Source organism: Plectrocnemia conspersa, unplaced genomic scaffold, assembly GCF_051122295.1.
Source record: "Plectrocnemia conspersa isolate PC_06_02 unplaced genomic scaffold, ASM5112229v1 ptg000002l, whole genome shotgun sequence".
Lineage (NCBI taxonomy): Eukaryota > Metazoa > Arthropoda > Insecta > Trichoptera > Polycentropodidae > Plectrocnemia > Plectrocnemia conspersa.
In genome coordinates this window covers 25,672,076-25,886,529 of record NW_028277166.1, presented here as the reverse complement: position 1 = coordinate 25,886,529, position 214,454 = coordinate 25,672,076, and the positions used below count along the sequence as shown (strand labels likewise).

The window sequence follows — 214,454 nt, the reverse complement described above, 5'->3', positions numbered from 1 at the left end:
TTAGGTAAAGCTAAAAAAGCGAATATAATTTTATAGCATTCGCATATTGCATGTAATTGACTGAATATATCGGAAATTAGTAAACACATTAATTGTTCACGACACACTATCCAAAATGCTTTGCAACGGTTCAAATGAATGTGATACTTACAAATCAAAGCCAAAAATTAAAAGAAAACGACTTACAACTGCCCAGGAAGATCGAAAGTTGGTTCGTGAGTCCCTTTAAAAATTGTTGAAAAACGTCTTCAAAGCTGGCTGCCGAAGTCTGCAAGCGGAAGGTGATCCATTTCTTCGCAACTCTGAGAAGAAGGCGCAATGATGTGTGATTCAGAATGATTCGATAAAGTCCGACACGAACCGTAGCTTTCAGAAATAAATAAAACTCGAAAGTTAGAGTGGACCAGAAAACATAGAGATTGGACAACTGAAGATTGTGAGAAATTCATTTGATCCGATGAATACAACTTTAAGATAATTTTAAACTAAAGTTTGTTAATATAAAAAAATATTAAAAACTTAATTTATTCAAAAAGTTCTAAGCAATATTTTTTTTAAATAATCATACTTTCTTAGCATTTTTAAAGTTTTTAGATCCCTGGTACCCCAGACCATAACATGGAAGTGTTATGGTCTGGCGTTGCACGGCAGCAACAAGGATGAAAACCCTGTATACTTGCGATGGTAGTATGAACAGTGACTTTTATATTTCAATGTTGGAATCCACTTTAATGGATTTCTACTAGAAAATATTTCTAAGCAACGACACCGTTACCAATCGAGTCCAGCATGAAAACTCTCTGTGGCATACTTCCCTAAAAAGCAGGGGTTGATTTGCGCCAAAGGGTTTTACGCTTTTAGAATGACCTACACAGTCACCAGACCTAAATCCTATAGAGCATTTATGGGCAAAATTAAAATGAAATGTTGCTTAACACAATTGCAAATCCAAAATTGATCTGCGAGAAAAATTGCAGACGGAATGGAGAAAATTGTCGACTTGCAAGTCAGTTGACCGTATGCCAAAAAGTATTGCAGCTGTAATTGAAGCTTAGGGTAGGCCTACTAGATATTATATTCATATTTTCACGATTGTTTAAGATATGACACATTTATTGAGGTGCCCCATTATTATGGCCAAACCTGTATGTTAACGTGTACCGAAAAAAGATAATTACTGAACTTACAAAATTATATTACTACAATTTGCTTAAACATATCAATATATAAAAATGCTCGTGTTTGTATATATTATTGAAAATGAAAATGTTGAGCATTATGGGGAAAATTGTGTATATTCATAATAATTACAATAATTAAAAAAAACTCTTCTAAGAAGTATGAAATTTATAAAAAAAAAATTTTAAACTATACACCTCAATTTGAACATTTAATAGACGAAATTATTTTACAGCAATGGTAACTTGCATCTTTGACGTGCATTAACAAAAACTACCTACCTACCTAACTACCTATTAAGTGGTGGAATAATTTCATGTACCATTTCTTGGTTCTAATTCTAATTTTATACCGTGCAAACAATTCATTCATAATACCCATATGCTTATTTTAATATATAACAATAATTGGTGCCTCGACTGTCAATTTTATTTTTGTCATATTTTTGAACTGTTGTTAGTGGTTCTTTGCAAACATAAGTTGATAAAAAAAAACACTACTTGATTGTCTTTCCATACAGCAGAGAAAACTTCGACTCCATCGGCTTCACATATGTATTCGAAAGTTGATCCCCGATTTTCCTTTTTCATTTCAGCTTCAGTTGACAATTTACAGTTTGGTAGTCGTGGTCTACCAACTCATTATCAAAAAAATATTTAAAAAATTAAAACCGAGTAATATATTTTGTTATTGACAAAGTAAAGGATTTGCCACCTATTAACGTCTTATTTTATTCGTTTAAAATTATTTTTTCTTTCCATAAAATTTTATAAAATTCCTCTTTTAGTTTCTAGAAATAATACATACATTTATCAATATTACAAAATTATATATGTGATTGATTACATTTAATTGTTTTATCAGCAGACGAGGCTCCGCCGGTTGTTTGCTTCCCGTCAAGGTCAACCAAAGAATGTGTTCGCCGCTATCACGCCAATGCTACCAATATCACATAGTTGTTGGTAGCACTGACAGTGTCTACAGAAAGGTGTCGGTGATACCAGATTACCACCTAGTTTTATCATGACCCTAATGAATATTCATTTTTTTTATATTTTTCAATTTGTTCAGTATACAAACATTTTGTGGCAAAGTTGCAATGGACGGACTATTATCTTCTAATACAGTTCCCTCGTCATAAAAGTTTTATATTCCGGTCAACTAGCTTGTTTTGCGTTTATTGCTCTATATTAGTTTAAAAATAACAGTAATTTTACTTTAGTAAAAACAGCATCTATTCACACATAGGGTAAGTTGATAGGGGTAGGTTGAATAAATTTATAAATATGTTTGCGTTTTCTTTATTTTATAATTCACCAATTTACAATAACTTCGCATTTAAAATCGCGAGAATCTCTATGAGTATGCATATGTCGCGAAAGATTAACTTTAGTTTTGAATGCTTTTTCACATTTTTCACATTTGAAGTCACGAGTGTCGCTGTGAGTTTTCATATGTCGCGAAAGAACAAATTTAGATTTCAACGCTTTACCACATTTTTGACATTGAAAGTCCCGAGCATCGCTATGAGTTTGCATATGTCGTATCAGAATCCATTTAAAATTGAACGACGTTCCGCACGTTACACATTCATATTGTGAACGATTATGAGATTTAATATGGTATAAAAACTTTTTTTTAGTTATGAATATTTTTTGACATTTTTCACATTCAAAATTACGATTATCTCCGTGGGTTTGTATATGTTGTGAAAGATATTTTTTAGTTAGGAATGCTTTTCCACATTTTTCACATTTAAATTCACAAACACCGCTATGCGTTTTCATATGGTATGACATATAGTATTTAGATTTTAATTTTTTCCCACATATATCACATTCATATTCACAAGCGCCACTATGAGTTTGCATATGGCGTATAATATTTCGATTCGTTTTGAATGATTTTCCACATTTTTCACATTCAAAGGCGTAGGCGTTGCTATGAGTTTGCATATGTCGTGAAAGATAGGGTTTCGATTTAAACGCTTTTCCACATATGCTACACTTAAATTCATAACAATCTCCATTAATATCTTCAACTCTGGAATATTTTTCACTTCCGTGTATCTAAAATTTAAAGTGTTGTTCGTTAGATATGTTGTAAATATCGCAATACATAGAAATATATTACTTTTATGGCGTTGTGAATTTGGTGAGATAAAATATCCGTATTCGGCTTTAATACATCTTTAACATCGTGCGTTTCTGAAACCATATAATGACCAATAATTAAAATGTATTAAAAAGTATTATCATGTTTATCTATTAAATAGTATTATCATGTTTACCTATTTCGAGCATGTCGTTTACTTTTTCTATGTATGTATCTTCGCTGCTATCGTATTCGCATTTTAAATCTTCCAACTTGAACAAAAACACTATTTATGATCACATATCTTAACAAGTCTTACGTATTGCGCTCCATCACCTTGACTTTGCATTGAATCAGATCAACGGAAGCAAACGTTTCTTTGTTGTTTTCAACGTCAGCTTCTGCAATGATAAAGTTTAATGCTTGAGAATATTTAATGTACTTGCGAATAAATGTGAATATAATGTTTCTTATTTTAACATTGAACATTAATTAATTTCACGAAGTGATATTAACTGAAAAGCAAAACTTTAAAACTATTTGTTTCGTTTCGATTGTTGTTTGTAAACGGAAAAAAGAAAATACATAATACCGGTTTTGATAAACGCCATTGTAACGGCTCTGAGTTGACAGTTCATAACTTACGTTTGGTCCAAAGACGACAAACTATCAAGCATGACGGACAGCTAAGGAATAGATATAGGTACTTCAGATTTAATCGTTCTTTTTGAATGGTTGATAATAAATAACAATAAACCCATATATATATATATATATATATATATATATATATATATATATATATAATTTGAAGTTTAACCAAAGCGCGCGTCTTTGTTAAAGGGCGTAATGTTTTAAAAGTATTTAACATGTACATATTTATTTTACTTTAAGATTTAACTCATATCATGCAGTGAAATTGTTTTCGGTACTTGTTAATAAGGTGACCAGATGTCCTCCTTTTATCCCTCTTTGTCCTTTTTAACTCCCGCAGCATCGCTCAATAAACTTTAATTTTTCGAAATGATATTTGTTTAGTACCCGTAGCAATTTAACCTCCTTTGTCCTTCTCGAACAAAAATTTACGAGATGACTTTTATTTTTAGTGTCTTCCTTTGATATTTTCAAAATGTAGTCACCTTTTTGTTAACTTTCACGCGCCCATGCAATGCCGCTTTGTCAGGGAATTTGGCAAGAGAGAAATAGGTGAATATATCGGACAGTGTTTGGGCAAGATGCCTCACGTTCTGACTCGCTCTGACGCACATGTCAGACGGTGTTTCAATCGTGCGTCAGTATTTGTGTGCCTATGAAATTTTGTCTTTGGTAGTGGGGGGAAGCCCATTTACATATATTTATATTTAGAATTTATTATGACCAAAATTTGGCGGCATGACATGACGTAGACAGTTTCTCTTGGTGACTTAAACGGGCTCGTACGGCTAGTGCGGCCTAGTGCACTGTCCACTCATTTTAATGTCAAACCTGTAACTAACTATACTTGATAAAAAATAATACTGAAGCGGCTCAATCTGTGTACAATTGCCACAAAGTAGCTTTGGCAATCAATGAGATATTTATCTTGCTAGATATTTTTCCCAAGCAATGCGTTTTGTACGGATTTTTTATTTTTTACGTGTTTCTTTATCACCAGATAATCTTTTAAAAACATCTCCAAATTTTAAGAAACATACCATTATTTTTAGTAAATAATTTATCTGAATATATTCTAAATGCGATATTTTTCGAGGCTATGATTAAAATATTTGAAATGCTTCTCTTGAGTAACTCGTTCATGTTTTCTATTTCACTCAAGTACAATTGTTTGACCAGTAGTGGCATTTTTAGATCAATCCACTTTTCATAGCAATTAAAATGTTTGCATATTTCATGTGTTTTTAATACACGCATCATATGTTCCGAATTTTCTGTTCCTGCCCTTGCTAAAGCATATTCCTCAATGCTAAATATTTTGCAGCAAAAATAAAACACTCAATCTGATTTGAACAAATATACAAGCCACAATATATCAATTTCCCGTAAACTGTTTTTCTTTGAAAATGCATTTAGTTAAATAATCGCCTCTCTCCTTCTTTTGGGTAATTGTTAAACTTTCATGATGGAATGTGATGTAATATTACATAAAATATTACGAGTACCACGAAAAATTTTAGGCGTCTGTGTGTGCCGAACACGAGCCGACCCTGGAAATAATATTTTAAACATATTCAATTCTTTTTTGATGAAAATAAATAAAAAATCAGCAACATGTTCTAAAATTATTTTTATTTCATTTTAATATTTGTAATGAAGTCTGATATGTACTATATTGGACATATCTTATTCTGACAAAACCATAATAGGTTAAAACTCGCGGAGACATGTAAATGATCAAACTCCATAAATAATGGCAGAACACACAATCTATGCAGCTCTGACTAATTGTTTTTATTTAGCAATGTATAGTTAAAACTTTTCTTAGGACATTACAATTTTTATGGAAAATTGACTAATTTTAAAAAACTGGTCTTACACATGATTATCTGTTACAAAAACGTGTTTAGATGTTACATAATACATTTTATTTACACTATAATATATCAAATATAGATTGATAATGTTTATTGATCAATAACAGCAGTTTACAAGATTCTATATATAAAATATATTAATAATAACAGATGAATAAAAAATAAACAAATTTACAATATTAATAATGCATATATTACATATACATATGTAATATACAGTAAGTGTCAATGAAAGGTGTCCACCCCCAGGAAAGGGATAAAAGCAAGTATATTTTTCCTAATGGTTTGTTTCTCGGAATGAATTTTTTCCATGAGTAGGATTCATTTCTTTCATTATTTCGGCAGTTGACGATCGGGTTTTGAAGTATTTACATCGTTTTACGTTATTTTCTGTTCAACACGTCAAAAGTACTACAATTGACAACATCGAAGAAATCGGAACTTGATTCTGACTAAAGAAAAATTCAGTTCTCGTTATATTGCAAGCAAGGTAGGGTGCAGTAAAACAACAAAGTGAGGTGAACGTTTGAATGATGAGTGTATTCAGTTGACGGTCAATTGCCTTGCAGGTCAGATAATCTGGGTATGTTTTGCATACCGTAGGGTAGAACAACTAGTATTTATTTATGGGACAGTGAATGCGGAAAAATAAAAATTATTTCCAACTATTTAAATGCACTATGCGCACGAAACGGAGTGCATATTCCAGGACGAATCTGCAATGTGCCATTGTACTATAATTGTAAAGGTTATTTTTTCCTATTAGAGTGTATCACAGTTAACATGAAAAACAAAATAAAAATAATTATTTTGCATCCATAAATTCAGGTGAAGGAATTTATCATACAAAATGGAATTTTGACCTTTGAATGACCAGGTGACAGTCCCGACTTAAACCCCATCGAGAACCTGTGGGGTATAATGGGAGCAAGAATCCAAAACAAAAAACCTTCATCAAAATGTAAAAAGTATGGTACGAAAAAATTTCAAAACAATATTCAAAAACATTGGTTGAATCAATGCCTCGAAGAATTGATGCAGTATTACGAAATAAAGAAGGACCAACTTTATATTAAAGTTTGCTTTATTTGTAGCTTGTTTAATTACAAATAAAATGTAAGCTTCAGTTTTTGTATTCATAATTTAGTTTTACGGTAAAAAAAATTATCATTGCACTACTAAATTTTCCCAAATATCACTGATTTCTAAAAACTTCAATAATTTGTTTATTTCAAAATGTGTTGAAGCTTTTGCATGTTCAATTACTTGAAAATATCACAAACACAATAAATAAATAAAAATATATATTAAACATCGTAATACAGAGAAATATAGATTTTTTAAGGTGGACAACTTTCATTGCCGCTACTGTATATGCCTAGTCTATTTATGAATTCTTTAAATTTACATACAGAAAATATTCAGTGTTTTTCCCCCCATTTGAAAATACATAAAACTGTAACGAATTAACATGTACTCTGTAGTTCTTCTTATACTCTTGAATGCTTTTCACATTTTTTTCTGTAATGCATTTAATTTAACATTCATATGTGGTTAAATCAGCATCTTATACTTGAATGATTTGATGAATGAAATCACTATAAATCTTTATATATTGCCACATATCACATTCATTATTGAATTCTGTTTCACATTTCCCATATTTAAAAATTAGAAAAATTATTTGGTAGAATGTTTTTTCATATGATCTGTAATATTTCTTTTCCACTTGTATGCTTTTCCACATATGTCACATTGATGTGTCTTAGATTCTCTATGAGTATTCTTCTTATGTTGAAAAAGATAACATTTAAGTTTAAACGACTTTCCACATATATTACATGCAAATTTCTTAGAATCATTGGGAGCGTTGACGAGCTGAGAAAGAGTCAATTTATATTTGAGTTCTTTTGTGTCCTTAGAAGCATTATGAATCTTCATATGGCGTAAAAGATCACAATTTCTCTTGAATGATTTTCCACAAGTGACACATCTATAATCCATAGAATCACTATGACTCTTCATATGCAGTTTAAGAGTATTTTTACATTTGAATGCTTTGTCACACATGCGACATTTAAACTCCCTAGAGTCACCGTGAATCTTCATATGGCGTAAAAGATCGCACTTAAACTTGAATGATTTCACACATTGGTCACATTTAAATTTTAATTCGGGTTCACATTGAACACTATGGCGTGAAAAGTCAGTTTTACATTTGAATGCTTTTCCACATTTGAGACAATCAAAGCACTTAGAGTCGAGATGAACGCCCATATGTCGTAAAATCCTACTTTTATACTTGAATGTTTTTTTACATATATCACATCTAAACTCCTTTAAATCATTATGAACATTCAGATGATGATATGTGAGATAATCTTTACATATGAATGCTTTACCGCATTTGTAACATTTGAAATCTTTAGAATCACTATGAATGTGCATATGTTTTACAAGATAATATTTATAATTGAACTTTTTCGCACATATGTCACATTTAAAGTCTTTAGAATCGTTATGAATATGCATATGCCTTAAAATATAATCTTTGCATTTAAACGTTTTTTCGCATTTTTCACATTTAAAGTTCTTAGAATCGGCGTGAGTACTGATATGTCGTGAAAATTCATATTTCTTTTTGAATACTTTATCACATTTATCACATTTAAAGCCCACGTAATCATTATGTATCCTCATATGTTGCATGAGAGTATTTTTACATTTGAATGCTTTTCCACATTTAACACAATTAAATGCATTATGCTCTTTGTGGATAATATTTTTAACGTCGTGAGTTTCTGAAAAGTTCGGTAAACCGATAATTATAATGAGACTTTATAAATAGTGGCCAAAAATAAACAATAACACTTTAAATGCTTTAAATAAATTAAATTATTTTTAGCCATATATGGTTAATCAAAAACTGAATAGCAATAATAATGTTATGTTTTGGGCCATCCTGCAGATAAATATATGCATATATATTTCTTACCCGTTTCAAACAAGTCATCTACTTCGTTTACATTATATTCTTGATTGTCATCAGTTTCTATTTTAATATTTTCGCACTTAAACAAAATAAGATTTTATATTATACATATCTTTAAATGGTATATTAATATTATTACCTCAACTTTACACACATCTGTGTTAATATAGTTAATGGTGTTAAACATGTCATCATCTTCACGTTTATTACAATCTTCGTTGGCATCGTATTCAATTTTAACATTTTCATACTAGAAAAATATATTTAAAATTTTTGAAAATTAATTGGATATATTATGGCAGTTTAATGCGTACCTTAACTTCGAAACTGTTTTTAGCACCTAGCTCTGAAAAAAATCAACAATAATATATTATACAAGATATTTAGACAATTCATATCGAAAGTTCTAAAGCTAAAACTAAAATTTATAAATATATTACTATTGGTCTACCTGACCGGCAGTTTATATTGTCCAAAATTACCTTGTGCATTGTTCATTAATTTATGAAACAAATAGAAGTTTTTTAAAGGACATGAGTTTCATGGGTGTGCCTTTATATATTATATTTATGTCGCTCAGTCTATTTTTTTATTATGGATGCACGTGAGAAGTTTTCAAAAAGAAGCCTTCAAGCAAGCTGAATGCAACTACGCAAATACAATGGAGATAATTTGACTTAAAATGGATTCTAAGTAATCTCGTGTACTATTCTAATGATTTTTCTACTAAAAACGAGCTAATGAATAATGTCAATAACACAATAAATTATCAACTGCTTACCGGTTTTAATAAAAGGTATAAACGACATTGTAATTGTTAGCGTCGAACAGCTGTCACATGTCTCAACATACAACACACAAAGATGTCTAATGCGCATGCGCGAGCACAAAGGGCTGTCAAAGTCAATGCACACAAATTTAATGTTAAGATAGCGTTCGTAAACACCCCTCGATTTACTTATATGATTAATATTAACTAAAATTAATTTATAGAATTATATTAAAACACAATAAATTCATTTTTTATGTTAGAATTTATGGATTAAAAAATATATAAGAGTGTAGGGGGCCTATTTATATATGTATTTATTTATGTTTATTATACACAAAACTTGGCGGCACTCTGATGACACTATCGTAATGGGAACTCTTCTTTTTGTAAGCTCTGGCGGACTCGCACGCCGGTGTGCGTTCATTATATGTATATATAAATAACATGTAACTGTAATAATTCAATAAAAATACTACTGCAGCGGCTCAATCTGTGTCTAATTACCACCCGTCGCCAAAATATCATATAGTATTTCTACTTCCTTGTGTAGAAGGCCGATATAATATTTTAAGGGGGGGGGGGGGACTTGAAATTTCTTGAATGCGGCCTTTCAACGTGAAAAGGTTCTCAACTCTTTTATTATATAATATATAATAAATTGTATTTTGTTGTATTATAGATTATAGACATCTACCTTTTGTTATTTAATTATGTATCGAATACAGTGGCAGCTCAATCTATATGTAATTGTCACTTGCCACCATCGGTCCGCTAAACTAATTCAATAAACACAGCAGCGTTGACCTGTTGTTACTATACTACGTGTCTCAACAATCACACTTTTGTACTTGTTGTCGTTTTACCTCTAAAATTACCCCCCGGAAATAAACTGGACTGGCTATTTTGGAAGACTGCAGCAGAATAAGAGTCGGGGATACCATAACCCACCACCACTCTACTCCACCGAGTCAGATGAGTGCAACTGTGGTGTGATCCAAAATTACGCAAATCTTGTTCAATGCCGGTTGGCCTTCGGTAACTTAAAGCTATATTTTACCTAAACTAATGTTTATATTTTACTTTCAGCATATTATACCAATTAAAAAAACAACGAAGGATGAAATTAATCAATTAATTTAATACTAACCTAATTATCAAATGTGCTACTGCGAAGATACAAAACCGAGAAAATTAAAATAATAATCGTTTTCTTCACTGATATTTTTCTCGTTTCTAGCTAACGTTACCAACAAATTATTTATTGATATTTTTCGTAGCTTGCTAGTTGAAGATCGTGGATCCAAATCTCACATAGGTGCACTATATTTTTAAATTTTCTTTCTTTTCCGGGAGATTTAGAGTCAATATTTATTATTCATTCTAATTCCGTCAGATCATTTTAAATTGTATGCATGTATATTTCTATAGTGTGAGTGGAAAAAGTTGTTCATCTCAATTTAAAACCTATTGCATGCAACCTATCAAGGCAAACTACCTAACTATACATGGCAAGCCAACTCAACTAAAATTATATTTTTGAAAGTTCTGTATATACTACGCTGTACAATTCATTCCTCTTGCGACAAAAAAGTCGCCATCTTAAAGTTGGAACTAACAAAATTTTTAATTACGTCAAATAGGTGGCGCTAATGGAGAATATTCATACATGAGATGTGACATCATATGGAATTTTATGGTGATAGCAATGAGACGCTATAGTTATTTGTAGATATTTATTTAAGACTATGTTACATTGTTATAAGGAAACATGCTATCCTGTTGGCTGCTGGTGATGTTCCGTGTCGGTGCTACCAGCTTTGTATTTTTGCTTTTTCCACAATTGTGACAACTTAATTATAAGTGGTTTAATTATTATGAATACTATCTCAACTTCGTTCTTCCTGTTCATCTAAGACCTTAACCCTTTTGGGAAAACCGCCTTAACGAGGTTTCGAAGGACCAGCGAAACTAAACATATTTATAACTCAACGCAACGGCCGTCCAATGGTTTACAATAAATACCATCGAGTGGGATTGCCTTGACATTTGATCATGGTAAATAATAAAATTGCATACAAATATAATATAATTTTAGGATTTTATTCCAATATTCTTATCTTATTTATTTTCAAGCCCATAAGTCTATAAAGAAAATATAAAGTAGAAAATACTAGAAATTATTTATTGTAAAAAAAAACAATAAAAATAAAAATCACGTATAAATGAAAATTACATAAATTTGCAATAGTAATACATATCAACAGAACAGACGTGCAATTTTCAGGCTAAGCTTAGATCCAATTTTATATGCTTTAAACTTATATGTCGTGAAAGATTACGTTTAGTAAGAAATGCTTTTTCACATTTATAACATTTAAAGCCCAAAGGACTATGATAAATTATCATATGCTCGGAAATCTTTTTCTTACTATTGAATGCTTTTCCACATTCGTCACAATTAAACTCATAAAAATCACGATGAATATTCATGTGCTTCAAAAGGTAGTCTCTATATTTAAACATTTTTCCACATTTGTTACACTCAAATAGAGAAGAATCACTATGAGTTATCATATGCCGTGATAGATAATATTTGTATTTGTACACTTTTTTACATATATCACATTTAAATTCACTAGATTCACTATGACTCTTCCTAAAATGCTGTATAAGGTAATGCTTACATTTGAAAGCTTTACCACATTTTTCACATGAGAAGTTATAAGAGTCAACATGAATATACATATGGCGTAAAAGTTCGCCTCTATTCTTAAATGCTTTTTCACATTTGTCACATTTAAAAACCAAACTATGACAAATTGTCATATGCTCTGAAATTTTTCTTTTACCATTGAAAGTTTTTTCACATTTGTCACATTTATAGTATAAAGAATCACTATGAGTCTCCATATGAAGTCGAAGAGTATTTTTACATTTAAATGCTTTTCCACATTTTCCACATTCAAAGGCCCTAGACTGTAGATGAGCATTCATATGGCGCGTAAACCTGCTTTTATATTTGAACGTTTTGCTGCATACGTCACATTTAAACTCCATACATTCGCTAAAAATTTTAAAATGGGATTTAAGATCATATTTATTCTTGAATGTTCTTTCGCATTTGGCACATTTCAGTTTCTTATAATCTCGATGACTATCCATATGCTGTGCAAGATTACATTTATGTTTAAATGCCTTTCCACATATATCACATTCAAAGTCCTTAGAATCATTATGAGTATTCATATGCTGAGAGAGATAAAATTTATATTTGAATTCTTTTCCACATAAGTTACATTGAAAATCTCTAGAATCACCGTGAATCTTAATATGACGTAAAAGATCATATTTAGACATAAATGTTTTTTCACATTTGTCGCATTTAAATTTGTAAGAATTAATATTCCTATTATCATAGATTTCTTTTTCACATTGAACACTGTGACGTGTAAGGTAAGTCTTACATTTGAATGCTTTTCCACATTTCAGGCAATTAAAGGCCCTTGCTTCGAGATGAACAATCATATGCCGTGAAATCCTACTTTTATACTTGAATGATCTTTTACATATGTCACATATAAACTCCATAGAATCATTATGAACGTTCATATGATATGAAAGATAATCTTTACATTTAAATGCTTTTCCACATATGTAACATTTGAAGTCTTTAGATTCATTATGAATACTCATATGTTGTGCAAGATAATATTTATAATTGAATTCTTTTCCACATATGTCACATTGAAAATCTCTAGAATCATTATGAATATGCATATGCCGCAGAAGATCCCATTTATTTCTGAACGATCTTTCACATTTGACACATTTGAAGTCGCTAGAATCACTATGAATATTTATATGCTGTGAAAGGTAACCTTTACATTTGAATGATTTCCCACATGTTTCACACCTGAAGGCGCTAGTAGCACTGTGAATATTCATATGTCGTAAAAGATATTCTTTACATTTGAACGCTTTTTCGCATATTTCACATTTAAAGTCCCAAGAATCGACATGAGTATTTTTATGCCGTGAAAGGTCAAATTTATTTCTAAATGCTTTATCACATTTGTCGCATTTAAAATCGCTAGACTCGTAATGAGAATTCATATGCTGTGAAATATAATATTTATATTTAAACACTTTTCCACATACATCACATTCAAAGTCACCGGAATCCAAATGTTTCTTCCTCATATGCTGTGTAAGATATTCTTTACATTTAAATTCTTTTTCACACTTATCACATTTATAGTCGCTAGATTTACTATGAATATTCATGTGCCGTATGAGATAATAATTACATTTGAATGCCTTCTCACATTTTTCACACTTAAAGTTCCTAACGTCAGTATGAATATTCATATGTCGTAAATGATCAGATTTATTTTTAAATACTTTTTCACATTTATCACATTTAAAGCCTGAAAAAGTGTGACTAATTGTCATATGTTCAGACAACTTTCTTTTATTCTTGAATGCTTCTTCACATTTGTAACATTTATAGTCCAAAGAATCAATATGATTCTTCGTGTGTTGCGTAAGATTACTTTTACTCTTAAATGTCTTACCACATTTGACACAATCAAAAGCCCTGTGCTCCGAATGAACATTCTTATGGCGTAAACGACTAGATTCGTGTTTGAAAACTTTTTCACATATGTCACATTTATAAATTGACAAGTCAGATATTTTCCTTTCTCGTTTCTGAAAATAAATATTAATTTTTATTTTATTTCTGCAACAACTTATTACACCCATAACTCAGAAAGAGTATCCAAGTTATTTATTTTTATTTAATTTATAAATATTAAGATTGAGAATGAATGTAACTTGTAAGTTGAGTTATGGATGTAAAAGTTAACAAATTATAAACAGTAATCAATTTGACTTTTACTTGAATTTCAATAAGATCTGTTGAATGTTTATTGATAGGATCTTCATGAAGTATATTTTTAACATCGTGAATTTCTGAAAAGGTTAGGTTTTATTATTGTGAAAATATAAAAACAATGGCTCAATTATAAATATAAAACACCAATGTATTTCTTACCTGCTTCAAACATGTCATCTACTTCGTGTGAATTATTGTCATTGGTTTCTATTTTAATATTCTCCCACTTAAAACAAGATAAGATTTTAAATAATACATATTTATCACATGTATATAAGTAGTTTTTTATTACCTTAACTTCACACACATTTGTAGCGATATAGTTAGTCGTTTCAAACAAATTATCATCATTGTGTTTATTATAATCTTCATTTTCAATTTTAACATACTCATACTAAAAACAAATATATGTAAAATCTTTCATGTTTTTAAAATAGTTATATGTTTACCTTAACTTCAACATTGTTTTCGACACATAGATCTAAAAAACAAAAAATATATTATATAAGAAATTTATCAACACTAAGTTTTTCTAATAATTCACTTTATTATATTATGTATAAACTAAAGAATAGAACTTGACATTAACTTAAAAATCAATGGGTTTCAAAGACACTTAACCGTTTTACAGTATCGCCGTACATTCTGGAATAGATAGATTAGATAACACGTTGATTAAACACCTTCCTGAAATTTACATTTATTACTTAACAAATATCTATTACGTTTGCCTATCTTTTGAGTATTTTCCAACCGTCTGGAAAATCGCTAAAATTCATCCAATATAAAAACCCGATAAGGGTCCTACAAAACCGATTAGTTATCGCCCCATCAGCTTATTACCGTTATTTAGTAAAAAAAATACTTAAAAATGAAGTTGGAATTAAAAGTATAATATATTTAGCAATCATCTATGTTCAGAATTTTCGTGTGCGCAATTTTTGTTTGCACAAAAATCCGGTCACCAACTTTCAGATTATTTTGTGACAGTTTACTTGCAAAGTGACGAAATATGAAAACAAGATACGAGTTTAATTACACAGATGGATAGTAACAAATTTTGCTTCAAATATTGAATCTAGAAATGTGGAAAAATTCTTGAATTTTACACCCGAATAAAACAAAGCTAAGAGGCAGCGACTTTCGAACTGTAATTATATACTAAGTTGAACTTGAACGAAGCCGATTTTAGTGTTGTCAATGTATAGAGAAGGCATTAAATAATAAAGTAAATTATCGACTGCTTACCGGCTTTAACAAAAGGTATAAGCGACATCGTAACGTCAGTGCAGTTCAGCTCAGCTGTCACAATTTCAACGAAACATTACACACCAGGATTCGTCTCACGCGCATGCGCGAGCTTTAAGACAACTCCTAGCGAGGTGGTGTTCGAAAATATACTCCACTATTATTTACATAAATATAACTAAATTATTACATGTTCTGTAAGGTAGCTTCCATAAACTATGTCACAGGTTTAAGTGAGGGGGGGGAGGGATTATCAGAATTGTGACAGTGTAAAACAAAAAAAGTCTGGCGCGATAACAATTTGTAATATGAAGAAGGGGGGGGGGGGTAAATTTACGAAAAACCTGTGACATGTTTTATAGAAGCCACCTAAGAAAATATTACATCTTTTTCATTTAATTAAATGCGTTAAGTATTTGGATGGCTCATGCAAGAGGAACGTTCTCAAGCGCTGATGTCTGGCTGTGACGGTATGGAATAAGGGATGCGATCGCGACTTTATGGCAGATCCCAGCTGAAAATCGCCGAGCATCGACACTGCACCTTAGCAATTTCAACAATTTCTTCATTGAGTAGACGCTACGCTAAGAATGCAATAAATCGTATCCCAACGCTTTCAGCAAAAAGCCGCTATAGATACAACCCGTTGTCCCTCTTGCAGAGATATCCTAGAAATTTTCTTCAATCCTCTCCAACGACAAAGAGTACTTCACTTCTTCCTCTATTAAATAGTATTTAGTAAAAAGTAAAGGAATTCCGCCAGGCAAGGGCCGGAGCAACTAAAAATAAAAAAAGAGCGTTGCGAAAATTTGTATTAATTTTGGGATATCTAATTCTAGAAAATGATAACAATATAATATACATTGGTGTTCACTATTTGATTTATTTATATCTCAAATACTCCTTTTATTCAAATACCATTTTGGCGAATGTGTGGAAAATTATACAGATTTGTAGCCGTTGCAGATATTAAATTATAAATTTAATAGTTGTTTCCTGTTCTTTCCGTCCAGTCGGCAAAAGTATGTGGGATTGCCGCTCTGTTTTTATTTTCCCAGTCACTGCTCCAAGTGCGCCAATCGTATGTCATGAATCGTTTCTTTCTCTTTTTTTAGAGTTCACTGTAGATAATTTTTTTCTTTGATGACCTTTTTATAGATTCCAATGCATTAGTTTTTTAGCAGCTGTGATTTTTGTCGCATATTATTTATTAATTCACATTATCATTTGAATTAAGCGAATGATGAATAACGAGTTCTTCCATTCAAGTATTCAAATAACAGTAACTATGATATTATGTTTCATCGCAATTATGACTTCTTATATATATTTCGGCAGCGATTGTACTGCTACTACTATCAAGTACTTGATATAAACAAATATTTGATCTAAAATTATTTAAAAAAAAACACGTCTTAAACAATTAATACATTTTTATTTACAACAAATATTATAAAAATACATTTTTAGAGGTTTGAGTTTATTTTCATTTTTTAAAGCCATGTTTTATCGCAATTGAGATTTTATACTCGATGTTTCAGCAGTGATGAACGTGGCATGATAAACTAATATACATATAAGTATACATACTATTTTTAACGGAATTTAGTTTTGAGAGTGGAAGGGCTTACGTATCTTTCATCACTCTTGCTGACATCCCGAATGAGATCTTGACTATGCCGATGCAGATATTTTTATCTATTATGTTGCTAGAAATACCGTGACAATCATTTGAAACACAAAATCGTTCTTCGCAAAGATATAAAAACCCAATTCAAGAAAAATAAATAAGGGTGACTTACTAATGGAAATATCAGCGAGTCATTTAAATCTAACAAGTTTTGGTTCTGAGAAACATCTTTCCTCCGTCAGAAATTGATTTAAGCCATGGTCAGGCAGGGATAGTGTGGATTGTCTAGACTCTAGAGAAAAAGCATAACAGTACACCACAGAGAGCGCTTGTGTCTTTAGGTCTGACACCGGGGGTTTTCACTCTACTTATCGGGCCTTCATAGAAGGATTCAATAGCAAGTAGCACAGCGACGCCAGTCTAATGAACACAGTCCCAGATGCTTAACAAAATTATAAAATACAATTTTATTATATATGTGTAATGTTTATATAAAATGTATCATAATATATAAATTTTATATTATTTAAAGCTTTCTTTTTTATGGATATGAATATGTTGTAAAAATTCAGCTTTACTCTTGTATGCTTTTTCACATTTGGAACATTTAAATTCTCGAGAATCGTTATGAATAACCATATGACGTATTAGGTTAGCCTTACATTTCAATTCTTTCCCACATTTGTCACAATAAACAGAACGAGAATCACAATGCATAGTCTTTATATGATCTGTAAAATATCGTTCACATTTGAATGTTTTTCCACATTGGTCACAATTGAACAGTGAAGAATCACTATGAACATTCCTCATATGCTCTGAAACATATCTTGCACATTTGAATGATTTACCACATTGCTCGCATTTATATTCCCGAGAATCACTATGAACAGTCATATGCCGTAAAAAATTAGCTTTAAATTTAAATGCTTTTTCACATTTGGCACATTTATAATCCCAAGAATCATTATGAATCCTTTTTATATGGTCTGTGAGAAAGCTTTTACATGTAAACGCTTTATCACATTTGTCACATTTAAATTCCCGAGATTCATTATGAATAGACTTATGTCGTAATAAATTACGTTTAACTCGGAAACTTTTTGCACATATATCACATTTAAAAATAAATAATTCTGAATGTGATTTAAGATGATGTGTGAGAGTACTTTTTTGTGAAAATAATTTATGGCAATATGTGCAAATATATGGCTCATCCTCATCTCCGTCCACATGCTGATCATCGTCCAAAAGTTCATCAGATTTTGCCTCTTGTCTTTTCTGAAAATTATAATTAAACTAGATTACATTTAATAAATATTTAATTGCACTGTACTGCAATATGCTACTAGTATTTATGTCTACATAAGCATTTTAAATTAAAAACTATTCATTATACATATATTTAAAAAATATTTTTTTCAGTAACAAGTCAGACATATAGATGTATAAGTAAATACAAGTTCATTTAAGCAATTCGACTATTACCCGTGTTTCTATGTGATCGGTTGAACAAATGTCATTGGTGTTTTTATTAAGTATATCCTTAACGTCGTTAATTTCTGAAAAGATAATTTAAACGATAATTAAAATATATTGTCAATTAAAAACGAAACATACTGAAAATGATCTTGTGTTACATGAAAATAAAAAATATAAATTTAATTTCAAGCCCTTTTTAATGATATAATATTTTTAAGTAAACTTTTCATGTTTACCTTTATATATTCTGTATAAATGCAGAGAACAGTCAAATTATCAAGGAATTTATAAAAATTGAACAAAACTGTTACATTTATACTGTAAAACACAAAATACACATGTCTGTCTGTCACAAAAACTCCTAAACGGTGAACATTAGTGACATTTGCACATGTCATTCTGACTGCTATTCATTATTTTGATATTATTCCGACCCTGAATAATATTATTATGACCATTTATTATTTTAATTTTGATTGTCCTATATTTTTATTCTGATAATATCAGGCTGCTTATAAAATTGTATGCTGACCCAAAGTTGAGTTAAATTCTGACCATTTAATTTGTTGCCTATAGAAAATATAAATTGGAAGACTAATTTTTCAATAGAAAAATTAATGAAGGTGCACATTTTCTAACTAAATATGAAAATCAAACGTTTGTTACTTAATAAAAAAGGGTATGAAGGCCGATACAGTTGGTAAACCTGGAGCTACACTGGTAGCGCAGAGGAAGAGCGGCAGAAGTAGGTCATCCTAATTACATACTAATGGAGTTAAATTCAAAATGGTCGACACAGAAACTTGACGCTGTGATCACCGCAGAAGCCCTCCTGACTCCAGGCTCGCGCCAACTCAACTGCTGCGTTCGAACAGAAACAACAAAAGCTCTATTTGAATGCCAAAGTCGCCGTCTCTCCTCCTAGTCGAATTTTGTATTAAATTGCTAGGAGAAGGGATACGTGGGGCAGCACTTCCAGAATCGACGCATTAGTTATAAACATTTCACCTATGTATCTCAATGTCAATCTATCACACACATTCGGTATAAGAAGTATACTGAAAAGCTATAATTTCAAATACTAAAACTTTTTGGATATGCCAAAATACATAATGTACAATTAGACGCAAATAATTTATATGATGAGATTTGCCTTTTTAAAAGTATCTAAAGAGAATTTTTTTAAATGATTTTCCTGAAAAATCTACTAATATGTGTTATGACACTATTCTTTCAAACGTTACAATATTTAATGAGATGAAAGAGCTAAATTATTTTTATAAGTAGTTTTACTTTTTTCAGAGCACGGAATATTACCATTTAAAATATTTCTTTTCTTTTTTTCATGCTTTTTTATTACGGGATTTTTTAAAGATTGATGCATTGGTCATTCTATAATATAAGTCTAACATAAACATTATATTATATTTTATATACAAAATAACATATATTTGAGGGCTGCCACAATTTGCTAATTGTCAAACGATAAAAAGTTAGGGTAATTACAAAATAATTAAATAAATTAAAGATTTTTATAAGTAATAAACGTATTCTACTCACTTTTAGTCATATTTTTGCATTGTGTGATATATTTCAAAGCATGGTTTTGGGCATAGTGGCATAGAACATTCAAGGCACGCGTAGTATGTAAATTTAGTTTTCTTTCTTGCTTGGCAGACAACACACCGCTTTCTCAGAACATGAAAAACTTCAGTAATTCCTTTCGGAAAGTGTCTTTCGATAAGGCGAGATGGTAAATCGCCTCTTCTCCGTTTTTGTGCAATTCTACCCTTTCTATGCTTATAGATAAGTTGCCTTATTACCGATAATTGAAATTCGGCAAGTGTTGTTTTTTTGTGTGTAGTTTTTATATACGTTCCATATGCATTGAATAAAGCTAAATCGGCAAGGTGAAAAAATATTTTTTTGTACCACTTCTGAGTTTTTTGGACAGATTGAACATAAGAAACCATCATATTTGATCGATCGACGACACTCATGTTCTTACTATAATCTATTACAGCGATTGGCTTTACAATAAGCTCTTTTGTTTTGCTGTTTATCCCAGTGGAATGCAATACTCCTTTGTGAATTGTGGATAACATTGTCACATCTCGTTTATTCCACCATGAATGGACCATCAATGTATCAGTGTGGTAGCTCTCCGAATCGCCTTGTTTTAATTTTGAGAATTTTGGCATACCGATCATATTCTTTCTTACAATTCCACATGCATTTGTATTTTTATTGTGTAACATTTGGAATAATATTGGACTTGTATACCAGCTATCCACAAACAAAGTATGTCCCCGGGTTAAATAAGGAGTCATAAGATTTAGCACAATGCTGCCTTTAACACTGAGGTTTTCTACTGGCGTATAATCTGTCGTTGCGCCAGTATATATAATAAAATCTAAAACACAATTTGTTTTGCAATCACACAACATAAAAAACTTTATTCCAAATTTAGATCGTTTTGATGAAATAAATTGACGGGACGTCAACTTTTCCTTGAAAAGGAGAAAACTCTCGTTCATGTAGAGGTTTTGAGATGGATAAAATGAGTCTGCAAATTTACGACGAAAGTGATTAACGATACTTCTGACTTTGAATAATCGATCCCCGGGCACTTGTTTCATATTGTCACAAAAGTGCAGCATTCCTAAAATCGCCTGAAACCGATTTCTAGGCATCGAGTCCGAGTATATAGGGGAATGTAATAATACGTCTTCAGACCAATGTTCTGTATTTAAATTCCTCGAATTTCTTACCATCAGAATAAAAAGAGCAATGAATATATACATTTCGTCATTGTCGCAATCCATCCACATTTTTTGCCTGCTCGATAGAGTAGTGCATTTATCAGTTACGAATTTATATTGGCGATTTGTTTCAGTAACAATATGAGAAATTATATCTTCGTCCATATATTGCTTGAAAAAATCTGCTTCCAGTGCACTTTCTTCCAATTCGAATTTTACACCGGAATTGCTGGCGTTGAAAGAATATATAATCGGGTTGAATTCGTCGTCTAACCACCCAAAATTAAACACGTCTCTTGGTGGCATCGCCTGATTCGTGGGAGGTAAATTTTCACGCAAAAGTTTTTCAGGTTCATCGGAAGTGTCTTCGAGTTTAAATTTACTTTCGTAAATGTTTTCCACTGTAAAATCAAATTCCGAGTCCGTATCCGATTCGACTGTTTTAAAAAATATATTATTAAAATTTAACAGTATTTAAAAAAAACAATAATTCAAGTCTTGTGACCAGCATGTGGCAACCCTAACCAGAGCCATCCTTAGGCAGATAGTACATTATGGATATATCGACTAGTATGAATGGTGAAAAAACATTTTTATTAACTTGTTTTATGTACATTTTTTTCAAGTTCAAACAGAAATACAATGCGGGGATCATGTCATAAATATTATTTTTTGATTTGGCGAGAGTACTGTTTGTCAGAGAACTGTAAGGTGAAAAAAAATGAGTTTTGAAGATTACTTGCCAAAAACAGTAGAAAACCATTATTGAAGAGAATCATATCATGCGATGAAATGATAGCCTTCGATAACCAGAAGAAATCAGGAGATGACAGCAAAGAACCTCAAAAACATGTTCCGAAATTAAGTTTGCAGCAGAAAAAATATGGTGACAGTATGGCGATATTCTGGGGGAATTATTCATCAATTATTTCGAAAACCAAGCGAGACTATTACAACAGAATCATATTGTAAAGAAATTGAAACCATACATAGAAAATTAACCGCGAAACATCCAATGTTGGTAACAGACTTAAGGCGATATTACTCCATGATAATGAGACCTTAACTGCATAATGACCGAACTTTTTTCGCTAAAAAAATTCTATAATCCCTGACTTTTCCGAATATAAATAGCTATATGTGCGTGTGTAAAAAAAGTTGAGTCAAACTCTACGTAATTCCGAAAAAAACGAGAACCAAGAATCAATTAAAAATAATGTCTAAATACTGCTGAATTAGGTAGATATATAATAAAATAATAATAAAAATGCTGAGAAAAGACTAAGAATAAGGTAAATTTCAATTTTCAGTTATCGAGTAAACTCAGTCATGGGGAGTTTCAAATATATCGTAAATCAAAGGCAATACTAAAATGTGCGAATTAATTCGTCCTTGGGCAAATTGGATCACATATTTTTGGCAAGTATACTTATTCATTAGGATTAAGCGGTTTAACTTCATTAATTACAGATGTAAAATTAATCAAATTAAAACAATTAAAACATAGGGCACGCGCTCTTGTTTACAAACTATATACAAGGTCATTTAATACATTAAGATTGGAAAAAAGTTTGATTTGCTGATTTCGTTAAATTCACAAAATCCAGTTGCAAGAACCTAACATCAAATTTTGTATGGCTGCTTAGTCCCCCCTATAACATAGTATTCCTATAACGAAGTCCCAATCTCTATGCTATAGGGGGGTTGACAGTTATTTTTTCAGTTATATGTAAAAATTTATCTAAGGTACCACAAAGCAGTGAAAGAACGACCACCGTACATAAACAGCAATACTGCTCAAAGAATTAATCGAAAGCTCTAGATATTATGCTTCTTCTACACTCTCTGGAAGTTACCGAACCAAAGGTCTACCGAATATGGTCGAGGTCGCCGAGACATTAGAGCGGGCAGACTCGAGCTCGACCGAAGTAGCCCCGAATTAACACATTATATTTTCCGTCCTTGCCCAACCATGGCCTACTTCCAGAGAGTGTGGAGGAAGCATTACACATATTTAAGTATTTATATTGAAAGATTTTATTTCATATTTCAAAAGATTGATAACAGAAGAATGTGTATATTTAACGGGAAATTGGTTAGTGATTGAAAATTTATCCTTTACTCAGAATCGTCTGAGAGACTTTTGTGCTAAATAATTTTTCAAGGAATGATTAAAAATTAACTGTACTTTTTCACCACCTTTACATCAAAATCAGGTATGAATATTCATATCAATTCGAATTTTTTAATAGATAAAGTAGTTATTGTTAGCTAAGGATGGCCCTGAATGATTTTGTTAATATACTTTTACACTAAGTGTTATATATATACATATATATTACCTGTTTCAAACATATCGTCTAGTGTGTGTATATTATAATCATCACTATCGTCATTTTCTACTTTAACATTTACACCCTAGAAAAAATATGTTGGTAAATATTTTTAAATTATGTCAAAGTAATGACATTTATTTGTTCACATTTTCTTGGTCATCTTGGTGTGTATCGCAATCTTCGTTGAGATTGTTTTCATACTAAAAAAAATATGGTTTTAGATCTTACGTGTTTTTACATTACATTTTGTACTGATAGTTATTATAATATTTACTTTAACTATACTTTCCATTGCCTCAATATTGTTAAGTGTTTCATCTCTGTTTTCTACCTGTGGTTCTAAAAATATAATTATGTTAGACATATTCACTGTTCATAATGTGTCTGGCTTTTTCTTAAACTACGACAAATATATTTTTTTGTTTACTGAATTTAATCAAAGTTAAAAGTACAAATATTATCATATAAAACACCTAACACAAATTTTCAAGGATTATTAAGACAAAGCTTTAACCGAATTGACACCCGAATTTAGAAGCTTATATACAATTTGTTCAGAGTATTATACAAATACATCTGAAACAACAATTTATATAGGATTGACTTCCCTAGGTTTTGTGTTTAATTATACATTTACATTAAAAAGATCAAATTTTGTTACATGTTTTCAAATAATAAGTTTAAAAATCGACTGCTTACTGGTTTTAATTAAATGTATAAGTGACATTCGCGGGCTGTCAATTTTATTTACAATAACTTCACGTGCATCAGGGTTGTCAGCACGGATAAATTTGGTTGTACGATTGCGTTCGTAAACTCACGCTTATTTCCATAATGCAGTATACTATTTTTTTTAAATTGCGAGCAGTCGAATAAGTGTAAATACTGTAATAACAAATCCTTCAAAAATAACTTTATATCTAAAATATTATTAAATATAAAATATAAATAGCACAACATTTGGGTTTAAAAACAGGTTCAATCCTAGCGAACACATTATTAAAAACCTTATTATAAAATTGTTTTATTGTCGAAATGGATAGTGCTGGGCAGGGATGATATTTAGAGGAAAGGCAGATGGGGCAATTGCCCCCCTCCTTCCCTCTTGAATTTAACCAAAAATTGCATTTTATTTAAAGAAATACTATAAATCCTAATGGTATTATATAATAAAAAACAACCACTAACTAGGCAGCTTTTTTATCAAAGAAAATTTGAAAAACGGTCTCCAATCCAGTGAAATAATATCGAAATAAATTGTATCTAGCAGGTGCTAGTAAAGTTATATGATTTCAACTTTTTCATGCGTAGTAATATATACATTAATGAATTACGAATTGAGTTTTTATATATAAACTTATCCTGTTACTTTATAAAAGATAATGAACATGGCCATTTATATCGGTTTTTTTCAATTTATAAGAGTTGGAATATGTGTCAAACATTCGGTGTAAATTGTAAAAAACGAGGTTTTTGCTGCTCTTCATATTATTATTAAATTTTAATATATCTACAAGTGTTTTAGAGCAAACCTTCAAGAGATGTAGTTAGATAAAAGTTTTAATACTGCACTCAAGCAATTTTCAACCCTAAAATATATTAAACAACTGCGATATATGGTTCAAAAGTTGATGACGGCTAGCAATGGCATCCATGCCTAGGGCTTGTTCGTGGTGAAAGGGTTTGACATCGCTCTTGGTCACATTTTATACTTACATTTCTTGAAGATTTGAAACTTTCCATATTTCTACAGAGCATTAAGAGCAGTATACATGTATCAATTCTCGTTTTCAACTGTATTTTCCTTTCTACAATCAAAATAGAAACAGTCAAGTTCTTTGTATTTATAAATAAAAGACAAACTAACTTCTTATTATTTTTTTGATGTAATAATAAAATACACATAAAAATAACAGAATTCTTATTTAAATATACACTTTTGAAAATGCTTCACATCAGTTCTTTGCAAAATTTTCTAAAGCAAATATTTTAAATACTGTTTTATATATTAAGATATATGTACATATATAAAAAAAAATTGGATGTTCAAATGGATAATGATAATAAAGATTTCACTATATAAATTTAAACTTGCGTTTTACGTGTAAAGACAAGAGTTAATACTGCCGGTAAGAGAATGTTAATGTTTTTTTTAACGGATCACAGTACTTAGCCTTGGGAAATTTAAGGGCTTATGCAACGCGTTTTTATTCCTGATCTCTTTTGCTTTTGTTTCGACCTCCAGTTTTGGGATCATCATCTGAGGTGAAATCTTAATCTTTTCTTTTCCGATGCAGCATTTTTGTGATTGTTGAACACATTGCGTCATGAAACAAAGCATCCTCTCATGACACACTATTTAGTTAAAGTTTAGAATCAGTTGCATAAAACTCTTTTGATTCATATGACGTGCAAGATTATATTTATTCATGAACGCTTTCCCACATTTGTCACATTTAAAGTTTCATGAATCACTATGAATTATCATGTGCCGTGAAATAAAGTGTTTACTCTTGAATGTTTTTCCACATTTGTCACAAATAAAGAGCAAAGAATCATGCATCTTCTGCATATGCTGTGCGAGGTATCTTTTACAGATAAATACTTTTTCGCATTGTTCACACTGAAAGTCTCCATCGCGATGAATATTCATATGCTCTAAAAGTATACGTTTGTTCTTGAATGATTTTTCACATTTTTCACACTTAAATTCGCGGGAATCAATATGAACAGCCATATGTCGTAAATAAGAAGTTTTTAGTTTGAATCCTTTGACACATATTTTACATTTATAAATGAACAAGTCAGAATGAAATTGAAGATGCTGTTTAAGAGTACGTTCATGCAAAAATAATTTATTGCAAAATGTGCACGTAAACTGCTCCAATCCTTTATAATCGCTGTGAGTGTACATATGTTTAGAAAGGTAATCTTTACATTTGAATACTTTTCCACATTTATTACATTTGAAGTCTCTAGATTTATGGATATTCATATGGTTTACAAGATTTCCTCTATGTTTGAATGATTTTTCACAATGGTCACATATATATTCCCGAGAATTACTATGAACAGTCATATGCCGTAAAAGGTTAATTTTAGATTTGAGAGCTTTTTTACATATATCACATTTATATTTAAAGGGATCGATATGAACTCTTTTCATGTGATCTCTAAGGTAGCTTTTGTATACGAATTCTTTTCCACACACTTGGCATTCAGAAATACATAAATCCGAGTGTGATAATTTAAGATGTTGCATAAGAGCACTTTTTTTCAAAAATAATTGATGGCAATATGTACAGGTATTCTTATAATCATTATGAGTATTCATGTGGTTTGAAAGTTGTCTTCTACGCTTGAAAGTTTTATTACATTTGTCGCATATAAAACGCCTAGAATCACTATGAGTGATTTTATGCTTTAAAAGGTATCCTTTACGTTTGAATACTTTTCCACATTTTTTGCATTCAAATTCACTAGAATTTCGATGAATATTCATATGCTTTACAAGATAATCTTTAACCTTAAATGTTTTTTCACATTTGCAGCATTTATATTTTCTAGAATTGCTATGAATAATCATATGTTGTGAAAGTTTACATTTAAATTTAAAACCTTTAGCACACATTTGGCATTTATGAATTAAGTCTGAAGTATTCTTCTGTAATAAATCTGCGTTAAAATGTTGTATACTGCCTGAATATTCATTTTCTTGTTTCTGAAAATTAAAATAGCATTTATATATTAATGTTAAATTAATAATAATACCCAAACCTCGCTATGTGGCTGCTTTATGTGTGTTATTTCATTTCAGCGCTATATTAATTACTTTTTGCAGTATTTTCTCCGTAAAGCGAGGTACGGGTGTATAAATAAATAAAATATATATTAGTAATAATCAATTGGACTATTACTTCTGTTTCCATAAGATCATCTGAACATTTGTTATCAGTATTTCCAATAAGTATATCTTTAACGTCGTGAATTTCTGAAAAGATATGTTTTAACCGGATTTTAAAATGTGATAAAATACATATAGTGACCCAAAATCTAAAACAAACGGTACGGTACTTGCAATGCCAATATCTTGAAAACAAAACTTTTCATTTTTAATTATCACAACTGTACTATAAGCTATCGCAATTTAAAATATCACTTGTTTTTTTTGGGCTATTCTGTACATAACAACTATTTTTACCTGTTTCAAACATGTCATCTTGTTCGTGTACATATTCACTGTAGTCATTTTCTATTTCAACATTTTCACACTGGAAAAAATACGATTTTTGAAGTTTGTATCGTTTTAAATACTATAAAATATTTAGTTTACCTTCACAGCGCAACCAATAGAGTTATTTATTTTGTCATAGCTTTCAACATCTGGTTCTATAAAGAGACAGTAATACATGTTTTTTATCTAGTCTGGCTTCTTTCCGAACATTTTATTATATTCTTATTTTCATAATAGAAAAATTAACGATTTCTTACCAGTTTTAATAAAACTTGGGAGTGACATTGTTACGCCAACGAGCTGTCACTGTTTATTTATAAAGGATTCAATAATTTGGTCTAAGCAAATTAAAGTTTGCCCTTGTTTTAGATGACGAAAAAATAATTTAACAAAAATGTTCACTACATAAATTTACACATTTCTTAATTTAAAATTTGATATAAAATAATGAATAATAATGTTTTTATATAAATAAATAATAGGGGTACCGGACGAAAATATCACTGTATATCATAGTCCTTTTTGATCATCAGTTGTGTTTCGGCTGTCAAGCTGTTAACATATCTTGTATTTTATCGGTTAGCACACGCCTTTAGGACAGCATTTAAATTATAATATATTTTTCTTCTTCTTTAGATTATAAAATGGAGGGTTTTGTTTCCGACAAACAATTTTTGCAAAGTATTTGAACGATAAGGTGACCAGATTTTTAAAATATCAAAGGAGATCACTAAAAATAAAAAGGTCACTATTGTTGCTAAAAAATGGGTCATTTCGGAAATGTTTGTTCAAAGGTTATGTCGAAAACTTTTGTTTGAGGAAGACAGATTGCTGCAAGGGCTAAAAAAACGTCATTTAAAAGGTGTCGTTCAAAGATAATCTCTGAAAAAATTTGAGAGGAAAAATTGCTATGCGAGCTCTTAAAAAGAAGAAAAAACTGAAGAGACTTGAAACTTAGAGATATAGTAAGGGCTGTACATCAAGGTGGCGTCCGTTTAACCGAGAATATTGCTGCTATAAATGAAAGTGTCGGTTCGTCGGCGTTCGCAGATTTTCGTCTTTTCTTATGACTCCCTTTGGCGCATTTTATATATGGAGCTACACATACACCCATATAAAATTCAGATAACACAGTAACTGAAGCCTAGAGATCACGAACACTAAAGAATTTACGCAGATTGGGTGTTGGAGCAGCTGGAAGCTTGTGCTGATTTTTTGAAGAAAATCTTATTCTATGATGAAGCACATTTCGACTTTTCTGTATATGTTAATAAGCAAAACTACCGCACATAAGGCGGAAAAAATCTTCATGTGATTCACGAGAGAGCATTATGTGCACAAAAAGTGACTCTTTCAACAGTGATCAAGCTGCGTCACTGGGCCTATATTTTTTGTAAACAACGAAGGTCGTTTGGGCGTGCTTACGTCTTGTTGACGTAGCGGTTGACCGCTGACTGACCGCTCACGCTCCGTCGCTCGCCTCCCCCTCTCTCGCCCCTCTCGCCCCGCTACAGTACTCCCCTCCAGTGAACTAGCCGTGAGCAGTTCACGATTAAGGCGAACCCAAGACGAAATCCTGCAGGTGGCCGGGTATTCGTAGAGTCCTGGTCGGTCTTGATGTCGTGTTGTGGCAGGTTATGGCTGCTTTCAGTTGCCGGTGAAAACGTTCCACCATGCCGTTCGCCGCTGGGTGGTATGCCGTGGTTCGAATGCGGGCGGCACCCGTCAGACTCGTTAGTTTCCTGAAAAGTGAACTCTCAAATTGCCGGCCTTGATCAGTGGTAATTCTTACCGGCGCGCCAAATCTCGCCACCCAACCGCTGAAGAAAGTCTTGGCAACCGTCTCTGCTGTTATGTCAGCGATGGGGAATGCTTCCGGCCATCTCGTAAAGCGGTCCACGCATGTGAGCAGGTACTTGAAATCCCCAGATATTGGTAGCGGTCCCACTATGTCCACGTGGACATGCTCGAAGCGGTTCGTCGGTGCCTCGAAGGTTCCTAAGGGTGCGTGTATGTGTATGTTTACCTTAGAACGTTGGCACGGTATGCAGCTTCTAGCCCAGTCACAACACTGTTTCCGCATGCCCGGCCAAAAGTAGCGTTCGGTTACCATCTTGACAGTTGTGTTCGTCCCAGGATGTGCTAATCCGTGTACCGAGTCGAAAACTGACCGCCGGTACTGCTCGGTGATGTACGGGCGCCTCTCGTTGCACCAAATACTTGCACCCGACACGTGCCAAGGTAATCGCTGTAACGGTATTTCGCCTGCTGCTATAAGCTTTCGTAGTTCGTCATCCGTCGATTAAGCTGCGGCTAGGTCGTCAAAATTGATCGCAGCAGTCACAGCCTCCGTTCTTGATAATGCATCTGCGACCGTGTTTTCCTCACCGGGCACGTAATGTATATTCGTCGTAAACTGTCCTATGAAGTCTAGGTGTCGGAATTGGCGCGGCGAGCACTTGTCAGCCTTCTGATCGAGGGCGAACGTCAGCGGGCGGTGGTCGGTGAAGATTGTAAAGTTTCGCCCCTCGATCATGTGCCTAAAACAGCGGTTTCCAACCTGGGAGGCGCGCCTCCCAGGGGAGGCGCGGACTATTGCCAGGGGAGGCGCCAACATTTTTTAATGAATTATTTTTTATACCATAATATCCACAAATGAATAAAACTTGATATATTAATGTAACAGTGAAAATTCAGTGCATGAATGTTCATTTTTTTACATTTAAATATATTTAATTCCTATTAAAAAAATTATCTGGAGCGGAGAAATTTAAAAATGGCGCGTTTGCAAACGCTCTGTTTCGGTAATACACAAAACGACCGCTAGTTGCATAAAACAATAACCTCACATTTAAATGTCACTCGTGTCAACTGAAGCGTGTCGGCAGGGCGTGATATTGTTTTTTTTTTAATTGTTTCTGACGTGATTTCTTCTTGAAAATAATCGTTAGTATATTTTAAACTTCATTTTTTAAAATATTTTTTAGACGAATGGATAAATTTTTGAGTGGTTACAAGAGAAAAGTCAACAATAATGAAGATACTGATGCTGATACTAGTGGGAATAAAATCAAAAAAGTACAAGGAAGTAAAGCTCCCAAGAAAAGACAATACAGTTCATCCTATTTATCATTAGGATTCACTAGTGTCATTATAGATGGCTTGGAAAAACCAATGTGTTTGTTGTGTTCGAAAGTTTTGGCTTCAGATAGTATGAGACCAGTCAAATTAAAACGGCACCATGAAACTCTACATTCTGAATACGTTGATAAGTCCATAGAATATTTTGAAAGAAAATTGGATGAGCTTAATAATCAAAAGCAAACGTTCAAAAATATTCTTTCTGTATCACCAAATGCATTATTGGCTTCGTACCATGTCTCTTACCGAATCGCAAAATGTAAGAAACCACATACAATAGGAGAAACTCTAATTTTACCAGCAGCTATTGATATGGTTCGAATTATGTTCGGCGAATCATATGCAAAACAGTTGCAACAAATTCCGCTTGCTGATAATACAGTCGGAAGAAGAATCAATGATATATCTGAAGATATTTGCGATCAATTAGTTTCTCGGCTGCGTACTTCGAAGATATAGCTAAAGATGCCCATTTAATTGCATATGTTCGATATGTTGTGGAAAATAATATATTAGAAGATATATTATTTTGCAAACCCATTCCTGGAAAGACCACATCCATTGAAATTTTTAATATAATGGACAGTTTTTTTAAAGAAAACGACATAACGTGGAGTAATTGTATTGGACTGTGTACTGACGGAGCTCACTCAATGTCACAGAGCAGCTCTAGTGTCAAAAAATATGAGCGAGGAACTTAACAACATTTTTACAAAAATTATAAAAATTATAAACTACATTAAGAACAGTCCTTTGAGATCTAGGCTGTTTGCAAAGTTGTGTGTAGATATGGAAGCTAATTATACCTCACTTCTGTATTATTGTGAAGTTCGCTGGCTATCTCGTGCAAAAGCGATTCAAAGGGTATTTGAACTCAAAGAAGAAATAACAGCCTTTCTCGAAGAAAATCACCACGAAGAGGCACATTTGTGGACGAACGATAATTTCCTTGTTAAACTTGCCTATTTAGTTGAAATTTTTGGAAAATTGAGCAGTTTGAATAAATCAATGCAGGGATCACAAATGCATCCACTTGTTCAAAAAGACAAAGTAAAAGCTTTCATTAAAAAGTTGAAGTTATGGAAGTCAAATTTACAAAAGAATGAGTTGGACATGTTTTCACTGTCAAAAGATTTCTGGGCCACAGCCAATATTGAAACAAACAAGAATCTTTTTATTGAACACTTGGATAGTCTAGTGCTGCATTTTTCAAATTATTTTAAAGACCTTGATTTCTCAAAGTTTTTGTGGGTACAGAATCCATTTATCGACGATGAAAACGACAAATTTGAGCTGACAACCATTGAAAAGGAAAAACTTATAGAATTATCATGCGATAGCCTACTAAAACAAAAGTTTCAAAATGAAACCTTAATTCAATTTTGGATGAATCTTAAAGGAGAGTATGAATCTTTGTATTGCAAAGCAATGCAAGTGCTTCTACCGTTTGTAACGTCGTATTTATGCGAAACGGGCTTTTTGGCACTGGCTGCAATGAAAACTAAATATCGCAACAGGTTAGTAGTCGAAAAAGAGATACGAGTGGCACTCTCCACATTGCCCCCAAGATTTGATAAGTTTTGTGCTAATAAACAACAACATCCGTCGCATTAAATTTTTATGCGATAGATGTAGTTGGTTTATTTGTTTAAAAAAACTTATATATAAAAATAAATATACACGTATGTGTATGTTATAACTAAACCTTGTTATTGTTCTGTTAATTGTGGTTTTCAGTTTATTTTTGTAATAAAGTTTTTATTATTTAAAACGTGTCTATATTATTTAATATATTAAAAAAATAAAAGGTAAGGGAGGCGCGGAAAAATTTTTTTTTTTTGGGGAGGCGTAGTAACAAAAAGGTTGGAAACCGCTGGCCTAAAATAACGCACTGCTTCGTACATAGCCAATAGTTCGCGGTCGTACGTACTGTATTTCCGTTGGGCTGAAGATAATTTCCGAGAGAAGAAAGCTAACGGTTGCCAGCCCCTCATGGAAGTTTGCTGGAGGACTGCTCCCACGGCTACGTCTGATGCATCGGTGAATAGCGCTAGTTTCGCCTTAGGGTCCGGATGGGAGAGTAACGTAGCCTCGGCGACGGCGCGTTTGCAGTTCTCGAACGCACTTTCAGCGGTCGAGTTCCATTCGATCGGCGTCTGGTCATTTTTTTTTACTCCGGTCAGCAATTGGTTCAGCGGCGCTTGCGAATCAGTGGCTTTACGTATGTGTCGCCGATAAAAATTCACCACGCCTAAAAATTCCCGCAATTGCCTGATTGTTCGCGGATTTGGGAATTCGCTAATGGCCGTCACTTTTTCAGTCACTGGTCGCGTGCCGGCTGCGGATACGCTATGGCTAAGAAACATTACTTCCGAAGCGGCAAACACACACTTGGACGCGTTGATCAGCACTCCGTGATCCTTCAATCGCGTAAACACTTCGCGCAAATGTCGCTGGTGTTCTTCGACGTCCTGCGAGGCGACTAGAATGTCATCTATGTATGCGTATGCATCATCGAGCCCTCGCAAAACGCCATCGATGAACCGCTGGAAAGTCTGGGCCGCGTTTCGAAGTCCGAATGACATCATAGGGAATTCGAAGAGCCCGAACGGCGTGATAATCGCCGTCTTCTGCACATCTTCGGCTGCCTTAGGAATCTGGTGATACGCGCGCACCAGATCTATCGACGAAAATATTCTTTTACCACTTAGCTGGCTTGCGAAGTTTTGAATGTGCGGCACCGGGTAACGGTCTGGTACCGTGCGTGCGTTAAGCGCGCGATAGTCTCCGCACGGGCGCCATTCTCCGTCTTTCTTGGGAACGAGGTGCAAGGGGGACGCCCAGCTGCTCTTCGATGGCCGGGCAATGCCATCACGTACCATCCTGTCGAAAGCGGTTTTCGCCTCCCGCATCTTCCTGGTGTCAAGGCGTCGCGGTTTAGCAGTCACCGGCGGTCCAGGTGCCGTCGTTATGTAGTGGACGGTATCGTGTTTAACGCGAGCGTTTGGCTGTCCGTCGGGTCGGGTTATTTCCGCGAACTCGGTGAACAGCGCGTGGAACTGTGACCGGTCGGAAACAACATGGACTTCCTCCGCAGGGTTTCGTCCAATGGATCTCTCTTTCGTCGTCGAGCGAGCGGCTCCATCAGTGAGTGTCGCGCATTTCAAATCTACGATGAGGTGGAAATGCGACAAAAAATCGGCCCCGACGATGGGCCTAGTAACGTCAGCCACAACGAACTTCCATACAAACGCTCTTCCTAATCCAAAGTCTAATTTGAAAGTTCGCTGGCCGTATGTCTTGATTTTGGCTCCATTGGCCGCGAAGAGCTCGTATCTTGTGGGTTCGATGACGTCGGCTGCGCGGCGAGGATAAATCGACACTTCCGAGCCTGTGTCGATCAAGAATCGTCCACCCGATCGATTGTCGCTGATGATAAGGCGGCGAGATATTTCGAGGTCGTTTTCCGCCGTTAACGACTCTCGCTGTCGTTTCCCGCCGCTCTTCGGGATTTGTTCCAAGCGCACGGGGGACGGCATCGTCTCGCTGCGCTTCCGTGCGTGCGGTGGAACCAGCACAAGTCGTTTCCGTCGGCGTCTGCGCATGCGCGTTTTGCGGTGCGCGCCGTCCGCCACTGCTTGCCGCATCGACGTATTTTTCGCGAGAATCCTCCATCCCCTCTGCGAGCAGTGCGTCGGCCAACTTCGCTGCCATCTCCAGCCTGGCGTCGTCTTTGACTGTCGCGTGCGTGACCAGGAGGCAGAGTACGCTGGCGCGTGCGCGTTCGGGCAGTTTTCGAACCCACGTGTCGCTGACCAGCTCCGACGGAATCGCGCTTCCGGCGTAAGTTCGCATCTGGCGGAACAGCTCCGACGGCTTCCTGCCCTCCATCGGCGTCTCTTGCATCTTTCGTAGCCGCTCTACGAACGAAGGTGCGAACGCGTCGAGGAGCCGCTTCTTTATCGTCGTGTACGGCAACTCGGAATCCGGCGCGAGTATCAAATCCGCGACCGCAGCGAGTGCCTTTCCGCGCAGTCCGCCAACTAGCACGTCGAATTTTTCGCTCTCGGTAAGCGCTTTCCTAGACCGGAAAACAGCTTCCATCTGCGCGAACCATAATTCACAATTGTCTATGTTAAATGGCGGAAAACCGCCGCTCGCTTCGAACTCCATTCTCGCGTCGCGTCGGGGTCACCAGTTTGGGCGTGCTTACGTCTTGTTGACGTAGCGGTTGACCGCTGACTGACCGCTCACGCTCCGTCGCTCGCCTCCCCCTCTCTCGCCCCTCTCGCCCCGCTACAGTCGGACTATTACAGTCAATGGTGAGCGCTATAAGTGCATGATAATCGATTCTTTTTGGTACGAAATCAAAGATGTTGATGTGGAAGATTATATGTGGCGCACTTCGGATGTTTTGGGTCGCATTATTTTACGTTTTGTAGACATCAACTAGCCGCTAAAATTATGCGATTTAACGCTGTTGGGTTTATGTTGCGGGGTTACGCTAAGAGTCGTGTCAACGCCGACAAACTTAAACATTTGAGCACCTAAAACTAACATCCGATAAATTATAGTCGAGATACTGCCCGAAATTTACGATTAAATTTGTGTGCGTTTTTTTTAAATGTTTGAAAACTGAAGTTGAATCAACCTATACTTTATTTATCTTCTCATTTTTTTCAATTACATTTTTATATATTTTTCTTTGGGATTAGTGCGATGCTGCAGGGCTTTTGATTATATATCAAACATAAGTAGTTAATAATATATAGCTATGAATTTCATGATTTTAGATAATATTGCTGCACTAAAATAGAATGAATTTAAGAATTATATTTATTTTTTGATCGATGTAATGGACAATAAATGAAGTGCTATGACTTGTTTGTCAATCGTGAGCGAAAGCCGGCGTCCTGTCAAATAAAAATGAAGGATACCACTGAAATTGACCCGAAAAATGTCGTAAAGAACAGAGAACTTTTGTATAGACTAATTATTAGGTAAGACTTGGGAACGAATATTTTATTAAATCGACATTTTTGCATGTAAACATGCTTAAAATTTTGTTTTGACGTTAAATATTTAATGGGATAGATTTGAGCTAACAATGCTTTTGTAATACTTTTTAGTCAATTATTCAACGATGGACATCAGACGATCGCATCTGGTTTATCATCGGCAGTACACGCCGATCCACCGTGCCCTCCGAGTGATAGGTTATATCAAAAAACTTACCCAAAATAATATAGTGTACTTACAATATAATGAAATTTTCTAGACTCTTACACGTAATGATGGTTGGACTTCAGAATGAGCCTGATGTTAGAGATAAGCAAAATGCCAATACTGGAGAACATATGTTGGGAGCCGCTGGTTTAGGTATGTCGTGAATTTAGCTTAAACAATATTACCACAAAGATGAAATCTTGTTTTGAATATAGAAATATGTATTGATCTCAACTATCATTAAAATGTCTTGTTTTTTATTTGAAAACATTTTTTAGTATCAGCTTCATATTAAAAAAAGGTATTTTTATCACGCTGTAGTCTTCTTCTCTTTATGCCAAAAATATTATTGCTTAACTTTGCTTGGTGTTTGATTTTATTTATTTATTTGTATATTTTTCGATAGATCTGGAGTTTGAGTCTGACGCTTCGAGCTTAGCGCCAGAGCCGGCTTTGTATGAAACGGCATATGTGACATCTCACAAGCAAGCTTGCCGTGCCGGTGCTTTTAGCAGTGACGGTCAACTAGTTGCCACTGGAAGTGTAGACGCTAGTATAAAGGTATTATTATAACAAAAATCAATATAATACAATATGTTCTTATTATATAATATGAATTGCAGATCTTGGACGTAGAGAGAATGTTGGCTAAATCAGCACCGGATGAAATCGATCCAGGTCGTGAAACACAGGGACATCCCGTCATCAGGACATTGTAATTATTTTTGTTTGAATACAACCTTTATATGGATTTATAATAATAGTTTGGATTGTGTTTCAGATATGATCATACAGACGAAGTTACCTGTCTTGATTTTCACCCCAAGGAACAAATATTAGTCAGCGGTTCTAAAGATAACACTATTAAGCTGTTTGATATTACCAAAGCTTCTGCTAAAAAGGCTTATAGGACAATCACTGTATGTGTCAAACTGTTTTATTATTTATCGATATTGGATATAATATAATACTAACACCATTGTAAAATTAGGGTTAAGAATTGAGCAAATTATAACGTGCATACTCTCACAATTATCTATTTACATATATTCAACGGTTCGGTGATTATTGCCCAAAAGAAAATTTCAAACAACAAAAATTCTGATCATAAATCATCAATATACACATGTAAAGAATGGATGTGCTTTTTGGGTGCCTGTTACTTTATGTGTGAGCGAGTCAAAGTAAGGATATCTCACTTTGTACGTACGTATTGCAAAAAATTGTATGAGTATTTTCTAGTCACCCAACTACATGCACCCAAATAGCACATCTCCAATTTACCGTATCATTGGGGGGTCTACTGTATGTATATTTAAGAATATGTTAATATGATTTTAATTTAAAAATATTTTACGGTTATATTGGTATGACACAATTTCCTATAATTACACAAATTTTTACTTAAAAGTTGATATAAATATAAAGCAGTTTGAATTAAAATTAAAATATATTTAATGTTCAGAATTTTCATGTGCGCAATATTCAATTCCGACAACTTTTCTAGTAGCATCATTATTTGTTGATATTATATTAATAAAAAACATATTTTAGGACTCCGAATCGGTGAGATGTGTAGCTTTTCATCCGTTGGGTAATCACATTGTAGCTTCTACAGCTCATCCGGTGATACGTTTGTACGATGTGACAACAGGACAGTGTTTCGTCTGTCCGATACCGTCTCATCAGCACACAAAAACCGTCAATTGCTTGAGGTTTCGTTGTTGTTATAGTTTGGCTTCAATATTTTAACATTCTAAATTAAATAATATAAATATTATTACAGATTTTCGCTCAACGGCAAATATTTCGCAAGCGCCGGTTCCGACGGTCACATCAAACTATGGGACGGCGTCTCGAATCGTTGCATCAATACGTTCACAGCCGCACACGATGGAGCTGAAGTTTCGTCCGTTTCTTTTACGAGGAACAGTAAGGTTTGTAAATAAATTGCTCCATTGAAGACACCAAATTTTGTTTCAAAATATATCACAATAACCTTCCAAACTTATTTTTATTTGTTCATTTATGACTGTAAATTGACATCGTCATATAAATAAAAATTTCTGTCGTATATTTCTTGCCAATCGATAATGATGAAATTGTCTTTACAGTACCTCCTTTCTTCCGGAAAGGATTCAATGATTAAACTATGGGAGCTGACGACAAGTCGGTGTTTGATATCATACACCGGTGCTGGAACTACAGGTATTTTAGTTGATAATATTTTTTTAAAAATGCAGTAATATATAAATAAAATTAAAACACGTACATTTCAGGCAAACAAGAACATTTAGCGCAAGCTGTGTTTAACCACACTGAAGATTTTGTCTTGTTCCCCGATGAAGTCACAACTTCACTGTGCGCCTGGAACTCTAGAAACGCGTCTAGAGCCCAACTCATGAACCTTGGTCACAATGGACCAGTCAGGTAATTTTTTTTAATGCAAACATCTTTAGTATCAGAATTACTAATGCATTTTTTTTTCAGATACATAATCCACTCAAATACGGCTCCGGCGTTTTTGACATGCAGCGATGACTACAGGGCCAGGTTCTGGTATAGAAGATCGGCGACGCATTAGAATAAAAATGCCTATTTGAGTGTACAAATTTATTGTAAAGATATTTCCGTAATTATATAAGTTTTTCAACCGCAGAACACTGTTTTATAATTTCGCACACAAATCACTTTAACTTTTGGGCTTGGTAAGTCGAGAGATAGAACATCTGAGATTGAGACTCCAACTCGGCCAACTGTTTCACCACATGAGCCATTTCACCGACGTGATCCTTTACAATAACGATATTGAGTTATAAATTTAATATATTATTTGTTTTAAAAGGATATTTGGAAAGTATAGATACAAAGCTCTGAAAATATTTCTACAGTATTTTATTTGTAATCTTTGAAACATTTTTATAAAAAAATTCTCTGAAGTGTCAATGTCTATTTTTAAACAATCTTTAGCGAAGAATTTGAATGGAAATTTCTCATCGATCATTGAAAGAACTGGTATTGTATCTTGAATTTCCAAATATTATATATATTATATATTACATACCTTATAACCGGTACCAGTATTTTTTTTCTTTTGGCCGTAAACTACCTTTCCGTCAAAGTCGTTCAGAGGTACTTTCATATCGCTCTTGACTTGCTCGATGGTAATATTTAAATGCTCTTCAATGTCACCTAAATACTGAAATATTTTTTGCAAATTAAAATGGATATGTTAATAGTAATTTTGTAATATATAATTATTGAGGTCAAAAACACACCTTCGGTTCATTGTACCACATGCAGCATCCTTTCACATCGGTCAAGTGGGTATTATTACAATTTTTACCTTTAGAACGACACCATTGTCCGTGATACCAAACCTTGAAAAAACATGTCAATAAAAATAAAATGTTTCATAATAATTTTTCTAACATACTTTTTCAGGCACGCTCGATACGAGACTTATAGCAAGACCCATTTTTTCAGCTCTGCCGACTCTTCCGATACGATGCACATAGTTTGTTTGTTCATCAGGCAAAGTTATATTGATCACTGAAATAAAAACATAAATTGGACATGCTTTAAAATAATCGATTTTAGCTTAATATTACTTATACTTACTAAATGGCAGTCCAGTTATGTCTAAGCCCCTGGCTGCCACATCGGTGCAGATTAAAAAATGGGACTTCTTGTCCTTAAAAGCTTGCAAGTTTCTTTTCCTCTCGTCCGGTGCTCTGTCTCCGTGCAAACACACACATTTATATTTACCGTTTCCGGCACTGTTCAGGTAATTTTCTAGATTGTTACAGTCCACCTTTGTGCGACAGAAGATGATGGCTCTAAAATTAGACAATATATGATACACAATCTTCTATCAATTTACTTTACATTTATTATTATTCACACCTATCCATTTTATGTTCTTCTAACGCTTTAATACAGTAGCTTCCTTTGAGAAGTTTCACGGCTTCCGACAAGCATTCGGCGCTATTGACACCCGGTCTACAGTTATCCTGTGCGTGTACTCCATCAGTGGTGATTTTCCTATACAAAATAACACCAAAATATTTTTGAATGGTTAAATTTTAAAAAATAAAATGGTTATCATTATTAAAATTAGTTAATGTTATACTTGTTAAGGTTCTCCCAACTGCGATCTTTTTGCGGATCAACCATAACCACGCAGTGGTGCACCGTCTCAGGCACGGCATCTTCGCCTTTCAAATCAATCCATGTTGGAAAATGCATTAATTTATCCTAAAACACATTTTTTCGATTTAACAGCGAATTATTTCAAGAGATATGTGTATTTAAATAAATACTTTATTCCATAAAACAAATTGTTTGTGCATTACAATAATAAAAATGAGCATTAAATAAATATATCTTTATTTAATAAAAATATTACATTGAGCAATATTTTATGTTGAAACTCAAATCTGACCTAAACGAATTAATCTAATGGAAGTACAACAACCATAATCCATTTTAGAGCTTTTATTAGGTTAGGTTTGGGTTTGAACAGCAATTGGAAGTTTCGCAACTGTTACAGTGAAGTTATATTTTTATTAATATGATTATAATTTTACTAACTAGGCCAGTTAAAATATATCAAACCAATGATTTATAATTCCACTGGTCAATATAGGTGAAACTACATTTTTTTCACTGCGCGGATAATCCGGTACACATACACTGGAAACATTTTGACCCTAACAGTTGATGTGTAAACCACACCAACGCTATTTTATTTTAATGCATATATATTTTATAAAATGCTTAAAATAAATACAAATTTTATATTATATATTGCTCATTTTATAATATAAAATGTATTATAATTGAACATAGACCAGAGCAAGAAGACTAAGATTTCAAAAAATTTGCATCAGAGGATGGAAGAAAATTTTCCAAGGAATGATTTTAGAAAAAATATTCAAAGAAGCGAGCGTAAAGATTGGAAAAAAGAGAGTAAAGATTGGAAGAATTTCTGATCATGAGAATTCTACATTTCGTCATGACTTATATCTTCAATGGAAATGTTCTGAAAAGAAGCTTAAGACCAGTGGTTTTATTAAAGATTTGTTTTTCATAATTAATGAAATATATCAAATGTTCGATTAATAAAAAACATCCAAGGATATCCTTAAATTTGTGTGATTTTTAAAAAAGAAAGTGAAGTTGGATCTACTTCACTATCTTATAAGCTGTCAAGTCTTTAAGAATACCACTTGTTAAAGCTTCTTGAATTGATGCATAGATTTAACTTTTGAGGATTATTTTGTAATTTTAGATGATTCAATTATAAGTGTTGCAGATTTCATTGTCATGGGTTGTGTGGCACATATCCTTCAACTGGCAATATCCGATAATATCGAGTTAAATATGCTTCTTAAGAAAAGATCAATAAAGATTTTACAATACTTTTTAATATTACACAATAAAAATATACTTACAGCCATTTTCTTAACTTCAAACGAATGGAGAGTGGCCGAACACACTATCATTTGTAAACGACGTCCGTCTGATGTTATCTTCGGTATCTGGCGGTGCAAGCGATCTATCAGTTCAGTGTATCCTTGCTTCAGTAAGCCGTCAGCTTCGTCCAATACGAAAAATCGACAATGAGTGAGTGCAATGTATCCTATATAAAATAAAAAAAACATTAATTTAAATACTAATATAATTACATGATACATAGAATAATATTACCTCCTTGAATCAAATCTTCCAATCTTCCGGGAGTACCGACAACAATATCAATTCCGGCGTTAAGAGCGGCTATCTGCTCTTTAACATTGATACCGCCGGTGACAAGAAGTTCTCTAACCACGGGGGCTTCTAAATATTTTTTAAACTTGACTATCTGATTATAAGTTTGCTCGGCAAGCTCTCTGGATGGCTGAAAAACAATAAGCAAATATCACTGATTGAATACTGCAATTTAGGATTTAGGATTTACCTCAATTATGATAGCTTGTGGCGCATTATTAACAAGCTTTGAAGAATCAGATGCTTTACCACCAGTGATGGAGTTTTGCTTTATAGATTCTTTCTTGAGATCGTTAACGGAAACATATCCCGAAGGCGGCGGATGCTGTAAGAAAAATAATATAAAATTGTAATTCTAATAATCATATTATATTATATTATCAAATATAAGTATTTAAAAACTGTACTTTAAACGGAGTAGCGCCAAAATTGAACTGCATTTCCGCGTTCTTCAGTACAACAGTCGGAAAATAAGCTAAGCCTCTCTGTTGTTGATTCAGAACGAAAGCTACACCTAGGTCGACTCCGTTCTTTGTAAATTTGACTTCTCCATTATTGAGATTCAGCAGACATCCTACAAAATATATGAAGTAATATTATTTTTCAGATACATGATAAGAAAACAATGGGAAAGCAGCATACCTATTACGTCGTGCATTCCGAAAGATTCGCCATAATCATCAAACTGTTTATTATTGGATTTTTTTCCAGTGCCACCATATCCATAACCGAATCTATCAGTGCCAAGATTTAGATTAGCCTGAAAATTGAAAAATATCATGACTTAAAAATTTGATTTTGTCAAATCGGAAGAAGACTACTATAACTTTATTGTTCGAAGCAAGTGGAATATAACTCAATCAGAGAATAAGCATCACTGAGTGAAAAAGAATCAATATGATCGTAGTGTTGTGTTTTTAAACAAAGCGGAGGCAGCTAGAAGATTTAAATAAGTTATTTGTTCTGAGCCATAAAGGGAATATAGTTATTCTTTCAATGGCTCTGTAAGCGACTTGATCTTGTAAGAAACACTTCAAGGGGGCGTCAATGAGTCCGCCCCTCCCTCCGTTGTGATAATTTGTGGCTGTGAGTTAACAAATATACTATTTTTGACAAACTGGCACTTAAAATAATAAAGATAACATTTTTAAATGCTTTGATTTAAAAATAAAAAATATTAATTCGGTATTGTGAGTCTTTTTGCGAGTCGACAATATGGATAGCATTAAAATAAAATGCAAAAATAATAGAAAAATTATATATCTTACGTCCTGCGTCGACCACCCGATCCTACAAAGTCCCTCATCAGTGACAATGGCTTCGTAATAGTACGCCCCTTTACCCTGTACGGCTTTGGTGGCTCTGCTTCCGTGCCATTCTTTAAAATCGCGCGATTGACAACGCAGTCCGTCCGGTGTGACGGCCATGGCTTCTCCTCGATCAAAGAAACTGAGGGTCCAAGCGGGAGACGCAAGGCTAGCGGCCGAGCCAGTTGTGCTGACTTTGCCTTGCTGTATGTCCTTCAGAGTCTCCCATACAATCTGTATAATTGGCAAGCAGAAGGCACCAGTTTTTCCGCTGCCAGTCTCGGCAGCCATGAGAACGTCTCCGCCACCCAAGATGAGTGGAACGGCTTCCGCTTGCACGTCTGTGGGTAAAGTCCATTCTAATTCATCCACGGCGCGAGCCAACTCCGGCAAAACGCCGAACTCCTCGAAAGCCGTCATCCTGCCGGCGACCTGCCAAACGTCAATATTTTCTTGCCATATGAATGACGTGACGTTTGGTCATAAGCGATTCATTTTTGATTATGTTTGGAATTGTGCAATAATAATTTAATACAGCAATAACACATTAACTTTATTTAAATAATTTTTAAAGATAATTGCGTTTTTTAGCTCTTTTATATTTTATAAACATTTTTTATGCTAAAATGTAAGCTAAGTGAGAATTTGCAAAAAATGCAAATGCAAAAAAATAAATAAAAGTAGCTAGAGAAGTTTGCACTCAATGGCGAAAATAATATATTAACATACAGACAGAATAGCGTAGTCCGTAATGTATCAGGCTAGTAACTCTGAAGTTGCGTGTTCGAGCCCCGGCAGCGACACTCGAATTTTTATTTATAAGAAATGCGGTATTATAAAAACCGGACATAGCTGTTTAGGGGGGCGTTGATGACAGTAGTATATTTATTGACGGTTACAGTTGTTTACATTTCAAGGGACGCGCGCGTGACGGCACGCGTCCGAACCCTTGCGGGCTTGCCGGTAGAGAGAGAGAAAACGGTCACGGGATGCTACTCCAGCGCCGACCAGTTTTGGCCATAACAAATCTAAATTCGGCTCCCATAGCTGCAGTGGCATCTATTGATAATAAATTATATTACACCTAATAATTTATAATTATTAATATAGATGTCACTGATTCCCAGACTTTCAGTTTGGTGGTTAATACTTATTTTGTAGGTATTTATTATATCTGATTGACTTACTCAGTTGGTACAGATTTACCTCGTTGTGACGCATTGGGCTTACGCCCGTCAGGTTGCAACGGAAAATTGAATGAAAATAAATTTTACTACCTTAACTCGAATAAAAAAATATTTTAAATATTGTATATTCTGTTTATACACATGTATCGTTAATTACCGAGCAAGCTTTACATATCGACATTTAGATTGCTGAGTATTTCTATTTGACTAGTGAATTTTAAATTAGACATTGATCGATTAGTTTTCTTACACCCTTAGGTGTGAGAATAAGAATATTGATCAAGCTTATAATACTCATAACGATGTTCGAGAGTGCCCGAGTCTGACGTAAGTTCATATTGAAGATAAATTAGTTAAAAATAGATATATGTGACAGCTGAGTTACGAGTTTTTATTTATTTTTAAAATTCTGGCAACATTGACACAACTGTCAAAGATGAGTGTTACAGAAAAAATATCGTCTTTGCGAAAAATAAACAAATATTTTATGAATCACGCTAACGAATATTTAAACACTACTTGCGAACAATTACAATGTAAAAGACCCACTATAAAGTAAATAATTATTAAATTTATTTAAAATTTTTTATAAATATTTTTAGCGAATGAGTATTGTTTGATTGATTTTAATGTATAATTTATTTCAGATTTAAAAGTGACACTTTTGACAAAGAGGCCAACTCCAAAATGTCCAAAAACATGTCAGATTTGGGTCTCGATAACAATTTATTTATGCTGAAACCTGTGAAGAGACAACAATATGACAATTGGAAAAAGCGCAACGATTCTTCTAAATTCAATTTAAGCTCAAAATCTGATAATACATATTTGGAAAACACGAGATCATCTTTGAACCGTTCGTTTGCTAATTTATCAGTGAAATCTTATCCACAATCTTCGAGCACTCCTAGAAAGCTTTTGGTATCGAATAAAAAGTATTCTAATGTGACGCCAAAAAGTGTACCAAATCAAAAATGGCATACTTTATCAGACGAAGTTCCATTATCGACTTTATATAGAAGTAAATATAAATCACATAGCGATTTACGATCCAGTAAAGAATATATTTCTATAAACTCTGACGATGAATATTCAGAAGTCGATTTTGACGAGAGTACTTTGAGTCAGATTGATTCTATTGATTTGAAAAGCATAAAAAATTTCAGAGATAAATATTATTTCGAATGCCATTCAGTCAAAAAGAAGCTGCAAGAATTTAACGATCTTAAAGATACGCCTCACAAATGCCGACACGAATTTGTGGTAAACGATAGGCTATTTTTTGATCCTGTTTATAAAGATCATCAAAATAACAGTAGGTGTAAACATTGTCATTTATCTCTGAATGCCAAAAATCATCGTTCTGATAATAAAATTCATCTGTGTAAATTATCAAACGAATCTAACAGTTTGACGTCATCTTATGAAAATTTAAGTATTGCTTCGAGTAAAAATGAAGAGGCACCGGAAATTGTGATCAAGTTTCCTTATAGAAACGATCTAGTCATACCTCAGTGGAAGATAGATAAAAGTGTTTCTCAAAAGAGTAATGTAAAGTTAAAAAAACCGTCTCACAGTTACGACTCGATGGCTCTCAAATATCAAAAAGGTTATAGAGATTTTATAAAGAAATAATTTTATTTTCAAATAAATTTACAATTTTTTATATACAAAAATCAATTCAAGTCATTGATCACATAATAAAAATGTTAATTTTAACATTACATAATTTATAGTATCGATTTTTTTTATGAATTTATTGTAATCATATATTTTATTATGCTCATGTTTAATTATATAGAAAAATATATTGTGTTCAAAATAAATTGTAGACTGAAACATTGTATCACAATCGTCATGAACTTATTATCACTATTTATATTGATTAATGGCACAATTAGAAGTATTCCGTGTCAAATATCTAATAAAAATATTATATAATGCACCAAATTGTCAAAATATTAAAATAAAATTGATGTATTTATATTAAGGCAAATATATTATTTTTTAACACAGTCATTATCATTAATCGATGCATAAATCTTGGAAGCCCTTTTCCAATTTCGCCTTCTTCTTGGATTTTTTACTGTATGAATTTCTGTGCTGCTCTTCGGCATCAAAGTAAGGTAGAAGAGACTTGAGCAGTTCGCAGTTTTTCTTGTGAAGCGTTCGAGTGTCTAAGCAATCGCCGCCGAAATCTGGTGGTAACATTCGCCTCGGAATGCATTCGGAATAGAACTTCTCCATATCTTCACCAACGGAATGTAACTTAATCTATAATAAAAAAATAATATATGAAATTAGATATATACTACATAAAAGTGGTAAAAATCAAACGAAAGTTTTCTATTATTTATAAAAGTTATTTACGAATCATATCATAAATATATATTATTTTACTTGCGACTAACTTCATGAGTTATACACGGATAAGTGTTTATTATCTAAATCTTTTACTTACAATAGTTTAGAATATACACATATTTTAAAAAGCATTAATCAAAATTAAGTTTATTAATATTTAATTAAATAATAATATGACTCACCATACTCATAATTTCTTTTTTGAGGAATGGTTTCATTAGAAACAATATTTTGTCGATGAAGGAATTTGTATTCATTATATGCATTGCCTTCATATTCACAGGTAAAGCTTCTTGTACATATTGACAGAATTTTGCTATTCCACTGTAATTAATAAGAAATATACATATAATATTAATGAATATCTATATAACATCTAAATCAATACTATTATTAACAATTCTAATAGAAAATTTTTTTTTTTTCATCACAAGTTCAAGTAATAATTCATTTCTTAGAAAAATCTGTCTATCACTTATTAATTGAAACTTTTCCTATCTTTTTCTGATTATGTGCTAAACTTCTATATTCTTGCGGACAGATTTATTAAGACGGAAGCTATGAAAATCTACAAACGAACTTGACGCTATTCCGCATGTTAATCATACAAATGAATAACGAGTAAAAACAGTTTTTTTTACATTAATTTTAACCTAGTTTATAATAAATTATATAAAAAAATGTTTATAATACCTGATAGGGCATCTTGCAATATGACCCAACTTCACACCTTTCATATCAAACAAGAAAACAAAACCTCGCTGTGGTCCATTCTTATAAAGACAAGCATCTGTAATTATTCAGCGAGTTAACATAAATAATAAATTAAATGAATTGTATACAATAAATAAATAGAACTACCTAAAGACATGAATAATATTTTACAAGCTTCGTGCAAATGATATTTTTCCGGCTCGAACATGTGAAGACGATGAAAGAGAACATCGTAGCCTTCGTCAGTTAATCCCGGAAGTATAAAGTATTCCCTAAGAAATAAACATAATCAGTATGTAAAACACATTTATAAAATATTGAACCATTTAATAACTTACAAAGATTCAAGACACTCTTTCATTTCGGCTGATTTAAAGTTTCTATTGTCAAACTGGTCCGAAGAGCCATCTCTCACTGTATAATAAGATTTGATACACTTCTTAGTGCTATCGATCTTCATCTCACAAGCGTTGTAAAATAAAAGCAGCTGCTTATCGTGCATATCCTTGGGAATAATGGTATATTCTTCTTGGTCTTTCACCCATTTTTTAAGTACTTCAAAGTCTGTCTTGCTATAATTCGGGTTCTTGGCAAAAGCCGTATCAAAATCGAATTCTAAATCAGCCGCCATTGTATCTCAGCAGTGAATAATCTGAATTATAAAAAATATATTTCTATTATTTGATTTGTGCTGATTCCCATAGCTTTTTAATTTATAATTACATTAGGCTATAATCAATTGTATAAATTATGTAAGGCTATAGTGTAATGTCATTGGAATAGACTTTTAAATTATCATTGATTATTCAATTTATTCAAGAACTGATTACGCCATTGTGTTTGATAAAAATGGGCCTTAAACATTTAAATTTAGAAACTTGAAATTTATATAATTAACAAGTTAATTTTAATATCACTCATGATTTGAACACTCATCGTTCTACCTTGGAATTTACCGACTATCTATTCATTTTTAACAGTTTCGCAATTTTTCTTCATAGAATAAGTAAAAATAGGGCACGGTCATGCGAATGTCAACATTTGTGCAAGTGTGACATAAATTAATTGATTTCCATTCAAGAAAATATTATCACTAACTTGAGACGTATTAATAAAAAAATATAATAACTGAACAACTACTAAATACTTGATTGATTTCCTGTCTAAGAAAGAATGTCGTTTTAAATGTTTTTATTAAAATTATTAATTTCTCTTTAGTAACAAACAGACATGTTGCTGCTAAGACTGATACTTTGGATCAATAATATATATTAAACTAGGCCCTACCAGCGGCTATTATACAAGACACACTTATAATTTCGCACTTTGAGCTCACAATTTCACGTTATTATTAATGAATATTTTCTTTTTAATTAAAAAAAGTATATAGATCAACTAGATAAGCGAAATTTTAATTCAATAAAATGAAAACAGGCGATCTGTTTACTCTAAATATTTATATGATTCTGTCGATCGTTTTGATAATAATACATAATAATGAAAAGCAAATATAACAGACAATATGTATGAAAAAAATATTAGCTGACCTAATTTGACTGACAATATATTTAAAATAAAATAATTATATGTATGACTTATATATACATGGAGTTCTGTAGATATATGATTTTATAAAATGTTTCCGATACTGCATTTTTATACACATGAAACGGGCTATACATTATAAAGCATTGAAATTCTTTATGGAGGCGATATATACAATTGATTGGGAAGTAAAATAATTATCTAATTAAAAACTAAGGCACGTGCGTTGAAGTTATTTATATATAGCTTAACAATTATCTATGTAATAAGAAATTAATTTATAATTGTTTTAAAAAATAAAAAGCATATGCTCAGACTCTGATGTAATTGAAATTAACGAGTTCATAAAAATACCCGCATATGTACTTATAACATACAACCAAATATATAAATATAATTTATATTTGTGATTTTAAATGTTTCATAAGCAGATTTATGAGCAAAAATCTATAACTAAAAAATACTTATTTAAACTTGTATGAGTCATGTGACATACAGGTTAGCCAACTTAACGCACCATAAAACAAAAGGGGAGAAACGATTAAACCGATTCTCATATATTACAATTATATTTTTTATGGGTTACTTATGTTGCAACATTTGAGACTCACCGATAAATTAAGTTGGACACTATTGTTGTGAAGTTGTGCAACTGTGAGCTCAAGTTGTACGTCGAAGATTCTTCGAATGATTCAAAAGAGGCGAAAGGTCTCGCTATGGAACGAGACGTGTGGTCACAGCACACGAGTGGCTTATGACTGGCGATAGTCGCGAACTCTTTGGTGACCGCATTATTGTTTTTAATTTTGCAATACGAATTTGCGCAATCGGAAGCGACGACAAAATAATAATAAAAAAACAATCCGAAATGCATCGCGTGTGTGTGTGGTAGTTAGTGATTAATGCGTTTTCCTGATTAACAAAATTAGTACAAATATTTAGGACAAGAACACGTAATTGCAAAAGTTTTCTATATAATGACGTTGAAAACAAAGTAATATTATTGTTTTTGTGGTTTGTTTAAAAGTTGATTAGTCATTATATGATAAACGAATACTATAAATGTGATGTTTTTAATATTGCTCTATTGCTTGTCTGCATTTGGATATTACACTATGTTTTTAAAATATGGTAGTTATCTTTATCGATATTACTACGAACTTATGATATGAGAGTACTGGTTAAAGTATATTCAAACCGAATTTTGGTCAATAGGAGGGCGCAAAATCACTTCTCAGAAGTCAAAAATTCACGTCAAAAGCAATAAAAACTTGTCGGCGCAGTTTGGAAATCTAGTTTCAAGTCTTTCCGAAATATTTAATAAGACATTTTATTGCTATAAAAAAAGTTTTATAAAGTTAAATATAACCATTTTATAGATGATTTGTAAGTCAAGATTTGTTAACAATTAGTGATAAAAATCAGTAAAAGCACCAAAAAAAACTCTGCCACGAAAAACATCCAAAAAAAATAAAACTAATTTTAATTAAAAATATATATTTGTAGCGACCACACATAATCGTTGCATCAAATTTATTTGGAAATACTCGCTAAGACTTTATGAAACCAATTGATATGTATCCTTGATATTTTCTATGAAACGAAGTTTTATTTATCGGTATAAATAAATAATACTACATATTTGAGCATAACAGTCCATTAACAGTTGCTGCGAGCGTTGAAAATAGAACGGATTATTTCTGACTGAATATTATCCTATTTTTTGTGAATGGTCCAAATGATCAGTTACTTATTATTGTTTAACGCTTATCATGATTTTATTCTTTTTTTGTAAGTTTCATGAAAAGTTTTCGTATTTATTCTATTTAAAAACGCGAGGTGGTGCAGGCGTAAAGACGCTTGATCATTTGTCGGCAAAGCTGATTTTTTTAGGACAACTTTATTTTATAATTGCGTTTCGGAATGTAACATTTTTACGCTTTACACACATTCACTCTTAAATATTTGTATTTTTCTCTTTATTATCTTTGAGTTTTCATGAACACAAATACATTCCAAATATTTTTAATTTGCAACATAAAAATAAGTAAGTTTTTAATTGTGTTTATCATTTAAAAGCTTTACATTTTAACTTACTTTTTAAATTTATTTAGATAAATTTATAAAAATTAAAAAAATTGTAATCACCAATATTATATTTATATGTATTTTGACAATAGCAATATAATTTATTAAGTGATTATTTATAAAAAAAAAAATTTTCTATGTTAATAAGAAACATAATAAACACGTTAAAACAATAATAGGTACTTTAAAACACAAACAAAACATAAATATGCAAACAAATTCTAGCGAACACAACAAACTCAATCATAGGTGAGGTAGCTACTTGACTGGTACTAGGTACTAGTAGACTGTGAATGAGTTAATTCATTTTGGTAAAATATTTTTTCTGTGGCTTTTTCCCGAACAGAAAGACTCAAAGCTCATTTTAAGATATTTTTTTTGTAATATACTTGTTCAATACGGAATAAATTATTAGAGCTTGTTTTTGTAGCATTGATCTTCGTTTATTATTTTTAGTCAATACGAGTTTTAGTTAAATGTGTGATGCATGAACTTTTAATAGCATCAGAAATTTTTTGTGGTGTATTTTTTCGGTAACCAGTGAAAAAATCAATGCAATATAAAAAGTACAAAAATAATATTTTTTTATTTTGCATTAAAAACATACACACAAAATAATCGTTACTTCGAAATAAGCTGTGGAAAAGAATCGGATTTTTTGTTAGCGTAACAGATAAAAAAACAGTTATGCGTATCCGCACGGATGACAATTAACGGTATCCATTATACTGCCGAACAGTCCTGTGAGAAAAAGGGGGAAGAGGGGGGGGTTGAAGCAACGGACGTGATAATTGTAATTACAAATTTGAATAAATATTTTTTCATTCTCTGCGTTTTTTATTTTTATTTTCAAATTTATTTTTATCCACACAACTGACGAAATTTTTTTTTTTATAAAAATATACATGTAAAAAAAAACTAAATTTATCTGTATAATTTTCCTAGCATGTATCTAGTGCCAAAGCACCTACACAACCGTTGGACCATACTTTAACAAAAAAAAAAGTATATTCACTGAAAATGTAACAAACATTCCTTGAATTATCGTCGTTATCATATTCCAGATGATCAAAACGTTGGCAAATATGTCATAACGTCGTTAGAGTTATTAGTATATTAGGAACAAAGCAAAGAGCCTCAAATCAGCGGACTGGAAAAGATGGTGGACGGTTTCCCTCATTCTTCAAGTGTATATAAGCTAGAAAACATTTTTATTAGGACGTATACATAGTAAGCAATAACAAAGAGTGGTTCCACTCCAAAACATTGACATTAGCCAAAGCTCAGAGGTCAGAATTGAAAGAAACTTATTTCAGTCACTTCATCTAGAACTATCACTTTGCTTTCGACTTGGAATAACGAGAATTCAATATATTTTTAACAAGTAGAGCTAAGTGGAATTAAGCTAGACCATTAAACCATTAAAAGTCCAGGTACAGAATTTTTATTTAAAAAATTATGATAAAAACAAAAAAAAAAAAATTTACGGACTTTAATTATTTGTCTGAGGTATTGTTATACAGCGCTGTTAACGCCTGCTATATTACAACGGTAAATTAACAGCAATACATACTTTAATATATGATTTTTAACTACTTTATGATATGTATAAATATTTAAACGAGTATTAGGGGTTATATATTTTTGGTCAATTTTTTTCTGAACTGAATTAAAAATAAACGAAAAACTTGGAATTAAAGTGAATAAGCAAAATAAAAAGTCTTACAAAAATTGATATTTTTGTCTTACAAAACACATTTAGAATATTGTATATATTTAACATTTCTAAGTTACGAAATATTATTTTAAAGAAATAAATATACATAAATTTTATCACTGTAACTAATAAGAAAACGTGAGAAAAACCATAGTTAAACTTGAAAACCGTGCAAATAAATTATCATGTTTATCGTAATAACGTTATCCAACATAATAATATTTCGTAAACGAATATTTACATACTTTCACGGCGAATTCGAAAGTAATACAATAAATCAATCAATATGAATTATAGTAGGAATTTGCAAATACTTCAAAGTAAACCCAATACGCGTTCCCATACTCTAGGTCAGTTTTGCAACATGCATCTCAAGATTACTCATACTTTAACTGAACGAGTCGAGTTCAACTTTCGCTTTTTGAATAAGCGACTTTATACATGTATCATTAAAGGTGTGTTTTAGCATGAAACTGTTAATTAGAATTAACAACTGACACAATTATGGGGCATATTGCAATCAAACAAAATAATACTAAAGCATTTCCAAGGTTGTTAAATAAACAAGGAAAATATTATATTTATTTATACTTTAAGAATAATAGGAAAAAAATACTTCAATTCAAGTTTTTTATACAAACACAGTCGTAATTAAAATGGACCTTCAAATCTTAAAGACGAATAAGTTTTCGATATTGCAAATATAGACCTGTATGAATATTTTAGTCATCAAATTAATATTCTGCATATTTATGTATATGTACATTCTAAGAATTAATAATTCTACAACATATTTATATACGATTATGTTCAATCATTAAGTATTGTTTTAATTAATAATAAAGAAAAACATTACAATTAGTAAGAATAATAGTTATAAAAGCAAATGTTTAGAAATGTAAACATAATTGAGAACACACCTTTACTCGAGCACACCTGGTGAACAACTGATTAGACACAGGTATCGCACAGTCTACCTGTTGGGTTAGCATAAAGTAAAAATCGACCATTATTATGTATTTTTTGTAAGCAATATATTTTAGATACTCTTTGTTGACGTATGGAATGCATTTTTTTCAAACACAAGGAGTTTTTCGAACAAATTATGGAGTATCATTGCAATAAACGTTTTGAAATAATTGCGATGATGTCAATATAATCGAGGGATATAAAAAATATGAATGAGACTTAAGCACCATATTGGTATATAGTAAATACAAGACGGCGAGAATATAAAAATAATAATATTAAATGTAATTAAGTTTTATTTTATACAATAAGCAAATATTTGAGAAAAAAATATTAGACATATTATTCTCTTAAAAATCGATTGAATAAGTTTCTTGAATTGAAATAAACACCCTTATATTATATAATATTTAAGTATAAAAATACAGCATCCTAAAATGTATACTATCAATATATACATCAAGAGAAGTAGGGGTTAAAAAAATAAATGATAAAATTGTACTTTAGCTCTCAAGAACAGTTTCCGAAAATTATATAGAAGTTGATTTGAAATAATTGTGGTGAGATGTACTTAAGATTTGTTTATAAACAATCAGCTCTTTTTGTAAAATTAATTTAAAAAAAGAGGCAACCGATATTGCTTTTGTTAAAAGTTAAGAAGTCATCAAAGAATGACATAATAATTTATTTATTTAAGAAGATGTAAAAAAATATATTTAAGGCCCTAAAAATGTTGAAAATATAAATACTGATAGATGCATGTCTTATATTGATCTTTAGGAAGATAGTTTTGGTGTGGGAGTAAAGCTAAGTTCGTTAGTCAGTCTGATTCGCTATCTTGTTGCAAAATGGCGGCTAATTAAAAAGGTGCAAAATTTGTAACCCTGTTTAAAAAATCTTTGATAAAAAAGTAAAGGAGTGAAAAACGTTCTATAATGTAATAAAAATTGTAAAAGGATTATTTACAAGATTTATTTTTAAAACAAGTTTTTTGTAACTATAGCAATTCTAGTGTCCTTAAAAATAGTTAAAATCCTCTTAAACAAATGTTTTTTTTTGTTATTATTCATGTGGTATTTTAATTTCAATTATTGTATAAAACCATTTTTTTACCAATTAACTTGAATATAATAAAACTTGAATAGCCACCATTTTGAAACAAGATGGAGGGTCTGTCATATTGAAAATATTCATTTGTGATTTTCTTTTTTCGCCGAATATTTTTTTGAAAGCGGGTAATAATTGTGGGATGTCTACACAGCTCCACAGTTAACGCTATGGTGATTCAAATGACAATTTCGAATTCATGAAAAGAAAATAACTACTCGTTTTAACAAAATGCCTAATAATAATAAGCGAATAGTCAATACCACAATTGCGTAACTGAACAGACCCTATTAGTACATCCGCCCGTTAACCGCTAGTAAGCACCAGAAAAACTACCATTTTGTTCGTAAAAAATATAATAGACAATGCGTCTTACCAACGTATAAACCGTTATTGTAATCTACCCATTGATTTTCGACCCTTGCAATCGTTCCACCTTGTATGAACGTAATATAAACATATTATGTTTATACAATATATTATACCTGCTTTTGTTTTGTTATATTAAATTTATTTAAAAAAACTTACATATATGTTTATTATTATTAAAATATATTATGCAATAAATAATTTCGTTAAGAAATGTTATCAACGTAGAAGTATTACAGTGTACGAAAAGAATTTTAAGTTATTCAAATACGTCGTAATATTTTCACTACTCTATAATACAAGCCTAATAAATTTTAAACATAAACTTGTTTATATATGAATAATTAAAATACGCGTAAAAATAGTAATAAACTTATGTAAAAAAAATAGTTCTCTTTCCAGCCATTTTTATATGTGGCGCTAGTGTCGCATAAATAAACAAAGCGCAGCTTTTTATACATGTTTATGAATGAAAACTGTCTTATTTACGTATATTATTATGTACGCATTGTTTGAATAACACAGCACCATCTGTTGTACACTATCGTAAGCAGAACGCTTATCGATAAGCAATACAAATTAAGATAGATCGATAGCGTTTTTAGCAATGTCTCAAACCGAAGTCGAAATATATGCAATACGGCAGTATAAATGTTGTTATATTAAACAACAATGAAAATAAGTATTGTTATTGAATAAAAAAATCTGTACTCACTCTGCGAAAAATATTTTTTGCACACCGGCATGAAATGTCAAATGTGACGTTTTAATTTTAGTTTAGGGATGTGATGTTTTCAGTGCTTTGTAGCTACAAAGCTTTTGAGTTACAAAATTAATTTTGTAACTGAAAGCTGTTTTTTGGGGGGTTAATGTTATTTTCATTATATTTTGTGAAACAATATAAAAAAATTACTGTTTTCTATTTTATAAACAACTCAAAACACACTTAGCCATTCTGCATTGGTTTAGGGTCAAAAGTTGCGAATTTAAATAAATATACATCTAAAAATATTTCATAAAACCTGTTAGCAGGAAACATATGAAAGGGTTCGTAATAACTCAGGTTTTACACACACACTCACTCAAGCTATTTACTACCTTACTTCAGACAGGAATGTCATTTAAGCTTTTTCCAGGATTCATGATATTTTAATAAATTACATGCATTTTTCTGGCAGAATTCAAAGGAATCATTGTTTAGAATCCACGTCAAACGCAATAAAATCGTGCCGTCGTAATCGCAGTGGAAATGGCAAAATGAAACGCAGAACCACTTGGCAAAAAACAATTGTCCCTTCTCGGAAGTTACAAAGCTACGAGAACAAGGCGACGCGCCTGCCTCATAATGCGAAAATCACGCGAAAAAAATGCTCCCGGATGAAAAACTGTTGCTCACCCTCCATATTTCCCTGATATAGCACCATCAGATTATTATTTATTTAAGTATCTACAACATAATTTAGATGGTAAAAAAATAATAGCGTTAGTGAAGTTAAAACATTTCTTTCTGAATATTTTAACTAAGCCAGTCAGTTTTTACAAATGTGGTATTAACTTGATTTATAAAACTTGACTGATCGATGAAAGAAGGTTGTATCTGTTGATAGAGATTATCTTGTAGGATATATTGTAAAATAAATTTGTTATTGGAAAATACTTTTTGTTAAGAAAACATCCTTTCTTTTGGGTACCCATAATATTAGAAAGCTCATAAGGAAATCTCGTAAATTACATAAAAGAGGTATCATAATTTTAAAACATTGTGTAATATCAACGTGCAGACAATCTATGGAGCAATATGCGAGATGTGAAGTCTCTCTGTACTTCAGCTTCCGCTTATTTTCTCTTGAGAAAAGTTAGCTTGGTTTATATTTTGAACTTTCATTAGGTTAGGTTTGGGTTTGAACAGCATATGGATGTTTTGCAACTGTCAAACTTAGTTTCATAAACATTTTAGAGCAATCACAAATCACATTTTTGATAGTAGAAATATAAATCTACTGGTAAATAATGCTGTATTTGTATTTTTATAATAGGAATTTTTATTTATAAACAAATTTATACAAAACTGTCCCCAGCTGTAGTGACATCTATTGGTTGTAAATAATATTTTTTAATTATTAATATAGATGGCATCGATTTCCAAACTTTTGGTCCGGTGGTTAATATTTACTTGTAGTGTTTACTTGTTCATTATATCTGATTGACTTGCTCAGTTTGTACAGATTTACTCCGTTGTAACACATTGAAATGAAAAATTATATTTTTACTAGTAAAAATATATATCTACCGGTGAAAATGTATTCCGATTAGGCTTCATTAAAATGACATATTATAAAAAATATTTTCGGAAGAGATTTAAGACTGTTTTTTTTCATATTTTCTTTAAGATATAACCCGAGAATTTTTGGTTTAGAATCATGGACGTCATTTCAGTTTTTTCAAGGAAATGGGCAGAGGTTTGCTAGTCAGTGGTCCTTTTTCTTAATATTGCCCCCCACATGCCCCCCCCCTCAAATAAAGTTTCTGACTTCAGACTACTAACTCGAAAACCTGCTACAGCACTTCGATTCATCTGAACTCTTATCTGTAAAATAAACACCAGACATAAAAAAATGAAATATAAACTTTGATATATAATTATTCTTATGCGTCTTTTTTTGATTAGATTAGATTGATTATAAAATTTGTTTTTATTATACACTGATACTTATATATAATATAATATAATATAATTCATACTTTTTACTATATTAAATTAAATTATTTCTATTTACAGAATCCCGGATAGGTTATATCTATCCGGAATCCGGGATTCATAATAATATATAATCGAATTAAAATATAATAAATAATTAGCGAATTTCTGTAAATCTTGTTTCAGAAACTTCGATATAATAGATTCTAATTTATAAATTGTTTTTTTTCAGTTTTATTCTCCTTTTTTCTCTCGAGTCGAAAAACTCAATATGTTATATGATAAACCGCTTAAGAAGATGTTCCAGAAAATTAACAATGTTAGATATAAAATAAATAAAATCACTCTCGTCTAATTTCACTGGACAAAGCTATATTCGATATTCTTGTGTAGATAAATACGATTTATTTTTCTTCGAAAGGTGTCATCTTCAGTTCGATATGTAATCTATCATATATCACTGGTTTCTCATATTTCCTATGTTTATTATTAATACTGCGAAAAATCTTAATCATCACTTAATAACATTGTGATATGACACGAATTACCAAATTTAATCTGTAACACAATGTTGTTCTACATTTAATAAACAATTACAGTGTCACGGTACAACACAAAGATATTTTTCCGGCAACAAACGACGCTGTGTCATCATAAAATGATATTAGTAAATTTAGGTTGTATATGACTCAAGAAACAGATATATTTTGTCTGTAATATAAAGATGTTTTTCGATATATTGATACTTTTTAAAAGTTCATTACTAATTTACCATTTTAATTTATGACTAGATTTATCATTGAAATTAGTTATAGTGTACATAAAAACATCTCATATTTTAATATATTCCTAATACATCGTTTTTGTGTGTTCATTGTAGTGTCGAATTAATGACGTAACGTAGATGTTTTTATAACAAAGCTTATTATTTTTTAACCTTACAGCGAAAACTTATAATCAGATAGTAAAGCTTAATAAATATTTTTTTTTGGTGCTACTAAGCTACCCTTAGCTACACTTAACACTGGAATTCAATTGCTGGTTGTCGGTAATTCCGGAAGATTAGATAATTTGATTAAAGAAGGTGTTATTTTTATAAGTACTCTATAATAGTATTATTACTTAAAACTATGTTTTTATTTTTGTTATAGGGTCTAATATGTTAACACTTTACTGTGAGTAAACACACTAGAACGCATTACTGAAGTAGGTTTATATTGAACTAATCAATCGCTTGCATCACTACTAGATACCAAAGATAATTTATCCATTTGAAGTTTAGAACAAAGCTGTAAGTATTTTTCTTACATATCATTAGAAAAGTGTTATAATTGTAAAACCTTTGATATTCTCTTTTAGAGATCAGCTGATTTACTATCTAACTAACTAATTCACTAGCTAACTAACCATGAGGGTAGATTAATAAATCCTAGCAAAACAATAAAAAAACACATTATTTAAGGTTGATTCATTTTTGTTTCTCAACATTGTTTCCTTTTAGCTCGATACATTTCGCCCAACGCTTTTTAAAGCCATCCAAAAAGTAAGTTTCCAGAAGACCCTGAAAATAGGCTTCTGTTTTGGCGATGACCTCCTCGTTCGACGTGTATCTTTTCCAGCGATTCGTTTTATTTTAAGTAATTTAGGTGTAATTTTTATAGATATGATTTTAATCATTTATATTTTAATATTATTAAAGAAATAATATATTTTGTTTTATTGCGAACGTTTGAGAAGCCGCGCGTGCTTGACGTCATCGGGGCTAAGTAGAAAATACGTTTGTGTGTGTGTGAATGAATAATGACAAAAAGGCATAGCGTGGTTTCGTTCTACGCTCGATTTAAAATATTTCGGTTTCTCGACAATTAAGTTCGTTTTGATTATTCTACATGCAACATATGAAGCGTTGAGAATATTAAAGGCGACCTAAACAACTAATAAAAGTAAAAAATCGCCACACACATTTGTACTTATTCAAACGGGGGAATAAAAACTATATAAAATTGGCATGCTAAAAAAAACTTTTGTTTTCATTTATTTTTGTAAAAAAATCGTGATTACAGTATTTAAAAATACACGCGGGGATTGACCGTACAGCCTAATTGATCTTGATAAATACATTTATCATTCGTCAAAGCTGTTCGCATAATATAAAATGGTTCGCAAGAACACTGACTATATATGTACATACTCACTAATTGCGAGAAGCACAAACATGAACTTTGCAAGTATAACACGTTTATTTTACTTCCAAGACTTCCGTCCAAGCTCTCACGCATTCGACATTAGCGCCCGGCACTGATCTATAGCGAAATACATATATAATATATTAATTGTGAAATAAAAATATACTCTATTATCAAATTTCGCCAATGTTACCTTTTTTCGAAGTTTGATGAATTTTATTATGTAATATTAAAAAAATTATACAATGTTGAGTTAATATTATAAACTCCTATCGATGTTAATATTATTAACTCCTAATATGACACGCATGCATAACGATTTCTCAAATTAGCTTATTCGTCATTCCACCACGATTTAGCACAAACGTGATTATAACAATAAATATAAAACAGTAAAAGCATTCATCCATACATGTATACGTTTTAAATAATAACAATCATGAAGTCACGCATCTTACTTTTCCGGCAACAATCACTAGAATGACGTATTTTTGCAAGGTGGCAACATTATTTCGCGGCGTATTCGCTTTTGCCGGTGGAGTGGGCTTCCGCGTTTTCGCTGTCAAAAGCGCCAGTCGGTAAAGTGCGGTCGAGCGGGAGGGACGATATTATCGCCATTTTGTGGTACGTAATCATTTTTAAAAATCACCAGTGCTACTAACTTAACGAGCGGTAAACGCTCATAACGACCCGAATTTCGTGAATGTTTAGTGACATATTTTTGTATAATACAATAAATGTGAATCATTTGTTTTTACTATTTTTAAATTTTCCGTTAAATAAGACATATTATATTGTAATTTATAATGTGTAATATAACTGAAACTAACTCAATTTTCACCTCAGTAAAATCCCTTTAAAATAACGATTTTTTTGGCCATAATTTGGCTATAAACAAAGTTGTATGTGTTCAATTTAAATTTAAAATTATTTGTTATTATTTTAATAATGTTAAATTTAAGATCGGGATTTATAACAAAACTATGTTTTATCTTAGTTGCTAAAATTTTCACACAATAACAATGTTGCCAACGTGTTCTAAATATTTATTTAAAACTGTTTTAATCTATTGATTTATTGGTTTATTTATAAAATAATGCTTTAATAAATTTAAATAATATAAAATTTACGATCACATTTTAAAATCGCAACGTAATTTAGCATACCTATTTTATGGGCCCAATACTATTTATTGATCTAGATTTATTTATTTCGCAAATAATTTAAAAACGCTGACTTTTAAATTTCAATGGATATAGAAAATGTTACTGAATTATTGTGGTTAAATAATTATATTTCGTGGATGATTACTCTGAATTTTGCACATACATATTATGAAATTTTCTTATAGGTTCTTTAAAGTTTGCTTTTACAAGATATTCAAAAATATATGCTTGGATTAATTATTATAATATATGAAAAATGTTCAGTGTTATTTTTGCGCTCCAGATTAATATCATAAAATACTTTCCTTCTATAAAAATAGTTATAAAATAACGTTAATTATTTTTTACGAAATGATTTATGTTATATCGATTTAAAAATTTGTAACTCCATAATTGTCAAACAAGGAAAAACAACTGCTGTTACTTTTACGTTTTAACAGGTAAAATTTCATCACTACAACAAATAAAATAAACTTTCTTTTCCGATAGGTCCGCTAAAAAAGCGGTGGAATTACACAATTTGCAGTATTACTTACTGGTGTTAAGATGTGAGATTCTCATAGCAGATTTATCAAGTTAGCTAACTTTCATGGCTACTTGTGATCAATATCGATACTATAATCCCAATATTCGAATATATTTTCCCGTTTTAAAACTATTCGTCATTTGAATATTTGCTCACATATGTATGTAGTGAAATATTTTTTTTTTATTAAAAAACATAATTGTGTATTATTTTCAAGTAGTCATAAGTCATTATGTATTACAAAAACGCAGGTAGTCATTTTTTCCTTCGACTATATCCCAATCGTGCCCTTTTTTTGTTTTGGAAAAATTTTCTTCTAATCTGTATGATATTTATAACAGCAATTGCCATAACAATTAATAGCTGACAAACAAAATATTGAAGAAAAAACACTTTGTTATTGCCGAAATTTCATAAAATATTGTGCAGCTGTGGATTTTATTGATTGTTGGTATTATTATTTTATCTATTAAATCAATACTAATGTTTAATTTTAAATTTGTCCTTTTCTCCAACGGCAAAAAGTTTAATTAAAATTAAACTTCGTGCTGAATTAAAGTTTGAAACATCATTTAAATTAAAATATATAGTCTTGATATATTATTGTCTTTTTATAAGATTAAGTGTGTATGAATCAAAAATTATGTTTTATAAAAATAATTTGTTTCATAATATTTTTTAAATATTTTTAGCGTGTCTATTTTGCGCGTAGAAGTATACAGAATTATATTATATAGTACCATTGTTTTCATTTAGTAAGTTGCTTACAATATAGAATAGGTATGAATACATTTAAAAGATTATGCGTGTTTCTTTTCTTGTTGCAAGACACAAAATATCGTATTTTTAGTACAAAAATATGCAAATACCACCCATTAAATTTACGCGTTGTAGGTTGAAAATTTCAGATTAATTTTAAATGTGCCTACGAACGGAACGGTTTCAGTCGAATTACCAAAAAAAAAGAGAGCCGACCATCCAACTATATTCATTTTATTAATTTGTATAATTCACATTCTTTAGTTGCATTGTTCTAAATTATTCTGTAAGAGCAAATGGACGATATTCGTTGATCTGTTTATAAATGGTATTTTAAACTATTTCACCTTAATAACGCGATATTAATTTTAATTGTTTTATTGTTCAAAAATCGATACACATCCCACAAAGTCGTACAACGTACCCAAGCTCTTGAATGAGTATGATATATTGTTGAGTATATTTTTAAACATAATTATTGGTCTTTATATAATATTTTGTGTATGTTAAAGCGAAGTTATATTTTTACAGGTTTTTTTAGTCAAATTATGGCTAAAAAGATATATATTTATAATATCGAAAATTTAATTTACCTGATAATGTTTAAATCCTATGTGAATTAACTACACCCAACATGACATATTAAAAGTTTTAAAACTAAATATTGTTTTAGAACTTTCATTAGGTTAATTTGTTTTGGTTTAATTTATTTTATATGTTGTAGTACTTCATCGAACAATGTGACGTCACAATTCTGTGAATCACTGATCATATGGAAATATATGTACCAGAAAATCCGTTAGTGAATAAATAGTTTTACTGAATATGAAAAGTGAATTGTTAAATATATTTTAACTTGATTAGGGTAATTATATTTATACTAGTGAAAATTATATTTTTATTTAAAAAAAATATTAACCCATTGAAACTGACTTTATAGAGCATCATTCGTTATTGAGTGTTTCTCAATAATTTTATAAATCTTATTATTTTTCGCCGACCACACAAAAGGTTTTTTTACGTGCATTCTAACATTAACCTTATTCGAGAGTCATTGTGCAACGATAACGCGGAAAGTGCTCGACGAGCAAATTCCGAGACGAGACGGTTGTGTAAAAAAGTAAAATAAATATTTTTCGAGTGACTTTCGCCGAGGAAAGTTTTCACGAATTGGCTCATCGCCGTCGGTTGGGGCAAGAATGTTCGCATTTTACATAATTCTTCGCATTGACACTTTACTCGGAGAAAGCACCAATGAAACAACAGGCTGTTCATGTAAACTTCCCGAGCTAATCAAACAAAGCGTCTTCGAGTTGTTTAAATTAACGTTACCGTCAATCTGTAAAATTGTAATAGATATTATTTGTTTAGGTATTATTTTACAACTTATCGAATAGATAAATATATATTCTATTCACTTCATGTATTCTTTGAATGTTATAATATTATTTTGTATCAATTCTTGAGAAACACTGATTTCATTACAAATAAAATTAAAAAAATATATTTTTAATATTTTATTATTTAAAATCATCTACAATAAAGATTTTTTTTTATATAAAGAAAGAAATAATAAACATTTAAGGTATATAATTAATTTCCAAAAACTCGCTTAACGCCGACATGCTTTAAAACAAAATCTAAAATTTCTCTCTACGCGGCCAAATACACTCGCTACAAAATGATGGATTGAGGGGCGTTTGTAAATCTGCAACTTAATTATTATTGTGCATTCCTTGCGATATATACGTTTTTTTTTTAATATAAATTATTTAAAAAAATATATTTTGAAATTCATATACAATTTTAACATTATATTGTTCCAAGTCGGAAGCGAAGTGGTAGAAATGTCTGGTGAAAGTAGGTTTAGTACGCCGTGTTCGATCTTATACCCATTTTAAAATAATATTAAGTCCTTTTTCCTTCTCATTCGTGATCGTCTGGCCAAGGCTGATGATTCTAGGCGAAAACAGACAAATCTGACAGTTCTGACTATAATAAATGTATTTGGCACCGATCATTAGGCTTTGTTCAAGTGTTTTTTAAAAGTTACTTTAACTTTATGTGCTGTCTAGCTAAGTACGTGAACGTTTTTATAACTCTAATGAGATTTAATTTATTGTATAATAGTCCATATTTTACATTCCGAATTGGCAATGATGTAATTGTATGTTATACGGCTCTAAGTATACACCGAACCTTGACCTTTGTGTTATTGCTACCAAACGTTGAACTTGCAGGAAGTCTTAGTCCTTCTTGTATGTGTTTTCAAACCGTTTGTATAATGAAAAAGAAAAAAACTTGTTTTTAAATTCACAAATAAATAAAAGAAGAGATTTATAGGCTTTTAGCAAGTCCTTACGATAAATTCTTTTGCAATTATTTAGTCACAACTTCTGTTAAAATTTAATTTAATTATTTTTTTTATCAGAAATATGCCTATCATGACTTGACAGGTTTCTCTAATGCGCCATGATAGCAATTATATAAATAACAATTATACAATTAAACGTAAAAAAAATATTTAAGAAATACAGTAATGACGCACATAGTTTTTCCCAGCTCATCATAGCTATCGTTTAAAACGTCATTGTATTTGGCAAGCTCGTTAAGAAGCTTGATAACTCGTGCAATAGAAGTGTTCTTGGTTGCAACGGGCAAGAATAAGGGACGCGATCGCGATTTTTTGCAACAAAAAAACAAATATTGTAAATTACCTGACCCTATCTACTCAAAGAAACTGAATTTTTTTTTGTTTCAAAAATAATTTATACGTGTATTTCTATTTTTTAAAAGAAGAGGGTTAGAAAAATGTGATAAGATGTGCTATCATACACATTAAATATTGTGATTTTTTAATTTTTTTTTATTTTAAAATATAATTCGAATGGTTTGTAAATACAAAAAAATATTTTAGATTACCTGACCCTATCTACACATGTAAATTGCAATTTTTATTAAATTTTTTTATCTAAAAATAATTTATACGTGTTTTTCTAATTTTTTTAGAAGAAGGGGGTTAAAAAAAGGTGATAAGAGGTGCTTTAAAAATATCATTAATATTATATCATATAAAATATAATTTAAACGCAAATATAGTATAGTACAAATAGAATTTCACTGTAAAATACACATTTACATATACATATGTATATTTATATATACTTTAATTCTAAACTTTATTTGAAGGTGTATAGGTGAATCATCTGTCAAAATTTATCCAACTATTTAATATGTAATAACTGACTCCTGAATTATCACTGAATGTTTATTTAAAAAATAACAAAACTAATAATACAAATAAGTAAATATTTTATTTAAATTGAATGAAAAATTAGTTTTTAAATTATGTAGAACTTAGTAATAAAATAGATTAAAAATCAATAAAATCTTATGTATGATACAGTTGTAAAATTTCTGGATTGCATCCATTGTCTTCAGCGAAAATATTATTTAAGTAACTTATTGATGCAAAAAACCTGTTTTATCTGTTCCTTTCTACTTCATAATTTAACTTATTTATCTATTTTTCATATAATATCAACTTAACGATCGATCCTCATATCATTGCATCATTTGCGCTCAACCATTGTGTGTTAATTGCTTTTTTTATTAGAGTAAAATAGAAGACATGGAGGTCATTATATTAACATAATTCCATTATTATTGTAGTTCAACGAACGGTTGAAATCCGTTAAACCGATTTTGAAATTAAAATTTGCCACAAGGTCCAGTTAAATGCTGCAGTTAAAACATAACTGTCGCCGTTAATCGGATATCTGCGCTCAGTTATGGTGTATAATGTGTACGATTTTATTGCGAGTGATGCAATTTTAATAAAAATATGCTTTGTGACAAGTTCAAGAGTGCAATCGTTTCATTGTATGTTAATTTTTGTAGGGTAAAAGCAAAAAATAAGAATGAAATTGTAACTAAGGGCAAAGGTCAATTAAATCGCATATGTGGAATTTTTATTTTGTCATTGATAATAACAGTGACAATTATTTTGCATTGTTTTTGCCACATATATAATATTACTTATTTAAAATATTGACACACAATTAAAATTATGAATTTTAAAGTATATATATTTTGTAGTAAAATAAATTATTTACTCACAGCGGAATTTTATTGTTATAACTTGCGTATGATCGATCTAAATAATTTTCCTATATGATTATGCCATGTAACAAAAGTGTGTCGAAATCTCATCAAAGTCAAGTTATGAATACAATAGTACAAATGACGTGCAATTTAACTGTCGTTTCGAAACGAAAAATTCTTTGGAACTTAACGTTCCAGTAAAATGGTAATAAAAGTTTGCCGCGTGCCAAAGTAAAAATAATACATTATCTTATTTTGATAATAAAAATATATTAGTATCGTAAACATGAAGAGACAAGATTCAATAATAGTTATGCCTATCGATCAGGTAGTAACAGGTGGCGCGTTTAAATGTAGCCCGATACATTCTCTGTTACTTTGTTGCGATTTGAGTAATGGTTACCAGTAATTCGATATTAATTTGCTAAATTGCCGTTACGTGATTTTATTGTAACGTATATATCTATGATCTTTGAGTAGCTTATATCTTACGTTGTTGTCTGTGGACCGTGAAATTAAACTTAAATTCTTTACTTATGGCGTTGAAATATTTTTGTAAAGTCATTATTGTTTGAGTATCATAGTTATAAAAAAAACTGTAAAGTAATTATATATGTATTGTTTATTTTTTCATTTTCAATAATTGAACTGAAGATAGCATAAGCAACAATATTTTTATAGTAGCTTTGCTAATATTAGTATTAATTAATAATTAATTTAGGTAGCTATTGCAGTAAAGAAAAATCTGTTTTTAAAAAAATATAAATTTGAAAAGAAAAATTTTCAACTCTTTTTATTGATATTGATTTTTAATGTTATTTCGCTATTCTAATTGCCATCGTATCTGTTTGCAAAATAAATTTGATATGCCTAACACTAATTTAAATTAATCCTCTTTCAAATCACTAAAAAAATAATATAAATGGACCATCCATTTGAGTAATAACAAAATTAATTTTTAATGCAGTTTTTTTTAAATGTATCAATGTGAATTTGCCTTACTATTATTAATTTAAAATGAAAATTCGTCCTGCAGCTTTCTTATTTGACTATCAAATTAAATCTAAGTTTTGTTTAATGAGAAAGTGCAAAATATAATAATTTCCCAGAAGAATATACTTTACTTCAAACTCAATAAAGTCATGCCGTCGCCGTTGTAATGTGAACGGTTATGATGTAAATGATTGACCTTTGAGAAATGAGATTTTCTCACTTTTCCATTCAATAAAATTTTGATTGAATCTGTTTTGCTTAGTAATCATTCTCAGAAGTAGCAAAATCATGTCGTTATTGTTGTGGACCTTTACCGGTCGTTCACACTATGACAACGGCGGTACGATTTTATCGCTATTGACGTGAATTCTTGCATTTTTGAAGTGAAATTTTTTGTCTTATACATTAGGCCAAATTTGCTTAATCCAAATTAATATAATTTATTATTCTTGTTACCATAAATGCGCATTAAGTTGAATAAATTTATTAATCGGATAATTAGCTGAAATGAATGGAATAAAATAATGCTAACGTTTTTAGGTATAAAATTAGTGGTGAAATCTTTGGTTTATTATACAAATAAATTGAATAAAAAAATATGTTTTTTATGACAATTTCTCTTCTATTAACAGAATTTAAATATGTTTTTGTCTATTGTACCCCATTGGGTTAATCTGTTGTTAATTTACATTAAATATTTTTTTACAGTATTTTACAGTATTACTCTATATATATTTTTTATTTTTTTTTAAATATTTGTTTGTGAATTTTAAGGTTAGAACTAAGTTTTTTAACAAAATTATATTTGTTTTTCGAATAGCCATTATATAGCTAATAGAAAATACTATTTTCTGATAGATTTATAGCTAAATTATACTTTTATATAAGTGAATTTTTTTATAAGCTATAATAATAAAAAAATAGATCGATCATCACTAGATTTTCCTAGCCCCTAGGAGGAATTTAGTGCTGAATAATAAATATAAATCGACTAATAATTAATATAGCTACTAATTTACAGATTAATTTCAGACTGGTGACTCACTACTAATTTGTAGGCGTTGATTGTGTTTACCCCGCCGTAACGCCTTAGGCTAACGCTTGTCATATTATAACGGAAAATTAAATATTAAATTAATTATAATCTGCGAGATTAAAAAAATTTGGAAAACTTAAACGGAGATGATCGATTGGAATATTATTTATAATAATCATTAATTCTGATCTAGTTATGATAGAAGCTAAATAAAATATATTTATTGTAGGATAATAATGTTAGTCAACAAAAACTAACCTCTTGTGCTTTTCAGGTAACAAAATCTCTATTCTAAAATCCAGGTCGTTGTATTCTATTCCGATTTTCAAAAGGCATTCGACAAAGATATTTTTATGAGATATTTTATCGAGAGTTTTTTTTTACGTGTCCTTATCTAGCAAGAATATCATTATTCGATTAATAAAAAAAAAAAATTTTTTTCAGATCAGCGTCTAAACCATCCCTCCGAGATGAACAAGATACCGCATCCGTTTCTCAACGGATTAGATAAACCACCAATTGGAAAAGAAAAACTATTGACTACCGTCAGAGATTGGTGAGATTTTCACGTATTATTTTCAATTTCACTTTGCGAAAATTTTCAATTTTCTCGGCGTCGAGTCTCGAAGAAGAGAACGTTTCCGAGAGCGAGGAGAGAAAGTTTTTAATGAAAACGCATGTTATGCGGGCGACTTGTACGTGATGTAATAATCTATTGCTCAATATTGCAATTTGTTTAATATGAACACACACGCACATACATACGCATTTAGTGCAATACCGATTTGGAGCTATTTGTAGCGTTAATTGCTGAAAAACATAGCGTGCTCAGAGCACACAAAGGAAAAGACGCGCGATCGACTTTAATTGTGCGATTTTAATAACGTGAGAAATCAATGTGCGATAAAGTATTTAATCGCGTATCGATTGCATATAATCGATGCGTGTTTAGGGCACGTGCGGTTAGTGGTATAATGTTTTAATTAAGAACGAATTAAAATTATTTTCTGACTATGGTTTTCAAGGATAATTTACGTGATATCCATAAATACAACATTATTTCTAAGATAAATATGATTTTATTTCCATTTAATTAAATTATTTTTAAATTTAATTTTTAATTTACCCCCCTAATAAATACTTAATTATTATTATTTATAACTAATTGATATTTTAAACACATTTAAATGCATATTTTATCTCTAATATTGACCCATTGTATAATATTATTTATCCCCTGAAAAAGATTTATTATTATATAATATTATTAATATGTTAATATACGATATTAAAAAAATATTCATTAAAAATTATAAACTAACCTTATATTCGGTGTGCTTATTTTTTTATCCTAGTCAGTAATTTAATGAAGGAGTAAGTAAGTAAATATTAATCGGAATTCTTACTAATAAAATATTATGCTTTTATAAATATTAAATCGTTAGTTGTATTTTTAACGAATGTTTGTATTTTAACGAAGAAAATGGAAGTATAATACTTTATATGAAATAAAATTGCTTCGTAAAAATTTAATTTTCGGTGACTTATTATTTTGTTAAGTTAGATTTTATTTTGTTAAGAACATTTTATCATAGATTTAATTTTGTTATTTTATTTTATAAAATTATACATACAAAAATAGATAAAGTTTTGCTACGGGAAACACTGTATGCTTGTATTCTTACCTCGCTGCTTCACCCGATAAGCCAAGGGCGAAGCCCCGGCGTCATGCCCAAGGGCGTAGATTCTCTCTGTTTTTGCGATTGTGTCATTTCTCTGTACTGAGTTAACTATGATTATTAAACGTTGCTCTAATCTCTGGCATATCTGGCATAAAAAAAATATTATTTTTGCAAAGCAGTTTTTTCACCTTATTACGAAAAGCTATTTAGCGTCACGAATTATCGCCACATAATATATAATATTTTTTTGGGTTTTGAGTACGAAGGGGCGTGACTTTGTAGCCAAAATAGACACCGGAAAAGTAGCAATCTTAATAAGCATATATAAAATAAAACATATATGAAAAAGTAGTTGCCACTATCTGGTGGTGGAGTCAAAATGGCAGGTCTTAAAAGTCGTATATTATATATTGGTGATGCTAGGCAATCTGCTAATGTGTCCTGTGCCTTTTTAAGATTAAGTCTCAGGAGCGACCGCCTGCCTCTCTGCGACCAAGTGTCACATCTTTTATATTGCTGGTTCAAAACAGCTCTAGCGAATATCAAGATGTTTGTGGGTCAATTGCATCGCTTTTTTAATATACCCACGAAATGTGTGAGAATTTTAGATAGCGCTTTTAGACGGTCGTTAACAAAGAGGTAAAAATTACAACTGTATTTTGTGCATCCTTTCCACATAAGAATATTTTTTTTCGGTAGTTACAATTGATTAACGTCTCGGGAGGTATGTGTTAATATCTGTGATATACTAACAATTATTAAAGTTCCGAGATCTCTCTTCCATTATTTGGCTTTACTTTTGAGACCAGTTGGAATTTCTTTTCATTTGTTTTGAATTTTCGTTTGAATGACTTCTAAATAAATTGTGCAGGTGGTTGAAACCCTCACAATTTTAAGATAAAAATCTTATACGCTACTTTTAATAGTGTTGTAAGTATGTAAAAACGCTCCTCTTTAACAAGACATCTAGATTTTCAATGAGCTAGGCAAATACAAGGATGTTTTCGGCTATCGCTATGAGGAGCTAAAAAAATTTTTTTTTAAATGCAATGGTGCTAATTTATTTTATATGTACGCCATTACTGTTTTTTTAAATGCTTTATTGTTTGTTTAATGTCCATCATGACGCATTGGGAAAACCTGTCAAGTAATGATGGTCAGATTTGTAATAAAAATAAAAATGTATGTAAATTTGAGAGATAAGGGCATGCGGACCGCGTGCTCTTATCTCTCATTCACTCTCATCACTTAACACGCGAGCGATCGAGAGAGAAAGTATCTCACCACCCGCTTCCGGTACACTCCTATCCGAGTATTCAAATATTCGAATAACGAATATATTTCATTCCGTTTTTGACTATTCATTATTGAAATATTTGAAAAATATTTAAAAAAAATATTTTTTAAAAACATGGAAAACTAATCAAAAACTACTAAACAGTAATATTACTTGGGTGTAGCAAAATAACGCAGAAAGTAAATTTTTTTTTCTGAATTGTGTCTTTTTTTGTTATACTATTATTTATATTATATATATAAAAACCATAGCCATAACAATTAACAGTTAATAAATCAAATATTAATCATAAAAAAACATTTTGCAATTGCCGAAATTACAGAAATTACTCATATTTCCGAGCTATTAATGTGCTTTTGTGGACTTTCTCAATGATTGATATTATTTTTTTATTTCTTTTAAATCAATACAAATAATGTCTGTTCTTAGTACTTTAATTTGGTAATAGTTTTAAGCCTTTCGACAGCAAGTATAATTTAAATTAAACTACTAATTTAAACTTTGAAATACTTAATGCTTTATTATTTAAATAAATAAATACAAAGTCTTGATATTTTTAATTGTTTTTAACTGTTTATAAATCTAAATTTTTTTTTTTGGATTTCTTGTACCTTCGTTATTTAAATAATTGGAAATAACGGATATTTTAAATTCATAAATGTTTATAATGAAAAGTATTAATATTACTTTTATTTAAAAGTTACTATTACGTTTTATTAAAATGACTACTAATTATTTCCTTATCTAAATTTTGTTAGATAGTATCGTACCTGATAAAAATTAACGAAGAGTGCACAAATATAATAGTATAAATTAACCGAAAGTTTTCTCAATTTATTAACCATAAAAAATGTAATATATTCATCATGCATAATTAAGTTTAAAGGGTAATAATCTAAAATATTCATAAACTGCGGTATTTATAACAAAATATGCGGTCTATGATGCATGAGAATATTAAAGTTGTATTTTATAAAAGAAAACACTATGTAGAGCTACAAAAAATTCCCAATTAAATTACTTTCTAACGTTTATTTACATTTATGTAGATTAAAAATCTTATAATGTTATTTGATACAACTTTAAATGTTAGAATCACCTGATAGTTACAATTAACTATCGTTATTTATACAACATATATATATTTCACCTCAATTTTTTTATTTGCAATTTGTTGAGATTACTCCATATTTATTTTTTAAAAATATAATTTTAAGGACAAATATTATTTGCTGAATAATTGATAATTAAAATGAATAACCATACTATATTTAAGTATCTTAGGAGCTTAATTACAAAATTGTATTTGATTATGGACTAGCTAAATTGAAGATAATGACTTGCTAAATATTTTTTGCTTGTTACCAAGTTCAGTAATCTACGGATTTGTAACAGTCTTCGTTTTATTATATATAGTTACTTCTGAAAAAAACTTTGTGCAAAATATGACGTCAATACCAACACCAAGAAGAATTGACATTGACCCTTTTTGTGGAATGTCGGACAATAATGTTGAATAAAAAATACATCAGTTTGCAATTTACAACCTTATTGTATGAAAGTAAAGTGTGACATTAAAAACATGCATTTATCTTAAATATAATTAATATATAATATAAACATAGTAATCTCTTTTTTATTTTGATTCATAGCCTGAATCTCCACTTAGCCCTTGAATGCATAAAGGTACATATGAAGATTTACCTTAATTTTGCACGTGTGAAAGAAAAGAGTGTAAAGATAAACCGGTTTTTGCCGTTCAGGTTTTCGACATGTGTATGTTTCTTTTCTGTGTATAAAAATTTCAATGCTCGCCAATTTAATTATGAATGTACGCTATGTGTACGTAAACCATTTATTGTAGAAGGTTCAAGTCAAGGTTCCAATAGCCCTTGGTAGCTCGTTGAATTTTTTATAGATCTGGTCTTGTAATTTTCGACAGGTATGTAAAAGGTCATTTTTTCGACGACACTGTTTCTGTGAGAGATGCAAATATTGGCGAAGGTCAATGTAATAACCAGAAATTGAATAAATATAACCATAACAACGCAAGTCACAATGCTTAACTGTTATGCTTTAGGAATCTGCTTATGACGTATTTTTTATGGGTTTTTGGATTGTGAATGTGTGTCGAGTATACTACAGAATTGAGGTCTATGATGAGGTCTTCTTATGACAATAACTATTATGGATATTAAATTAAGTTCCGTTAAGATGTCGGCATGTAACAATAGATCTATACATAAAAAATAACTGAAATGACCAGATGAATTGACGCTATAACGTAAATTAAGAGCTAATCTAACTTTAATCACTGCATTAGTGGCCTTCAAACTATATATGAAAAATGTAGATTTTTTTTAATAGATTATTTTATTATTTTGTAGTATATAAAAGTATTTGATTTGTCATAAATTTGATTAAACACAAACAAAACTCAAGCCGCGCGTCGGAAAAATATTATTTTTTTATTTTATGTACACATATCCAAATTTTTCATTTTTTATGTGAAATTGAGAGAAAAAGATTATGCCATATGGCGAATTTATATTTATTTTTAATATTAGAATATATTATTACTATTTTTATTATAACCTATTTTTTTAACGAAAATATTTTTTAAATTAAAAATTACGTTGTACAGATATTTAAATATAAAATATTTGAAGATAACATAAAACTGTTAAAGCCTACACGAAATAGTTCAATTAAAATACGCTAAATTTCTCAGCTACTCTTTAGGACCCTGTTCAAATTATAGGCCATCGCTTATAATTCCTAGACTTCCCTATAATTTTTCCTCAATAAAATGCCTATATATTATATTAAATTTCGTTCTAGGACTACGATGTAAATATTTACTCAATTTTTTTTAATAATATGTATTTAAAAAAAATACTAATTATTATTTTTGATCTGCTTATCAGAAGTTTGCTTTTAAAATAAATATTCCCTAAGCTCGTAAAAGTTAAATGTTTTTTTATGTTGAGTTAGGTTATTATTGCTTACCTTTTCTGAAGATCCACCTTCCAATGTGTACGTGTTTCAGGAAGTTTTTCTTCAGACAATTATATTTAAAATGCTTAGAACCCCTAAAAATTCGGGTGTTATTTTATGATTTATTAATGTTTTGTTTGTCTTGCCGCCGAAAAACATTTTTTTTTAAATAAAATAACAGATACTCAAATAGTTCATTACGTTTTTAGTAAGTCTTCCCAACTTCTTATAACGCGATGAATATGAGTGTGACATCAGGATATTAAATAAAAAATATGTATTAAAAATGAGCGTGTTTTATACAATATTTATAAATATTTAAAAAATATGTTTATGGTTGCCTCTTTATGAGTGAATAGCGCGCGTTTGTATTATCAAATACGCAGCTAGCTAATTCAAATAGAAAACACTGGATAGCAATTTTTCGTTTGAAGATAATCATATTGTTATCTCAGTAAAAAAATATGCTTACGATAGGAACAATTAGATGCTTTTTGTATTTTTATCTAAGCTAGAAATTATTATTTAACAATAAATATGATGCACATAGAATAGCTAGGTATATAAAAATTGTTCATATCTTATTAGGAATGGACAACTTAATTATTTGTTATTTATAGTAATATGTTTTATATGAGATTCTGCTCTAAAATGACATATTTATTGTACTACAACTATAAAGATCAAGGAATCACTAACCTACTTAGACTCATCCGCATTTTGCAATATCCGTTATAATTTAATTGAAACACGAACGTCAATAAATCGAACCGGTTGAGATAACACAACAATTTTCATATTATGCATTGCTTTCTGCCAAATTTCTGTGATATCACGCCAGTACTTTTTCGCACGAGTCATTACGCAATTTTCACCTGTTTTCTCCTCAAGCTGCAACTCTCGTTTTGCAACTCTTGACCGTAACACAGATAACCAACAATTGATGTTTTTTATTATTTTTTTTATAATAAATAAAGGTTGACTATCGACAACCGTAACAAAGAGAGAGCGCTTCGATGACTGCGCTTTTTTCTCATTCCTCATCTCCGAACAAAGCAATGTTGACCCATCACTTTAAAGTGACATGGTTAAATTGACTTTCGTTTGCACGTGTACTGAACCTTACCCAGTTACCAGTTACTTACGGCATAGTACACGGAGTACCTCTCTGCTTTATTTCCACATGATTGTATTGAAAAATGTATCAGAAATTCCGATTGCCAATTGAGGAGAAATTTGCTCATCAGACTTCATTTACTTGCGAAACGCTTGTCAATTTTGAAGTCCCTAATTTTTGCCTTAATTGGATGTTTTTTTATATACATATATAAATAAAAAGTTAATTGTTATGTAATTATTTTAAATAAGATTGCGGCGCGCAATTTTGTAACACCTGTCTTTATAATTAAGTCTATAATGGATGACGTGTATAATTTAATCTTCGGCAAATGAGCTTGTATTGTGTGGATGTACTAGGATTTCCTTAATTGTTTGTGGTTTATAAATTGCTTATGCACAATCAGACAATTAATAAATAAAAATCAATGATTTGAAGGTTACACGTACTGCATTTTTTCGCTACAATAATACGATTACCTGATTTATATATAAAATTACACGCTGATTTAAATGTGTAATTAGTTTATTTTCAGCACGTACCGGTTTTTTTTGTAATAATTGATTATTATAGTGCGCAGTATTGAAATACTTTCGATATGTCGTAATAAACAATTATTATAAAATTTATTTTACAGTAGTATTTGACGATCAATACTGTAAATCTTACACTATTTTGAATCAAACTTTACAGCATAGTTGCCCTTTAAGACCATGCTCAAAATATATGCACACTTCTACATATCCATTCTCCTGATATTAATGTGTGTTATATTGAATAATATTTGTTTTAAAGTGCATTGCTTAGTTACATTACAGAACTAAATCTCACCCTATATATTTTATATAAATGTTTATTATATACAGGCACGATAGACCACTGGTTTAAGTTGTTAAATAATAGCTGAAATAGGGCAGATCCAAGCAAAAATCAAGTTGCACTTCCCCCAAATATTATAATATCAACATGAGCTGATATATTTTTGAATATAATACATTAATATTACTTTACCATAAATTATATTTGCCAAATAATTAAAAAAATTATACCAATTAAAATTTACTAGAAGCATTTTAAAATTTATAATAAATAAAAATTGTTAATATTTTATAAAATTCCACATTTAAAACATAAAAAATAGTAGATCAACGCTGAAAAACAGCGGCTAAAACAACTGCATGGTAACCACAGAACAAAGAATATAATAGAAGCTAATCATAAGTATGCACAGAAGAGCAACAAGGTGCATAAAGTAAAATACATAGTTTAATATGTATGGAGACTATAATTGAGTCGCTCTTCTACTAGGGAAGTTAAATTTTTTTTTTAATCCTACGCTAACAATAAAAATATACCATTAATCTTGAGTGTAAAATTATTATCTATATACGTATAAATAATTTAAAAAATGTTGTAGAATTTATTTTTCGAAATTATTATTCTACGAAAATAATTTGAAGTGTTTTTGAGTGTTTTTGAGTGTTTTCTAATTATCAGTGGTCTTTGATTGTGTGCACACGGTTGCATGTACGCTCACCAAACAATTTAATATTTTTTAACATCATTGTTTGAATATTTAAAAGAAAATGTTACGCCTTTGTATTGCTTTTTTTGTGCCCCTCTAGAGCTGGCGCTCTTTATATTCATCTGTGATATTAGATATATGCATAGGTAAATCGTTTTACATTTTAATCAGATTATAATGACATTTCAATTCATAAGCAATGACTTATAGCATCGCTCTATTGTTGTAAAATGTGTTCTAATATTATATTATCTCAAAACAATTTAATATAATTTTCTTCGAGAAAATTTGTAGTGAGAAAGTATAGATAATTTAAGATCGATCGATATTTATGTATATGTAATCAAAAATTGATTTATTTCGCGTCTCATTGGTTTTGAGAAAGTTATTATAAAAAAACACTATATTTATCCTACAAATATTTTAGAAATTCATTAGATTATAACGAAAACGTTAACTCTATTTTTAATGTTAACTTTTAGAATGTATATTACTAGCTACGCGTTGAATCTCTGAGATGACGCATTATATTGTATAGTAAGTAAGAACTAAAATTGTTTTATATCCTCATCATCATTTATTATACAATCAGGTTTTACCTGTTAATAATTCATTATTAATTAAAGCTGAGCGAATCATATTATAAATTATGAATATAATTTATATATAGTAATACAATTTTATAACGTGTCTATAAAATTAATAAATTAATATAAATCGCCCGTTACACTGTACTAATATTTCAACAAAACGGGGAGAAAATCTCTCGATGCGGGAATTCAAGTAGACGTCGTATATACGTATTTTGAGAAGGCCTTCGACAAAGTTTGTCATGGGTTATTATTAAAAAAAATGTCGCACTTCAAATGTTCGGATGATTTAACTCGGTTATTATCGAGTTATTTGGGCGATCGTAGACCGTTTGTAACATTGAATGTTCCTGAGTCCAATTTATAAGAACCATAAATACGGTCGTTACAAATTAAAGTTTTCTTCTGAATTCAGATGATCTGTTTTGGACTCCTCTCTACAAATAAATTTAGATTCTCTATGGAAAAGAGCTTCCATTAACCGTCTGCCCTTTAGTGTTGGAATGTGGCACACTTACTGACATAAATTTTGAAAATCAAATTGTTTTTAGGTACAGACAAAAACTATAGTACAATTGATTTGTTAAGATTTGCTTTTAACTCCCCTTATTTAAGTGTATGGCCGCAATCGATCGCGTTACGACTAATTTTTTGGCCTAGTTATCGATTTATCGCGACCATGCGTCGATCGCGTTAATTAATATATTCCTTCTCGTGATAAATGAATTCATTTTTTCAGTTGTTTTTCAATAATGTTATTCATTACGCTATTTTCACGCATCAACTCTTGCGCCATAATTAGCAATAATTGCAAAACGATCATAACCTTTAAACGGCAAATCGTTTTCTAACCCACGCATGCGTTAAATATTATATATTATTAAAAATATAATATACATATTAAATAAATAAATTCATCTCGGTGACATACATGCAAGTATATATTTTCATTTAATCGTATGTAATTTTTTTCATATCATTGCATCGCCATTTCCTGATTGCGCAAAAATAAATAGTTTATAATGCTTCTGTTTTTTTTTATTAATGATACATATTTTTATAAAAATATACATATTGCTATACAACGTAATTGTTTAACGATTCATGTAAATCGGAAACGCAGAAGCAATTATCTGAAAATATTTTTTTTAGAGCTGCCACTAGTGAAAATAAGTGTTATCGCCCTAATCAGCTTTTTAAGGTTTTCATGCGTTAAACGCTTTTTGCGCGTGTTATTGAGCTATAGATCACAATCACGCTCGTTGGCGATTATCAGTTAAAAGATCGTATTTGTGACTGTAGAATCTATAAAAGGATATACTTATAATATATAGAACCTTCCTTTCTTGTATTATATGTTGAGGTCCAATAGTGATTAATTCGTATTACTTAATAATACAATTAACGAAACGGATTACGAAAATGTGGCAATAAATAAAATAGGTAGTGAAGGCTTATTACTAATCATGATGGTAAATTTATAATTAATAATTATTTCAAAACAAATTAGGAAATCAAAGAATTTGTATACTTATCTACAAACATATTTAGAAACTTAATTATACGTTATAAATATAAATGAACGAGTAAATCTAACCTAACATACAAGTAATGGTTATATTAAAAGCTGATGCTTAAATAAGCTATGTACCCACATATATCACCAATGGGAATTTAATAATTAACAAGCAATACAATTGAAGGCGCTGTCTTTGATACAATTTTCGATAAGAAATATGATGCGTGCCACGATTTTATTGCTTTTGACGTGAATTTTTTACTTCTGAGAAGTGATAATTGTTTTTGCACCGTTCTATTGCCCAAAAATACGATTTGAATATTCTTTATTCAATACTTTTATATCAGAAGTCAGCAGTAATCTATTTTTAAAACAGTAATATTGAAGTGCAGACGAACTATGGAGCAATATGTAAGATGCAACGTCTGTTTGTACTTCTTCTTCCGCTTATTTTTCTCTGAGACATGAGTTGGCTTAGTTTATATTTTGGACTAGGGTTTGTTAAGTCGTGTAGGTTAGGTCAAATTGAGTTTCATAGATATTTTAGTGCAGTATATAATTCCCCTAGCGCCTTTCAGTTAAATTATATTTTCAATAGTAAAAATATTTAGAAAATAAACAATGATAAAAATGTAAATGTATGGAAAAGTTAAAATCACATAATTATACTAGCACATGCCAGATAAATTATATTTTCACTGGTAAAAATATATATCTACTGGTAAAAATGTATTCCAATATGATTTCACTGAAATGACATATTTTTAAAAATATTTTTGGGGTAGATTCGAGACGCGTTATTTAATATTTTTTAAGGGGCAAAAGCAAAAGTTGGCCAGTCAGTGGCTGTTTTTTAAATATTTCGATTTCATTCAAGTATTTTTTCAATGTATTTTTTGTAAGGGATGGAAATTCTTCAACCTGCCCTTCCCCTCCCGATGATGTCTCTGCAAGTGTAAATATCTATTTATTTATTTATTTATTTAAAAACATTTGTAAGACATAACAGTTTACGCCAAGGCAGTACATACAAAATATTCCTTCACCAACTGCGAGCAGCTGGATGAGAACCATGCAGTTACGTTAGTGAAACGAATTTCTTACAAAAGCCTTGGGTTGTATATATTTCCTACCGATAGCTCGAAATAGTACTTTTCCAAATACACTCGTCAACTTGATTCAATATTCCAAAATACCTTGTAGGAATTTTGTGGGAAATAAAAATAGATAATAATAAAAAATATCTCATATACGGTATTCTTGCAAGCATTTTTTGACGTTTTATATCACAAGTAGGTCATTTGTATCCTTAAGAGTACTGCGTACTAGGTGATTATACAAGACACAGTGTCTTCGAGCTCCTCAATTCAAATCTCAGCATCTTAGAGGGTTTATTGATAGATTTTATATGCTGATAGAATCAGTAATCGCATGAAATAGGGCACCCTATTTGTATATTATGATGTGACGTTCTCCTTTGAGGAGCTTCGTCTTCTTAAAAAATGTTGTTCTCCTTAGTCTTATTTTTGTCCTTCTTTGTCTTTAGCTTAATTTAACAAAAAGTTTCTAAAATGACCTTTGTTTTTTAACTGCGGTAGCAATTTCTTCTTCTCAAAAATGTTTTGGAGATGGCATTTGAATAAAATTTCTGTGTATTTGACCTTTTTTTGCAGGTCCCATAACAATTTGTCCTTCTTTGTCTTCCTCAAACAGAACTTTTTATTTTTGCTGTCCTTTGATATTTTCAAAATCTGGTCACTTTAGTTATTAACATATACATAATCGTGGAGGTTTTTTAGTGATTAATATTATATCAATACAGCGACTGCGTGTATATCAAATAATATAAAATAATTTTGTACAAAGCTGTCATAAAAACTGTTACCAACAAAGAAAACCGAAACTAAGCCAAAGGCGCCTTAACGCCAACCCACCGTGATAAGTGTTTATATGTGAAAAAACATACCTCAGGTTGGTGCATCATCGCAAATAGAGAAATCAAATAGAATAATAAAGAATTCTACCACCTACGACGTCATTTAGCGTATTTAAATAAATTAAAATAAAAGCCAATACTCCACTTTAGAAAAAACATTCGAGCTTCGTAGCCGAGTAGCACTCTAGATTCGATCTTCGCATTGGATTGAGAGCTAAGTAGTCATATTGAAAAAAAATATATTTTTATACTAAGATTATGTTTTTCAAGGATTTTAGATGTATGTAAATACATACATTCTATTTTCTACTTTAATACTATATTTTATTAAAATATGTAAAATATTATTTACATTGTTGATAATATAATAAACATGCAAATTCACCTATAAAGCATTAAGTAAGTAATTGCAAATTTGTATTAGAGACGTCTATACATAAACAAATCAGGTGTAGAATGCAACAGAAAATAATTAATAATAATCTAGTGGTTTCCCAAGACAATTATTTAAGTCATACTTGTGTTCATCAAAATGTAAAATCAAAATAAAAAGCTTTTGTAGTAAGAATGTAGTATGACTTAATACATTTGACAGTTAAAGTATCGCCTGGCATATACCGTTAGTATCCTAATATATAATTTATATACAGTACAAGAATCTATATAATCTTCAAGATGCAATGTAACTATTTCCACGTTTCAAACTGCAACTCTTATGTATATGTAACCTTTTGCCTTTTAACATAATCAACGAACCATAATCTTGTATATCAACGTTATGAAACGATAATTTCATTACAATGTTTTATTATCACATCAGATATAATCAAACCCTTATATAAGTCATTTGTATAAATATTTAAGAAAATCTTATTTTAATTTCAGGCTAGCATCTCAACCGCACCTTCCAGCCTTATCGGACGAATATGTCTACTTATTCCTTCACTCTAACTACTATGACATCAAAGCCACTCAAGACACCATCGAATATTACTTTACGCTTAGAAACGGAACGCCCGATCTATTCTCTGGCCGGAACCCGACGTCGTCCAAGATCAAGACGGCCATGGACATAACGTAATTATCAAATTAACTTAGCTTAATTTAACATGTTAATTAATTACAACGATATCTTTCCAGGCACATGGTAGCGTTGCCACACAAGACTGCTGAAGGTTACAATATTCTGGTGTACCGCTTCGCCGACACCGATTACACGAAGATGAACTTTTGCGACATCGTCAAAGCTTTCTGCATGTTCAACGACATAAGACTGTCCGAGGATGGACTTAGTGAAGGCTACATTGTGATATTTGACATGAAAGGTTGCACACTGGGTCACCTGACACGCGTCTCCTTACCAGCGTTGAGGTCGTTCATGCTTTATATACAGGTGAAGATGATTTTTATTGCACATTATATGGCTTAGATTCAAGGGTCTTTATTTTATTAGAAAATAAAAATGCATGTAGTTAATAACACAGAAACTTATAAACATGTACATGCATATTATTAAATAGCTTAACTATCTATGTTATAACTTTGTATAATTATAATGTACCTCTAAGTTTATTTATAATAATTGTATTATTTTATAAACTTAGACTGTATATATATAAACAAATGTTATTTTTAATAGATCAATATTAAATTTAATTTAATTTTTATAAAAATATATATATATTTATAGACATCTATGAAGAAATATTATTAAAATAATTGATATATAGATTTAGTCAAGTTTAAAACCAATAATTAAATATTTATTGTTGCACTTGTGACTAGCTTCATGCTCTGATATGTGCATTTCTTATATGAATTGACACATTTTTGTTGATACTAATATCAAATAATTTAATGTTATTCTTTTAATGTTGTAGTCAGCGTTTTTGACTACTTAAAAGCAATCTATTGCTAATCTTTAACTTTAAGCTAGATTAATCGGTGATTAAAACATGTTCATAATTGTTGTGATATTGTTTGATAATAATATATTTTTTTATAGGACGCTCATCCTGCTCGTTTGAAGAGAATCAACGTTGTCCACACTGCATCCTTTATCAACCAAGTAATGTGCCTCATCAAGCCGTTTATTAAGTCTACGTTGATGAACTTATTGCACTTGACGTCGAACGGACCAGCTTCATTGATCGATATTGAACTTTTGCCGTCAGATTACGGCGGTCCGTTGAAACCTTTGGAAGAATATCACAAAGAGCAGAGGATACTGATGGAGAAGACGTACAAAGAATGGCTTATCGACTCTGAAAGTTTTAAAGTCGAGGAGAAGAAACGGATCAAGAAGAACAAGGGAATATTCTCCAGCTTTACCAATAGCATAAAAAACTTAGAAATCGATTAAATATTAAATGCACATACTTTTTTAAGTGTAATGTAAATGTTGGAACCATATTTATGAACAGGGTTGTATCTGTTTTGTTATAAAAAAATATTTTGATATTGTGCCTTACATTGTGATGGAAAATTATAGAATTTTAAATTATTATATTGTACATAGTTATTTTATCATATATTAGTGCAATTTAAATTGTATACAAACAAAGTTTTATGCATTATTAACTGTTTTATTGTATTCAGCTAAAGGCAACATGAATTCATGCAATATTAATAAATAATAGTTGAACAAGTAGTCTATTTTAAAATTTCTATCATGAATTGTTGAACTTTTTAAAGTATTTTTATATAAAATGCCTAATGTATTTTTATCTAAAAACTGTTATATTGTATTAGTAGTTGCCACTTTAATATTATATTTTTTAATAATAGTTATGGCGTTGATACGATTAATATGAAAAATTTAAGTTTTGTTAATAAAATAATTGTGTATATTATTTTATGGTGCCAAAATTTGTTAGCATAGCTATATTTTTAATGAGATCGTTTACAATAAAACTGTATATTACATATTATTCCATATTCTTACCTCATTTTGTTTAATATATATTTTTAGTATCGTACAGAGCTTCCATGTCATGTTTTCTGATACAATCATCATTATATAAATAATCATAATAAATTTAAGTATATTTAACATATGTTTTATTTATTTATATCATTAAAATATATATAAATATAAATTACTTGATACTCAAACAATTATTTTATTAATAATACCTACAATTATATATACTGATTCGATAATCTGATACAATATAATCCCGCTTATCTTATTATTTACATAAATATTATATTAAATAGATATAATTGAAAGTGATACTTAGCTCAGTGTGGCATATTATTCCAATAGTATACAACTTATATGTGGAGAATCGAATGAAAATGTCTTATAGACATAGCAAAATGTACGATGACACTTTCTGGATCGTGAATTTTAGATTTAGAATGTCTTCAATTTTTCATAATACCAACAGAGCGACTTATGTGTACAGTGTTCCCAAATCTGAAGTTACTTTTCCTGAAGAAAATAAATGGGTATGTAATATTATTAATATTATTTTAATTAAAGGTTAAGTTTATTTTTATGCTATAACGTAATATATCTAATAATATCTAAATTGCTATTCGAAGAATTGCCGTAAATCGTACCTTTTCACTGCCTGGCCGTAAAGCATCCGCTCGATCGTTCGAACGTATATTAAAATTTAATTAATTGAATTATATTGACATATTGATCTGATATCCTACGTCAGAATGAAGGTCAGTGATTTTATATTGGATATTAAATAGTAATAATGTATAATATAAAAAAAGTAAAACGCGTTTTTTACATACTAAATAAATTTAAATACCTTTAGTTTAATTGCATTTTAAGTTGTATTACGTGTTTGAGATTTTTGATACATTTTTCTAATTGTCTATACCGTATTTAGGATTGAATTTTTTGATTTCTTTCTTTTCTTTTAAAAATGACAGTTGCGAAACGTCCATTTCATTTTTCAAATCCAAAGCTAACCAAATACATTTTCATCAGTTGATACCTACCAAAATATAATTAACTAATATGCGCTAGTGAAATTATATGCTGCACTAAAATGTCTATGAAACTCAATTTGACAGCTGCGAAACGTCCATTTGTTGTCCAAACCCAAACCTAACCTAATGAAAGTTTTAAGACTAATTAAAGTTTTAGACTTTCATTGAGTCAAGTCGAAAATACAAACCATGCCAACTCACTTCTCAGGGAAAAATAAGCGGAAGAAGAAGAATATAAAGACGTCGCATCTTCCATATTGATCCATAGTTTGTCTGCGTTTCAAGTTTACATACAATTTTACAATATATTCAAATCGAATTTTGGTCAATAGGAAGCCGCAAAAACAATTATCACTTCTCAGAAGTCAAAAATTCACTTCAAAAGCAATAAAATCGTGATGGCGCTGTCGCAGTGGGCACGCTCGGTAACGAGCGTTCCCACTGCGACGGCGACTACACAATTTTACTGCTTTTGACGTGGATTTTTGACTTCTCAGATGGGATAATTGTTTTTTGCGCTCTCATATTGGTCAAAATTCAATTTATATGCTTTATTTGATTCTTACTTATTGTATATCTTAATTAAAACGCTAGATAACCGAGCGTTTTCACTTCGATGGCGACGGCATGATTTACAGCTTTTGACGTGGATTAAAAACAGGAACGTTCCCTTTAATTTGGCGAGAAAAATGCATGTCATATGTCACACATCTTAATAAAATTGACATATTAAAAAAATCAATCACTGACTAGTCTACTTTTTCTCCCTCCCTCTCTGAAAAAAATTTAAATGACTTACCTGACTCTTTTAGAGATATGGGAGATGCTTTAGTGCTTTCCTACTCTCGACCCTCAGGCCAATGGGACGATTTGGGCCAAAACAGATCATGTCGTTGCCCATAAATTTTCTTGTAATAATGGCCTTCGAGTAACGGTGATCAATGAAGCAGGTGGAGATTTGGCAACACTGTTACTGATCACTTGTAATTTGTGTACCTGTTAGTCACATTTCATGGCACTTGTATTGATCCCTTTGTATTCGTATAGAAACATACTGTCTATTCTAAGTTCTATTTAAATGGTGCATTTGCAAGTAACCTTAATCTGTCCAAATCACCAGTCACTACGTTAACTTGTATAACGGCGGCGAGACGAATAAACTTGTTCTGAAAGTGATACATACGTATATAAATTAGTCTTATCACGAATTTACCAAGTTTTTTGCGAAAACTTTTAATTCCACGATTATTGGTTGGTCATGCTCATGATAGCTTAGTATTACAGAAAAACACATATATGTTCACCTTTACAAGCGAATTACTTTCTATATTTTTTTATTTCAAAACGAATGGTCTATGTTTAAGCAAATGCTTCAGATATTTTGAGCATAAACGGTTTCAAATTCAAAATTATGAAAAATGTAATTTATTATTTTTTTATCGTTCAGTTGTTATTCAAACATTAATGCATTGTCCATATATATTATTTTATAAAACGAAAGAAATGAATACATGTATAGTCGATTATTAAATTACTATTGTGTCATTGTGAAGCAAATTTTTGGTGGATTTGGATAGAAAAATTACTTCCGCACAAGGCCGCAAGAATCTAGTATATTTCCGTGATTGAAAATGTGATGAAGGTACTTCTTAGATTTTTAAATTACTATTTTAGTTGATTACTACGTTATATACTATTTTTGCACTCCACATTTTATTTTTTTTATTTTTAATATTACGTATTTTTAGATACAGAAACAGACAGAAAGGTTTATTGATTCTATGGATAAGCAAGCATTGAATAATGTACTTGATAAATTTGTAAGTCATAGTTTTTTACACACTTTTATATACAGAAATCTATCTAATTCTTATGACTTTTACCAGATGTTTTGATATAACTAACACAGAAATTTATATTTGATACTTAGAGATTTTTTTAGTTGCAAGTTAAAATTTTTTTGCTACAACTTAATTAAAATTCCAAAATAACACAATTTTGGACATACAAACTAAATCTTAGCAATTTATGTAGTTTTTTCTCGTAGTACATCGACCAGTCGCCCACAAAGCGATTTACAATTACCTGCATATGATAAATTGCAAAAAAATGCTAAAATGTTTGTTTGAACAATGTAACGGTATAAATATAAAAAACAATAATATTAGTTTATATTGTAATAAGTATATCGAACGTTTATCCGTATCGTGTGACTTGCCATCTCTTTTTCAATTAGGAATATTGTTAAAATGGATAGCTCTCAAACTGATTGTGTTAAAGCAAATAGAGTATAGAATATAGTTTATTTGATATATTTGTAAGAAGTCACTATTTATTATATAGATTATTGATATTAAATAATTATCAGGATATTCATCCGTGAGATAAAGAAAATCTATGAAAAAGTTACCTGTGATGTTCGATCAGAATTATAATTATATAATATTTACTAAATCCGATCTCCAAGAAACGATATAAATTAAAATACACAGGTTCGTTTGGGATACGAGCCAACTAACTGAAAGTTGGCAAAGATTATACAATATATAGACGAGTGGTTTTTGCGTAGGTTAGACGCATGGTATATTGCACGTTCCTTACGCACAAAAGGGTAGCTTTTTCCGGGTGCTTACGAGTATTTAACGCCTTAGTACTCATATGTTAACCAGAGGGTCTATTTAATTTGCCAATTATTACACAATTGTTAAGCATTATATTATCTCCTCTATTGATAATCCTTTTGTCTAGCGAGTTGGTATTTCATTTTCAAGTTAAAGGTGCAGTTGGTTGAACCCCTCTCATATTTATTTATAGATTTATTTAGTAACAATATTGAAAAACATCAAACGCTGGTACGCTTTTGCAACCTCCATTTAGTCCATAACTATATTTATATTTTAACCTTAGGTTGAAATCTAAGTTCATCGTTGATGGAGAATATTTAAAAATTGTAACGGGTCAACGAAAATTACACCAAAAGGATCGGCTGCTACAAAAGGTCCAGAGGTGCCCATTTAAATGATATTATTTTTATAATTATTGAAATACATAAAATATTTTAATATTAAAAAAAAACCGACGATATCCTTAACGTTGTGTTTTTGTTTTAAAAAAAATTAGAAACCGAAGTTGGCTTACTATTTACTACTAAAAAAATACTATAGTGCGTACTTAAAATAGATAAACACCAACCTAATTTTTTTTCAGCTCCTCATATCTATCACAGAAAACATCATTATGCTTGGCAAGCTCGTTGAGAAGCTGGATGACTCGCGCAAAAGATACGTTCTCAAGTCTTTCTGGCCGTGGCGGTGAAGAATAAGGGACACGATCGCGACTCTTTGTGGGCACTTTAAAGGTTTTTATTAAAAATAAATACATGTTCTCATTGCGAGAACAATTAAATTTAGGTTTAATTATTTAAAATAGCATTTTTTCGCTACGTTGCCAAGTACTCCTCTGCACTATATAAATAAAATATAAATTAATGGAAAATAAAAATTTAATTTTACGCTCTCCATGACAAATAAACTATCGTCTAGTTATAGTCGATAAACATCCCAATTTTTTGCTGCTTTGCAAATTTAACTTCAGCGTTTAATTCAGGAATATTGAGTATAATATTTCCAATCTTGCGTGAATAATATTGCATCATGACATTTTATTTTTTTGCATTGTTTTAAAATTTGTAATTATCGTTCAGTACGTAATTTAGAATAAAAAAAAAAAGTATTTTAGGAAACGAAAGTTGAATATGACAAAAAAATACAAGTATTCCAAATTGTTTCAATATGTTGAGAATTATCCCAAATTTAAAATTTGCTGGGAACTGCTGGCTTAAAATATAGTGGTCTAGTAAAAAAACATTTTTTCCATGCCCAATCAGAAAGCGATTACTCTACCGAAAATCCCACATCCCACGTCACCCATTCCTGTACGGCCCCATTGATCGATCAGATCGAATCGGAATAAGAAGGCGCGTGACCTTGGGTTCTCGAGATCGCGCGAAATGGGTCATCATTCGGACCGGACGGGCCGGGTGCATGAGTGACACACGCGCGCGTGTGTGCGGCCCATAGTCAGGGGTGAGCGAGGCTCCTGCGGCCTCATGAATGTCACCAGTGCGAGCGGTGACGTCACGCCTAGGCGGGGGCGCAGGCGCCGCAAGCTTTATTGACCGGCGGGCGCCGGCCGCCGCCTAACAGGGTTGGCGATTCGCAACCTGAAATTCAGTTTTTTCAGGCGGGCGGTATCATAACGCTTTTTTCGGGTTGTTGACTCTTTTGAAAAGAGAAATGAAAAAACTGTTTATCCAGTTTTGTTACTAAAATTGTGGGTATAATAAAAATATTTTAGAAAAAAGTCAACAATATAAAAAAAATCACACTGGAATTGACCGCATTTAAAAAATAGTTTTAAATCTATTAGAGTTTTTTTTTGTTTATGTTTAGACTCTTTTTACGAAACTACGATTTTTTGCAAATATATAGTAACTAACTTAGTCTAAGTTGCGATATGAGATCCTCTACTATAGGATGAATTTAAAAGAATAATTTTCTAATCTATCTTTCAAATTTTTTTATAAAAATTGTTATTGGATATATTATAATCAACTGCATATTTTTTTAATAAACCCTTCTTAATGTTGTATCTTTTAAAACTGTTTAAAAAACACATTACATAATAAATAAGATAAATGTTCCATTGCCATGATAAATTTCAGATATGAATAAAAGTCTTTTTACGAAAGTTTTTGCTACTTTAACAAACTGATTTTCTACATATTAGTTAAGAAATATTTTTTTAATATATTTAAAAATTTGTCAAATATATCTTAAACATAAATGTTATTAATTATTTATACTAACATTTTTGTATGTATGTATAATTTAAGGCACCGTCAATAATTATATATTTCTTGCCAAAAACATAATAAATAAAATAATTACTTACACACTATTTAAAAAAAATTGAATGTAAAATAAATAGACAATATATTTTTGCTTAAATGGAATTACATATTCTCATACAGTACTCCTAGTTCTCAAAGAAAATTTAAACAAATAATAGGATATGTCTACAAAAGGAGTATTGATTGTATTTGTATTTGTATTCTAGTGCCATTTTGTTATGAGCGTTTGGATACAGTTAATTGCATTCTCAGCGTAAAGCTTAGAGTTGCTAAAGGGCGGTGTCGACAACCCGTCAATGCTCAGTAAATTTCTGCTTCGAGCTTTAGAGGGCCCTAGAGAGTCACGATCGTGTTCCTTATTACGGCCAGGACGCCAGCGCTTGAGAACACTCCTCTTACACGAGCCATTCAGCTTCTTATCAAGGATGTTTTCGGCGATAACTGAGAGGAGCTGGTAAAAATATCTAGGATGGTGCCAATCTATTGCATTTTAAGTGTGCATTAAAACTGTTTAATTGTATAATTATTGTTTATATAATGGCCATCATGACACATTGGGGAAAAAATAAATTAAAAAATCAAATCTCATATGTTCCGAGGAAAAAATATATTTGGACCATTAATAATAATAGGTGACTAATACTCGAAATACATGTGTTCGAATACCATATGGATATTAGAGCTTTTTAATTTTTATTGTATCTAGAAGGTTGCAATTATTGATTATCGATCATTACAGATTAGGTTTTCCTAAATTTCTCTAATCTTACGGATGAATGTCGTAATGGATAATAAAATTGAAATAAAGCATAGTGGCATCTATTAATTGTAAGCTGTAATAAAAGTTTAAAATTAATATTAAGAAAAACAGTCTTATGTCTCGCTCTTATGTAATAGTTGTTGATTGTGTTTACATAGTTGCCATGCATTAGGATAACGCCTGTTATGTTTTAACGGATGATTTACAAATAATGAATTAATAATATTCGGCATCCCATTGTAAATCATTTATAAAAATATTTTTTGAATATTATATTTTAAAATGTCTATGTCAAATAGTGTAGAGGGAGACTAGACTATCACACGTTAGTTTGTTTATTAATAATTTCTTTATGCTATGCTAATAGATTTGCAATAAATAATTTTGCCCTCTTAAACTTGATATTGTAAAAAAGTCTATATTTTATAAACTAAAATATTTAACCATTTATTAATAATTATTTGCTTAACAAATCATTTTTATTTATTTATTTATATTTGTGACCTTGAGAGTATTTCTACATATTTAATTTTAATAATCGGTAGCGAGCGTGAATAAGTTGACAAGTCAGAAATATCAGTTTTAAGGTTTGATACCTTATCCAAAATATATTTATTGTTTTTGTTTAACAATATTTTAGAATCTAAGTTGATTCTTTAATAAACTGAGATTTAAAAATATCGTTTAATAAAAAACAATAAATGTATTTAGGATAAAGAATCAAATCTTAAAATTGATATTTTTGACTTGTCAACTTATTCACACCCGCTACCGACTATTTAAAATAAATATTTAGCAATACTAAATAAAGTTTAGCAATGAATCTGAACAAAGTTGTTGAAATTATTGAGGTAATTATTATTTACAGCCTAGAGGGCAATACATAAATAATTTCAAATTTCATGTATCTCGAATTGTCAACATATTCACACTGAGCACAAAAATACCCATACGAGTGCTATCTATTTTTTATCAATATAATATATAATAAATTACTTACAATTTGATTTTTATATATTTTATATATTTTACAAATATGAAAATTATATTTAGAGCTAATTTTATATTGTTTACATAAAAGTTTTGTATTTAACTTAAAAATTTTCAAGTTCTTAAAAGTCGTTTTTTTGAATTATATTTTTCATCCACTTTTAAATTAGCAATGTCTTACAACAACAAAAAATATATTAAAATGTACAGAAGAAAAAAAAACTGTTCCTTAACTATTTTTTTAAATTTAAATCTGAAATTTAAATTATATATAAAACAAAATCTTGTATTGATTGTATTAATTTTATTTTTCAACTTTGAAAGTAAAGTTTGTTAAACTGGTAATAAATCGCTGTAATATTATACTTAAAAATACAACTTATACATAAGTTACTGATGATTAATAGATGTATTCATTAATTTATATTAGCAAATAATACAATACGTTGAACGAACAACGATAAACGGCACGTTTTAGAAAATTTAAGTTTTGGATTTAATCGTGAAATATATAGACACAATATAAAACAAGTATTTTGAGCATTTTTCAATAGATAAGTTTACCAAAAAAAAATTTAAAGCATTAAATTTTGTCTTCAAAATCTTAATATTTTCGATGAATTTACGTTTTTCTTGAAGCTCGCGTTTATTTTGCATAACAGTGTATTTACTAAAAATAATAGTAAAATAGTGTTTTTGAATAATTAACAATAACCATAAGAGCCATTAGATGTTGATAATATTGAGAAAATATTTTTTAATTCATTTGAGGAAAAATCTAAAGTTTTGCTTTTCTGGATTTCCTATGAATCTATTCTATAAAACATTAATTTTATACAATTTTCACTTTATAATAATAATGAAAAACGCCCTATATATTACAGCTGAAAATTAAAAAAAATAGAAAACATAATAAACATCGTTTTTGAACACCGAAAGTCATTACAAAGAACATTACGTTAGCACGCGCTTAGTTACTGTAATAATAGTTTATAACCAATAAAATAGATGTCACTTATTAATAGACATTTTTGTCTTACTACAAATTTAGTAGTTGTTGATTGTGTTGACATCATCATGACGTATTGGATTAACGCTGACATGTCGAAATAGAAGATTTACAATAAATAAATTAAAAATATTTTCATTTATTTATTTTTGTTGTAATATCGCTTTTTTATTTTAGTAGTTGTTGATTGTGTTTACATAGTTGTATCACATTTTGACAATAAAAGATTTAATATAAATATATATATCATACTAGAACGCTTTGACAAACTGATTTACCCTATATAATAGTAACTAAAACACCTAAGTAGAAACGTGAAATATTTTTGTTTTTTCTTTTAGAATTCGATTGCCATAATCATTCATTTGAGCAGAATCACGCCAGTTTGTGCCAATCCAAACCCGCCACACACCCAACCTCGATCGCGTCTCGCATACCCCGTTTCATCCCGCATTCTTTCAGCTTACGTTTGCCACCCCTGTCTCCAGGTTTGGTCCGGAGCGACACCAGTCGGTGTTTGTGCGTCGGTGGCGGCGGTGGCCAAACTTGGGCGCCGAGCACTTTGGGCATCCCGCGATCAATTCCAATATGGCCTTATCCCGCACGGCTCCGCGCACGAGCTAGGGAGCTCCGCCCCGACCGCCGCGCCCCAACACCCCGACGATGCCCCGAAACGACGAATTATAATTGTGTAACCGCAACATATACATACATATACAACCGATATTATATGTATTAAATAGTGAGGGTGGGGAAACTCGACCGAGGTAAGATTGTTTAAAAAAGGTGGTCAACCACTGAAAATTGTTCAAAAATTGATTCTTGGCTCTCGAAAGTGCTTCATTCGTATCATACACCAGGCCCATGTATTGTGTGATAAAAGGTTAAGCTGCACTAAACGATGATGTAGGTCGCGAGATGTGACGAATGCGTGGGAGGCTAGCGATCTTTGATTAATTGTTATGGAGGTTATGAACGTGTATAGGCTTAAGTATATTCTAAGGGTCGTAATCCATCCATATTCTATGAGTCCGACGATAGCTTTCCACATTTTCATCGATGTTTCTAACCAAAACTAGGCCAATGTGTTCTTAAAAGATTGAAAGCCTGATTCATTTTACTTGGTTTTCGAAAGCATCGATTTGTTATCTCTTTCTCTTTTAATGCCCCATGTCTCTTAATCTAAGATAGGCAAACTCATATATTATCGATCTGTTTGTTTCTATTATGGTTAAAATTATGTTTCATGTATGTTGATGGCTTTGTTATTATATAAGGTGTAGTGTTTTTCTGTTTCATATATACATCTCCGTTTAAATTACTATAGATAATATATTTTAGTCTAAAATAGGTAAGGATAGTTATATATAAAATGTTGATTCTTAGTATTTTTATATGAAAACGAGTAAGCCATCTAAAATTACTATTTATATATTTAATCCAGCGCTCAATTTAACACTAATGATATTTTTACTGGGGACTTAGATATGTTTATATCTAAATATATATATCTATATCTAAAAATATCATATATATTATAATAAGTCATGGCTTCTAAATTGTCGGTTTCTTTGTTGTAAACCCAATTTTAAAATATAATATATTATATATACATATATATAAATTGCTAGATTATGACTTCATGTTAATTTGTTTAACAAATAATTTAGACTCAATGATTACCAAGTTTTGATTTAATATTTTTTTCGATGATCTTACTATAATTTAATACATAAATAATATTTTTTATTGAACTATAAATTTAAATTAATTTTAAAGCATAGTAAAAATACTTTTAAGAAACGCATATTTTCATGAAAAACTTCATCGATCCACTTGAAAATTGAGAACTTTTATAGCGTCGGTTCAAATGGTCTAAAAATATCTTTCAGTAAAAAATACACCTAAACTATATCCAAATAATTTATCATACCATAGTACGAGTGGATCAATATTACACCTCTATCCAAACGTTTCCCCGCAAATAATCATCGTTTGTTGGATACCAGATAAGATTATAATCACAAAATGTCGCGGTTAGTACATATTCTGTTTTTTTTTTTAAAGTAATAAAAGCCTTCCGAATTGACGTACGAATCCCAACGAGTCAGAGCAACACGTGTCAAAATTTAGATTGCTCGTTCCGATGAGAAATCACGCAAGACACTCAATTGGAAGTTACAATGTGAAGTTTTTAAATTGTTGCTATAAAATCATTGCACGAATTGAGCCGTTTGTGTGGGGGTGCAGATATTGATCTCGAGTCTATAAAGGGTTAAGTCGATTGTTGGTTTTGTGGAGGTTTGAGTAATGGGGCAATTTGATTGACTCACGATTTGAAAAATTTATATTGTGAAAAATTTGGGGGATGAATCATTGAGCAAAATGGGTGGATAAATTTATGAACAGCATATAAAACTATTACAAGAAAACCCAACACTACCTTATTTATATTAGATTAACCATAAAATACAATTATATTGTTCCATATAATAACTATAAAATATATAAAAAGAACAATTTAGATATTATAAGAAATAAATAAAACAATTTACTTAAGCAAAGTCTAACTTAAAAGTAAATTGTTTTTGAATTGGATATTGTTGACAAGTTTAAAGTTTTTGAGTCGAAAAATCAGACAGTCAAAAAATGCTAAAATTTATTTAAAAAAATTATGTTTAATGTTATCTAAATTTAAAATTTTTAAGTCACAATAGTTATAAAAGTCATAAGAAAATTATCAAAAAAGTAACATTGTATTTAAATAATTTATAAAATGTTTAGATTTTGGAAAAATACATGTTTGTATATTTTATTAAAGTTTTTATTTAAAATAATTTATTATTTAATTATATTTTTATTGTATGTTCAACTTAAAATTAATGATAAAATATATTAATAAGGTTATTATAAGTAAATGGTATTTTACTTATGTGCTTCAAATAAATTTAACCATATATTTTACTCAATAATACCTCCAAAAATACTATTTTTTTTATTAATTATCCTTATATTATTTCTTTAGACAACAGGTTACCCCAATGCGTCACAATGGTCAAAAATCAATTCTTAGTATTAATAAATAATACAAAGTGAGAAAGCAAAACATATTTGTATTTATTTTTTCTTTATATTAGCAAGCTCTCAATCTAATATATTTTTTACATAAAAATAAACATATTTATTGAAAAATAATTTAATTAAGTGAGGATTTTTAGAACGTTTATTTATAAATAATTTTTAATTTTTTAAAATGGCAATATCTATTTAAATTTAATTTTTATATTTTATCATACAATTATTACAGATTTTATTTTTATTTTTTGGAACGTGAATTAATTTTATTCGGTATTTCATATATACATATATTTTTTTTTAAATTAAAAAATATAATATTCTAATTCACGTTTTACAAAAAAATACACAAAAATCTGAAATATTTATAAAATATTAAAATCCAATAATCAGATTGCATTATTTATAAAGATCAGTTAATAAACACAGCATTAAATAAAATTATTTTTATGAAAATTAATAAAATTACTACAGAATAAAATTATTTTATAAATATTGCTAATTGCTATTATTATTATTATTATTATTAATATTAAGCTTTGATCTGATAAATTAATTGATTATAAAATATAATTTATATACTTACATTATATTTTCTTAATATTTTCCAGTCACGATTTTCACATACATTATACATATCTTAGAAATCTCTTTAGTATACACGCATTGCTAATTAAAAAGGGTTAAATTAGGGCTAAGGGTTAAGCTAAAAGCAGGGAAATTATTTAGTCATGATTCATAGAAACTATTTTTGGTTTAAAATTATATTAAAAATTAAAATGCGGTGCTGTTTTATGTGTTTTATATATATTTATATTTTTTTTATAAAATCCTCAAACTAATTTATTTAAAAAATACATTTTAATGTTTAAGTATATTAAAATATATGTATAATATATATTATACCTATCTTACTACAGATGTAATATTCAAAAAAACTAATATAGAATCAATTTTATTTTTTTCTCATTCACTAGAAAATAATTTAAACGTATCTAACTAAATACTATATTTCCATCATAGCTACGATACAAGCCAAGACAAAAACGATTTTCTGATTGTTAAGTAACTGAAACCAAAGAAACAAAGACGACAAGTTTTACCCCAGAGACTTCCTGGATACCAAGGAAAGGATGTTATTTCACATAAGATTTAACATGGCGTGGGCGGGCGTCGTTTTTCCTTACATTTAGCCTCTTTCGCTGTTTTCAAATACACAAAACCTTATATATGTGTATATATATATATATTTGTTTTAACATACCTAGGTAACTATTTATATATATTATATAAAGTGCGTAGGTTATAATTTATTAATCTGTGGAATTATGGCGCAGTGCTACCGCCCTAGAAGCACATTCAGGTACCAAATACAGTGTAGGGACGATAAGGGGATAGGATATAAAAATAGCATCAATTTACGACCCAGGCTTCGCGTTGTATTTTTAGATATTGTATACTAACTGGATTTTTTGATATTTAGAATTTAGTTTGATATAAATAATTTTTGTATGAGGCATGGCTTAGATAGCGTATTGTGATACATGTTACGATAAGCCATACCAAGGAAAATTAAAAATATGCTATGAATATTATATAATGTGAGGAAGAAGAGTCAATTAGGATTACTAAGTTATAATGTGTGTCGTACAAAATTAGAACGTGTATACTATGCGGATCTTTATTAGACTGTTATAATTTCAATTGTACTGAGACACAAAAGATGGATTAATTTTAAATGAAAGCTGATAGTATAATTTGGCACAATAGCAGAATAACTGATGTGTTATTTCTGTATTCCAAAGTAAGGCTATTATAAACGTACCTGTTTATAATATTATTATGAAAATAAATTAGTGTGATATTTTCTAGTATGCTACTATTTTTTTTATGTAAAAGTAGGTTAGGTATTTATTAATAAATCTTTTATTATATATTAGAAACTATACTTACAATGCATTTTAACAAATATGTAGTATATAATTTTATTTACAAAAATTAAAAAAAAATCATGAAAAATGTATAAGTAAGTCAGTTGGAAAAATTAATATGTTGAAAAAACATAATAATATATCAGTGAGATAAATCTTAGTTGTAATTATATTATGGTAATAGGTTCATATATATTTTTGTTAAGTAAGGTCATGCGTGGTAATACATAATCCCTTCAAAAAAATAAGTTTGACCTAATTCTTTCATCCTAAAACAGTTTTTCATCCATGACTCTTCTTAAGAATTTTCTCATTGAGAAAATCGCATCTCACAATAATTACAATAACCCTCATCGACCCGCACATTCCACGCTGCATCTCCGAAAGTCTATCCATTCCTCCACGAAAGCCTGAAAAGGGGTGGTCGTTGCTATATATACCTAGGGGATGAAAATTCCCACGCCGAAGTGTGTCGCCGCCGAGAAAGCGTGTCATTTTGTCTATGGCCTGTACGTATGCTTCGGTGACCGTTCAATACGGATTTTCCCGGGACTGTCTCAATTAAAAATTTATTAAACTAATAATTAACATTTTTAGAACATTTTCCGAATAAATGACAATAATTTTTAGTATTTAAAAATATAAATATATAAATTAGTCAGCTTTTTAATATATTTTACCAGATTGAAAAAAAACAGAATAATTATCAATATATATTAAATTGAGATGAAGCTTAGATTAGTTGAACATTAAAATATTTTTATACCTTAGGATTCTATAAAGTCTACTGAAAAGTTTGGTAAAATCGGAGCTATTGTAAATAAATTAAATTTAAAGAAACATGAATCTTATTTAGTTTTTATACGAGCAGATGGTTTGATATCTGCAAATTTTATCTAATGTTATTCAGATTTTTAGTAAAAAATATTTTAGTATTAAATTATAAATTATAGAAGCCAAGTTTAGTTTTTTTATTCGCGAAATTTTTATGTGTCTTTTGTTTATACACATGGTTTTAATTGGACTTAAAATTATTCGTACAATTTGTACAATTATGAATATATTGTCATGTAGTCACCAAGTCATATTGAAGATCGAGTTGCGCTCCTGGGATTTGTGTAACTGCTGTAACCGGTTTACACCAGATTTGTCGGTAAAAAAAAAGCGTCCGCTTGGCGAGAGTTCGACTTAGCTTTAATTTATTAAATATCAGAAACAAAATGCTAGTTCTGAATTAAGTGTCAGAAGCAAGTTCTTGACTGTAGTGTATGAAAGTCATGTTTCAGTACGGTAGTGTCATGGCTTATATACCCTTGAGAAATAGTGGGCAGTCTTCAATCTTCTGACTGATTACAAAAATTCGTTTCGTTCAAAGTCGGAAGCGAAGTTGTGATAGTATTGAGTGTCGATTCGGTTGATACTCGGCGGCGTAGCTACGCTTGGTTCGGACAGACTCGCGTTTATTCCAAGTCAAAAGCGAAGTGCTGGTTCCGGGTTATGTTCCTGATGGAAGTATATTCCTATAAGTAGTGAATTCAATACGGCAGTGTTCTGATTTAAATATCCTTGAAAATTAAGGATCTATGTCTCTTCTATTACTCGATCGTCTTATTGAGGGTTAACATAGTGATAATTACACAATCGTGAATATAAAAAAAAATGTCAGCTGCAATATATTCAGCTACTCATCATGAAAGAGTTGACAGCAAATATTTTAAATATTCATGATTACGCACTATTTTTTCTGCCTTTTGTGTACGCGATCAAAATAATTTACAGATGCTGGTCCAGCCAGGCTTTATGATTCAGTGTTGAAACAGATAATTTGTTATTGTCTAATAAATATCTAGTTAGATTGTATTTGGGTGATAGCCAAATCCTTCTTGGCACCGACTATTTTACGTTGTTCATGCAATTTTTGCAAGTGCCATTAAACCGTTTAATAAATATAATCTGACGAGAAACAGCTTTTTTTTTAGAAAGTCTAAGTAAAGCAATTCATTGTATAAGCTTTTAGCACGTTCTAGCGATTTTATCGCAATTATCATGGATGGTCCCGACAAACTTAAGTCCGTATTTTGTTTTTGTTCATATGTTAGTCTCATACTATTAATTTGTCTTTTTTATAAAAGATCATAGGTATATTTAAGTTTAACGTATTTTAATTAAAGTAAAAATTAAATAAACTATGTAATATATCTGGAAGAGATGGGTTCAAATATATGTATTGTAGTATTTTATTTTATAATAATAATGATTATTGTATTTGTTTTATTCTGATAAAGTTTTCCTAGATTTTTCTAATCTCACGAATAAATATTGTCATTATTACTTGAGCTGGGTCGTTCATAGTGACATTTATTAATTGTATGCTGTAAAAATAGTTCAACTGAAATAGACTGGTGTCTCACTACTTGTGTTTACGCCGTTGTAATACATTAGGCTAACGCCTGTAGAGTTATAATAGGAGAATTACAATAAATTTTATTCCGTATTCTAGCATATATCGTTTTTAAGAGCGGCAAAACCAACACATTGCTGAGGTCAATTATTTAAAAACAATTTTATATTATTTTATGCAGAATATAATAGAATTCCTTGACTGATTTTAATTGGGTGCGTCTTAACATAAAATTATTTTAAGAGATATGTATGTGCAATTAAATTAATATTTTGATCCATAAAACGAATTATTTGTGCATTTATGTAAGCTAAGCCGATGATTTTTTCCTTTACCTCAATATATATATATATTAGTATACAGACGCAATTTACGAATTAAACCCTTTGCATGCTAAACAACGATAAATCGTTGTTCGTTAATATATAAATTAAATGATCGCTGTTGACGTCATGATGCTCGAAAAAGTAAATTGATTTGTGAAATTGTTGCCCCGTTTGTATGACAATGGCATAAAATAGTTTTTGAATGAATTTCATTAGCATCCAAAGGGTTAAGACCTGAAATATAGTATATCAACGACAAAAAACAGCGTTAAAGACAACTGTATGGTAACCACAGAACAAAGAATATACCGGTAGTTAACAAAAGTGTGCATAGTAAAGCGATAATGTGCAAAAAGTAAAATATATAGTTACCATGAGACTATCATCGAGTTGCTCTACTATTAGAAGAGCTTAAAAATCCTTTAATATTCTAGTATTAAAAATATATCATTAAATTTCGGTGCAAAATATATTATAGTTTTAAACATAAATCTATTTTTTGTGACGTTTTTGTCGTTTATAAGCAATTTATAATTTTAATTTGCTTGTTTTACAGATTAATTTTGAATGGTCCTTCATTCTGTGTTCTCTAATTGTGTGCATGCGGTTGTATGTACGGTCGTCTCTAATATTTTAAATTATTTTTTAGAACATTGTTTGAAAATATTTGAAGGACATTTTATGACTTTATTTTGATTTTTGCCCTCCCCTGGAGCTGGCGCCTAAAAATATCTGTTATCCAGACAAAAATCGAAATATGTTTTATCAATATAAACTAATTATATGCTGTTTTTAAAAATATGAATATATTTATGATAAAGCACGAAATTAGTACATATAAAGGTATACATGTACATGGGGTATTCATTATTCATAGCTATTTTTATCAATGAATATTATTTTTTTATTAGTATGCATGTTTGTGTTGTCTATTCGTTTATTTAAAAGTACTCATTAAACAAGTACAAATAATTGCAAAAAATTCGAGATTTAATAGCTTTTCTGAGACTGAAAAGTTGCCGTGATATCAAAATCAAATGATTCAGATTAATAAAAATGAATGATTAATTCTTTATTACTTTTTAAATTTATAATTGCATCAATAGTTTTTATTTTTTGTGACGTTGCACAATATGAAAGAGGACAATTTTAATGAGCAATATATAAAATAACTGTGCCATAAAATAAATTGTTTGTGCATTACCTTTGGATGAACAGTGAACACCCCATGAATAACTCGTTGCAACAATTCCTGCAAAGATTTATTTTACATAAATGCACAAACAATTCGTTTTTTGGAACAAAGTATTTATTTAAATGCACATACATATATCCTAAAATAATTCCCTTGTAAATGTGGTAGTATATTACATTATAACTTTCAGGAGTTTTGTCAGTTAGCGTTCGAGAATTCGGCTTTCGGAATTGGGACCTAAACCTATGTATTTTTACAGAAAATTACAAAGCGCTCTCCGGCCTAACACTATGTCCCAGATTTTCTCGAGCGAAAAGCGGTCACCGCAGCGTGTACGCGTGGGCGCGCGCGCGCGTGTGTGTGCGCGCGTGTGTATTCCCGCGTTATTGATCTAATCCTGCGCGGACGTACTCTCGGGCCGGAGGGACAGAAATAGCTACGTCCCTCTCGCACTCGCTCGCCAACCCCTCGCGTTAGATAGAGACGGTCGTTCTCGTAGGGCTTTTTGCGCTAACGCCGTCGAAAAAACGTCATCAAGGTCCCGCTCACTACGAGCGCTGCTACAACACATGATATCAATCAGCGCGGCTTTTTTTATTTTCACCGCTTTTGGCCGTAAGCGATCCGATTTTGGCGTGCATTGGAAAATGTCGCGAAGAGGGATTTTTCCGTAGAGCGATCGTAGCGCCTCCTGCTGAAGCTTTTGGGGAACTTATCTGAAATCTATCAAGACGGTGTTGTGCAGATTGGATTTAAAGATTGAGACAATTGAAAAATCTACGGAACAACTTATCTATACATATGCCTTTTTAGGCTTTTACAGTGCTATTTTTTTATGAAATATGTAGTATTTTTAAAGCGGATGGAGTTTCATGGTTGCGTAACATATTTTTTCTGCTGTAAATGGGGCACTAACAATCTTGTTTTATGCAGTTATTTTGGCACGTTCCTTAAAACGTTTAATGCTCGCAATCATACTTACTTAATATATCGCATTTCGATGGTACTCTCGTCTTTTATAAATATATTTTTTAAATTGATTTTTTCTTATGAAAAAGAAGCATTCACACAGCATAGTTGTTTTATGCATATATTTTTCTTTTTTCCTTGAAACTTTTGCATTTTCTGCGTATTATTTATTTGTACAATTACTCACAAAAAAGTATCATTGTTATTACCACACATATACCTAATTTTCCAAAACTGTTCAGTAACTTTATTGAATAAAATTGTTTTTTACTTATTAAAATTATCAATCTATATACCACTTGAAATCTGGTTTTAAATTTTTAAAATTTTTCAAGTAATCCTCAAAAAATACTTTTTTATTATGACTTATATTAATTTATTTTGCTAATATAATATAAAAAATACTTTAATAGTACAATTTATTTTTTAATGCACGAAGGTGCTTCTTTTTCCGATTGGGGAAAACCGCTACATTTTTATTTTTGCGGATTGTCCTAAGAAAAATATAATGCAAATTCACACCTCCGTACATTATTCCCCTAGCCGTACTCATTTTATTATTCCTAACTATCCTTAAATTGTCTCTATTTATAGTAATACAGATATTTACATCTTCATATATTATTAAATGCCTATTAAAATGCTATGATAACACTAAAACATTTATCAATAATATCCAACCATTCCAATCTATTAATCATATTTCTACACTATTTTTATTTAAAACTACTCTTATTGCTCTATTTTGTAGTTTTTGCAACACCGTTTTATTTTATTTATTAAGCATATATAATATTGTTGCACAATAATCAGAGTGGGGCAGTTTTATTTATATACATACAATATAGCTGTTTATAATATTATTTTTTACCGTAATAATAATATTATAAATATCTAATAATTGTAAAATTTTGACAGACTGGTTCAATTATAAACAGATTGGCACCTGCAGTAGTAGTTTATTAAAGTTGTATAATAGTTACATGGTTATTTAATGCACCGTCGGCCGTCGCGCTCCCGCCACGGTCCACCAAAGGAATACGCATCTCCGCCGTCACATCAGTGCTGCCAAAGAGCCGCCTAATTTGTGACCAAATTAATCGATCAGTATTTAGTACCGTAGAAAATGTAATATATGTACGTCTATATGTGCATTTTTGATACATCTTAACTGATTTTTAATACATAAAATTGTGTAAACCTACTCTTTAGAAAAGTGCTTTAAACATATTTCCACATGTATTATATTGAATAAAATCTGTTCTAAGTTTTGCTAAGTTGCACTTTAAGACCATAAGTAAAATATAACCTTTGGACCCGTCATTTTAGATGGGAGAGAAAAAATTAGCCGGTCAGTGGTCGTTTCTGGTTTAGAATCAGAGACGCCATTTCAACTTTTTCCAGGAGGGGGGGGGGGCAAAAGTTGGCCAATCAGTGTTATTTTTTTAATATTTAAAATTAATGAAGATTCATAGTATTTCAATAAATGCAATGCATTTTTAGGCCAAATTAAATGGGGAGGTGGCAAATTCTTCTACCTGCCCCCCCTCCATAAATGACGTCCCTGATCAAAGAGATAACATTTTAATTTTAACAAAGAAAATATTCTCATCAATATCATACGAGTATCTAAATGTATATTAGGAGTTTGCTTTTAAAATAAATAGTCACAAAACTTTGACATCGAGACATTTTTATTCATTATGTATTATATTAAAATCGCCTTCTTATCTACGTATGTAAATATAATGTGAATTTATACTTTAAACTAATCACAGCTTCTTAAACCTAAGACCGCTATCTTAATTTAAATTGAACAATTTATTATATTTATTTTCATGTTATAAGCTCATGAATATTATACCGTTTTATTTTTTAATCTTCAAAGACTATGACTCCTTTTATTCCACTATCATTCACAGATAAAGTATCCATAAAAAAATCCAAGGCACCTAATTTTCTACGCCTTCATACCTACCCCGCCCTCAATCTTTTCTCAATATCGGCGCCAGTGCGAAAGCTCCTTAGGAAAGTTCCCGGCGAAAAACAAATAGCCACTATGAGTGTTTCCAAAATGTTGATTTCCAACTTGGCAACTTCAATATTGGACAAGTTATTGTGAAAGTTGGCGGCTGAGATTTTGCGACACTTGCAGCGCCTCCTTGATGGACCCATTGCTCTTAATACGATAACTTTATGCTTTCAAGGCATAATTTTATACATACGTAATACCATATACAGTAAAGGTCATAAACTTTTGCTATACACTTTATATTTCGCGGTAGTAATATAATTTTTTACAGCAAAGTAACTAAAGTTTCCAAATATTCCTTTTTTATTATAATAGTGTAAGTCATTAGCTATTTCTATACGCGGGTATTATTATAATTACAAAGTTTTTATATAAATTATTTTGAAATGTGTGCAATAATTAATATAGTATAGTGTGTCACGTAGTCTTTAAGTCGCATCGAATATCGATTTGAACTCTTGTGATTCGGATGACTGCTTTAGCTGTATCAGATCGACGGTTGAAGAAAAGCGTATTCTTTTCTTGGTATCGATTTGGCGTAGTTCTGCTTGGTGAGAGTTTAGCTAAATCGACATTTATTCCAAATCGGAAGCGAAATACTATTTCTAGATGAAGTAGCGGAAGTAAGTTCCTGAAGGTATTGATTTTGTACGACAGTGTTCTAACTTGAGAAATAGTGGACATTTTAGCATCTCTTCCAGTTTTGTTTTGATACTCTGCGTATTTTCGCCTGGTAAAAGTTGTATTGTCAAGTTATAAATGAAGTATATTCCTGGTGGAAGAGAGTTTAGTACGTCATGTTTAAGTCTTTGGGAATAGAGGGAGGACATTTGTACTTACAGTTCTCGATCATCTGATTAATGTGATTCATGTGACATAGCAATACTTTGTTCTATATGGACTTGGTATGAATTTTTCTTGAAATATTATGTATGTCAAAATATATTAGATAAAATAAGTTTATTATAATTTCAGTGTCTTCCGAAAAACTAGTACAATTTTCAGATCGTTGTGTTTAGTTTTCACGTGATCATTCCATCGCAACTTCGTGTCCAAAACATTAATGTGTAAAAATATAGTCTCGTTTATTTTCCTCAGAAAAAATTCGCCACCATAAAATATGTTTTGACAAAATCTCTTTGTACACACGTCACAAATTCGCCAGCACAACGACCCCGAATCCAACAACCATAAATAATACATACAGGCAACTCCATCACAAAATTGGCTCGTTTTGTACACCAGGGTAGCAATCGACAGTCCCGCCACATTCGCCCGGCCCCGGGCCCATTTCTCACGTGGCCCCGAGTACATTGTGGGCCCATAAAAGTGACAGACCAATTTAACGAGGCCGATTGATATTTACCCCCGATTTATAAATAACTGCTATTATTCTGCGACCCGGTTAACGGACTCATTTTAAACCACCGACTGAAAAAACTACCAAATAGCGGAAAGTGCCCTTTGCCATTTTCGCACGGGTGTGATTTAGTATGCAAATTTCGCTAAACGCCTCAGTGTCCGAGCTGTAAAGATTGGCATTAGGATAGTGTATTGATCGTGTGATAGCGTTAAGACAACCTGTTGATGCCACTCGCTACTCGTAACGTTTGACTAATTAACGTCGTGTAAATATATTTAGATTGACTTCATAAAAATATAAATCAAATTACGAAAAGCTTGGATTGAGTAACGTAACGTTGGTATATTGAAATGATGTTTACTTGAATGTAAGTTATATACTTATGTATATTCTTAGCTTGTTTCTTGTTACATTGTATCCTTTAAAACTTGATCATAAACGTATTTATATTTGTATTGAAATATTTTTATCTGTCGGTTTGTTTTGGATGCTCCGCTCGTATTAGTGCGACATAAAATTAGCCATGGGAAAAGCTTTTATTTCTCAAGTCAATTCATGGCAAATTGAGCGACTGTCGTTGTGATTTATTATTTGTCATGGTTGAAGCAAAAGGAAAAATTACTAAGAAGCAATGGGATCTAAGAAATAAATACGTTCTCGACTTTAGCACTTTGAATGCGGGTCGCGATAGCTGTAATTACGCACAGAGCGAACAGCTACAATAATTAAAATATATAGTAAAGCTCTAGACAAAACACAGATTGTTCATTAAATCAATTTCATCTTTATCTAAGGAATAGTCTGATTCCAAATCAGACATAATTTCGTCAATATGACGGAATGAATTGAATAGAAACACTGAAAGTAATCTTTTAGTTTGACTTAGTTGGCATTCCAAGCAAATATTGAATTCAAAATATTCTTATAATAAAAATGTGACCTATATTATTCGATATTGTTTTAATTTAAAATAATAAAAGTAAATATTTATTAATTAATAAACGAATCTTAACATCCATTGCATTGTGTTAACTATACAAATTCATAAGCAGAGACTTGCGATTTTAAGCAGATTGAAATAATCGAGCTGCAACTGGCATTTGAAATTCAAAATAATATATTATCGACTTATATGGTAATAAGCATTTTTATAGCCATTTTTGTATGTACTTAAAATAATATCCAAATTACGTTTAGGAAAAAAATATCAAAGACAAATTGAAAATTAAATAATAGTATCAAAATGTGTTACTGAATCTATAATACGAACTTTATAATCTATGTTATGTAGCAGTAAAATATTCAGTATAAATTTAATAAAATAGTGTTATCTCCGTGAGTTTTTAGTGATATAATTTATTATTAATGCTTTAATTCAATCGATAGAAAAATTAATCACAATAAAAAATAAAAATATGAAATATATGTATTTCTACAAATATTTATTTTAAAAGTCAGATCTATTTATGACGTATAAAAAGTATGTTTGATTTCGTAAAAAGTTTATACTGCGTACGGGATCGCAAAACATTGGTCGTGTTCCGAAGCAAAAAACTGTTTTTTTTTTTTTAAAGTATGTTTGAGCTAGCACGTTACATTAGTCTAATAACTATAAGATATGGGTTCGTATCAGTAGCGCTTTATTTTATTAAAATGTAATATTTTTTTTTTAGATTTTTTCACCCATGCCAATCTTTCTAATAGTCAATTGGAAATTCGAATTTTATTTTATCAAAAATTGTTGATATTATGATTAATTAAAATATATGACACTTATTTACATACTTCGATTTCAGTCCGGTGGCTCACTACTTACTTAATAGTTGTTGATTGTGTTTACATCGTTGTAATGCATTGTCATGTTACATAAGTATATTATAAGATTACTTACACATTAATGCCAGTGTATGTTAATTATATACATTTTTTTATATTTAATAAATTTACATGATTTTTGGGTGTAATATATATTTTTATAATATTATGTACCTAACCTAATTTATTATTAAAATTATTATCTTAATCTAGAATATTAAATTAATTAATTATAGAAAAAAGTTGACATAAAACTTATATATGATATATGATATCTCGAAAGAGTTTATCCATATTCTTTAAGAAACAAATATCAGTCTCATAATAGCGCTACTAACTTCATATATTAGTTTTAATCCATTCGATTCAAAGATCATCTATTATCTTGTGTTAAATGAACGTGCTGCAAATGTACATAAATTTACATTTTTATTATTAAAAAGAAAAATAATAATAATCCAATATAAAAGCTATAATATTAACGTTTTGTTTTTATCGAAAAAAACTAAAATATATGTATTTTAGTAAATACATATATGATAGCACTGGACTTTTTAAAATCGTGAAATTATTTGCTGTGCTGTTGTGTGCTATTTCAGATATTTGACAGAAAAGACCAGTCCTTAGAATTTTAATTTTGTTACAGAACCCACTTATATTCTGTACAACATAAACAGAGTCTAAAAATAAATTTAGTGTAGAACAATTTATTTATATACTAATACAATATTTTTACCACTGAACTCTAATTGACGTATGGTGTTTGTCAAGCAACAGATATTTTTTTAAAGCACTAGACTATATTTTTGCTTGTGTTTTCTTGTCGGTCCTACATTTCTTCTAATGCGTTTCTTTTGACCGTTTGTTACATATGGGCAATCCAAGGAAAGAGTATAAGTATGTATTCTATTTCATAGATAGGATTTTGGATTTTTTTTAAATACTTATAAAATCCTACTGCTAAACTCATGAAGCTATATAATTCTACGTCAATCGTGTAAGATAGATATTAAATCATATTTCAGTCATTTGGAATAATTTTATTTTTGATGTGATTATGTGTGAGTAGCTCATTATTAAATCATTTTTATATATAATTTTTACGACCTAGCTCGATTTGAATTAATTATCACGAAATTCATCCACGAGATTAGGAAAATCTAGGAAAACTAAATTTGTGCTAATCAATCAGAATTATAATTATTAGTCACTAAATATAAATTTTATTTAACATTAAACCATTATTTTTTTGTGTAGCTTATTTATTATTTTTATTTAAAACCAAGAATCAATTTAAGAATAAATACAATCGTTTTGGCCTCAGTTCTGTATTTTAATCGAAACTTAATTCTTTCAGTGAAAACAACAAGTGACCAAGGGATGCAATAGTATTATTATTAGAGTGAACTTTAGTCGCGTTTGTACTACGAAAACAAATTAAATCATAAGCAACATATTATATTTTTAAATACGCAAAATAAATAAACAAATACAAAATAAAAATTGTAAATAAATGCCAAGAGTCTGATAGTGTGCGCCCGTAAAAAAATAGTTAAAAAAAGTGTTACGAATAGAATAATAAAAAAATAAAAATGAAAATGTCGCCTCAGAGGGGTACTTGATTCTCGAAATTATGATAACAAGACAAAGCGCCCGCAGGACAATCGACAGGGACAAGGGCGCTGGGCTGCCGTGAGAACAACAGGACATTGCACACCGCCAGGTATTGTCTTTAATTCTGTAAATCTTGTATTGTAATCTGCTGAAAATGACACGGTTCATAGTTCAATTTGTGAACTATTAAATTAATTATCAGTGATTAGTTTATCCTTTGACTAAATCTAACTGTTATAAAATATGAACTTCGAACCTTTTCATTTTCAACACTTAGACAGTAGTAATAGAAAAATCTAATAAAAATGTCATAATAATAAGGTTTCCACATTTCGATTAAGTATTTTACGTATTTCCTAAATTCTCTTATATTATGGTAGCTCTTGATTAAGTGACTAAATAATGTGTCTCTTTTAGTCTTCTTTGTAATTGTATTTTTCTTCTTCTTGTATCATTTTCAATTTCAAACGTTACAACTAAGTTTCAATTATTTTTTGCAATATTATCTACTTATAAATTTTATATTTCCCCGATTTTAAAAGAGTAAAAAAATGTATGGAGAGCAATGTTATCTCTGAATGAAGTTCTCAACTGATGTTTCTGAAGGAAGTGTTTTAGTACTGCAGTATTCAGGCTTATCTACTCTTTTAACCCTTCTAGCTCATATTCTAATCAATCTTAATGATTGAGAGTGTAACCTGATTCATTGTCATAAATCCACAATCGTAAAAAATGGCAACGTCGTCATTCTATGAAATGTGTAATCTTCTCCGTTAACTCTTAAACTGGTACGATCGTATATATTATTATAAAAATTAAATTATACGTAATATGTAAATTAAATCACATGCATTAAGTTCTTAAAAGGTTTCTAGCATTCGAGATTTTTGCTGGGAAATGTTATTTTAATAGAGGGCGTAGCTGCTTCGTTCGCCTGTGACCTATCACCTTTAAATGTTAAAGCAATACGCCAACGTTGCTCCCATCTATCTCTGGATATACTCTTAACCTGTTGCCTTTATATACGCAAGCACTTAAAATGATCATGTGCTTAAGTATACAAACTGATTAATGTATTAATTTTGTATTTCAAGTGTATCGATAACCATTAGGGCGTTTTTCCGAACGAAGAACATGAAAATATGCTAACAGGCAATCTATTCATGATAGCTTGTTTTCAAAGGTTCTGGTTTCAAAGGACTATTTATAACATTTCACCTTTTCCTAGGTATGCGGGCGTTATTTACTTTCATGATTTTTTTACCATACGTACACGATACCAGTGATCATATTTTTTAATATATTTACAAAAAATATAATATGTCTAAATTTATTACAAGATGTCCGAATTATCAAATTGACTATTTAATATATATTTGGTGGGTATACGTCTGCTTTCTTTGAAAACTTACGTATACGTCAGTTTTCTTTGAAAAGCTCAGCTAAACTTTTGCTATATTAAGCTCGCATGTTAAAGCAGTCACGTGCATTTTCTTAACGAACATGATGAAACGAAACTCTGGAATTAGTGGTATAGTAATTTTCTCGATAAGCTATTCGTGGAAGCACGCCACCTTCACAGTATTTGAATATACTATTATACTTTGTGATACTTTCTTATTCAAGATTTTATACAGAATGATTGGGGTGGTTATAGAATTCTGGTATTGTACTCGTTGAAAATTTTAGGCAAGCTCATTATTGAAAGCTTACTGTAAGATTTTTGTTCTATAGGTTTTTACTTAGATGAACTATTATTTTAAATATTTACATTTTTACTTTAAATAAATACAGTTAATATCCAAGATTTTTAAAATAAAAAATAAAATTAAATTTCTATATAGAAATTGCTACAAAAAAAATATTTTATTAAATATTTTTTTGTTATTTAAAAATTGAAATATTACATAAAATTAATAATATGGCAAAAATATTATTTGACATTACAATTATTGTTGTATTTTTAGAAAATAGGCAGTTAATATAATATATATATAAACTTGTATAGTATGTATTTATATATTGACTATTGAAATAAAACATATATTTTTTACTTATGCATTTATAGACGTCCATAAAAATATTATTACAAAATAAATTTATCTTTATTTAAAATTATTAATTTACAAAATATAATTATTTATTTACAAAATAATAATATTTTTTACTTATCTATATACGTCCATAAAAATAATAATAATAAATTAGTTTATTATTAATTTTAATAAATAGTTTTTTATTGTTTTTATACAAAATCTTAAATACAGAAAAAAACATACTTTAAAAATAATTATAATTTATTCGTTTATAAATATTCTAGTTTAGAATAGGAAATTAGGAAATATAAAATTATGTGATAGTAATGATAAAATATGATTATTTAAATTTAAAAAAAAAATAGAAAACCTTTAAAAAAATTGAGTAATCAAGTCAAACTAGATTTTAAAGCAAAATCTTTACTTCTTAATTAATATTTTATTACTACATAAAGATTCTCTCCAGTTTTAAATATAGTCTGTTACCGTAAAATATAATTCTCGTAGGGATTGATTTAAGTTATTGTTAATTAACCTGAATTATTTCACTGGTATTTTTCAACGTAGCTTTAAATATTTAGCGAAATTTCAATTCCGCAGAGACTACTTTTTATGTTCGTAAACTCGCTAATTTTCACTTACTGTGAAAATGTTGATATTTATTTAGACATGTTTACCTCACCTTAAATATTCTTAGTATTTTATTATATTAATAGAATATCGTGCGTCACACATTTACTACTGGGATTATTTATTATGGTACTTAATAGCTTTAAATTTAACGTTTATGTATCGAACAACATTTAAATGTGAATTCTGCATGCAAATTTCATTGAAAAAATATATTTTACCTTTTAGGGTTTGAATATTAAACGCTTTTAGGTATTCTTCAAATATTATTCGTTGACACTTTCCTCTAGGATTGACGCAAATTTTGCCGATTTAAAAATAACATAGATCCACTAAGATTTACTTTATTTTTATTAATATATAATAGCTTGAAATGTCACCTTGTTATATATATTATATATAATTTTTCTTAAATTACTGATTTTCCAGATAGATTATTTTATAAAAATTCACTCAAATTTGCGTTGGCAGTATTTCTAACTTAACTACAAATTTATTTATAAATTACAATTTTTGATAATACTGTTATTTTCTTTAAAAAAATTGAAGATATTTTGTTTAAATTATACAATTTTTTAAGAGCTGTTTATTTAGATATTTTAATCAAAGATTTCTATTTTACTTAAAGAAAAATTATTCGCGTAGTTGGAATATTTTTATAGGACTCACTTATAAATGTACATTTAAAACAGTGGTCGACACATGGCAAACGTCCCTTACAAATGCTTTTAATTATTATTCTATAATTGTCTTAGCGTGCTGTTTTTTTCTTAACTTTTCAGTATAATTTTCGCTAAGGCTGTCATTATATTGTCTAGCTTAAAACGTTAGATTTATAGACGTGTTCTGATTATTAGATTCAATGGTCTTGTTAATATACTACTTTCATCATTATGGTAAAAAAATACATAATATTATTACAATACATAAAAAATATTATACAAGCAAGATTTAATATAATTTATAGTACGAAAGAAGAAAATCATAAAATAATTAATTGAAATGATACAAACTGGACCAGCTCTTCATAGCTGACTAAATCAATGTGCAATGCCAGCGTATTACACTTCCAGATGGCGATAGCCATAGGCGAATCAGTTATTACGGATGTCCTGGCTCAAACGGGCATCAGAAGAGGACGCGATCATGATTCTCGATGACGTTCTGTGACCTAAAACAGGAATTCTTTGGGAATAGTTTGATTGTCAACAAAACCCTTTAGTATCTCAAAGAAATGCTTAACGAAAAATGCGGAATGAAATGTTTGCTTATCGTTATTCCTAGAGTCGGTCATAAAAATTATATTTATATTACAAAAAAGCGTAAAAAAAGTTTTTGAGATACCTTTATAAGAAAATATTTGCTTACTATCCGTTCTGTTATCCCAGAATATGATTCAAAATTCTCGCAGAAAATTATATTTTTAAATATATATTGCATTAAAAAATTATCCAATTTATTTTATTTATGGATACCGAATCCCGAATATTCGGGATTCATCATACCCAATCCCGAATATTCGGGATTCGTTATACTTGCCGGGATTCGCCTTTCGTGACTCTTATGTTGTTTTATTGTTGCAGAGGATGTCGTACGAGACCCGTGGCGGCGTGTCGAGCGTCGGGGGCGCCACCAGCGGCTCCCAGAGCTCCGACGCCCTCGTGGAGACCTTATCGCTGAGGCTGCGCGAGGCCGAGCAGCGTCGAGCCGAGTGCGAGAGGTCTCATCGCGAGGCGCTGGCGCACCTCCGATCGGCGCAATCCCGGCCCGGGGATCCGCTCGACCAGTTGCACTCGAGGGCGCGGGAGCTAGATAAGAAGGTATATCACAATAAGGTATTATGTGTTTTATGTCGTGATTTTCATTGCGGGAAAGCCCGGCGGTTCTATTTCTGGCCAGGTACAGCAGGATCTCGATAATTCTAAAAATAAACGGTGACAAAAGAAACATTGTTCTGTTCATCGTCGTGGGAGTATATAAGGTGTATTTTTAGCAGAAATGTGAATTACTTATATGGGAACTCATAAGGTTTTCTTGATTGATTTAAAATTACAAAGATGAACCGAAATATATTTTTAGCTCTAATTGTATCTAACGGTAATTTTCAAACAGAAAGATCTTATTTACAAGCAACGACTAAACTTTAAGATGATTTTTCAGTTTTAAACGTTAGACTCAAAAATGCTTGGAATGCTTACAAAGCTATACGATACTTTGCACTTTTCACAAAAAGAAACAAGATTTTTCACTCTCATTAAAAATGTACCATTTTTATAATGAAGATTTTTGTCACGCATTCACTTTTTATTTACTAAATAGATAGTAATTACTATATATTTATTAAAAGAAGAAAGCAAAATTTTTTGCTATTTTATCTACTTGCTTTAGGAAAAGGCAGTAGCTATGCTTTAAAGCCACAAAACCAGTATAATAAGCTAAACAGTCGTTAATAAAAAATATTGCTAAAATGCTTAAATTAAACTTTGTTAATGTTTTTACATTATAAAAATAGTGGTTCTTAAATTATCACAATTAAAATATATTTCGTAATATTTTTTATACTAAAAACTTTTTAAAACAAAATATTTTTATTGTTTTATACAATACATTTATTAAATAAATATAAGCCTATACAATTTATATGTTGTATGAGTTACAAATATTGATTAGTAATGTAAGCCATGGTTTCTAAAAATACAAATGTATACACGGTTCATATATAAGTAATATTCTGCTGTATTTGGAAAGAAATATGATTGTATTTGTTTTAGAATTATTATTTAAATTATTTTTACCATCGTGCTACTTTTGAATGCGACAAATAAATGTTTTGCATTTAGTTATTATTTTATAACTTAATGCATATATGTCATAGTTTAAGGAATTTTAATTATTTTATCTTTATCATAAAACTATTCAACGAATAAAACGTTATAATTGTTAGAATATTAAAGGCAAACCTAACACGCAATGATATATCTTTTTTACTCCCACCACTTAATAACTCGTCCTTGACGTTGACTAGACCCATACGTTCACTTTTGAACTTTTTCGTAATATCAATATAAGTTTCATGACCGACTTAAGAAATTACGATAATCAAAACTTTTGTTCCTAGTTCTTAGAACCGGGTAATAAAAAAATAGAATGCAAGGAAATTACTTAATGACTTTGGCAAGAATTCGTTCGGCTGCTAAATAAAACTAGGGTCATTGTTTTCATGTACTGGCTATATAAATCATACCATAAGTTGTGTTTTAATTTTTTTGTGATGGCAGTTAATTTTTTTGTCGTGACAGATATTTAAAATTGCAGTAAATATTTTAGTTTAAATAACTATATATTGATATGATATATCGATGGTTTAAAGTGTAAATTCGCTAACTCCATTTTTGTGTGAAAATGACTTAACAATGTCATCTTATAAACCTTTAATCGAGAACCATATGCTCAAAATCTCCAATTAAACATAAAAAAATCATATTACAAAAAAATTGAAATATTGTTTTACTTTCCTAAATTTAAGTTGTCTATTTTATTTTTTATTTTTCCTGTAAAGTTGTTAAAATGGAGTTTTCATTTTTACACTTTAAGCCATCGATGTGTATTATTTATTGCCTTAATTTTTTAAAATTTAAATTGCATGAATTCATTAATAAATTCCTAGTTGATTTTGGTATATTATTAAAGATTTAAAATGCAATATATTTTTTAGAACTTATGCCAAATTTCACAGAAAATGTTTGAGGGATGTGTAAATCATCGTTAGATCTAATCTCATAATTATGTAGCTGTTTTCTGAATTTAAATTTAGTATTCATAATCAATTTTTCCTTTAGCATTGATTAATGATTTTTTAATAAAAAAATATTTGTGTGACTCTGTATTTTTGCTCTGGTGTTTGTATGTATTAATTTGTTTTGTATTTACGTGTTTCATAGAAAATGGAGTTTTATTATATATTTTTATTTTTATTTTCTTAAACAGTGTTTTTCAAAGAAAGGTCTGCAATTATTTTTTTCTGGGGTGGTATATTTTCACGATTGTTCATGCTAAGTAAACGTATGTTTAAGTGTGAGAAACACTGTCTTAAATTGTTATATAAATTTAGGGTTAATGAAGAATATTATAAACTAGAAGAGTTCCAAATGCTGTGAAAGGTTAAAGACATTAATCTAATGCAATGATAATGACTCGATTCATAATTAGAACTACCAAATATCTGGATTTGTCCTACATGTCCGGATGTTTGGTACAAAAAGAGCCGAATTATACTAAAATTTTATTTCAAAACTTAAAAAGTTACTGTAATTTTTTTTCAAAGAACTTTTTTGCTCTCAAATATAGGTCTTTTACAATTTATTTTATATTAAGGTCTGTTGATCATATTTTGCAACTCTGTGCCTAATTGTAGATACAATATAATCAGTAATCCTATTTTAAATTAAACAATTTCTTCTAGTTTGTCTGGCAGTAGAATAATGCTTAATATATTTTATATCGATATCATAAATTTAAATTTTTTAATTCACTGATATCCATAGATTCAACAAACTAAAACAACAAAAAATTACATATTTCAACAGTTTAAATTCTGTAGATTAGCATTCGTTATTTATTAAAAAAAATATTTGTCGCAGTCAAAAGTAGCCCAACGATTTTTTGATTTATCATATTAGTTTATAACATATATTCGTATTATAAAATCATTTATTCGAAAATTAAAAATTAAAATTGAATTAATTATGAATGTGACTTTTTTATTATAGCGAAAAACTGATTAAAGTGGTTTATATATGAGTTTAAATTTGCTAAATTCACATCAAAGGTCTATGGTCTGGGTTATGTGGTAGATACAAAACATTTTAACTAACTAAGTCAGTGTAAACTATAAACAAACACGTGACGTATTGTATGACGCACCGATCGTGAGACTAGACGCGTGTGTCCCGTGCCTCTTGACCAGTCTAATGTGTATGAATCGTTACACCACCATGCAAAGAACATGATTTTCTTTGAGTGAAATTCAGCTATTGCAATGATCTATACTGTCTCAGTCTACTATGAATGTACAGCCCGTCCAAGATATGAACGACCATCGTCATAGTACTGGTGAGAGAATTTAATAGGGTGACCATGTGAAATTACAAGTGCAATTAATTTTTACTTTTTTAATTTTATTTGTTGAGGAAAATGTAAAATAACACTTGCTTACTTATTTTGCTTATTTGTATACATATTTAACTCAAAAACATGACAGCACTCACCAAAATATTATTTAAGACGTATACCGATGGCGGCAACTTTGGCGCAAAATAATAAAGGCGAGCGAAAATGGCCCGATTTTATGACCCGTCATAAAATCACTTAAGGGACAAATTTTTACAAAAAATACGGTTAACCATCGGGTGCGGGTATAAGCGCAGAGACATCTAAAACATAATTTATGGGTTGTACGGAACAGAATGTAAATATTTAATAATATATGTTAACAAAGAACAATAACATCGCGAACGTGTTTGAGCGCGAAACATTATAGTTTTTAATGCAATTTCCAACGCATGGTCACCCTACTTTAAAAACATCCCTGATTTAGTATTGGTAACGTTCTCATATCGGTGTAAAAAAATTCGTGGAAAACTGTAGATGTGTGCATGAATGCGTACACGCACCCTTATTTACAATACAACGACGATGGTCGTTAACATCTTGGACAGACTATACAATAGTAAGCTTTTTCAATCAACCTTTTCGATCTAAATCTGCTGTACTTTTCTAGTGAAAAGTTATAAAAAAAATGTTTTATTTGTGTTTTAGCAACGCAAACAGAAATTTGATTCACGATTTTTTATAATTCAATTGATGCGGCTCCCAAGTATTGAACTTTTTGCCAATTCCAATGTGCAATGTTCAGTTCTCAGCTAATCTCACGTGTCATTTAACTGCCCCCACTATCAATCATAGACAGCGTGTCTAACGCGAAATCTATGAGCCTTTCTAAATCTTCATTAAAATATTTACACTATCATATACAACACAATTATTTTTATTATTTTGGCAGAAAAAAAATATTTAAAAATATACGAATATATGTTTTAATGTATTTTTATCATCATGATTTCGTAATATTATTTATCATAAGCGTTTTTTTTAATATAATGTATTGTCTTGATTTTTATTTATTAAAATTGTCTGTATTCAGGCCGCCTTGGAAACGGTGCGATGCGAAGAGTTGCAGCTTGAGCTCGCATCAGCGCTACGCCGTAGCGGGCGTAGCGCGGGGGTGACGACCGGGTCCGGGGGCGTCGGCGCCGGCTCATCGATGCCCTCGCAGCCCAGCTCGACGGCAACGTCGTCCTGGCAGCCGCCCAGGCCGCCGGCCCCTTCCACCGAAATAGAGCGGATTATGGCCAAGATCGAGCAGGACAACCGGATACTGGCCGAGCTGGACCACACGCGGTCTACCACACACGGTAAGCCGAAAACCATGCGAGCAATAACCTCTATAAACTATTTTGGCACTGCATAATGATATAAAACACAAAAAGACGTCAGTGCGGCTATGGTGTATAAAGAAAGTCGATGCGAATTTTGCTCGGAACAAAGTCCGGTTGAGCTATAAAAATTAAAGGGACAGAAATGTTTTCAATATATACATGGAAAGGTACATTTTAAATATTGACTAATAAATATTTAATTAAAATGTTCAAGATCAGTATGTTTTAAATTACATTCAATGTAACTTGATTGATCATCATCATAATAACATTACAAGTTTATTTATGACAGAGAATATAAAAAGTACCCATTTTTATGTTCCTTCTTCAAACCATACAACAAAAATCTAGAAAAAAAATTGTTTAGGTGTCACTCAATCATCAAAGTGCCGATTAGTCATGGGCACACAGTTACATAATAAATTTATATTCGCATGAACACTACGCGGCCTCTTCATGTCCTCTTCGTCCTCTATTTATTCTTAAAAAAAATCATAAAAAATGTCGCTCAATCCAAATGTACTGCGTGCTAACATCCAATATATAAAACGAGCGTTCGTGGCGACCGCTTATTTTAAAGGTTATTACACGTTAAAAAGTTCTTACGGTAAACTTAATCGATACATGTAACGCACGAGGAACAATACTACGGCGATTAGATAAACCTCCATTCACGGCTATAAAGTACTTTGTTTGATAAACATTTACTGTACACCCGAGAGCCTTCGATGTAAAACATTTTTTTACAATCAGAGCTGAATAAAATTAAGCACGCAAATACTTTTAATTAATTAAAAAATATTCCCCTTTTATAATATGATGCGTCAAGTTGGCAACACTGCCTGTCGTTATTTCAATATCATTAAATATTCTTGACTATTCGATTATAAAATATTTTTTTCAAACATCACTGCCAGTAAAATATATTTCTACATAGCATTAAAAAAAAGCAGCAGAAAGTTGTACATATTACTAGAATGTCTCATTAGCGAGTTTTTAGTGAGACAAACTATGGTAATTATAATACATGCTTATCTTATTTGTAATTTTGCCAAAAATGTTGTTTTACAGTGTCATTAGCTCTTATGATACAAAGATAGTTAAAACTGCATCTACTCGATCAAATTAATTCACATTTTTAAGCATAGGTTTCATTGTTTGATAAATCCAATCTAAATTTACAATTGTATTGATTTATATTTTAAATCTATGTGTATAAATGGCGTTGATTGCATAGAAACATATTTTGACCCTTAGGCTGGTTTCACACGTGCCGGATGGATTCATCCGGCACCAGGCCGGCGCCGTGTAGTGGGGATGGTGTTGTATGGGCTAGTACCTACCATTTCAGACGTGCCGGACGAATCCATCAGGCGCCGACCCGACGCTGCTCATACAACACCACCCCCACTACACGTCGCCAGCCCGGTGCCGGGCAAATCCATCCGGCACGTGTGAAACCGGCCTTAGACTTTATTATAAATTAAAAAAATATTCATTAATTTTTTTTTCTACAGCATGACAATTTCCATAAGATATCCGTGTATACACAATTTAATTTTTATATAAACATGTACGTACATACATAAGGTGAACTATATTCATATTAGATTAAATATAATAAATGTAAAAAATATGCTGTGCTACCTCAGATTATGCTTTCTTATATATTTCTGAACCCGTAGATAAATATCAAAGTGAATAATTTAAGTCAAGCTAAATATGAAGTTCACTACAATGATTTCATCAAAGTATCTACCACACATACATACTTGATTGTTCGTTACATTTTCACTAGTAAATATAATTTCACTAACTGTTTCAGTGAAAGCATATATTAATACATTTTCGTCAGTAGATATATATTTTTGAAAATGTTATTATGAAACTCAATTCGACAGTTGCGAAGCGTCCATTTAATGTTCAAACCCAACGTGACCTAATGAAAGTTCAAAAACTATAGTTAGTTTTAGAGCTTTAAAGTGACTAGATTTGCCAGGTTGGAATGCGGGATGCAAGAAAAAAGATCATCTCAGATTTTTTTGTTAATTAATGGATGCTGCAGAAGCTAAAAAAATGTCTTGATAATTTTTCAAAATTTGGGATACTTTTCGGGACGATTTTTAATTCGGGACAGTCCCGTATGATCCGGGACGTGCGGTCACTTTAGGTTTGGTCGATTCGTTTGGGTTTGAACAGCAAATGGACGACATTTAAAAGCAGCATATAATTTCACCATTGCCTATCAGTTAAATTATATTTTCGTTGGTAGAAATATATATATTTATATATCGGTGAAAATTAATTTGGATACACATTCTATGAAATGTTAGTGAAAATATATCTTCACTGATAATACACATTCTCTGTAATATATACAAAAATAAAATTATCTTTTTGATTTAATAATTTATTTCAATTGCAGCAATTTTTCTAATTAAGTTTTTCAAATCTGAATTTAATTGAATTGCCACATAATTAACAAACAATCAAGGATAGTAGTCTTATTATGCTACTGAGGAATTTGGAGCCAATAAAACGGTTAATTGTGAAAACATTTGAAGGCGCACCTCTTTTTTTATTCGTTTCATCCTTTTTTTTCTAAATCGTATACATATAATAACTGATATCAATTAAACTTAATATAAAAAATTCTAAAAGCTAAAATTGTAAAATAAATAAAATAAAAATTGTATATTATTTGTCAAGTAAAATAATATCCAAAATCTAGTCAAAACAAACAATCATAGCGCCCGACTGATTACGTATAGTCATATCAAACTCTCGTTTACACACATGTCTGTCTGTCAGCCCCTAAATTATAACAGAATTCGCACGCGTGTTCATAAATATGTTTGTCTTTCATCAGGTGTGCCCTCGAGCGGTTCCAGTCACGCGATCGGCGACTACCACTCATCTCCAGTCTCATCACCGCTCCACACGTCGCACACCATGTCCAATCACGCGCCTATCTCCCAGAGCTCGACCATGCCGACCCTGTCTGCGATGCACGGCTCCTCTCAGCCGTACAGCCTGTCCAACTCCACTTCGGTCAACTACTCCATGAGCGGCGGACACAACGCCGCCAGCTCCTACTCCAACCCGGTGTCGAGTTACGCGCAAAGTAGTTACGTATCCTCCGGAGGACACCAAGTCACCTTCGCCAACCCCGTAACGGCTCCTCTGTCCAACAACATCAACCAGATATCTAGTACTCTAGCCGGAATCCAAAGCACCTTACCGGGCCTATCGACAGGGCTATCCAACAACGTGACCGGCTTAGGCCTATCCTCGACTCTCCAAAACCAACTGACTGGTAATATTACGAGTAATTTAACTAGCGGCAACGCTTTAACGGGCTGCTTGAGCAACGTCCAGAATACGCTCTCCAGTGGACTGACCGGCACGCTGACGGGCATGACTGGAGGCATAGGCACAAATTTAAGTAGTGCCCTATCGGGCATCACCGGAAACGCGAATCTTTCCGGTCTTAGTTCTAACTTAAGTTACGGCACTGGCACGTATACCAATCCGCTCATCAGCGGCGGATTAAGCGGAAGCAACGCCATGAACATCAAATTGAAACCGTTGGAAGAGATGGAGCTGGGAGCTGGAAGGTACGGCACTGGAAGAGCAGCCACTCCTGTGACGCCGCATCATCAGGCGTCGTGGGCCATGGAAGGATTGAGCGGTCAATACGGATTGGATGGAATCGGTGCTTTAAATCCTGGATTTGTGCATTCGCAGAGACCCATGTCCAGGATGATATCGAGTGTTCCTGGAGCAATGGATATGGACGGTAAGCATTTATTTATTTTAATAAATTTAAACATTTGCAAGGCATGACTCAAATGTTCTTTTAATTTGTATTTTTCGGTCAAATATATTAAATTTGTACAAATGGACGTTATATAAACAGATTTTGTAAAGGCGTTCGATAAAGTTAACCACGATGTTATTGATCTAATTTTAGGTTTTCTTAAGGTCTTATAAACCTATTCTCAAATTACTTGATCAATAGATATCAGTTCGTCAAGTATGAAAACTCATTTGTAGAACGATATAAGACCTCTAACGGAGTACCTCAAGGATACAACTTAGGTCCATTGCTGTTTCTATTGCTCACGAAAGACATAGAAACAGCAATAAATCGTTAACATTTTTTATATGCGGATGACTCAATTCTTTATGGAAGTGGGCTTACTATAATTGAAATTTGGCACACAATTTCATTTTCAAAATCTTCGATTCCGATGGAATATTCTAGACCTGTTTTCCAAGGATCTAGGTGTGCCTTTCGAAAAACACTGTAAATTCAGCCTTCACGTTGTAGAGACTCACAAAGATGCTCGATTTTATCTTAAGAAATGTGCGCTACTTCCGGAATAACTTAGTATTGCGCACTCTTTATGATGCTGTAGTCAGCAGCATACTAAAAGCTGGCTCTATTATATGGATTTCAGGCGTTAAGAGTCAATGTAATGAATTGAGGCTATAAAAAGTACAGCGTAAATTCCTTCGGTATTTATTATCCGTTCTTGTTTTCCAGTGCTTCTATTTTGGAAGCACGGGGATACATTTCGTTGTAAACTGGCAGAAGTATTTATATAATTAAACACTTTTGGATATTTCTTAAAGGCATAGTAGACAACCCTTTGTCTCAGTTCTGATTTGCGTCCACTGCTTTGCCTGTGTAGTCTAGGACTGGAAATATTTTAGCTACTTGGATATTTTATATTAAAATTTAAAGAGCTTTTTAAAAAGCACAATTTATTTTGAGTGGTATTTGTTTAACGTTATATTTATTTATATATTTATATTTATAATACATACAAATAACAAAATATGCGTAAAAATATTTATTCAGGTTATTTTAGCTTTTAAGTCGTCTTTTTCTCTTGTGGATTTATTTTCACAAATATATAAATAATATTCTCATTTTTTTACACATATTTAACCTTATTTTTATTTTGCTATTTTTTATATTTTGATTTCTATAAATATTTCTTAATTATTCGTTAAAAATAAATCAAGATATAAATTTTTCTTATTTTATTGTGACATGACAGGTGTTAGCCTAATGCGTTACAATGGGATAAACACAATCAACACCAACAACATATAAATAAGTAGTGTGACCTCAGACTAAAATGAATCTGTAAATTAGTGACATTTATTTTATTAATTATGAACTACTAGCATACAATCAATACATATCAAAACGCACGATCTAGCTCGATTTTATTATATTTTTTATGCGATATTCATCCGTGAGATTAGGAAAATCTGTGATGATCGATCATAATTATAAATATATGATAATCACTTATTTCGATCTCTTAGACATTATAAAAATTTTAAAAAATACTAGGATTTTTGTGAGGTTTAAAATTTAAATCTATATTTATTTTATTTTATTTTGAATAGCAATATTGACTATTTTTTGTAATATAATCAAAGGTAAATTAAAATTTAATAATATTAATTATATCTACCTATATCAGTATTAAAATCTTCAATATTAAATTTATAATCCTTTAACCACTTTTCAATTAAACTTAAATTTTTCTATAAAAAAAATCCTTGATCCGTTTAAGTTTCTAATAATATATTTTTTATTTTAATAGAGACTTTTTTATATATTCAAAATAAAAAGTATATTAAAATATTAGAGGTTGTTAAATTTAATCTATATTTATCACAGGGACGTTTGAAACATATACTGGAGTCAAATATAACAATATTTACTTTAAGAAGTAGCTTAAAAATTATTGTAATTAACATAAAAATATTTTTACAACGTACAACCAAATATTTTTATACCCCACACAGTTGTTCAAGCAATTCTAAATACAGAAAATACAGCACACTTTCTCAACGATTGAATAGATTATATCGATGCTAAAAATAATATTTATGCGAAAAATACACGTCCTTTCTCGACTAAGCTCGAGATTCTTTGTTCGCTTTATTTATGCACACTACAAACGCATTTTTCAGGCTGTTATTGCGGCTCTTTTTACGGTCTTGGGTCTCTATTTTAAAATACTTGAAATAGAGCTGCGTTTCGTTTTTCTCCGGCTCATTCCCAGCCCTAAACATTGACCCATTTATGCCCAAGAATACCATTATCATAAATTAGCTGAAGAAAATAAATTGGCACTGTCTCTATTTTTTTGTGTGTAGTTATCGAACGCTTCAAAAAGAAAAGGCTCAATCTAAATTTTTAATTTTGAAGTGATAATATTATAATGTAATCAAATTAGATTCGCGAATGTAGATTGCGTATTCGAATGGAATAATTTATGGTAGGCTTGTGGCAAAATTTAGCGGTGAGATGCTATGCAGAATATTAATTCAATGGTTTTCTTGCAATTAAATTATGGGATGATGTGTAATAGTTATAGCTTGATAATGATACTGGTTTATTATATGAATTAATATCTCAACGTTAATATACTTTTTACTATTTTCTACGCTTCCTAAAAATAGTGGGTAGATAAAGGATTTTATATTTGCTAAAATGAATTGTGGATAATATATAAATTTTAAATAAAATATTATAAGTGAATAATTCGCATTGCATTGTAATTTTTTTTTATATTTACTATGAATATAATTGATCGGAACAATAAGTTGCTGACTAAAACTTGAAAGACAAAAAGAAATTCAATCAGGTCCTATATGGATTAAAGTGTTTTCTATGTCTATCATGATTAGGAGATAAGAATTAGCGATTGTTATATAATATAATTATAATTCTAATCAAGAATCACAAGTTAGTTTTTCCAGATTTTCCTAATCTAATGAATGAATAATTAAAATAAAATCGAATGACGTCCTACATAGTGACATATTGATTGTGTGCTGTATAAAAAAAATAATTTTGATATAAAACAGATCGATTTCGGGACGGTGTCTCGCTACTATCTTATTGGTTGTTAATTGTACGCATTGGGCTAACGCCTGTTATGTTGCAACGGAAGATTTACAAGTTAATTAATATTTTTTTTACGGAGCTGTTTCTTATTACTACTTTGAGATCTAAAATTTGCACTTAAATACAATAACATAATTATTTAAAATTAAATTCATGTTTATATACTAAAAAGTATCGGGTAAATTAAGGCAAAGTTAAGTAGAAGTAACATTAAAAAAATAAAATAAGATCGAAATATTATGTGTTAAAATAGATTATTCGTTTTATCTATTAGCTAATATTTTTACTCATTTTAATGAAAATGTTCTAAGTATTTTTAATTTTTAATTATGAAAGCTCTAAATTTTAATTTCCTTGCAAGTGTTACACTATTTTTTTATTGTGTTATTTACATCAACCATTTTTTTTTGTTCTTAGAATATTTTCAATAAAGTTGTATATGTGGATATAAAATAGTTTTTTTAATTTTTCAACATACTTTTTTCAATGCATTTTTAAATTTGATTTTTTTTAAATACTTCTGTGATATTTTTAATGAGCTGAATTGAGCTAATTATTAGAGAATTTTTGTACTATATATTTTACCGATCATACTTGAATTTAATAATTGTTCATAATTTATCCGTGAGATCAGGAAAATCTGGGAAATTAAAATCTGTGATGATCTATCGGACTTTTAATTCATAAATAATCACTAATAATAATTTTCTAGATACGATAAAACTTGAAATGGGTTTTTCATATGGTAATTTTTACTATATAAAACAAAGAATAGTGTATCCAACTTACAACATTTAAAACTTCAGTTTCTCTACAACTATTCTATGATATTTTCTGCTTTCTATTAATTGCTTAAAAATTGAAAAACATTTAGTTATTAATTTTAGATAAAATTTAATTAAATGAAACTATTGCAATGTGTGCGACGTTATTTTTAAAACATGAAAATACATATCCAACCTTTGCTCGAACTAAATGTATAGTGTTAACGTTTCATGAATTTAATTAAATTTTCATGAAGTTATAGTGTTGCCACCCGCGAAAAGTCACGGCCTCGCGCACAAAAAACGTTGAATGAATCAAAGGGATCGCGAAAAGCGTACGTATTTTATTCCGGCGCGGCGAGTGCGCATGCGCTCCACCGCAGTGCCATAGTTGCGAGTTTCCACCGCCGAGTGGCGCTAGTGCGCGCGCGACGACCGCGCCGTCCGACGCGTGTTTGGAGAAGCTTCGATGACGTTTTTCGATCGCGCGGCGCCAAATTCGAACTGACATGACTTACTATTTCCGGTACACAGGACGGGGGCATTACCTGAACGGCGGCGGTGCGGAGGGCCAGGTGGACATGTTGGACATTCCAGGCAAAGGACGGTGTTGTGTGTACATAGCGAGATTCAATTACGACCCGCCAGAGTGAGTATTATTTATTTATTCATACTTATTCGTACATATTTATTATTTTTATAAGTCGTTGTGCGCATGATTGAGGTGATGCATAAAATATGCAAGGTAGCACACGCAATGTTTTGATCGCTGTGCAAACATGCGACAGAAAAAATATGCACTGGAAACTTTATTTTATCATTTTAAATGTACTCGAACGATAACCTAAATTGCTGACGTGACTACATTTTTTAGTTTTTTTTATAAATATGTGAAAAAAAAATACTTTTATTTAGTTTTATTTAAATGCTTTTAGCAGCTTGTGTTAATGTTATTAATAATAGACAAATCTCCAACGATTGATTTAATCCATGATTTTTAAATCATTTTTTTGTCATCCCATTTGTTCATGGGATCAACAACTTATTTGTTTTTTCCTGATTATAACACTAATGTAAGAGAGGTTAATAACGTGGTCTTCTTTGTAGCTTTTTTACCATATCTTTGACCAGTGCTTTAAGTTTTCATCTGCTATCTTCGCGTGTTTATGTTCAGATGCTCTTTGTGCTCCACTCTCTAATTTAATTATTTCGCAATCTGCACAACAGATCTGAATAATGCCTTGTAAATCACATGCCGTTAGTATTTATTTTTTTAAAAATAACAGATTTTTCATTTTATTAGAAAATTATATTATTTTTTCCTGACCCAAGTAAGACTCTTTTAATTATTATAGTGGTTCTTAAAAAATACGATATCTAAACATTGTATATTTTATAACTGTTTTATTGAAGTCATGATGATAATGATTTTTATAACTGTTTGTTTGATATCAAGAATTGATCGTAGAATAGTAAAATCGCCATGTCATATGATATATATAAAAAAAAAATCCTGATATACAAAAAGAAAATATTATTATTTTTTAAATACAAACATCTTAAAACCGATACATATTCTAATATGACATATAATAAATTATTACGGTTTGTTAAAATAATTAAAATAAAAAGTTGTATTGTCGACAGCATATTTCAGTAGCTTATAAAAATGTTTAGTAACATAAAACTTTCTGCGAATCGTATCACAACCCCATAAAAGAAAGGTCTTCAAAAGTAGCTTGTCATAATTTAAATAAAATATTTTTATAAGGCAAGTCCATGACTATTTAATAGTCAATTTTAGCAGAGAAAGTTAGTAATACATATTGTCTAACAAAGCATGTTTAAAAATCTTATTTCAATCAGAAAAACAGATCCTTTAATAATCACACAAAAGCATACAAAATGACCTACATTAAAAAATATGTCATAAAAAAAATAGCATTTTTACAGTTTCAGTTTTATTTTTCGCAGAAACGTTTTTTCATAAAATTTACACTATAAATAAAATAAAAGCCTTTTCTTTAAATTATCACATAAAATTCGCGCTATTATTATGTAGTGGAGATAATAGATTTTCATGGAACTTTTATAGTTAAGCTTATCACGTAAAATAGTCAAAAAGGTTTAACTTAAACCTCACGTGAAGGTGTGCAATTTTTGAGTTAAATCTCACATATTATGTGACCAAAATGTTAACTGTTAAATAAACATATATTAGATTATTAGACCTAGAAGTATTATACATATTCAATAAGTCATTTTTCTATTTATAACATCTTATTAACATATTTACAATACTAGAGTATATTAAATATATTAAATTTTTACTATTTTAAATTTTTTTATCGATCACATGGCATGCAAATGTTGCAGTTAATTGTAATATTATTGTTTACTGTTTACCGTTTGAGAATCAGCGATTTAAAAGTGTGCATACACACGCGATTGTACGTTCATGATTGTTTTATCAATATTCGGTCTTGCTTCTTAATTTACATTATTTTATACACAAATGCATAAAAACCGACGATAAGCGTTAAAAAGAAATATATTATTTTGATGTAACAATCCACCTCACGTGGCGCAAATGTGATGTGATGTTTTACTGCTGTGAAAAACGCTTATTCGGTGGATGTGTTGAAAAGTGCTGAAAGATTCGTTTCGAGTTAAAAGCTCACGTGAAACGGCGCCATTTGTCATAACGTGAGTTAGTTTGGCGTTAACTAGATTGCGCCGTTAGACTTAACCGAAAGTGACGTAGTTTTTATATTTTAAAATACGTAATTAATATCATAATACTATTAAATATTTATTATTTTTATTAGATATGTCGAATATATATTTATTAAATATAATTATTGCTTAAATGAAATTAATATAAACATATTTAATTTTTGTGAGCTTGGATTATAATCGATTTATTAGGCAATCTTGTATATGTTAGCATTTGCCAATTTTTAATGCTTACATTATAAAGATTGGCATTGAATTTCGAGAAAAAGCATTATCCCATAAAACAACCACCAGACGAGCATGTCACATTTACAAAACATAATCTCAGCATAATATATGCGCATAAATAATATTTTTTCAACCCTATTCATCTGAGAGTTTCCACATAGCAACCCGACGAAATAATAATAATAGAATAAATATATATACATGGTTGTTTAAATGGGAATATTTTCAAGGCCGGTCTACAACCTCCCCTATACAACATAAATACGATGGTGGCGGAGTCTGGTTTCCCGTGGATATGGTAGCGTCTTGGCAGGGCTCCAAGTCTGGCCGTTATAATGACACCGTGTCTGGTTGAGGCTTTCTGGCAAAAGTCCCTTCGCCCCCGATATGATAATATATCTTCCGCACGAGCGAGAGATCACCCGGAAAAAATGGCGGAAACAAACCCGGGATGTAGGTCGATTGCTTGTCCGCAATGGATGGGGGGAAAAAATGGGATCGATCATTCAGTGATCAGATTTCGACTGAAAATTTGCTAAGCAAATATATTTCATATGATGTCACTGATATGAGTGGATAATGGATTTACGTCTTCAATTGAAAAGAAAATCGTCGAATCATTGAATTATCTTATTTTAAATAAAAAAACATTAACACAAATGGTTTTATACATAATTATACTATATTTTATTAACAAAAATCTGAATAGGTGCATTGATATATCATAAATTTCATTGTCACTTTTTTGATAATTTTCACATGTGTCTTTCATGGAAAATATGGCTTCAGCTTTTTCCAATATTAGGCTTAATTTGGGAAGAGAATTTTTAAGTTTTTTTTCATGTGGACTATGTAACAGTAGGGCTTTTAAAATATTCTTGGATTACCTCGTTCCTATTTTTAATAACTAGTTTTTTAGTAATGTTGTTGATTTATTTAATTTGGCTTTGTTATGACAAATCGCGTATATTGCCATTTTTTCTAAGCCTTTTTTTTTTAGTTTTCCAAAATAGGAAACGCTACATTTATTATATTTTTATTTATATATTAAATTGCATTTTTTTATATTTTCAAATGTTTTTAATGATATATTACAATTTATTCTTTTGTTGAAAGTTTTTTTCTGAAGTCATTCCAGTCGTTTTTTTGTTGTATAGAGTTGTGATTTTATTATAACTTTACTGTTCATTGTGATGATTATTGGAGAATGATCTAAGGAAAGATCAAAGCAAGATCTATGTCTGGTAAATTTAGTTGATTATCCTTAACTATGTGGTATTTTTAACACTGAAAAAATATTTTTATTTATTTGTATGTATTAATAATAGACTATGACACCAATTGCATATAAAATTAGTTTAACGCTTTATTTTATTTGTAAATGAATTTTAGAATAAAAAAGAAAATAAATATTTTAAAAAAAGATACATAAAACATATCTTTTCTATAGCAAGTGGAATATTAATACTCAATATATAATTGATCTAAAAACGATTTAAATATATGTGTGTCGTAGTATATTATAGCAAATCATAAAAAAGTGCATTAAAAATATTTTTATGTATTATGTCAAAGAAAAATTTTCAATATCATCTATGAAAAATATATATTATTTATTATATACAATTTTATTTTAATATTAATAGAATTTCAAATTTGTATAAATTGCTCAATTATATTGTTGTATTTTATAAAAATACTGTTCCAAACCCACATTATCTATTTTGACAATTTTTTTAGTATCGAAAATCTATTTTCCATTCTTATGTAATTTACGACTGGTTATATTTAGTTGTAATGTGTTTTAAACGTAAAAATGTTTTATTTATTTATTTTTAAACATGTTTTAATTTTTTAATAGAAGTAACAAGCAACTTTTTTCGTACATTTTTTTTAAAACGGTCAGAATATCGTAGTTTGTAAGGTCTTAACTGATATCCGAGAGGCTACGAGTTCGAGCCACGGCAGCAAACTCGAATTTTTATTTATAAAAATGCGCTATTATATTGGTCTCATTTTCAAAGTGACACAATAATTGTATAAATATTCAGATGTGTTTCAAACTTACTTATAGGTATTCATTATGTACTGACTTACCTAGCTGGTACAGATTTATTTCTTTGTAACGCATATCAGGTTGCAACGTAAAATATATTAGTTGTATTTCTTATATTTAACACTCACACTCCGGCACGACACCTTGCAAATTGACTCAATGTTAACTCGCAATTATATAATATATTTCTCTGGAAGCACGAAATTATGGATACCAAAATCAGTCGCGTAAAACATAATACCACATATCCTAAAGGTTAAGTTCAATCTGAAATACCTTGATATATATTTTTTAATTATTACAGTGCTGTATTTTCCAGTATCGTTGAGCTAAAATTCTAATTTAAAGCTTTCGTAAAGTCCAGTTTGATATACTTTTTTACACGTTATCTCTTATGTAAATTATGTAAAAGAACAATACATTAAAGCGATACCCTTAAAAATGATCCCTTCGCGCGTCATTGGCAGTTTGGAGTGATTAATTACATTCATTCTTTTTTCTCTCCCCGAAGACTGAGAGAGTATCGGCGACAGTTGATCGATCGCGCTTTTTCTCCAGTATTTTAAGTAACACGTATAAAATTTGCGTGCAGGGTGGAAGCTGCCGAAGGAGAACTGAGCATATCTGCGGGAGATTACCTCCTTGTTTGGGGCAACGGGGCAGATCCAGGCAGCAGCTTCCTAGATGCCGAAACTCTGGACGGAAGACGGGGGATGGTTCCGGCGCATTTTGTTCAAAGACTAGTGGGGGACGATCTGCTAGACTTTCATCAGGTGAGTGTAAATATCAAAAAAATATCAGTACGTTGCGCATCAAATGTCGTTTGATATCTTAACTACAATAACAGTTTATTTATTATTTTTTTATGAATCTCGATATTTCATACGCAATTTCTTCTCAAATCTTATACATTTATATTAATCGAAATTATTTTTAGGCCGTGGTTTCTACACTTCGAGACGCTGATGACGGTCTTCTTCAGAGCGATCCTTCACTACCAGCTGAAGTCGCGAGACTTTCAGAACTTCAAGACACAGCCGAAGGACCAGAAGACGACGACTCAGGTAAACTGTTTGAAAATATCTTAGTGATGATTATCTGAGTCGTTGCAATACTCTGGATTAACTACTCAAAACAAAGTATCGCAATGACAATAAATTCTGAAACAAATAACTATTAGACAGAATTAGAAATGTAGTATCTAATGCTTTCGTTCTGCTTCCGAAATTATTAAAAATGCAATAAATACGCATAGATAATCTAGAAAATAGGCTTTAAGAATATTTTTAGTTGTGTTTTTAACTTACTGGTACTTTATAATGTTTAGGAGCAAACCCTGGAATTCCAGGTTTGTCGAACATACGTATATAACTAGGATATAATGCATTAGTTAAAATTGTCTACCCAATCCTTTTTTCGGCTGAAAATTCTGATTTCTTTCGAGGGGAAGAAATTCCAACCCCTTTCTGTCGAGCCATTGAAACGTCAATCAAAAGCCTGAATTCGGCATCTGCCGGCAATCGATCGTCCTTTGGTATAATATAATGGACTCAAAATACCCCAGCCAGACGCTAATGATCCTCAATTATCCCATCAAAACATATAGAGCCTTCGCTCTTTTGACTTTTCGTACATTTTAAAGGATTGGAAGTATGTCATATTAACTAATGTATCGTCAATAGTTAGGTGTATATTTAATAATGAAAATGCTTAGTTGTTATCGGCTATTAGATGATTAACAAACGTTATTTAAACATACTATTTATATATAATAACTAGATGTATCTTAGAGATGCACATTATAAAATCGTGTCACAATAGTTTACTTCTAAATTGTATAGATGTAGTTTATTATACTCGTCACGGAAGTTGGATGAAACGTGAGACTTCAGCTTGGTTATTATTATTTTCTACGAAACGCATTCAGAGATTGTTTCAGTAAGGTTCATTAGTATCTTCAGTAAATAACATTTATAAAATAAAAAAACATATTTTGCTAACTCTATATAATATAATATAAATATATCAATATTTATTAGAAAAAGTTCCAAACTTTTTTGCAATTTTTGTAAGCAGTTTTTGGCTAGAAACTGCTATAATATATACAATTTGGAAGGTCGCAAAATTACTACTGACTTGTGGTATGACTTTATAAAAAACAGCTCTAATTTATTTCACATTTTATTTAAATACAATTCCAAATCATTTGTATGTATTATAAATCAGGCACGTACGGTGAGATATATTCCCTTTCGCTCGCTAACGTGTTAAGTGACGAGAGTGAGTGAGAGATAAGAACGTGAGTTACATGCGTTCCGCATGCCCACTTCTTCTCATTCACTCTCGCCACTTAAAACGTGAGCGAGCGAAAGAGAGTGTATCGTACCGTACGCGCCTGATGTATATACGAGTTCTTAATAAATTAAAAGCGTATTGTAGTTTTCAAAAAAATACAATTAGCTTACTATATAAATATTATAGTTCATAATTATATTTTGCTGATATCTTATTAATGTTTAAATAATGTCTAAACTTCTTTTACACATCTACTTCTTAATTCTAATAATCTATTATAAGCTAGTCACAAAATCTTCTAATAAAAATCATTCCTTTCAACTTTATATAGTTACTTTTTAATAGCACATAATTAAGATCATTTAGTTTGATTTAAAACTCCAAAAATATATATTTAATAAAAAGTACATATGATACTCTTAAACCTTACACATGAACCTTCAAAACCTCTCATGATACTACATTGTTAATTCTGTTCTTCTAAGATTCACATTCTAAAAAAGTTAGCTTTCAATTTTACGCTTATTTATTGCGCCATTGTTGTTTGTCGTTGTTCCCGCTTAGTGAAATTGTATCTATAGTGTCTCCTTTTTCTTTCCGTCCCCTCCCCGCTCGCTCCCACCTCTGCAAAAAATCTATACAATCACGCAATCTATACAATCAACGCTTCAACCGATCATTCATTGCCAAAATAATCTTATATCTACATACACTCACTCAAAAAACTCCTCTTCACAACATCAATCGCTCTATCCGAACTCTTCCGAATATCCCGCGTGGTCAGGGAGGGGGAGGACAGGGCGCCCGGGGCTGCGCCCCCAGCGCCCCCAGTGCCTCCGACGTCCTTTCCGGCACCCGCCCACATCTCAGGTGTTGTTCTCGGTGCTAGTGCCCGCGCCCCGGCAGCTGACCCTCGAGAGGCAGCTCAACAAGAGCGTGCTTATCAGCTGGACGGCTCCGGACCCTCATCAGCACCCAGGGACGGCAAATCTGGACACGTATCACGTATACGTCGACGGAGTGCTGAAGACCACTGTCAAAGCCACAGAGAGGACGCGGGCTCTCGTGGAAGGAGTCGACTCCAACCGGGTACGTATCTTCTATTAACAACATTAGTAGTTGGAGTATTGAGATTTTTTTAATATTACATATCTGACAATCATGACTTGACACGTTTCGTATTTTGTAGAGATGTCTTTAAAATTTTCTTTTAATTCGCTCGAAAAACTTTGATTTACTTGGATTCCAGATAATGGAGGCATATTCTTGGATGCTACGAAATAATATATTGTACAGAACTTGAATCGCTAATAAATTATTTAAGTAACACGCGCTCCGTAAAACGAAGTCGAGCATTCTCGAGACTTTTTCGCAAACTTTAACGATGTGCATAGAAAATCTCCACCCGTGCTCGAACGTCACTCATAAGTCATCGATAGAAATGTGTTTGCTTAAAAAACATACAGGAAACATATTTTTAAAATATCAAATCTAAGGGACAATGTTAAAGACAACCTTGATAATAATATTGTATATTTGTATTAAAATCTAGGGAATTGTCTGAGCAATCGAGAACTCTAACTTTTTTCTTTTCTGAAAGCTCAAAACCTCTCTTGTACTAGATAAAATAAGAAATTTGAACCAGTTTATTTTGTATAATATTTGGAAAAAAAATCCTAATGCGTTTAAAATAATCTTTGGTTTCAAACAGTTTGATTTCCGCGAAAACACTTGAAAATGCAATATGAAAAAAATTACGGGTCTTTTAATGTTGGATATAGAAAAAGCTTTCGAAACAGTATGGCAGTCTTTTGCGAATTCACTTTTACAATGATTTTTTTAAGAAAAGCAAGCAGAAATTCGTTTAACTAATTTTGTTACCACTCAATTGATGTGGGACACAAATATCGAGCTTCTTGATTAACTTTTCGTTGTTATCTCAAAACATGTTGGATCATCTATTTTACAGCATCAGCTATAAATATAGCACATTGTTTTTAAAGGTTTACGGCACGTTTTGACCTCTTCGGAGGTAAAAATTTAATATGACGAAAATGTTTTTTTATTTTTGATGCTTTAAAAAATTCATTGATAATGGCATTTTATTAAAAATATAGCTAGATTATCATTTTATAAATAAAATAATAAATTTTAGTACTTCAAGTTGGTAAAAAAATATACGTTACAACCTAATATTTTAGGACAAATCCTACATTTAGTTTTAGGTAGTTCAATTCATACGAAATAAACATGGCTCTTACTAATACTACCATTATGCTATGTACAACACAATGGACATAATATTATTATCTGAATCTTCGACTCATATAAAACCTAAATAATTTAAAACTTAACACAAAATTAAAGTCTTTGAAACAGATAACTTTCACTTAATCTTTAAATCTCTATTACTTTTTTTCTGAAAACCATCGTTTATAAGGTCTTATTTTTAGCAAGTTTTGTGTCAAAATTTATGATCTTACTTCTTCGCAGACATTTAATCAGACAGCTCTGATTTTTAGTTGTTTCTAGAGGGTCAACTTGCTGCTATGATTTGTCATTCGCTTATTGCAGCTCCTGATCTTTTATGTATATATCTTATACACTAAAATGTACGAGTGCATTTACAATTAAATATTTTACTTATAGAATCTTTACTTGTGTCTTGTGTTTTTCAACATTTATATAATATTTTGAATAAATAAAATAAAATTTATAGGAATCAAAACTTCAACTACTTCTTAAGCATCCTTACACGAATATCATATTTTTGACAGGTATTTTATTTATTTTTTTGCGAATCCTAGCCGCATCGGATATCGGTAAGGTCGGTGACTGTGAACCGAAGAGTTTCGAGGGACGCTGCGTGCACCATGGTCATAGGTCGTGACACTTCAAACCTAGGACCTTCAGCAGTCAAAGCGACTGGGGTAACCTGTAGCCAAGCGGTGATATCTTGGCTGCCTGCCAACTCAAACCATCAACACGTAGTTTGCGTTAACAATGTCGAGGTAAATATGCTTATAAGTTGAAGAATAAAAACGTTTCTCTAAAAACATGCAACGTTTCAGGTCCGCACTGTCAAACCTGGAGTTTATAGGCACACGATCACGGGATTAGCACCTAGCACACAATATAGAGTAACGGTTAGAGCAAAACACTTGAGAGCGGGACCTCCGCCTGGTGCTCCTGTAGAAGAAGCGCCTGGTGCTTATACAGACTTTAGAACTCTACCCAAAGGATTGCCTGATCCTCCTGTTGACATCATGGTAAGATATTTTATCAGAGTCGTTCGTATTAGCATCACTCTGCTATTAAATCAAGTCATATATAAAAATCAACGCGTTTCTGTTAGTTATGCTCGTGAGATTGTGACTAAGATTTTTTTCTTAGTCACATTGAGCAACTTTCCCGTGACTTAAGAATTTAAACAATTTCATAACTTTAAATGTGCAGTTAGCGTGTTTTAAATTTATTTTTGGTACATGCGATTCTGTTAATTTAAAAGAGCTAACAAAGCTTCGACTAATTAATACTTATTATAACTTATAACGAATAGACAGTTACGTGTTATTTCTTTGAATGTTAAATGTGATGTGATTTTTAAGAAATTAAAGAACTCAACTAAATAACTAACATCTTTTTATTCGTCTTAAATTTTATCAATTAAATAAAACAATCGTCTTAGTAAGACCATTTTTTATGTTTTGCACTATAAATTTGCTTTAAGAACATCACATAAAATGTTTGTTTATATCGTAAGAATTAGTTCAAAGCATAACCATATTATCTATAACAGGTTGAAGCAGGTCCTCAAGATGGCACTTTACTAGTGACTTGGCAACCGGTTGGAAGACCACCAGCTGCTGGTCCAGTCACTGGATATGCAGTCTACGCTGATGGAAAGAAAGTCACTGATGTGGATTCGCCAACTGGAGACCATGCACTCATAGACATCACCAAGTTGATTGGGCTCAATCCGAAGAGTGTTACCGTAAGTTTTTTTTAGTGTTTCTTAGTCCTTAGAGTAATTATCAAATAATTATTATATATAAATTTGGGTTCGTGTTGAGAGTGTTATATGTATTTTTGCGGCAAAAAATGGTCGATTCGCAGTCTGAGAGCCTTGTCGTTTGGCTTGCATCCAGCTTTCGACGATTTAAAGGATCTGTTTCCAAGATGGAGAGTGGCAAAGCACGTTTTCACAACTCATTTTGTCCTTAATGGCGGTACGTCGGGGAAATTTTAAAGGCTTCGACCTTACATCGTCTCGCTCGAACAAAAAACGTTGCTATTGACATATGAAAGGGGTTCCTTAAAAAAATAAATCAGAAAAATATAAATTGTTTATATCAATAAAACTCTTGAATCTAAGCTTAATTGTCTTCATAGTTAATTATCTAAATAATTAGAAAGTGCATAAAATATAAATTGTCTAATATAAAATTTTAACAACATGTAGCAGTATAAATTTCGAAAATTCATACATTAACTAGGCAATGCATGCACTCGCACTCTTCGGTGTTTGTCAAATAAGTCAAAAAAATTTACATTAAATCTGGTTTTGATTATATCTATGTTTAATAATTTATGGCGTCAAAAAGTTTTCTGTTCTACACTGCACAATCACTACTAATAAATGAGTTTCGGTAATGATAGCTAGACCAGTTTGAAGTCTTCTTCAGCGGTCTTTTCAAGTTGTCCACATTGAGGAGTTTGCGGTCTCGATGTTGACGTGCTGATGGAGCCTCGTTTCAAGTTTAGCAGCAAAACGTTTTATAGTTGCAAAGAGTTATTCATGGGGTGTTCACGGTTCTGACCAATCTATTTTTTATATTTTATTATTGGCTCTAAGATTAGTTTGCAATTAGGTTAGTTGTTAAACACGCTCATTTGTCAAATATTGTTCTTTGCGATGAAACTCGTTAACAAACAGTAGGAGCGTTCCCACTACAACGGCACCGACACGATTTTAATGCTTTTGACGTGAATTTTTGTCTTCTGAGAAGTGATAATGGTTTTTGCGCCCTCCTATTAACCAAAATTCGGCTTGAATATACCTGGTCCAATAACTCTCTTATCAGTACGAAATATTGTAAAACACATACAGTACTAAAACTATTATTGGTTTAAGAAATTGTATAAGGATAGGTTTGGGTTTGAACAGAAAATGGGCGTTCCACTACTGTCAAACTGAGTTTCATAGACATTTTAGAGCAGTTTCATAGAAACTTAAAATTATATTATATTAAATTATATTTTCGCTAGTAAAAATATATATCTACTGGTGAAATGTATTTGGACTCCACTAGTGAAAATATAACTTTACTGAAAAATACTCATTCACCGTCATATTTATATATCGCATGTAAATAAATAGTAATATGTATAAAAATGTATATATTAGTACATTTGAAAAATTTAAAATCATATAATTTACTAGAACCTACGATATAAATTATATTTTCACTGGTAAAAATATATATGTATCTACCGATGAAAATGTTTTCCATATAATTTCATTGAAATAATATTTTCGGGAAATATTCGCGCCTATTTTTTTAGATTTGATTCATGTGATGATTTAAGAATTTCTGGTTTAGAATCAGGGAAGTCATTTAAGTTTTTCTAGGAGAGGGGAGGCGGCAAAAGATCGCTAGTCGGTGTTCGATTTCTTTAATATTTCGATTTTATTCAGATTTATAGTATTTCATTAAAAGACATGCATTTTTCTGGCCAAATTCAAAGGCAGGGGATTGCCCCATCTGCTCTTCCCCTAAATGACGTCCCTGGTTCGACACATTCGAGTTGATACTAAAGTCTAGAAATCAGTGACAACTTTTTAATTAATCGTCATATAAAGCTATTAAGATATTTGTAGTGTTACATTACGAAACGAAACGAAACGCTAAAAGACCATAAAGCTGTCCGTGATAGTGAATGTTTATTTTTCGTTCTTATTTGTGGCAAAAGAGGGAAAAAAAGAAAGAAATAAAAGCGTGTGGCGTTGCAGCTAGCGCTGCAATCTGCGGGAAGAATTATTTCTTTTATGCGCTGCTCCAGAACAGCGCTGTTATGGCCAACGGGGCATGCTTTGAATACCAAATTAAAATGGCGTTTATGCAGCGGAAGTATTGACCCGCCACTCGAAAACAGTATATCACACTTATCACACGACGGCTGCCGTGATATTGTTTCGTGTACAGGACTCGGGGAAAAAAGGGTTAAATTACGGATTTTTTCGGATAACATTGGTCGAATAAAGGCTATAAAATCGCATCCTGGCAACACTACCTATCATCTCGTGATTCATATTTTTATTATTATTTTAAAATGTTAAAAAATGTATCATTCTTTATACGTTACTAATATTGCTACTACAAAAAATCAACATTAATACAAATTAATCAAATAATAAAAAAAATATATTTTATAAAAACACTAGAAAATTTTATAAAACTAGTTTTATCGTATATTAATTAGTTAAATTTGACAAGTGTCTTTAGTAGTTTGTAGTGTTATTTATTGTTTTAGATTATCAATTCGTAAGTTAGATGGGTTTGTGGATTTTTAGTGTTTTTATAAATTTTCGCCATAAATGTCAATTTTATTTGCTACTTATTAGCACGGCTCAAATTTTACATTTTCTGTTAAAACGAATATAAAATAACGGTATAATAGTTAATATGTTTAGGTTAGGCTTGGGTTTGAACATCACGGGAAACGCAGTGGGGAGTAACACTTGGTGGTTTTTGAGCGTGGCACCGTGCTAACTAACAAGTACCTGTTATATTATATTTAGTCATTATGTCGATATTATGAGAAATTATATATTTAATCATTATGTCGTTATTTCTTTATCTTATATATCCAATTTAACGTCAACTACGTTTATCTTATCAACATTTTCAATTAGTGAAAAATATAACTTTTCGTGCCAATTTACATAAATGCTATACTATATAAATCTCATCGATGATAAAACGCTATACTATATAAATCTCAACAATTAAGTTGAAACAAATTAGTATTATTGCCATTGGGATGCTGCATTTTCTTAGTCCCCATATTATATTAAAGATCAAGTTGAACCCTTGGAGATTCAGATAAGGTCAACGTGAAAATAGATCTCGGTTGATTTAACGCAGCGTTAGTAGCACAGATAGTCCAAAAGAAGTTATATAATTTCAAGGTCTTGATCCTTTGACTTATGTAGATGTTTCTTGTTTGTTTTCATCTAATACATATCCAATTAGAATTTTTCTTCATTATAACAAGTGTAAGTCTGGCATCAATCTCTAGAATGTTGCAATTAGAAGATGTGTTGTACTTTGTACCTGCTCAGTGAAGATATCTAGAGCTGACCGTTTTTGTTAAGAGATCTTGGCGTGAAAATACATAGCTGCTCTACTCGAGGAAGATATGTATATGTATCAGTGCTACGACCCTTTTAACAGGTCTTTCGTAACTAATTTTGACGCAACAATTATGACTTGTCCCGACATATTTAATTAGAAAAGCACTTTATTTTTCAACTTTAGTAATTCATTTACAATTATAATTAAAATACAAAAAAATATTCGCACTGCATCAATATGAGTTAAATACATCTTAACGCATTTTATAAATAACGTAATGTTTGATTTAAGAAATTCAACATTATTATTTTCGCGACGCTTAATTACTTTTATTTATAAAAAAAAAACAAAAAAAAATTTAAGCAGTTCATAAATATGTATGAATAAATTTTGCCACAAAGAAAATAAATTACTAGCAAAATTGTTGTATTCTACATACTATTAATAAATCTAAAAATTAATAAAAAATATTAGAATATCAAAATTGATATTTTAAAGCAAATAAGAATAATTCTTATTATATTGAGAAAAAAACTGCGAGTAAATTAAATTGTATACTAAATGTAAATCGAGTTGTAACAAATACTAGTTTTTTTTATATAAATTATTATATTATTTAGGTGCGAACCAAATCACGCGACAGCCAGTCCAGCGACAGTATAGCCACCACTATCCCTCAAGCTGTGTTGCGAGGAGTGGCAGCTAGAAGGGGCACCGCCGGAGTCAGAGGTCCCCACGGACCTCAAGGACCTCACGGACCTCATCAACAGCATGGACCTCACGGACCACACGGGCCTCATCCGCAAGGAGTCAGGGGTCCACATCACCAACCAGTCTTGGAGCACGACGAGAACCTTTCCGACAAAGAGATCTTTCCGGGTTCTACGGGACCTCACCACCCACACCATCAGGTCAGATTATCTCAATATTTTTTTTGAAAAATCGCAAAATTTTGAGAATTTTGAGATTTCCAAAAAAAAAAAGATACAAATAATATAACATCACTAAACACATTTCAGTATTTTAATATGAAAAAAAAGGTTTTTTATTTTTTTTAGTTTTGTTCCATCTTATGATTATTTTGAGTCATTTTTTTAAGTTATTTTCTTGTATTTTATATATATTATTATATGATATATACATCAACATGTTTCTTATCTGTCTTATCTATCTATCACTGTCTATTTTGTCTGTCTTTTCATGGCTCGTCTACGTGTCTCTTGTCTGTTCGATGTTTTGCCCTTTGTTTTTCAAAAACACGCGTATGCCCAAAATGCTAATCAAAAAAAAACTATCAATTAATAAAAAAAAACAATAAATAAACAAGCAATTTGTGCGTATGCGTGTATATTATTAATAACTGTTGTCTATGGCAAAGCACATTGTATCTGAAAATCATCATTCTTTTACATGATCAATCATTTAAATATTTTTTTATATAAGATAACTATTTTTTTAATATAAAAATGATCATGCAAAGAAATGATAAGCTTTTTAGTGTGGATATGATAAAATTAAACATAATTATTGGGTCTTAAATAACTATATCATCTTCATATATCATTCAACTTTATTTTATTAAAAATTTTATTTTTACCAAAAATTGATGATATAGTAATTTCCCAATGTATATATATTTTATATATATAATATGGTACATTCACAACATGTCACATAACGGTAACTAATCACCAATTGCAAAATTTATATGAATAGTTTGTGTCACGATAGTGTAAATTAAACGCTGGGTCACCTTTGATAACAATGCACGGATAAAATTATTTTACTTTTATATTTTTCATAAACGTTTGCGCTGTGTTTGATTTAATTCAAGATTCATATATAATACGATTGACATTGTTTATAAACTAACATACTAACATCACTTACTCATTTCGATTTTATTTCAAAACCATGACATACCGAAAAATATAAATAAAACATATTTTAATATATAATATACTAACCACACTAACATTTTTGACCCTTTTGAATATGTACATTTAAATAAATAAAAAACTTATATGGAGTTGATCAATCTGAAAGGTTTAGACATTGACTGCCATTTTTTCATTTTAATTTTTAAGTAAACATTGGATCATTTAAATCACTCATAGTCGCTGTTGTTATTATTTTATTATAAAATGATTTAAGATATTTTGAGCTATGAACAAAACGTCGTAGGTCAAAGTTTAAATCAGATGTTATTAAGGGAGACTCGCATCTAAATTATTCATTAGTACCGTTGACTTCTTGTGAGTACCATTTTAATTTTTAAAATGTGTTAATCATATATATTTATTATATTAATGGTTTATATTGATTTCTTATTTTATTATCAGTTAATCATTTATGTTTGTTTTATATATATTTTTAAAATTGAAATTATGCTGGGTTTGATCATTTCAAATGTTTTGAAAATGTCTCAACCTTAAATGATTGTTTTCGAAATTTCATATAAGTTTTCAATAATGTGATATGTTAAAGAAAGAAAAAAACTATAGATAATCAGTTTAATTTTACAAGAGCGATGAATATTTTTGAATATCTATAGTTTTAAAATAAAATTACAATATCTCACATTATGCCTTATAAAAAATAAAATGAAAACAAGAATGACTTAAACAAACTGACTAAAATAATATTGTCAAAATCTTACACATGTCATATAGCCAACTTCAGGATTTGGTACAGGCCTGCTAAAGAGTATATTCGACAAAATAACACCGGGGGTAAGGACCCAAAATAATAATTAATTATATTTATATATTATATATATTTAAAATAATATTTACATTTATATATATATTATTTAATATGAATACATAAATTAGTTTTTTTACATAAAATCAGTAAATTAAATATACGATATCTAGATATCATCAACCTAACTTATATTATGTGCCATAAATGCTTTCAAAATTCATTTTCGATCCTAATAAACTTAGATTTAGAAACCATTCCAAAATTAACAGTAGATTATCTCACATATTTTTGGTATTTTAAAAAAGTCCATTACCTGCGTGTAAAACGTGAATGAATTTATTTATTGTAAATATATAGTTAACCATAGACTTATATTACACACATAGTAATTAATTGTTTGACAATATATTATAGAAAAAATAGATTTACATATTATATATAAAAAAAACATATTTCATTTGACAGAATACATGTCTTTTGGCACATTCTACCACATCATTGATAAAAACTATTCATGATATATATGTTATTTTAATTTTTATACCAAAATACACTATTTAATTAAAAGAACAGAAATATATACTACATATAAGCATGCTTTCATAGGGAAATATATTTAAATAGAAATAGATTTATATATGTATGTATTATATGTATGTCTTTTCCTGCTTAAGTAATAACTATCTCAAAGCCTTCTACTCTATGAAACCGACTTATCTTCAATCTATTCTATGGCTTCTCTATATAAAACTATAGATTTCTTTCACTTAATTTACTTTAATATATTATATATACATATATATTTTTAATCACGTTTTTTTTTATGAATAAAATTTAGATTTATTTTTAATTTTATATGATACACGATGCACACACATATTATATATGATATAACTATAATCGTATGTGATTTTTTTTCTATAGTGGTTTTATTAGATTGAATAAATGAGACATGCACATATACACATTATGAAAATTAAAAATATATATACGATGCAAATGTAGTAAAATATCTGCATCCGAAATAGTGTTTGTTAAAAAAAACAATAGTTTGATGTCTAGTGTATTTTTTAATAATCAATCTTCACGTTTGTTCATTTTTAAATGAATATTGCGATTTATAACTGTAGTCTTGTTGCGATTCGTGAATTCAACTATAGATCGTGGAAGTGTGTCTTATATTAACCGATCTATAGTTTTCTTCGTGACTTTCTGAACGACAGTGAAGATTGAAGTTAGGTCAACGAATGGTGATATAACATAGTAACATGTGTATGACTGCCACGGCTAGGGCTCGTCAATTCCCGCGATCGAAATCACGAAAGACTCGAGCGAGGCTCACCTCTCTGAGGAGGATTATCTCGCTGAGGGCGGGGTCAGGAGGACCCCGAGGAATTCACAACAATCACAGGTTCGAAAGAATGCTTACACCAAAAAAAGTAAACCAAACGAAGAATGTTCTATATCTTCACCTGTGTTTCTCTGTCGAATTCTGTCTCTGTCTCTCCGCTATATGCTCGAAAGCGCGCTCTTCAAAACGAACGGTGTACAGAAATTTGTTCATCTTCACAATCTATTATTTAGTGTTTGTTTGTGCACAATCCATGTTTCTAAACTTGCACTCCGTCGAACTGCTCCTGTACAAATGTGTCGGTCAAATCATCAAACCATCCCAAAACTGTCGGACAAAAGTGAGTAACAATCATCGCATCTTATGAATTGAATCAATGTCTTATTACGAATTAATTTAAAAAATCATCTAATATTTGTTTTATTGACTAGTATTATAAAATAATTCAGATAAACGTCTCAACCCATTCAGCACCATCCATGCGTAAATTATCATCATTCATGGACAAATTGCTGTACATTAAATAAATTAAACATTTATAAATCCAATCTCGGTATAAAAATCTTTATTATATACACGACGGTCTATGTATATATTATTATACATGTAGATCTTCGCGTATATCTGATGAAACTTAACAAGTCTAGCTCGCAGCAAGTTTGCATGGTATTGATTGTCTTAAGTGTATGTACAAAACGAAATCTTATATATTGCCTTATAATTAGATTTGTTAAGAAAAAAATCATAGAAGAGTGCCACGAATGCGCAAAAAACTTTTTTTCTAAAATTTGCACGTATTTTTTGGAAATTATTGTACAAAAAAATTGAATGGATTGCATGAGCATACATTGACACATCATAATATATAATATATATATATACCACACATACAAACTTATATTTTAATTTATATTCTTGGCCAAATACGTGATCATTGTCTGCCATTTAATACGTCACACGACACAAAAAAAATAAGATAAATAACAATAAAGCGTTCTGCACGTGTTATATGTTTTGTTAGAAATTATTAAAAATGATTAGCAATTTTAAGCATATCTCATTGTGTGTTTTAAATTTTAAAATATGTATATGTTGCATGACTTTTTATACGGACTTTAAAAAGCAAATTGATACGATGATAAGAAATTGAAAAAATCTCCTAAAATATAATTATTGAGTTAGTAAAAGAAGCAATCTATTTACTACTTGGATTTTAATTACATATTGTTCTCTAATAATAACAGGCGTTGATTATTTTTTTATATAAATATACAATAACCTGATTTATTTATATATATTTTATCATCTGTATAAATTCTGATTTTAATATTGACTATTATTGGATATAAAAATATTTTCGCTGTGGTAAATATTTGAGATTTATTTTGTATGATTTGTGTAAAATTAATACAATAATTAAAATATTTAATAATCAATGTAAAATTACAATATAGAATTAGATTATATTCTTACTTATAATTTAGGTGTAATACATTTTATCTTTGTAAAGCCTACAGTATATTTTCGTAATATCCTGAATTACACAAAAAATATTTACACATGAAAAAAATTACTAGGCTTATAAATTGCATACTGGAATAATTTTATATGTGGATATAAATTATCATAAGCAGAACAATATATTTACATTGATTTAAAACATTTTTTTCAATTTAGTCCTTCGTCGACACGTTGTTTCCAAGCCTTCCAAAACTTCTCAATGCACTGTTGAATCGGACTGGTTTAAATTCTAGAGTAGGATTTGCTCCCATTTCTGCAATCAGAACATCGTCGTCTTATGCTATTTTTATAAACGGTCTTTGACATTTACGGATATCTAATAAATCACCTAATATTTTACAATAATTTTTAGTGAGCGTTTTTAGCATTTTTTTAAAATTAATTCATATTAAATGCAATATTGTATAAATTTTTTACTTTGAAAAAATTCTGCCATCGTAAATTTTGCAGTCCAGTTTTTTCTTTAATATGAGAATATGGAGTCTAGATTTACATCAACACAAATATAACAAAAAATATTCTTAGATTTAAACTTAAACTTAAATTATAAAAAATAATAAATTTACTTAATATCACAATTGATTATAAAATGTAATTATAAATGATCTTTTAATAGTTTGTCAAAGCAAAAGTATTGAAAAAAAATATTTCCTTTGTGAAACACTGTTGAAAAAAAATAAAACTAGTCAATATTAAAAAGTCTATAAAGAAAACTTTAAAATTTGCATCACACATTTTTACAAAAAAATGCTATCAAAAAATAATTACAACATCAAACAATCCATGAGTAATTTAACATATAAATCAGGTTATCGTATCTTTGTAACAAAAAAGTGCAATTGTATAATTTAGTGTATTTATTATATAAATCAATGCTTATATCATATATATGCTAACATTTAATAATATAATAAGTTACTTAGTAGATAATGCATATTTATTTTGCTTCTTTCCCTTGAGAAATAATTTAGGAGATTTTATTTTTTTAATTAATTGTTCTTTTTACCCACTCTGTACTTGTGTGTATATACAGCGGTCTCGGAGAGCGCCTGCATGTCGAATAAGAAATTCAAAAGCAAAAAATCCAAAGCGCCCGATGTTAACAAGTGCACGTAGTGCAATATTAATTAACGTCCTCTGGAAAAGTTCCAGCAGTTCTGGAAAATTATCAGGAAAATTCGTTTGCGGAACACTCGCAGCGAAATCGCTATGACGGGAAAACTTTGCCCCAGACTACCGCATTTAATGAAACTTTACGGCACAATTTATAGTACAGACTCGTTTTTCCCCTTTTTCTATGTAATACATTTAATGATAATAATAATAGTAGTAGTACAACCGTTCCGCTCCGTAATTGTAACAATACGACTTTGGAAATGTAGCAGCACCCGCAACAGCAGATGACTCAGCAGCAGCAACAGCAACAGCAGATGAACCAGCAGCATCCTCAGCAGCAGCAGCAGCAGCAGCAATTGCAGAGAGGCCAGAACAGGGCACAGCCGGGTCAATACGGCAATAGAAGACAGGGAGTTGGACCTCCCGGCGCTATGGGTCCTATGGGTCAAATGGGACCTATGGGACCGATGGGACCTATGGGCCCAATGGTACCTCAAACGGGTCCTCCGGGTTCACAACAGCATCCGCAGGGAGCTCCGCCTCCCCACAAAAGAAGCAGATGGTTCGTCGCCCTCTTCGACTATGATCCATCTACCATGAGTCCGAACCCTGATGCTTGTGAAGAAGAGCTGCCTTTCAGTGAGGGTGATACCATAAAGGTATGAAGATTTTTTTAACAATCATTTTATTTTTTATATATTTATATATGCCATTAAAATAAAATTGCTATGACTTTAATCCAATATTTTAGTTAAAGGTAAAGAGTTTTTACTTGCACTTCTAATTCAATTTTTAATTATCTAAAATATGTAATACCGTGAATAAATGATTAGCAAAATGAGCAAGGTCTGGAGAGTATAGTGGATGCTTCATAACATCACAATTATATTATTTAGCTTGTGTTAGGTTATGATTCATTAGATTTGTGGCTGACAATTAATGCGTCCAAACATCGTACCGCAAATCATTCACATGTACTAAAAATGCCTCACCACAATTGACTGGTTAGAATGTAATTTCTCTGCTATTTCGATGTGGATCAGTGTCAATTATACCTTTAATTTGCCATCACCAGGCTTCGAAGGTCACTTAGTACGTAATTTGATAACTAATGAAAAATTTTTGTGTCATTCGAATTTAATAGCATCTTTCTCGTACATGCAAATGTTTTTGATTGACACAATCGCAGTATTACCTTAAAAAATAAAAATGTAACGTCTCTCTAATGTTACTTGAAAAGGAAAAGAAAGTGTTCCTTATACAATAAAGTAGTTAAAAATACAGTTTAAAGAAGAAGAAAAATTGTGAGTGTCATAAAAAAATATCAACTTAACGTATAGTATGTATTATATAGTAATTCCAATGTATACTAACGGTACAAACATTTTATATATAGTTAATTTTTTTTCATTTTTTTTTTGTAGAAATATCTAGTGTTTTTTAACATGGTATCTACATAAGTAATACGAATTAGAATCAGCGTGCCAGTTATAATATCAGTAATTAAGTATGTTCTAATCGTTTGCTAAATACACTTATGCAAAGTTGTGATAATTTTGAAGACATGGAAGTCTCAATTAATTCGCAAAGAGCAATAATGTTTTTATGGCAAGCTAGTAACAAGACCTTTGCTTTAGCGATTCTTAGTTAATGAGATTCTGCATGAGAATTACTACAATGTGAAAATAGCTATCTAAATTAGCTTATTCCTTATCGGGAAAATTTTATTTAAAAAAAAGTAGACTTATTCATAAATATAGGCTTAATTTTTAGTAATGCTTTATGTCAGCGATTGTGTAATTTTATTTTTTCTTTTCTCTCCTTTGAGAATATTAATAATCATCAGAATCGCTGACTAAATAAATTGTTTTTTTTACTGGGAAAAGTCATAGCATGAGTTTTACGTACAGAAAAATATATTATCTTTTGGAACACATAAAAAAATCATCATTGATGTTAAAAGTGACGAGATTATAAATATTATGCTCTTTAAATGTTAGTAGACACATTATGTATTTATTTTTCACGTCAAAATTTATTTTTATGTATTTATTTATCATCGTAGCATCTCTGCGACATGTGTTTCAATAACAATTCTAACTTAATAAAGCACCAGGACCCTAAAACTACCCTTATTTTATAATATTTTTTTATGTTATAACTGGTTCTGATACATATAGCATACAAAGAATTTTATAGACGCGATATCTCACAGATTTATAAAAAATATGATTTAATAAATATCTCTAGCAATTTAGTTTCTACGATATTGCTAAAAATGTTCCTAAAAAATTGTAATAAAAACTGTTTCGTATATATTTTTTCATTCACTGATTTAGCTCTACATCAAAAATAAGAAATAGGTAATTCAATAATAATATAATTCTACTGATATTTCAATTGGTAATACAGTTATTTAATCCGCTGGTATATTAATTGTAATAATTTGCTATATTTATTTCTGTAAAATTCTAAGCAACTAATTTTAAGGTCGACAGATTTTTCCATATACATAAGTATGTATGTACTATATGTACATATCACATTTTATTACTCACTTTATTTCGCTCTTCACTAATAAAAAATGTAAAATAACACGTGACTGAATTACATATGACTAAAATAAAAATATATACTACTATATATTTATATGATATATGATAAAAAATAAATATATTTCATTAAATATAAAATTATAAATTTCGAAAAAAATATAATCTTGTAAATAGCTTAGACATTTTAGCATTTACATATTTTATGCGAAATATTTTAATTAGGCATAAAAATTTATTAAAAATATCTACTCGTAATATTTATCTGTTTTTGTTGCTGCTCAGTGTTGCCATATAGTGAACTTTCAGTCTAGGTCAAAAGCAATAAATGTCGCGGTGAAAGCGTTCGATTATCAAGCATTTATATTAAGACATTTATAACAATATTACGAGTGAGAATCGAATAAAGCACATCTAAACCAAATTTTGACCAATAGGAGAGCGCAAAAAACAATTATCCCTTCTCAGAAGTCAAAAATCCACGTCAAAATCAATAAAATTGTGCCGTCGCCGTCGCACTGCGACGGCGCCGACACAATTTTATTGCTTTTGACGTGAATTTTTGCCTTCTGAGAAGTGATAATTGTTTTTGCGCTCTCCTATTGACCAAAATTCGGTTTGAAAATACTTTGATCAGCCTTCTTAATATTATAAGTTCATATAGAAGGATAGCTATCATATTTTAAAACATAGTGTAATATCGAAATGCAGATATGTAGCTAAAAATCTTTATTAATTAATTTATAAGGTGCAGACTTTCAACTATAAGATGTTATTCTTAAGTCACAAAAGATTTATAAGCTTCTTATGATTAACAATATTATTAGGTTATTAAATCTGGTCTCCTTTGATAATTTTAATTCAGCTATAATCCAGTCAAGTAAATATAGACATGACATAATTTAACTGACAATTTCGCATTTAAGTTCAAAAGTTACCCCATTCGATTACTCGCGCACACAAAAAGAGCCATTTCGACCCCAAAAACCGAGATAACGAATTGCTCTTTTGGACGTTTCCGAATTCGCATCTTATCGAGTCACACTCGGATGATCATGTTGACCCATAAACTATCGAAAACGGTTTTTAAGCAAAGTCCCATTTTATTGTTCGGGTTATAATACTTTTTCAAAACAATTTCAGGTGTTGGGTGATAAGGACGCCGATGGGTTCTATTGGGGAGAATGTCGGGGGCGAAGGGGTTATGTGCCCCACAACATGGTCGTGGAGGTGGAGGGCGACGCTGGAGGTCCGGGGGGCCGGGGGCGCGGAGACCGATGGCCTGAGGGTGCTCCGCCCCCTAGTTCTCAGGTCAAACGCATGATCGCCCTGTACGACTACGACCCTCAAGAGTTGAGCCCAAACGTGGATGCTGAGGTTAGCTATACATTATATATTAAAATTATTATTATTTTACTCTGAGATTTTCATTTAAATATTGTATTTAAGTTCAAAAATTATTTTTTAACACTATTTTTTACAGTAAAAAAACAAGTACCATATTAGTAATGTTTTCCTTACTCTTATCTGTTTTGTAAATTAAAATTGAGTTTAAATATGGTCCTTGACATTCGTACCTAATTTTTTTTTAATTTATACCCATGTTTTGCTAAAAATTTAATTTGTACGAATATTTTTAATTTTTTTACACCGCTGCATAAAAAGGGTGGGTCCGTACCAGTCGTTTAGTTGATTTAAAAAAAATGTACTCTGACCGGGAAGTGGTTAAAAAGGTAAAAATCCGTTAATAAAGATCAGAAGAATATGGTGGACATTTTTTTATATGTATAATGTCTCGCATAATCATTTTATGGATAATATTATATGCATGGTTTTGATTTACCTACAATATGATTCAGCTGTAATAGTCTCTCCTGATGAATGTTCACAGAATTCTGAATTTTATGCTGATTTTCGGGTTCAAACTTGGTATTAAAATCATGTTTGCTCTCTAATCATTGTCTTAAATAATCTTAGAGAATTCATTTCTTATCGCAGGTAATGTTCTATTTAAAAATAATTCCTTAATGTCTCTGAGAAATTATGTTTCATAACAAACTGTTTTCGGCTTTTTATCAATTCATATAAAAACCATTTACTTATTTTTCCCCTTTCTTATTGCATCAAGATGTCATGAAATAGTTGTTTGCAGATTAACTTTAACAATGCTTTTTAATATGTATTCATAAACAGCAGATGGATTTTTTATGAGGCTCTCTTTCAAGGATAATAATATCAGTAAAATAATCTCAAGGTTCTGTGACTAACAGTACCCTCATCAAATCGCAAAATAACATTTCTCGACATCTGTGCCGTATTGTTGAAAAGACTGACTGCAAATATGATAAAAAAATAAAATAAATATCTATTTACTACGCATCTGACTAATTAAAAATCACTTGCTACAAAACAACCTAATGAATACTAAGGAGAACTGTTTATTTATTATTAACTATTCAGTTATTTGTTCATTAAACTAAATGTTTGCCTTGTTAATTTTAATATTAAAAATCTTACGCCTTACTAAAAATATTGTATCTTTGTTTTTAAATTTGTTTTTTTACACTAAAGTTAATATTACACAATTATTTTCATTATGTGCCTAATAACCAAATTTGTTAAGCTTTTCTGATTAAAAACACTAATTTACCAGTAAGTGCCTTTTTTATTTTATAAACAGTCATCTTTTTTTAAGCAAATAAATTCACACTAATTGATTAAAAAAATACATTAATTAAAAATATCCAGTAAAAGTTTCTAAAAAAATAAGCAAATTTTTTTATCACATTAACGATTTTTTAATCAATTTCCAGCAAGTTGAGTTGAGCTTCCAGACCGGCCAGATAATCTTGGTCTACGGCGAAATGGACGACGATGGTTTCTACATGGGTGAAATCGATGGTGTCAGAGGTCTGGTGCCCAGTAACTTTTTGGCCGAAGCCCAAGACCAATACGGCCAACCTAATCAGATATCGACGGCGCAAGGTCATTACTTTTCACTTATTACTTCTTCTACTACTACTACTACTACTACTACTACTAATGTTACTTCCGTATTTGCTTCTTGGTCTTATCTATATATACTATATAACCATAGGCTATTATCATTAGTGTTAATCCACTCTTCATACAATACAAAAAATGGTGCTGCATTTATTTAACAAAAAACATTTAAACACATTACAGCGGGGGTTTCCGATCGAAATTTTAATTTATTTTGAGTTTTTTGGAACAAAAAAAAACGAAGCAGCTCTGTCGTAGTTGAGACCCCTTAGTTTAGTACCTATTTTTATTATTATTATTTTTATTTTCCCAAACATGCTTTTACATGTTATATACATATATTAAGTGCTTATCTTTTCAATGAAGTTAGACACTCATGCTTATTGTTCGATGCCGAATCTAACTTTTTTAGATCACACACAAGACACGGGTAAGGAATCTTGAAAAGACACACATTTCTTAAGCTTTCCAAGTATATTATCAATCCAATACATCGTTGGTTCACAATACTGAGGTAGTATTTGTTTACGAATGTTGAATCCGAATGTTGTTATATTATATACCTTTTTTTCGTATTTGAGAGTAAGTTTTTTGAGAATTACTTATTTTTTTTAATTTGTGTTTGTATTTTGAAGTTTTTATTTCACTTTAGTAAGCTCTTTTGATAAAGTTTGTTGGTACAAATGGAGCGAGGCACCGTATTGGGTGAAGTATAATTTACACAGTTAACACGTATGCGTTGATTTAACTGATTTTTTAAGCTAGACCTATTTTTTTTAAATTAAAACACGTTATAGTTATTGCCTTCTAAAAAAGGTCTAATAATTTATATAAAAAATGGAAAAATTCAAACGCATTTGTGTTACAATTGTGCCGTTAGATAAAAAAAAACTCCCCTAAGTCATCCATATATAAATCAGTTCTTACATAAAATTATTTATATTTAAAACCCTAACGAATCATATAAGACCATTAGATGTGTCTTTGCCTTTCAAAGAGGTATTATTTAAACTTATATATTTTATTAACTGTTATCTTATTTTTTATGGCTTGATTGATACTTGAATGTTGACGAATGCGTAAATTAAAGAGCTACTTACTAATAAATAATAATTTAAGTGTGAGCTTTTATGTATAATGTAAATATTTATTATAAAAATCATAATGATTAGCTTCAACTATATTTTTATTCATATAACCTTTTAAAATCGAAAAAAATTCTAAATAAATTAATAAATAATTAAAATTATAATAATAAAATGTGGCAAAATAAATTGGAACAGTAGAGCTGAATATAATAATACACTGACATAATACGTATTTTTGCAAAAATATATCAAAGAAAGTAAAAAATCTTTTGATTTAATAAACGCCATTCATTTAAAAGTTTTTTTACGCAAAATTGGTTTAACTAGTACAAAAGAGTTTAAATTAAAAACCACTGATATAATCAGTATTATTTTAACAATATATATATATAATCTACATTAAAGATAAAAAGTACACATGTATTTTTTTAAATTATACATTAGCATAAATTTGAAACGTAGAAACGAAATTAGGAGATTTTCATTTTTCAAAATCATCTTTAGTGTATCAAATTTTATAAAAAAAAATAGCACTAAGTAATTTGGCAAAACTAAGAAATCATTGTGTACCCATGTTTAGCCATTAAAGTAATAGATAACAGCTGATCTTTGGAAGGCTTGGAAGGCATTTCGATTCATTGATATGTATTCTGTGGCTATGGGCGAGTTTTTGTTTATCTATTGGTCACATTATCAATAATTACAAGTTTCTGAATTGAAAATGTGTATTTAAAATAATTATATGGTTTATAAAAGTTTTTAATAATACAGATTTTTTTTAAATATTGATAAATCACACATTTTGGGTTCAATATATTTCAACAAACACTCCAGACAAGATAAATAAATACACCAACATTTAAAAAAAATACAATTGGCATTGGTTAGTTTAGTATAAAAAGGAGTGTTTTAACATCCGATCGTTCGCACACATTCACAAAATGCAGTATCTTTAATGTACCTTTTTGATTCAAAAATTAACACACATCAAGAGTGGAAAATCACTTATTTTCGAAATGAAAACTGGCATCAAAATTATACATCAGTCGTTTTGACAACTTTTGACGGCTTTTTGTCATCTCATTTACCATTTCACTGTTTGGGGCGAATGTTTGACGTATGAGCTGATGTTTGAAGTTAGGCTAAAAAAAAAAGCATTTTGACTATTGATGAAAATCGGTTAGAGATATATTGTTTGGAGTGTTTGACGTGGGTTTGGGGCACAGCAGGTGGAGCTGGGGGCGTCGCCCGGGGCGCGGGTCGAGGCATGGGTCGCGGACACGGCCCGGGGGCGCGAGGGCCTCCGCCCCCGCCCAGAGACAACGTGGCAGCGCCTGGACAAACGCGCGCCGCCCACAGGAAGGCAGGTACGCTGTCATTTAAACCCCGAGATCCTCAGCTGGCCATAAAACAACCGCTAGCCATCACCCCGTCGGCGAGATCAGCCAAAAAAGTGACAAAACATGACAAAAACGCGACAAAAACAAAATGTATACCAACAAAAATAAATAATTTATCTTTGACTGTCAACATTTGTCATCATTTGGCAAATATCTCGACGAAATCCTTAAGAGAACCGACAAAAACGAACGCTCAAACGTTCGTTATTGTACCTCTCTCCCAATTAGTTAGATTGTAATTGCTGTGTTTTTTTATTATATTTTTATATATTATAAAAAAATTGTGTGACATGTAGGTGTACACAGCAAAAAATCACGTATTCAGATGCGGTCTGTTTGTTTATTTTAATCATAAAACCCCTTAGCTTTAACTGAAAAATATGTAGTTAGATTTTTTGGAGAGTTTAAAAAAATGTCATTGATTGATTGTCTTGCTAGATCATAGGACCGACCCTCAAATAGATACCCCTAATGAACCTCAACATCTGGATACGTGAGTACAATCCGTATTATATATATTATATATATACTTTCCCGTTTTATTAAATTATTATTATATATTTATTAATACATATTATAATATATATTGTTATACGTTTAGTTATTATGATGACAAATATTTTATATTATATATTATATACTGACGGCTTTAAGTGTTGCGTGTCTGCACTTTGGGTATGCTCAATAATACATACATATATATGTATATATGCACATATATACATACATATATATGCTAGCTCTCTCTCGCTCTACGCTCTATCTATTGTCTTTTCTGTACACTGACTTTCTGCTACTGGACTTTTATTGGCAAGAAACATCCAATAGCCGTCTTTTTATACACTATTAAATTAATCGATTAGAGTGCTTTAGAGTCCAGTAGCATTGACAAAAGCACAACAATAATTTCGGTGTACACAATCTAAACTGACCGAACACCACTTCAACACAACACGTCTACAATATCTGTTCTTGTAAGTCGTAGCTGATTTTCTGTTGTATTTATATATATATATATTATTATATTAAAAAAGCATAAATTAAAAAGCAAATAAATAAATACGAAGACTTAATGACCACGAAAAGTGAGTAAGCTTTATCATCAATGATTAAACATCCCAAGTAGGCTTTATATTTACACAATTAGCGCAATATTTGGTATTTGGTTAAAAATAACGCTTTAATGCTATTAATTATGCAGTTGGTTTAAAATTAACATCGGCAAAAATAAATCTGGATTCCTAAAAAAATAAATTAACAAATGTTAGAAATAAGTTCCGCGGATAGTTCCTGTTTGTCAAACGTCAGAAATGATTGTGAAAATGCGATAATCGACATCTTAAATAAGGGTTATGTGAAAAGAAAATGCATGCTAGAGAGAGAGTTGATTGAGTTGTCGATCTATCGAATTTTTCACTAGTTTTTATTTACATAATACGAGGGAGCCATAGGAATTTAATTTAAATAAATTACTTATTAATCCAACGAAAGCCTATTTTTATTACCACTATTATATGTGACAAATAAGATTTTGAAAAAAAATTACTTATATTCTCATAACTTTAGTTAAAAAAAAAATCAGTGGTATTAAATCCACACAAGCGATAGAAGTATCAATTATTTTATTTTCTTCTACTAATAATATAGTAATATGATTTAAAAAGTAATAATCTAATTATACAAATTTATGAAACTAGACTTCATAATTCACCCGATCAATTATAACGCGCGAAAATAATATTGTCGTATTTTTAAAAGACTATGTATTATAAAAAATATTATTATATACTTATCAATTATCAATATTAAATTAAATTATTTTATTGCTTTTACAAACATTTATTCTAATGTTTAAAATATATACATACTATTTATTATCTCACAACTTTGATATTATATAAATATATATATATATATATATATATATATATATATATATATATATATATAATTATTATTAATTAATTAACTTAGCTAAGTTTAAAACCATTATTTAAAATACATCTTATTTCACTCACGATTAACTTCATGCGCTGTATGCAAATTTTAGTGTTTTATTGTATAATAATTCAAAATCAAATATCAATCAGACAAAACTTAAAAATATTTTAGCTAAAAATAGTTATTTTTAGATTCCTCAACTTAATGAGAATTTGGAATTGTCTCAAAGTCCAACTTTCACATTAAATCAAAAAAAACAAAACCGACTTAAGCCAGAACTATTTATCAAAAATATCTGGGTTCAAATGACATAAGAACAGTAGTGTTTTTCAATTTTTACCATATCTAAGAGATAGGAATTAGAATGATTAATAATATATTTTAACAATAATATCATTGATCTCGCCACTTAGTGTTTACCCTGTTGTAACGCATTGGGATAACGCTCATGTTGCAACATATTATTCAATATAAAAAAGCATTTTGCTTTTTTACAGATTTTTGCGTAGTTGCTTTCAAATGAAAAAAATCAACTACGATCAACCATCACAGCATAGAATTTCCTAGATTTTTTTTATCTTACAGATAAATAATTAAAATAAATGCAAAGTGATATTTATAATATAATAGTTATTAATTCATAAAATATATGTCACTGATTTACAGACCTTGCTTTTAGTTTACTGTCTCGCTACTTATTTAGTAGTTGTTGATTGTGTTTACATAGTTGTATCGCATTCACAATAAATAAATAAATTAAAATAAGGTCTTTTAATGAAAAGTTAATGATGTAGCTGAACAATTATAATATATTGATCAACCATGAATAATTTGCAATTAATATTAAAACAGCTACCAAACTATTATTCTTATTGTAAAATTTAATAAGCAAAGGAAGCGGCGCTTCTACCGCATCTGAACCGAATTAATAAAAATAAAAAATGTAATTAATTTTATTTAGCTGAACTAATTGGCACTTTATCATTGAACTAGTAAGGCTCTTCACCGTTGGATTAATAAGACCGTAACCTAAGCACGCTCCTTTATATTAAGTAATATTTATTTAGAATGGCAGGACAGTCCGATAAGCGCGTCATCCTTAAATGCTGTGATCCAGTGCTTCCCAAAGTTTAAAATAAATAAAAATGAGGCGTCGGCTAGTGGTAGTAGTGTGTTGTTTGCGGGTGGTGTTCTCTCTAGGTGGCTCTCTCAACGTGGTGGTGTAAACTGTACAATGTCGTGTGTATTGTTTGTTGCTAGATGCCTGCCCTCTCCCTCCTTCTCAGTTAGACCACAACACAAGCGCCAGTACACAAGACCAGCTGTTGCAGGTAAATGCCAAAAACTGAGAACTAAACCAAAAAAATTTACAAAAAACTAATAATTTTTGTTGACAAAAATTGACCAATATTTTATTATATACTTAAATCGATGCAAATAGATTATTAAAAAAACACAACTAATAAAATCGATCGCTATTTTATATATTTATTATATTATATATTTAATTTGTTTTTTATTGTTAAACTAGTGGTTTTTCGCTCTTTTTAGTCAAATTTGTTACATATATTTAATTAATTAATTAATTAAACCATAGAGGCCCCTAGAATTGAATCACCCATCGAGAGAACCATCAGACCCGAAGCGTCTCATACGATCGAATCACTCTCACACACAAATAAATTAATATTAAAATACTGTTTTTTTTAAATTCAAAACAAAACTAAAATTAACAAAATATTCATATGTATATAATTTTATTTTCGATGATTTATTTTAATTTTAATTAATTTAGTCCCTCGAAAAAAAGTCATCTCAGACAAATACATCAAAACCACCATTCATCTCCAAACCATATACACTTCTTATTTCGTTAGTGTTGACCCTATGCAACTAACCTTTATTTTATGAATATTGTTTATTTATTCTTTTTTATTGATCTGTACTGAAAATGTGCAAAATATACTCACAAATCAATTGAAAACAAAAATACATTTTCATGACAGAATTTTTGGATAATGTGTGTTTCATCTCGTTGTTTTATATATTTATTATAATATAATATGATACAAATCCTTGACGCTCCCTTTAACTATTATTGATCACTAATAAAGTAATTGTTGTGTCATCTAAATGTTCACTCTCTTATATATAAATATATTTATGTATGTCACTTGTATATTTTTAATTTATTTTTATGTTCGTCGCATGTTTTTTTAATTTTATTTTAATTTCTAACATGTTATGGTTTTTTATTTGTGGATATGTTTGTTAGTGATTATAATGATATGCGCTGAATGATACAATAGAAGTTTGACTGATTGATTTTTATTTTTTATGTTTGACTACAATTAGTGTGTGCATATAATATAATATATAATATAATATTTCGTATATATATATTATGAAAACGACTTGATAAAACTAACAGAAAATAATTTAAATTAAAGAAATTTTAGCGAAAGCAGCAATGGAACGTATTTTTCTTTTAAGCCGAATGCTATAATAAATGTGAGTCGGCTGACGGAATCACTGCAATATTAGATGCAATATAACTAAACGCCGGATCACCCATGCATAGTGTATTCCGTCATCCGCCTGAATTCAAACTTAATTACTAATTACAAAAATGTGAATAAATTACTAGGTAAGTCAATAAATTTGTGCGTATTTTGAATTGTAATTCATTAAAAATATGATTAATTTCTTTAGATAAAAATCAATAATTCAGGATAGTGCAAAAGTCACGAAGTAATTTAAAATATTATTTTGATGCATTAATCGCGTGATCGATTTAATGCATCAAATGTTTGATTTCCATATTTTATTTTTTATTCTTAACATATGTGCTAGTAAATCTGGCTAATGATAAATTCAGATAAACGCTGAAAGTCTGAAAATCTTAATAAAAATCTCTTAAAAGTATCATTACAACAATGTGAGCAGTTAATTGGCAACAAAAGTTAGTCGTATTAAATGTTCCTACTATGATTATTTATTAAATAAATGCTTTCTAAACTGTATATATATAATAGATAATGTATTTTTGCTGCTGATCTTTTTTTGGATGCTCTTAAGTCCATATTATGCAGTTCTTTGTTGAGTTTTTAAATTCAACTATGACACTAATTGGAGTTTATAATGAAATTAATTTTCGAAAGATCATTACTCTTTATTGATATTAAGCAACGAATCATTGATTCAGAAAATATACATGGTATATAAAAATGACAATAATAAAATTCTGTGATTTTCGTTCGCTGAAAAATGCTGTATTTTATAGATCGATGACTATCGTGTCTATGAGATCATAATTAGTGACAATTATAAATATAGTTTCAATTGATTATTATATAAATTGCAGTTTATATATAAAGAGTTTGATAATTTTAAAATTCCATATAATGAGGATTTTTTTATATTTAATATTAATTTATTTTTGGTTAGAATAAGACCTATTTTTCTTTCTATTGAAAACATTTCATTAATTTGCAAATCATGGCTTCAAAGAGCAAATTTTGCACAAAATTAAGTTCTGGGATTTTTTACGCTGCAAAATACTGTTACTTTCTAAGATCAAACTTCCAGATGTATTTTATAAATCAGTAGCGTAAGACGATGACTATAGTGTCAGTAATATTGGAATTAGTGACAATTATAATTAATGTTCTTTGGAATTTTAATGATATTTAAGATAAATGTTGTTCAAAATTCTAATAAACAAGAGCTAAATGTAGATAAATAAAAACATGTTTTATAAATATTTATCTCGTATTTTTAAGGTCAGAATTTATATTACATGGGTTGGAATTTAAATTAAATTATTTTTAAAAATGTAAGAATTATTTTGACAGATGGATATAATAATTATTTACAGTTCAGTTGGCGGTATTTATAAAAAATTAGCCAGTATTTATATGATCTGTACTTTAATCTATCATTGGTCATTATCAAGGTGTTTTAAATTTGGGCTTGAAATATTGTCAGATATCAACACAAGCAGCCGCTCTGTCGTTATTCCCGTTTCATTCATCGCTCGAAATACCTTCGAGTCTTACATACATTTATGTTAATTTTAGTGCAATGTTTATCTACTTACTTGCAAGCATTTATTGTGTTTATCCCGTTGTAACACATTGGGCTAACGCCAATCATTTTACAATGAAAGATTTACCTTTAAGAAAATCAGTTTTTTTTATTATATCTAAATAAAAATAATATTTCAGTATTTCTAAAAAGTTTTAACCCAGAGCACATGGGTTCGGGTCACGACAGCTGACTTAAAAAAACTGCATTTGCTGCGAAATTACATTTATTGATTGTACATTTTAATACACAACAGCTTAAATTTATTCTTACAGCGATTGTTAGACTTTCAGTAACGTATTGGGTTTATGCATATATAATACAATGGAAGATTTTAAGAAAATCTAGATTAATTTATAATCAAATTACAACATATACATATGTTGACATCACTATTAAAAAAACATATTACTCGTGATGCGTTATACATGGATCTTATTGTTTTTTTTTTATTTTAATAAACGTTTTACTGATATTTTAAATGTTAATAACTCGGTTTTTGCTCTAAAACTGATCTATAATTAAACATACTTCTGATTTTTGACACATAAATGTAGTGTCTCTGACTCCAGTCAGAATTAATTCAATCTGTTTAATAGTTTATAATACAATAATACGCACAAATTTATGGATTAGTTTTTATAAGATACAATCAGACGAATGTTATTGAAGGAAGTCCGACGTCTATTTATAGAAAAGCGCACACACAACAGCATTAAATGCAATCGGCAACTTAGTAGCAATTAAAATTAGACTGTCTGAATTCATATAAAATCAAAAGTGAAATAAATATGTATGTCTAATAAAAATTCAGGCGGTCGACGGAATTTAATTTATAGGTACATTGTCAATGTGCAGCGCTCTTTATTACAATAGACAATTCCGTTAGCCGACTCACTACATACGCCTTAAAATAAAAGTACAAATTAAATTAGGCTTTTAGGATTGTTACTTTTGCTTTTTTCTCTATCTCTATCTCTCTCTCGATAATGCAATATTTAATACTGTTAGAGACGCGTTTGATTGAACAAGATGTATTCAAATTGTCGCTGGCGCGTGTTTATTCGCACAGGGGAGGGCGAGAGGCCGAGGGAGAGGTGGCAATGAGCAAATGGCTTCGACAGTAGGACCGGGAGGAGTACAGCAGTCTCCGATGTACGGAAGCACCCCTCCGTCGGCGACTGGGATAACAGGAGGACTCTACTCCTCGGTGCAGCAGAACCAGCCCATCCAGACGCAGCTAACGTCGCAGCAGACGTCGCTACAGCAACAACAACAGCAACAACAGCAACAGCAACAACAACAACAGCCACCCAACATGATGCAGCAGCAAGGTATGATGCAAGGTATGCAACAGCAGCAGCAGCCGGGTATGATGGGTCACCAGCAGCAGGGCAACAGCATGGCGCAGCAGCAGCACAACATGCAACAGCAACAGCAGAATCAACAACAGCAGAATCAACAAACAGGCATGTTCTCATCGACCACGAGGCAGCCTTTGAAAGGTATCCCCGCCGTGGTGCCGCCTTCGGGCTTAGGATCTATGCCTTCTCCGGCTTCCCAGCAACCGCCGCCGGTCGCTGGAGCCGCTCCGAATCTGATGCAAAAGTTCACGGAGATGACTGCCCCCGGCGGGGATATCTTGTCGAAAGGCAAGGAGCTGATCTTTATGAAGTTCGGCCTGGGCGGAAAATAAGCTCGGACGCATGTCTTGTCGCCCTGTCTCTCTGGCTCGAGGGCCGCAATGGCCCGTGGTCAAACAGCAGTGGGATGCGGACGCAGTCATGGCGTTCACCAAATGACAATACTACTGTTGCATTAAATGCGCATAAGTTAAGTTTAATTAACGCGATAAGACTTGTTGTTGTTATTGTTTTTGTATCGATCAAATAGCCGACGCTCATAATTGTTGTGTAATATGCTTAAATCGTGTGTATGAATTTGTTCGCATTTTGAACTTAAGCTTTCCACGTCTTCCTCCAACAAATATTCAACTAAATATTATTAGGGTGACCGTGTACAATACTAAAATATTTTATAATATCTATTATTGTTTTACTAAATTACTACAATATTAGTTCAAAGTATATTATACAGTTTTACTATTGTCTAATTTACTTTTTTTAATTTAATCGAATGAAATTTATTTACTTAAAAGGGTTTGGTTGTTGTAAGTCTGACTTAAAAATATGTTATGTTATTTTTTATAAAATAACTATAAAACCCACCCAGTAACTTCTTGGCTCACCACTTCATTTAACCTTTTAGTAGCCGAGCCTTTTGGTATCACTTTATTAAAAATGTTATTGCCCATTAAAAAAAACTATTACTGCTTATTAAAAATGTATATCCTAAATTATACCGTTTATCCAACAATTTTCGCCAAAATAGCAAAGTCGATAAATGAGACTTCGGCAACTATAAAGTTGATTTTAACATTTCAACATTTTTCCCTTTTCTTTGAAATATATACATACATATAAAAAAAACATATTTATTTAAGCCAGGCATAGATAAATTTGTCAAATATACATTATTAATATTTTAAATAGTAAAACATTGTTTTTAATATTAAACGCAGTGAACAGTGATTTTTATAAAATCATTAACTACCCCCCCTCCTCTTTTCTCTTTTTCACATACGGTAGAATTACTCATATTCGGTTGATTTTAAATAATTTCATTTCTTGATTATTAAAAAAATCCCTAATAAATATTATTATATTCATTTTTATCATATTTAAGCTGCGCAATGAACAAATATTGATTTTTAAATTAATTTATCACTCCCCCCCCCCTTAATTTCTTTCTCTACACTCTCTTCTTTATACATGATATAATTTCTCATTCATTTGACTCTTGAAGAATATGAAAATATTTGTTTTTTATATTGAAAACCTCCCTTTTAAATATTAATATAAACGTTTTTAGTATACTCAAGCCGCGCAGTGAACAAATATTGATTTTAATAAATTAAATGATCACCCCCTCTACTATCCTTTTCTTCATTAACGACAGAATTACTCATAGTCGGTTGATTTTAAATAATTTAAATTCATGATTGTTGAAGAATAGATTTTTTTTCCTATTGCAAAATTCCCTTTTAAATATTATTATATTTATTTTAATATATTCAAACCGCGCAGTGAACAAATATTGATTTTTATAAATTATATTGTCAACCCCCCCCCCTCTTCCTCCTTGTTACACGATAGAATTATTTACTTGATTTTAAATATTTTCATTACTTGATTGTTGAATAATATATTTAATAATAAATAGCACAAGATATAAATTTTAAAATCAAAGCATGGTCACCTTAAAACGATTAAAAGCAAAATCCGAACGAATTTGTATCATTATTTTTATTATTATTACAAATCCAGTTATTTCGATGGTTGTGAGTGTGTGTCATGGTAGAAGTAACTCGTGCCGTACTTCTCACTGCTGTTCACCGGACAATCCATATGTTATTGTATAATGTATGTATGTAAAATCGTCACTTATCTACCGGCGAGTGTACCCGTCGATCCTACAGAAGCTCACCGTCCTAGCTTATATATGAATAAATAAATTAACAATGCTGCGACGTTGAAAGTTCAATTATTCTCGGTTGGTATTTAATTTACTCTCGCGTACACGCACACTTTTATTGATTTTGTAATTATAATATTTGCTGGTCAAATATGCTTGAGTAAAAAATAGTCGACGACCGCTGATGTATATTAACTACTTAGGCTCGTGTCACGTTTGGGAACACTCGAAAGGATAGCGCTTTGAAAGCTCTGAGTTTTACTTTTAAAGGCATACACATATACACACACATCTTATGTATATATGTTTCGACGATTGGATATAATTATTACATACATTCTGTTGGGAATATTACTTAATTAATATTATATGTAAAAATAAAAATTCTGTTCGGGTGCCTTCTCTTAGGAACGTTTGGTCCTTCCACTATGTATCGCAATGCTCGTTTTCTTGTTGCTATGATAAACATAAACGATTTTAGATTTATAAATATTAAACAAACTCATGAAAAAAATACGGCGGTATTCCTTCTTCTTAAAAGTATATAAATAAAATATTTTATAAATGTTTCCTTCATATAATATATGAAGTGTATTTAAAAAAGCTTCATATACGCTTTCAATTATATATCAAACAAAATTCATTTTTGCAATTTTGACAGAAGTTGTTAATCATAAAAATTATTTTTGCATTTATCTTGTTATCGTATATAAGTTAAAAAATATATAAATAATACATTTTACATATATATTATAAATTATATATATATATGTATTATATATATAAGCGCCACAATATCCTTAAGAAATTCATAACTCGTTAAGGGATGTTAAACATATTTAAAAAGAAAAAATATATCCATTAAATAATGTTTAATAATTATATATATAAAATATAATAATTTATGACTTACGACGGTCATGTGTGTGTTTGTGTGAAAATGTTCAAACATCGCGAAATACTTCTTGTTATATATATATAAATACATATTGACGCTACTTACGACCTTTTCAATTCAATAATTTTCAATAATAGTCATATATACATATATAAAATGTTATAAAAAGCTTCATTTTCATATTAAAAGAAAAAAAACAATCGCCTGAGAATACATATTAATATTATTATATATAATGTACATATAAACACAAAAAAAAACGTTAATCAATGTTAAGTCTTGTTGAATAATTTCTATTAAGGTTTTGTACCGATCTTTCTTTGTAATCCACATAATTTTCTATATCTACCAAAAACAAAGCTCTCAATATCGCATACATGTTATTAAGACATTTATAAAGCACCAGACTGATCGCTATACATATATACATATATTTAAAAAATACTTTACCTTACATTAAAGCGATCTTTAAATTAATGAATATTAAATTACTGTATCTAAAACAAGGGATCTTCATTAAAGTATATATATATATATATAAAGTTTGTATTTTACACGGGGCTATCATAAGTCGCGATTTTGGAGCCCTTGTCCCTTTTGAAATCGACGACGAATTTCTATTTTATCATAAGTCCATGAATGAACGTGATAGCCCTTGTAAGCATATATACAATTATTAAGAATATTAAGATTAACAGAGCTTAAAAACAATTTTGAAAGCTGGCTTTGATATATGTATGTACATAATTATTAAAAGCGCATTTCTTTCTATTGATATATAAATATACATAAAAAAAATATTAATTCCTGTATAAACTGCTATTGAAGGAGATTTGTTTTAAAATTGTATATTGTTATATCATTATTGAAATAATAAAATTTAGTTAGTGCAAAATGAAAGAAAACATAAATCAGCGCATCCGTTACAAATAATATAGTTGAAATATTGAAGCTAGATTAAACGCTTCTCAAATCTTTCGACTATAATCTGATCAATGATCTTATTTGAGTCGATGTAGCGTTTCTTCAACCGTCAATATTCCAAATATTGTGATCTTAAGAAATATAGTACATACGTTTTTTAATTAGAATCGTTTGGTTATGTTAAATGTTGTTCGGTGTGGAAGGTTATATCATCGATAGTGGAAATGTTGCTACGTTTTAAGAGTTGACATATCATCTTTTGTAATCGGTATTATGGGACGCAGAATAAGATAGTTGACTGTGGTTTTATTTGTTTAATTATTAACACATTGAAGAACGACACAAAAGACGTCCGATGTAGAAGGAACGAATAGTTATTGGATTGTTTTTTTTTTAACTAATATTATTTAATACATCATAGTGTTCCATACACTATGCTTTAATATGCCATTCATTACAATATTAATTAATAAATAAATACACCCAGGATAATTCAACGTAAGGATTATTAATGTGTTCATTTACAAAACCTTTTGTATAAATTGATATTTCTATGCGAAATAGTTTGGCATTTACACAAAAATACATACGCATATATTTATATGTATATATTTAAAACATTGCTTCACACGTTATACAAAAGTATCAAATGATACATTTTTTTATTTATTTTATCAATAATAAAATAAATCTAAAAAGTAACTTTTGAACATCTCTGTATTTACTTCAGCTGAAAAGTATATCAATGTTTGACAATACAATATTTTATTACTGTTTTATCCATATAAAATATATATATAATTAAACTTACAAATACATAAATAAAAAGGTTTTGTTATTAATGAATTGAATAATATTGTACCTTCTACATAAATTAATTCTTGTTATTTGTAGTTAGTGTTGATGCCAGTATATTGTGATTCATGCAGAATTGATTTTTTTTATTATTTACTTTATTTTATACAGAAATCTTCGATTCTGTATAAATATATTATATCACGTACATGCATATATATTAAAATGAAGAATTATTGTACGTTTATATTGTTATGGATAAAAATTTCGTTGTATTATGCATTATAATAAGTACCAAAAATTTGTTGATATAAAATACATATGACGTGCGAATGGCAATGACAATGTTGTAAAATTATTAATAAATATATAAACAATTCGATTCTCTTGATTATTTACTGTAAAACTATATAATTATCATGTAATATATTTATTAAATGCATATAAATATCGATCATTGTTTTGTAATGTTGCAAAATTTGACCCCTCCGTCGCCAAGTCGTTCTGTGGATTAGTTTTAATTTACTATTATTTTTCCAAATGCGAACATGTTTGTGTGTATGTGTGCGTACTCGAAAACTATACTTATGAAGCGTACTATATATAAATATCTATATATATATATATATGAAAATAATTTAATTTAAAAAACGTGATTTTCTTCGTACTAACTTAACCCGCAGTTGTACTTTTTAAAAAGTAGCTTTTCTACTCGCACCAAGTACAATAATTCTTTATTTAACAAATTAATTAAATAAAAAATTAAAACAAAAATGTTGCGGCCCTGATTCGCACATATCAAACCGTCAGAGCGTCTTTTCTTTTTTAAGTACCATTATCATGTGAGATCACTTTGCGTGATTCGTTTTTTTCTAAATAAAATATATATTATTATTAAATTAAACAATCTTAACGGTAGTGTATCGTTACGGGCCGCTTCGCTTTTATAAGAATGAATAATTGTAAAGTTAAAGTTATATTAAAGGAAAAAAAAGAAATAATGATAACTGAAATTTTTGCCTCTGCAAAAGAGAATGTAATCCTATACCTAAAAAAAAGAGTATTTATTGAATGTATTTGTAACAAAAAACTACTACCCATATCCAAATATCATCATTCTAATATTATTATTCCTCTTAGACATAATTAAATACACAAATCAAAAAAAAACTAAGGTTAATGATTAAATTAATATTATTACAAAAAATGTACCAACAATAATTATGATGAATAAATTATGCTCATGGATGATCTAGTATTTCTTTTTTAATACCTTTACTCCATCACTGCTGAGGATCGTTCTAACCTCGTGCAGAAATCTCCACCAGTTTTTCCTCGATTCCACTGAATCCATTTGCGTATTTAATTGCTCGAATCAGAGCATCTGGGATCTTCCACTGACTTTTCTTCCTTTCTTTTGCTTTTGTCTCCACCTCGAGCGACTCAAAAAAACGGAGAATTCATTTCATGTACTTTCGAAAGCTTTTTTTAATCTAAAATTCTCTTAGAAATACCATCTAGGGCAGGGGTTACCGTCAGGCGTCCACGGGCCGATTTCTATGCGCCCGCCAAAAAATTGTTGCCTCCTTAGCTTTCGTCCTTGTCTTGTCATATCACGTTTGCGTATTTGTATTGTTTTTACCGTTGCTTATCCAGCCTTGAAAACCACACTGACCGCACTGTTGTCATTTGGATTGCGATTGCTGCGCCCATTGGATCGTGACAACTCGCCAAGAGACATCTTCGTCGTAAACTTCGTGAAGATACAGGTAGAGTACGCTCGGGATAAGGATGCCGGTTTGTTATTGTGTGCGTGTACATGTATATGAGAGCGAGAAGCGATGTAGCGTGTACTTTGTTGTCTCGCTTTCTCTTTTAAGGACAGTCGCTGATTCGTCAACGCTGGAATTCATCATTAAAGTGCAGTGTGGCACAGAAGTTCGATCTTCGCTAGTGGTTTATTTTAAATAATTTTGTGTTGATATTGGTTTAAAACCCAGATATGCCCACTGTCCCACGGGTAGGTCAATAAACTCGTGCCACTGTTTTTTATTTATAAATGAGATTTTAAGAGAACAAAATTTCTTGGGCATATCTGGGTTAATTGATATCAAGGCTTCAAATATACACTGTAAGTTATTCGTTCTCTTACCCGTGGATTAAAATATTTTAATTATTTTTTCATTAATCCGTACGTTGTTGGTTTTTTTACACTATTCCCTGTAAGGCTTAAAAAAGTTATTATTCTTATCGTTGCGCCAATGATAATTTTTTAATTTATTCAATGGATTCTAGTGATTTAATATAGTTGTCGAGCCATTAAATCTGCGAATAATTTCTTTCCCCACTTTATATCTTTTTGCTTTTGAAGAATAGCTAAAGACTTCATTATTTTTTTGACTAGTGAAAGATTTTGAATTTCGCAAATATTTAATTAATGACATCAATGTCTGGTTTCTTCGATTATATAATATATCTTTAATTGTCCGTTGAAATTTCCAACTTAGCTCAGATGTATGTATGTTAAATAAACATATATTTTATTTTAAAATAAAAAAATTAAATATTCTGAGCGAAATTGTTTTGAGCCACACAGTTCATGCACACAATAACAAACCGGAATCTTTATCCTGAGCGTACTCTACACATGAATAGTGAGAACGTATATATAGCAAACTGTGCAAAGTGACCCTTATGAATATCTCCTTCTGGAAGGCGTCAGTGCTAGTCCTTGAGCGATTGTCCTGCAGATGATTGCTAGTACAGGAAGCAAATCCAAAGTCAAAGGTGTCCATTCAGCGAAGATGTTCTTTGAGCGAAGAAGCAGTCCAAGGTCGAAGGTTAGCTCACTTACAATACATCCACCACAAATACAATAGCTCACAAGCTATCCGAAACCGCCAACTACCAATCACATCCCCATCCATTACAAATATAACCAAAAATTAAGTATATAAATATGCATGTAATTGTAATATACATACATAAATATATTTAGTGTTTCATATATCAAAGTAATAAAAAAAAATATTTCGTGCGATTAAAAATATTTTGAGAACCATTAATGTTGTGTGAATTACTAAAAACTATTTACAATGATAGAGCGAAATATTCGTTTTTTTGTCATTGCACTCTTAAGTGGTTTTTTTTTCAGGTAGTGGTCCCAACATCTGCAACGAGTACAGGGTATACTCTAAATAAATAATATATAAATAAAAGGTGAGAAGCCTAATTTTTGTGATTAAATAAATTAGACCGCAGTGGATTCAATAAGAAAAAAAAATCCGGTAAATGTTAAAAAAATTTATAGACTTAAAATATTTAGTATATTATAAACTTTAATGCATAATAATGACAAAAAAATAATAGTGTATTTTTAATCAAAATCAAAACCTTCGTAATGTAATCTATGTTTCACTTGACGAATGACTTTATCTAAATCATTGTAACACAGATTATACATCATTGTGCTCCGAACTGTGAAATTTAACTGTAGAAGAAATTATTTGAATCATCGTTCCATGCCAAAGGTTAGATAATCACAACAATATTAATTACCCGTGAAACAGTTCATCTTCAGTCTCAATCTTGCTTTCAAAAAGAACACACGTATTGTGATTTAACACAAAATGGCAGAATACATGATTATAGTTTTAACGCTCTTAACCCTAAATCAACTATTAATACCTGCTTTATCCAATATGGAAGGTTTCCTGGACGTCAACGATATTTTGCGTCCAAATCTGATGCCTTCTTTTCTAATGCTGGAAGGATCTCAGGATTTAATCAATATTACAAAATCTAATACAAGGAACTTGAGTTTTGATGGAACATGGAACGAGGCGTACGACGCAATGATATTCCACAGGTATGCTATATAGAACACGTATTAAATAATTGATTACATACAATTTTATTAATATATTTTTAAAGGAAAAAATTAAACGAATACCTGTGCAGAAATTTTATTGCTAATGATATCTTGACACAATTTCGAAGACCAATGATTACTGATAGAGTTGGAAGACCATTTTCGCTGAAAGAAAATCATCCGTCTGCTTCCAAAAGAAAGTCTAGAGCAGATTTTTCTGATACTAAAGAAAATCTTTTGGCAGATCCAGGATCTTCAAATTATAGAGATTGGTTGTCTAAGTAAGTACGCGTTGATTTTAAACGTCCTTATACTTTTTAAAATTATGATAACACTTTTAGAACTACAACTTTAGACGACATACACAGACATTACGATAAAGGTAACTCTATCTCTCGTATGGACGAGCCTGAAGAAGAATACGAAGGCGGTGAGATTACAGGATATGCAATGCCTGGTCCTGGTCCAGCTGGTAGTCAATTTGAGCATTATTTATATACATCTTAATTGTCATAATTTATTATTTGTATAACTGTAGATTTTCACAATCCATACACTGCATATAACCAACCGATCAACAATAACAACGCTTTAGACGAATCAGAAAAGCATGGTGATTTAATGTTTTTATTTATCATATATTAGTGCATGATCTATAGGTATTTTTTGGATTAGAAGGCGGTTTTGATTATTTGCCTCATCACGTACATTTCCATGGAGGAGATGAAGAAAAACATGGGATTTCTTTACCAGACGTCTTTGAAGTCGCTCTCACAGCTTTGGCTTTCTTATCGTTTGGCATATTTATTCTTCAAGTCATCATGTGTATTTCAATGGTAGTATAACACAACAAATTAATTATGTAACACAAGTTTGAATTATTTTAATATTTTAGAATAAATCACCAAATGTGATGCAAATAGATGGAACGCAAAATCCTGACATTGAAGGCATACGATTTAAACGAGACACTTTAAATCAACACTCGACGATAAATGAACTATCGAAAAGAGTTTTGCAATCTATAGAAGTAGGAGTAGCAGCAGAATTAGATAATGGAGCTTGTTTGAGGAAAGTTTTGTGCGAAAACAATAAGTATTCAAGGACGTTGGATTTTAATCAAAAAATAATAGTACCAATTTGGGGGTATGTTTAACTTACTTTAAATATGCATAATATATTTTTTTATGATTCACTAATTTTTTTTTTATTATAGATTGGGAATGAGTTGGTTGTCTGGAAGGCTTGTACAAAATGTATCACAAACAACGATGATCCTGGAGTCTTTGAAAGCTAGCGCTTTAGGATTGGCAAGTGCTGACTGTAGGGCGTTATATTCTTCGTGTGATATGAGAAGAATGATGCAGAGAAACAAAATATAGATATTTTAATAATGAAATATTTTATCTAAATTTCAAAGATTAGATTATAACTTATAAGCATCATGTGATTGCTCTCTGAAGATTATTAATTTAGTTTCCAAGCTCGATATTGCATTCGAAAATAAATGTTTACTAGTGCAAAGTAAAACATTTTATTTACAAATAGTTGTTATCTCCTATCTAATCAGTATATGAAAATACTTAAAATATTTATATACATTGTAATTTTTTTTTTATCAGTATATGAAAGGAAGTAAAGTTTTTTATCTATCTGCTATTATTTCGCGGTTTTCTCCATTGTTTTTGTATATTTTTCCAGTCTGTTACTATGACATCAGTCTGTGAGTAATTAAATAAGGATAACACTATTAAATACTGTATATGATGCAATACTTGAATGATTACAACCAAAATCAGTCACGCGTGGATTCCAGAGTGAGAGGACGTGTTTTTAATTTATATATTTTATAAAAATATTTGTGTCACATATGTTATAAGCGCATGTGTCAGTGAGATATAAGTGTAGAGGTACATTAAATTTATTTTAACGAATGTTAGACAATATATTTTACCAAATTATTAATTTAAAAAAAATAGATTGAATGTCAAATTAAGTAGCAAAAATATAATTTACTAATCGTAGGCCAGTATATATAGCATATGCTTTTTAATTTCCAATCCCAATACTAAATATAAACATATTTTTATAAATAAAAGTAGGGAAAGTCCATTTTTTGTTGATTTAAAATATTGAAGGATTTGCATTTCAATATATTGTATAAAAAAATCAGCCTGGCAAAACCGCAATAATAAGAAAGATTTATGTATATAACAGTGTTTATTATTAAATTGTCTATTATAGAACATTTTGCCTTCTAATTTTTTTAATAGAGTATTTTTAATTTCAATTTTAATAAGAAATTTTTCCCGGATATTTTTTTTCTTTTTTATATATTTTTTTTCACAAATTGCCGTCAATTTGAAACAAATTTTTATTTATATCTTTCATTAAAAACATTTTATAGCTAAACTTATATTTATTAAATCATAAAAAATTTAAATATCTTGACTGTGAAATCTATAAACCATTAAATATGTTTGAAGTATATTATTAACTTATTTTTTTTTCAAAATCAGACTTGAACCATTTTTATGTATAACGGCTAATTATTTATGAATTTTAAAACAAAGGATTATAAGCACATTGATATGTGGGTTACGCATGAAGGTTGTCGCGAGTAAAATAAAAATAATAACAGTGATTTTAAACTTCTCTAAATTTATTTAAATATATCTGTCCTGATATTTTTTAAATTCTCTTTCCGTGTCTGCATCTGAAAGATACAGTCGTCTTCAAATCGGGTTGCACTCTTTAACACGACAGGACGTCGAACTGGTTCGCGGTTAAACGTGAAGAGTGAAGCGGTCGCTTCTTTTTTTTGAACAATCTCGAAGTTCAAAATGGAAATTTTGTTTTCCCCTGTGTGTCTTTTATAAGCATGGCCCCTCCAGAGCGAGTCTTAGGGCTCGCTCACTTTTAATGCAACAGCCAATTTCTGGACTATTTGTAACCATTACATTTGTGAATCGCCAGCTGCATTCATTTGGCATGTTTTTAAAAGCGGGATTTGAACTTGAACACTTGCAAAAAAGTCTCGAAATTTTTGAGTAATTCCTCTGATTTAACTCCGGTCGCACTGAATGGCATATACATGATTTAAAAACGCGGTTACTTGTTAAGAATATCGGCGCAACGCTTTAAAAGCAAATGGCCGCTTACCCTAACGTTAGGGCCAAAAGCACAACAAATGTTCATAAACATTAGTTTTTTAGTACCAAAGTACCAAAAAGTTTTTGTTTTAAATCTTCTGGCATGTAAAAAGAGACAATTGACCTGCCGATGTTTATGACTTAATAGCGTAATAATAAAATTTTCATATTGGTGCATAAATTTTACCAATATTTTTTTTTTGCTAGCAAGCGTTTAATACCTGCTTCCATTGTTTAAAATGTATGGTGGTTTTGAGACATTTTTTTCTTTATCAACTGTCGCAAAAGAAGCAGTTATTCTACTTTTATGTGCTATATGTTTTTTTTAATCTGTAAGATATACATAAGTATCATAATAATTGAATTTATTGATTTGAAATGTTAAGAATGTTTTTATTTAACGATTATATTAACACAACTGGTATATATAATATTTTTAAAACGTAGATATTAAATCAGGGACTTTCCCTACTGATCAGGTTTGTATATACATATGTACATACATATATACCTATACATATGTATATACATAATCAGGGACTTTCCCTGATACGTTCATATCCTTTGTATAGAAATGATAATATATTTATCATAAATATGTGTGTACATTTAACACATACTTATAAACTCATATCATAATTCGAATTAAAAATGATCTAATACCTTTTCTGAAAAAAGATAAAAACACAATCGAAAAATATGCACTACTTATGTGCTGCACCTTTTCTAGTAGTTCTCCATATTTTATACATTTATTATATTTAATCTTATAATAATATAGTTCAACTTATAAATAGCTAGTGTTGTTTGTATATACATATTAAATTATGTATGAATACACAAATATCTTATGGACGTTAATTCTGTACAAAAAAAGATGAATGAATATTTATTTTTATACATATTATAAATATGTGACTTATCTTATGAATATCAGGATTATTATAAAATACTACAATATGTGTTAATTCAAATTTACATCCATATATTTTCCCATTGCCTTGAAAAATACAGGAGAGCTACATATGATTGTTAATATATTTGTAAAAAAAAATTTTTTTTCAAAATTTAGTGAAAAAATATTTTTTCATTAAAAATGAATATTTGAGAATTTTGCAAACCGATAAAAATAAATATATCACTATGTTATCATTAGTCGAGTTGAATTAATCAGCGTCGATAGACGGATACAGATAAGAATACCGTAACGTGTTCAATCTTCTGGAGTGTACCAATACATCATGGATAAAGAAGAGGTATTTATTCATAAATTAAATATTTAAACCGTTAATAATAAATTATGTTAATAATTATTACAGACTGATAATTCGCCAATAATCGGCATCGATTTGGGAACAACAAACTCATGCGTTGCTGTTGTGATAGACAACAAAGTGAAGATCATACACAACGATGTGGGGAAAAACACAACACCTTCTTATGTGGCCTTTACGGAAAAAGGGCGATACGTGGGGGAGCAAGCTAAACAGTTATCTATCATAGATCCTGAAAATGTTGTATACGGTGAGTCTACCAAATTATACTAACCAAACTACTCTTCTGGAAGGCTTGGAAGGTTAATAAAAAATTATGCTCGGATTTTTCCGTACAATGTTAAAATTACCGGACAGGATTTTTGCGGGCACTGATTATTTTGGACATAGATTATTCCAGACAAAAATATTTTTTTAATAATATATAAAAAAAATCAAGAATTTGTATTGTTGATTTTTTAACTAGATTTTAATGTAGCAATCAATTTGAATACTGTTACTTCATTAATAAAAAAATAATTTTAGATATAAAAGTAAATAATAAGTAAAGTATTATATAATGATTAATTTTTATGTTTTATAAATATAACCTTGAACAGATTTAGAGAAAAATTACGTTTTTTTTAATTTAAAACATGAAAATATTGATTTATTGGATTTAATTCAAGTTGCTTGTTACATTGAACTCGGTAGTTAAAAATTAAACAATCCAAATTTTTACCTTGATTTTTTTATATAAAATATTAAAAAATATATTTTTGTCGGGTATAATCAATGTCTGCAACAATCACTGTCCGCTAAAATCCTGTCCGGAATAATCAATGTACACAAAAATTTGTCCGCCAATTTTGTGTCCAAATTAATTCTGTACGGAATAATCACCGAGCAATAAAAATTTTTTAAAGTTTCTCTCTATACAGCCAAATTAACTATCCTCACATATTTTGCAGTATTGCATTTAAGAAAATTAACAAGTTTTAACTTTCATATGAAATTAGTGTTTAAGTAATAATTTTATAAGGTTTCACAAAAAAAATGTTATAATTCCTTTAATCAATTTATCGATTTTCATGTCTATCGATTCCATAATGATTTATTTAATTTTAATGTATGTAATATTTATCTTAGAGTACGCTCGGGATAAGGATTCCGGTTTGTTATTGTGTGCGTGAACTGTGTGGCTCAAAACAATTTCGCTCAGAATATTTATTTTTTTTATTTTAAAAGAAAATATATGTTTATTTAACATACATACATTTGCGCTAAGTTGGAAATTTCAACGGACAATTAAAAATATATTATATAATCGAAGAAAACAGACATTGATGTCATTAATTAAATATTTGCAAAATTCAAAATCTTTCACTAGTCAAAAAAATAATAAAGTCTTTAGCTATTCTTCAAAAGCAAAAAGATATAAAATGTGGAAAGAAATTATTCGCAGATTGTTTTATGGCTAGACGACTCTATTAAATCATTAGAATCCATTGAATAAATTAAAAAATTATCATTGGCGCAACGATAAGAATAATAACTTTTTTAAGCCTTACAGAGAATAGTGTAAAAAACCAACAACGTACGGATTAATGGAAAAATAATTAAAATATTTTAATCCACGGGTAAGAGAACGAATAACTTACAATGTATATTTGAAGCCTTGATATCAATTAACCCAGATATGCATAAGAAATTTTGTTCTCTTAAAATTTCATTTATAAATAAAAAACAGTGGCACGAGTTTAATGACCTACTAATGGGACAGTGGGCATATCTGGGTTTAAACCAATATCAACACAAAATTATTTAAAATAAATCACTAGAGAAGATCGAACTTCTGTGCCACACTGCACTTTAATGACGAATACCAGCGTTGACGAAACAGCGACTGTCCTTAAAAGAGAAAGCGAGACAACGAAGTGCACGCTACATTGCTTCTCCCTCTCATATACATGTACCCGCACACAATAACAAACCGGCATCCTTATCCCGAGCGTACTCTACCTTATATACAAATAGTTTAAAAATATACTATACTTTTTAATCAGATTTAATAAATTTTATGTATTTTAAATTTCAGATAGCAAACGCATCATCGGACGCAAATTTTTGGATTCGGCTGTCCAAACTGATAGACAACATTGGCCGTTCATAGTATATAACAATCATTCAAATCCAATGATCCAAGTGGGGAAAGGCATTCATAAGAAGTTCACACCGGAAGCCATTAGTGCGATGATCCTTGAAAAAATGAAGAAAATAGCTGAGGATTATTTGGGCGTTCCGGTGAATAGGGCAATTATCACTGTTCCGGCAAGGTTTAACGTGTCTCAGAGAAAAGCTACTATCGATGCTGGTAAAATAGCTGGATTAAATGTTCAGAAGATTATCACGGAACCGACAGCAGCGGCTATCGCTTATAGCATTCAGCAGAACTGCACTAAAAAATCACATATTTTGGTGTTCGATCTCGGAGGAGGGACGTTCGATGTTTCAGTTTTGAGGACTGAGAACAAACGATTTCAAGTATTAGCTAGCGACGGAGATACTCATTTAGGCGGTGAAGATTTTGATAATCGATTAGTCGATTATATGATTACGGAGTTCAAAAATAAACATAAAAAAGATCCATCTGTTGATAAAAAAGCTATGAGGAGACTTAAAGCAAAATGCGAACAAGCAAAAGAGACGCTCTCGGTAAGCGAAGAAGCTAATATTACAATAGACATGTTTTATGATAACATTGATTTCCAAATGTCCATTACTAGAAGTCGTTTCAATTGGATAAACAAAAACTTATTCGAAGAGTGCATCGACACAGTTAAAAACACATTAGATAAGTTGGAATTCACTAAAAAAGATATCGATCATGTGATATTGGTTGGCGGATCTACGCGGATAGTGAAAATTCAAGATATGCTACAAGAGTTCTTCGAAGGCAAGATTTTGAATAAGAGCCTGAATCCAGATGAAGCTATAGCTTACGGTGCTGCTCTCCATGCCTCTCAATTGAGTGATCTTATGTCAATAGAAAGCTTTCAGCTGCAAGATGTTGCTCCATTATCGATCGGTATGCCGAAAAGAACTAAGGAAATGGTGTTTTGGATCAAAAGAAATACACCACTACCGACCAGCGTCGTCAAGCCTTGCTTTACAGTAATAGATAATCAAGTTAATATGATATTTAAAATATACGAAGGAGAACGATTGATTAGCTCGGATAATACCTATTTAGGAAAGTTTCAAATCAAAAACCTTTCCAAAGGTCTAGCAGGAAAAGTCAAAGTCGACGTTCAGTTTGAAGTGGACGAGAATGGAATATTACATATAACGGCAAAAGAAGAAGTTTCTGCAAGTGAAAAGAAAATCAAAATCACAAGCAATATTGGAAGACTCTCCGACGCTGAGGTCAGTCGAATCATTAGGGATGCAGAGAAGTACAGACAAGAAGATAAAACGAGAAGTGAGCTCAACGCAGCTAAGAATAGCTTAGAAACCTTTATCATTAACATTCTCTCCAGGGTAGACAATAATGAGTTGCAAATTGAATTATCGAGCGAAGAATTGGAAAGCATGAGAAATAATTGTAACGCATCACTACAATGGGTGGACGAAAACGCCAATGCTACCTTAGAAGAATTAAAGGAACACTTGGTTCAGCTAAAGATTACTTGTAATAAGCTGGATTTGTAAAATGTATTTATATATAATAAAAATAACAGTGTAAACAGGCATAAAAATGTTTTTTCAGTCCTAATCAGTCCTTATATGAATTATCAAATACATAGGAAAACCATTAAGGAAGATTTCGCGTGTATGTAAAGGGAAATATTTTTTAGGAAAGAATATTTATTTACAATTTTCTCCAGAACCAATAATAACAAAGTTGCAACATTTTACTTATTTTAATTATGTTTGTTTAATTTCAGATTAGACTAACTAACGAACTAATATATTCATATTTTATTGTTAACGAACTAATATATTCATATTTTAATGTTAACGAACTAATATATTCCTATTGGACGTTGAGCTGGTTCGTTGTCTAATGTGAAGAGTGAAGCGGTCGTTTCTTTGAACTTTGATGGCCTAAAGTTAGTTGTTTTCTTTAATTCCAGTTTTTACAATCTCAAAGTTTGAAGTGGAAATTATATTTGCCTCTGTGTATGTCTTTTATACACATGGCTCGTCCAGAGGGAGGCTCGCTCATTTATTTAATATTTATTTACAATTTTTTAATTTATTTTTATTTTTTTAGATTAAATTAAGACCATCGTGACCTAAGAGGTTACCCCAATGCGCCACGATGGTCGAAAACAAATTTTAAATTTATAAAACATAAAAAAACGTATATATATACATAAATATAACAATACTTTAACATAAAAAAAAAATATAAAATATCAAAATTAAATTATACAAACTGGATCAGATCCTCGTAGCTAACATTAAATAGGTCAATATGTAATGCCAGCGTATTAAGGAGCCGGATGGCCACAGCTATAGGCGAGTCGGCAAGTGCGGATGTCCTAGCCCTAACGGCCATCAAAAGAGGTCGCGATCGTGATTCTCGAAAATGTTCCGGAACCCAAAACTGGAATTCCTCGAGAATGGCTGGATCGTCGACAGCACCTTTTATTAATTTGAAAAATGCTTAGCGACATACAGCTTTCTGCGAGAACTCAGCGAATCATATCCCAACGCTCCTAAAAGAAAGGCGCTGGGATATAAATACGGATAATAACCAAATGTCCTTTTGTAAAGGTATCTTAAATACCTTTTTTGAATTTTTTCCACTAAAAGGGAATATTTGACTATTCGGGGATTCTAAATTATAGATCCCGATTCAAGAATGCTACGAACTAAGGTGTCATAGAGGATGCGAATAACTGACGGATCGTCAAAGTGAAAGGCATTCCTCATAACAAAGCCGAGCATTTTGGAAGATTTATCACAGACGACGTGTATGTGTAGAGAGAACCTCCATTTGCTCTCGAAAGTGATTCCGAGATCTTTAGTGTAAGTTTCTCTAGTCAAAATGTTACCACCGAGATGGTAGAAATAAGCTGATCACCATCAGCTTATTTCTACCATCTCGGTAGAAATAAGCTGATGGTGATCGGGATCGAGAAAATGACACAGTATGGCACTTTCCGACACTAAAGGGCAGACGGTTAACGGAAGCCCATCTCCACTGAGAGCAGAGGGCCCAGATTGGATCCTTGAGGAACCCCCAAGGGGTAAAATATTATTTTGACAATCGGCCACCATAGATTGCAAACTGTCTACGATTGCTTAAGTAACTTGAGAATAACCGAGTTAAATTATCCAAGCAACCGAGGTTCGACAATTTTTTTAATAATAACCCATGACAAACTTTGTCAAAGGCTTTCTCAAAATCTGTATACACGACGTCTACTTGAATTCCCGCATCGAGAGAAGTTGTCACCGTTTTGGTGAACGACAGAAGGTTAGTAACAGTGGAACGGGCAGGACGAAACCCGTGCTGTTTATCTAACAAAACTTGCCGAAAGTGATTATAGATATATTTATGAATAATTATTTCAAATAATTTAGCAGGAGTTGACAACACTGCGACTGGTCTATAATTCTTTATATATAATTTGTCACCCTTTTAATGAATAGGGGTGACTTTTGTGCATTTCCATAGATCAGGAAATGATGATGTTTTGAGAATCAGATAATTTATTTACAATTTATTTAATATTTATTTACAATTTTTTTAATATTTATTTACAGTGTTTTTAAATATTTATTAACAATTTAATTTTTTGAATATTTATATACAGTTTATTTAATATTTACTTACAATTTAATTATTTTAATTAATTTACTCGCATTTACATGCGGTGTGGTTACTGACCAGTTCTTGGATATAATATTCTTCAAGCTTTCGTCCTGGTAAAAATCTAATGACTTTGAACGCAACCTCAATTATCTCCGCTTTATCCATCAAGCAACTTTTACTAATGCCGCTGCATGTTCTAGAAGAATCGCATCTGAACATTGTGATCTGTGTCGGATATATTTGTAGGTCCGTTTCAATATTGTGCACTATTTCTGTTGCGGATATGGCTCTCGGCTGGGGAGTATCGCACTTTAGCATTTTTGCCCTCCATAGAGTTTCATAGAAAAGAAATCGTACATCTTCAGTCGAAGCAGTATTTAAGTGTAAGCATACGGAAAAGAGCAGAGCGAGGATGACTTTTGTAGACATGCTGAAAGCTGAAAATTATTCTTAGGTTAGCACTTTTTTATTAGTAATACACACAGTGGCGTAGCTATGGGGGGGGCGGAGGGGGCGGGCCGCCCCGGGCGGCACTTGCTTGGGGGCGGCATATTCGCGATGGGATCTTCTAGTGTGGTTCTTAACCCTGAATGTACTAAGACATATATAAATCCACGAATAACAAGAGCTTATAATAACCAATTTATTATTTTATGAAATGCTGGTTTTATGACCCTGCAAAAAATGTATGAGGAGGGCGGAAATTTTAAGGATCGCCCTGGGTGGCATATACCCTAGCTACGCCACTGAATACACACTACAAATATACGCCACTGAATACACACTGGAAATATTTAAAAATACACGAAAACAAATATTGCTTTTTCAAGTAAATTGAAATTACTGACTTACTTTTTTTCCACGTATGTCGAGGGCGCAAGAGTCAGTGTCCAGATTAATTCTTTACGGAAAATTCTAACACCGAACTGAAAGTTTTTGAATGAATGACACAGTATGCCGACGCACAACTTACCTACATATGTACCGCTGGAGATTGCGATTATCCGACGTGACGCACAGTTGTACAACTGATATACCGCCGGCCACATCTTACTGTATTTTATGTTCGTTATTTCGTCAAAAATACGTACTGCAATAATTTTATGAATGCATTGTCTGCGTATATAGATGTATGCGAGAGAGAAGCGATACATGCGCGTAAAAATATTCATTGTCTCGCTTGTTCTTGTTGAAGCGACAATGCTCATTTCAAACACATTCATCTGTGTCACATCCGGCTATAAAAATAAATATTTCGGTCTATTTCGCACAAAATAAAATATATGTAATATCACAGTAACTGGTTGTCAACTCCTACAATACGATTGTGTGAGTAAAGCGTATGCATGTTTTGGATAAAAAGTGGATAGCGTAATGTTCACTGATATAGACCGTAAAAATAGTGTTTTTTATTAAAAATAATAAAATTTCATTCTATACAGCCAAACTAATAATTCTTACTAATTATGAATAATTTTAAATTGTCAAATAAAATGATAGTGTTATATTAATATATAATATTTACGGTTCGTTGATTTTATAATTTTACAAAAATAAAGTTCTAATTTTTTTTAAACAATTATCGATTTTCATAAATTCGTCTTATTGATTTTATGACGGTTTAGTTTCTATATATAAATGTAATAGTCCTACCTTATCTACAAGTGGTCAAAAAACATGTAATACTTTTTAATCAGATTCAATAAATTTAATATAGTGATTACTATATTTGAAATTTAGATAGTAAATGAATTATCAAACGTAATTCGATGATTCATTTACTATGAATAGTATATAACAACGTCCGTTGATGAAATAGCAATAAAAGAGTATACTCTGGCTCAATGTTACAACTGCGACGGCGATGGCACGATTTTATTGCTTTTGTCGTGGATTTTTGACTTCTGAGAAGGGATAATTGTCTTTTTTCGCGCTCGTATTGGTCAAAATTTGGTTTAGATATGCTTCATTCGATTCCCACTTATTGTGAGTCGTAATATTGTTATAAAAAGTCGACATAAGCATTCCCGGGACTCGGTGCATCGAAAACCCTATGTATTCCTGGGTCGACCCAAGTCAGAAACCCTAATTACAATAGACAGGATTTATGAAAACATTGATTTTCAAATATGTATTGCTAAGTCGTTTCAATTCGATAAACATAAGCTTGTTCGGAGATTGCATCAATACTATACAAAAGACTTTAGATAAGCTAGAATTTTCTAAAAATAGTATTGATCACGTAATCTTGATCGGTAGATCTTAGCGGATAGTGAAAATTCAAAGTTATTCGAAGGCAAGAAGCTGAATAAGAGCTTGAATCCAGGTGAAACTATAGCTTACGGTGTTGCTCTCCGTGTCTCTCAATTAAGAAATCTTATGTCAAAAGAAATGTTTCAGTTGCATGTTGTTGCTTCATTATTAATCAGTATACAGAAACAAACTAAGGAAATGGTGTTTTGAAGCAAAATTATCTATTAGTATAAAGCCATGCGTTACGTTAATAAATAATCAAGATAAAATGGTATTTAAAATAAATGAAGGAGAACGAAGGAAAGTTTCGAATCAAGGACCTTCCCAAAAGTCTAGCAGGTGAAATCAATGTCGACGTTCAGTTTGAAGTGGACGAGAACGGAATATTACTTATAACTGCAAAAACAAAGAAAGAAAAAATCACAAGCAATATTGGAAGGCTGTCCGACCTGAGGTCAGTCAGAAATACAGACAAGAATATAAGACGAGAAACGAGCTTAACGCTTTAGGACGATAAATTTTAGAAAGGTAGCGAGCTTCTTTGAAATAAATTTCCATTGGCCGGTAGATAGATTAGAAGCGGTTGCACACAAGTTATCTTTTCTCAAGACGATGGATATTTAGTCCTTCATGATTTATTATGCATACCTTAATTCGTTAAGTGGTCTCCCATAGTGTTTCATTTTAACGAAGAAACATTATTTTTCTTCAAATAGCCCTTTCTATTATTATATGTGATGAATCTGACAGGACTAATATATTTACATTGTAATTTTTTCAGAATAGCTCAAGCAAACTTTATTAAGATTTACTGTTATCCATTAAACATACATAATTTTAATGAACGAACTGTGTAGTCTTCTGCTCATAATCAAAGAAAGTGCTTTGTAATATGCCATGAGTATAGCCAATTCAAATTGGTGTCTTTGAGTTTGTCGGTTCAAGTCTTCAGGAGTGATTTGTGTTAAGCGAAAAAGTTTGCCGTGGCCATCGAGTGATTAGTGATGTGACCAAGCATCATATCTTTTATAATGATCCTATGAGAAAGCCTTAACGCAAATGGAGAGCCAATAGCATTAGCATTTAGCTCCAATTCCAAATCCAACCTTTGTGTTTATGTGCAAAACTGAAATAATTTCCTCAATATTTTGCAACTATCTGAGGTTTTAGCAAAGAAATATGTACACACCTAGGCCACTTACTAGTTATTTGAGAAATCAGAAACAGGTAGTGTCTTTTGTCTGCTGTAACTCTCACAACTTTGTATCTATCGTTTGTAGGATTATGTACAGTATAGTGCAGAGAATTTGCAAAGAACATAAGTAAAAAAGGAATTTACAGGTTTTTTAAAAACAAAATATAAAATTTCTCTTAAAAATTTATTTTAGGTTTATTACAATTAAGCTGACAGAACGCAGGCACCGCCGACGCTCTTGATCTTTCTTTCGGCCCTCTTGGAGAAGAACTTAGCCTTAACGATGATGGGAATCTTGGGGATTTTGCCTTTGCCAAGGAGCTTGTAGTAACCCTGCAAACAAAAACAAGATCATCAACAACGAAATCTCACCAAAAACATTCATTTCTATATATATAAATATAAATCAGAAGTGAACATTATCGACACGATGTGTTGCATTTGTACGATGCTCTCCGACCGCCCGTTCACATTATCATCACAAAAATTTAACTGAATAAAACCATTCTACATATAAACGTACCGATTTGACAATGTCGATTACTGGCGCCTTCTTCTGCTTGTTTTCCTTATCTTCGTACAACTTCTTGGTCTGGTCGCCGACCAAAGACCAAAGCTTATCGCAGTTCAAAGTAGGACAGAAGTTCTTGTTTTTCCTAACATGGTAATTCCTCATACCAACCTAAAATGTAACAATAATCAATCAATTTGAATAAAAATAAAAGTTATCCTCTAAAATGAGAATATTGTAATAAATCAGTTATATAGAACAATCAACATTTTTTTTGGTGCATTTGTACGATGCTTTTAAGACCGCCCGTTCACAATATCATCATTGAAATTGAGATAAATTAGAGTAAATATAATTATATTGTATTAACTCACTTTTCCAAAGTAACCTGGATGGTATTTGTCGAAGTTGATGCGGTGGTGGTGCATGCCTCCAGCATTACCACGACCTCCAGGATGCTTACGGTGTTTACCTGTAATAATATTTATAAAATATTAACATATGTGGATTAATTTTACATATAAGTTGCATGACAACTTCTGGTTCAATTGGATGATGAAATTCTTATTTTTTAATTTAAATTGGCAGATGCAACGTATCTATGAAAATGTACCTTGTACCACTCAGGAATTTCACAAACAACAAATTCTCAGGTGAAAAATGACAGGCATGGACTCTGAAATAGACTATTGAAAAAATCTTTGTAGCTAACTGTAGATTTAAAATGTAATGTGATTGGAACATAATTTAAGGAAAATAGAACAAGTTGTTGTTATAATGTAGACGAAACGAGCCGGATGAGGCGACCATTTGTAACACCAATCAAGATAAGAACTGATTTCTAGAATAAGAGAAATTGGTTACTTGTCAATGAGAATTTTGACATTTTGCTAGATAATATATTCGAGACACGGTCTACGCCCTCGGACCATCACATGGTCAGGTTTCTATGAAGAGCCGCCACAACAGAGCTTCGCCCATCAACAAGCTCACTGCGATATCTGTCCATAAGAGAATTAGAGTTCTGAAGAGCATAACCAAAGAAAGGCTTCATCGAGAACTCTTGGTGAGCTTGTGAACGTGGTATTTTTTGCCCCTCAACTTATTTGATTCAAACAATGGAGCAGATTGTGATTTAAATCAGCAATTCATTGCCCACATGAAACATAACTGATATACTTAATCTTCTAAATACAGTGAGAATCAAAGGAGTTATGTTGAATGAAAAAAGTTTTATGCGTTCTTATTTAGTTAAAAACATACGAAAATTACATTACATGTTAAACGAACGATTCTATATTTCTCTGATACCTCACAAACTTGAAATCTATCTATAATATTGAAAAAACTAATTTATCAATATTGTAATTAGTGATGTTAAAAGCTATTCAGTTTTGTGGTAACACTTAATTGTAGCATTACGGAAAATTCCGTTTTTTTTTAGAAAACTTCAGGTATCGGAATATTCCTTATTTCAAAATTAAATTTTAGCTGGTGACTACGAACTATAAAAAAAATATAAATATCTAGAGAATTTGTACTAAAAAAAATAAACAAAATCTTAAATAGCGTCACTTTTCACATCTACTTACGTTATAACCAAAGTACAAGAAAAAACTGGATCAATGACTTTTAATCTAATGAATGTGCTTTTACCATTTATTTCAAAAGTACATTTAAAGACAATTACTTTTTATCAAATCAATCAGAACACCTTGCTTCACTATAACGGATAAGTAGCAATATGACACTATGTACCAGCAAAATATTATTATTCAGGAAATCAATTAAGATGACAAAATCCAATAATGATGTAAAAAATATATAAAATGGTAGCACAAGATACATAACCTCAAATTTGGTCCAAACACATCGACATGTTTTGGCGCATGTCAAGTGTCAATAATTTATCAATGAATACTGTAGAATATTGCTTACCGATACGGCCATGTCCGTGGCTGACGTGGCCGCGAAGCTTCCTGGTCTTCTTTTTACCGGTCGACTGTAATCAAAGAGATTGAGGTTATACGTCAGTGTTCGAATCGCATCGTAGACCATCGGCCGTCTCGAAAATGAAGTGATAGCATCCATTTCGGATGCAGAATCGAATAGAAACGGTCGCCGGTATGGATTGATGCATTTTTCATAGATTTTTGCGGATGAAGACGGTCACGACGACTCACCATTTTGCTGGGCCACGGGAAAGGAGGATGGGTTGCCGCAGCGCGGAAACAACTTTAATGTTAGTATGGCAACACTGATATGAATTTATTTCTGATTTTATTTTTAAAGCTATAAAATAATATATTTTTTAATTTTAAATTAAAATTGTATGTTTTCTTAATATATAATTTAGCGCCGAAAATAATTAAACTGTTCGAACTCTCCCAATTATTTTTTGCGGAATAATGAGGAAACTAATACAATACATTATTACAAACTGTATGTTTTTGTTAATTAAAAAAAAAAGAAATGCTGATTTCTTCTTTGATTCGAGTAAATTTAAAAATAAATTAGATAATTTGGTAAGCTAAAAATCACTAGTAGCATATAATATTTTTTTAAATGTCCATCATAAGTAACCTATACGGAAAATCGAATAAATTTCCAAGTTACATAGGACTTTATAAGATATTAAAAAATGCTAGGTATTTGTACTCTTGGATAATAAAATATAATTTATAAAAAATATATAACACTTTTTTTAAAACGCTTATTGCAATAATATTGTAGCGCATGTACGTTCTGATGGCTATTTAATTAAACGACCTTTTTGGAGAGTTGGCGGCGACGCTGCGTTCTTATCCTTGGCCATGGCGAGAGAGAGAGAGAGAGAGAGAGAGAGAGAGAGAAAGAGTGAATGCTGCCAGTTCTTAAAAACACTCGCTTCCCAAATTGAGCGTCGGTGTGGCAGCACTGTGAACTGTCAAATTACCGTCACAATATAAATAATTTTATAGACAAACACTAATTATATATACTATACATATTACAAGTTTTAGGGCTGGCCTGGGAATATTAAGAGTCCCGGTCTCTAAAAGAAAAGAAAGGTCATCCAGGTTTTTTGTTAATTTAGTAAGATGACATGATTCTTAAAATATCAATAGAGTACACTAAAAATAAAAAATAATTAACTCGGAAATGTATATTCGTTTAGCTTATGTCTTAGATCTACATATGGTGTAAATCTAAAATTCTTCATGAAAATTTTTAGACATTTTGATGTAATATTTTATTGTATTTTTTTATTTTTGCAACATTTTGTTGTAATATTTTATTTTTACTAGCCGCATCTTTGTACTACACCAACGAATCCTCAATGACTGAGATAAGCGATTTTAAAAACAATATATGTTAGCCAGCTTCAACCCTCCCCCCTCCCCATTCCACTTCACTCGCAGTGAATTTTATTTTATAAATATAAAAAAAAGTACCAACACCAGTAATAACATAAAAAATACCTTTTTCTTCTCAAAGAATAAATAATATTGATTTTTATTTGGCCGCACATGAAAAATATTATTTTTTACATAAAAAAGTATCATGATATCTTATATTTTGTATATTGCTTATAAACCCAATTTGGTTTGCTGTTTGCCGAAAGTCTCAGAGAATAAATTATTATAAAAACGTGATTCGTTATTTTCTCATATAGAATTTATAATTTTTAGGATTATATATTTGATGCAGAGATAAAAGGTCCGAATATTTATAAATTTATGTTTATTAGTAATATATTACAAATAATATTAATCATTTTAACATACACAGTATTGTTATGTTCTAATTTAAAAAAATCTGAAATATACATATTTAATTCAATATCAATAAAATTACATTAACCAGTCTTTTATTTTATCTTAACAATATAATCACAGCACAAATTGACAATTCAGTAAAATATTATATATAATAACTTTTTGTACGATTAATCTTGTTAAAATTCGCTTAAAAACAATATATAGTTGTGTTATTTTGTAAATGCTGCAAAAATACGGTAGTATCTGTTATCCAACATAATTTTCGTTGTAACCCTGACTTGGTGACACTAAAATTAGTCACAATGCTATGAAACTTCAGTCGGTACAACTTTAACCTTAGAGTTGGATTCCTGAAAGGGACATAAATTATTTACATATTCCAATCCATAATTTATTTTAAAAATACCTACAGTGGTGCACTTTATTGATTGCAAATCGATCGTCGATGTGTTTATATTATTACAACAGTGTTTGCTATCGCATGCTTTAGCTTTACATTTCATCAAACAGAAATTTTTAGAATCGTGGTCCTGAGATGCATTTGATTTTAATTCTGGTTGTATTGTAACTTCGGTTACGCCCTGGTCCAATATGAACTTTTTAATTTCATCAAAGTGCTTCGAGTAATCCTGAAAAAGTAATATGTTAGATTAATTTATGAAGTTTTACATTATAATATATAAGTTAAGTAGCTCACAGAATGATCTATGAAAATAATATGCATCGTTAATACAACTTTGTGCGTCGTCAGCTGCCAGACGTGCAAATCATGAATGTTCACAATAGTTGGAAAGGATTTCATGATATCAGAATGCAATGTTTCAATATTCATAGAATCTGGGATTGTTTGCAATAATATTAATCCAGATTCTTTCACTGTAATTGAGTTAATGTGTTATATTGTTGTACGTTTTGATTATTTCAATGTAAAATATGCTATTTCAAGCAAAATAATTTTATCTAGCAAACGTTAAGTAGTAAATCTTTGTAATATAAGATATTTTGCTTTATGTACTGTAAATACATAAATGTACTTACTATATGGAACTGTGAAATATAATAAAAACAAGGCAGAGACTATCGTCAGCACAGGATCCACATACATTCCATGTTCAATGTCAACAAAATAAACCACTAACCCACAAATGATAACAAATATTCCACCTGAAATTATTATTAGATTAGAACATGCTAAGGTTTGCTTTATGAGTATATAAATAATTACTTGTAGCATCCCTCATGATAGCCTTACAACTTCCTCTTCCATTAATGCGAGGTCCTGGTAAAGACGAATGCCTCAAATGAGGTATATGACGTTCACCACATTGGACAGAATCCACTGAAGCGACATCCAAAACAACTTTGCCACTAGGACTCAAATGAATAAAGCTTTCTTGATGATAGGTGTAACCTGATACATAAAAGCAGTATAAATAAATAAATAACAAAAAAGTTAAATTTTTTTAATACTAACCACCTATAAGTATGAAGCAAAAACTGTTGAGGCACAAACTAATGACTCCCATGATCAAAATCACTAATGGGTAACTGAGTACTTGCTTGTGATTGATATGAATCAACGTTTGTAATGCTTCAACCATCACCGAGTACGAAAGAGATACGAAGAAGATTGATACGATAAGGAGCATCAGAACGTCTATTCGAGCCCATCCGAATGTGTTTCTCAAGTTCTTCTCTTCGTTAGCTTTTGCCAGTCGTACTTCGCTGCTGCCTGTCTGATTGAACACAAAATATAATTAGTAATATGTACATTTTTGCATTCGAGCATTTAATTAATTGTGTTTTTTATTACCTTCTCAGTCAATTCGGAATCGTTTATGTTTGACTTGGACTCGCTGCTCTCCGGAGTTTGGCAAACATTCTTCACATTTGTAGTTTTAGATTCATACTGAAATTGAAAATGTGATATTAGACTTGCTATTTGCAGCTCATAACATTATATTAATCTTAAGTTATAGGAATAAATTGTGAACATATTTTTACTATAATATATGCATTTGGATGTCAATAACATCTGCGATTTGGATTCTTGTTATCACAATACAACATAAGGATAGTGAATAATAAAGATAATTGAAAGTATTGCACAAACAACATATCAATATGATGCAATACAAAAACGATTCGAGCCCAATTTGACCAATGAAGCGCAAGCAAGCGCCGATTGCAAATGATTTATAAATGTTTTAAATAATGAATATTGTCATTATGATAATATATGATACTTCTAAATTTTTTTTATTTATTTATCTTTTTGTTATTAGAGTTTTAGACATATTTTAGATATTATTTTATTTTTATAAAAACTGATATTTAAATCCATTTATCTTAATATTGTTTGGTATTTTAAAATTATTTATCATTTCAAGACCTGTGAATAGCAAAATATATATGAAAACTTTATTAATTTAATTTTTAAAGTTCAAAAGTTTAAGTTTTAATATATTTTAATTATGTTGCATACAATGGATATTATGAGCGCATAATGTTAAACTGCCACCAGCATGTTTAGTTTACTCGTAAAATGCTGTACACAAAGTAATGCTTCCCACGATTACTATATATGTATATTTATTTACAATAAATAATTCAACATTAAAAGTAATTTTACTATTACAACACTATGTTTTTTAGATAAAATCTATGACCAATATTGACCATAGCCAAAATTTGGCATATGAAATAATCACGCAATTTTATAATAATGCAAATTTAATTTAATATGCATAAATATATAATCAGTGGCGGCGTGTTCAAAGACATAGCGGAATTGACCCAAAGAAAAAATGAAAATTAATTGAAATTTTTTCCCGCGAAAAATAAAAAATGTAAATTTTATTTTGAATTAAAATATCGTTTTAATTTTATTTTATTTGGACAGAGCTGCTATCATTTGTTAGTAACATTCACATGTTTTACATCCTCCATTTTAGTAACTATGTAGATATTTATTTTATTGTGGTGGTTTCAAACTTGTCGATTTCAAACTAGTGATCACGTCGCGAACGCCACTTTCGAGATTTGATTTTGCAGCAAAAGAGACGACATAGATCAAATGTAAACGAAAGACGGCAGCGACTTGGGATACTGCATCGACATGAGAGGCATCAACGTATCGTTCAGAGAGCATCACCAGAACACGACATCACAGCCGAGAAAAATTCAACTCGACATGCCAACGAAGACTCGGCAACTTCTGATACTATTTCTATACTGTGATAAATTGTACGTATTGAATAAACTGCTATTATTTCTTCTAGCGTTTGTTTTACGTAAGGAGGAATTAATGTTCTGACCAACGCTCGCTCGCTGCCGCTCATTCGCACCTAGCTTGTTTAAATTTTAAAACGTATTTATGTCGTTAGGGCCAAACCAGCGATGTGAAGCAGAGGAGAATACATAACCATCTGGCTTTGTAGCTTGGCGCCGAAATTCTAAACATGTACCTTGAAAAGTACACATTAATAGATAATGATTTCCAAGACGATGCCTAAATAAAGACATTTCATAAAAATATTAATTAGGGCTCACAAAGAGCAATTCGCCATTGTTAATTGATGTATTCAATTTACATCCCAGAACAGGATGTGAATCAATAAAAATATAGAGCCAATTGTTCAATTTCTTTAATAGGTGTAACACACATTGACGGACATAAGTATATGGTATTGTTATTATAATGCACAAATCTGGATTTTTTGTATAGCATTAATATTACATTCAGGTCAAATGAAAGATAATACTCTCAGTTAGAAACTCAGACCAATCTTGCTAAATTATATCTGAACATTTAAATAATTATATATTTATATACAAGCAATCATACCTTCATATGGATAAGGGTATAATATACTATAATACTTGTGATTTACATTTTGCATAAATAAATTAGTATAACAAAATAATATATGCGAACCAATTATTATGTATATAACACGATCGTTATGTAAAATTATCGCCTGTTTTTATCAAGGACGAATAAATAATTATTACCTATATCTTAAGATTCATCATTAAAATTAATATGTATTTTAATGTAATGAAACAATGATACCATAAATCCAGTACTTGACGTTAATGAATATTGCTTCTAAGATCTCATGAAACATAAAATCAAAATTATGATACCGTCTTCAAAGTTTCTCTTTTTTTGCCCTCGCATTTGAATTTTAGATGTAGCAGAATGATCATATATGGTTTTGCTTACATGTGTACGCAAGTAAATAACGTTAGGGTTGTCAAGAATCATTCATATGATACAAATTTCTTTTATGATATTTTAACCTTAAATTTCAAACTTACAACTAGATAAGATTAGGAAATTAAAAACGGATAATATGCAACGACGACGCCGCGATTTTATTGCTTTTGACGTGGATTTTTGACTTCTGAGAAATGATAATTGTTTTTGCGCTCTCCTATTGACCAAAATTCGGTTTGAATACATTTTGGCCAATACTCTCATATCATAAGTCCGTAGAAATATTAGTAAGGCTAGCTATCATATTTTTAAATATAGTGTAATATCCAAATGCAGACCAACCACGGAGCAATATGCGATATCTGTAGTTCGTGAAAGTTAGTGCAAGTTCTAAAACCATATTTAGTTTTAGAACCTTCATTAGGTCAAGTTACTACACCAGTAAAAATATAACCTCACCTAAAAATACACATTCACTGTAACATTTATAGATCACATGTAAATAAATAATAATAAACATGTACATGTATATATTATTACGTATGGAAAAGTTGAAATCACATAATTTTACTAGCACCTGCCAGATAAATTATATTTCCACTGGTAAAAATATATATACAATATATCTACCTATGAAAATGTAATTCGATATGATTTCACTGAAATTTTCGGGATAGATTCGAGACTGTTCTTTTAGCTTTACTTTGGGGGATAGCCTGAGAATTTCTGACTTAGAATCAGGGACGTCATTTAAACTTTTTCTATGGGGGGGGAAGAGAAAAAATTAGACAGTCAGTGGTCGTTTTTTCATTAAGATTCATAGCATTTCGCTAAATGACATGCTTCTAGCCAAATTCAAAAGAAGGCAAATGCCCCCCCCCCTTGCCCGAATGATGCCCATGAGTCTGTGCATTCAAAATTTAGCACTTATTGCATACGCTACCTCTTTATGTTTATTTATTATAAAGGAGGAGTTGCATTTTTTATTAAAAGTCAAAGAAGATAAGACTTTAATGTCAATACTTGAAGATGGCATAACAATGAAATTTTAATTAATTAAACTCGCATACACAACGACGTTTTGTTTACATTTCTAACGATAACGTTGTTTATTAACGTGATCATAAAAAATGCTGCGTCTTATTTGCTCCTATTTGACGGATCACAACAGCATAGTCTGTTTCCGCTCTAAATCATCACATTGACCCTAAGGTCGAGAGTCTCCAAAATTGTATGGCCTAATTTATAGTTTTATTTTTTATTTAAGTAATCGCACACAATCGCATCGTCTTAAATGTGACGATCTTTAATCACCATTCAAATACAATCTTCTGTAAAGGTTTTTCGTTTATGTAAACATATCTTTTAAATGTTATAAAATGTGGAAACCCTAATTGACCACCAAAAAGTGCATTTTTTTCCTTATCGAACCTCACTGCGTGCTGACTAAGGGCAAGTCTCGTTTTTTACAAATCACATCGCACTATTCTACGAACGTCTTCTTAAGGAATGTTGTCTCTGCATGACCCAGTGATAGAAACAGAGAAAACGAGCACATAAATTATTATACACACACCATATTCACAACCATGAACCGACAATTCGCAACACACATCTACACCTAGCCATTAAATTTTGTTAATAATGCTTACTAAATCGAACGAGATTATGGTAACGAGATCCGTTCGAAAAATTACGGAACATAAATCTGAGACGCTTTCACCGCATTTATTGTATATACTAGGTATAACATGCGAATCTCAAATTTCGTTATTTTGCAAGAACAATGAAGCAGTTCCGTTATACGAAGCGTTCTTAAAACAATGTGACGGAAGAAATTGTTGCTATTTAGATGCATGGATACCATTATCACTTTGATTCCGGGTTTATAGAGCACTTTAAGTTAACAAAGAACAATTGACATGTTTCCTTTTTGCGCAGATTGTTTTTTAATAATAATTTCAAAGTTATAATTTATGTTTCAGTATTTAACCTTTAGGTGACGAACATTATTTTGTGAAGCTTAGCTTCCATTATAAGTTGTTAAATGAACTGTGTTTATAGATAAATTTATAAATGGATCGATCTGAGCATTCAATGACAAATGTGGCGTGTTCGCTAAATTGTAATATTTCTGCTAATTTGTTATATAACTGCTTATTATAAGTTCTACCAAAGTACAGTGTGATCCAATTCGAGTTTCATATGCTAGCAACACTGCAAATCAGACAACTGTTAATAATCACGCGTGTTTAAAGTGTCCAATGTTAATTTGCAACAACACATTTAAGAAATGGATCGCTATCGCGTTAACGCGTTCGAAATTTACGAGAAGATTATGGTAAATCTTATCGTTCTACTGAGCGAACAATTCGCAATGTTGTGAAAAATTTTGAGTGTGACAGCTTTTGGGATTTTCTTACTTGGGATTAAGAATTTTATGATTAACAATGATATACCATTTCAGAGAAAGTACTTGATTTATTTTTAGTTATGCCTAATTTTTAGATACAACTAGAACTAAATTCACCTTTAAAGTCATTATGCATCCGATCAACGCTATGATGTTGCATAGCATATGATTGGCATCGACCAGCAGAGTCAACGAGTGTGTCACATGACATATGACCATCTGCGACAAGAAGTAGACCACAGATAGCACCAGCACCAGATAGAGAGGCGCCGGCTGCAGCCTCTGAAGCCACTTCTTCAGACCCATCTCGCCAGAAACCGGAATCGGTGACCGCTTCTAGATTCTACAAACACGTTGCCTACTAAGTCTCTATCGTGTTCGACTATAGCATGTCTTTGTCGATGGTCTGCTTCCTCAGCGAGCTCCTTGTGAGAGCATCTTCAGCCTTCTGCAAAGATAAGAGCGAATTATTAATTATTCATGAGAGTTTTGGAATATTAGTTACAACAATAACTTTCTATTTTACTTCTTATCTGATAAAAATAGATAAGAGCTAGTGTTATACATATGTTTGGCATGCAAGTATTAGTACATAATATGTTTCACAAGTCAAGTAATATTAACTATTTCCTATGTGGATAACATTCATAAAATATAACGATTAAAAGTATGCAAAACTGTCCCAATTGCTAAATATGTTACCATTTCAGAGAATCGAATGAAAAACAGACCTGTATTGACAAGTCAGAGTAGCATGAAAAATATCTGCGACTTGAATCACAATAGCGACGACAATCACGAGGTAAGTAGTGAAACAATTGATAAACTTATATTTCAGACTTACATTTAAAATATATTTTTCAATAGCGGCTGTTTATATTTGCATGTTAAAAAACGTGTTCAGTTTTTTAAAAAAGTTCAGAACTTCATGGCTCATTTGCAACATGTAATTGTCTAAAATTGTTGCAAATTTAATACTATATTTTCTCAGCAATTTCAACCATTTTTTATATATAATTCACAATGTCAAACAGTGCAACAAAAAAGTAATGTAAAATCCTCATTGTGAGTATTATTAACAAAGCTATTTTTCACCGTATATAACAATTGTGAATGATATTTTATTTTTAAAGAACAATTCATGAAACAAATTATCCCTCAAATAGTATACTTTTAAGGCGTTTTCTGAACAAAATACCTTGATGTTCTTTATCAGAATATACAAATTAAGGTCAACTCATAATAGACACAATACTAAAACTTGAAAGAACAATTCGTAGCCATTGTTTAATCAAAGTTCATAGTAAGTTGGACAAACTAATACATGGTCATGAAATATGATAGATTTGTTGATCATGGTTAAGGCCATTTACGACATATTACTTAAGCCACTTTGCATTCTGAAAGAGCTCTTTGAATAATTTCTTTTGATGTTTTATTAAAATTGATTTGACCTCCCCTGACCAAATTATGCTACTACTTACAAGAATGGCTATATACACAATACATCATCTTAAGAAGAACATTCAAAGAAGGCCAAATAGGACATTTGAGGCCATAAATTAGTACCTAGTTATAGAAAAGTAGTATAACTTAGACATATGAAAAAATGATTAAACTAACAATATAATATGTATTATTTTACTCAAATTTAACTTCATCTGAATATATTTAATTATTATAATAGTTGTTCGAAATCGGTAACGATACAATAGGAAGTTAGTGTGAAAAATAAAATATGTGTGTTCACATTACTTTGTCTATGTTTGAACCCGAAAGGTCGATATCGGTATGTCAGAGGTCGATTAAGGATTGGAGGTCGATGCAAAAACGCTAATTATAAATCACACATTTAATATGTATTATTTCAATAAATATTTTTATTGTAAATATATGTATTATACACAACTTTGTATTATGTAAAAAAAATAATTAAAAATATTTGTTCATATTTTTCAGTGTTTTATAAAATTCATGCAGCAAAGCAGAAAATAAATACAGTATTTTCGATTTAAGCAGTTATTCTTTATATATCAATTAACAAAATACAACTTTAGTTTTGAAAGAAATAATTAAAAATCTATTTAAAAACTGAAATTATAAAACATTATATTTATTGATGTTTTAACCTTTAAATTATCATACCCACTATAAAAAATATGTCATTGAAATAATTCATAAGCAATAATATTCTTTCTGCAAGTTGTGCCTACTATTCACTGAACAGTTTATACACAAATCGTTTTCAGTCTGAAAATATTTTTGTTCAGGCTACATTGTGTTCATTGGCTCACATTCGCGTGTATAATCCGAAGCAAACGTTGAATATTCATAACTTTTTCATGCCACGTTCTGATAACCACGGTCTACAAAATGTCTAAGATGTCGGAGTTTCTCGACGTTTCGGCTTCTGTGTCGATCTCTGAGAAACGGCAGATTTTAAATTTGTCTTTCATTATATTGCGAAAACGTTTAAATTTTGAAGTAAACGTATTAAATGCTAAACGATTACTAGTACCTAATATCGTGAGAAAAATACCAATGTCACAAAAAATTGTGTCCAAAACAGACCATTTTACATCATCAATCAACTATTTTGAGTTGTTCTATTAAATCCGTTCATTGTACACACAATTGCAGAGTATATTGTTATTGTAATTGATTGCATTATATTTGAAACAATAAATATGTATGTATGTTTTGGTTTGTTTCGTAATTTATAATTCTCATGATATTGTATCTATTTGTTAAAAAACAAATTTTCTCATCGCAGTGGCTATATTATATAATGAAATTAATTTAAATGTGATTTATTATGAGAATGTAGCATAATTATATTCTAAAATAGAAAACGAGTAACATTAAACTTATAGAATTAATTACATTCAAAGGAAACGATCAACAAAAAAAGACTGTCCCATGATAAGTGTTGTAAATATGATACATATAATATATGTTGCATGTTTAAATGTATGTCATAATGCATGTTTAAATATAGGTTGTCCGTGCTTGTTTTAATCCTTGATATGCTATGATATAATATCTACAAAAGCCTAGGTATGTGGTTATATATGCATCGGACACGCACGTAATATTTAAACTGATTGCGTCAAGATCTGCGCGTCCACCAGTGTCTCTCAAACAGCATATATTTAGGTAATAAAAACAGTTGAAACTAGCAAAAAATAATTACTTTAACTCTATGGTACGATTTATTTTTTATATTAAAAATCCATATCTTTAATCTATAGTAAGTCTTAAATTGACGCAATATGTACTATAAAATATAAATTACAAATATAGCAGATTTTTTTAAGAAAAGAACATAATTGAAGGTGTAAAAACTTAAGACAGATTTGTAATTTTACATATTAATTGTATGATCTTATATTTGTAGCATATATATTGTTGTACAGTTTTAATAGTATGTTGTATGGTGTAATTTTTATTAACCATTGCTTAATATTATATTATTAGTGGTACCATTATTAATATACGTTATGATTATGTCATGCATAACCTTCATAAAAAACTGTCATGTAAAGAAATCATTTCAATATAATAAATTGTTCAAATACTTTTCATATGTACTTTAGGAATGAACTACAGTTTTTTTCAAATACAAAAATAATCTATTTCCTTTATTAACATTTTAATCATCAAACACAAAAACTTTGGTACTAATGGTTTGCTGGTTTGCCCCTAACGACTACAAAAGCGGCCAACAACATTTTTATATTATAAACACGTTTTAAATTTAAATAGGTTAGGTGCGAACTCTCTGCAGCGAATTTACTTAAAAAGACGATTATATAAATTGGCAATAAGATTTACCTTACATAAATGGTTTAAATCTTCTGAGTAACGTTCGCTCACTACCGCTCGCTTACACCTAACCACTTTTATTTTAAAACGTATTTATGTAGCAAAACATTGTTGGCCGCTTTCATAGCCGTTAAGGCCAAACCAACAATGTGAATGTTCATAACAACTAATTTCTGAGCGTGGTGCCGATATTTTAAATAAGTAGCAAAACTTCTTGTTATAAATATTAAAAATACAATACAATTTGCGAACATCTAATCATCTCATCCAAAAATGTACAAGTAGTAGAAAGAATTTCGTGTGTGCAATACCTGCTTTTGTTTTTATTTCGCCAGCCATCCCTATCATAATATAAGGCACGATCATTTCTCTGTTATATAACATACTTTTTAGGAACTGCTAGGTACCCTTTGTTTTGCCTGAGATAAAACAAATGTTTTCATTTTATATTGTCACGTCGCGCATATACAAAAATATAAAAACATCGATTTTATTAAATTAAATTTTAAAAATTTGCGTCGTAATATCGTTCGGTGGGATTTTTAATACTTCGTAAAATAAAAAGGATAATATTATTCTACTTTGATATCCTACCCAGATAAAACTACTTAATCTCTACAGTGAGCATCACTTTATTCTACATTTTTACTTTCAAGCAAAATGGGCTAAATGGGCTAACCAGTGGCATAGCTATGGTGGGGCAGAAGGGCGGGCCGCCCCGGGCGGCACTTGCTTGGGGGCGGCATATTCGCGATGGGGTCGTCTAGTGTGGTTCTTAACCCTGAATGCACTACAACATATATAAATCCACGATTAACAAGAGCTTAATAATAATCAATTTATTATTTTAAGAAATGCTGATTTTATGACCCTGCAAAAATTGTATAGGGGGGGGGGCAACTTTAAGGATCGCCCTGGGCGGCACATACCCTAGCTACGCCACTGGTTCTAAGGCATAGAGATATTGTTATTAATAGATAAGATGTGATAAAACGGATTTAAAAAAATATATTTTCGGTACTACCTAAACATGATGCAATGCGTTACAACGGGCTAAACACAATCAACAACTACTAAGTAAGTAGTGAGACACCGGTAAATCCTTGACATATATTTTATTGATTCGAGATCCGTAAGATTAGGAAAATCTAGGATAGCCTAATTTGTGATGATCGACCGCAATGATAATTATATAATAATCAATAATTCCGATCTACCAGATACGATAGAAATTTAAAAAAACGTATATACAGTTATTTTCATATGAGATTCGAATCTATTATATCGAATAAATATATTGTTATACAATTTATAAATGTTTTAATATATATTTTTAATAAATATTATTTAATCATCTATTAATAATATATAATTAATAATAGCAGTAAAGTTTTAAACATAAAATACACATAAATTAATAAATAACTCTATTACATAACATCCTGAATTAAGTGATTATTTTCAATTTGCTTTAAACATTACGAATCTATAATAATGTCTTAATCTAATTATTTTTACAATGATTCATTTAAATACAGCCTGAGGCTTAACCACAATAAGCAATATTAGATCATTTCATTCATTATATCTGTATACAATATATAATAGATCATGAAACAGCAAAGCAATTGTTTGATACAAATATTTAAGGTACGATTCCAAAACATTTTTTTTTGTAATCGTACTTTTACCGCGTTGTTATTTATTGTATGTACTATAAAATATTTTTGTATAATAGATAACGTGATGGAAATAAAGTATGGCTTAAACGCTACGATCTTATTTTAGCCAAAAACTTAAAAGTACGCTTTCTAATACGTTAATGGAATAATTGCCGGTTTGAGCGTTAAAAACGTGACCTAAAGCACATCATCAATTCATTATTGCTAAAACTGTTAATAAATATTAATACGAAACGGTGAACCTATATTTTAAAGAATTTATCAAATAACAATCTGATCCAAATATTATATCAAAGTAAGCATCTAACTGATATCAAACAATGTATGTCAAATTTGGTGCTTTGTAATTAAAATCAGAGCGTGATAAACAATTTTGTTGATAGGTAAAAATATTAAATATTTTTACAGTCTAACGTGCGCAAAAGGTTAATTGCCAAACATATATGCACGTGACCTTATTAATAGTCTTTACTTTCGTTAACAACTCATAATTTAGCCGAGTCGTTTTTTAATGCGAATTATCGCAGACAAGTTCAATGACGGAATATTGATGATCAATTTTTACTTTCTTCGCTTTCTAATTGCGTAATTCTACATTGACAATGTAAATTCCGTATTTTTTCACAACGACTCGCATTATAATATGATTGTTAACGAATCGAAGGCATAATGTACTGTTACTGTGTTATATAACGTTATAGATTTCATCTCGTTCTATCTCGAAAATACTAGATTTACATTTTAATTCGATCTAGATCATAACACAATGAAGCAATTTTGCAATTTTTCTTTACCGCAGATTTATTCAATAATAACTTAATTTATATGTTAACCTACCAGATTTTAACTATATAGTTTTCCTGTATAAGGTTTAATTGTTTTTTATGGATATATTTACTTTTCAATATACTAAAAATTGGTTTTTAGTAATAATATATTATAAAATACTATGATACATATTAAATCGATTTGTATCTGAATTTTTCATATACATAAGACAATAAAAAAATCTCAATTTAAACATTTTTTCTAATAATAGTCGTTACCGAGCGTTCCCACTGCGACACATACATATATTTTTTTTAAATATGAATTTAAAATATGATATATTTAAAAAATATATTAAATAATATAAAATTTCTGCTTTAGAATCAGGAACGCCATTTCAGCTTTTTTTGAAGAGGAGGGGGGGGGCAAAATTGTCAATTCAATGGTCGCTTTTTAATTTTTCGATTTCATTAAAATTCAGTGTTTTATTAAATGACATGCAATTTTTTGACCAAAATCTAGGGGGGGCTAACGCCCCCACATGTTGCCATTTTTTAAGAAATTCGTATAATTGTCTAATTGCCATCCGTCAACTTCACCATCTGTCCGCCAAAATATATTAAAAAATATACATTATTTTGTGTAATAAATGAAAAAAACTCAATTTATATACTTAAAACTTTCAATAAAATATCGTCGCATCAATTAGGTGGATTGAAAAAAATACAATGATATTCTAAGGCAGTTTTTAAATTATTTAATAAATCTAGAAGAGATCCGGAAAACTTATTCTATTGCTTTTATATACTCACTGTTGATTTTTCAACGGGTACTACACTAATTTACTATTAAAGATACGCCAAAAGTCAAATTAATGCACCACAATTTGAGATAAAATCTTAATTTAGGCATGGAATCCGCAAATTAAAGAACCTCACCAAAAATAAAATAAGATGATGCTTTAATTGTAATCATTTTTAACAAAGTAATAAAATATATAAATTAGGTACAAAATTGTTTCTCATTTATTTTCATTATTTTTAACATAGTGATGTCACCCAACAAAAATATACGAACGGAATGCAAAATATTGTTATCTATCAATAATTTATTCCAAATCAGGCAGCGAATATACAAACATTTGGCCATAACAAATAATTAAAAACCATGCATCAGCAATTTAATCAAAGTTATTTTTGTATTTGGCCATAACAAAATTAAAATCGAGTAGGATCTACATATAATTTAATTCTAAATTATTGTCATTTTTATCCTGTTTATCTTAAAGCGAATAAAGCAATTTAAAGCAGAGATCGGCAAACTTTTGTCAAACTTATATCATAAAATATATCATGGTTAAACCTTACTCCCCCTCTCCCATTATATCAATTATATACCCTTTTTCCTAAAATTAAACAAATCATATTTATTAATTTATGTAAATAATAATAATGTCAAACACAAACTTCAACAATATACAGAAATCGGTTACTTTTCTATCCTATGTACTATCCATTTTAGAAACTTTAATTAAAGATAAAACGATGTTTATGTTAATTATTAAATAATATAATGTATATTTTTCCTTAGATAATTATTTGAGCTAAAATAATAAATAAATATAGGTTTTAAAAACATACATATTCCGCATTATATTCCCTTCGATATTATATACAAAGTATAGCTTTAAATACAACAAATAATCGCGTTAATCAAGTCCATGAAATCAAATTTTTCGGTTTAAAAGATAGTGCCCGCTACGGCACGTTCATTTTACTATTAAGAAGATAAGGCACGAATAAGAAGTTAAGAGTTATCCAGTTGAGTGTTTAAATTAAACGAATCGAAGTGGATTATGCCTCGAGTTTGATAGCCTATTATGCTGCAGATAATCCACGAAAATTGTGCAATTAAACATGCTTGCTGTGAAGGCATGTGTTTATTTAAAGACAATAAAACAAGACAATAAATACTTCAATGGAATTTACTTGAGAGATAAATGCTTCTCTATATTCAAAACGCATGTACATGTTAGTAGAAGAAAATAATTTTTAAATTTTAAAAATATGTGAGTACTCAAGTTGGGTATAAAAGTCCGTAGCTCATTTATATGCCACCCATTTTTTTCTAATAACACGAATATAAATTTTAAAATTTCAGGTAGATATGTGTTATATATATTAAACATGACACCCAATAATATTCAGACAGTAACCAATTTGTTAAAATCTGTTCAATCGTAATAGGTACAGAGTACAAATAAATACATTCAATACGATTAGATTAAAAGCGTCTTTAATGCATATCATTTTAAGCACGATATTTCCTTTTGTTATCAATTTTTATGCCTAAATATTAGATCTCAAGTGTGCAAATTCAGTGTCATTTGGCTGACGAGGGTTAATGAATTCATTTGATGCACAATGACGATCAAATTTCGACATTCTTTATGGTAAAACGAGACTCTTTAAACAGCAAACAAGTTTAAAATGCGTCTTTCAACTTTATCAAGCAATATATTAAGTTTCAAAAAGTGCAGAAATTAAAGTCGTCTTTCAATCGTTATTCTTATTACTTATTAACAATACTGATGGCTAGTCATATCTAAATTATAGGGAGGCGTTCTAGGACCGTAGATTATATTTCTAGAAAGTATAGACAATCGACACTACCGTCTCTGGCACAGTTTTTAGAATTTTCCAGTCACGCCAACCATAAACATTTTACTTTCGCGGTCATGTCAAAATTAATAAACAATTACTATTTACACTTAATATTAATAAGCGTCGAAAAAAAACAAAAGCGATGCTCAATCTTATCTGGTTGAGTAGTTAGAATGACATAAATGTAAACTTAAGTATGTGAAGTTAAAACATCTTTTAAATGGCGTCATTTAACATTTTATTTAGTTAATTAATAAGAAAACTAATGTTGGTATTTAGGGCAACTATAATTATTGTATTTAAATGGTTGCAACTTATAAAACCTGCGTTGCTGCATAAAAATACAAACTAAAAATATCTATTACATCGTGTGTTTTATTCAGCAGCTTCGTATGTGTTTAATTCTAACTAAAACGTAAACAATTAATTATTCATTCAAAGCAACTATTTATACAATAACAAAACTAATTTAAATCGAAGTAAACAACATAAATATGAATTTATAATAACCTAAGCGAACGTATAATTTAAAGATGTGATTAAATTAAATTATAATTTCATATATTTCATTAAAAATTATATTATAAATAGATCTTAATTGAAGATAATTGAATATATAAACATAAAAAATGTTTAAAGCAATTGATAATTGCTTTAAAAAAATTATGCATTTAAAGCACTTGAAAAATAGTCACAATACAATTTCCTAATAATATGTTTACACAGAAGAAGAAAAACTAACGATTTTTAATTAAACATCATAAGCTTCATATGTAAATAAATCATTGATTCAGTGATAAATTCATAGATAGTATAAAAACGCAATGGTTTGACATTTTAAAAAATATAACAATATGCAAGACCACAGCTAATTATCTTCTTAATTTAAATAATCAAAATGTCATTCAGACATTTTCATAATCCATTTCCTCGTTCATTACGTATATTAATTTTCAAGTAAAATATTTAAGTGGTATGTCTTGCCTTCTATACATTATGGCTTTCAATTGCGATATCTTAATACTTGAACCATCTTTTCAACACCGAAATACTCAATATAAATACCGGTTTCTCAAATCTATTTTGTGTGGTTTACGTGAATTCAACAAAAAATATTTGAGAGTTGTGGTATTTAAAACTATGTTTGCCTACTTAGAAAGCCTTCATATATTCCAAGAATACATATATTTACAATTTCGACATCAATATTGCATCTGCTAATTGGTAATTGCCATTTGCGCGAAACCTTTAAAGGATTAGGATTTTACAGCCCACTGATTGTATACAATGTGCTGTATGCTGTTTTCAGATTCAAATTTAATAGTTTCCACTACTAATACATCGCACTTGAATACTTTTTACTATAAAGAGTGTCCGCTCATGAACGTCATTTCAGCTTTTTCCGGAAGAGAGGGGGGGGGGGGGCAGAAATTGACTAGTCTAGTGATTTTATTAATATTTCGATTTCACTAAGACTCATAGTATTTCATTAAATGACATGCATTTTTCTGACCAAATCTAAAGAGGGAAAGGGGGCAAATGCCTCTTGATTAGTTTACAAATAGCAATCTGAAAGCTATCCAGTTTTTATTTTTTTTTTAATTATGGGGACTGATTTAAGTTGGCTACTCCGGAGACACGCAGCACCCTGGCAATACATTTGGTTTGGCGACGCGATTTTATAACTGCCTTATTATCTTGCAGAGGCTAACCTGGGTCTCATAGTCAACCCAAAAGTTTTACATTTACAAAATGCTGTTAAAATCAGTATAAAGACACCACTATTTTCATTGTAACAAAAATAAATTCACGCTCTTTTATGATTTCTTTTAAGTGCAAGAGGTTAATCGATATACAAGAAAATTGAGAAAGTTGTAACGATCGTAAAATATTAGATCGACATTTATAGGTTTGTAATTTATTAGTAAATAAATTATAATTATTATTATCCTTGGTTTATTTTTTATCGTGGAATTTATTCCCGATATTGATTTTATTATTCAATCCATTGCGAAATATTATAAATAAATCAATATATCTTATTAATTAAATAAGTCTAGGTCTGATTTAATTATAATACAATAATAAAATATCTTTAGAATCGCTTTTGGTCCTTGGCACGCATTGAAGCGGTAAATATGTGTAAATTTTAGACGCATTGCGAATGTCAATAAAATACTATTTTAATGGTCGTCAATTAACACCTTACGGCCGTAATGTATGCGTCCGAAAAATAATGTCGAGCGCGACAAAGCGCGTCGTCAATGACCGGAAAATGACAATTTTCGCGCAAATTCGCGATCGCCCTTGAATAACAGCCATTGTCGCTCACAATTGGCATAGTACAGTTGTTTCACGGCGTGAACGCAACTAAACACTGGTCTGAAAGAGAAAAGCCGCCATTTTGCATTTTAGACAAATGTCAAAATTTTCAAAATGGCACTGAAGTCTGAGTTGCCACGCGAAAAATTAAGCAAATATACACTGAAAAATAATTGTTTTTTTTCAACTGCCAGAATTAAAATGTTTTATATTGAAATTGCAGTATCAAAATATTTACATTCCACGTTAAAGATTTATATTTTCGGTAAAAAACTATTTTGAATACTCGTCCCTATATACCTAATTATAAATTCACACATCGTTTTATAGTATTGTGTCACACTCCAAACTCGATTAACCAAATTTATGTCAACTCCTATTTCGAATTATTAACAATAATCAAATGACCTTTATTCGATGGTCAGTGTGTGATATGAGGACAGGTCTAATTTACGATCAATATTTAAATTCAGTTGCAGAAGGAAATACATATATATATAGTAAATATACTATAATTCGAAAATGTTAATTATAATGAAATGGAAATTAGTCATATAAAAAAATTCGTCGTGAAAAATATGTTTACATTTTCGCAGAAAAACAAGGAAGCATAAAGTATGTTGCAAAAAAATTCATGCATAATATCAACAATAATAAAAATTAATAGACAATAAATAATCTGGATTAACAAGTGGGTAGGCGTTATATAAAAAACACTAATCACGACTCGTCCTTTATTGTGCAAAAAATTGAAGAAAGTTCATGATCATGATTTAGCTTTTGATATTTACACATTTGGCCTGCTTTTCACTTCTACTTTCCTGCTTTCGCTATCGCCTAAAATTTATACGATTTTTTACCATTAATTGATCGCCTTCATACTTAAACCGATACTGACTAATGATCTGTCTTATATAAGTAAATGATTTCACTATTTCAGGGTCGTAAATCTTAGCACAAAAAATAAACCATAAACAATAAATTGGCAGTTGACTCAAGTCCATTGTAACGTATAAAGCTTTACATTTTTATATCGACACTGGTTTATGATATCGGTTTAAAAAACGTGATTCTAACTTCCAACTAGTTATCGTGAAAATGACAACATTACTTGCTATCGAACTGTTACTCTATTTATATATTTTTTCTTCTAAAAGGCATTGACACGTTCGATCGTGTCAAGTTTTTAATCGGAACGTCTTCGTAATCCGTAACTTGTAAACATTGCATATGTTGCGTTGAATGTGATTTAAATAAAGCATTGAATTATCTATAATTGAAACTGTCCCTTAAAAGGAGCCATAACTAACATTATTATAATTATTATAATTGTTGAATTGTACTTTCAACGTTGATATAAATATTTAAAAATTGTCACATGGACATAATATAGTTATTGATATCATGAGCTTAAATCACCATTAGTTTCCCAATAAGACTTTTGGTTTTGCGATGCTTAAAATATGCTGTATATATCTGTAATATTTAAAATAACTTCTAACAAATTAATACAAACAAAAATCTTATGCCAAAAGATAATTAGTATATAATGACTCACGTAATAGATTAAAATTTGAATAATATGCTGATAATTTTTATTCATAATAATATGTCCCACACTTTCTGATATGTCAATCAATAACATTAACGATGACTATGAATAAAAAAATATTAGGGAAAATTATTTATATAACACTACTCGTTACAATGTTATATCACTTGTGACGCTGAATATTGAGTAAATACTTATTCAAAACATAAATAACAATATATTTATAATTAAAATACTTTTATAATTTTAAATAAAATTGTCATTGTAATCATAATCGATTTGAAGAATTTCAAACATACGTATTAAAAATACAACATTTTTGTTGAATTGCTCACATTGAGAATAAATTTTGTTTTTATTACTACTGTTTATTATTCAGTAATGTCTCAAAATATTATCATACCTATGACCTTAACCTTTTCTGGTTATTGGTGATTTTCGCTCTGGTAAAGCACATTATTAATATTTTATACCCAATATGTACAACTTCACTCAAATTTAATCATTTCTATATTCATCCGTGAGAATAAGAAAATCTAGGAAAACCAAAACTATTATTATTGTCATTGACTATACCAATGATCTATATATATACTATGTACATATAATATAACTATTTTATTTTTATTATTCATATCATTTATAAAAAAAAATAATAAATAATGTAACATAGCTTTAAAATAGTTTATTTTTGTTACCCATGAAATATATAATTTATTTATAATATATAATTAAATTTAAAAACTATCCATCGTTTTAACCGAGTAAACACAATCAACACCCATAAAAAAGGAGTGACACCAGACTGAAATCTGTGATTTAGGGGTTTTTTTAATTACAAACTATATTACAGCTTGCAATAAATAGATGTTAATATTTACGTCTCAGTTCGATTTTTATTTAAATAATCAATCACGATGTTCAACTGTGTGATTAGGAAAATCTAAGAAAACCTAATTTATGATATTCAATCGGAATTATAAGTATATAATAATCTCCCAGACACGATAGACATTAAATAGCAATAATTTTCAAATGGGATTTGATCCCAATCCTTTGAAGTAATATTTACCGACCCATAGCACTGGTTTTATTGTGATGTTTGTTAGAAAGTATGATATTAAAATACCTCAATATGCGACAGATTTGAATATAAAATAACCTAAGTTAGAATAAGTTTTCATTAAATGTATATCTATTGTATTATCCATGCATTTTTTAATGGCTAAATATGTGACATGTCATTCCTCAAATACCACTCATTTTTACTAACTTGACTAACTTGAAGCGTTATATAAGGATATGTTTGAATATAATATTATGTATATTATTCTGACATAAACATATATATGCAATTGAGACATGTTTGTTGTTATTTGTAAAATTAATATTTACATAAATACTTTCTTTAAGTTGCCCAAACTATAAATATCTAATATTGCATCGATTATAATTTTATAATTATTCAAACAATAAGTTATATTAGCTAAATAAAATAATAAAATAAAATAAATAAATATTCATTTATTTATTTTATTATATTACATATGTGTTTTTGATGGACTGGAGATTTAAATGTTCTACTAAAATTACGGTAGAATAGATTTCTCCGATCTATATTATTTATATTCATTCGTAGACTATTTGAAGCAGATTCACATATTTGAAAAGTCTAATCGAACATAATCACATGCACACACAATGGAATTGACGTAAAGATAAGCACTAACCAATATCCAAATATCCGTGCGACAACAACGCTCGACCGCAGACGATTCGTGACACAAAACAACAATTTTTACAATATCAAAACGCTCTCGACACCTTCTGTGTTATTGATTTAGATTCAAAATCGAATGCAAAATTATAAATAACAAAAACGGAAAGGGGAAACGACCGAGCGCTTCGAACGATCGCGGAGCACTGAGGCAATCTTTGCTGGCAAACCGTAGGATGACGGAACAAATTCATTATCATCAATGATTTACTACGCGAAGATCGTGATAAAATGTGAAATTGCCGATTCAGATACAGATATAATTACGTTCGTTACAAGTGTACGGTAACGCCGTGTGACTGTACTGAAGCTGAAAAAATCTGATGACGAATGTTACTAAATGGGATAAGTCCACTAGGAGATAAAAAATATAAGTTTAATAACGTATTTTCTATCAATAAAAATGATCATGATAGAAAAATGCCTAATATCTAAAAGACATGAGATCGAATCCCATATGGACACTAATGTTTTTCAATCTATAATATATAGTGTTTGGGAGATTCTGGGAGAGTCTTATTATTAGGAAACGAATAAATGTAATTTCCTTTCCATCAGTTTCTTAGAACAAAAGTCAGTACCCTGCTACTTTTGGTGCACCTTATCGTAAGAGACTCATCGACCAGTGATATAAATCAGTGACTAATGCCTGAAAGCATGGCCACCGAGAGCAATCCCAGACCCCGGGAAAACAATGATTCCGGGCCTCATGACAAAAATGTCACTTTATATATTTTTTAGCATCTTTATATAATTTCTTGAATAAATAATAATAAGTAAGAGTTACACCTTTCTATGCTACAAATAAATATAAAAATTAGCCACCATTGCGACATATTTTCTGAAATCATATTTCATGCCAAATATTTTAATTATGCATTAAAAATTATTAAAAAATCTACTCATAATATTTACCTTCTTAAAATAAATCCTTCAAATAAAGAAATAATAAAATATTATATAACATAAAAACTACTCACTTAGTTGAAAAGAGCGTTTAGATGTCATGGTAGTTGATTTTATGATAAAATATTATATTAATTCTATTCTAACTGCTGGAAGCATGTCTTACTTGATAATACTTGTATATTTTCATTGAAACACTAATCTAAACGCTCTGATAATTATCTTTTAATTCAACAACTTTGTGTTCTTTGTGATAGGGTTCATTGTTATCGATTCATTTGAAAGTAAATTGTGTATTGCAGTTTCGCATTCATTATAGTCAATTTTTCAACTACTATAAAGTTAGTAGTACTAATAATAATTAAAATAACTTTTTATGTCTAGTAAATGATAAGTTATTAAAAAATATTTTAACGCGTTGATGAAAAATACAAAAGTTATCTTTAATCGATCGTTACTCTATAAAACGCATTTTATAGCAATTGCAAATAGTTTGCATCTAATAACTAAATGCTAATCGAGTGGACTATATATATGTATATATTAACATACTAGCGTTGTTTAATAATAAGCTCTGCGATGATTATGGTGTGGAATGCCGTTAAATATCATTTGTCATAGTTACAAATCTATATATGCAAATACTGATATTCACAAGGATAAATCGAGGATTTCTATTCTCTAATTGTTCTAATAATTAAGTTTAATTAGCATCACTATATTATTGAAGCAATTGTCAAAGAATAAAATAGACTTAAATCTTCATAGTTAGTAAAATGTTATGGTGACGTCTGCGAACTGAAACGGAGTGCTAGCACTTTTTTCGATTTAAATACACCATGTCTCTACAACTTTTAGTTCTCAACGGATAACTCGCTACTGAAAATAATGAGGACGTATTTCCCCCCCCCCTATTTTTTTTTAATTTTGGAAAATAGTTTTTCAATGAAAATGTTATTAAAAACAGCAAAATGGTACCATTCTTTTTTGGGGCACCGTGGTAAAGAAATAGTTAAGAAATAATTATCTAAGCATCGTGAATATTTAGAATAATTTACTCCTAATCTACTATTTTATCTGACAAAAAATATTGGTTTAAAATTGACTTCTAAACTTTTGTTGTTGAAGTTTCGCTATTATTTCTATGAAGAAAATATCGTGTATACATGTATTTTAGAAGAAAATCTACATACTACATAAATCAAAAATTGATATTCTGACTTTTCAATAATTGCTACCAAGAGTTTTTTACATGTACTTGTTAAGAATATCGGCCATGCTCAAAAACCAATTATTATAAACGTTTTCTCAGCAGTTGGCCTCAACAGCTACAAAAGCGACCAGCAACTTTTTGCTACATAAATACTATTTAAAATTTTAAACTTTGTTTTTAATCACCGTGCGCGTTTTTATTCCCCAACCACTGGTTTAAAATCACAATTAACCGTTTATCAGTATAGTCGTGTCATATTTGTTTAAATATGTAGCAGAGAGAATGAAAACGAAAATTGAATCAGGACCAGAGACGTCGTTTCAGCTTTTTCCAGGTGTGAGCAAAAGTTGCCCAAACAAAGGTCGTTTGTATATTATTTCCATTTCATTAAGTTTCATATTTTTTTTAATGACATGTAATTTTCTGGTCAAATTCAATGGATTAAAATCTATGTCAAAAACATTAAAATATTTTCCTTAGTAGAAATATAATATCTATTGGTGAAAATTTATTTTGCCTTCACTTTAATAAATTAACTAAAAAATTGACATTTATTCATCGCATGTAAATAAAGTATGATCAGTATGTAAATGTATATATTACTAATACATATTAAAAAGTTGATATCATATAAATTTAGAAGCACATACCAGATAAATTATATTATATGTGTTTTACTGTTAAAAATATATA

General features: G+C 30.4%; 14 protein-coding genes and 1 long non-coding RNA gene across 38 annotated transcripts; 7 read left to right on the top strand and 8 right to left on the bottom strand.

Moving 5' to 3' along the window:
• Nucleotides 1–2,464: 2,464 nt before the first annotated feature.
• On the bottom strand, nt 2,465–9,681 carry LOC148238200 (uncharacterized). 5 transcript variants are annotated; one of them, XM_088206129.1, is made up of 8 exons: nt 9,578–9,681; nt 9,111–9,142; nt 8,936–9,046; nt 8,800–8,875; nt 3,610–3,674; nt 3,470–3,545; nt 3,313–3,386; nt 2,465–3,248 (listed from the first exon to the last, which is right to left on the bottom strand). In XM_088206129.1, exons 1-8 carry the CDS (start codon nt 9,672–9,674, stop codon nt 2,493–2,495), a joined length of 1,287 nt encoding a protein of 428 aa, XP_088062255.1. In that variant the 5' UTR covers nt 9,675–9,681; the 3' UTR covers nt 2,465–2,492. The 5 variants fall into 5 exon arrangements, with proteins under 5 accessions (XP_088062255.1, XP_088062258.1, XP_088062256.1 ...); XM_088206132.1 differs by lacking the exons at nt 8,936–9,046; nt 9,111–9,142; nt 9,578–9,681 and having other exon boundaries at nt 3,470–3,559; nt 8,800–8,817; XM_088206130.1 differs by lacking the exons at nt 8,800–8,875; nt 8,936–9,046; nt 9,111–9,142; nt 9,578–9,681 and adding an exon at nt 3,866–4,014.
• A 1,609-nt stretch (nt 9,682–11,290) lies between these two features.
• Nucleotides 11,291–15,798, bottom strand: LOC148238199 (uncharacterized). Of its 3 annotated transcripts, none has more exons than XM_088205638.1 (6): nt 15,714–15,798; nt 14,915–14,946; nt 14,758–14,859; nt 14,625–14,691; nt 14,469–14,542; nt 11,291–14,278 (listed from the first exon to the last, which is right to left on the bottom strand). In XM_088205638.1, the coding sequence occupies exons 1-6, from the start codon at nt 15,739–15,741 to the stop codon at nt 11,849–11,851; spliced, it is 2,733 nt and encodes a 910-aa protein (XP_088061764.1). In that variant the 5' UTR covers nt 15,742–15,798; the 3' UTR covers nt 11,291–11,848. The 3 variants fall into 3 exon arrangements, with proteins under 3 accessions (XP_088061764.1, XP_088061765.1, XP_088061766.1); XM_088205639.1 differs by lacking the exon at nt 15,714–15,798 and adding an exon at nt 15,087–15,105; XM_088205640.1 differs by lacking the exon at nt 11,291–14,278 and having other exon boundaries at nt 14,343–14,542.
• A 2,018-nt stretch (nt 15,799–17,816) lies between these two features.
• On the bottom strand, nt 17,817–24,763 carry LOC148238198 (uncharacterized). Of its 2 annotated transcripts, XM_088205646.1 has the most exons (7): nt 24,623–24,692; nt 24,198–24,262; nt 24,070–24,123; nt 23,930–24,005; nt 20,386–22,024; nt 18,832–18,905; nt 17,817–18,624 (listed from the first exon to the last, which is right to left on the bottom strand). In XM_088205646.1, exons 5-7 carry the CDS (start codon nt 20,393–20,395, stop codon nt 17,866–17,868), a joined length of 843 nt encoding a protein of 280 aa, XP_088061772.1. In that variant the 5' UTR covers nt 20,396–22,024; nt 23,930–24,005; nt 24,070–24,123; nt 24,198–24,262; nt 24,623–24,692; the 3' UTR covers nt 17,817–17,865. The 2 variants fall into 2 exon arrangements, with proteins under 2 accessions (XP_088061772.1, XP_088061771.1); XM_088205645.1 differs by lacking the exon at nt 20,386–22,024 and having other exon boundaries at nt 24,623–24,763.
• Nucleotides 24,764–25,786: 1,023 nt separating this feature from the next.
• On the bottom strand, nt 25,787–28,554 carry LOC148238197 (uncharacterized). Its single transcript, XM_088205642.1, has 5 exons — nt 28,415–28,554; nt 28,257–28,312; nt 28,125–28,194; nt 27,841–27,914; nt 25,787–27,644 (listed from the first exon to the last, which is right to left on the bottom strand). The coding sequence occupies exons 1-5, from the start codon at nt 28,440–28,442 to the stop codon at nt 26,388–26,390; spliced, it is 1,485 nt and encodes a 494-aa protein (XP_088061768.1). The 5' UTR covers nt 28,443–28,554; the 3' UTR covers nt 25,787–26,387.
• Nucleotides 28,555–30,706: 2,152 nt separating this feature from the next.
• LOC148238196 (uncharacterized) lies at nt 30,707–31,477 on the top strand. The gene is made up of 2 exons (XR_015812673.1): nt 30,707–31,103; nt 31,145–31,477. It is a non-coding gene; the product is annotated as an uncharacterized LOC148238196 (long non-coding RNA).
• A 4,699-nt stretch (nt 31,478–36,176) lies between these two features.
• CstF50 (cleavage stimulation factor subunit 1 Cst50) lies at nt 36,177–39,182 on the top strand. The gene is made up of 11 exons (XM_088205643.1): nt 36,177–36,298; nt 36,428–36,514; nt 36,577–36,677; nt 36,931–37,085; nt 37,148–37,239; nt 37,306–37,444; nt 38,079–38,239; nt 38,311–38,461; nt 38,639–38,732; nt 38,804–38,954; nt 39,015–39,182. The coding sequence occupies exons 1-11, from the start codon at nt 36,225–36,227 to the stop codon at nt 39,106–39,108; spliced, it is 1,299 nt and encodes a 432-aa protein (XP_088061769.1). The 5' UTR covers nt 36,177–36,224; the 3' UTR covers nt 39,109–39,182.
• Nucleotides 39,123–44,069, bottom strand: Ddx1 (ATP-dependent RNA helicase Ddx1). The gene is made up of 13 exons (XM_088205641.1): nt 43,565–44,069; nt 42,939–43,056; nt 42,704–42,870; nt 42,487–42,621; nt 42,237–42,426; nt 41,981–42,168; nt 40,657–40,781; nt 40,431–40,568; nt 40,146–40,363; nt 39,961–40,076; nt 39,803–39,904; nt 39,589–39,723; nt 39,123–39,316 (listed from the first exon to the last, which is right to left on the bottom strand). The coding sequence occupies exons 1-13, from the start codon at nt 44,021–44,023 to the stop codon at nt 39,212–39,214; spliced, it is 2,196 nt and encodes a 731-aa protein (XP_088061767.1). The 5' UTR covers nt 44,024–44,069; the 3' UTR covers nt 39,123–39,211.
• Nucleotides 44,070–45,210: 1,141 nt separating this feature from the next.
• LOC148238193 (uncharacterized) lies at nt 45,211–46,805 on the top strand. Its single transcript, XM_088205644.1, has 2 exons — nt 45,211–45,345; nt 45,438–46,805. Exons 1-2 carry the CDS (start codon nt 45,227–45,229, stop codon nt 46,423–46,425), a joined length of 1,107 nt encoding a protein of 368 aa, XP_088061770.1. The 5' UTR covers nt 45,211–45,226; the 3' UTR covers nt 46,426–46,805.
• LOC148238192 (alpha-tocopherol transfer protein-like) lies at nt 46,406–56,464 on the bottom strand. 3 transcript variants are annotated; one of them, XM_088205650.1, is made up of 6 exons: nt 56,379–56,464; nt 48,207–48,520; nt 48,016–48,140; nt 47,848–47,944; nt 47,337–47,478; nt 46,406–47,064 (listed from the first exon to the last, which is right to left on the bottom strand). In XM_088205650.1, exons 2-6 carry the CDS (start codon nt 48,497–48,499, stop codon nt 46,816–46,818), a joined length of 906 nt encoding a protein of 301 aa, XP_088061776.1. In that variant the 5' UTR covers nt 48,500–48,520; nt 56,379–56,464; the 3' UTR covers nt 46,406–46,815. The 3 variants fall into 3 exon arrangements, with proteins under 3 accessions (XP_088061776.1, XP_088061775.1, XP_088061774.1); XM_088205649.1 differs by lacking the exon at nt 56,379–56,464 and adding an exon at nt 54,139–54,219; XM_088205648.1 differs by lacking the exon at nt 56,379–56,464 and adding an exon at nt 50,025–51,178.
• A 4,611-nt stretch (nt 56,465–61,075) lies between these two features.
• On the top strand, nt 61,076–84,843 carry LOC148238191 (retinaldehyde-binding protein 1-like). Its single transcript, XM_088181467.1, has 5 exons — nt 61,076–61,171; nt 69,576–69,687; nt 82,680–82,871; nt 82,935–83,187; nt 83,800–84,843. Exons 2-5 carry the CDS (start codon nt 69,602–69,604, stop codon nt 84,154–84,156), a joined length of 888 nt encoding a protein of 295 aa, XP_088037593.1. The 5' UTR covers nt 61,076–61,171; nt 69,576–69,601; the 3' UTR covers nt 84,157–84,843.
• Nucleotides 84,844–93,927: 9,084 nt separating this feature from the next.
• Nucleotides 93,928–165,082, top strand: Rbp (RIMS binding protein). 8 transcript variants are annotated; one of them, XM_088181210.1, is made up of 21 exons: nt 93,928–94,186; nt 109,884–110,249; nt 114,390–114,626; nt 119,009–119,279; nt 122,173–123,102; nt 127,542–127,656; nt 132,620–132,800; nt 132,965–133,091; nt 133,355–133,375; nt 135,212–135,411; nt 137,130–137,333; nt 137,394–137,591; nt 138,122–138,316; nt 142,301–142,591; nt 144,353–144,412; nt 148,641–149,033; nt 152,070–152,303; nt 153,740–153,911; nt 156,247–156,384; nt 159,619–159,689; nt 163,517–165,082. In XM_088181210.1, the coding sequence occupies exons 3-21, from the start codon at nt 114,393–114,395 to the stop codon at nt 164,138–164,140; spliced, it is 4,659 nt and encodes a 1,552-aa protein (XP_088037336.1). In that variant the 5' UTR covers nt 93,928–94,186; nt 109,884–110,249; nt 114,390–114,392; the 3' UTR covers nt 164,141–165,082. The 8 variants fall into 8 exon arrangements, with proteins under 8 accessions (XP_088037336.1, XP_088037335.1, XP_088037337.1 ...); XM_088181209.1 differs by having other exon boundaries at nt 156,244–156,384; XM_088181211.1 differs by lacking the exon at nt 133,355–133,375 and having other exon boundaries at nt 156,244–156,384.
• A 5,221-nt stretch (nt 165,083–170,303) lies between these two features.
• LOC148238189 (uncharacterized) lies at nt 170,304–173,990 on the top strand. 6 transcript variants are annotated; one of them, XM_088205994.1, is made up of 10 exons: nt 170,304–170,364; nt 171,311–171,435; nt 171,750–171,814; nt 172,304–172,463; nt 172,529–172,747; nt 172,808–172,938; nt 173,005–173,079; nt 173,142–173,302; nt 173,362–173,612; nt 173,683–173,990. In XM_088205994.1, the coding sequence occupies exons 4-10, from the start codon at nt 172,342–172,344 to the stop codon at nt 173,846–173,848; spliced, it is 1,125 nt and encodes a 374-aa protein (XP_088062120.1). In that variant the 5' UTR covers nt 170,304–170,364; nt 171,311–171,435; nt 171,750–171,814; nt 172,304–172,341; the 3' UTR covers nt 173,849–173,990. The 6 variants fall into 6 exon arrangements, with proteins under 6 accessions (XP_088062120.1, XP_088062123.1, XP_088062122.1 ...); XM_088205997.1 differs by lacking the exon at nt 171,750–171,814; XM_088205996.1 differs by lacking the exon at nt 170,304–170,364 and having other exon boundaries at nt 171,296–171,435; nt 171,750–171,781.
• A 273-nt stretch (nt 173,991–174,263) lies between these two features.
• On the top strand, nt 174,264–180,629 carry LOC148238188 (heat shock cognate 71 kDa protein-like). 3 transcript variants are annotated; one of them, XM_088205988.1, is made up of 4 exons: nt 174,264–174,376; nt 176,775–176,874; nt 176,938–177,142; nt 178,970–180,629. In XM_088205988.1, the coding sequence occupies exons 2-4, from the start codon at nt 176,860–176,862 to the stop codon at nt 180,580–180,582; spliced, it is 1,833 nt and encodes a 610-aa protein (XP_088062114.1). In that variant the 5' UTR covers nt 174,264–174,376; nt 176,775–176,859; the 3' UTR covers nt 180,583–180,629. The 3 variants fall into 3 exon arrangements, with proteins under 3 accessions (XP_088062114.1, XP_088062115.1, XP_088062116.1); XM_088205989.1 differs by having other exon boundaries at nt 176,691–176,874; XM_088205990.1 differs by having other exon boundaries at nt 176,633–176,874.
• Nucleotides 180,630–186,311: 5,682 nt separating this feature from the next.
• Nucleotides 186,312–188,921, bottom strand: RpL27A (ribosomal protein L27A). Its single transcript, XM_088205542.1, has 5 exons — nt 188,841–188,921; nt 188,596–188,659; nt 187,032–187,129; nt 186,670–186,828; nt 186,312–186,479 (listed from the first exon to the last, which is right to left on the bottom strand). Exons 1-5 carry the CDS (start codon nt 188,841–188,843, stop codon nt 186,351–186,353), a joined length of 453 nt encoding a protein of 150 aa, XP_088061668.1. The 5' UTR covers nt 188,844–188,921; the 3' UTR covers nt 186,312–186,350.
• Nucleotides 188,922–190,384: 1,463 nt separating this feature from the next.
• On the bottom strand, nt 190,385–211,778 carry ZnT77C (Zinc transporter 77C). Its single transcript, XM_088181474.1, has 9 exons — nt 211,596–211,778; nt 197,171–197,501; nt 192,232–192,327; nt 191,893–192,154; nt 191,644–191,829; nt 191,457–191,582; nt 191,116–191,294; nt 190,829–191,047; nt 190,385–190,768 (listed from the first exon to the last, which is right to left on the bottom strand). Exons 2-9 carry the CDS (start codon nt 197,357–197,359, stop codon nt 190,724–190,726), a joined length of 1,302 nt encoding a protein of 433 aa, XP_088037600.1. The 5' UTR covers nt 197,360–197,501; nt 211,596–211,778; the 3' UTR covers nt 190,385–190,723.
• Nucleotides 211,779–214,454: the final 2,676 nt, after the last annotated feature.

Bases quoted from the DNA above. Each gene is read 5' to 3' on its own strand.
- LOC148238200 (XM_088206128.1), bottom strand. From the start codon at position 9,674: ATGCGCATTAGACATCTTTGTGTGTTGTATGTTGAGACATGTGACAGC. The intron at 9,047-9,110 runs GTACGCATTAAA...ATATTTTTCTAG, and splicing joins AAAACAGTTTCGAAGTTAAG to TATGAAAATGTTAAAATTGA. The intron at 8,876-8,935 runs GTAATAATATTA...ATTTTGTTTAAG, and splicing joins CAGATGTGTGTAAAGTTGAG to TGCGAAAATATTAAAATAGA.
- LOC148238199 (XM_088205638.1), bottom strand. From the start codon at position 15,741: ATGTCGCTTATACCTTTTGTTAAAGCCG. The intron at 14,947-15,713 runs GTAAGCAGTCGA...TTTGTTTTTTAG, and splicing joins TATACCTTTTGTTAAAGCCG to ATCTATGTGTCGAAAACAAT. The intron at 14,543-14,624 runs GTAAGAAATACA...TAACCTTTTCAG, and splicing joins AGATGACATGTTTGAAGCAG to AAATTCACGATGTTAAAAAT.
- LOC148238198 (XM_088205645.1), bottom strand. From the start codon at position 24,650: ATGTCACTTATACATTTAATTAAAACCA. The intron at 24,124-24,197 runs GTAAATATTATA...TATTTTTTTTAG, and splicing joins CAATGGAAAGTATAGTTAAA to TATGAAAACAATCTCAACGA. The intron at 24,006-24,069 runs GTGAACAAATAA...TATTTTTTCTAG, and splicing joins ACCAAGATGACCAAGAAAAT to GGTGTAAATGTTAAAGTAGA.
- LOC148238197 (XM_088205642.1), bottom strand. From the start codon at position 28,442: ATGTCACTCCCAAGTTTTATTAAAACTG. The intron at 28,313-28,414 runs GTAAGAAATCGT...GTCTCTTTATAG, and splicing joins CCCAAGTTTTATTAAAACTG to AACCAGATGTTGAAAGCTAT. The intron at 27,915-28,124 runs GTAAAAATAGTT...ATATCTTTTCAG, and splicing joins AGATGACATGTTTGAAACAG to AAATTCACGACGTTAAAGAT.
- CstF50 (XM_088205643.1), top strand. From the start codon at position 36,225: ATGAAGGATACCACTGAAATTGACCCGAAAAATGTCGTAAAGAACAGA. The intron at 37,086-37,147 runs GTATTATTATAA...TATGAATTGCAG, and splicing joins GTGTAGACGCTAGTATAAAG to ATCTTGGACGTAGAGAGAAT. The intron at 38,955-39,014 runs GTAATTTTTTTT...TTTTTTTTTCAG, and splicing joins GGTCACAATGGACCAGTCAG to ATACATAATCCACTCAAATA.
- Ddx1 (XM_088205641.1), bottom strand. From the start codon at position 44,023: ATGACGGCTTTCGAGGAGTTCGGCGTTTTGCCGGAGTTGGCTCGCGCC. The intron at 42,622-42,703 runs GTACAGTTTTTA...TTTTTCTTACAG, and splicing joins TTGGCGCTACTCCGTTTAAA to CATCCGCCGCCTTCGGGATA. The intron at 40,782-41,980 runs GTAAGTATATTT...AATGTGTTTTAG, and splicing joins TTGAAGTTAAGAAAATGGCT to GATAAATTAATGCATTTTCC.
- LOC148238193 (XM_088205644.1), top strand. From the start codon at position 45,227: ATGAGTGTTACAGAAAAAATATCGTCTTTGCGAAAAATAAACAAATAT. The intron at 45,346-45,437 runs GTAAATAATTAT...AATTTATTTCAG, and splicing joins TGTAAAAGACCCACTATAAA to ATTTAAAAGTGACACTTTTG.
- LOC148238192 (XM_088205650.1), bottom strand. From the start codon at position 48,499: ATGGCGGCTGATTTAGAATTCGATTTTGATACGGCTTTTGCCAAGAAC. The intron at 48,141-48,206 runs GTAAGTTATTAA...TTTATTTCTTAG, and splicing joins AAAGAGTGTCTTGAATCTTT to GGAATACTTTATACTTCCGG. The intron at 47,479-47,847 runs GTATTATAAACA...TATTAATTACAG, and splicing joins ATTGCAAGATGCCCTATCAG to TGGAATAGCAAAATTCTGTC.
- LOC148238191 (XM_088181467.1), top strand. From the start codon at position 69,602: ATGAACAAGATACCGCATCCGTTTCTCAACGGATTAGATAAACCACCA. The intron at 82,872-82,934 runs GTAATTATCAAA...ATATCTTTCCAG, and splicing joins AAGACGGCCATGGACATAAC to GCACATGGTAGCGTTGCCAC. The intron at 83,188-83,799 runs GTGAAGATGATT...ATTTTTTTATAG, and splicing joins CGTTCATGCTTTATATACAG to GACGCTCATCCTGCTCGTTT.
- Rbp (XM_088181209.1), top strand. From the start codon at position 114,393: ATGTCGTACGAGACCCGTGGCGGCGTGTCGAGCGTCGGGGGCGCCACC. The intron at 119,280-122,172 runs GTAAGCCGAAAA...GTCTTTCATCAG, and splicing joins CACGCGGTCTACCACACACG to GTGTGCCCTCGAGCGGTTCC. The intron at 152,304-153,739 runs GTTAGCTATACA...ATCAATTTCCAG, and splicing joins GCCCAAACGTGGATGCTGAG to CAAGTTGAGTTGAGCTTCCA.
- LOC148238189 (XM_088205991.1), top strand. From the start codon at position 172,225: ATGGCAGAATACATGATTATAGTTTTAACGCTCTTAACCCTAAATCAA. The intron at 172,939-173,004 runs GTAGTCAATTTG...GTATAACTGTAG, and splicing joins GCCTGGTCCTGGTCCAGCTG to ATTTTCACAATCCATACACT. The intron at 173,080-173,141 runs GTGATTTAATGT...TTTTTGGATTAG, and splicing joins AGACGAATCAGAAAAGCATG to AAGGCGGTTTTGATTATTTG.
- LOC148238188 (XM_088205988.1), top strand. The intron at 177,143-178,969 runs GTGAGTCTACCA...TTTAAATTTCAG, and splicing joins TCCTGAAAATGTTGTATACG to ATAGCAAACGCATCATCGGA.
- RpL27A (XM_088205542.1), bottom strand. The intron at 186,829-187,031 runs GTGAGTTAATAC...GTTACATTTTAG, and splicing joins ATCCAGGTTACTTTGGAAAA to GTTGGTATGAGGAATTACCA. The intron at 186,480-186,669 runs GTACGTTTATAT...TTTTGTTTGCAG, and splicing joins TAATCGACATTGTCAAATCG to GGTTACTACAAGCTCCTTGG.
- ZnT77C (XM_088181474.1), bottom strand. From the start codon at position 197,359: ATGGGTCTGAAGAAGTGGCTTCAGAGGCTGCAGCCGGCGCCTCTCTAT. The intron at 192,155-192,231 runs GTAATAAAAAAC...GTGTTCAATCAG, and splicing joins ATTCCGAATTGACTGAGAAG to ACAGGCAGCAGCGAAGTACG. The intron at 190,769-190,828 runs GTAGGTATTTTT...TGTCCCTTTCAG, and splicing joins AATCAATAAAGTGCACCACT to GAATCCAACTCTAAGGTTAA.